Source organism: Pelecanus crispus, chromosome 3 (assembly GCF_030463565.1).
Source record: "Pelecanus crispus isolate bPelCri1 chromosome 3, bPelCri1.pri, whole genome shotgun sequence".
Taxonomy (NCBI): domain Eukaryota; kingdom Metazoa; phylum Chordata; class Aves; order Pelecaniformes; family Pelecanidae; genus Pelecanus; species Pelecanus crispus.
In genome coordinates, this window is record NC_134645.1 from 130,229,368 (window position 1) to 130,494,545 (window position 265,178).

The window sequence follows — 265,178 nt, forward strand, 5'->3', positions numbered from 1 at the left end:
CGCCCTCACATATTCGGGGCAGCAGATCCTCTCCCCTTAACTGGTTTAGTGGCGGGCTTGGCAGTGTTAGGTTAATGGTGGGACTGGGTGATCTTTTCCAACCTCAACGATGAGTCCACGGTTCTACTCTGGAGGACTACCTATCCCAGCATGCAATGCTTCCCCCCCGGCGGGGGCCCGCGGGCAGGACTACAACTCCCAGCGTGCAGCGCGCCACGCTGACCCCTCCCCCGCTGTCGGGGGCCGCCGCGCTGCACGCCGGGAGCTGTAGTCCGGCCGGACGTCGGTCACGCACGGTGCCTCCCTCCCTCCCACCGCCGCCGGCCTCCCCCGCCCGCCCCGCTCGGCGCTCCTCCCCGCCCCGCCGGCTGTCCCTCCGTAGACGGAAGCCGAGGAGGGACGAGGGAGCCGGGGAGGTTGGAGCGGCGCGATGGGGGACTCCAAAGTGAAGGTGGCGGTGCGCGTCCGCCCCATGAACCGGCGAGGTGAGCCCCCCCTCCCTGAGGCCCCCCCCTCCCGGCGGGGCTGTGTGAGGGGAGCGGGCCTGAGGGGCAGAGCGGGGCGGGAGGCCGGGGGTGCCGGTCCCTGTGGGTGCTGCAGGGGCAGGTGTGCCTGCGTGGGGGTGTCTCGGCGCGGGGGCGTGTTTATAGGGGGTGTGTATGTGCACATTTATTTATTTGTTGTGCGCGCGTCTGTAGGTACAGGTAGGTTTGTGGGCGAAGCCGAGCTGCCCTCACGAAGCAGCTGTCTTCACTCCCCTCTCCTGACACCTTTCTCCTAAACTCGCCCTGGTTTACAGCTTTTTTTTTTCCTTTTTTTTGGTTTTTTTTTTGTTTGTTTGTTTGCTTGTTTGGTTTTTTTTTCTGTTGCCGCTTCCTCCCCCCGGGTACACCCCTCTCCACACCTCTTGCACCTGCTTTACAGCCGGGCTGTGCCCTGTGCCCTGCTGGGAGAGCTCTCCCTTCTCCCTGGGCTTTTGAGGAAAAATGCCGCTCTTTCTGCATTTTTTTCCTGTGCTAATCCAGCCCTCAGCTCTGTAACCTCTCTTCTTACCCCTCGGTGATTGAGTGGGACGGAGTTAACCAGATGACAGAGGCACTATAAGGACAAAAGAAACAAAAACAAACAAGAAAATATGGAAGAGGAAGCATGAATTGGCAAGAGAAGATTTTGTTGTTGTTGTTGTTGGGTTGGTGTATTTTTTTTCCCCTCAGCGAAACTTGCCTAAGGGTTATGTTAATCAGACTGTGGTCTGGGCATCTGTTTAAATATTTATTACTTGTCTTAATTAGAAAAACTTGCTCTTGATGATGAGGAAGCAAGTATGAAAAGGCAACTTCAGCCAAGGAATGGGAAGGTGAAGAAGGCAAAAATCCAAGAAATGTGTAGGGTGGGTTTTTTCCCCCACATTCTCACAAAAGTATGCCAATAATTCCTTTTGGGGAAAGGGAATCAAGTGAAGTCAGTTTAATAGCTGAAGCAAAAAGGGAGGCAGGGGGAAAGCCCTTTGTCTGCCACGTGATCTGAAACAAAATAACTCTTTAATTCCTTTCAATAAATAAGGGGGGTGGGAAGGTTAAAGTATCGAATACAGTATTTCCATACCTTTTAAAATAAAAGCAGGGGAATGTCAAACTGAGTTCACAAGAGCTCACAAGTCCCACATCCAAAACAGAGGAGACAGAGTTGATGTCCTTACAGTTGGGTGGGTTAGGGCAATCGAGCATGTTTTGGCCAAAATCTGCATTTTGTTACGTTTCAGGTAGCAGTTCTCCAAACTGAGGAGGGGCCCATCCCTGAGGAGAACTGCTGGGAGGAGATTGAGTGATAGCGTGGAGGAGTTGGTGGGGGCTGGGGTGGAGAGGAGCTGGAAGGTTGTGCCTTGCCTCGGTGGCAGACGTGGCCTTTCCTCTCGCTCATGTCCCCTTCCTGGCATAGGTCATTTCCTTGGCTGTCACCCAGACATCTTCAGACTGTGTAGTGCTCTTTACCCCCGGGATTATACAATACTTCGGGTTGGAAGGGACCTCTGGAGGCCTGTAGTCCAACCTGCTGCTCCGAGCAGGGCAAATTAGATAAGGTTGCACAGGGCCTCGTTCAGTCAAGGTTTGAATCACCAAGGATGAAAAATGCACCTCTCCCTCCTGGTGTATCTACATATGTTCAGCCCTGAGTTTGTGCACGTGTAGTGGTCTTCAAGCTGTTTCCAGCTAGGGACTGAGTTCTGCAGAAAACAGATGTGGGGAAGAAGTGGTGGAAGTAAAGGGGCAAAAAAATAATGGAAGATTACAGATTTAGAGCAGTACATGTGTTTGAAGCTTCTGCCTTCCTGGGTAATACGCTAACACTGAGCTGCACAAATCTGAAAGAATGTATCTTGTTATCAGAGCTAGTTTATTCTGTATAAACTTAAAAAAGTTATGGATTAGAGAGGATGGCTGCAGCCTGGTTGTCAGGAGGCTCATCCAGGAGTGAGGGACATTTGAGTGTTGGTCCTTGCTGTTCATCAGAGAGAAGAGGGACCTGAACCCCATGCTCTTGGCCGCTTTGCAGCTATTAAAGCATCCTCTTATTTTGTGAGTGATACCTAAATCCATGTAAGTCTAGCCTAAAAGATCAATGTCTTTTCCTTCCTGAAACAAAATGTCCTGGAATTGATTTTTTTTTTTTTTTTTTTTTTTTGAGTGGATTATTTGTCACAGTCCAGATGTTTTGGTCAGTTCTAAACATCTGATACCTCCGTGTAGTATTTCTGATGCTCCTGGAATTTATAGAAACAAACAGCGATATGAAGCCTAATATTTTTCTTACCTATTTAATGTTAAATTTAAGAATTTGTGTAACTGATTTTCTGAAGAGTCATCCAGTTGTAAGGCTTCTGTGGCTTTGCTTTTTTAATAGGCTTTGAGGCAAGAGGCGGCTTTCTTGGAAGCTCTCTAATACGCACTTTATTCTAAGTCATATTTGTATGAAGTTCTGGGGCTTTGGACCTGAAGCAAGTATTTGTTTTCTTCAGGATCATGAGCAATATTCTTTCCTTCCCTCTGCACCGAAGGGCTTAAAATTGCAAACCTGTCGGATGGTTACAACTGTTGAAATTGAAGCTTTGAAACATTCTCAGTGTTTACTTGTGGTGGTGGTGGTTGTCTTTAGTGTTTGAATTACGAATTTCTTAAGGCGACGGTTTATTACGTTAATAAAAGCGGTATGTTTAACTATTACTAATTTATACAGCTCATAAAAGTGTTAATAAGTTCCTTGCGTGCACGTTGAAGGGATTTCTATATCAAATACTTGGTTATTCATAGTACTTGCATTTCAAGGTGATAGTATTGAGGGTCCCACTTCATTCTCATGTGAAGTGGTAATCTATAAACTAAGTTTATGGTACTAATTTTTTGCGGTGAGGGGAAGCATTTGTAACTTTTCTTGGGTTTCTTGGTTTTTTGCATCTAGGTTACTTTTTTGCATCTTGCTTCAAATTAGACCACAATCCTACCAACTGTATGGTTTTGTAAAACTACTACTATGTCAGCACGCTTGCAGCGTCATGTCTAAAGTTGTAGGCTCTGCTAGGTAGCAATTGTGGCTTCTTTTTTTGCATGCCTTCTGCTTTGCAAACTGGGGTTTGGATTAGCATGCTGTTATGAATTAAATAATTCAATACTGTTTTGTTAGGTAAGACTCTTAGTCTTCTGTTTTCTTGGTTTTGTCATTCATTAAAATATTTCCTAGCGCCCTGCTTTTTTCAGATGCGTTTTTGATAACAATCGGTAAGTTCTTTTGCTGTTGTATTTTAGAGTTGCAGTAGATTTCCTTTTGTGAATATTGCCAGTCTTTGACTTCACTTAGCAGATATTCATTATATTTCAGGTAAATGCTGTGCAAAGCTCAAGCCGTACCAGGAAGCAAAGCAAAAGACAGCTGGGGGCTTTTTAATTAATTTGTCTTACTGAATATTTTGTTTTCGGGTGATAGAATCATAGAATCATAGAATCATCTAGGTTGGAAAAGACCTTTAAGATCATCCAGTCCAACCATTAACCTACACTACCAAGCCCACTCTAGACTAATCAAGGGTAGACCAGACTAAACCATATCCCGAAGTGCCACATCTACCCGTTTTTTAAACGCCTCCAGGGATGGTGACTCCACCACCTCTCTGGGCAGCCTGTTCCAATGCCTGACCACCCTTTCCGTAAAGAAATTTTTCCTAATTTCCAGCCTAAACCTCCCCTGGCGCAGCTTGAGCCCATTTCCTCTTGTCCTATCGCTAGCTACTTGGGAGAAGAGACCAACACCCACCTCACTACAACCTCCTTTCAGGTAGTTGTAGAGAGCGATAAGGTCTCCCCTCAGCCTCCTCTTTTCCAGGCTAAACAACCCCAGAATGTTGGTGTACAGGCATCCCATAAGTACGTTTAAGTCCTTGCGTTCCCCTGTGCCTTTGAATCAATTCAGTGTAGTGTTAATTAAAATATAACATCTTTTATCGCTACTGAAAGAATATGACTTATGCTCAAGGGTATGGCTGATGACACCTTAAGCCAGTCAAAACTACTGCTGTTGTGTTGCTACATCTCACTTGGGTTAATGCTTTTCTGTTTGAACAGGAAAGGCAGGAAGCTTAACTGCAAAAAATTATGTGTTTAGTGCTTTGAATGAATTTATTGAGGAGCAATAGAAGTACCGGTGCTGGCCCAAGGGTGGGTGGTGGCATTACACGGCCCAGGTGGGGAGTGGTGGCATGGGTGTGCTGGGTTAGGTTTAAACTCCAGGGGACCACAGCCTGTATTCTGGCAACACTGCCAGCTTAAACTGTTTGTAGGATCGCGGTGTAAGACCTATGGCTTCCAGTTTAAGTATCTGGATGGCCTGTAAATATACATTCAGATATCTACTATGTTTATGTGTATATTCATCCAGACTGGTTTCTGTGTTCAAACAGGAATCCTTTTGTGCTTTGATGATAAAGATTCTGTCTCCAGTGCTTGTAAGGAAGGAATTTGCTTCTGTTATCTGTGCAAGCTTCTGATCGCGGCGTGCTAATTTTATGTCCTCCTACTCTTTGGAGAAGGTTGCATTTCCAGTCACTTGAAATGTTTTTGGTTTTGGGGGAGGAGGCGGGGGGTTGTTCTTGTGTTTTTGTTTGTTGGGTGTTTCCCCCCCCCCCCCCCCCCCCCGCCACTGGAGATTACAACAGAAACAATTTATCTATAAATTGGAGTTTGTGCAAGCAGTCTTATAAGATTAATTATGGTATTAGAGTTAATGAAATGGCAGCTGTTGTACAATATGCGAAACACAAGACTTTTCTTCGCCATTATCCTTGTCATAAATGAGTGCCTAGAGTTTTTAACATTTCCTGGTGATTTTTGTTAACCTATAAAATAGTGTCTGTAGTATGAGCAGGATTAACCTAGAGGTACGGTGACAAATGGGTAAAGCATGTAGGGTTAGTGTTTCATCTGGCATTCCTCAGCGAGGCAATTATGTTTAAGAACTCCTGAGGTGTTACAAGCTGACTCCCCACTGCCAAAGAACCAGCGACACTACCAGTCAGTCCAACATGGGTGCCACAAAGGCAAACAATTCTGGTGCTAATTACATCTTTAGAGCTAGCCTAAAGTGCGGTGTGAGATTACCTTGCCGTTCTGGTTTCATGTTTGCTTGCTCTTCATGAAGTCAACAAAAGATCAGACACGCACGCTGTGAATAGGTCTGCCTTGGCTTTTGGGTGGTTGGTGGCGGAGCAAACACTATTGCATTTCGTTCCTGTTAACTCTGAAGCCCGAAGCAAAGCAGCACTGAGTTGTGCATTGAACTCCCTCAGAGCTCTTTGCTGCATCAGAAAGTCACCAGACTGATTTATTTACTTAGTCTCCGTGAGCTGAGCAGTGCACGCAGCAGCAGAGCTGGCTGTGAGTAAGGTTAATGTCCAGATACATGGAGTGCCTTTACTAAAGCCGTTTGGCAAGCAGAAAATGAAACAGCAGAAGGTAGAATAAATTTGTCACCGTTTGGACAATGCAGCGTTAACATGTGAGGAGAACCTGCTTGTGTTCAGTGTGCTCATGAGTTTGAGTTGACTTACGCCTCATCATCAAGATTAGATAGTATTGTGTGCTCTTCCAGATGCACTCATACATCTTTAATGATCTTTAATTGCTGCAGACTGAAAATTTCATGAATGATATTTGCGCAGTTCATATATGTAGCAGAGAAGCTTGAAAGATGTCTGCATAGACTGCATGTTGATAGACTTAAGGGACGGGTCAAATTACTGTATTTTTGTCCAGAATGTATCAGTTGCTACGCCTTATAATTAAGGCCCTAAAAGTGCTATTACACTATATTTTTTTTTTTTCCATTTAAGCTCTTAGCATTGTCATCTAGATGTAAGTTATTTTCACGCTCTCTCGTGCGGTCAGTTAGTTTTTTCCTTTATTTGTGTTGGCTTCTACATAGCAAAGGGCAAAGAGAAAAGTCACTCTAAGGCAACAAACATTGGCAGGGAGACTTGAGGACCTGTTGTGTTTGAACTTGCTTTCAGATTTCTTTTTAAAACAAAAACAAAACAAACAGCAGCCCATTTTTTTAGGTGGCATTTGTTTAATATGTGTGATAAATAAACTGTTAAATATTTTCAAGTTAGTATTTAAACGTTTCTCAGTGTTATTGCCATTTGCTTTTTTAGACTGAGAAGGGTACAAGAAACCAACTGTAATTTCTTACTGAATGCAGTTGAAGGCTCAGGCCACAACATTCCAGTTCTAACCTTCAAGGGAATGTTAATCTCCTGAAAATCTACTGGCAATTTAAAATATAAAATTTCTATCGTCTGTCTTTACAGGAGATTATTTTGAACTTTTGTATTTTGGGCCAGTTTTGGCTTATGAGCTTAGTACATGCATTTTAAACCTTTCACATTTTATTTTTTATCCTTCAGTTAGCTTTTCTGAAACTCTGCAAGAGCAGCTGTGCTGGTTCCCAGTGACACTGTCGAGCTTTGTGTCCTGTCTCCAAGGGGTCCTTAGGCGTCAGTGCAGGTGCAGCTGCCCTAAACCTGGTAGTGGGACCAGGAGGAATCTGTCACAAATTTTATTCGACCTGTGTTATAACACCAGGTTCACATCTTTGTTTCAGTGGGGTTTAGGATCCGATGGTATTTGAAAGGGCTGAAAAACTGTCAACCATCAGAAACTGATTTCTTAAAGTGAAATCTGATGGAAAAATTTATATGGAAATAAAGGCTCTTGATGAATTGGGAAGTGCTTTTCCTTAATTCATCTTATACAGTGTGAAAAAATAGAGTATATAAAGAGGAAAATATGGAAGGTCAAGTAAGTTGTAACAGACTTTTCGGCTACCATGGCTGTTGTACTAAAAGCCGTTATGATGCCATGGTCCCAACCACTAGTTTAATAAACTGCAGACAAGCTTATTTACTGTATCATAGAATCATAGAATGGTTTAGGCCGGAAGGGACCTTTAGAGGCCACCCAGCCCAACCCCTGCAGTGAGCAGGGACAGCTTCAACCAGAGCAGGGTGCTCAGAGCCCCGGCCAACCTGGCCTGGGATGTTGCCAGGGATGGGGCATCTCCCACCGCTCTGGGCAACCTGTGCCAGTGCCTCACCACCCTCAGTGTAAAAAATTTCTTCCTTATATCCAGCCTAAATCTATTCTTCTTTAGTTTAAAACCATTCTCCCTTGTCCTGTGGCTGCAGGCCCTGCTCCAAAGCCTGTCCCCACCTTTCCTGCAGCCCCTTCCAGCAGTGCAGGGCCGCAGGAAGGTCTCCCCGCAGCCTTCTCTTCCCCAGGCTGCACAAGCCCAGCTCTCCCAGCCTGGCCTCAGAGCAGAGCTGCTCCAGCCCTCGGACCATTTCTGTGGCCTCCTCTGGCCCCGCTCCAACAGGTCCCTGTCTGTGCGGTGCTGAGGGCCCCCGAGCTGGGCGCAGGGCTCCAGGGGGGGCTGAGCAGAGCGGAGCAGAGGGGCAGAGCCCCCTCCCTCGCCCCGCTGCCCACGCTGCTGGGGATGCAGCCCAGGATGGGCTTGGCTTTCTGGGCTGCATGAGCACATTGCCGGCTCGTGTCCGGCTTTTCATCCCCCAGCACCCCAAGTCCTTCTCCGCAGGGCTGCTCTCCATCCCTGCGTCCCCCAGCCTGTATGGATACCAGGGGTTGCCCCGTCCCAGGTGCAGGACCCTGCACTTGGCCTTGTTGAACCTCATGAGGGTCACACAGCCCCACCTCTCCAGCTTGCCCAGGTCCCTCTGGATGACATCTCATCCTTCTGGTGTGTCCACTGCACCTCTCAGCTTGGTGTCATCTGCAAACTTGCCGAGGGCGCACTCGATCCCACTGTCTATGTCATTGATGAAGATATTAAACAGCACTGGTCCCCATACAGACCCCTGAGGGACTCCACTTGTCACCGGTGTCCATTTGGACATCGAGCCGTTGATCACTACCCTCTAGATGCAACCATCCAACCAATTCTTTATCCACTGAACAGCCCACCCATCAAATCCGTATCTCCCCAATTTAGAGAGATTTAGAGAGAAGGATCATCTTTCACTTTAAGATTATTTCAAACCGCCCTGTAAAAGCTATCTAGTAGGATAATTTTGTTTGGTTCTGAAATACAGTAACCTCAAAGGTGGGATGACTTTTTAGGGTAGTGGCTGAAAAAGGTCCAGTATCACCACAGGGCAGTTCAGATGGGTTTTTTTTATGCCACCTGATTTTTTTATGCCACCTGATGTAGTTGGGTTTGATTCTGTACCCCTATTAGAGTAAGTGAGTTGGGTACATCATTATCCAACCGCTGTTGTCATTAGTTGCAACTAATCTAACACGACAGTTCCCTAACTGATCCGTAAATGAAGGTGGAGCTTTCCCAGACTTGAAAACATCCAACATTTTCCAAAGTACTCCTCTCTCCTTCCTCCAGGATTCACATACACTCTTTGTCTCTGCCCCAAACCTGTTTAGTACATTTTAAAGTCGCACCTTTGCTAGTGTTTCCTAACGCTGTTGTGGAAAATCTGCTCTGTTGAGTTTATGATTACCAGCCGCGTGACTGCTATTACAGAGGGAATGTAAACTCCTACCTGTTGTTGGGAATATACCAGTGCCTGCTGAATCCACTGTTGCATGTGGTGGTATGCTGCTCCTGTTTTTTCTTGCTCTCTCTTGCTTACTGACTTTTCCACCCTGTTTGAGATGCACCAAATTCCTTAGGCTAGTGAAAAAGCCCAAGGCATATATGGGTGGTGTGAATTCCTTTTACAACACCCATAAGGCTTATCAAAGGTGTAGTCATTTAGGATTTACACGAGTGTGGTTTCAGCTAAGATCTGCATTGCTTGAATCCCAGTTTTTATTGTCTTAGAAAACTTTTGTGAGGAGTTGAAAAGTCAAGGGAAATAGCAAGCCTCCTCCGAGCCCCACCTTCCAGTTTCACAAGTAAAATAAAAAGTTATCAGAGAGCCTCTCTGCGAGTAGCTTGGATGCACGTGACTTTACAATTATTCTTACACTCAGCCCAGCTTTGCTTAACAGTTCTACAGCTATGAAATATAAATGTGGAAAAGGGACTAAGATACGTGTTGCCCTTTTATTACGGACGTCACAGCTCTCTTACTCCGAAGCTATGAAAGAGGTTTTCGTTCCCTGCAATAAATGTTTCTTGAGATGTCAAGAGTTTGAGTTTTAATTTTTCAAACAGCAATTAGCTGATTAGTTTCTTGATTTGATGAAGCAAATGAGTCGTTGATTGTGTTTGCTTGGTAATGACTGAAGGTAGAAGCAGGTTAGCAATAATAATAGGTGAGATTTTAAATCTTGTTGAGCTACAAGATTTGTGATAAATCTCCGAAGTTTGTCAGTGAGACGCTTCTGTCATCTTCTAACTTCTAAATTTCATGCTGCCTGAAAAAAAAATACTGTATAGTTAAAAGAAATAATAATACCAAGCCTTGACAAATGAGTCCTTGCTACCAGATCAACTAATTGGTGTTTTTGGATGTGCATGCTTATCATCTTATCTTGATGCATCCTATTTTTGCTTGTTGTTCAGGGACAGCAAGTACACTGCTTACCTAGGAGACACTGAAACTAGTAAAAGTAAGGGTGGAGTCCGTGTGTGATCATATCCAAAAGAGCAGGAAGATAACTTGTCTATAAGGCTAACCTGCTTTAGTAATATTAAAAACTTAATGAGGTGGAAGTTATGGTGATGTAATTTTCAGTAGTGGCTAATACAAGATTCATCTCTCAACCTACTGGAAGCATTAAAGAAATCAGAAGTCAGTCAAAGAACATGCTTTGTAATGGAGCCAGAATTTGTAGAAAGTCTATGATGTACTATTAAACCAGAATTTAAACTATTTCTTCAGCTAGAAGGAGAGTTGCCATGTGAGTCTTTTGCTAAGGTAACTGGGATAAGTAGCCTTAAGTCTGTCTGGATACGTAACCCAGCTTAGAGGCTGAATATAACTGTTTCTTAGGGGGTTATTTCACAGGATGACCGTGAGCTGATGTAGCAGTTCATCTCTGCTGGGAGAAGGTCTCACTATTCTGCCTCTTCTCATCCCCTCTGTACAGGTCTACCCACTTGTTTTTCATGGCCTTTGACGTTCTTGACGTTCTTCAGACGTTTCACTGGGCTGATGTAATTTTCTGTGTATCCAAATACATCCGTTTTTCATGTTGGGTAGTTTTCTGCCACTGAAGTAACTTAAAGTGACTTACAGAGGAGTCTGGTGAGCACATTAGTGGTGAACGGTGAGCAACAGGCGCAAGCAGCCAGAAGGAAGGACTGAGACTTCCCTGTTTGGCAATAGCTGTTAGGTTGGCTCACCACATCTTCCGAAACCGTGCTGCGCCCTGTCTGCAGGATCCCTAGGTGGGGGATTTTAACATTACCTTTGTGATGACGGTCGTCAGACAAGGTGTGTTGTACATGACAAGTTGGCTTTGAATCTTTCTTCTTTTCTTGTGAGGACATGTGACTTCAAGGAACTCTTGTATCCTGTCTGTGTGCGTTCTTAAAGGTATTTCACAAACAGAGATTTCATGAATACTGGCGAGACCTTGAGTTCAGTGGGCAGTCATGGATGCAAAATCTGCCATCAACATTCTCTCTCAAGAGATGGATTAAAAAACATGATAGAGGCCATACTGCTTATATACAGTGTGCGCATACCTTATGCTTTGCATAAGGGAGGTAGCATGTAAAAACCTTCTTCAATAGTTGAGGAAAAGCAGGTCGCTGCAATACAGACTGTTAATCCCTACCCAGCCAGACTAAGGTAAAGTGGCTTGTCGGATATGGGATGTATGAAGAATATAATTTCATCTAAGCAAGCATGTATTGCATATTAATGATAGGCAAATTGGCTTTTGGGGTGTGGAGAGAAATTAAAGTAAACACTAGCTTCTGAAACTTGCCTGGCGCTTCCTTGTACAAAAGCACAGTTTAATAACAGAGGCGTAGTTTTGTTCAGAAGGATTGCAGTTTCACGTGACTGCCTGCTATGACCAGTAATCTTTAGCTTTGGCTTGCTTTGTTGTGTTTCAAGTAGCAAAAGGCTATAACATTTCTTTCAAAAAATGTCAGTGAAAGAAACTTCGTCTTATTATGTTATTTAGCAGTAGCAAAAAGTCTGCAAGGTGCCATACAATAATTATGATCTGCGGTCTTTGCCTGAGAGATTTGCAGTCTGAGTTTATAAGGTGCTGTAAGGTGAAAGAGCCAAGTACAGGTGACAAAGAAGGAAAGAGCAGAGATGAAGGAGGATGAGGATTATAATTAACGTGATTAGACATGAGCATATTTCGGTGATTCAGCTGAGGTGTTGAACTTCGTGTGGCGGTTATTCAGTGTAGCCCCTCGTCATCACAGCGTGTGAGGGCGTTGCAGAATGCCTGCTGGGTGTGATTAGTGTGTCATGTTTATAGGTATCGGCACTTGGGTGCACTTTCCACGTTCAGCATCAGAGTGCAAGAACATAGGACTGGACTTGTTTATGTCCAGTTATGACATGTTTTATGTCTGTCTGTAAGCAGCGACTTTGATTGCAAGTGGCTGTGTGCTTGTTTTTTATATCCGACTCCAGTTGTCATTGGGTGGATACCTTGGACGGTTGTCAGTGTTGGTTGAAGCTTTTATTTTGTTTTCCCCGCCTCTACAGCTGAGAATACTCATACATTCCAAATATTCTTATTACTTAGTATATATCCCATTGCTTAGCATCATTTGCAAAAGTTGGGCTTTCCAGCTGACTGGGAGCCCGTGGGGAAGGACAAGCCCTTTTCTACACACTCACACCTAAATTATTTTTTGGTGCGATTTGAGTTTCTTCGAGCAGGTGCCCCAGGACTGACAGCTGGCATGGCGTGCTGCGGTATCACAGCAGCGGCCAGGGAAAATGTGCTGCAGATGGTAGGGGCAGCTTTCCCTCCGAACGTGTTGAGGGCATTGAGAGAGCAGTAAGAAAGCTGTCAAAGTGGTACCGTGCCTAATGGGTCTTTCCCCAGAAGAAATTTCATACTGCCTTGTATATGCTGTTTGTCCTTCGATAAAACCTAAGTGCTCTTTCTTGTTTTGAAAAGAGTGCATGCTTTAAAGCTGGACAGGATCCATCCCATCAGAATATCTCTAGGAGCGGAATTTGGCAATAGTCCTGTTTCTATTCTCTAGCTGATGGGTGGCTGTCAGACTGCATGAATAAATTTGGTGTCTGGAGGAAGTAATGGTGTATATAATCCTAGTGCTTTGGGAGCAGCACTTGACACTTTCTCATTTCTTTATAGAGCTTGATCTGCATACAAAATGTGTGGTGGATGTGGATGCAAACAAGGTTATTCTTCATCCTGTAAACACCAACCTTTCAAAAGGAGATGCCAGGTAAGATTTTTGAATTAGGAAGGTTAGGTTTCATAAATTAAATATGAGGCTAACAACTGGGAAATGTGGGCCTTGACAGAGGGCTTTCAGTTTAAAAAATGATATATATTCTTTCTGCAATGTAATTGCCATAATCTATAAAATAAGGCTGATTTTACCATGCTGGGAACATGCTTTGAAAACCTACTGCTTCCTGCATTTGCTTCCTGCTCAAAACAATGTGTTAGCAATTAATGTGTCTGTCAACTGTTTCATTTCTTCTCATATGCTGTCACGGAACAGGAGATATTTAAATCTGCAGAACTGTTTGAGCGGGGCACAGTTTGGCATTTTGGGATGAAATTAATTTTCACGATTATTTTCTCAAAATGAGCTTGTATTCATCGTGTAAGAAGGGGAATGGGAACGTGCTGGAGAGGTGCAGCTCTAGGAGTGTCTTCACAGTGGGGCATTACATGCATCAAAAATCCTTGGAAAAGCGGCTAACGGTGGGGACCAATTTATGTCGGAACTGGCATCAATTTGTTAAAGTACTGTGAAACTGAAAAGTCCTGTAATAATTGATAGGGTTCAGGTTGTGACTCCTTAATTTATCGCTTGTTTGCAAGGGGAGGAAATGAAAAAATGTAGCCGTGAAACAAAGTAACAGGGTTGCAGTAAAATGCAAACCCCATTACTGGATGTCTACAGTCAATCATGATCTGTTTTCTGGGGGCGGGGGGCGGGAAGGGAAGTGGTCTTACAGGTACAGAAAGGAGAAAAATTCAGTTAAACACATAGAAGAGCTTTGTTTAAATGCAATGTGTCATAGCTTTTTCATGTAAAGCTGGACTGAATGTTAGTGGTCAGAAGAAGTGTTCTTTACCTGATCTCTGATAATTTAAACTTCTCAAACCCGAGTGGTAGTAAATGGAAAAGCAAAGAGGTCGTCAGGTGCAATGTGTACTTTCTATTGTCATCGGCTGAAAGACTTATTACAGACGGTGGGACTGGAGCTTTAATAAGTTACTTAAAATCAAACAGGCTGTGTGTGGTGGGGTGGTTTTGTTTATATCAATGTCTGCCTCCTCCAGAAACATGTGTATTGTTTAGCTGCCAAATACCTATGTTGATTTGAGCCTTTAAAACTGCTAAAAATGACAGGAAATTGAGATTCTCAGAAGCCTAGTCAGCCAGAGCTGTATTAAGAATGTTATTTATAGTTTCTGTAAAACATGGGAACCAATCAAATGCTGCATAGTTTATACTCCCTAATATATGTTTAAGAAATGTTCATGCTGCAGCCATGAGAGAATACATCATGCAAATCGTGCCCCCTGGCAAGGGAGGAATCAGTTGGCAATTGCCTTGACGTCCCAGACAAGATGGTGAGCCTAGTGTGAGAAACCAGCGTGCCAGACCGAAGAATACTTCATTTGCATTTTCACAAATACCCATTGCTAATCTAAGCAGGAAGCACGGTAAATTTATATGGGGTGATTTAGTAGAAGAGGGACAAGTGGAGGCCCATTAACTGCACTAAAGGTTTGCCTGCAAACAGTGAGACAACATAGCTCAAACTCAGAGTTGGAGTAGTGAGGATTTGGAACGTGGTCCTACCTAGCATGTAACACCCTTTAGAGGGGCTGCTACTAAATTGTCTTGGCTTCTGTAGCTCCATCACAAGAATCTTAAATATCAGCTCAAGGAAAAGGTTAGTTTTAGTTATGGTTCTTCTACGTTTGGGGGTTAATTTATGCTCAGGTTCTGCTTCTGTTTCCAAATCCACCGTCAACAACTTTGCCTTGTGCTGTAAGATCATTCGTTTTGATTTCAGACTTGTCTAGTGTCTAAAGTGAGCTGAAGGAATTCTGGCAAACCTAGAGTGCTTTTAATTAAATAGAGAAAAGAACAGTAAATAATATTGTAAATATACTCTTTAGATGCTTGCAAAGCAGGTAAGTTTGAAAAATCTTAAGAGCTTTGCTGCATTTCTCATTAAGATGACAGGGTCAGTTTAGGAACTGGGAAGAGAATTTTAGAAACAGAAATCTGTGCTGTCACATCCCCGCTTGTCATGACTCAGCCGTGCTCTGGCAGGGAGTGACATTTGGAAAAACAACCGATGACATTTGGAAATATGCATGTGTTCCCACTTCCATCCTCTCTGGTAGAAACCAAGTCTGCAAGATGGGTAGGTGTAAATAAATAGTTTAATGGGTGAATTAGCCTGTGTCATAGTTACACATATTTGTCCCGTTTCCCCAAGGTGGTCCTCGCAGGCCAGAGATCTACATAATGTGTCCATCCAGCTACAAAAAATCCCTGCCAGTCAGATCAGTTAAAATGGCAAATACCTGACATCTTGTTTTCAGGGGCCTCTGTGTTAAAGAGGAGAAGCAGGCTTTGGAGTTCTAAGTGATAAACCCACCTCTCCTTCTGATTTTCCATGGGACCTGGGAACGAGCCAATAAAGAAATGAATAAAGGAATGAATGAATAAAGAAAAAGTCAGAAAAGTACACTCTCTTTATGTGTTTCATATTTTGACAGATACCCAATCTGAGGTGTGTGGGACCTGACTTTCAGAGAGAGCAAATCGTGTTGATGTAATTGCTACTGAAACGTTTTGAGGTCTTCAGAAAATGAGTGTCTTTAGCTTTAGCAAATTTTGCGTTAAAAATTAAGGAAAGTTTTGAAAATCCAGGTGATAACTCATTGATCTCACTTTCTCCTGCGTCTACAAACTGAGTATATTATTTACATGTTTCTCTAAAGACCTGAGGATTAATAAATGCGTGTAAAACACTTGCTCTCAAAAAAGGAAGCCTGTTTCCATACAACTTCTAGCAAAGAATCTAGCATCTTCCTGTTAGTTACTCCTTAACCAAGAAATGACCTTTCCTGAGATAGAGAAATGCAGCAGTTACTTTATTGAGCAATCCTTAATAGTGCTGCACAGGTTTCAGTAATTTGATCACGTACAAAAAAATCAATTTTAAAATTTGTCGGATGACCTCCAGGCTGGGTAGGCTTTGTTACTGACCTTGGGCTTTTGGGGGCCGGGTTTGGTTGAGTGGTGGTTTCTCGTATTAAAATGAAAATTATACTGTGTGGAAATGGTCAACCTTTTCTTTAGTTGCTTTCACAAAATTACTTGCTACAGAGCCTTGAGTTTTGTCACAAATTTCTGAAAATGACCTCTTTAAATCAAACTCTCCCCTCCCAAGGATGTGTGAACCTCCAGGGATAGGCTGTAAATGTATCGTTCGGGTGACTTCTCGACTTCTGTTTGCCTTCTGTAGTTGTCTGTTCTCTCTGTTGCAAAGGTCAAGGCTAAAGGTCCTTTATCAACGCGGGATTTACTGTGTGCTGCAAAGATTACTCATAGCATTATTACTTGGTGGCTAGGGCTTGAAAGAGGGTGTGAACTCCTTTTGATTGAAGTGAATAGATAAGTCCTAGGCAACAATTGGAATGTTTATCGGAATTAATTTTTTGGAAAACCTCCAAATAGACTCTAAATTACTCCAGGTTCCTTTATAGCCTTTTTTTTTAACTGTCAATTTGCTTGTGCTGTCATTTTACATTTCCCAAACAAGACCTATTAAAAAGACTTAAAAAATTATTATTTTTGACAGGTCAGACAAAGGAGTTTTATTAGATACTGCAGACATAGCTGTAACTGATGTGTAACTGATACAAGCTCAGAAATCAGTTGTGTATTAGTCTGGCACAGGCCTATGAATGAGCCATGATATTTGTGAAACAAAACATTTATTACATCTGCCCAACAAACCACCTTTGAGCCTTTTTATTAAGAGAATATGGTTAAAAATGAAAGGAGTGCTGACTTCTGTGTACTTTTGTAGTTTATAGATGCTTTCCCTCTCGTTTTGCAGAACAGAGAGGTTCCAAAGACTGGCACAGGCTAAAAACTATTCCAAGGAATGAATGCAGCTAACTGAAGCTGACAAGTGTGTTAAACCAGGCTGGGTTTTTCCTTTTCAGCTATTGCAATATCTTTATAATTAGTCCTTTGTAATAGATATTTCAATAATTGAGTATCTTTATAAATATTTTTTAAAAAGTGGTTTGCTTTTAAGGTATCTATTCCTGGATTTAAAGCAGTTTACTTTATATCCACACAGACAATGTTTTTGCTCATGAAGTCGTGACACTTAAACTCAATTTGATTGTTTTCTAAGGAGTTCTGGAAAGTGAGAAGGGGCGTACTGTTATCTTAGGCTTGAGGATTTTTGTAGCCTTGCAACATCTGAGCTTGATGATTTCTGCTTTGATGAGGAACTGGATGAAGCCCAAGTATATTTTACTTATAAAGGAATACTTTTATAAGATTCTTCTACCATTCCAATTCCCATTTTCTTTCTGAGACAAATGACAGCCCTGAAAAAGGTTGTGGGGAGAAATAATTTTGGACTACTTCCCTTGTAATTAAAACAGGGTCACGTTTCAGAGCTGTAGGTATATGAGCTTACCCTGTCATGGCTACTAATAATAATACTCCCAAAGAAAAATTTCTTCCGTAATGAATTTAAAGGTTTTTGAGAATAAAACCAGCACTCACAGAATTTAGTGAAAAAGAGCAATTAAAAAAAATTCCTACTCTAGGCAGTAAGTAGGTAATAAATTGCTGATTTCAGATGAATGATGGACTTTAGGCCGCAGTTGGGTTGAAATAAATGGCCCTGTGTGTTAAAACTTTCCATAGTTCGTCTTTGGACTGTAGTTTTTTTTCTTATGAAGCTGAAGAATCTTTTAATTCTTTTGAAGAAGAAATGAAAATTAGGACCAAGACAGACGAAATGCTGTCAAAGATTTAGCTATTGAAAAAATGGTACCGGAAAACCGTAATTGGAGTCTCAAGGAGCAAGCAATGACTAATTGTAAAACACTACTGCTGTGGTCCTAAGAGTTAAAACGTATCTGTTGAGCCAAGCTTTGTATTCTACTTTAACTTGAAAGTTTACAAAACGCTTAGATACTGTGTTAAATAATAGGTAAAGCGCCCAGAGCTTTTGCCAAGCTGAGAAAGTGGTTTTAGAACTAAATATGATCTTATCAGATTCTGCTTTCACCTATTCTTTGCCCAGTTACTAAAAACTAGCATACGGCGTTTGTGCAAGCCCGCGCAAGCTCCCTCCGCCAGCTCTCGCTTCGCCAGAAATCTTGTGATGGTGTTGCCTGATGGGGAGGCAGCACCAGTGAGCACGCCGAGAGGCAGGATGAGCTCCTTGGCACAGCCTTAGCACTTACACAATATTTGCTCTGCCCAGAGCGCAGGTGAAGCCGGCTTTCGTCTGGCTGCCATGTGTCTGTGGCTTTTTAGTGTGACTCGAGAGCTTTCCTTAAAGCTGGCTAAATGCTTGAAAGTGAGTCACGACTTATCAGCTCTTGCTGTGTGGGGTGTTACAGATCTCGTGCTCTCTTGATAAAAATGGAAAATGCTAATCTTAGTGTAGCTGACTACATGGGAAATGCCTGAATAGTGAGGTGGCAAAACTCGCACATAAATCAGTTTCTTTTGCAAAAAATTATAAATAGGGAGTGTGTTGGTTCGGGAAAATGTACATTAACCAGTGAAAAACTTGTATTAACCAATTATAAATAAATAACCTCTTTGTGACGTGAAGCAGGATACATATTACTCGTACAAGTCACTAAAATGTGACATGTGGAATGGTAGGCAAAAATCCCAGTTGAAGGAAGGTTTAGCAAAAGTTGAAAAGAGCGTGATCCTGTTTATCTAGGTTATAGTAGCTTACAGTTTTTGCACAATTAATCGATTCTCCTTGTATCTTCCAGAACAGCATGCAGACAGTCAAGATGCCTAGAGAGGAAATGCTGACGTGATTATACAGGCGTTCTTGTATGTTTGTATCAATATGAACTGGAAAAGCTGACTAGTAGGAGTAACCAGGAACATTTTGACTTTTATAAATAATACAAGATAGCAGGAGCACATAGGGGTGCACACTTCACTTTTTCTACCTTAGGAAAGAATGTGCATAATCAGAAAATGAGGAAAATGTATGAAGGCAATGCTATATATGGAATTAATCTGCAGAACTCCTTGCCCCAAGAAAACAGTGAGAGGCAAGTACTGGTATATAGTAATGGAAAAATGCATACATTTTCTTGAAAATACACCAGGATCCTGCCTGATGTTAGGTGAGAGCTATCTCACCTTAGGCATGTTTTATGTATGTGCCCCCAGTTGTTCACGCATTTTACTCAGAAGTATCGGCTGTTGTACTCAGACAGAAATTGAATTTTGAGTTTGGTCGACCATTTGCATGATATGGTACAGTTGCTGTTTGAGAGCAAAGCAATTTAAAGGAAGAAATAGTATTATCTTTGAAGATGGGTGAAAACTAATTGCATTGCATGTGCCTTTGCTTCTCTGTATCTTTCCTGGCATTGTATTAATTCCTGCTGCGTTAAACTGCTTGGGATAAGAACAATTCAGATGAGGACGCGAGTGTGTGGAAACAACACTAACTGCGTAGTTGGCTGTGTTACCTCCTTACACTGGGGGAGAATGGCTTCCTATGCGGGTAAGGGTTCATACTGATGTATAAAACTCTAACTGAGAATGAAATTTCTAGGTTAGATGTTAGTTCAGCTTTGTCTTACAAGGAACAGATTTATGCAACGTTTCATAATGCAGAAATGCTCCAGGAAGTTGTGGGGGGAGGGAAGGAGTGTGTTTGTATTCCTGTGACTGATAGCTGACATCCAGAAGAAAGGGAAGCCTGCCTCTCTCAACATCCATACTGGTGTTTTGTGGGCACAAAACAGCTCACAGGAAATTCATGTTTGCAAAAACAGTGCTATGAGATTTTCCTGTATTGCCGACTGCCTGTACAGCTCTGTTGCATCTCTGTATACCACTCTCACTTCAAGCATGACCTTGTTCTGTAAAATGATGATTGTTTCTGATGAGCTCCCTCAAGTATGTATTCCTGCTTTTTATTGATCAGGTTACTGAACAGCCTAAATAAGTTAGAAGAGCGGGGAAAAAAATAAGCCTCACCTAAGATGGACAAAGTCATTTAAATGGTTGAATGAAATTATGGTAAAACCATTGCTTTTTCAGTCTATTATCAGAGTTTATTTTGTAGGAAGCCATATTAAACCTGTATCATGGAGCACGCTCCGTACGTGTGCATTAGAGCTAGACTGCATCCAGCTGCCAGTCATCTATGTTTTACTGAAAAATGTCTTCTGACACAAAAATTGTACGTCTAAATACTTCTGATGAGTTTCTGCAGTACCTAGAAATCATTTTCTTTCTTAAAAGTTTGAAGGTGATCTGTTTGTTTGTCCTGGAAAGATCTTAAATCAGAGAGGAGTTGGGACAAAGGATGGAGACGATGTCTTGAGGGCAGCAGGACTAGCACACAAGGCCATCACTGCACACCTCCCAAGTCTGTAGTTGCATGAGTGAGGGATTATGTTGCACAAGGAGGAGAACGCTTGCCATATAAAATACTTATCTTGTGCAAAATTGAGAAGTAGGAGTTCTGCCAGGAGAGAAGGGGGTTGCTGTGTTTCAAGTCGTGCTTTTGAGGAAGTGTATTTGCTAGAACTCGCGTGCTTTGACTTGAGTAAAAGTGAAAATGGGAGGCAGAAGCCCTCCACAAATTCGTGTCACAGACAAAAAAGTTAACAAAACTTTGAACTGTGCTTCTGTGTGTCAGTGTGCTTAAAGACCTGTATCCTACTTTGTTTTTAAGAAAATAAAACAGGGAGACTGTATTAACTTTTTTTTTTTCCCCCATAGGTAATTCCCCTCCCACAGTTGGGTCACACCTATTTACTTCTGCCTTTTTTATGGCTAACATAGCCATAGCAAATTAGAATTACCTGTTATTTATAAACTCCGTGTCCATATTGTAAGTGAAAACTACTTTTAACATGAGCCATATCCTCTTGAAATGAGAACTGGGCAGCCACGCAACCACTAGGAATCATCCTTGGCCACCTTATATTCCTTAACGGAACATGAAAGAAGCCTTTTTGTTCTTGCCAAGTCAGTAATAACCTACAGTACTTGAGGGAAAGAGTAAAGATAATAGATGAAGAATTAATTTGGTTCTCATGTCACGTGATCTCAAGTATAACCTTCAACTTGTGTTTTGTGGATTCCTCACCTCTGGTACTTTTTCTTCTTAAAAACTAATACACGCGTAAAGTACGTGCAACCTTAAGTCTTCGCTAAATTGAAGGCTTTTAATAGACTGTGTAATCTAGCAGCAAGTTCTGGAGTACCGTTAACATTGTTGACCTGCTTGCAGACAGTGTTTGGAGGTTGGTGGTGATAGTTGCTAAGCAGCCTGTCCTTCATCCAGACTTCTCTGGAGTTGGCAGAAGCTTCTGATGGTGAGTTATCTAAGGAGTGGACTTCTGCAAATAGAAATAATTTGTAGTCCCTTCCCATTGCAAAGCAGCGTTGGCAGTAAGGGGCAGTTCCCAGAGGTTTTTTTTTTTTTTTTAAGAAAAAAGGAAAAACGGCCCTAATTGTGGCATATGAACATGTTAAATATTTGAGTGGAATGTATCTTTTATTTCAATCTCTATAGCGATGTTGAGATAACTGTCAACAGTTTTGTTTTTAAAGCTAGTCTGTATCTGAAGCTTAGAATATCGGGCAGTTCAAGCTTCAAGGAGACTATGTGTGTTAATTGTTTTCTTGACTTGTTAAAACAGACAAATACATTTGCTTTAAGAAGAGTCAGTTGGAATTTGGCTCAGTGTCAATCTTTTTCCGGACTTTAGTTTCAATGGAATTAGGATTTGACACAGTGTTTTCCAGTTTAGCCCGACGGCTTTTTGACTTTGCTGCAATGTAGGTTTATCTCTTATGAAAAGAATTTAAAAATGCATAACATTTGGTTGTAGTAATTCTTTGAAATGGTAGAAATCAAGTCAAAACTGTATTTGAATGTATGAAAATAAGGAAATGACACTAAGAAATTACCCTGTGTTATTCTGACATGAACCGCACAAAACACTGGATAGGCAATGAAAGCTGAGCTTGAAGTTTGAAATATTTGTTTCCTATGTTGATCTAATATGTTAACAGAAGACTTAAAGGCTTTAAAGTATATTTCCTGATAATAAATCAAATCAAGAAAGATAGGGGACTGACCTAGTGGCCATAAACTGTGGGGAGAAGTGAACAAGGACAGGGGAGCAAGCTTCTCAAGATCTGCCTTCAGTATTCTGAGTAAATGTTGCAGCTATGAGCTCTTATGTGAAATTACTCCATCTTAATTTTCAACTCTTAAATAACAGTGCTTCATGAACTGAGACTATAAAATCGATTTAGTGGTCAAAATGATGTTGAATAATACTCCTGCAGGCTAAGGGATTGTTTCAGTGGCTGGAGCCGTTGGATTCTGTGGAAGGTGATAGTTGCAGTTCAGGACAGCTTTTAAAAACTCAGCATTGGAAGGTATCGGAGTGTCAGCAAATACCTGGCACCTTCAGTGACATTTCACGCCTGTCAAGTAAGTTCGTATCAATTTTAAGAACAGACCTTAAAAAAAAAAAAAAATCTTTTATATATATGTATATATATAAAAAGTGAGTCTGTTAAACTTCTTAACTGCCTTAAACTGTTTTTATGCCAACTTTGTTTTGAGGATATTTGAGATTAAACTCCCAAATCTTGATCTCAGATTAATATGAGATATCAGAAAAAGATGCAAGAGAGGATATTTCTTGCCATCTGACGTGATTGATTAGTAATAGCCAGAATAACTTCGTTTGTGCTGAGCAACTCTAACGCTCTTTGCCACAATCACTTTAGATTGTGCTGATGTATCCCACAAGCTAATTTGAAATAAGCTAATCTGAGTGTTCAGAGTTGCGTATCTGTGGCAGGACATGCTTTGATGCTCTCCTGAGAAGGTGGTTAAATCCCTCATGATATTATCAGTGATTGTAGCACGTGTACCTTTATGGTCAACTAGAATATCTCAGTAGATAATACCACATACAGTCTGCTGAATTCCTTAGGTTTTGGAAAATGGAATATAAAAACTGTCAGGGTTTGTTTCCTAAATTATTTATGGGCTTATTATGAAAGGTGAAGAAAAGGAGAAACCTTGTACCTCTTAGTGTCTTATATCCATTGTCCTGAGGAGCTTTGAACAAGTTTTTGGAGTTATTTGTGTGCATCAATTTGAGGTGACTAGTCCTTTTTTTGTTGTGGTAATTTTAGAATTAGAAGTTCAAAAGATGACACTGTTACACTTGATGCTCCATTACATTTAAGGGGGTTAGCCTGACTCTGCCACCATCTTACAGCTCTGTAAGGTCAGAAATAACACCACTGAATGCAGAGGAGTTTCTGTGTATCTTTGTTTTCAGGCTCTTACAGTAAGAAGGGAAAATTGCAATTCCTGTAGCACCTCAAAATTTGCTTTAGTATTTTATATTCTTTTACCTATTTTAATTTCAGTAGATGGTAAAGAGATAAAAGGACTGGCTTTTTTTCTCCTCCCCCTATGAGGAGAAATCAACAATCAGCGTCTTGTAGGTAAAGAGATAAAAGGACTGTTTTTTTTCTCCTCCCCCTATGAGGAGAAATCAACAATCAACATCTTGTAGGTATTTTTGTTTTTTGTTTTCCATGAGCTAGCTCTGCAGGAATGCAGCATCTGCTGCTCTTGCATGGGCCAGCACCCTTCCCTGTGGGTTGGAATGTCTGTCCTTCCTGGAAAGAAGCTATGGAGGTATGGCTGCTTATGGCCTCCTCCTAAAAGGCACACTAAATTTGTTTTGGTGGTTTTAGAGGTACCAAACTATTCTTCCTGGTTCTAATTTCTATTAAAATAACGTGTGTCTTTATGCATTCTTTTGGTATGGAGCAGGACAAAGTCTGATCATACAAACTTTGGCTTCCCATCCACTGCTGTGGTGCTGGAATGTTTCATTCAGTGCTCTGGGAGTTTGTGAAATAAAATAACAATTTTTTAATTACCACCTTAAAGTTCGTGGCGGCTTTGGTAAGCACATACCATCTTACAAAAATGCAAAGCCTAATTGTCCGATCACTGCTCCTTTGAAGAGAGAAGCAGTCAGGTTAAGGAGTGAAGTTTTTTGTTGGGTTTTTTTTTCCCCCTCTTTTTTTTTCTCCCCTAAATGAGTGTAAAGGGAGAGGGCTGGACTTTAAAGACATCTGGGGAGAGGACGGATGGACTTCTGGTAAGAGCAGTGCCTGCCTTAAGGGATTTGGGTTTTGCCTCAGCTCTACCATGCACCACTTCTCTGACTATAGGACAATCACTTCAGATTCTTTTCTTCCATTTCTAGCCTCTAAAATAAATTAGCATTTTTTTCCTTTTTTTTTTGGTCGATATCTAGTGCAAGAAGGGTTTTATTGTTTGGGGAGGCTGGGGTTTTTATTGTTTGAGCAGGGTGGGGTTTTGTTTGGGTTTTGTTGTTATTTTCTTGGGGTTTTTTTGTGTGTTTGGGGGTTTTTTTCGGTTCTGTTTTTTCTTTTTAAGCAGGAAGCCTTCTGTGCTGGTGTATAGTTAATTAGGTCACACAGCTTGTGGGACCAGAACTCAGGGCCTCTATATTGCGGTGGTGACGTAAAGAAACCCTACATCTTAATGTCTATTGTCTGAGGTTCTTAGGCTAGTCCACTTGCTTTCATTTTTAGCCTTTTGGAAAGCACAATACCATTTTCTTCCTTTCTCCTCAGGGTTTGTAGACTTCTGCCAGCATTTTGTTCTGTTCTTCAGCAGTTGTAGCTCTACTGTGCTGATTGGATAAATAAAATGAAGAAACAGGATATCCACCCGGCTTTTATCTGAATAGCCCTTCAGTGATAAGCACTTCCAGCCCTCTGAATTTTTTAAGCATTATTTACATATGTTTATGATCTGAATTTTATTTATACTTGGTAACAAATGTACTTATTTACAAAAATGTTATGTAATGTGACTAACTGATCAAAAGTGACATTATCAATAGTTTTATTCTTCTGTCCAGTCTTTTGCTGGTGTGAAGGCTCTTCTCTCTACTCTTCTGAGCCCTCTGACTGGTATTTGTCACTAGCCAGCCTTCATCTGATAAGTGCATATAGTTCTGGTTTCTTCCTGAAAACGCAGCTAGAGAGAATGACTTTGCAGAATTTGCAGCCGTGGTACCATGGGAAGGGAGAATTGCAATGTGCTGAGCGGAAGAAGAAACAATTCAGAGGTGTGAAGGAAAAAACCAAACAAACAAAAAACCCAAAGAAAAAGCATATGCAAATTTTGTGGCAGAGAAGAGAGAAATAGGGATGGTTCTGGGAGGAAGCAATTATCTGGTTGCTTTACTCATCTGCTGAAACCACACATATACCAGCCGAGACTTAGAAGCATCTCGACCGCCTGTAAGCTCTCTTTCTTTAGTACCTATACTGCCCACAACCGCACATAACATATGCAGTGACTTCATGCTAAAACCTTACATCCTTGCTTCGCTCCAGCCTGTGCAACTGCTCTCTGCAAACTTTTCACACATAATTATTATCTCTTCCTGTCACCACTAAAATATCTTTCTTTGTTGCTGCTACGAGTTTAATCGAATTGCAGGAAGAGCACCGAATCCTTTACAGCATACCCAATAAAAGAATTGTGCCAGATCAGTAGAACCATGACAGGTTCACGCTGTAATACAGGAGTACGAGAGATAACAGAGTAAGCACGCTTCTGCATGCTGAATAATTACTGCAGCCCTTTGACACAGGTTTGGAACCAGGTATAGGATACTCCTCCACGACCCATCTCTGGTGACAATAAAGTCTTGTGGTTATGCAGTGAGGCGTTTTACTTGTGAAGGTGACGCAAGGTGAAACTGATAGAGCTCACTACTATCATGTGATGTAAATCCTGGTACAGCTTCTTGTGAAACGGTGTTTGCCTTTTGAACTAAGCATATTGTACACTTTGTAATCAAACATTTCCCCATACCTTTGTTTTCCTTGTCTGTGCTTCTAGTCCCTGTTCAGGTTTTTTAGGCGATACTTTCCCAGGTAAGGTCATGCCAGCAACCCCCTTCCAGAGGACGCTGCTGAGATTCTGAGCACTCTGCGCAGGCTGTTTTGCTGAGCAGGGAGGTCAGCTGTCTGCCTCCAGGTTGGAGACCTGAGAGGCAGTGGAGTCCCAGCATGTTTTAGAATTGCTGTTGTAGTGATAGCAGCCTTACTCACGGCAGTCTTAAGCATAGTAATGCACGTGTAGAGTCACAGACTGCTTGAGGCTGGAAGGGATCTCTGGAGGTCATCTGGTCCAACCCTCCTGCTCAAGCAGGGTCTCCTAGAGCTGGGTGCCCAGGACTACGTCCAGATGTTATTTTAATATCTCCAAGGATAATTCATGTAGCTCTGTACATGAATAAAATGAAAGTTGTTTGTATACTGTTGAAGAGTGACCTTATTCAGAGTGGTAGAATTTGGAGAACACCTACCTTACTGAGATGTGGTAACTAAGCTGACAGTACTCAATCTAAGTACTAGCTGTCACTGTATAATTGTATCCATAATTAATATGTTCGAAAGTGAGAGAGAGGTTTATTTTGAAGGCAGTAGTGATGTCAGCAGTTAATTGTAACTTAATTTGTGAGAGGTTATTGGCAAGATACAAGTCTTTACTTTTTGGTAGATTATATTTAGCAGAACATCCATCCAGAAACTAAAAAAATGAATCACAATGATCCAATGTTCATCTTTAATAATTCTCTTCTGAATGAAAACTTAGTTGATACCTCATGCTGGAATAGGACCCAAAGAAATTCCAACTCAAGCTGAATGCTTTTGCATCATTGCTGAGTGTTTCTTGTGTTTTAGCTGTTGGCTGCTTTGGCTTCTGTAAAAACAAGCTTTGAAGGATGTCAAAGGTTTCAGCCTTCCTAAGCATTGGAGGTAGGACATTGATCATTTGATGTTTTAATCATGTATCACATGACCAATGCCTTCTGTGGCAACAATCCATGGAAGCATCATGAAACTTGCTGGTTTTTAAATAGAGGTCGGGCAAGACTGAGTATTCTGCATGTCATGTGAGATGACCCTGATGGTCAGAAGAGGGTTGAGATTTCATATGGGGAGTAGGTGGAGCTGTGTTTTTTCTCCTTCTTCAGTAACTGTGGATGTACCTTCAATTTCTAGAGGGCAAAAATGAAGTTTCCTGTTTCTTCACTGTATCAATTCTTGAATTCAGTTAATTGTCCCATGGCTAAACCTAAATCATCTTCTGTAGTACTTGATGAAAATAGCCTGTAGTCTATTCTAATAAAAATCACTAGCTGGGAAATGGTTACTACAGGTATCTTAAATTCTGCTCATGAGCTTCCTTGAAATGTTTGCATTTGTAGTGATGGTATCGCCAATGGTACTTATCTGGGCTGAGCATTAACGACAGGCATCCAAGTTTACCCTTACTACTGCCCTGCTGTGTTCTCACTCCTGATTTTGCCCTTGCCAGTGTGTGTCTGGGGTAATTCCCATAATCCTTTGTCCTAAATAATCAAGGATTTTTTAATCTTTTTTTTTTTTCTTTCCTTCTGTCATTTGTCATTTGGGGAAGATCTTGCCTGACTTTTGCAGTAATTCTGGGAGGATCTTCAGCACGATAGTGATTACAACCTATAGCAAAATTTGCCAGACACGCTTCAGGTTACCATGGATTTTGAAATAACTTAACATTTTTTCTTTGCATTTTGAACATTAACTACTACTTGGATCCTTGAACCTTGACGATGGCAGATGTTGGTAAAGTGGTTTTTAAGTGATACAGTCACTCAACTGGGTGCTGCATAGGTACCAAACGCATCACCCCACATGACAGATTGAAACAGCTTCCTTTGTATGAACTGCCAATCCAGAAACGATTTCTACAGGATTTTACACTTCCTAATGTATACTGGTATTTACTGGACTAACTGCATGCTAAAAAAGGCAGTCTGCCCCTTAGCAGTTGCCTCTCATAGTATCCAGAGATATAAATGCTTAGCTCTTTATGCTGATGTACTGTATGGATGTTTGCAAAGTGAAGTCCATACCTCCAGAAGCTTGTAGTATAAAAAAACTATAAAGAAAAGTGTTGGAAAGGAGAAGCTATAATTTGAATATATGCAGTTAGACACTGCAGGTTAGGTAGAAAGAAGATGAGCGTTTAGGAACTCGTGGGTTCTGTTTGTGCCTGTGCCTTGTAGTTGCTGCAAATTTTGGCAGATACATTTCTGAAGACTTCATTGGTACTAACAAATTTCTAAAACTGTTGCCAAGTTGTATAAAAGTCATCTATCCTTGTTTATTGTCAGGGTTAATACTTAGAGAGAGCTTGATTCTTTAGGGAAAAGGATTGAAGAAATCCATCCTTGCAGGAAAATGAAGTTAACTTTTATCACAAAAGAAGCTAACTTGACAACTTAGTCTGTCCTGGCATCTCTAGGCCAACTAGAAACTAATTACAACATAATTGTGGTTTTCTCCTGCGGTTGTACCCGTCTGTGTACAGTGGTTTATAAAATATTGTAAAAATGAATGAAATGGCCATAACTTAAACATCTTGGCTGTTTTGCAAATGATTATCATTGGGATTATGATTGAAGTTTTTGAGCAAGTTTTTAATCTGTGCATTTGCCCGGGACTATAATGAAACATAATAAATTTATATTCAGACTTGAAAATCTATTTATGTGAACTCAAAAAGGAGGAAAAATCTTATGCTGAAACAGTTACTAAAGGGATTTTTAATTGATTTGAAGAATGCCATTTGAAGAGCTTTTAAAACCTATTTTAAAATTCAGATTCTTTTAGGATACAGTAACAAAGGCAGTATGTAAAATGAGTAATAATGATAATAGTACAGTATAAGATCTTTGTTCTTCCTTAAAAGGAGATCTCCGTTTTATTATTTGAATTCCAACTTGCTGCAGCCTATTCTTATGTGAGTCTCTTGCCAATGATCCTTTGTAGGGAATCCTTTCCGTTGCTAAACCGACTGAATATATTAAAATTGCAGCTTCTTCTATAAGGCTCCAATGTAGCCTTTTTCTATTACTTAATGTTAAACATTGTAAGAAAAAAATCATACCGATGGTGCATCTGAATTTTGGGGGAGGGAAGATTTCCTCTCTGTCTCAACCCCTCCTGTTTAAGGTATTTGAGTGGCAGATGGGAAGGGACCCCAACATGGCCTTGAAAACTGACTTTAGAGTGACCTTGTACTGTTGCCATGGTGTTGTCTTTGACTAGGAAGAGCATGGTGACCGAGACATGCTCTCAACACAAAGCAAACTTGTCAAAATAGACAATTATCTGTGGCTACATCTTCTGTAGAGGTAGAAGGCCTGTAGTCATCGCAAGGATAAAGAAGAATCCATTGTATTTTCTGTGCTTGCAATCTGGCGTCTAGTACAGGAGGTGGCTCTTTTTCTCTTCCTAGTCTTCTCCTTTCCCTTTCATCCAGGTGTTGTGATGGGCAAACACGGGAAAGCAGACTGTTGGCTTGATCAGAATGGAATATGTATTTCTTTGCATTGGGTCTGTGCATAAACCCAAGTTCTGTGGACTTGCGAAGACATGGTGATTGGCAGGGCACCAGATGGTGTTAGTTTTTTTGATACCACTTATATTTTGCATCCCTGCTTTCATACTGGCAGAATTTTAGGATGAGAAATTTAGGCAAATGAGGATGAGAGGAAATGGCCTCAAGTTGCGTCAGGGGACGTTTAGATTGGATATTAGGAGAAATTTCTTCACGGAGAGGGTCGTCAAGCATTGGAACAGGCTGCCCAGAGAGGTGGTGGAGTCCCCAGCCCTGGAAGTGTTCAAAAAACGGGCAGACGTGGCACTTGGGGACATGGTTTAGTGGGCATGATGTTGGACTGATGATCTTAGAGGGCCTTTCCAACCTTAATGATTCCTAGTTTTAATTTATTTTTGGTGGGCCTAAGATGATGGTGTGTATGTATGATGATGTAGACACGCTGCAGGTGTTGATAATGAATGATTTACAAATTTTGAAGTATTTTGGGGAGCGCAGTTCTCATTCCTGCTGAAACAACGTTCTCATCTGGTAGATCAGTTTGCTGCAAAGGAAGCTGCGTTAGATGAATTACTAATTTTATGGGTTACAGTCAGTTGTTGGATGCTGTAGAATAGCTGTAACACCGAGCTGGTGTGCGAGGCTGCGTTTGGGAGGCTTGTACACCGTCCAAACTTGAACGGAAGCAAATGGTCTCCTAAGTTTTTCATACTGATGCTGGGCAGGATGTCTGAAGGATGGAAGGATTGGCGAGAATGCCTTTGTTAGGCTTTATCTTACCCAGCATGTCAGCAGCTCCCCGACACCTTGGGTTTGTCCATTCCTGTGGTTCCTGGGATGTGCTGCATGCCCCACGCTGACTGAGAACCATTGCTGTAGGGGGTGTACGTATACGTACAGACGCTACACCCCTCCAAATCCCTGGTGTCGCCTGTGGTCTGCGGCCACTGTTTCACAGCGCATCCTGCAAATGTGACAGGCATAAGCTTCTGCTGTCCATACTCGTGACACTGAGTGCGTATTTCCCTACTCTTCTGAGTCAAGTCACCTTCTTTTTTTTTCTTTTGTCCTGTGTGGAGTCGAATAAGTAGCATTTTTCCACCCATGAACTGCTGAATGCAGAGTACTTATTTAAGTTCCAGAAGGCCAACCCCAACCTTGAGCACTTCCTAGGAAGTGTCAGAAAACAGCATCTCCTGTCATCTTGGGTGAATCCCCCTTTTTGGAGGGCACAGGTTCTCTGGCCTGATGTACCTGCCTTACGTGACCACAGGTGCTATTAATGTTTTAGTAATTTTGACGTATCACAAAAGTATGAGTTACTTCACCAATAACTTGGAGTAGTTCATGGAGTCAGTGGAGAGAAGCGAGTACATGACAGTTTTGCCTGCTGGCTGACATTTCTCCCTGAAGCTATAAAATAGCTGCAAGTGTTGGAGTTTTATTTTAACCCCCCTGGAAGGTTTATCTTGCCATTTAACAGTTGAAACAACGCAGCCACGGAGAACTTCAAAGTGACTTTGCTTCCACAGCAGTGAGATCCAGGCAGAGAAGGTTCCTTCCTGTAAACACTCACTTTTCATGGCTCAAATTCTTTGTTTTTAAAAACATCTTTATTAAGAATCACCTAATAATGCTGTGTCCAGGAGTTTGAGAGTGTGTATGATCCTCCTGGGTTGTGCTGTGGAGAAACGGAACTGATCTTTCCACATGCTTAGACAGTTGGATAGGCCGGATTGAATTGTTTTTACATTGATTTTTTTTTTTTTTTTTAAATGTGTCTGTTTTATAATGCCTTACTCCTGGTAATTAAATGTAGGCCTTGCACACAGAACCAACAATGTATATAATATGTTTATCTCGTGAATCACTGCTTCAGAGTTTTATCAGGTTTTTAATTAGCAGTGGTTGAGGATCTGATGCAGATAGAAATCTTATTTTTGATCATCCAAGACTGTTTATCACAGTGAAAGATTTACTGCTGATAACTAGTGTGGTGTCAGCAACAAAGTGATGCTGATTTAACATTGCTCACTTAAAGTGCGACTCCTGCAAGCTGAAAGGTAAATGGGGGCAACTGAGTTGTTTGAAATGACAAGGATATTTTTCTAGCAGTCTAGGTGATGTTGATGAATTATATTCTCTATTCTGCCTTATGACACTTGTTTACCGATATTGTCTGCTAATCTGCTGGCACTCGAGATGGGTTTTGATACCATGGAAGCTTTGGCTGAGGATGATTGCTGCTCTCATTTGGGGTTCCCTGTTTAAGTGGAGTGTTAGTGTTGGAGTTTCCTTGATAGAAACATAACGTGCACGTTGATAGACTAGTGCTTTCTATTTAGCTAAAACCATAAAACTAGAAAGAATTTTGATTTCTATCCTTTGGTATTTGAAAATGAGGGGTTTTTAGTTTCTTTTGCAGTAGTTGTTCTGTAAAAGCAAAACCATTTTCTGTGCTGTTAGCCTTGCATACTTGCTCTGTGCTGAGGCATTTTTCATTCGGGGATTTTATTAGAATCGTTCAGTAAAATATTTGTTCCCATGGTATAAACCAGATAATCTTTGTCACATAGTTTTAGGTTAGTAGTATGAAATGGCTTTAGATGCTTATCCTTTGTTTTTTAATTCTTTTGATGTGCTTGTTGATATGGAGAGCTCATGGAAAGGTTTGGAAGTGGAAGACACCTTAGCATAGGACTGAGTATAAAATGTGATACTTTGTGTGTAAGATACATGCCGTCAGCGGGTATTTGTCTCATTACTTAAATTACTTTGTTTTGCTCAAATACATCTTCACACCATAGGCTTTAGAGACTGAAAGGTCATAAATCGTGAAGTACTTCACATGCTGGAGCTACCACATGACTTCTGTGCATGTAAGAAAATGCTGTCGTCATCTTGGAAACTTGCATTGTAAGAAGGGAAGGGTATCACAAAGACTAAGTATATGAAAACCTAAAACTAGAGAAATACAAATTAGGAATTTGCATGCCATTTTTAACAGCGAAGGTTATGAACTATTGGAGCAAACCATGACAGGTCGCGGTGGGCTCTTGTTTGCAAGGGTAAGGATGTTTTTCAGAAGTAGCTATGATGGCCAGACACAAGTTGATGGGTGTAATTGTGTAGCTGGTGTTACAAGGTCAGGTTAACTGTCTAACGGTTCTTTCCAGCTTTAATATCTCTGAATATATAGAGGACATGACAGTAAGACTTAAAAGTATGGTGTGTGGTTGTAGTACAGATATAAAACATTAATGATGTATTGAATTTATTCAGTTTTAATATACTCCAAGTTGTTTGCAATTGCATTTAAGTCAGGTTTTGAATGGGCTGTGTAACAGTGTCTGATAACCTCCCTGAAGTCTCTGTTTATCTACATTCAGTTCAAAAAACTGGTTGCGTTGGCATGAGCAGCTCTGTGAACAAACCTCAGTAAATTTGGTGGCTGAAAGGAAGGCTTCATCTGGGAAAAGGCAGAGCAATACATTGCTATGAGGTCTTAAGAAATACAACCTCCCTCCTCTTGCCTTCTTTCTAAAGCCCTTAGATGCTGGACAAAACGACTTGTGTTGTGAAACCCTCTTCCTTAGGTTGGCATGACAGGCAATAAAACATGTAGGGAGGAGGGGGGGATAAAGAAGGCTCTGAGCTCTGCCTCTGCTGCTAACACGTACAGCCTTGGATAAGTTACCGTTCCCCTTTATCAAATCCATACAGTGGGAACAATGCAAGAGGCTTCAAGAGGCTCTCGATGCTCTTCTGTTACTTGAAAAAAAGAAAAGCTTCACGGTTAAGTAATGTGTTTGTGAATGATCTGTGTGGATTTTGTTGATAGCACAGGTAGCTGAGTTAATGCCATTGAACCAGGTGACAAATGCACTCACGAACCTGAACATTCCCTGATCTAAGGTTTATAAAATTTTAATGTAGTTTTTTTTTTTTAAATCATATCTATGTGCTGTGATAGTTCAATAGGACGTGTTTAAGAACGCAAAGCATTACATAGCAAGCAAGCAAGCTCACTGAGCTTGAAAAACTGCCTGCTTCATTGTGTATTGCTAATTGATAAACACAATCTCTAGGCTCATTAGTTAAACACTAAGCAGGGTTATTTTTAATGAAGGTTTTCTTCGCATCAAGTACAGGAATCTTTAGATGTGTACTTGTCCATGTTTCTTTCTGATGAACTTGTCCTATGAAGGGTTGTATGTTATTTGAAAGGGTTTAGTATTGAATCTTTCTTTTAAGCACTTGCAAGTAATTGGAAAAAATACATTTTAGCAGTTGAACTTAAAGAATGTTCCACTGAGAAGAATGAATAGCCTGGGGAGGATACTAAGAGATCTGATTTTTTGCTGCTAATTTCTACTGGGTTTGCTCAGTGATTTTTAGGCAGGCAAAGTCAATTGCCTGATTTCCGAAAGGAGCATTGGACTCAACACAAGCTAGGACCTTTGAAAGTCTTACAAAAGAGCTTGAGAGTTCTAAAGTCTCTCTTTTGGTATCAGAACCCTACTTGAAACTATATGGCAGCTAAAAAACTCATATTAGGTATTCCTCAAGTTTATGATGTGTATTTATTACAAAGAAGCTCTGGGGAATTGCAGCATTGGCAGCCTTTCAAGCAATCTCTTACAATACAGCTTTATGCCTGTAACATATTTTCTCTTCCTTTCTTTTTGCAAGTCATGTTTTAACCAGATTTCATTCCCTTTCAACTCTGGAAGGCAAATATAATGTTTGAAATGCTGTGTTGTACTTGGAGAGGCTAGATCTTCCTCTCATTCTGTGGAACAATAAATGGAAACTTCCATGTTTGGAACTGCACAACCCAACTCTTCCTCTGGGAGCATTCAGTCGTTAAATTGCTGATGGGAAAATCAAAGTTCAAGGCGGGGGGCGGGGGAGAGAGGTGTAAGGAGGGAGGAGGGAGATACAAGCAAGGGAGGGTCTCTTCACATACTTGGTTTTAATATACAGCCAAACACAAACTGTGTTTTGAAGCTCTTCTGTGTGGGCCAAGTGTCTGTCTGAATTCGTTCCAGCTCTGACTCTTTAGAGTTTTTCAAAAGCCTGTCTCCTTTTGGTATCGCAGTTCTACCTGAAACCATATGGCACTACGTGCCTGGACAGTCATAGCCGCTGAGAAGGTGAAGCTGCATTCCTACGTGCTGCTCCAGCCTTGCATAAACGCTCATTTATGGATTGGATGTTGGGGGTGGAGGGAGAGATCTATACAGATGCTCCCCCTCCGCCCCGTTGACTTATAACTGTACCACTTATATAAAGTGCTTTATTCACTGGAGACTGATTTCCTGGTCACTGTAACCAGCACAATAGCAGCAGCGCATTTCTGTCTCCCCTTCAATCCAACGCTACAATAACTAGAATCATGGAATCATGGAATTGTTTAGGTTGGAAAAGACCTTTAACTAGAGCCAGTACAGGTTGCCAGCAAGGCTAAACACCCTCTGCTCATTCTATACGTGTTCTAACAGCGATAACTCATGTCGGTAGTGCAAATCCTGGAAATTAGGACAGCAAACTCCACTTTGCACTGCTGTCAAGTAAAGCATGGTAAGAAGCTGGTATGGATTGTTACTTAAAAGAAATTGGGTGTGATGACTTAGCAGTGACGCTCCATCTTTAAACATCCTTTCTTCATCCTGTGCTTAAAATAGCACCTGAAATTTCTGTGTGACTTTATTTTCTATGGGAGCTAGTTATGAAATCATGGATTACGTATTCCAAGAGCATGGACAATTCTAACATGGCAATAACTGTTGCTGCAGTACCTGTAGAGAGGAATTTTGTCAAGTGTGTCCTGTTTTTGTAGCATCAAATGACAAAATTGAATATCCAGCATCTTTTCTGTGTCTGTGGTTATGCTTGGATGGACTCGTTCAATCAGCTGCATGAATGAGCACTTAGGGATGTTATAAGCCAGAGTGGCCAAATTATGGTAATTAGACATCTTGTCTATTTTGTTATACTGGCTGCAGAACAGTAATGAGGTTAAAGGAATACTGGCAAGCTGATGAAGGTACAAAATTGGCATACCTAAAAGCTGTCATCGTTCCGCTGTATATATCTGAATGCTTTGATTTTAGGATGTTCTTTCTGCATATGTTTAGTTTCATGACATTTAGAGGCAGGCAGAATGGTGCAAATGTGTGGCCTGGTGTGGAAGCCGTACGGGCTTATTTCTCCTATTTTTCAGAGTCTGTTTTTCTTTTAAATGCTGCCAAGTAACTTGCCAATCTCTAAAGTTCATTTTATACAATGGGTCACCTGTAATCTTCGTAGAAACGCGTTATGTCTCATTCTACTGGGTATGGCAAACATCTAATACCACAGAAAACTGAATGCGTTAGAGAAATGGGTAACTTTTTAGGATATTGCTGCTTATGAATGCAATTGTCTTTTGCTTTGCTAAATGTATGCAGGAGAGATGCACAACTCTCATAAGCCTAGTTTTGTATAAAGAAAAATAATAGTGTTTGCTTACGTGGCTGAGAATTTGATGTGTTAAATAATTAAAGGTGCTTCCAAGAAAGAAACATACTGGTTGAATAACACCAAAATCGGATAAATTGGCTCCTATGTTAAAATCAAGCCTGTGTTCAAAACGAGCTGATAGCAGCAGCTGAGGAAGGCAAGCCCATATGCTTGAAGCCCAATTTTTGAGGAGCTTACTCAGCTGGAACATGGGATCTGATCTTTATACGACTATCCCTTTGCTTCTCTTTCCTCTTATGTACTTTGTCATCTGTTATATTTAGTTCTTATGATGTCCACAGGCTTTTATCTAAAAGTCTGATATTAATTTCACATGTGTTAAGTGGTTTTTATCAAAGGAAGCTACTAGGTCTTTTCCCTTTGCAAAAAAATGCTGGGGGGAGAGACTTCTTTTTCAGGGACGTGTTTTGGGGAGAACAACTGCCAAGAAATTGTTTCTTTTGCAACACTGGCTTCATCCTAGAGCAGCTGGCCTTGAATAATCTCCCAACCTGCCTGCAAAGTAAGGACTTCTTCTTTCTCATTTCCTGTTGGCAGGAGGAGGAGGATAGCCTAGCATGTCCAAAGGACTTGGTTTTAACCTGTGTTTTTAGTAACACGGTGGAAGGTGGGCATGGGTGTCATGCTCTGTCACTAAAGGGTCTGCAGGAGAAAGAAAGTCTACTGTCTGTAAATGTAAATTTGCTTCTTCGAGGCTCACAGGTCCTTTAGAAAATTGTTGCAGTTCTATTAATTGGGGGGAAAAAAAGATTGAAAAGCATTTGTAGATGGTATAGCAGCTAAATAACTTCTTTCTCGCTATGGCTCCAACCATTGCCACCATGGCTTGTGTGATACTACTGCCAGCAAGAGCGGGGAATCTGAAACAGGAAAGTAAAATGCAGGGCTGCTTAAGGTGATTTTACTGTGGTGTCTACATGTCTCCCTAATCTCAGCGCTGTGCTCCAGATGAAGTAGACAATGTGGTAACTCTCCAAGATCATTTTGGCAGTTGATTCTTCCCCCCGCCCCGTTCAGTTAGGAAATACTAGCAACATGTCTGCCTCTTCCCTTGGGCTGCAGATTTTCCATTTGCCTCTTTCAATACATGCTAGCTGGTGGTGTATAGCGAACTTCTTTGTCTGTAAACTAATCAGTAGTACTGTTCTGGGATTCTCCCCCCACCCCAGTTATTGCTTTTAGGAATATGTGATGGCTCAGAGTGGTAGGCAAAAGTGTGAGCCCTGTGGAACAGCTAATCCGCAAACACACTGTAGTTTATTTTTGACAGGACTACTAGTACATTTTTCAGAGAGCCTTCTTTTCTGTTCCCACTCCTAACCCCCACCAAAACAGACATTAGATGTTAAAAGTAATGTTTTCTTAAGCAACTTGTGTGTGTAGGTTTTTTAGTTGGTAAGGAAGCAACATGCAACTGAGTTGATATAGCTGCACTGTTCAGGGGAGTTACAGTCAAGAAAATGTCTATGTGGAAATGAAGACAGTTGCATTTAACTGATATATGTGGTCTGACTGTAAGGAATTGCAGCTGCTGCCCATTTGAGTTTCTCTGCTTGCACCATGTAGCATTGAAGCTTGAATGTCATCCCCCAACTTCACTGGCTAGGGATGTCATCTTTTTGGTTACAACCTGATTGTTTCTTATTACACAACATTTTCTAATGATACAAACTGGAAGGTGAAGAGCAGACTTTCAAATTCCATGTTGAGTTATGTTCCCAACCGGATTGTTGGGTTTTTTTTTTTAGTGTGACCAGGAAGCTGCTTTGTGAATTTGAGCGGATGATGCAGTAACCAGGGAATCCAGCAGTGACATTATTTGAAGAAGAGTGTATTTGTCTAATGAGTCTTGTTTTGTCATCCCCTGTGAAGTATTGTGTGTTAAGCATTAGTTGTATAGTCTCAAATTAACGGAAAACTTAGTATTTGGCTTTCAGCTTCTCAGAATGGTCAGATGTCTTTTGATTGTTTAGTTGCACAGTTGCTTCAAACTGTTTGAGACTGTCAGCCCTGTTCATCTGTTAAAATTCCAGTATCTTCCTGTTTCTCAACATAGATATTCGTAACTTCTTTTTGTAATTCAGGATTAACTGCAGGTATTGTTCAGCACGTTTATAATCACTAGATTTGGTTTAACATTAGCAAAAATAGAATCACAGAATCATAGAATCTTTTAGGTTGGAAAAGACCTTTAAGATCATCCAGTCCAACCATTAACCTAACACTACCAAGTCCACACTAAACCAATTAAGGGTAGACTAGACTAAACCATGTCCCCAAGTGCCACATCTACCCGTTTTTTGAACACTCTCAGGGATGGGGACTCCCCCACCTCTCTGGGCAGCCTGTTGCAATGCTTGACCACCCTTTCCGTGAAGAAATTTTTCCTGATATCCAATCTAAACCTCCCCTGGTGCAGCTTGAGCCCATTTCCTCTCGTCCTATCGCTAACTACTTGGGAGAAGAGACCGACCCCCACCTCACTACACCCTCCTTTCAGGGAGTTGTAGAGAACGATAAGGTCTCCCCTCAGCCTCCTCTTCTCCAGGCAGAACAACCAGAATAATGCTTCTCTTGGTGTTGTGTATGTTTAAAATAATTAAGATCTATTAAAAGGATAAAAATAAAAAATATTTAAAATAAAAAATAATTAAAAGGAGTTCTGGAGAGATGTGTAGAAACACCTGCTTTTATTATTATTTGTAGGGGCACTGCTGTGTACAGTGCTAAATCCTGATTGTGTCATATGAAGTGCTTCCGCATATGCTATCCCGTATGAATCTCAGTCAAGCAGGCAACCAGTTGCATCGAAAAGCAAGACGTTTCAGTCAGAAGAGACAACCAGCCGGCAATCTGGGAGTTCAAAGTTAGAATTCAGCAGAAACCATCATTTGGCTCCTTTCAGTACACATGAAAGCCTTACATCTCATTACTGTTTATGAATACCAGCAACTAGCTGTGTAGCCTACACTTGCAGACTTAAAATAGCTTCTTTGCAATGCAAACTTGGCATCAGGAGCTGACAAGTTTATTTGATATCACCTTTATGTGTTGGGGTTTTTTTCAGGAAAATGAATGGCTCCTTAACTGTGTATGTGAACTATCATGCCATCACGGAAATTATCACTGAGACCGCAAAATATTAAACACTTTTCCACATGGCACGTACCACACTTTGTCTCCCAAATAGATTGTTGGAAAAGGAAAAGAGAAGTTTAAGTGAAACCAGCTGCCAGCTGCTAGCAAGTATCTGGTGCTGGTAGCTACTGTGGAACAAAAGAACAGTGTGAGGAGGTAAACATTTGTTCAAAGTTTAGGTTGGAGTTGACTTTTTTATCTTGTTTTAGGTTTTCACACTTCCAGAGTTTCAGCTTTTTGCAAAGAGTATTGTGCCCAAAATGTAGCAGAACCCACATCGAACATAGGCTACATCTGCATTCACTTCATAAAGAAATTACACAGCATTTGCTTATAACTGTGGTCTTTTAGTGATGGTAGAATTATTTTTAAAAGGTGCGTATTTAGGTGAAGAATTTAGATGTATGAGCAAGACATTTCATCAGACTACAACAAGGAAATGCGATTGCTTTTCTGGGTTATTAGGGCTTTTTTCCCTCTTTAATTACAATGCTTTATGGCAGAATTGGCTGGTGACACTTTACAGAAACTTTTGCTCTGTAAGTTTTACGAAGGTGGAAACCACCACTGTACCACCAGGCCACAAGCTATTCTGAGAGCAAATTCTTCTAGCAAATTCACTGGCTCAGCTTCTTTAATAAATTAATATTTTACAGGGATATAGCACACTGTCAGTGATGAGAACTGAGCTATTTCAACATTTTTCTGCAATGCCTGAGTATGCATTTTGTATTAATCATTCCTGGCAGTGGGAAGCAGCACACAGGTCTCGGTTTCTGGGTGATCGATTGCTCTGTTCACTGGGACTTTCTGAAAAGCCAGTTTATTGTGTCTAAGTTCACAGAAGAGCCAAACAACTGTTGTCATCATCCAGGATGGACATCATAGATGCTTTAGTCCAGAAAAACGTTCTGAGCTTTAGAATTCACAGCTAACATAGGATCTGGCCTGCAGTTGTTACATGTTTATTCATGGTGGCTACGTGAAGACTCGTTCACATGCAGCCCCTATTGCAGCATTTCGTGTTAGCCGGCTCGGTGGTTCCCTGTTCTACGTGCTATTTTCCCTATTTTGAGGTCCTTTTTTTTAATATATATATGTATATGTATACTTATATTTTTTATATATATATACACTTATATACTAATACTGTATAAGTGAGGGGGTAGGTATTTAAATAGCCAGATAGCTGCATTCTTGCAGCACAGGACACTTGAACATACACTGAACTTTTAATTGGCCTGAACTGCATGTAATACAGCACACGTGTCATGAAAAGGACTTTTTTAATATCTACAGATACAAACAGTTTTTGCTTCAGAAACAGTGTTGTGAAAGGGTTTAAGGTTCCTTTTGGGGTTGGTTTTTTTTGGTTGTTTTTTTTTTTTTTTTTGCGGGGGGTTGGGGGGGAGGTGGGGAGAGAGCTGTTGAAAGGGATTTCAAAAGACAAAGCATGCTGGGGAGATAAACAGCTCTGTGTTTAAGAGCAGTGCAGGAAGCGAATAGATGGTGTTGCTTGTGGGAAGCTCTTAGAAGTAATTAGCGATAAGAGTGAGGAAGGAGGAAATCTGGTTGGCAGCTGCGGCGCATTCGGCAGCGCCTCTGACCTTGGCCTGTAGGTCCTTCGAAGCTGCTGGGGAAAAGTTTGCCGCCAGAGCTGCTGCATTTACCTGAATTCCCTTGGAAAGACTTAGTGAAATCTGCTGAAAACCTGCAGGGTGTAACTTCTCACCGTGTGTCTGAAAGCCCTGCATCCCTTATTCAGGCGTTGCTCAATATATGTGATATAAGTTGATGATAGATCGGAGGACTCGTGTTTGCACTTTTTAGATGCCTAATAAGAGTACTAGGAAGAGTCTCCCGTCGATGTGCCGTAGGGTGGGAATTGTATCCTCCTTGCAGACACTTCTTTGCCTCGCCGCGGGACAACGTGAGAGTTGGCAAGAGTGAATGAGTCATTGGCCAGAGTCCAGAGCCCAGGAGGTTGGTTGGCAGGAAAGTACATGGCGGGATTTCGTCTGACACAATTTATTTGGATGAAAGGGGTAACTGATGGTGTACGGTGCGTGTTTCACCTTGCTAAAGATCTGAATTCCCTTGCCAGAGCTGTGAAATGATAACTTAATCCTTGATTGCTTCTTACAGCGCTGCAGGCCGTAGTCTCTGGAAGAATGTTTTGTCAGCCAAAATGTATATATAGCTTTACCAACCCCCGTTACGATGCCTATTCCAGCTAGTGAATGTCTGAATTAATTTGTGGCCAGGTGCTTTTAAACTATCTACATAGTAGCCTCTGCACTTGGTGCCACTAGTCATACATCTCTGCTAATGTCTGTTACTGATTTCTGATTTTTTTCCAGCATGAATAAATTACCAACAGTAACATACAAGCCCTTAAGCAACTGCCCGATTTGGTTTTAGAGCTGATGGGTGTTGGTACAAGTGTTTAATGAAAGAATTTTTTGTACACAAGGATAAAGAAAGATCATTGGAAGAAGAAGTAGGGGATTAAAAACATTCAAAATGACCTTCCTCATTAAATACTTTAGGATTATCTGATTCCCCAAATGAGAGCTTTCAGTTGGAGCACAATGGGCATGAAAGAACTGCAGTGCTTTGAAATAGTTATGTGGTGTGTTGACTCAAGAATAGTTCACCAAATATTTCCTACACTTAAAAATGACCACAGCGATTTGCTGAGGTGGGAGGGAGAAGAATAGACAAAGCAGACGTATAAGTTCGTGTGGACAAAAGATTGATTTAGGAAATTTAAGGGCACGGAGGAATGCTACAGTGAATCAGTAGCACTTATTTAGGAAGAGGTAGTTGGGCTTTTACCCCCAAATACTGAAGAAATTGATGTTTTGCCTGAGAGAAAGAAATGGAAATGCTGAATATGCAAGCAATGTTTTAGCCCTGTAGCTAAGGACTGCTGCACCTTTAGGCTCGTACCTTGTAGCTGTACACTCAGCTGCACCTTGGCTTTACTGTATGCGTTGTGTGCCACGAGCCCAGGATCTGTCCTTCCTTTTCACTCCAAAGATGCTTTTTTTCTGTCTTCAGAACAAGTTCTTGATGCAGATCTATATGCTTTCATGCAATTCTAGGTTTACGCAAATATTTAATTCTGCCTAGAGTGCTATGACATTTTTTCAGCAGTCCGGAGCCATTAGTAGGGCATGTACAGGACACGGGAGCTGAGCTGTCATGGTGAAGGCTCGCCTGTAATTTTCATAATACGCTGTATTTTCCCTTTGCTTCTCAGCAAACAGGTCAATTATAGCTTATTTCCCATCCTCGTGCTGGGAAAAGAACAGCTGATTTGAATGGTACACTGAGGAGAAGCATTGCTTTTCTAGGTCAGGCAGAAGAGCAGCTTTGTGCAAAAATGCTACCCTGAAAAGCAGTAGTCAGAGGGGCTATGGAGGCATCTAGGCTGCTTGTCTTAATGGTTCTGTCTAGTCTTAGTTTCTTTGGGACAAAGCTTTTATTTATTTCCTTATGTCAGGTACTCTAGTAGTGAGATTTCGGTCCTGAGAGCTCATTATAATTTGGAAAAATGACAACAGAAAGTAACTCCTGCTTTCTATAGTGGGGATACAGGTAGGTGAGGAAAGCAATCCCGTCTTAACATCGTTCGTGGCAGAACTGTAATCTTGCAGCTGCCGAACTGTTTGAGTTTGCATAAATAGAGTGCTGGGTGAAGAGGCTTGAAATCTTCGTGAAGAAAAAGTAATGTATCGGTGTATGCCAAAATGCTTCAAATTTCTGTTGACATTCAGCATATGGGAAACGTCAAAGTGGATATTGGTTGCTGCCTGCTTTCTTATCTTCATGTTATCAGCTGAGTTTGCTGGAATGGGTTGGAGGAATTTAGATGGTGTTGAAAGAGTTGTTTGGTGGAGGGACGGTATGTAGTCTGTGCTCTTGGGAAGAGTGAAAGACAGTATGACACGTTTTTCTTTTGTGAGAGAGATCAAACACTAATTTTACTATAGCTGAATGTTTGAGGCTTCTAATACATGTCAAGATTTTTTTTGAAGTGCTCTTTTTGAGATGCCAGTGTCTTGACAAGCTGCCGTTCTCAGGTTCCTTTTTTTACTAGAGCGGTTCAGATGCGTTGTGCTGTTGTTTCACCTCCCAGGCTCCTTGGACATCGATGGGAGGTTTGAGCTGAGAGTACATGGATATTGTGCAACAACCTCTGGCTTATCGCTGCGATCGTGAAATGTGTATGTGCTGAAGTAAGGAAATTCAGGCAGTTACCGAACCGTGAAGGCAAGACAAATAACTCCTGTGCTAATAACCGACCCTTCTTGCCTACAGCTCTTATCTTTCCCCTCCATACACAACCAGATCAACATCATTTGTGGTTTCTAGTGTGTGTGTAGTTTTAAATACTGTTTGAGTTACTAATTTGGAGTTGGATCCAAACCAGGCCATGAATAGGCTTGCCACATGAAAATAATGCTTTGTTTAGCAGCTGCCTGGTTCTGGAGGCACCGAAAATGACTCCGAGGTGTAAAGTTTTGCAGCGTGCATGTGCCCAGAACTGGCCTCTTCAACAGCCGAACACCCAGTGATGCTGAAATTGCACTGAGATTCAGAAAGCGACTGGACACTTAACCAATGAAAGTCCCATCCTCGTAAATACATTGTGTGTATACCAAACACAACATTAAGACTGATTTATTTACAAAATGTGGCGACAGCAATGTTCTCTTTTGAACTGCAGCTGTTTCAGAAGTTACTTAGTGGCTGGTGGACTTGCTAGAGAAGTCAGAGAAGTGAGTCCATGCATCTCTTCAAATAAACATCACCCTTGCCAAAGAGAGGAGGATGTACTCTTCATTTGGAAGACATGGTGAATCCATGAAGCCAGAAAACGAAGTGAAGGAGGTAGTTTGATTTATTATTTAGACCACCAGACTAGAAGGTGTCTCTCCATTTGTAGTCTTTGTGATTATCCAACATAAATTGCATGGGCAATCATGACACAAATGACTGTAGGTTCTTTGGGGGTGTGGTCTTTACAAGCAGAAAGTATGTGGCAGCAGGTATTATAATACAGAGCTTCTTCATGGCCTAGTAATTCAGTGAAGGAGAGTAGATAGGGAATGAGCAACTACTCAGAGACAATTAAGCACTGGAGAGGCACCTCTTCTACACGTTATGTTTGGAGGGAGTGCATATTTAAAAGAAACAGAAAACATTACTAAAATGTTTTGAATGCTCTCAATAAATCATTTGTTTCCTGGAGTTGAAGAGTCCTTACAGTAATTTCTGTAACTTGCAATGATTGCCCGCTTAGTATGAGGGTGAGGAGCTTCTGGGCTACTCCGGAGGCTTGGAGCGGCCATGGCTGCAGATCCTTTCGTACTCCCGTGAAGGGCTCTTGCTCTTATCATGGACTGTTCTTTTTTTCTCTTCCTTGTTTGAAGCAGAGAGGTGCTGAAGTAGATTCTTTTTTTGCCAAAGGATATTGGATGCACACATTTGTGTGTAGGCACGTGTGCGTAAATATAACCAAGTCGGTGGAAAAACATCAGCTCTCTACCAGAATGATTCTGGATAACGTATTTGTGTTTTCAAGGAAGACCGACAAACCCAAACTGGTTTAAGGTAGAGGCTCTAATGAGTTTATGAATTGGATAGTACAGCTGGCTGATCTACCAAAGCAGGAAATACTGGGCTTGGTGGAACTGAAAGAGTTCTTAAAAATACCCTTTCATGGATTAAAAAAATTTTGTTCTCATTCCTAGATGCTCATAAAGGACTCCCCTCTCTCCCCACCCCACTTTCCCACCTTTATTTTCTACTTCTAGCTGCCGGTAGACTCGCCTTAGGAATTTCTGTGGATGTCAGCATGTTTTTCTTTCTGAAGTGAGGGAGCGTTGACAGTTCTCAAATCCTGCACAAGGGAAGTGAGCGGGGAGGGGGCCTGGGGAGGTTGTCTGGTGCAGTTTCTGTCGGTGGAGGAAGTGCTGGCATCGGTTTGGCTTGTTCCCAACTTTCACCCTTTTGCCGAGTCTGTAAGAAAAAACATCTTGCAACAAGGAATTGCAGTAAGCCTTGAGATCATGTTGAAGTGAGAGGAGTGAAACAAATCTTTCAAAAATGTCGCTCTAGACTGCTGTAGCTAACTGAAAACAGACACAGAAAAATTGTTTTGAAAGGTTTTTTTTCCCAGGAGACCTGGTGAGAGGTCCTTTGTCCTGGTAGCTCTGCCATAAACGCACACACAAGCTCATACGCTGAAGTCAAAACCACTCTTCTAGGCAGAAGGCTGTAGAAGTAGGGCATGGCTGTTTGATGTCGGAAAGGCTCAGAAAGGGGGGAAAAAAAAAAAAGTATTAAATTTATGGTGGAAATTCTCTTTGTGTTTAAAATAATTTTCACATTGTTTTGTGAATGTGGTTAGTGTATTTAATCTCAAATTGTTGAAAACAAAAAAAATTGCTGATGAAGAATTTCATTGTTCGTGGTCGTCTTTTTGAGCTCTCCTAAATTCCACCTGCCACCCAAGAAAAAAATGTAGGAAAAACCTACATTTTAAAAAGGGACGTTTTATAATTTTGCGGTGAAGAAGCTAGAGTTAAGGAGGTCTAAACACAGTCCTTTCTCTGCAGCTTACACTTTTGCCATACAAGTTGCACTGTGTGTTGCATGGTGAATTGTCAGCTTGCTCACAAAAAAAATGGCAAAAAAAATTCAGGATGGTAGCTGTCCTGAAACTGGGGCTTCACACCCCGGTTTCTGCATTAATTGCAGATTAATTCTGTGTATTGACAGGAACTAGAGCTAACAGTGTGAACAAAACCTCGAACTGGGAGTCGTGGAAATAGGGAGCTTGTGGCTTGGGGGAAGCGGACAGGCTGAAACTCATCTAATTGGAAAGTAAAATGCTTTTTAAAACCACCCCCCCACCCACCCAACCCTCACTTCCGAGTGAAAAGTTCTGCTTGTGTATTTTTTCAGGCAGTAGTTTAGTGAGAAGAAAAAAATTAGCTATTAGATTCTAATATCACAGCCAAAAGGGGTTTCTGGGTTTTGTTGCGGGAGAAGGGAAGTACGGAATCAGCCGTTCAGTGCCACGACATTTGGGGCGGTTCTGGTGATAATCCTGACGAATTCCAAGTAAGATGTCAGACTGTGATCTGTTGAGCTTGTTTCACTCTTCGTACAGTCATACTGTTGAGGGTTTGGGGTTTTTTTTTTTCCTGATTGTAAGTATGATGAAGTCATTCTGATGACACAGTTGTTCTCATACAGCTGCTGTCTGTACAGACTCTGCTGTGCCACTGCAAAAGATGCCTTGTGAAAATACAGGCTGTTTTCCCCCCTTCTGTAAAATACCGTTACTGAAAGTATCTTTACGACATGTAATTGTGTCCGCATTGGGAAGGCTTTTCTACGCAGTTATCCCCCTAGTTATTCTACCAGGTGTAGAGATTCTCCTCCAAAATGCTTTCCAATGATTTGGTAGCCTGCAATGCGGCTCTCCTTTTCGAGTTCTCTAACTTTAGATTCATCCTATGCATCTGTGGCTTTTGTGGGCATTTTAATGACTGCTTTTAGTATAAACCCTGCGCTTTGCATAGCGTACAGCGGATCGTTCTAGGATTAATTGTGGATAGCAGTGACCGGACTTAGCCCCTGCCTTAACCTGAAGGTTACCCTGGCTGAGGACGCTGTGCCTATAGATGCCTGCGTTAGTTGCTGCTGTGGAACAAGATTCTCATCCGTGTTTCTCTACACCTATACACGTACAGGGACACACACATGCTGCACTGTCTGCCTCTTCGAGAGCTCATCACACGGCTCCTTGGCTGGCTGGAGACCGCGTTTGACTGAAGCAAGTTGTGCAGTTGTCCCAGAGGCAGAACAGGTTTTCTGCCAAATCCCAGGGCTAGGACGGTCGTGTTTCCATCTGGAGATCTATTGGTGGCGTGTTTAAGCTGCCAAATCATAAGAGGGCTTTTTTTCTTCCCTCCTGTGGTTATAAAATGGTAGCTACATCAGGATCTATTAAAAAATACTGAAATTCACAATAGTAATTGAAAGCTTGGGTACTGGCTGTTCACCAAACATTCTCTAGAGCACAATAGTATCCGGACATCTAAGTGTTTACAAACAAAAGGATACAGTTGTAATCCCCTTGTCATAACACAAGCTTTATGGGGTACATGCACCACTTGAATGTGGTCAGGACTAAGCAGATTATTGTACTAACAATACAGAAAATTTAGCTCCAAGTAGAAAACACCCCAAACCCACAAAGCTGCTGTTCAGACGGAGTTCTTGTTATTTGGAGGCTTTTTTTTTTTTTTTTTTTTTTTAAGTGAGCTGGCAAAAATTAGTTTTGTCAGTAGAAACTAAGTAACCGCCAACTATGCCTGGAATGCCTTGGAGCACTGAAGGAATTTTCCAAGTAACACTGATTACTTTTGTTCCTTTTAGCTACACAAGTTTAGGCTTTGAACTGTGTATGCTCTTTCACATTTTTTTAGATGTATTTGGGGTTTTTTGTTTTAAAGAGACTTTTTCTCCTTGCAAAAAAAAAATCTTTTGCTCAAATAGGGCAGCGTGGTTTTCTCCGAAAGAGTTCAGTATTGCTGTGGAAGTAAAATCAAGACTCCATAAGAATAGTATTAATTGGAGGGTATCGTCCGGAAATTGGAGGGCTCAGCATTTTGATACCGCTTGGTCTGTGTGTAAAAATGGGGAAAGAATATTTATAAACTGTTAAACCCAAAAACCTCAAGCACTTCATCCTCTCAAATATTTGGGGAAAATGGATTTCTAAGTATCATGGGATAAAGAAGCCTGAAGTGATCAAACTTGATTTAGTTGACATTTCCTCTCATTGTGTACCTAGCAGCAGCAAACCGTGTTGCAAGTTGTGTTTGTCTGATATGTGGAAAGAGAGGAAACAACTTCTCAATGAATTCTACTCTTTCTTATCAGTTGTCATACTGATGTCTTTCAATTATGTCTATGCTAGTAAAATAATTAAATATATTGTCTAAATTTTATGTCACCGTTGGCTGGCTTTCTTTTATGCCAGGAAAGAAATTCTGCAGCTGAAATTTAAACAGTAGAACTCTGACGATTGCAGTGTCTTTTCTAACTAAATTCTGGCTCTTCAAAAAACCTTATTCTGAATCCTTTATTCATATAGGGGGGAAAAAACCCCTACTAATTAAAGGATCTGCTTCAGAAAGATAGCTGGGATCCCAAACTTCAAACAAATGCAAGATCTTCCTGATTTTTTTTTTTTTTTTTTGTGCCTACATCCTTATGTGGTGTGCCTGAAGTTGTCTGCCTTGAGACTTGCTGGTGCTAGAGCTCTGCAGTAATTCCTACACCACTTTTCAGCTTCTCCACACCAGGAAGCTCCCGTAGTACAGCAGAGGGTATATTTGCTTCTTCACGGTGGAAGGTAAACTTGCAAATCCTAAGCCCTGTTATTCCACCGTAAAAGACTGCAAAGCAGTGGTTTGTTAAACCCTGCCTCCCGTTACAGGCAGGTGTCTAATGCCGAGGCAGCGTGAGCGATGCACAGGTTCCTTTTGGTATTCAGCTCCATCTATGCACAGTATTTACCCTCCGAGATATAGCTAGGGGTCAAACTCAAAAGTCTTGTTTGAAGGATGAGTTTTCTTGAAAAACCTTCAGCCCATGAAAGCAGTTACCTTTTAACCCATCACTCTTCAAACAGAGCCTACATTTGCTTAGCAAGACTCTGTGCTAAGGTTCTGTGAATGTGATATTTGATTTTTCTGAGGTGTTCCCAGGCACCCTTACCCTGCTGTGTTTGAGTGGGGAAGCTCATGGCAGGTGAGCGAGTGAAGAGGAGCAAGGGCAAACCCTGTACAGAAGCCACAAAAGGAATTGAGCATTATAGTTCAAGGTTTTTCATACAGGTACTATTTGGGGCATGCTTAACCAGGGAAAGGAAGGAAAGATCGATCTGTGAGGACAATTAATTCTGCCCAGTGTAGCATTAGTTATTTGGTTCTAGGGAATAGCTGAAATACGAGGTGGTTGCGTGTTTGTGTCCGAACCCAGCATAGTTATTGTACTGCTTTTATCTGCAACAAATTAGTAATAAAATGGCAGAATGGCTGAGGTTGGAAGGGACCTCTGGAGGTCATCGGACATTTGTCGTTTAGGTGCTGCGCTACAGTTCCTTTCATTTGACTCCATGGCAAAGGCAGCTCTGGGGCTGCTTCTCCTCTTGTGTTGGTATTCCCAAGTGCGCTGAGCGGGAGTGCAGGTGCAGTTACACCATAGCGTTTCTTGTCCAGATTTGCTTGGAAGTGTGGAGCGGCCTCGTGGACGTGAGCGTTGTAACAGGGTCTGTGAATGGGGGGTAGGAACCGTTTACCTGATATTAGATTTAAGAAGTATCACAAACACAGTGGTTTGGGCTATAGCTGTACAAACTTTATAAAGAATAAATTTGCTGTAAAGTGGAGTTGTTCCTGCATCTGAAGGATAAATTACTGTGCCACAACGAGGCCAACTTTACTTTTAATAAAATGTGTGTGAATACAAATTGATTTAAGGCAAGCTAGCTCAGCTGGGAGCGTAAAGATGTGGTCTTACGGAGTGGTTGCTGGGAGACACTGACACCTTTCTACTGTTAAGCCCCAAGTAGTTTTTCCCCATCCGTATGTTCTTCTAGTTGCATTTTTAGCTACTTCTGAGAGTTTATGCTGAGCAGCTCCTACTGAAGGGCATAAAATAGCACTAACTACATTGGAATCCGATACGCTTGGTTTTGCAACGGTTATGGAAGATTGAAAGTGGAAAGCAGTAAAAATTTCTGGGGATTTGCTGGGACTTCCGTCAGTCATAGTCACTGTTGAAATTGTTCCCTCTCCCCTTTTCCTTTTTTAACCTGCAAATTCTTATTCTATTTAACCATTTTCAGAAGCTTCTGGAAAAGCAAAAACGCTATGTTTCAGTTCTGTAAATCCAGCATAGCATTGTGCCACTGAGCCCTACCAGCCAAATTTATAGTTTGGATGTTGTTGCGGTCTCTGCTGGCATAGGAAATGTTCATTTAAAAAAACCAAAAAAACCCAAAACCAAAAAAAAGCCCCCCTAAAACCAACCAAACAAAACCCAAAAAAACCCCACCCAGAAAAGAAGGAGCTTGCCTGGCTTGTCAGCTCACGTCTTACAGCCTCTCTGTCTCTTTTCCCTGATTTCTGACTTGCCTGCTCCTGTTTGCCTCGTCTGCCCATTTCTGATTTAGGCAAGAAGCAGGATGTGCCGTGACGGATTTACAGCATGTGCTGATTTGCCAGCTGGCTGCTCTCTCTGGGTCAGCCAAACAGAATAGGTGAGGACTGAGCTATCCTCGCCTCTTCCCAGTAACGTTTCACCTCTACTCATTTGCTGTGGTATTTTCCCCACGGGATTTGCAAAATCTCAAATATACGTAGGGTCACTATACCTTTCCTCTGCTGTTGAACCTGGAAAGCCAGAGTAAAAACTGATCTGAGATATTACTAAAATAGCACTAATAGCTATGGCTGAACAAAGTAATTTATTGTGCTTGAATACTTCATTTAATTATTGGAGAGTCTATTATTTTTTAAAAAAACCAGAAGCAATAGTGGTGTTGGGCATACATTGATGGTCTCAGCTGGGAATTGCTCTGGTTTTATCCGGTGTTGAAATTGTGCATAAGATCTTTGGAACCACTAGCATTTTTATATGAAAGCAAATGTGTCTTGGTCAAGAAGCTTTTACCACGTAAGAGCTAGCTAAAGAAGAATTGATTACTCAGGGCTGCGTGTCTTTATTCACTCTTGAAATGGCATATGTATTCACTTGGCTGCAACAAATGAAATAGTAATAATTGTAGGTAGTTGTTTTAGAGTATTCTCTTTCTCCTTTTTTCATTTTAGAAACCCTAGATACATCAGATTTCCCCTACTTCTGTTTGATGTTGAGTTGAAAAAAAGATAAAAGAGGGGAGTTGGCAAAGGAAAGTCCTGTCAGTCAGGATTCAAGTGAAAATACGTAGCTGAAAACATCTTAGCGACATCCTTCAGTAGCTAAAAGATAAGTTTTCCCTTCCTGTCCTGGACGTTTCTGCTGCATTTGAGATAGATGTGAATTACTGGCTGTCGGCCGAGGAGCGGTAGCAAGTCCTGCCTGCACCTCTGAAACGGCAGCATCCTCGGGGAGCCTGCTGGGCAGGCGCTGGGCTGGGTGCTTTGAGTCCGGCAGCGACCATTTCACTGTGTGCTCCTCTTCACGCTCTACCTTGCAGACACTGGCTTGGACGTGGGTTTTGGTGTGAGCAGTTTGCAGGTGACACAACTGTGCGTGATCTTTTCGGCTTTAGAACTACTCCTGATTCTTTACTATTCATTACAATTACGAGTTGTCAATATTAGGATTGTCTGGGGTTTGCTTTTTGCTGATGCCAGCCTTAACCATAGGAAATGTTCTTTGCATACATTGCTGTCATCTGTGTTTTGTTGTAGGAGATAGTTCCTTGTGCTGTAGGTGATGCTGTCGCTTGGCATTTACCTTTTCATCACCTCTGGGATGGACTGCAGCAATGCACCGTACTTGGGCAGGGAGCCTCCTCAAAACACCCGGTGCTTTCAGTGTGGGCTTGCAGCTGAGCAGGCTGCTGTAGGTGCTGTATCCCCGTATCTGTTCATTTCCCACAGGATTTTGAATCACGCTGAAAATCTTTTCATGGGTTTCTGGGCCCAGCTATCGTGGCGCGCAACTGCAGCGTTAATGGCTTCGTATGTGCGCAGCACGATGCTGCGTAATACGCTGTGCACCCTTAATGCTTTCCTTAGGGAAACATTTGGCAGATTTATTCTCTTGGTCCAAATTACACAGACCAAGCTACAGCTCTAGATAGCTGTGCTGTATCCTGAATGCTGTATGCTGGGTTCCGTAGATGTAGGGCTTCTGTTTGCTCATGTTTGGATTAAGTGAGGCTGGGAGATGTGGTTTTGTGTGTTTGGGCGGCTCTTTGGAAAAATGAGATACTTAGTTCAGACTAAAGGTCTTAAATTAAGCTTGATGATTTACATAGTCTAGCATAATCCATCCTCTTAAAATTGTGTACGTGATAGAGACTTCTGAGATGATATCCTTATTGCTGCTTTAATCCAAATACTCAATAACACGTCCTGTATTGAGGGCTGTGTTGTCGGAACAGAATCCTGCCTTGGAACTGGGTTGGGAATACGAGCATAACTGCTTGCTGAATTAAGAGCGGCATCCTGCCTTTGAGTGCTAAACTCAAACTCAGAATCCAGGCTTGCTATTCTCTTTATTTTACAACGAGAATGATCTTCCTGTAGGAATAGGAAGAAGCCTGCCTCGTAAGCGGGAGCACCCCTAAAAGCCACTTAGCAGTTTCCAGTGAAGTCCTTCAGCAAAATGCTCCACTAGCATTTCAGAGCACAGAAAGCCAACAAAATGCTCTTGCGTCTCTCAGAGTAATCCAGACAGGCTCTCTGGTGTCTTCTGTGTCTGGGTCAAAGCCCTGGTGATTCCCTCAATGCACCTCCATGTCTACAGCCCAGCTGGGAGCAACAGAGGCAGTCGAGAGTCTGCACCAAGCATGCTGCCACGGACCTTGGGAGAGCTTTTAGTCAAACTTAGATGGCAGGGGGGCAAAGTGGTCATGTTGTTACTGCTTACTTGAATGACCCTGCGACATGGCTGTCATGGCGTAACCTTGACTTAAATAATCATCCCGTGTAGCGCGTCACGCTGACTGCTATCCAAAGTCACCATCGTTCCTGCTGTGTCAGAGATACGCATATTAGATCCAAGCCTGCGTAAAAAGAGATGATGGCCTTGCTTAATAAATAATTATTTCTGGGAGACAATGCTGAGAAATTACTGGTTTTAAACTCGCTTCTCAACCCATGTGAGCAGCAAGAACTCTAAGAGTAATCTTATATGGCTCCCATGTCTTTCTCCTGCTCTGTTCGAAAGAAATCAGTGATGCTTGTCACAAGACTTGACGTGTTACTGATGTCAAGAGCTTCCTAATGTCATTTGGAAGGTCCAGGACAAGGGGAATATCTGTTCTTCAGTGTGTGTTTGCTGCATTTCTCCAGTCTTCTGTATGTGGGAAGACTGCGTAACCTGCTGTCGGGGCATTGGCTGATGCTGTGCTGTTATTTTAAAGGTCACTCCAGTCATTTTGTACTTGTTGTTTAAAAAAAAAAACCCACAAAACCAAAAAACAAAAACCCAAACAAACTTTTAAATTATGCACATAACAGATTAAAGGAATTGCTGTTCTCTGCTCATTCTTTTAGGGAAACAGATGTTTGCTCTGCTGTCCCAGCAACTCTGAGAGAACTGAGTTGGGCAAGTCCAAGGGTTGGACTCTGAAATTTCCTCTTGAATAACTCCTAAGTTCCTGCTCAAGTGGTTTTGGAAATTTTTACGTTGCTTGGGTACTTTGTTTTTAAGAGACAGTGACACCCACAAAACTAGAGAGAGAGAGGTGTCACAAGGGAAAAAAAAAAAACCTGAGAGAATGAGGAAGAGATGGTGGCAGCATGAGGAAAATCAGTGGCTTTGAATTTAAAATTGACTTATTCAGAGCAGCATCTCAAATCCTACTCTTGAAAAGAGAGAACCATTGGTTTATAAAATGACTTGGAATCTGTAAGCAAGGGGAGACCTGAGGAGAGAAATGAACTTTTAAAATACAGCGTTCCAATGATGAGTTATTAATGATAGAATAATTAAGCTAAAATCACTACAACTAACAGTCTGTGTTTTTTCTTTTGTCTTTCTTTTTCTTACCCCAACCCTTCACCACATCCTTTCCGCTCCTGATGCTGTGGGGAACAGTAGGACCCAGCCAAAGGTAAGGGCTTTTGTCGCGTGTTAAATCAGTGTGTGAAAAATTGTCCTATCGCTTATTCAGTCTTGGGTTATCCAAATATTAAAAGCATTTCGAAAAACAGCTCTGTGGTTGATCAGCTGTTGAGTAAGAAACTCGAAGCATCTCCTTGCTGCAGAAGAACACTGTACAGCCTGTGCCAAAAAATGAGTCACAGGAACAAATGAGAACACACATACTCAGCATTACAGACTGTGAATGGAAGACTACTTGTTATTTGTGGGCTTTTAAAAGCATCTTCTGGTATTTCTGTTAAAGCAAACTCATTTTGTTGTTATGTCTTATGATCCCGTGACACTGTGTTTGCTACGCAGATATCTATCTATCCTGGCATATCAGCATTCAGCTTCATTGATGTGGCCAATGATGTTTTATTAAATGCTCTGAAGGCGTGGGATGTTATAATAATATGCTTAATTGTATAATAAATTCAAAGAACCAAAACCCCTTAATTTTAAATAAACAGGCTGTTGTTTCCTCAATTAGAGGCTGTAAAATAACCACTTTTATCTTTTGATGCTGGGACATTAATGTAGTATAGGAAAAAAAAAGTGTCTTTTTGAAGATAAGTTATTTAAATTTCAAGGATTTTACTGTATTAAGCATTTTTGTAAACGTAGGTAGTAAGTGGATGTGTTGGTAGTACGGATTTTCGACTCTCGCATAATTTTTCTGATTATTTTAGTTAGTATAAATACTTGAGGAAGACTTGCTTTATTGCTCTGTGAGTCCTTAAATGATTTTTCAGATTCCATGATACGATCTATTAGGAAATGCTGTAACTGAGGTAATTCACTACAGACTCAGTATTTCTTTTTAGGGTTTTCTCATTATTAATATACATTTGATGCAATGTATTTTGTTTCTACAGTCTTTACTAGCTAAGAAATGTTGAGTTTGGTTACCTATGCAGATGCTAGTTCATGGTTAGTGCCTTTAGCATAGAGACAACAGACGTCACTAAAATGGAACATGGAAATGTGTCAACAGATAAAATGAAATTTTCAGAAATGCTGGAATAAGGGTTCAGAAGGCGGATGCGAGATGCTGACACGGTGCGCGTGCTCTGCCAGCATGACCTGAAGCGGTGCAAACGTTAGCTACGCAGCAGTACAGAGCATTTAAAGGGGAAAGGGCAGCCTTCGTTAAACTTAGGGGAGAGGTAAACAGGCGAAGAGCAACACATTGTACTTCCCTCTTCCTATATCCTACAGAGTGAATATTGCCTGGGTGAATGTAGGTCAGATACTACCCTCAATGTTTTTTTCTTACAAATACATATCCAGGGGAGTTGTTTTTGCAAATGCCTGTTTTTGCAGCCTGAAGTCCCAAAATACGCACTGCCTTATTGGCGATCAGCTTTCATGACGAAAGGTGCCTGCGGACCTTTAAATGCATTTACTGCAAAATTGAAACTTTGCTGTTTAAAAAGATTATAGTGCTACTCTTCTCGTGATAAAACTCATTTGCCCTATATTGTTCTTTACGAGCATTAGACTTCGGTGATGACTGCTTCTGTTTGTCAGCAGTATGTAAATGCCTACTCCTCTTGTACAGAAAGAGGTTCCTACCCTAAGGCATGTTTTTAATTTATGCAGGCAAGAGACACCGGGAGATGGTAGGCAGAAACAGCCAGGGGACATCTGTCAGTTTGCAAAATAGAAAGTCTTGTGAAAAATGAATTGCAAGGATGGGTTTAAAGGAAGATAAGGAGAGCTCCTTGGTATCCACTCGGTGGCCACGTGGAGAGCTTTCGGAGGGCACGGGATAGGATTCACACAGTAGAAAGGAAGAAATAAAACCAAGGAGGAAATAAAAGCAAGAAACAGGCTTGCCTATAGGAAGATGTGGCGTTTGTTTAGGCTTCAGACTCATAGAAAATAAGTAATTCTATGGGAATGTGTATTATGTTCAGAATGGCCCCGAGGAGCGTGATGTTAGCCAACATAATACAGCGCTGTCAAAATTTGGATAACGTGTTTGATTTTGGCAACAGTTTTTTATAAAGGTGTCCTCCTGGTTACTTTCCTACAGGTGTTTGCTTACGATCACTGCTTTTGGTCTATGGATGAATCTGTCAAAGAAAAATATGCAGGTAATATTTACTGTAGCTTTGTGCTTGTTGTCTCCAAGTGTGAATGAGCTAATTAAAATACAGTATTTGCTACAGGGCACACACCATATGGCACAAAATGCCTTCCCCTATATGACTGCTTGTTGTCAAAAGAAAAAGGAAAATCTTTAATCATTCGTGTTTCTCTTCTCTAAAGATAATAGCATTGCTACCTGTTTGCAGTGTGGGAAACTGAGAAATCCATTGCAATAATGCGTTACTCATATTGACATCTGTATTTAAAATACTGTACCAAGTCCATCATTTTAAAAGCATCAAATCCATTTCTTTTCAGGATTTGAGGAACACTGCTATATGTCATTTCATGTTTCACAGTGTTGATGGGAGTTTGGAATCATATTAGAACTTAATAATGGAGTATTAAAAAAAGCCTTAATATAGGGGTATGTGAATTCGTATGGTGAGAATGTGTAATGTATTTAACTAAAAGTTTTCTGTGTATTATTATAACATGTTTTGGCAAACAGTTATGGTAAAATATGAAATATATTTGGACTTCCCACTCTTGTGATCTATTCCTTTCATATTTGTTACCTCTTAAAATTGGGAATCAGTTAAGCTTGATTACATTAATTTTTTTTTAAAAATCACAATAAAAGATTCATATGCTTCTAGGTTTTAATTTCTCTAATAAATAATGAATAATAATTTAGTGAGGAACTGAGAAAAATGTGATGCTTTCAGCCGTACAAATTGCATAGGAAGGTAGATTCCCCACTCCCCCCCAACTAAAGGAGGCAAATATGTCACTTATATTATGGTCTGTTATACACTGGAAGTGTTTGGTCCAAAACCACTCCGCTGTGCTTAGCTAGGCACAGCTATTAGTAATTTTGATGGGGAATTTTGCATGCATAAAATTCTGAGTGGACTTGGATGTAAAGATACAGACTTCAACCAGTAAGAAAAAGTAAAAGCTTTCAGGAACATTAACATATTTGAGAGGGCTTTTCAGTCCATAAAGTTCTGCCATGTCTTGTTCAGACTTTAGTTCCCCTGCTTGTAAAAGAAATTCTGAAAATTGAGGTTTTGTTTAAAATTATAATACCCAAATACATTAAGCATTTCTTCCTTCACTTGGAAAAGGAGCCAAAAAGCTGTTCCTACAGATTTAGTTCAATTACAAAAGAAGTGATATACCCTGTATTTTGCCAATGCATGTCTTGTACTATAATATCTCCCATATAGTTGTTATTCCTTCTCTGCAAAAATCTCCTCATGGTATTATTTAATACCTTGTACATATACAGTAAAATTATCTAGTGCTTTACTACTTCCTCTGGATTAAAATCCAAATGTCAGTTATTAAAATGTATGGATTGAGTATATTTTGAGGTGGTGTCATGCACCGGTGGATGAAATTCTGCAGCTAGTAGTAGATTTTCTGCTGATAAAACTTCTGAGTATGAGCATTGATAGGATGTTCTTTTAAGCACATACAGGTCTATGCGTGATAATCACAGCTTCTGATTTTTACAGTAGCATAAATCTGGAGCACGTCTACTGGCTGATGGTCTTGCTCTTGTAGAGGGAGCAAATACTGGATGCTGAATATGTTGTTTGGGCAACAACAGCAGGAAAACACTATCTGTTTGCTTCTGCGTGATTACTGAAGGATCCAAATCAAGGGGCAGGGGGAATCCGTTGCTTTTTTTACGATGTTAGCTTGTGTGTTTTATTTCTTAGGTCAAGATGTTGTTTTCAAGTGCCTTGGAGAGAATATTCTTCAGAATGCCTTTGAAGGCTATAATGCTTGCATCTTTGCCTATGGGCAAACTGGTAAGTCCCTTCCAGACGTAAGCAAAAAATATTATTGACGCAAAAGGTGTTACATTCTGACTGGAGACTCTTTTCACGGCTGTTGTGACATTGTTTCAGGAGAAATGCCTTTTAAGGTAGATAAGAAATGTTTTTCTCTTGTGACATTAGATATGATGTGCGCAGGATGAGAAATAGGACTTTGTTGCTGCTGGCTACCCTTATTTCTCACACCTTAGATTATAATCTTTGGAATGATCATGATTGTCCTTGAGTTCAGTGCATCACTCATATTTTCTACATCTGTAGTTGGAATAATCTTAATCATCATTTTAAATGTAATATGCAAAAATGAGTATGCTTGTGCACCTGATTTTTCCTCATTGTGGCACATATGTGGGTGTTAGTGGGTTGTCATCTACAGTAAGACTGTACCTACCTGAAAAAGTCTTCTCTGTCAGTTTGAACTAAACTTCTTGGTTTGCTTTTCCTTTTAATCAAATAGCCTTTAGCTAAATGGTGTTTTGGTTGCTTTAAAATAGAAAACTGCACAAGTATCTTTCACTGAAATGGAAATTTTTTTTTTTAACCTCTTCTCTCTATTTCCTTTCCATGTTCCACACAGCAGGAAACTTTGTTACATGTACGCTAATCATAGATTCAATCACACAGGCTCTGGAAAATCATACACAATGATGGGTACTGCTGACCAGCCTGGATTAATCCCTAGACTTTGCAGTGGACTCTTTGAAAGAGCACAGAAAGAGGAAAACGAAGAGCAGAGTTTCAAAGTGGAAGTATCCTACATGGAGATATACAATGAGAAAGTCAGAGATCTTCTTGACCCAAAAGGGTAAGTAATTTGTGTGTCAACTGCACTGTAATATGTTGTCATACACTCTTCCTTTCCATAAGCAGCTTGCCTTAATGGATCCCATCTAAGGCACTTGCATAGGATGGCTTTCGCTTCTTCCTGATCTTAGTGTCCCTTCATTTTAAATCAAAATAAAGTAGTAAGACTAAAAGCTTGGAGTAAACCCACCCTAATGATAGCTTTTATGAAGTGACAAAAATGTCTATGTGAGCATTTTATGTGTAGACATAAGACTTTTTTTTATTTGCCATGTAGTCCTTGTTCTGTGCTTTATTATGGTATTTGCAAGACCACCATGTTTGAGATCTGTCAGTGAGAAATTGACTTTCTATAAATGTTGTCTTAAGTCAGTCATGTGCTTATAAATAACTTTTTTTTTCCAACCAGAAGCCGTCAGTCATTAAAAGTTAGAGAACACAGTGTTTATGGTCCTTACGTAGATGGCCTATCCAAACTAGCTGTTGCTAGCTACAAGGTAAGGATCAATTTTACAAAAGGCTTGTGTTGACATCCTAAATGCTAGGGTACTGTCCCTTAAGCAGGACAAAATTATTAAGCTACTCCTAGTTGTCATGGCAGTAACATGGATTTCAGAGCAAGGGAGCTGTAGGATTGTTGTGTTGTGATCACTGGGGAGAACAGAATTAAGAGCAGAAACTCATCTTCATCCTGTACTGTTCAAAAATTCTGGAAGTAATTCAACTATTTAATGAAACAGCTTTCCTCCCAAACTTGAATATACGCTGTATCCATGAGAAAGCGTTACATGATTAATTACAGAACCGTGATTAATTTAGCAGAGACAGGCTTTCAGTACCACATTTTGTCACATTTTGGCTGTCATGCTATTGCCTAGTAATTTCACTTACCAGTAGCACACAGACACACTGAAATTATAAACTAATATACAAGGCAAATACTTGGGAACATTGTCTGAAACTTGGCTTGCTGAATAGTAAATGTTTATATATGCATTCACAAAATGCCCTAATTTTTAAGAAGCATTAATGTACTGTGGGATAAATGAGTAAATATGGGATGGAATGCTGTCATCTTAAGAAAAGACGAAAATGGTGCAGTCCTTCCTATCGCAGTCTCTCCAGGTATTCATCTACCTCTCTTTGGTGGTTTTTGTTAAGTCACATTGCATGCTTATCCTTTACGTGTTGCCCAGCAGCTTTGTGTAATACAGCATACAGAGTCAGTGGTCTGTGGTGTTCTGTTTGATTGTTTTTTGGGGTTTTTTAGCATTATCCAGCTAGAGATGCTTAAATACACGTTAAGCCCAAGACTCCAAAGTTTTAACTATTGTACAAGATTGCTGTAAAACGCGTAAGCAGGGGGAGCTGTGTATTGCTCAAGTATCACAACTTAACATATCAGACGACTTTATAAGCTCTTATATGCAGGAGGAATATAATGACCCATTCAGTGTGGTTCTGTTTTATTAAACTTTGAGCCTAATGTCAGTATTACAGATTTCAAGAACGTGTGTTTGACAACTGAGGCAAAAATGTTACGGTGTTCAAACGTGAATTGCTGTTTCCTCACTTTTTTCTTTGCTTTTGAGTATTACTACGTGCAGCCGGGTGCATTATTTTTGTTGATAATTTAATACCTAGGTAGAGGTAATGGATGAATATGCGTGTCACAACATTGTGGAATTTCTGGTCTTTAAAGGGGAGATCACAATATTTTTTTTTCTCTCACGTTTTGAACAAACAGTGGAAAACTTAGTGGGAAAATACCTGCTGTATTTTATCAAAATGAGATTGTTTCAGGAGATAATTGAAAAGAATGTTAATGCAGATATGCTTATGGCTGTGAAAATTGTATCTAGGACATCGAGTCCTTGATGTCCGAGGGCAACAAATCTCGAACAGTGGCTGCAACCAACATGAATGAGGAGAGCAGTCGGTCCCATGCTGTCTTCAAGATAATCCTCACCCACACACTCTATGATGTACAATCAGGGGTAAGTAAAACAAGTTGCAAGGTCCAAATGTTAAGTTTGGATGTGTGCCTCTTGCTTTAATGTATTTCACAGACTCTTAGAATCTTGGTTGGAAGGGACCTCAGGAGGTCATTTGCTACCATGTCCTGCCCTTGTGCCCTGCTAGCACTGGCTCAGGTTAGCTATGGCTTTGTCTGGCTAAGGCCTTGTAATGTTCCTGTGCTTGTGCCCCAATGTAGGGAAATCAATTTTAATAACTTTGTAAGTGGAAATGTGTTTTTTGAAATGGAAAGCAAAAACGCAGGCCCCAGGTTGCAGCAGACTTGCTGGAGGGTGCAGGAAGGATCTCCTAATCCTAGAATCTAAACTAAAGAAACACTTCTTTTTAAGTGATGCTGTGTAGTGCGGACTTGGAGCAGAAACTAAAGATATAATGTGTAGATTTAAAATAGGAGAACACCTGAGTATACATCTGGTAATCTTCGAGGGGTTATTTCATGCAAATATGTATAAATGATCAACTTTATAAACAGAAACATTTACTCATTTCAAAAACTTTGCATGGTATGACATTAATATTTTTATGTATGTATATTAAATATCCAAAAGACATTTAAATGTGAAAGTATTTTTCGTTACATTTCCTTATATGTAAATATTCCTTGGAGGGGGATGTGAAATGCATTAATGTTAATATTATTTAATCCCTCACAGAAAATAGTGATAAACTAAAATTGAAATAGATCTCCTACACCAAAACTCTTTAAACTTTGTTAGATTCTGTGCTTGGGTAATTCTTTAATGTCTTCAAAGCCTTGGGGAAATTTTGAGTGTCCATGGAGCAAATCTAAGGCATGTATGTGCCTAAATATTGAATATGATGTAAACCATAGTGAGCATTTGGATTTTTTTCCTCCTCATTTCTCAGTCTCCACCAATCTTCTTGTCCAAACAATTTTCCTTGGGTTTTTTTTTTGTTGGTGTGGGTTTTTTTTTTTTTTCTTCCTTTGCACTTCAAATTGGCAGTCATACTATGCTAAACTCCTTGATTTGCCATAGTTTGTCATTCCATTTTTGCTGTGGCTGCATTGTGCACTGCATACTTACCATATGTATTTTTTGTGTGGTCATGGTCAGCCTGGATGCAAGGTGGTAGTTCTGCTTGTCTGTCTTCTCTGCATCTTCCAGTGACCACTGTGTGAGTTTCTGGAACAGATTTCTCTGTTTTCCCATCTGCTGGTCCTTTCTGTCCTGGAAATGACATGTTTCAGTATGGCCTGATGATCATGCTGTAAGGAGACTTAGCAACTGTAATAATTTTCGTAAATTATAACATGCTTCTTGTCACGTTCATTCTTACTCTTTGAAAAACAGAGAAGAAACTTGGTCTAAAATCTGACATTTTTAGGAGACTGTTTTCAAGATGGGATTGTAGACCCCATGTCTTTGTTACTCCTTGGCCTGTACTACCTCTGCATTTTTCTTGGTTTAACATTTTACTAACGTGCCCTGTGTTCCTGGAGATTTCTGAGATGTCTTGAAGATAGTAGTGCCTGACTTCACTTCAAATCCTCCTAGTGTTTCTGAAGCAGCAGCTGGTAAGTTAACACAGAATACTGTTCAAGTCCAATGATTTTCAGAGGTGTTGGAACAGCTGCAGAGAGTCTACACAGAGCAATGAAGTTTTTTTTCTTGTTTGAAAATACGTCAAATGATGTAACTTAGAGTGAACTAACAGTAGGTGTTCTCTGGTTCCTTCTGCAGACATCAGGTGAGAAGGTGGGCAAGCTGAGTCTGGTGGACTTAGCAGGTAGCGAAAGGGCGACTAAGACTGGTGCTGCAGGAGACAGGCTGAAAGAAGGAAGCAACATTAACAAGTAAGTCTCTGTGATTATTTCTTCTTTCATCAGTACGATCATGACTACTAAATACAGCATGCTTGTAAAATAGGATAAAGTCAATATAAGTTCTTGTAGCCAGTTTTCTTCTTCCCTTCTCTCTACTTCTCTTTCTGACATACAATACTCAGATGTTTGAATGAGATTGCTACTCACTTAAAATGATCGTCGTTTTTCATTCTGTACTTGTGTTCCTGTGACTACCACATAATTGCATTGTGAAGACACAATTATCAGGGCTAAAAACGTATGCTGAAAACAAGGAGTAGAGCTTCTGTGAGAGAAGAATGATCAAAACTCTACTAAGAACTTTTTCTTCAGAACTCATTTTTAGGGAGAGAAAGTGACTGTCTAAACATGCATTTGACTTACGAATATTTACACTTGTTAATGACTGCTTGTGTTCTCTGGGCAGATCCCTCACTACTCTTGGGCTGGTTATTTCTGCCCTGGCAGATCAGGCTGCTGGCAAGAACAAGAACAAATTTGTTCCTTATCGTGATTCTGTGCTCACTTGGTTACTTAAAGTAAGTACTCTGATCTTGGGTTTTTTTAAAGAGAAATAAAGGGAGGAAAAGGGGAGAAGAGCCCCATTCAATGAAATAAAGAGCTGGGTTTTTTGCCTCATTTTCTGGTTTTGATATTAACCATATAATTGTCTTTGGAAAATAAGCTGGATGTAAGCCATTAGTATCTCTACAGACTAAATATGTTCCCTGTCTTCTGCTGACCTGTAATGGCCTAAAGAATAAGGGACTTTTAAAAATCTAAAAAAAAAAAAAAAAAAAAAAAAGCAGCATTATCTTTTATGGGTCAGTTTACGTACAGCTTCACACACAACCTTGGGGCTAATTTAATTTGGGCTATTGCCACATGCAACTGAATTTTACATGCTGGCATGGTTAGCTTCGAAGATTTTCATTAAGCTTGTTACCTTTTCCTAATTGTCTAATATATTTGTTAATATAATCTACTTCTGTCAGCGGAGTATAATTGCAGAACATTATCCCAGTTACAGTCTGAGGAACAGGTCAGAAGACTTTGTACATCATATTCATGCGAAATGAGTGGTTAAATCATTTTCTGTACTGCACAGGACTCTATTTGGTATTATTTTGGGGGAAGAAAAGAGTGTATCATGATGACACTTGGAGGAAGATCTGTAAGGTCTAAATGAAAACACAAATTGTTAAATACGAGTTTTATGTATGCCAAATTAAAAGGCAGACTTTTGTTTTTGTTGTTCTTCCCACTTCCTCCATACAGTGGCCGTAAAGCATGGTAGCCTGATGACAAAAAATCTTAGGAGTACAAGTTTGATTTTAGGTATAGTCATCATAGAATCATAGAATTGTCCAGGTTGGAAAAGACCTTTAAGATCATCCAGTCCAACCATTAACCTAACATTACCAGGTCCACACTAAACCAATTACGTCATCTGGATTTCTCCCATTCTCTGACTGAGTGGCAAGCACAAATGTAGCCACTCCTATCTGTAAAAAGCTTGCCTTGCTAGGAAAGGTGGCTTGTCTGTCTTTTTCTTATCTTGCCTGGTACAGCTTGAGTGGTCTTGGTTGACTTGGATTTTGAAGGATTATCAGGCGTCTCATGTAGATGACTTCAGTTTCATTTTTGCAACCTATCCTTTTGTTAAAATTTTCCTCTTTCATTATTTAATTGCCCGGATGTTTCATAACCATGCCTTGTAGAAATACTTACCAAGTTTCCTTTTTTTCCTTCTGCTCTCTTTTACCACTATCAAGGAACACCTAAGATACTTGTTAGTAGAAAGATACAATCTGGGAAGAAACTAATTTTTGGCACCACTAGCCTTTTTTTGTCCTCTTACTTTTGTAGGTGCTCTGGCTAGATTTTGTTGTCTTGACTACTCTGCTTTGCTTCCCCACCCATTCTTAGCAGTGTTTTTAGATGTTGTTTGAATTTGATGTCCCTGTGATTTAGCTGCACATGTGGAAAGAAAAAGAAAAAGTTACTTGCAGGTTATATGGAGGTGTGGAGATTAAAAAAGATGTTTTTCTTCAGGAGATTTGAAAACAAAGTTGATTTCAATGCTTAAGTAAAAAAAATCTCTACTCATGTAACCCCCAACACCACAAGCCTTCATTTTTCTCAGTGCTGTCTTTTAATGAACCTTTTAGCATGACTACTGTGAAACGATTTCTCTCTTCTCCCCAGTGTAAACATCACAGATACTGGACGTCAAATACCACAGTCACAAGGGCTGCATAAAAATCAGAATGGTGTAACAGAAAGAGTGTCTATGCTTTTCTACAGTAAGATAAATCCTCATTTCACAGTGGTCCTTGCACTAGGACTTTTTTAGTGTTTAAATATATTTTTGCCTTTATGTATTTCCACCGAGTTTTTACTCTAATTAAACAAGTGCTTTTTGGCTCTCTGCAAAGGTGGGAACGAAACCAGCACGCAGCTTGCTTCAGTTTGCTCCAGTGGCATGTGTGCTTGGGTTCCTGATGCGGCTGTAATAGTCTGAGCAAGCAGAGTGGAAACTTTCCTAACGAATTTCTAGCGTTGTTGTTAGAATTAGTTATGCTGTTCCATTTCTAAACAAATCCAGCAAGCAGCCTGAAATTCCTGTTTAGCACCTGTCTGATGCATTGTAGCTACGATGACGATGGCCATACACAGCACATGCTTTAGCTCATAAATAGCAGCACACTTTTGTTCTGCCTTCTTTCAAGCAAACCTTCTTTGTGTCTTTAACATCCAGCTATGTTAAGTGCAAACAAAAGGTTTGGGGCTTTTGGATTTTTTACAAACAAGCTCATTGAAGAGAAGCTTTATTTTGAAAAGGGAAAATTTAAACATTTTTTTAATTAAAGATCAAAGGAGGGGTTTATTCGTTTAAAGAGGCCTGTTTGGAGAAGGCATGAGGTGGTGGGCTATCTTTCTCTCTAGCTTTCAACTTTTAATTATGATGCCGAAGTGGAGTAAATGCATTCTAACACTAGGAATATCTGTCATACAGAGTCTCACCACAAATCTGAGAAACCAGTAGAGTGCAGGAGATCTCAAGATCTAACACTTTGTCTTTAATTTTGTTGAGGATCTTTAGATGAAAGTACCAGGTGAAAAATATTATTGCAAGAGGAGGCTTGAGGAGTGGTGTCAGGTTATGTGTGGGAAGCAGAATAGCTTCTCAACTCCTTAGCCTCTTGGTTCTATCTCATTCTATTGATGCAAACATCTCATTTTCCCCTTTTTTTCAGAAGCCCTGTATGTTTTACTGATGGCTGCTTTTAAAAATATAATTACGAATCTTTATATTGTCAGTTCTTTTTACAGTAATCTTGGTTGTAGAGAAGGCTGTGCTAGTTTAGTCTTAGAAATAACTAAACTTACTTATTTCTACTCTCTGCCTCTCTCTATCACATGCAGTCCCAGCCTTTCCAGGCTAATTTGCAGATGCTGTCTTCACTAATGAGAGGCCGGCTTACTATTCGTCTACCTTTCTTGCTTAACATTAAAGAAACCAGTCAAATCAGCATGATGGTTTTATGCATAAAACTTTATCGGACAGTCTGCCATTGGGCTTGAATAGCCACAGTACAAGAGGAACTTTACCCAGTTTATAATGGGTGTTTTGTGAGTTACGGTGTTTCACAGTAACAGCGTTCTCAGCTGCCTGAACAGCAGAGTTGCAATTCAAATAATGAATTAATCCTATTTTGGAGCTAATTAGTGCAGTGAAGTAGGTTCCCAAAGTGCAAACTGTTAAGGTTTGATTTGGAAGCGGAGTACCTGGCCAGCTCCCTGATAAACTTCATCTTTTTATGCAGAACAGGGATTGTGGTTACAGAGTGTCATTCCTAATTTTTGAAAACTGTTGATGGATTGAAGAAAATTCCTGGCTTCTGTAGAGCCAGAAGTCCCATCGAATGAGTCATGTGCTCTTGTTAGTCTTTTTAAAGTTTCCAGTAGATGCTTTGGAAAAACATTTGTGTGTTACAGAGTGGATCCTCCCAAGCCATGTATTTATTGGAATAAACATTGGCTGCTCCTCAGATGAGAAAAAAAACATGCTACTATCAGTCAGAAGGCTGGTATTTTTGATTGACTTCTCTCTAAATATTCGTACCTGCAAGTGCTAACCATGCTGGCATACCTCACTGGGCTGAACACTATACAAATGAAATTATATTCTCTACCCAAAAAGCTAACGGCCCTTTTGCATGACCAGAGACAGCAGAGTGCTACCAGCGCAGCAGCAAAGCAACGTCAGTCTGTGTGGTCAGCGCCTGTCTGACCACTGAAGCAGCCAGACTGCTGTCAAATTATTTTAGGCATCATGCAGCAAAAAAAGAGAGTCTTAAGGAAATACTTAAAGGGGCGTTTTAATGATTGCTAGGGAAAGCTATGTGTGTGCTTTGTAATTGAAATGGTTAGACAAGCAGCTAATGTAGTCAGATTGTTCTAATGGCAATGCCTGACCTAGATTTCATGGGTTACTGAAGATGAAAGTTAATAGCATGGTTTGTCTCAGAAAAGGGGTATTGGGTAAAAAAAAAAAAACAAAAACCCACCAAAAAACAACCAACACCAAAAAAACCCCAAACCAAAACCCAACAAAAACAAAAAACCCAACCAAACAACAGAAAAGATTTGCTGCAAAATTTAAACCAGAATTTTTTATCATTTAGACTGGCCAAAATTGTAAAACACAATTTTGTGATCAATAAAAAGATTGAATGCTTCCTTCCTTCCCCAACTCCCCCTGACACACCGCCTTGCAGGAATGTGGTTTGTGGTTTCACACCCTTCTTCTCTGTCAATCAACTTCCAAAAGGGTAATTTCTTACATAATTGATTTAGATTTGTGAGCTGTGTGAGTGGGGGGAAGGGAAGGGCCCCATTCTGAAATATTTATAAGGATAAATTCAACTATATGAGGAGATCTTTAAGTAATTTAAATTAAGTACTGACTGGAACATCTCACTTCCAATCTTTTAAAATAAGATACTCTGAATTCATCATGAATGAGCTCCTTCAATAGTATCTGAGAAGTCTGATGCTGAAGTGTTTATATTTCTGGTTTATAAATGTAAGCAGAAAACATGGAAGTAAACCATTGAAGCTCTTACTTAGGCACCATAAAGCCCAAAAAAGGGACTGTTTTCATTCCTGTTTAAACTGAAACTGATTCTGAAAGCCAAGAAAGACATTTCCTGAATGTGCTTGAAAAAAACAAAAGACAATTGAAAATAACAACTTTCCTTGATTTACACAGCTTAAAATACTAATTCTGAACTGAGGAGCTCTGACAGGAATGTTTCTGTTACTAGTTGTCCCCCATCTACTCCCAACGCTAGGTTATTATTCACTGCCTAAGTTCTTTGACTGGCTAAACCCAAAGGAACCTTCTCTTAATTTATAACCTCTACCACGTTCCAGGATAGCCTTGGTGGTAATAGCAAGACTGCCATGGTAGCAACAGTAAGCCCAGCAGCAGACAACTACGATGAGACCCTTTCAACACTGAGGTATGCAGATCGGGCCAAGAACATCGTTAATCATGCCGTGGTGAATGAAGACCCCAATGCTCGCATTATTCGGGAGCTCCGTGAGGAAGTGGAGAAGCTGCGAGAACAGCTCACAAAAGCAGAGGTACAAATTTTAGCCTTGACTAGCCAGTAAGTCCTGCAAACCCCGTTGTCAGGACTTTCTTACCCGACTCTCAAGACCAAACGCCACAAAGGATTACTACATGGTGTCTGTGAGAAATCTCTCTTTATATCACTTCTTTCCATTTTTCTGTACATCAGTCTTGAAACACAGGTGATAATATGAGATACCAGGTTCTGTTTGAACGCCTTGTTGAGCAATCTTGTTTTTATTGCCAGGTATGGATGAAAAGCAAGAGGACATGGGGGCAGGAATAGGGGTGGAGTCTTAAGATTGTGGAGTTTATAGGCAGAGCTTTGCCGGTGTACTTTAAGAATTCAATGTGGCTACGTCCTGCAAGATTTGAATTCAGTTAAATAATACTTGCTTGCTTACCAGCTTTAACTGTTCTAAATTGAATCTCTTACAAAATTATGAATATCTGCGTAGCTACCTCAATGAAATTGTGAAAGGAGCATGGTCTAGATGTTAGATGAAGGCCAAGAACTAGCGTAATTCTGAGTTGTGTTCTCAAATGGGGAAGAAGCCGTGGTGATATAATCCGTCTGTTTTGCAATTCAGAAAAATTATGATTACAGTATTTGCCTCATGAGGTATGCAGGGAATGCTGGATGTGATATTAGAAATGACTAGTGAATTTTGGACTGTTCTCATTTCAGCTGCCTAATATACTAAGCATCCAATAAGTGTGTATCAGTTGCTTTAAGGTATCTCGAGTTAAATATCTAAAAATTCCTCTAAAATACGAACCACAGACTTAACAGTTCTCTGAGATGCAAGTACTCCTTATTTGTTTCATTTGTGAGCATTAATGCCACAATAATGGCAGCTTTCCACAGTAATGAAGTAGTGTTTCCTAACTATGAAGTAATAAATATTTCCTTTTCCAAGCATTACAATCCCACCCTAGGTGTCATCTCGGTAGCATTGACAAAGAGCATGGAAAAAACGGTGCAGTTGGCTATTAAGAGGCCGTGCGGTAAGGGTCAAAACCCACATTCATTGTCTTGTCACTTTATTACGTTTGTAGCCCGTCTAATTGTTCTTACAGAAATGTGCATAAATAAGTGAACAAAAACATTGACCTGTTACGACAGTCAGGTTGCATTTTCGAAGCTCATTTCCAAATATAGAGGTTACCAAGTTGTGGGTTTGAATTTTTTTTTTTCTTTTGATGTCAGTATCCTTTTCTCTGCTAAACAGCCGAGGCAGAACAGAACTTGATAGTTTACTCCCCCCTCCCCGCCCCCCGAAGAGTAAGGCATTATCCTCTTTTCCCCTTTTCTTCTTAAATCCACACATTTTGATCTTTTCTGATAGGAATTAATATCACATGTTTTAATTTGTCTGTGCCAAGACCACCAGCTTGTCCTTCCTCAGCTGGGAGTTTAAACTTACTGCTTTCAGCAGAGAAGCACACCTGGTCTGGTGTGAATCTGGGCCCCTATATCTGTTGGGTTTATAAGCGTTGTAGGGAGGGAGGAGAATTACCTAGCTCATTTTACAGTTGAAGCATGTGAAAATATTTGGACTTGGGGAAAAATTGCTCAACAAATAGACAAACAAGACTTAGACCTTGAGAGTGGTTGGGCTTCATCTTCCTGTCCTGCTCTGTAGTGTCCAGCGCCTTTGCAGTGATCATGTTTTATTTGTTGTAATAAATCTTTGTTCCAGAGATTGCTTCACTTTCCTTCCTGGGTGGAATTCATGTTCCCTTTTACCCTGTGTTTAGGTATTTGAGATATTCAACCAGAAAAAGACTACATGGGATGCATCAGCTGACAGTTCCTAGACTGTTGTGTCTTGAGGCAGAGGAAGCTCCTGTCTTAAAACAGGATTTTCCACTCCTGGCACTTGCTCCTTTTCTTGAACGAGCGGCAGTGTAATGAGGCCACTCTGTTTGATTTGGATTCCTGTGAGGAGTTTTGGGGTTTGTGGTAAGGGAATATCTGATGGAGAACGATGCTTGCATTGTTTAATTGGCATTGCACAAATACCTACCGGCCAAAACCATTTTCGTCTCGTTAGCAGTAATGAAATAACAACGTAAGGAAGTCCACAGGCTTCCTGTTCAAGGTAGTACAGGAGGAATGTGCCAGTACCGAGACTGGAGGAAGTAAATACATGTAGTAAGAAAATGTTGGTGTCCTTTCAGTTTTTGGAGTGTCTGATGGGTGGCAGTGGGGGTGTCTTCTTATTCTCGAGGTAGTCCTTGGGGGGAACGTGGGCCTTTGACTGTTCCACAAAACAAAATTAGAGCTGTGATGGATTAGCAAGAAAATTGAATTCCAGCATCCAGAAGCACATTGTAAGGCTTCTTTTGATATCCACTTTGTAAAATGGATATGTAGAGATGGATAACCAGAACACCTCAGATGCCTTGGTATTTGCCATAGAAAGAAAAAAATCACACCCATCAGGCCATATCAAAATGAGCAATAAAAATATTTTGGTGGCATGGCAGTTTAAGTGACTGAGATGTTAGCTGCCATTTTGAGGGAAAGCAAGCTGAGACAGTGGTGGCTAGCCAGATCAGCAGTGTCTGAGAAACAGGACTGGTTTAGATATGAGTTGTTTGGGTTACTCATACTGGTATAGAAATGAAATTAGTTTGCGTTTGAATATCTTTGTGCAAATCTGCCACTATCATGTAATTGGTTTGCATTGAGGTATATAAACTCCACTTTAGCATCTGTCTGTGAAGCTAATTAAACTAACTTTTAGATGGATTCTGCATTTATACACAATATGTATTTTAAAAAACCCTTTACTTACTGGTAAGTATGCCTTGGAAAATGAGTAATATTATGTTTCTTTTTTTCCCCATCTGTGTGACAGCGATGTGAAAAAAAAAAAAAAAAAACCAAAGCACAACAAGCTTTCTTGTTTTATTTGCTTTTATTTCTGCAGGCTATGAAATCACCAGAATTAAAGGAACGATTGGAGGAATCGGAAAAGTTGATTCAGGAAATGACTGTGACCTGGGAAGAAAAATTAAGAAAAACTGAGGAGATAGCACAGGTTTGCTGCTTTCTTCCCCCTCCTGGTCCTTTTTTATGAAAAATAGGTTTGTTTCCTTTGTCTGTCAGTTCATAGAGATTGAATCGCTCCCCACATTTGTGGGTAAGTAGGTCAAGCTTACTGCCCTTCTGAAAAGCTTCACTTAATTCCTGTGATAGCTGGGTGCCTCCCAGATTACTATTCCAATGACAATAATAAATTGGCACTGTATGCAAATGGAGAAGTTATTTAAAAAAAATAATAATCCATGGATGAAAGGATTACAGGGATTCTATATTCTTCAGACAGTAAAATTGTTGTCTGTGATGAAAGATAAGAGTGTTGAGAGTGTTAAATACAAGGTTATGTACAGAGTGCCTCAATACACAAGGCAAAGGGCATTGGGAATATTAAAAAAATAGCACTGTTCAGGATCCCTGTGTGTTTTAATACCTCTTACACTGATACTTAAGGCCTCAGACCATAATTGAAGATGATGGTTACGTTGAAAAATTGTGCAGGTCGCCACAATTATTCCATGACACTTCCAATTCTTACCGCGCAAATGCTTATGTATGTATTTGCAGTAGGGAGCTTTTGAGGGGGAGGACTATTGAAAGGTGGTGAATAGCATGTAATAAATAAGGAGAGAATGGAGGCTCCGATACAAAGCCCTCTTGTAGATGACACAATCAGAACAGACTGTGTTGACTTTAGTTTTAAAGATCCATTGTAAGAAGTGTTGCTTGTGACTACGAGGGCTTCCTGGTTTTCAATGCAGATTTGTACCATGGATTTTCCTCCCTGTGTATAAGGGTGAAAAATAATAATAAAAAATTTCTGCTCTCATCCTACACAATAGTTTCTAGGCACAGAAATCCTGAGTGTGCGAGGAGGTTGAAAAACTGGAGTAACGGGCTCAATGCTACAGACTAAATCTGCCTTGATGTTTGCATAGAGCCGCTTGCTTTAGCCCTCTTCCTCTTTGTCTCTAAACAGTCAGCATGTTACGATGTTTTGGAGCTGGGAGTTTCATGAGCCCTGCAGGTGTAGAAAGAGTGATTTTTATTTTTTTTTCAGAGGAGGGCTGAGGACTAGCATTTGTGCAGCATAAGGCTGTTTCAGAACCTCTTGGAAACCAGTGGGAAGAACCTGCCACCTTCAGTAGGCTTACGGAGGCCCAGGGTTGAAGGCATTCATATCTTGGCTTGTCAAGTGATTTTATTTTTGGCCAGCATCCACCAACATCTGTCTGTCAAATTGTAGTGGGCAGGCGGGTAGGATGGAGAGATAATAATAAATCTTTGAGGAAAGGATGATTCCTCATAAAGAATGAGGCAGTTTGTGGAGATGGAGCGGCAGTAAGGGTTCAAAGCCTTAAAGACTATGTGAATAGGCAATTTTTCACATTTTAAGTGAGTATTTGACGTACTTTTAATGTATTTTGAATGTTTAAGTTAATTAACATTAGGTCTTGAGCAAAAGTTAACAGAAACTGGCTCATTTTCTTTAAGTTAAACCGATGAGATTTAGACTGTGGGCCAAGTCCTCCTTTGGGCAACACGTTCTTTATCTCTGTAGATAATAAAGAATTATCTGAACTTCAGAGCCTGGCACTGATGATTGGAAGAGAGATCTTTGACATCACACTGCAGTTTTTCCTCTGTTCTTTGGTGCTCTCTCTTTTTCTCTCTCCCCTTCTTTTCCTTACAAGGGCACTATGTTGGTTTTGTAAGTATGTGGGGAGAGAGGGTAGAGAAAATAAAGAGGGAGTTGTGCTTGATATTCTTTGCTATTTTAATCTTGACTAGACCTCGTACAACTCCAGTACTGAACAGAGAATTATACTGAGTAGTATGACATACTAAGTTTTTAAATACAAAGCAGAGTGGTAGGTAAAGGTCAGAACCTTAATAAACTTCCCAGCATTATTCATGGATGTCTGCCTTTTTTTTTTTTAAAAGTCTCACAGGGAAGGCCCTGCAGGGGTGTCTCTTTCTTTTTTTTTTTTTTTTTTTTTTTTCTTTCTCCATTTACTTGTTTTACCCTCATGTTTCTGCTTCCCCCTAGTAATTCTGTGAGAGGCCTCCCGTGTTTTTTTTTTTTAAATTTTGTTTGCTGTTGTGGATAGTGAGTCTCACTTCAGTTTCTGTATGATCCTGGAAACAATTCTCAACATTTCTATCTCAATTTTTTTTTTTTTTTTTTAGAAGAATCCCTTTCTGTTCTTAAGTCAGAAATGTTTAATGGTCCTCTTTCACTGCTCTAGTCTTCACCCAAACACTTCCCTTTGAAAGATGTACATTTTTGCACAGTAATGCTTTGTTGTTGAATTCTATGAAGTCTATTGACAAGAAGAAAACACCGTCCAAAATGCTACTATTCTTGTTCAGCAGGAAGTGTTATTTGCATTACTTAAATAGCAGGTTGCCAGTTTTTTGTCATTTTGATTGCTCTGGAATAAAAGATAGACATGGAGCTTGTCTTGGCAGGGATTTAACTTAACTTGTTGCTTTTTAGCTCAAAAGAAAAAAATAAAGGGCTCTAGAGATGTCTTTGTGGTAGCATTTTGCTGTTCCAGTGAGGTCATGGAGAAGCTCCTACAGTACTGCAGTGTGCTGCTCTCAGCTGTTTGCGGTTTTCACTGGGAAGATGCAACTCTCTGAGACCATAGCACGTAGCCCTCTGAGACCAGAGGTGGAAGGACAGGAGAAATTACAGATACCCTGATCAAAGCTTGATAGAACTAAGGCTTTTGTGTCTTAATCTATTGCAGAAGAAAGAGTTACCTTTTTCAAGAAGTAGCTGCCCATCATTTTGTCTTGTGGCTTTGGCAGATAGGAATGCATTTCCGAAGGGCTGAATGTCAATCAGCTTAATGTTTTGATGGCTACTCTCTTGCAGGAGCGTCAGAAACAGTTGGAAAGTCTTGGCATATCTCTTCAGTCTTCTGGAATAAAAGTTGGGGATAATAAGTGCTTCCTGGTTAATTTGAATGCAGATCCAGCTCTCAATGAACTTCTGGTATACTATTTAAAGGTAAAAATAAATACTGATCTATATATAAAAATATATTTTTTTTTTTAATGGAAGTGGGCTTCTAATGCCATTGGTAGAGGTGTACTTAGAGAATGTTGTAAAAACTGCATATCTAAAGCTTTCTCTGATACTCACTGCCTCATTAAAAATAATATGAGTACAACCTTTTTATTTCAAATCTAATTCTTTGTATCAGAGGAAGGTTTGGGGCTTTTATGTTTTTGTTTTGGTTTTTAAAAGAAATTTAGAGATGCTCTCTATAAACTGTCTTCTAGGGGGGTTTTTTTATGCCAGCTTTCGCAAGGTTTTACCCAGAAAGGTGTTTTATCTGGGCATATCAGTAACCAGCTTGCTTCTACATGTGTAGTACTGACTTCAGTTTATAAAAAGCATTTTTATTCCTCTTCATGCAACTTGCCAGGAGGGAAAATCAAGTTATGTTCTGCCTTAGCACTTCTGCTGATGTGCAGTCCCCGTTGCTGATGTGCAGTCCCCGTTACTGACGTTAAACATCAAACACGTACCGTGACTTTTGGACTCTGCACTGAAACATTTGAGCAGTTTATTCTAGTTTAACACACTGTAGACATGATCTGGAGTCAGGAGGGGAAAGGAGATACAACCATTTTAAGTCACATTTTAGAATACAAGTTCTAAAAGTTTAGCAGTGTAAGAATGTTGGCAGTTTGAGCTTCACATTAGATCATTCTCTTCTGTTTGAAGTGGTCTGTAGTAACTCTCAAAACAGCCACAGCATTAGCAATTGGGCTGAAAGATGGTTTTGGTTTAGTCGGTCTTAGGAAAGACGTGATCCTCATATATCAGTCATAGTCACTCTGTGATATCTCAGTGAAAGCAAGGGAAAGAACTTTCTCAGTGTTGTTTGTATTGCTAAAAAACATTAAAAAGGACAAAAGAGCTGAGCTGAGGTTTTGGAAGAAGACTTGAATCCTTTCCAGGCGCCTTGCACGTAGGTGTCCAGAGTGTGACTCAAGCTGCTAAATCAGCCTCGACACTGACAGCTATTGCAGCAGAGCCGGCTTCTGTGGTGTTCATTGTGAACACATGACGAGAGTACGCTGAAGACAAAGCCTGCTCAGAAAACAGCCCTTGGCCCATCAGTACCAGCAGAAAAGTCTCAGGTGGTACTGTGCTACTTTCCTTTTCTAGAGAAAACCCCTTTGCTTGGGGTAGGTTTTGTGTGTTTCAGTTAGTCTTTTTTTTTTTTTTTTTTTTTTAAATAACACAAATTCATTTTGTTGGTTGAGAATTTCAGTGTAGAAATCCCTGTGCTTTGAAATTCTTTCGATGAAATGACTTACAGCTGTTTTGCCTAAAATTCTGCAGTTAAACTCTTGCTTCTCTGAGTAAATATCTTGCCCACATTCTCTTTAATGCTGAGCTGTGTATGTACTAGTTCTTATAAGCACCAAAGAACAACTTGATCTGATGTATCTAAACTATTGTATCTGTTCCTCAAAAATTGCTCAGAGATGCCTAAAAAATGGATGAACTGGGGCATGTGTGGAGTGATCCTTCCTCTGCCAATCCCTCATGCCTCGAGTACTTCAGGAATTTCCTAAGTTGTTGGATGATCTAGATGGAACCTGCGTAACAGCCGTAGGTCTGAGCACTGTGAACCTGTCTTAATTCCTCTTTGAACTCCTTTATACTTGTGGCTTCTACAACATGCCGAGGCATTGAATTCCACAATTAAGTTATAGAAACCTCTTCATCTTTGGATTTAACTGTTGCCTGTAAACCTTCCTGAGTGCTCCCTACTTGTTACCGTAGGATAAGGATTTGCTTGCAATGTTTCATTCTCCTTTTTCACTCTTAAGTATTGAACAGCTCTCAACTTTTGGAGCTAGATGACAAGATATATCCAGAAGGAGAATGGATGAGTTAGAACTAGTGAACTTCTGCAGTCCATTGCTAACATCTTAATTAATTTTTCCCAGGAGCACACGTTAATAGGCTCAGACAACTCTCAAGATATCCAGCTGTGTGGAATGGGAATTCTTCCTGAACACTGCATTATAGACATCACCCCAGAAGGACAGGTTATGTTAACACCTCAAAAAAATACTAGGTAAAGGAATAAAATACAGCTCCAGTTGTATAATAATTGTAGTTCTATCTAGTATTTTATGATTAGTGGTGCAAAAAGATAATTAAAAAATGAACTTTTCCATGTAGTCTGAAGTAAGAAAATTGTACTTCTTGTATCCTGCTTTTACGTTTTAATTGTCATCTACGCCTCTGTCAACTCATATCTTTCGTTCTAAAGAGATTTCTCTTGGTGATGGTGTCTGTAGTCTAAGTTTTCAAAGAGAGGATGAGTAAATTGCCTATGCTTTCAGCAAGTAGATACTCACTGATTCGCAGCTGTGTAGATGTAACTCTATCAAAATTTGAATTAATTTTCTAGGAAATCTGTTGATATGCAAAGAGCTGCTGAAGCATTTGTTGCTTTATTTGATTAAGTAGCAGTACTTGAAAAGCAGATGGCATATTCAAATTGGTCGTGAAACGACATGCATCATCAGCATCTCCAATAATTTTTTTAGATGCACAAAATTCAAGAATTTCACATTTACCCTGATTGGTAGTTGATTCTGCTTTTTGAGCAGGAGATTGGACTAGATGACATCCTGAGATTTCCTTCAAATTTGAGTTATTCTATGATCCTATTTTCAGACTTAATCTGATTCTGAAATAAAAGTAGCTTCTGATTATTCTAATTAGTTTATTGTCTTTAAGCTATTTATATAGCAAAGTTCTGTGATGTCTTATTCAAATGTTTCTATTTTGTGTCTCTATTTCAAAGTAGTGTGAAAAGTGTTTATTCCCAGTGACATCATCTTTTTTTGGGCCCCTCATTTTTAAGCTCTAATTATACTCCCCAGACATAGCTGTCATAATATCTATCCAAAAGTACAGAACTCGATAAGCTTAAGCAATCAAAAGAAGCTGAGTTTGAGGAGTTTATGAAACAGCACAGGGTAGGTGAATAAAGTTTCCGGGGATATTTTGCTTCTTTGCAATCCATAAACCTGTTCTCCTACCTTAACTAGTTACAATAAAGAAAGTAGTACTGGAAAAAAAAAAAAGCTTTATATAGATGCATTTGCTTTAGATTTTTGCCTTTTCACAGGACATTCGTAAATGGTTCTGCTGTCGTGTGTCCTATCCAGCTACATCATGGAGACAGAATACTGTGGGGAAACAACCACTTCTTCAGGTACAAAATATATTAAATAAATTGTACTTTTGCACCAACTTTGTTTTAGCTTAAGGTATAAGGAAAGGTGACAGAGCATTCATTGGGTAGATGTGGCACTTGGGGACATGGTTTGGTGGGCATGGTGGTCTTGGGTTGATGGTTGGACTGATGATCTCAGAGATCCTTTCCAACCTTAATGATTCCTAGTTTTTACTTTCATTAAAAAACAATCCAGCCACCAAGCCAGGAAACATGAAATTGCTACTCTCCCCTTAATTGGTTTAGTGGTGGACTTGGTAGTGTTAGGTTAATGGTTGGACTGGATGATCTTAAAGGTCTTTTCCAACCTAAATGATTCTATGATTCGATTCTATGATTCAGGCTGCAGGAGGAGGTGATTTCTTTTGGGATTATGAAGGCAATGCTGATGGTTGGCTGTTCTAGAATGCTAGATGTCATAGCAACTGTACATGATTTTAGTTTCAGGGCAATAGGTTGACTTCTTGTATTTTCAAGGGACTGTAACCTTGCTGATGAGGACCTTGCTGTAATTATCAGTACTATTATCTCACTGAAGAGATTTAATTTTTGAGGTGGTAACTTTAATGTGGTTTGGTACCACATTAATATTAAGTTCCACTTTTCCACAGTGAAAATATTACACTCGGGCTTTGACTTGGATAGGTTGCCTTTTGGATTTTGCAGCTAAGGTGTTAGATTTTTTGACCTATGTTATACAGTGACCAGGGTCTTACAAGGGCACTGTGTTCTCTGTTCCCTGGAATTCCAGCTCCAGCCATACCCGAGACCTTCAGGTATCAGACAGGATCCCTGGCAGAAGTTTTCTGTGAAAGACTGTATTCATTAAACCCTGTGTGTCTGGTCTGAAATACCTTAAAAGATCAGTGGATTTAAATGATAAACTAAAACTTAATTGTTTTCTTTTATGCTTGAAAGAAGAATCCGCATAAAATGTGGGATATAATTTCATTATTGCCTCTAAATTATTTGGATAGGGGACGACTGAAAAAATTCATGATTATCTAAACTATATGATTAGTAATATCTAGTCTCTATTACTAGAGTGTAGAATGGATTAGTTAGTTTGCATTGAACTCCCCTGTTTACCCTGAGGAAAAATACACTCACAGGAGATAAACAAATTTTGAAAGGGAAAAATCTACTGATTTGGATAATCTACTTAACTTTAATAATCTTTGAAAGCAACCCTTTGTTTCAAAGTTGAGCAATTAATAGTTCTTTAAAAATTTTCCTCCTATTTAAAGGCTGAATTTGCCAAAGAAGAAAAAGAAGGCAGATCAGGAGGATGAAGAGAGAGACAGCGCGATGAAGTGCAGTAATAGTGTTGAGCAGCTGGACATAGATGGAGACAATTCCAGTGAAGTGTCTAGTGAGATTAACTTCAGCTATGAATATGCCCAGATGGAAGTCACTATGAAGGCACTTGGTAGTAATGGTAAGAAGCAACAGAAATTATTGGAAATAGGTACAGACTATGAGGTTACATCTTCAGGGACTCTTAACCACAGACTTCTTCCCTTATAACTTCCTACTGGAGAATTTTTCTTGTGAATGACTCATCATAGCCATTTTTAGCACTTGAGGGAGAAAAAGAAACACCACAGAATGTTTTGTTTGGCAGTTCTTGTTGAAGAAAAAGCGAAAACTGGAATATTGGTGGAACTGCAGCCTCAAATCAAAGTGGTTTCACTTTGTTGTTTGTTTTTCTTGTGTTAAGTCTCACTCAGGCATTAACTGTAGTGATTTCTATCTCTGAAACCATGTTCCTTATTTTTTCGTGGTCTTATGTAGCTGTCCCAGAATGGCACTATTTTGGGAAACAGGAGGAAAGTTGGTTTTTTTTTTTTTTTTTCAGCTTGGTCTTTCCCTTTTCTCAGTTCTCTTCAATCATCCATCCGATCTGTTCTGTAGATGTTTATTTTACTCCACAGTTCAGCAGCATTTTTTAATATGCATTACAGTAAAAATACAATCTCTTTCTCCTTTTCTATGCTAACTACTGGGATGTTCTTCACCATGGAATTCAGTGGCTACTGCAGTCCCTAATGTGGATAAGTGCAGATACAGAATGGGGAAGGGAAATACCAAATCAGAGTAATTTGTGCCGTGCCCAAGGTCATACAGCGTATCTGTAGCAGAACGTGGGAAATACCTCGTATTTTCGAGTCTGCTGTCTCTGCCCCATGTTCATTTACGTGATTGTTTCCATGTAATGTTATGGTTGCCAGGTATTTTACCCCCAGAAAGACTAGCTTCTTTGTTTTCAACATCTGCTTAGATCCAATGCAGTCAATCTTGCAAAGCCTGGAGCAGCAACACGAAGAGGAGAAGAGATCTGCCCTTGAACGACAGAGACTGATGTATGAACACGAACTGGAGCAACTGCGAAGGCGATTGTCGCCAGAGAAGCAGCATTTCCGCAGCATGGACAGGTTCTCCTTTCATTCCCCCAGCGCTCAGCAGCGCTTACGGCAGTGGGCGGAGGAGAGGTGGGTAATCAAATCTGACCATCAGGAGTGTTCATTTAAAGTTCTTCAGCGCTAGTGAATTTTGCAAGATTTTAATTGCATTGCACACCTCTGCCAAATTTCTGAGAGGACTCCTGCGGGGCCTTGGGGAGGAAAGAATGAAAATATTAGTCTAAGAACAATCAGACCTATAATGCTAGAAAAGATGAGAAAGAATGAGTGCCTGCTTTGTTGTTAAGGAGAAATTATATCCTGTTCAGCAATAAATTTGACTGAAGGTGAGGTCATTGAAAGAAATTTTAGGACTCCTCTATGAGCTTGTTCTTCTGTGGATCGTGACTCAGCTGCTGGAAGGTTGGTTTTTCCTCTTGATTCACATCCATCTGTCTGACCCGGGCAGGTCCTGGCCACCAGAATAGTGCAGAAAGAAAAGGGAGTAAGAGGATGATACAAAGAATTTTGATCCAGAGCATTGCAAAAACTGTTTAATAACCACAGAGGGGCCACTGTCCTCTTTGCCTCTTCCTAGGCAATTGCACTGAGGTTATTTACTTCAGCCTCTAAATGATCATTTCCAGTGTTACTGTCAAAAAGAGCAGCTGCAGGAGGAAGATGAAGTGTACCCTAAAACAATGAGTATGGTAAAGACGTTGTAATGAGAAAATACAAATCTAATTTATATGGCTGGAGAAGCAACTTTTGAAACAGAAAATATTTGAGACAGTCTAACAAGTTGTTAGCTGTGTGTCGGGAATATTTTGTGGTACCAGATTCCTGTGCTGCACAGTTGGCGCGCTCTCACACTTGCCAGGAAGGCCAGTGAGAAAGTGGTTCATGGTGTCTGAATAAATCTTTCTCTGTAAGATGGAACATCCGCATTTGTGGTGGGGAAACTCTGGAATAAGCCACATAAGAGCTGACTGTTCAGCAGATGCATGGAGAAGTCTCCAAAGCCAGCAGTACGCTAATGTTCATACTGCTCAATTAATACTGATAATCTTTCTGCCCCCCGTCCCCAGAAGAAATGCAATTTAATTTGCCTGATTTTTGTGTTAAGCTGAATGTTAAGACTCCTTTCTGTTGAGTGATCATTTGTTTTGCACTCAGTTTCAATACTTGAATGCCGTGATTTTTCCTGTCTTCCCCTCCAAATCCCCTTCTTTCAGAGAAGAAATGTTGACCCACAGCCTGAGAAAGCTACGAGAGCAGATTGTTAAAGCCAATTTGTATGTGAGAGAAGCCAATTTCATCGGAGAGGAATTGGACAAGAGGACAGAGTATAAAGTTACCCTCCAGATCCCAGCTTCAAGCCTGAATGCTAACAGTAAGGTAAGGTAGCCCTAATGGAACTAAATCATTGCTCAGTAAGTTTGCCCCTCAGCATTCGTATTTGTCGTATTCCGACTTTAATGGTCAAGATAGTTTCCCAGTCTATTCATGTGCATTCAGCATGGCTCTCTTAGTGCATGCTATATCCTTACCTTATTTTGTTTACCGTGAAAGTCTTGTGCTAGCTTACTGGTAAATGTTATGGTGCAAGACCTTTCCACTGGTGCTGAAGTTCACGCTTGCTTCTGTTGCAGAGCGATAAAATCTGTGCAGGTTAGGTAACCTCTATTTCTGGTATTTACCATCACCTTGTGGACGTTTGGCTTTACATCATCGTCGTGAGCTGAGAAAATGCTGTCATCCCCATTGTACAGGGAGGAACTGGAGCAGAGAGGATTTGGATGATTTCTTCCAGGCATCTTAGAAATTTTGGAAGGAGGGAACTGAACCCAGACTTCCATGTCTCAGGCTGGCTATCTAAGCTGGCTTACTATTTCTGTTCTTGAGGTCAGCTCAATATTTTGGTGATAGTCAGGCTGTCATTAGTACAGTAGATGTGTTTTATTCCAGGATTAGCATTTTTATCAATTACTTTAGAAGTTTCTCTTGGTTGCTTGTTTCTTCTTGCAGTCTTCTGGCGCGTCTAAAAACAGGATGGTAAAGAGGGTTAAGTGTCTGCAGTAGTTGAAGGTTGCAGACAGCAGTTACCTTAGCTGGAACTCCAGGCGTGCTGTAACTTGAGGATATTTGTGAAATGCTTAAATGTTCCTATTTGTAACGCTTATGTAAGGTGAAAATCCACGGAAACTAGTGCCCGTAGCTGTGGTTAGACTTCGCAGTGAAACTGAACACGAATGCACTGTGACAGCCCAACTCAGAGTCTGTCACACTTGAATTTGGTTGCTCAAGCTAGAATAAAAAAAGAACAAAATCCAAACTTCTCCCAGAGATGTTTTCAGTTTTTCATTGTTTTAAAACTATTTTATCATTGTCATGACACAAATTCCTTATTGGTATGTCTTTAATTGTTTCACAGAGAGGTGCAATTCTCAGTGAACCTGCTATTCAGGTGAGAAGGAAAGGGAAAGGCAAACAGATTTGGTCACTGGAAAAGCTGGAGAATCGACTGGTAGATATGAGGGATCTTTACCAGGAGTGGAAAGACTGTGAGGAAGACAACCCAGTAAGTAAAAATTACTCCAGTATTGTGCTGATAGAATTACATCTTTGTTAATTTTTTTTTTGTCTAAGTAGATGTGAGAAAATCTTCATGGGGGCAGGAGTGTGCAAAGAAATAAGTTTTTTCTGAGCCTTTGCTTTTCCTAGTACTGAAGCGAATCTTCAGCACTTCATTAACCCTTACCTTGACACTTTGATGCTCGTTTGTGTGCATAGTTTGGTGACCAAACCAAGCATACAATAAGAAGCAGTAAGTAAACACAACAGGAGTTGATGTTTGGACTGACTTCTCTGAATCAGACAACATTAAAGAGAACTTGCTGAGGACAGGCCTTACGCTCAGTCCAAAGTAAAATTCAAGCTTCCGTTCTTCTTGTGATCTAATCCAGCCTCTTGCTCGAGTCCATTTTTCTTTCATTAGGCTGGTTGCGCAATACTTTGAAAACCGTTTCATGAAAAGTTTGTTTTTCTTACATTATTCTGAATTTGATTAAAGGTGATGAGAGCTTACTTCAGGCGAGCTGATCCATTCTACGATGAGCAGGAAAACCACAGCCTTATCGGAGTAGCCAATGTTTTTCTTGAGTGCCTGTTCTATGATGTGAAGCTACAATATGCTGTTCCAATCATCAATCAGAAGGGAGAGGTTTGTCATTCTTCTATAATCTATCCTTACTCAACTGTTTAATTACAGCCTGCGTATCTTATTACCAGTATATAATAGATATTTTCCAGTTTCATGTGCACAAGTTCTTTGCTAACAATTTGGAATTATGCAAATCCCATAATACCTGACTAGAGGTGTTTAGACAGCTCTGAATCCCAGCATAGTGACTGTGAAAGGAGAAAGCTTTGTGAGCACCTTTCTCAGCGAAGCAGCCCAAAATAAATACTTAGTAGAACGTGTATGAGCTATAGTTCCACTGACTACCATCAAGAATAGGCTCTTAAACATATACTGTAAGAACAACTTCAAAGGCAGCTAGAGCGTACCAGGCAACATTCTCTGTGCTCTGTATCACATGTGCACTTTGCAGACTCTCTAGAGACTAGCGTGAAGGTGAGTGAGATTGCAGTATGCTGTTCCCAATGTCACTCTAGTGGCTGATTTCTTTATGCTTTTACAACAAAGGGTCTTTGATTCTTGCTCCAAAGAATTCTTCATCTGGTGCAATAAATGCACAGTACAAAACAATAAAAAGGAATAAAATGGTGTCTGCTTACAGATTGGAAACAGCAGTAGTTGTAGTTACCTGTAAAGAGATGAACCTGTCACTGTTTTCTGGTACACAAGTAATTCTTAATCCTTTCTTATCAGGTATCAGGTCGTCTCCACATTGAAGTTGTTCGAGTGAGTGGAGAGATAGACGACAGGTTGGTTGGAGGCGAGGATAGTCCAGACTATTCAAATGAAAATGACACTCAGGAGAGAAAACTGGTCTGCCAGGTGAGTTCTAGATAAATCCCAACCTCTGAGCAACCTTCTCTCTTTCCATTCCAAGCCTTAAAATAAAGAAGTCCCTGGTGCATTGGCTTCTGGACGTTAGATGTCTCTTTGTAACCTCGTGCGCCATGTTCGCTTCCAGTATTCAGCTACACAGGCAAAGTCCTGTCTTTAAACTCATTGATTGACAATATGAAACTGTGTTGATGTTTCAGGATTTTTTTTTTTTTTAAAAAAAAGCACAAATAATTTAGCTGTACCTAATCATTCAGTTGTAGGTACAGAGTTTAATACTTTTGTTGTATTTGTTTTCATGGTCTTGTGTAATGTCCTGGTGCTCAGCGTTTGTCTTGAAGCAGTGCTGTGTGGTCTTGTCTCATGATATTTTCTTTCTTGGGTGGCTGAAATAATACAAGACAACTAGATGGGTTTTTTTCCTTTCAATCTCCATGATTTTTTTTTTTTTAAAGTCTGCAAGGTATTCGTTAAACTATATATTTATATGTATACCCATACAATCTTATCGCAGACAATTTATTGTAGTCTTGGAAGACATGGAAGATCTGTGCACTAGGACTGGAGCTACAATATCTAATTCAAAAGGAGTCATAGAATCTGATAAACTCCCATTGTTCTGTGAATCATTCTCAGTATTTCTCTCTCTAATGATTCAATATTTTGTGAAATATATGCAGGTGTGTTTATTATTAATAGATAATAATAAAAGGAAACTAAGCAGGAAAGATTAACTAGTGGTTCTGTGTTGTAGTAAAACGCAAGATAGGCCAAGCTACAGATAAGGAAAGAGGGAGGCAAAAAGCACTAGAGAGAGTGGAACCCCAGCTTTGCTGGCTGCTGGACAATACGAACAATTTGGGGGCAGCTGTACTCTTTTTTCACTTTTTATCCTGTCCCATAGAGCTCCATGTGCTTGCAGGCAATGTGGGGCTTTGTTGCAGGAAACATACTCTCCTGAGGATCTTGAGTGGTGCCTTTCCACTCCTGTCTAACTCAGCAGAACTTTGACAAATGGCAAATAGAAGTTTATTAAATAATGTGGTTAATATGATGGCTTTGTTTAGATCAGAAGGTGTATTCAAAACATTTTGGTTTTAGTTGGCCTTGATTTTGAAAAAGAGGGGACAGGCTAGTTTTGTATTGTTGGGGTTATTTTTATATTGTTTCTAGCATCAAAGAATAAGGACAAGTAGTATCTTCAGACAAGGATTTTGCAGAACAAAGGAGCCAGTTTCTGTAGAAATATGACGTTTTTATTGTATTTCTCTTCAGTTATAAAGTTTCTGGTGCATCTCACCATTAAAAATGAACAAAATATTTTGATGTATTTGTAAAATTCAGACTTTCAGCTTTCACTCCTAAGAAATGTGCCTGGTGACATCTAGTGGCAATGTTCAGCTGATGCACTCAAAAGATTGTCTCGCTATATATCGATGCAGAAATTCATACTTTGTAAAGTTTTTTTGGTTTGCTCCTTTCTTTTTTTTGTTACCCTTTGCAGTGGAACACAATAACATTGTTCCAACAGAAGATATTTTTAATTCTATGCCTAATTAATAAGTGCTTTGCTTCTCATCTCTTTTTCTAGATTAAAATACTTCAGGCTACAGGTTTGCCACAGCACCTCTCCAACTTTGTGTTCTGCAAATATACATTCTGGGATCAACTGGAGCCAGTTATCGTTGCACCTGAGGTGGATCCTTCCTTATCTTCCGTCAGCAAGGAGCCACGGTGCATGGTTGTCTTCGATCACTGCAATGTAACTTTCTTTCTATTTTATTAATGAAACCGTAGGCAGAAAAAGCAGGTTAATGCTTGCACAACAGTTGCCTCTTTGCTTTCATTATTGTGCTTTGTGAGGCTGATACCCTAATTCCATTTTTCATAAGAACTTGAAGCATCTTCAGAGTCCATATCAGTTTGATTATACTACACTGTTCACTTGTACAAAAATCACAGAAGGTGAAGAAGTGGATTAATAAAGGAAAACAGTCTGTTCAGCAGAAAGACTTATGTTGGCGTTTACCCACAGTAAAAATGCTGCTGAGTGTGACTGGAAGAGTGATATTCGTCTGAGTACATTTAGTGTCCATATCTAAGCTGCTCATTCTACACTCTGATGTAGTGGAGAGAAATGTCCCAGTTCTGGAACATGATGCCTGTTATCCTGATGTAGATGTTGAAGTTAGGTTGTGTATCTTAGAACAGACTATTTCTTCCTATTGACTTTGAGCAACTGTCTGAGTGGATGTATCTTTAGTAGAGATAGCTAAAGTCGGCTTAGATGAATGCCAGCCAATCTTGTCTGGTTCTTTCTATCATTTGTCATTACACTGAGCAATTTATTCTACTTATCATTTGTAAAATAGATATAATACGTTCTGATGAGTTTTGATTTTTCTGATTCTGAACATTAGAACATACGATTTTTTTTTTTTTTTGAACCATTGGGTCAGGACTTGGAACAGCATGCGGTCATTTTTCAGGTCTTTACAATTTTAATCTTCAGCAAATCATGTATCTTTGCCTTGCCTCCTGATTTTACAAACTGAGGTGACAGTTCTTCCTTTCCTCTATATTGTGTCTTGGGGACGATGGTGACTTTACTACATGCTTAGATGAAAGTCAAGACAGTAAATCTCTAAGCCTAAGTCGTTGTGTAGTCACAGTCATCAACCGATTTGTCGCTTACATACAGGAAGTTTCTGTAAATATTTCTGAAGACTTCATGGAACATCTTTACGATGGTGCTTTGGCAATCGAAGTATATGGGCACAAGCAGAGTGGTGACCGCAAAAATCCAGCCCTGTGGGATTTGGGAATAATTCAAGCCAAAACACGCAGCCTTCGTGACAGGTAAATACGGAGAATAGATCCTTGGGTTAGCGTTTTGGAAAATCACTGTCTGAGGTGCCTAATTTTGAAGCAAGTTTGGGATGAGTAGTCAAATTTTGAACTGAAGACAACTTGAGCGTGTGTTTGGGACTGTATCTATTAGACTGTTATGAATAGACTCTGTCTATTGGAAAAACACCATGCGATGTGTCAGTAGGCTTTAAAAAAGTGCAAGGGGAGAAATGCCCATCTCTGTTTCAAATTAAAAGTCGTAAAACTTGGAAGACTTTGAAATCTCTTTTATTTAGGCAAACTCAAGTGCGTAAGTAGTGTTTTACAAAAGAGCAGGCTGATTATTTTTCTTCATATTGTTACGCTAGTCTGTGCCAGAAAGAGCTATCAAGTCTAAAACAGTAAGATGGTTGTTCTGACTGTATGCTGATATATTTATTCAAGGTCTGACTCCAGCTCATTCTTGGCCATGAAATGTCATCACTGTAACATTTCCTGTTATCACTGTATCACTGTTATCGCTGTTAGCTGTATCACTAATTACTTCAGTTGGAGTAAATATGCAGCAGTATGGTAATTTAGACTGAAGGGGGTTGCTTTTTTGCTGGCAGCCGTTTGTTGTCCCCAAAGTAAGCTTAGTAGCATTTTCTTAAATATAAGTTGTTTTGCCTCTCCAGTTAGAAGGCAGCTCTGCACCTTAATTTATTGGCAGTTATTACTCTTTATACTTTCACCCTACACTTGTGCTGAGCATGTTGAGTATTACGCCATATATAGGGAAGTTTAACAGGAAAGTCAGGAAAATATGGCAAAAAGGAGCTGGAAAAAGGATGTTATAAAGTAGTGAGTTGCGTTTCATAGCTGAGTAGTAAGTACCTCCTTCCTTTTTAATTTTGAGGTACTGTGAAAGTGGCCATTTCTTATGTAAGCTCTTCGAAGGCCTGGAGAGAAGGCAGTAGCATGATGAAGTTCAGAAAAGTGCCCTGAATCTCGAAAGCTTGTGAGACAATGTCATATTTCATTCTGCTGTCTTCTGGATGAATCTGATTGCGCTGACAACACTGGGCTTCTGTGGCAGTAGTTGAGACCAGAGCTTAAATGTTAGAACCTCGCAGAATTGGTTTTCATATTGGAATAAAGGAAAGGCTCATTTCTGATGTTGGACTAAAACAGTTGTCAGTAAAATTTATAAGCACTGCACAACTAGCAACCCTTCATAGTCACAGATGGTGCATCTGTTGAAGTGTTCCTGTGCTGCTTCAGTCTGCAGTCTGAGCTAATGCTTTGGTTTTTCTTTCTTTTGGAAAAATAAAACAAAACAAAAAAAACCCCAGCATTTGACGTGTTTTGCAGGTGGAGTGAAGTAACCCGAAAAGTAGAACTCTGGGTTCAAATTCTAGAGCTGAATGAGAATGGGGAATACTGCCCAGTTGAGGTGACTCCTGCCAAGGACGTATGCACAGGAGGCATCTTCCAGCTCAGACAGGTAAGGTGACACTGACAGGATTTCACGTGAAAAAAGCCGGCGGAAAGCTAAGAAGCTTCTGTTTTATATGGTAAAAGGGTGGTGTCCAAGGAACCGTCAAGATTAGACACAAAATATGATACTGTTTAAAACAGACATGAAGTGGAAGAAAGTGGAGTCTCTCTGTGTTTTGTGAAACTGCCAGTGTGCATAAACTCAGATGGAAAGGTGATCAGAGGCTTACCGGTAATCTTTCTGCTATGTTCTTCTGTGCCCTGTTCTGTGATAGCACCTGGTAGAAAGGACGTCAGTCTCGACTGAACTTAATTATTTTTTAAAAAGGTCCAGAGTTCCCCTTTATTTGATCCTTTCAGCCAACCACTCCTTTGTTCTTTGAATTCTGCACACATTAAATTGTTAATGCTTAACTGAGTTGTTAACTTTTTAAAGTGATAAGCTATTGCCCAGAGAACACTAGGAATTAGTTAGTTAGATACAGGCTGCACCTCTGAACTCCCCAGCTCCTTTGATTTTTTTTTTTTTTATTCCCCCCCCCCCCCCCCCCCTCCCCCTATGGGTTTTACTAAAGAGCAGTTTACTTTGCTGCACTGATAGCATCAGTGGGTAAGAATTTTCAGTCAAGGAGACCAGAGTCAGGAAAAGTTCACTGAAATTCCAGTAGCTCACCAAATTAGACTATTCTCTTTCCTCTTTTTGTAGCTGGGGAAAAGTATTCAGAAGTATTAAAAATAAAATCCTATAAGTGTATGTTTTGAAAACCCTCCAGAAAAGTAAACTGAGGAGTTGCTGAATGCTGAACTTTTTTTTTTCTGCAAATATATGAATCCTGTAAACATAAATCCCTGCAACAGAAGGGGTGTCTCTTGAACACTGAGTCATTGAGATTCCAGTACTCGCCACTTTGTTCTTCACAAAATAAAAATACAGTGTTGCTTGTAAATGACTGCCAGTAGAGGTCTCTCTGTCATTAAGCTTTCAGCATTTTATATTCTTTTTTTTCCAAGCATTTCAAATTGTTCTTTTGGGCAGGGGCAATCTCGACGAATTCAGGTTGAAGTGAGATCTGTACAGGAATCTGGGACCCTGCCACTGATGGAGGAATCAATATTATCTGTTGGAATTGGCTGTGTTCAAATAAAACATGTCAAGTCACAAAAAGTACCTGAAAATTATCAGGTAAGAGTCTGAATGTTTCCTGTCAGCTGTGGCTATTTCCAAGACATGTAGAAGCATGAAGTGATGTCCTGAGTTTGTTGTAGTTGGAGGCAACTCCGTTCATTTTGAGTTTTAGTTTGGTTTGGGGGGGATACTTTTTTTTAACCTACTTCTTAAACGTATAAAGCAATGTCAGGAATTGTTAGAATTGCATTGACAGTGGTTTTAGGGGTTATTCAGGACAGTTTAAACCTCTGTCTTTCAGAAAGTGTTGTGGATGATCCTCCTCTTAATCAAAAATCATTTTCCATGGCAAAAATAATATTTGTAAGACTACCTTCTCTGTCTCTTCTGGTTTTGTGGGTTTTTTTCCCCTATCCTTAAAAGCAGCCTTAATGCACCATTCAAAGAAGAAAGAAAATGCCAGAGTTTCTAAAATTCATTAAGAGTTTGTCCAGTAGATTTTACTTCAAATATTAGATATGGCAGCAATTTTAAGTAAGTATTCAAATTAAAACAAATCAATGGAACATATATTCAAGCAGTGTTGAGCTACAAATGTTAGAATTATATAAGCCAGTTGTTGGCCTATAGTATATGTTGGCCAGTTGTTTGACAACCTCAGAAGCACTGCATCTCATCTTAAACTGCAAGTGTATCAATCTGGTTTTAGGGATCGTCTTCTTGCAGTGCTTCTATCAGTTTCTAGTACAGTTTGACTTTTTTCCCCCAACAGCTAAATTAAAATTTAGGCACTCCTCTGAGTTAGCAAGCCAAAATCTGATGCAACAGAACAAGTAAGTCTCTGGACTTGCTTGATTAGCTGTCCTGCTTGAGACAAGGCCAACTAAATGTCAAGTAGTTTTTGGGACATCTCCCAGCTTTCTATAATGTTTACCCTGTTGACAGAGTACATTCAATGCGTGTCTGCTCTTCTTTTTTGCTTAATCGGTACTGTTTTTCCTTTGTCTGAAGTAGTTGGGTAGTTGTTGTCTCCTAATCTTAGCAATCCTTTGCCCTTTCTGTGTCAGGAGCACAAAAAGGGAAATTTTTTCCACTTTTGCAGAAATCTCACTTTTCAGCAGCATCATAGGCAGATTATTGCTTTTATTCCCCCTTATGCTTCTGCTAGTGACTCTGCCTGCAGGCGCTCCAGCTGCCTTTCCGTCACAGCAGTCCCCGATACCCACGTCCAACAGAGCAAGTAAACTCTTGTTTCTCTCCTACTCCTGAACAGAGCAAGTTTCTTACGAGATTCTTCTCTCTTGAGACAGAATGATTGACTCTTGCAAATTTTACTTGAAAGCCGTTACACACCCACAACACACACATGCCCCTTTTAGCCTGTTTCATAAGGGCACAGGTCCCAGGTGAGCATTCTGTTTGTCTCACCCTGCTGCTTCCCCAGGGAATTTCTGATCTGTTGACCAGTTTCAACCATATCTGACAGAGCTGGCAATCCACAAAATAGTATGTTCTTTCAAGGAGAAAGACTTAAGCTCCGCTTGAGAGAGACCAGCGAGTTGTCTGACACTGATAACCCACATGGGAAAGGGCTATTGAAAACCATGTTTTATTAGTCCTGTTGCTTACAATAGCCTTTGGATTTGAACACCTGGATTTTTAGTCCCCTTATTAGTATTTCTCTATCTCAAGTAAATCACTATCAGTGGAATATTAAAGATTTTCTAAAGACATCGAACTGAGAAAATTCCTCTTCTATATGGCTTTTTAATTTTAGCTTAGCTAAGTTTTTTGCTTTTATTACTAAGATACAAAAGTAGACTCCAGTGGCTTGTTATTACTTAAATAGATAAGTAATAACTCGAGGAGGATTGGAATCCTCATTGCTTTTCCATTCTCTGGCAGTTCTGCTTACACTCATTGCATGTGGCTCTGCTTGTGATGAATGTTGAGAATGAAAGGTGGTGTCTCCCATCAGAAAGTAATGGAAATCAAAATGTCGAAGGTCTACATTGCAGCTCCTGGTGTGGCAGACAGAGTTATTCTAATTCCCTAATAATTGGCTTAGATGTTTACAGTTCTTCTCCTCTAAATGCCTCGAATCCTTTATGCCAGAGTTTGATTTTTCAGTGCTTGCTGTAACATTCATACTTAACTCTTACAGGTAAAAGAGCACATTTTTCTTTGCTGTCCAGGATCAACAGGTTTCAAGTTGTTTCACTGTAACTCCTGTTTCTTTCTTAGGACAATTTAAGTATCCCACTTGCTTCCAATTATGAAGAATTCTAATAGCTATATTTCCGTGAAATTTTTCCATTATAATTGTTGGATTGCTCTAGTGTGTGTTTAGATGAGCCTATAGCAGCAAATCTTTGGGATGTCTGTGTGTTTTAATTCTGTGATCATACCATTGCTAAGCTCAGACTTTTATGTAAGATAGCTAATATTGCTTGAAATAGTTACACCTTTTGCATTCAGTGTGTTTCCTGCTATCAAAAAAAAATGTAATGATGTGGGTTTGCATGTTTTGACCTAGGAAGAAGAGGACGAAATGGACAGTTATCAGGTAAAAATGCTGAATTCTCTCTTTTTACAAACTCAGACATTTTCAGAAGACATTTTCAGATTAAAACATGTTAGAGGAGGAACAGAATGTAATCTTTGCTGTACTGGTTGGATATACAGAGAGCCTGTTTTCTGAAGAGACTAAAAGCTTAAGAATTGCATAGACTGTTATGCTACAAAGCCATGTGGTGGATTAGAGAGGTGGAAGGGAAAGGACAAGATGCCTTAATGTGTATTTTCAAAACAAGATCCGATTGCTTTTCATCTTTGGTGTTTCTGGGAGAGGAGTCTTCCTTCTTGACAGACTATGGCTAGATTGAGATTGTCCTCATTAAGAACAAGAACAGGCATGGTAGTGTTGATGATGCAGTCAAAATACTTCATGCTGTTTCATATTATGAATGTGCTACGTGTATGAGAGCTGGAGTATACTGCGTAGTAATCAACCCTTGGACAAGCAAGGGGGATTCTGTTCCTGGAGCCCTAAGACAGCAGTGATAAAACTACTGAAATCAGCACACTATTTTTTTTTAAATGTATGTAATATCACAGTAACGTGAGCCTTAAAGGGGAACTGGTGAGGTACAGTATCCATGATACATTTTTCATCTTCTTCTGAATAACTTTAACAAAAGCGCATCATCATTACAGATCTCAACTTTGTATAATGTGAGCAACCAGAGATTTAGGTTTAATGCTCTCTGACAGATTCCGGCATACTTGTAGGGGTCTACAGGCGAGTAATACAACTGTAGTTTATAGGCTTGCATCCACCCATTTCTCTTGGCAAAGTATTTGTTATAGTTTGACGTGGAATGAATCTGAATTGCTGTTGCCATAAAAGAGGCTTGCCTGAAGGCATCCCAGAGCTGATAGCTCATCTTTGTGGCACCCAACATGCTGCATGTAGAGTCTCATTCATCATTTCTGAGCATTTCTCCACCAAAGACAAATGAACTGAATGTTCTTAAGGATAGTGAAGTGTTTTTTTGAAGGGCGTGAGCACTTAAGAAAAAATATTTTAAAAGGCTCAGTTGCAAATGCCATAACTAGGGACAGTGGCATGATGCAGGGCAGGGATGGGTTCCTAATATAAGGCTGCTAAACACTGAGTGTGAATGGTGAGTCGTGGTTAAGGACTGGGGTTTCCAGCTTTGCCACAAGGTAGTGGTTAGTGAGTTTTAGAGTAGTCTGGGGGCAAAGATCGTGTATAAAGTGAAGCTTGTTCATCTGGGTAGTACAGAATAACAGCAAGAGGACAAGAGATGCCTCAGACTGGCAAGCAAAAATACTTCAAATAAGATGTGGGAAGTTAAGGGTTTGGACCTGTGAAGAAAGGCTAAGAGAACTGGGGTTTAGCCTTGAGGAGAATAAAAGGCTCGGGTGGGATCTTGTCAATGCATGTGAATGGGAAGGGGTAAAGAAGACAGGGCCAGGCTTTTCTCAGTGGTATGCTGTGAGAGGACAAGAGGCAATGAGGCTCTGCTTCACATACAAATGTCATATTTTTTTTTCCCCCCCTCCTTACCGTGGTGGTGATCGAACAGCTTGCCCAGAGAGGTTGTGGAGCTTCCATCCTTGCAGACAGTCAAATCCCAACTGGACATAGCCCTGAGCAAGCTGCTGCGGTTGACTCTGCTTTGGGCACAGAGTGGGGTTGGACTAGACAATCTCCAGAGGTCCCTTCCAACCTCAGCTATTCTGTGTTTGTTTAAGTTGTCCTGTGCAAAAGAAACTAGAGAAGAGCTAAGTGATTTCTTGGAGGTCTACTCCCTCTTTGTTTTGTCCTTCTTGGGTACAGATGAGCAGAAGGGTTGAGGAAATGTGTAAGCCGCAAGTAGGAAACGTTGGCTTTGCTGGGTCAATGTTTAACATGACTATTTTCCTCTTTACAGGATAGGGATTTGGAGAGGCTCCGTCGGAAATGGCTGTGTGCCTTAACAAAGCGTCAGGAGTATCTTGATCAGCAATTACAAAAACTCGTTGGGAAGCCTGGTAAGCAAAATACTATTAAAGGTAACAGTAGTGATAGGTTGAGAGAGACATGTGCACACACTTTGGATCTTAATAGATTGTAAAATTTAGAAAAGAAGTTAATGGAGAGTTGAATCTCTGAACTCACCAGTAATTCGCTTTTGGTGAAACTAAAGTTAGAGAAGCCTATATAAAATTGTTCCTTGTTCTTGCATACTGTGTGCTGCTTCTTTGTGCATTGAATTTCTGAGCAGAGTGGATTTTATTCTATTATGATGGTATAAGATCATCGACATGTGATAAAGGCAGCGAGTAAGAAATGCTCTCTGTCGCCCTGACGGACATCCTGCTTCTCCAGATAAAACAGAAGATGATGCAGATCGGGAGGCACAGCTTTTAGAGATGAGGCTAACTCTCACTGAAGAAAGGAATGCTGTGATGGTTCCTTCTGCTGGCAGCGGGATCCCTGGAGCTCCAGCGGAGTGGTATGAACATATGTTGCCATACGCAAGAACGAATGTAAAAATGATGCACGGCTCGTTCCTGGCTTGGATTGTTGCCATTTTTTGCTTTCCCTAATCTGGCCTCTGTACACCGTATGAGCAAAGTTGTTAAAATTAGGCCTCTTGCTTAAATTATTTTATTAGGCTGTGTGTCTGAAATGCAGAAATGCCATTTAGTAAACTATTATTGATCAGAGTGTAATTATGACCTTCTGAAAAAATGGAATCAATATTTATTACCACTGCACTTAGCATTTTAAAAAATTAGCTAATATGTTAATTACCTAGTTCATTCACTTAAAAGGCTGCTCTGTTCTAATAAAACTGCATCTACAGGAGCATTTTGTTGTGCTCCTGGTTTGAGTGCAAAGTCTGTTTAGTCAGCAAGTGTTCCATGTAATTTTCTAAACATTAAAAATAGTAAACTAAGCTAGACTGCGATTGCGGTACTGTAGCAGCTGAGTAACAACTGCACATAAGGAAGCAAGGTTGTTTCACCTCAAACCTCTTGTCTTCAGTTGCTTTCAACTTTCAGGAATTTTTTTTCTGAGCAAACCTCTAACAATATTTATTGATGAAATTGAGTGGCATGGAGTTTTAAGCTGAAGTTTGTTAAAGCGAGTATTTCTGAAACATAAAAATGGCAAATGCTTGTTGGGAACACTTCAACTTTCACATCAAAGTGTTTGACTAGGTTTGAAAACAGTGGAGCTGCAGGAAACTTAATTGAGGAAGAATCTGTTTTGAACATATTTGCACCAGAGGAAATGTTCAGCAGGATTCAAGCACCTTATATATTACATAAGACTCTGGCCTGCTCCTGTTCACCATAAAGTTTATCAAGTCCAAGTTTGTCATGAGATGGCTACAGCCCTTTTTTACAGCTAATATTGCAACAAGGAATCTTAGTCTTTAATGCTTTATGTTACTTTTTTAGTACCTTATTAGTGTTGTGTAGCTTAAAGGGGCTAGGCCATGGAATATTTTGTTTTAAAACAAAGAAAATGCCACCTGTGCTACCCCTTCTTCCATGATATGAAAGATTCCTTAAATCATAGAATTATAGAATCATTTAGGTTGGAAAAGACCTTTAAGATCATCCAGTCCAACCATTAACCTAACACTACCAAGTCCACCACTAAACCAATTAAGGGGAGAGTAGCAAGTTCATGTTTCCTGGCTTGGTGGCTGGATTATTTATAATGAAAGTAAAAACTAGGAACCATTAAGGTTGGAAATGGCAGCTTTGACTCTTAAATATGTGTGTTTTGCAAGAAAGAGTAATAACTGTGTAGGTGGCAGCATTAATGTTAGTTTAAAAACTTCGACACTGGATTTTCTGCTTCTCACTCTGCTGTCTTCGCTGCCATCACTAATGCAGGGGGGTTTGCATTTAATAAATGTGTGTGTCAGAGTAAATAAACTTAATTTTGCTATTAGCATTTTAGAGGGAGAGAACATTTCTGAAAGCAGAGGTCAAAGAATGTAATAATTCGAAGGGAGCTGGTATAAAAGAAATACCAATTTAGTTGACTCTCTTGGAATCTGCAACAGTAAATTAAAATAAAGCTGTTTGCCAAGGTTATCAATGGTCTGGCCTAGAATTGCAGTTGTACTGAATGTAATATGCTGTGGGCTCGTATCATAAGGTACGTGTGCTGGGTAAATCTGCGTTAGTTTAAATGCTGCCATTGTCCCTGTCTTACGTTTTAGGACTCCTGTGCCTGGTATGGAAACTCACATTCCTGTTATTTTCCTTGACTTGAATGGTAAGTGGTTCTTAAAATGACAGAGTACTTTGAAGCAAACTTTGTATGACCAGTGACATTATAAAATTTAAGCAAGCTAATAAAATGAAGAGATGCCTGGAATGGCAGGTAGGTTAATTTGAGAGTGCGCATTTTTCACTGAAACATATTATTTATAAATGTTTCAAAAATACACAGCATTATATATGGAAGGAACCATAGGTTTTAATAATCCCAATATTTTGCAGGCATTTAATAAGTAAAATAGAAATAGTAAAATGAGTAACCTAAGGGAGTGAACAGCATAAGCCAGTATAAAGCAAAAATTCTTACTGGGAGTGTTCTTTCTGGGGTCTCACAAGGATATAGCACGGATGCTTTATCCTATAATTTCTTTACTGGTGACTTAGAAGAAAATGTGAAGTCACTGGTAATAATGTCTGCATATCAAAAAACCACGGCATGCTAAGCTCAAGTTAGTTTTGCAGAGCGTGAGCGTATGTGTTTCTTCAAACAATGCATGTTTCAGTACATCCAAATACAAGATCCGATTCAAACAATGTATTTGGCAGATACTCCTACCAAGGATGGGAAATTGTAGCCAAGAAATCAGCAACCCCAAAGTAGTCCAGGGAGCCAGCAGTGGCTAATCAGTTGAACAAATCCTTGTTATGACGTTTAAAAGAGGGTTATCACTTGGATTAGAAGCATCAGGTGGGAGTGGGGAGGTGGCATGCTGCCTGTTGTTGAGGAGGTCTTTGCTGCAATGCTCTTTACGTTTAGGGTTTGTTCAGCTCAAAAAGCGCATTGATACCTCAGATGGCTTCAGAGAGGAGCTAGTTAATCATTCATTCATGGTGAGGGACTGGAGCTAGAACAGGTTAAGCTGCTTCTCAAAAGCCAGATTAAGGATTTGTTTAATCGTGATCTAAAAGTACTGCATTTTTATGTGTTCAACCAGCAGCTTATCTTTATTAAAACAAACAAACAAAAAACCCCACCCACAACACCTAACTAATGCCAAATGAGCAACGTACTTAGTGTGATTGACCAGTAGAGCTGAAAGGAGACCTGTGGGCAGGGAGGGGATGTTTACAACTGGGGAAGGGTCCCACACAATAGAGGACTTCATAAGGCACGCTTGCATCTGTGCCCCCAGACCTTTGTGCACCCTTTCTGTATAGAAACGGGATTCTTTCTGAAGTGGAACAATGCGAGGAGCTTTTCTTATGTGGGTAGAGTTTAAGTAGCCAAGCTGGGAGTTAGTGATGAAAATGTGAATTCATGACTTGCCGGATGTGTTTTAAAAAGATAATTGCTTTGTGTCTCCTCACCTTCTGCATTCACTTTTGTTTCTAGCTGATGACTTCAGTTCCCAAGATAACCTTGATGACCCAGAAGCGGGTGGGTGGGATGCTACTCTTGTTGCAGAAGAGGAGGAGGAATTCTTTGAACTGCAGATTGTGAAGCATCATGATAGTGAGGTAAGCAGAGATGCAGACCAGTATATTTAGTTTAGGAGTCTTTTAATTGTTCTCTTTATATACTCAGATGTGAAAATAATGCATCAAAGAGGGCATACAAAGGATACAACACTTATTTCTTATATGACTGACTCCGTGTTTTCAAGGAATATTTGCTAGGAGTATAACCATGATTTGAAAAATAATAAAAGTCAAGGATCTTCTTTTGTCTAAATCCAAGCATTACAAAAGCTTGAGATTCTGAGTTCATGTTTAAAAAAACAAAACCAAACCCCTGTGCAAATTAGAGTATGGAAGCCCCCAGCTGAAAAACCAAACAGTCTTAATTGTTGCTACGGTTAATGTATTCACCTCTGCGTTGTGACCTTCATTATGCTCCATTTTGCAACATAGCTCATAGTTTTACAATTTTACAATTGTTGGTTTATAATTTTTGCTATTAAGTTTAGAATCTCTGGTTTATTTTTTTTACCTTAAAATTTTGCTCCTTACTCTGAAACTTACTTCTTTTCGTATTTTTAGAGGAGCTTTATTCCTGATGGTTTTGGTAGGTTTTTCGTTCTGTTTTGTTTTTAAAGCCTGGAAAGATGCCTACCAGGCCATTTTTCTTATGGCTTGAAGATAAACCATTTAAATCTTCCATAATACTTATATTTTAACATTCAAGAAGATAAATTCCAGCTTTTGCTGTATTGCTAGAAATCTTTCAGCAAAGTTATTTCTCAAATACAGATGGGAGAGTTTATGTGGTGTGATGGAAGATTTTCACTGCAATCTCTGTTGCTCTCTGGTTTATCTTAATAAATTAGGCCAAATGGTCCTGTAGTTCTGCATATTTTATAATTTATTTGCAATGATCCTGGGTATTCAAAGATCTTTTTTTCAAGAGGAAACGTTCCAGAGTTTGAGCAAGTTGGCATTTTTAATCCCAACGTCTTCATTTGGCATACTAATCTTGATTTTTAAATGGCCTCTTCTAAAGTGCGGGGATTTTTCTTCATAGGGAGTGAAATGGAGAAGCTGACTCTCAAAATTTATGTATTATGTATTTTTGTTAATTATGCTTAATTAATTACAGTTAATTATACACCTAATTATGCTTATTAGAGGATACATTTTTTTCCTTTGCAGGTGAAAGCAGAAGCCTCATGGGATTCCACAGTCCACGACTGTATCCAGCTCAGTAAAGGAACAGCAGCAGATGAAAGAGTTTACCTTATTGTGAGAGCCACTGTCCAGCTCAGCCATCCTGCAGAAATGCAATTAGTGTTACGCAAGCGCATTTGTGTTAATGTGTATGGCAGACAGGTATATCTTTTATACTCCTTCACACTTTCACTCTGCCCCACGTTTATCACTGCTTGAAGAGGGGAAGGCTGTGATTTGTGCAATATGCTGCTGCTGCTATGGCTCTTGTTTTCTTGTATCTGCCTTCATCTCTGCCTGAATGCAAGCACTGTATCAATGGCATGTGTCGAGACTTTAAGGTGCCAAGTAATTTTCATAGTATCTTTTGTATTGTGGATGATAACGCAGCTTTTGTTTAAGGGCTCAATGGCATATGAGATATTCGGTGTTATTTGTATTAACTACTAAATGCTTTATCTCCAGTCACTGGAAAAAGCAGAAGGAGTTAACTTCTCACGAGCTTGGAGTTCGTGTTTTGCAAAAAACTGTGCATCAGAAGAAACTTGTGTGTTACCATACTCCTATAGTATGTTCAGACGTTATTGAAAAATACCTAATTCTTGAGAAAGATGGTGAGGAGGAGTTTGTTGAGCATTGTCTCACAATCCAGCTTCCCCTAGCAGTGATAATGACAAAGCAGAAAGGCTGAATTGTTATTCTGTTTGCACATCTGTAGTTAAAATCTGAAGCAAGAGCAGAAAGAGGTGTGGTCGCACCCAGAAACCCTGTAGGCAACTCTAAACTGCTTTTAGTGCTAGGACTAGAAGAACTACAGCTCTTGGTGCTTCTATCAGGCAAAAGCTTTTTCTCAGAAAGGCAACAGTGAATTTTTGTCACATCGAATGGAAGAGTGCATTCGATAGATAAATTGAGCCTGCCAATAATTACAATTGCGTTAAGCTGTCATCAATTCTGTTTTCTACAGATTTAGTCAATGATGTTTTTTACTTTTATTTGACACGGAATCTTTGGCTTTCTTGCTAGGTTTCTAAAAATCCTCGTCAATAACCTTTCCCGGGTGTTCGTCTCAGCAGCATCTTTGAATGACTCATCTCTGCATTAATTCAACAGTCCAGTTCTTAACCCTGCAAGGCGCCAAGTCAGCATAAACAATGACCATGCCCCCTTAAGTCATTCTTCATAACGATCTCTTTGGTCAAGAATTTAATGCCTGTTCTTGTCAATATTCAAGACAAGTCACCTCGGGCTCTACCCAAAAAAAAACAAACAAAACACCCCACCTCTAGAGCTAGCAAATGCTTTGTTTGCTGGTGAAGTGGTCACCTTGCAAGGAAGAAAGTTAATCCTTTCTCTGCATCTAAAACACAGACAAGCAAATGATTTGTCTCCAAGTTAAAATCTTTGACTCTTACATGTCTATTGGCTAGTCTCTTGGGTTTGGACTTCTTTGTTTGTAAATTATTTTTACTTCAGTTGAAATATGTTAAACCATGTTTTCCTTAAAGCAAGAGATATTTTCCTTTTTTTTTTTGCCTCCCCACAGGGTTTTGCACAGAGTTTCCTCCGAAGAATGTCTCACCGAAGTTCCGTTCCTGGCTGTGGTATCACTTTTGAGATAGTCTCAAATATTCCAGAGGTGAATAAGAAATCAGAGTATCTGAAATTGGCTAGGAGCCTCTAACTTTTTGATTTTTCCCTTTTTTTGAGCATGCTAGCTCTTGCTGCTGCAAGCATAAACTACGGTTCTTATAAAAGATTAAGCATATTACTTTACATGCTGTGACTTAGCAGCAACCTATGTCTTATCAGTGTCACTGTGTATTTCGTTGAGTGACCATCTATTTGCTCAGGTCCTTGAAGAAACGTTTTAAAGAGAGACAAAAAGAGGGGCAGTAAAGATGGGTAGGTGAAGTGCCTAATGTAGGGAGCATGAGAATATGTAAAAATAACAAAGTGGCTTTTTCTAAGTAATGTCTTTATGCAACTCTTGATTCCTGAGCATGTTCGTGGTTAGATGCTAATCTTTTCCTTCCAAACAGATGCTCTATCAGAGCACTTGTAAAAACATTAGCACATGAAGAGCCAAAAGTCTGATTGCTGCCTGACTGTCTTTTATGTTCTGCTGAATTTAGCACTCTGTGTTGAAATGTTTCTTGAGCAATGTTCTATTTTTTTCTTGCAAGTCACTTGAAATTTTGTTTTCCTCACAGGATAGGTAACGCCCCGAATGTGTTTAAGCACTTTTTAATTACAAAATATCTGAATGCAGCCCTTTTGCTAATCAATGGCAATGTCTCACTGTAAGACTTCAAAAAAAAAAAAAACAAAAACAAAAACAAACCCCAAACCCCCCCAAAAACAACCCAAAAAAACCCCCAAACCAAAAGAACAATAACCATGTATAGCTTGAGATGCCTGTGACGGTGGTAGGAGCGCCCATTGCAGTTTGCACGGCACAAGTTCCTTCAATGTAACAAGGCTTGTGTTTAGAAATCTCCAACAAGACATCTGAATCTGCCCCTGAGCTTAGGGGCAAACAATGTTGAATCTGTCCCGCGTGTTTTAAAAATGCGTTTTCTTCAGGACTGATGTGGGAGATTTTTATTTCTATTTTAAAAGGCTGTCATTTCTTTTCATCTTCCTAGGATGCTCAAGGAGCCGAAGAGCGGGAGGCACTAGCCAGAATGGCAGCAAATGTTGAAGATGCAGCTTCAGCTGACTCTGAAGCCTATATTGAGAAGTACTTGCGGAGCGTGCTGGCTGTGGAGAACATTCTCACCTTGGATCGTCTGCGCCAGGTCTGTTTTTAAGACTCTAGCAGACAGCAGAGAATATGCTTACTGAGAGCAGTGTATGGCAACGCAAGTGTTCTCACGAGCGCGTACAACGGCTAACGAACCCAAAACACCGCTTCAGTGCATGCCTCAGCCTTGCAAAGTGTGTGTGTGGCAAACGTCCAAAGCAGCAAATGTAGCTCTTTTTACAGACGTGTTCTCACTCAACTACCTGCAATATGGATGGATGGGACCAGGAGCTTTGTATTAAATGCACTATTATGGGATGCTTGGTTTGTTTTTTAAGACTGCGCTTTGCTAATTATGGTTCAGAAAAAGTAGTTGTGTGGCATTAGCTTTTGCTTTCTGAAGCTTGGGCTTTAGTAATAATTTCCAATAGTAGAATTCTTGTCATTTTTTTTGCCCATACTCTACCTTGAAGTAACCAAACCTGTTCTGTCAATAAATACAACATTGATTGGGTTAATCTTAAGTACTGTAACTTGATCTGTTTACCAGGAAAAATACAGGAGAGAAAAACATTTATTGAAAATTGTTCTTTGGGATATAAATTATGCAAGCACAAAAGAAAGTTATGCAAAACAAGCTAGAGTATGTGTCTGCCCACTATAAATTAATGGTGAAGTGTGATGCACTCTAAGTATTGAAAGCAAGTCCCCTGTCATATATAATTACTTTAAAGGATTAAAATAGGAGCTCGGCTAGGAAGGGGAGTCTTCATCTTCGCATCTGTAACATGGTTGGACTTGATGATCTTAAGGGTCTTTTCCAATCTAAATGATTTTATGATTCTGTGGTCTCCTAGAATCACAACTAGCTGTAAAATCCTACGTGTGCCAATCAGCAAAATGCTAGATGTTAAAGTTTATCCACTCTTAGGCTTCTAGCCATGTTAGGTGCAAGTTTTAGATTACAGTACACTTTACAGACAAGAGCCTGTGCAATAAGGCTGTTTAAGAAACTATCCTGGGATGCTTGGAGCTTAGATTCTTGCAAAACATGCATATTTTCTTTGTTTTGCTTCTCTATGATTGGCAGGAAGTTGCTGTAAAAGAGCAGCTAATGGGAAAAGGAAAACTCTACCGCAGGAGCCTGAGCTCTCCCAATGTGAATCGGGTGAGTATTCCATGCTGGCATCTGCAGCGTAGTGAGGGCAGCGGGTCCAGTCTTTCAATTACAGGTCCCTGTGATGGCAGAGTCATGGAGTATAGCAATAAATTTCCTTCTGTTTGACCATGCTATTTGTGAGCATGTAAATAGCTAAGTGGAGACAAAATCTGCACATATTCATACTTTCATCATACAGGCTAGTATGCTTGAAGGGACCCCCATAAATCCAGACTATCAGAAAAAGCACTGTAAAAAGAACTTCTGCCTTTTTTTTTTTTTTTTTCCTGAACACTGGAAGTTTTTTCACTTGGCTATCAAGCTGTGGATTTTTTTTTTTTCTTCAGAAGATTTGAAAGCAAGTTAAAAGTATTTACTGAACTTAAACTTTGTAACAGTGTTGTGCATAAGAAGGATGAGACTTCTGTTTTACAAAATTTGGAAAGAAATCCTTTGATAGAACTGGTAATCAAACTTGTCAAATTCTGGCTCCTTCCAGGTCAATAATTGAGATTTCACCTTTCAGCTCTTGGATTTCAGTTCTGCTTTAACTGCAAAGCTATTTCTTTTCACCCTTCCTTGCGTTTGTCAAGAGGCATGTTTATCAGTTAAGTTTTTGTTAAGAAATAATTCTGCTTGTCATAACTATTTCAGCTTTCTGGAAGCCGCCAAGATTTAGCACCCCCTTATAACCTGAGCAGTAACCGGGTAAGTATCTGAACATCTCCTGGGAAATCTTCTGTAGAAAAAAAGTAGCTACGGTGACTATACTATACCAGCTACAGGGGCAGAAGTGGGAAACGTCTGTAAAAGATGGGGCGCACCCATGTGCTCCTTGTATCTTTGGGGCTATTCCTAGGACGTAACTAGCTTTGGATGTGCTGGGCTACACCTCTCTGGGAAGGTTCCCAGGCTGTCATCAGTCATACAGCGCTGCTGCCAACCGCTCTGGGACGTACAATGGCAGACCTGAGTTGAGCAGATGAGATTAAACGTAGCCATCCATCACTCAGGAGCGCATTTATCAAGGGAAATTTTCTCATTGTCAAGCTTCAGAGCTCTTCCAAGACTGTCACCTGGGTGGATGCAAACCTTCCGGGTAAGGGACAAATTTGGGTTCATATGTAAGTTCAGGGCCACCTCTAGGACAGAAGAGAGGCCTATGAGAAGAGAGTCTCTGACCTTCAGAGGGAAACCAGCAGTCTTAAGGTTGTGGTGGGTGATAATTCAGCCCATTACACTCCTTAAAAACAACAGTATAGATCAAAAGTATTTCTTTAAAAAGTGAAAGATTAAATTTAAACTTATTTTTTAAATTTAAACTTATTTTCCAAATCTTAGGTAAACTGAAGGGTCTTCTCCTGATAGTTATTCTGCCCAGCGAGCATGTAGTCATTTTAAAAGGGAGAATCTAGTGGTGACAAGGCATTTTAATGCATAATGCAATTGCATGGAATAATAGAATTTTGATGTAGTGCTCTAGCATTGGTTGCTAAATCTGCTACATCTGATCCATGTAAAGAATGCTAAAATATGTGCAGGTGATAAAGTGCTTTTAGCAACTTCTATTTGGAGAGAACTGTGGGATGTTTCAATCTGTAGGTTTTTAAAGCAAAAATTAAAGGCCAGAGTTCTTAATGATTTCTGTTTTCCTCCTCCCTTCCCCTCAATAATTTCTCTCATTGCATGTTTCAGAGTCCAAAGGTCCCAGCAGAGGTAATGCATTAGGTCCACCTAATGAGTGGGATAATGATTTTATCTCACTATAAAGTTTATTTTGCTCACTTACACGCTTTTACTTCCTGCTTTGAAGATGCTGCTGGTGGTGTCTCATTTACATAGTACACAGCAAACGAGTTTTTTCCATTGAAAAGCCTGTCATTAATACAGTGTGAAACTGGTACAAATGAGAGAAGTTTCTCCTTCTTGGTTGCATCTTATGGTTTGTTACAGAGCTATAGCTATTTAATGTCATTTCTCACAGTTCTTTGGATGGGGTGAAGTCATTTCAGAAATGGCCCCATCTCAGCTACCAAAAAAAAAAAAAAAGATAGACATGAAAGGAAGCAAATATATGCCAGTCATGTGTATATTAGCCTGGAGATGAGAGAAACGTTGAGAGTTTCTTCCAAATCTTTCTCAGGCTTTATGGCTTCAGGTAGTTCAGTGTTAACAACTCCTGATTTCTATGAAAGAGTGATTTTAAATTGATACTGGGCCAATGGAAAACATGTTTATCCTTGGTATCGTGTTAACGCTCTCGGCGGAATTACTGTTTGTCCCCTTAGTTATACCAAGCTTTGGTTAACCGGAGTTATTTGGTAGTGGTTTGCATGGGGTTTTGCAGCTCTTTGCTGTGGTTGATGTAGCCGCTAACAAACACGCTGTGCTGCTGTAACGTGGAGCTGAGATTGTGTATCTTGCCTCCTTGCTTGCAGCGTGCTTCATTTCAAGGCACTTGTTTCTCAGGACGTGAGGGGAGCAAACTCCCCTGGCAGAATTTTCTGATTTCAAATGGATCTCTGGTTCAGTTTCTGTAGGGAGATGAATGAAAGCGTTTGTAGTCACGATGAAATGTTAAACAAATTCTTAAATGTTCATATAGCACAGATGTCATAAAGCACACTGGTGCTATCAGTCCTATCTATTTTAGCATAAAGGATCCAAGAATGGCTTGATATGTGGAGTTTCAGCTAAGTTAGATGTCTTTGTCACTTGCAGAGAAATTTAGTGAAAAAGAAGTCTTCTCCAGCAGTCATAAATCGTTATTTTACCAGGCTTTTGGTTTTGTTCACAAGTGGCTATAATAAGCTAATCTCATACAAGTGGTTTATTATATCATAAGAAACATCAGTCACAGGATAGTAACAGCATCCTGAATCGGGTGGAGAACTAATCTGTCAAGCCTGCTTTCTTTAATATTAGTGGAAGCTCTCGACCATTTCAGAATATTCCTTTCCTTAACTTTTATTCTGCTATTTCATTTTTCTCTCTAATTTTGACATTATTATTCCTTGCATTCCTGCTGTCTTTACCATGGATTTTTAGCTTTGTCGAAAGGGCTCGAGTCTCATTCCTGTATGTAAAGCACCATTCATACTGGTAAAATTATGAATGTGGACTCTGCTTCATTCTTCAGCACTATGAATAGCCAGGACTCATTGCCCTGTAAACAAGAATATTGAACGAGTTAGAATAAGAAGTAAAGATGGTGTTGGTGCATCTAAAACAGGCAGATCAGAGTTTCCAGAATTAGGACCCGGATTCATGTTGCAGCCATAGCTGAATCTTTGTTACTACAAACATGGATGGGTGGTCACACCCCCACCAAGAGCTAGAAAAGCCTTTCTCCAGGACTGGAGCAGGGGTGTGGATTCAGCACATTTTGAAAAAAACATTAAAGAATATCTCTGTACTGACACCACAGAGAGCTTCCAAAGAGCAGGATGACTCTCACACTGAGATACACATTCATGTGAAATATTTAAGTCACCATTGGGATTTTTAAAATAATAACTCATAAGATTAAGCTACCTAACTGGCTGAGAAGGCAAGGAGATGCCTTCTAAATTTACTTCAGAATACAGTCTTATGGATGTTTCATATTAGGTTAACAGGACTGCATTTGGTCTCACCTCTAAGTTATATCTGCTTGCTTAAATGAGAAAAAGCCAATTTTTATTCCTGTTACCACTACAGATATGGTTACAGGAGAGTGAGATTAATCTTATTTCATCTTGCACATCAGCATGTGTCAGGTGATGCAGGAGTAGAGAGTCTCTTAGTGGTCATATAAGATACAGAGCTGGATTTTTACATTCCAGGGTGTTTGCATTGGAAATTTAAAAATTCAGTTGACTTAAACTGGATGAATCAGATGCACAAAGAATGGAAGGCACCTCTGACTTATTTTACAGGTGGTCTTCAGACTGTAATCACACATTTATGAAAAATTTCACGAGTCGTTCTTAAAATACCTTTGCACAATAGCCGTTCGGTCTTTGGCAGTCATCCTTCCTTTCCCAAAGGTCCAGTAGTTTGTAGCTCAAAAGCCAAGAAAGACAAGATTGTGCCACTTAACCTTCAGGCTTTACTGGGAACCAGAGATTTTTCACCAAATTGGTACCATGTAGATCAGTTTGAATAATCTTGCTGTTCATGAGAACAAGTGCCTTTTATCCCAGCTGTATGCTTATATTTAAGTGCTACATGGTTACCTTTTTCCTAAGCCTTTTCTGAACTGCTAAAATAATAAACCACAAGAACTATTCATTTCTCTTACCCAGCGGCAGCATTTTAATGGTCTGTCAACTTCAAGAAAAGAGTTGTTGTCAGGTAAAGCCTACAGATGACTTAGGTAGTGATCACCCATATTTACTCTAAAGATTTTGTGCATGTTGGTGCTGACCTGAAATAAATTCCCTGGTGTTTTTCATGGAGGATATGTGAAAGAAGGCAGAGGAGAAGGAGGAAAAGGTATTATAGAAATAGAACACTTTACAAACAGCTCTGTATCAAAATACATCAAGGGACATGCATTTTTCTGGTGGCTATTTTTGATTTGTTAAATTAAGTCACTTGACCTCTGTTTGGTCACTTGGCAGAGACCAAATACATTCATGAAATGATGGCTCCTCTGGGCAAATGATTTACAAGCTTCCTTCCTTTCTCTCACCACCCTTCTTGATAGAGGAAAGATTCACAGCACTTAAATAATACCAATTGCTTAGACTTAAAGTTTAAGTGTTTCAGTTAGTGGATGCACGAAGCAATCATGTGAGAGTGCTATATGACATGCTTATGTGAAACTTGGGGACTTCATCAAGTTAATATAGTTAATAATTCTTATGTTTTTTTCTTTTTGTGAGATTGAGATGGGTTATCTTTCAATACAGCTTAGTAAAATCAATAATTCGTGAACTACCTTTTGCCTTTGCAGGTTCTTCGCACAACAGTTGAGCCTTTCGGTTGTCTCCAGCATTTTCTTTTGCAAATGTTTCTCCACCTGTTGCCCTGATTTACCTACTTTTTAGTGGTTTGCTGTCATCTCAGAGTTGAGGCTCACATTACCCCTAACAAATCTGACCTCCAGTCTAAAATAATGATCTTTCCACTCCCTCCAAAGCAAGAGTTACTTAAAAACCCAACATGCTTTAAGTATACGGCCAGACAAATCCTATTCTCAAGTGCACATACTCCTGTTCTTGGGACCTGCATTTTATTTAACCTGGCAAAATGTAGAACATAAAATTATGTAGACAATGTAGTCATCCATAATATTAAGGCTGAAGCAAAATTTCCTGAAGATCCTAAGGAAAAAGTTAGTAAATCTTGCAATTCTATCTGTACAGGATGAATATTGTGAAAGTGTTTTGCTCTGTTTCTTACCTACTCCTGTTTTTGAATCATTCTCCAAACAGACCTAGAAAGTAAGATACTTCCCTGAAATTAGTTTTGTTGGAATGGTCAATGAAGGGCACTTCTGACTCAACAAATCGTGATTCAGAAGATGATTCAGTTGCTCCTTACCCGCATTGAGTCGGTGTTCTAGTGAGCTGGAAGACTTTCCTGTAATAGTTTTTCTGTTTCTTATGTCTCTGTGGTCTCCAGAAGCACTTAGACTTGGCCTATAGCTAGAAAATTATTAAGACATGTCACCTTTATCCATTTGTCTTTAGTAAGTGGATCATTATCCTAAGATCCAAAAGTAACACTAATCAAGCTTTGCTATGTCCTCCAAAAAAGAAGCCTTCAGATGCTTTGCATTCTTCCACAGTTCTGTTTCTTAACCTAATGCAAACATCTACCAGGCTGATTGCAGAGCGTAAGGCAGCAAAACCAAACAGTATTTGAAGATTGTTTGAGTCTTGTGATGACTTCCCACCAAATACTCTTTTTTTTTTTTTTTTTTTTTAAAAAAAATCCTTCAGCACCACTGAGCTGGTGCATCCAAAAAATACTGAATTACACTAGGATATTTTCCCCATCTGGATAGAGTATGAACTCTTTTCTCATATTTTGACTCTTCTCCTGCAAACTAACCCATCAGTGGGAGCCAGAGAAGGAGACTTCAGGAAACTTTTCACATCCCAAAAAGGAAGACAGTTTGAGCATAGTCTGAAGTCGTTGGCTGTTTCCATGCTGGCTTTCAGTGTCTGCTGCAGTGTGTGACATGATCAAAATGGCAGGATAAGAAGGCAGTCTCTGAAGCAGTATTATAGATATAAGTGGGGCAAGACTGCATGTGGTAAGGCCACCTGAAAGAAACCTGCGCTAGCTGAAACTCAAGACAGCAAAAGCCTGAATAAGAGTTTCTGAGGAGTGGAATAGGAAGGACTGTTTCATAGAAGCATTTTGAGGAAAGAATTTTCCAGGCATAGGCATGACTTTTTGATGTGTGTAAGACATAAATGAGTTGCAGGTCAAAGATAATGCTTAAGTTGAGGGCTTAAGGTATGGGTAGAACAGCTCTGTCATCCATGCTGTTAGAGCAGGAAGCTTTCAAGAAGGGCATAATCGCCAAAGTCCTCAAAAATACAAGACTAAACAAACCCCTGGTATTACTGCTACTCCCAGCCTGCGTTACATCGGTCTTGACATTCAGGATGGCTGCCCCCAGTCAACTCAGGCATCCATTTGTCTTTAGGTATCCCAAATGTTACTTCTCAGAAACAGTATCTGATGTCTCCGCATCTGATAATACAGATGTTGGCTAGTAGAGGTCTGAAGACAGGTGCTGCTCTGCAGAAGTGCAGGTTACTTGCTATTCAAAGCAGGAGAGCTTCTATGGGACTAACTTATAGATCCAAATGGAAACGATTTTTGCTCTGGGCTGCTCAGCGTGACCTTCAACCCATTGGAGAAATCTATTCCTCCTATCCTGGCTTATTTATTATTTGTGAAACATTCATGACTTCAAGTTACAGTTAAGATTAGTTTAGCTGCCTGTCATTTTTCTGTTCAAGGTCGGATTATTTCCTTGCATCCAACAACATGAAGCTTCTTGAAAAGGTGCATTTCCCTTTCTTCCCTCAGGAAAAGATACATAAAACTTGTGGTCTGGGATGTGTCAGGTCTATGTGACTCCTTGTGACTTCTTTCTAGTATGTTTGCTGTACCATCTCGTTGTGAAAGTATTTCTGTTACGTCTTTTTAAAAGGACAAGCAAGATTCAGATACGATATAATCCAGACAAGTACAGGTATTGTACTAACCATAGCATAACTCTTTACCAGAAGTGGGGTCAGACTGCAATTTATATCAGTTTGGCTGCACCATCCTGTCTTTGCAACCTCTCTTTCTGGAAAGGTGGAACTTCACAAGCTTGTAGTCCTGAGGGCACTCTGCTGCCTGAGCAGGACGCCGCTTTTCCACAAGACGCTGAGACTTCTTGTAGCATTTGAGACCAGATTCTTTTGACCCATAGACTCTTAAATGGATATTGAATTGCCTTAAGGTCTCTTATAAATTAAGTAAATTAGCACCATATAGCTTTATATAGCCTACTCTTTAGCAGTGCAAAGGAACTGCTTTGCCAGGCATTGTGAGTGTGATTTTACATATCAAGATGATAGAGTTAGGAAAAAAACGATTTGGCCACATAAATTCTTGACACTCATGCTCTGGTGTGAAATACTAGCATGGGAGAGTCCCTCTGTTAGCCAAGAGACTTTGTTGTTGAGCCAGTTTCTGACCCGTAAGGTTCAGATGAAAGATGCAAAACCACAGTGGACCTTTGTAAAAGCAAGAGAAATCACACCCCACGTGCAGAATGGTGCGTACCTCCCTTGGGATCCATGTGAAAACCCAACTAGAGAATCCTGGGACCTTGGGAAGGCAGATAGCCTACCCCCTTCTCGGTCGCTGTTTCTTCCTGCCACATCTACACTCAGGCTGTTGCAGGTCTGAAAATCATCATGTTTCATCTTCACTAACCATGTGAAAGCTCTAACTTGTCTTTACTTAATCTTTTTCTTGGCTTCTGGCAGCTGCAGCTTGTTGTCTTGTTGTTGTGTATTCCATCTCCCTCTTTTCCAGGCTGTTAAAAAAATTGCACTACCCCAGTTGTTTCCTTTTGATCTGATCAGCTCATCCATTGGGTAGATGTGGCACTTGGAGACATGGTTTAGCGGGCATGGGGGTGTTGGGTTGATGGTTGGAATGATGATCTTAGAGGGCCTTTCCTATCTTAATGGTTCCTAGTTTTTACCTTCATTAAAAATAATCCAGCCACCAAGCCAGGAAACATGAAATTGCTACTCTCCCCTGAATTGGTTTAGTGGTGGACTTGGTAGCGTTACGTTAATGGTTGGAGTGGATGATCTTAAAGGTCTTTTCCAACCTAAACGATTCTATGATTATCTGACCCTAGGCACTAACATCCAGCCTTTAGGTCTAAGATCATAGTTCTTTTCTTGTTCAGAGCTCTGTCTGTCCTCACCCCTTCTCTCTGACACTCTCTATATCCAGATTTTACTTGTGACCGCTTCCCGAGCAGATATGACAAATATTTAAGAATTTTGGGCAGACAGTACTATTTTATTTTCTCCTGGCTGTAACTTTTCACCTGGTTGTAACTTCCAAAACACAGCTGTGCAATTGAGTGAATTAGTATAGCTTTAAGGTCTATGAGTAGACTTTTTATGTGCCTTGACGCTGATGGGAGCTGAGGGCGCTTATCTTTGCGGGACTGGGTGTTTCAGCTAAAAGTGCATCTGGGGGAAGGGTCTTTCCACAGCACTGTGCATTCTGAACTTTGCAAAGGGGCTGTGCAGGCTGGCGTGGTGTGTACCTATTGCTGTACTCTTGCTGGTGTGCCAACTTTGAAAAATATAACTTTTTTTTTTTTTTTTTTTTCCACCTAGGGCCGATGGGAGAGTCAGCAAGATGTATCCCAAGGTGCCACAAATTCCAGTAGAGGCATTAGTCCATCTCGTAGCTCTCTGCCAGGCTCTGGGCAGCAAAACCACTCTCCTGATCCAGGTAAGGGCTTTCCTAAAGCTAAACCAACTTTCCTAAAAATGGAGTGAAGTTAAGCCAGCTCCTGAATGTTAGATAAAGCTGAGCTGCTTTCAGAGATGCAGAGAAATTTTTTCCCCAGAGCAATGTCCATGCAGTTCCCTCTACGTGAATATTTAGCAGTTGTGGCTCTCAGCTATTCCACTAGCCTTTCCTTTACCTCTGTTACTAGTTCTGCTAAACGCCACGTGGTTACAGTTGTCTGAAGATGCAGTCTTATCTCAGGAGCTCAATTTCTAAAGTCAAAAGTTAGCTGGGCTCAGAAAGTGCCATTAGTTGTATGAGTAAAACAGCAAAGACAGTAAGACTGCTAATGTTTTAGAAAATAAGGAGCTCTGGAATTGGATAGGTATTTTGCAGCTGATGTGCCTAATGTGTAACTGAGAGTGCAGACACACGTAGTGGTATTTTGTATGTCTAACTAGGTTTTCTCAAGGAGGAATAGAGTAGAAAAACTAGAAGTATGAGCAAGGAGAGTAGAATGCCCCTAACTTTTTTTCTTTTTTTTTAACTTGAATATTCTCATCTTTTACTTCTAGTAAGTTTTTAAATTGTTGTTAAAATCGTGTGTTATATGGATATCCATTTTCGATTATGCTTCTTGATTTTTTTTTCCTGCTTCTGCACATTATAAAACATTTTATTTTCCTAATTGCAAACAACAAGCTTTTTCACACCATGCGATGAAAAAAAAAATTTCTGTATACTGGAGCCACAGATTAAGACCTGCGCAATATCCCTTTCAAGGGAGGAGGAAGCACTCAGTGCTTTTCCTTGGCTAATGCTTTGACCACTGGAAGATGACATTTTAGTCTAAGATGACGACAGTTTTGTAATAATTTTTTTAGGGTGGTTGGGTTGGGTTTTTTTTTGCTTTTGCTTTCCCCAAAGTATTATATATATATATATATATATATATATATAGTATTTTCTGATTTGTCCAACAGGTATTGGTAGCCTTGCTGCTTCCTATCTGAATCCTGTAAAGTCCTTTGTGCCTCAGATGCCAAAGCTGCTGAAGTCTCTCTTTCCTGTTAGAGATGAGAAAAAGGGCAGGCAGACCTCTCCTCTTGCACAGCAGGTAAAAAATTAAATCAAATAGGCTATGTAGAATATTGGTGAGCGCTGTTAGACTTGCTGGCAAAGTGCTATTTTATATGTTGTTGCAGTGCAAACCAAGCTTTTAGTCATACTAAAGCCTTGTGATGCATTTCCCCTCCATTCTGTCCAGAGATAGTGGAGCTGTTTAAACTTATTGATACACTCAGCCCACTTGGCTTTTTAAGAGTGCCAAGTACACTACCAGCATGATTTATGGTAATACCACTTGCAGCAACAATAGTAAAATTTATGAAGTGCACTTAAGGTTGTTTGTGTATTGCCAAGTGGAAAATGTAATTCTATTTTTAATTTGTTATTTCATACACCGTTCCCTCCCGCCCCTCGCCCCGGCTCATGTCACCTTTTACCGTCTTCTGCGATGTACTTTGGACAGTTGCTTTTGTTCATTCTCTTATCTATTCCACGTGTCAGAGAAACATATGATCTTTTTTTTTTTTGGATGCTGTGCTGCAAAACTCCACCTGCTCCAGATGTGGCTTCTGTGCTCTGAGCAGTAGCTAATGCACAGTCAAGCAGACTAGAAAATGCTACTGTCTCTTAAAGAAAACAGATGAAATACAGAATCCCTGTATAAATAATATTTTCTCCTGTATTTGAGAGTCTGTAGTTTATTTATAAAGGAGTAGTCCTGTATCATGTAAGTCTGGAAGATTTAAAAATCTGTTATGAAGATAAATCTGGAGCCAGATCTCACTCATTAAAGTTTCTGGAAGCCCATTCCGTTCGTGCTTTGTTAACCGTCCAGCTCACTCCGCTGACTTCTTGTTCATGTGTCTGAAGGTCTGGAAGGACATTACCTTGTAGCTTAGGCCTTTCCATACCTCTTCGCATGCAGACAAATGTTTTAAGGGATATCTTTCTCAAAACAAAGCAAAACAACTACAATCCCCAAGCAACTCTTTTTTTGTGATTGGATCCAGACATTCTGTTCCATTGTTTGCTATAACTAAACTTGCTGTTATAAGAATATCTGAGGATTACAGGAAGTTGTTTTGTCATTGTAGTACAGTGAAATGTTAAAGACATAAATAGACCAAAAATAATTAGACTAATACTTAAATAATTTTAAAAGTAACTTTCACAGACCTAGCACAAGTAAAAGGCAGATTCAAGATATTTTTAGTTTGACTGTGGTTTTATTCTCTACAAAGTAATAAAAGGAGCAAATTTTACTCCCAAATCTTCTCTAATTTAATACTTTACATTTTCACGTTGCCTTTTGCTTACAACAGCCTTAGTGTTGAGACTGGAATCGTATAACCGTACCCATCTATGAAATTTAGAGAATTAAAATTAAGCCAGTGGCTTTCTTAAAGGTATTCGGGTATCGAAAGATGCAAATAGGTGCTCTTTACAATTGCAGTGAGAGCCTTTCACGACTTCTTGAATGCTTTCTGAATCAATGAGAGCTGAGATTACAAACGAGGCCTAATTTCCTGCCTCTAGTCTAACCACCTGTTCCCACTCCTTCCTACTGTTCAACATCAGTCTTGTATTATTTGTCTTGAAGTCAGTTTTTAAACTACAAAGACATCTATTTTAAAGAGATTTTAATTTGTTACGGATTACTATGGAAACTCAAGTAATCAGCTCATGTTCGCAACAATTTTTTAATAGGAGGGAAAATGCTATTTCTGCTTTGTTTTTAAAAAAACCAAAAGCTAATATATAAACAGGACTTTGTGATGTTTTAATGTTTGGTAGCATTGGAGAGCAACCTATGTTTTTCCGTGACCACTGGATCTGTATAATAAAATGAAATCTTAAAATTATTTACTACTTTCAGTTCTGTAATAGAACAAGTCAATTGTATTACAAGTAAGCCTCACTGGTGTGAGAGGTTTATAGATATTCTTCGCAGCTCTATCAGTAAGGAAACAGAGCTGCTTCACTCCTGTTAGCAATCACAGTGCGTAGAAGAGAGAGCAAAAATTGAAGGAACTTAGCTACAGCTTCTTCTGTGCAGCACAAAAAATAAATCCGTGCCGTTGTAGCAAGACTGGTTTTAAGATCATAAATATCATGCCTCGTAATCTTTCTTGCCGTTTCTTTCTAATGGCCCGATGATGCAAATGTGGCCAGAAGAATTTAAATGGTGGCGGTGATGAATGGCTATTGAACTCAGTGGCTGATGGGGCTGCTGTGGGGGTCAGTGTTTGGCAATCAGCTTTAACACCTTATCGCTAACCTGCCAGAGCGAGGCAGCAAGCTAGTAATTCTTGCATAACTGTAGTAAACTACGCAATGGAGAGGACGCAAAAATGATATTTCTGAGTCTCAGAAAATACAGAATAATGCATCTTAGTTCTGTGGAAGAGTAAAACTTCGATACACGGTGGCAGGGGACGTGAATGAATGTGCAAGGTGAGAGTAGGTGGTAAACCACAAAAAGTATAAGGGGGAGGCGAAGCCAAAAGGATTTTTCAGCTGTAATTGCAAAGGAATCTGACCTCTTAACCGGCAACTGATGGACTTCTGTTGCCGTAAACAACGCATTGGGAGAGCTAGGTTCAGGAATAGAAATGACTAACGGAATGCTTTACAAAGCAAAGGGAAAGATCTAAATCATCCTTTCCTGGCTAAAAGCAAACAAGTAGGTATGCAATAAGAGGTTTTTGAACATAAATACCAAAAAGCTAAGTGGATCACTTTATTACTTTCTCCTGGTTCATCAGACAACTACAGTGAAAGAGAATTTCCAAAGTTCTTGTGAAGCTCCCTTTTCAGTGCATATCTGTTACATTATTTGAGAGTACTTAATTACCTAATGTCATTAAAACCCGTTCTGGAAAAATGGTGCTGAACCATCTTGAACTAGATGGCTGGCCCAGCTGTTGTATTAAATCTCCAATATGTTATAGTTAAATTATCAGGGTTAGGTGGCTGTACATCTCCACAGAAAGCATCAGATTTGTTTTGTTGCGCCTTATGAGCAGGGCCTTATGGCTAAGTTGATTTTAGTGCTTTTGAGCATCATTTCCAAGGGAGCAGTACTTAACCTTTCTCCAAGTTTACAACTGAAGTTAAGTTCATCATGACGAAGCAGCTCTCCGAGTGGATGCGTTACCGAATCTCTGATTCTGTGCGAGTAAACAGGAGATGGAGTTCTGATCACTCATTCTGAAAATACCTTTTTTTATTTTAGCAGCTTTTTATTTCAATCATACGCTGTGGCTTAGGCTGGCATCAACCTTAAAGTAAGCGAGCACATACAGAAGTTATCTTAACAAAAGGGTCTTTCCTGGTGCTGTTTTTGTTTATAGTCAGTGGTTGCCTGAGTTTCAGAAATGCAGAGACATTTCAGTCAAGGTGGTGGCAGCTAACAAAATTGCTGTCTTTGACCTTCTGATGCAAGTTTAGTAACTAATCTGGAGAATAATGAACCGCAATTAATGAAATCTGCTCTCGTATTCAAGTGTGTTTCTCAGACAGCACATAAAATAATTGAAAGAACTTCCTGCTCTCTAATTAGTTAGATTGAATTAATTTGGCATAATAGGATTCTTTATGCAACTAGCAGAACGGCTTCCGATGAAGCTGTTTATGTACCTAAAAGATTGGTTTCTGATGAAGCTGTTTATATACTTTTAAGTTAGAAAATGCCTGTTTTCTCCATTATCTGATGCCTTTAAATTAATTGCCAGTAGTCTGTAAATAAAAAAAGCCAACAATTTAAACCTTTTTGGATTGCTGGAATTGCTTTTTATTTTCCTAGTCTAGTCTTTAAAAAGCTTAGTACCGCAGTGTGCAAGATTTAAAGCCTTACCAAACCTTATTGCTGATGGGGAAAAGTTTAAAATACTCATGTGAAATATGCAGGTGGATGGAGAATCAGAGTTTCATCTATCTGTGCTTAATTATATTATGTACATGCTCTTGAAGCTTGCCTTTTTTATTAACATGCTGAGGCTTTCATAGCGTGCACCAAGCAGAATTACCGTTCTTTACCTTATGACCCCGTTGATCTCCAGGAACTGCCCGTGTAATTACATTTTAGGGCATCGGGCATCATTGGGTGCTGATATTAAAAGTGTACGTATTAAATTTCAGTTTCTGTTTTTTGACATTGCTGTGGCAGAAGCACGTTCCTCTGACAATGTGCATTTGGTAAGTGGATTTTGGTCACCTTCATACTCAAGAACCTTGTTGGATACTCAAATGTCATTTTGTTAGCACATGGCTTAAATGAGAGTCTTGAGTCGCAGCTATGTTAAAAAAAAAGATAAACTATTCGAATTTCCATACGCTAATGTACTTCATTTTTGGGTTGTGGTATAGAAATGCAGAGATGTGACACATGGAGAGGGCAGCTCTCAATTTTTTCTCTTTCACCTTCTGATGCAGACATAGTAATTAATCTTAAAAAATAATGAAATGCAGTTAATGAAAAGCTATCTAAATAGACAAAAGCCTTTTCCTGGCAGTGCATTAAAAAAATAACAGCTTCATGGATGTGCATGGTGCACAGTATAATTGCTAGAACTGACATTCCTTAATCAAATGTAAATAATGTGGCCTCGGCGAACCTTCTTTAAAATCTCGAAGGCTTTTTTCAGAGTTTCAAATAAAGAATCGTTTGGATGCTATAATCAGCATAGCTCAACAGATCCTCCGTGGCCAGCTGAGCTCATATGTGTCTAGTTCTTCTGACTGAGTTGTTAGTATTTTGATTTCTTCCTGTGTTCAGTTTTTGCTATCATCCTCATACAAATAGTGATTAATGAGAAGGAGTACGGAAAACAGGCTTTTAAAGTTCTTAGAGCAAACTACTGAAACTTCTTTATGAAATAACTTGAAAATAGTTATGAATTACCCTTTTAATCTGCCCGGCCCTAGGAATGAAGTAATTTAACTGCATAGAAAACAGTATGGTTAATTTTGCATAAAGTATATTAGAAATGTGGAATTCAGAAGTATTACGACAGGCTGAAATGTTCCACATACGGAAGGTGGAATAAGAGTGTTTTATTTGGGTTAATATTTAAATGCACAGTGTCTTTAGAGAAGAAAACAAACAAACACCAAAAAACCAACAAGCTAACTTTTACTGGGTTTCAGATCTCCTTTTGGAATACGGGAGAGTTTATATTTGAATGATTAATGACTTCAAAATTGAAGGCAGAGAGGAATATTGTTGGGGGGACCTTTTTAAAATGGGGGAATTTTTAAAACGGATTCAACTTTTTTGGCTACGTACTGGGGGATCCAGAATTCTCACTGCATTGCTGTGTATGTCTTGTGGAAGTATGTTATCCCGAGTGCTCAAAACAGATTTAAATCTACATTTAATGAAGCAACTGTTATGCCCTGCTGCAGAAGTTTCTAATAGCTGCTTTTAAATGGTGATGTGAACATAGTACTGTCAGTGTGACGGTCCTTGAGCTCAGTCACTCCTATCTGCAGATGGTAAAGCACAGACAAGAGCAGCGGAAGTTTTCTGATAATGCCCTTTTAGGATTGCATCAGCTACAACCTTGGCTAGACCATTTCTGGAGCTTGGAGGATAATTCTTGTACGGGCTGGCCCAGCCTGTTCTGTTAACTGCCGCTGAACTTTCTGCGTATTGGGTGTTAACGCTGAAGGATTTTCATCCAGTGACATGAAGTCAAAAGGCTTTGTGCTGAAGTCATCAGTCACCGTTGTCAGAGGCGTTTTACAAAATGTTTAATGACATTGGAATACCAAAAGTGTTTTTTCTGAGCATATTGAAGAGGTTGCCATTATATGTATGTAATATATGGTATGAAAAAGAGTTAATTTAAGATTAATTTTGGTGCCCCTATAAGTGGGGCGAGAGAGAGATTTGCTTTTCTATTCAAGCTCACCAACGTACCAGGTTGGCCTCCAGGTTGCTCTAATCGCTAGTAACAACATGGCATTTTCTCACCTGAAAGTATGTGCAAACTGACCTCCCATCTGACCAGAAAATATGCGCTCTTAGAAATCCTTATAAACTCACTGCACAGAGTAGCAGCTCTTAAGAAAAAGACAATTTTTGTTCTACAGAGATTCAAAAATGCTTTCAAGTGAATTGCTTTCATGTTCTCTCTTACTCTGTATTTTGTCAACTTGGTGGAAGAAATTGTGCCAAAAATTATCACTGTAAAGGGGTCGTGTTTTGCCATTGGGTAAATATATATGTCTAGTTTAGCAGTTGCTATCTACAAAGGTTTAATGACAGAATTTGGCTCGCAATTCAGAAATATTTTTCATCCAGTAAATGTCTTCACAGATAGTCACGCACATTGTTTTCAGTATCCCCCCCCAAGTAACTTGACTCTGTTTCATAACAAAGATTTGGTTTAGTACCCTTGCTACCCCAGCGAGGGTGTTTCTGCCCATCTGTTTCTTGTCAACACCAAAGTTGGGCAAGTGCCACTTCTCATAATTGCTTTTTTCTCCATGTTTTTCGAAATATTGCTTGGCAAAGTTATTGTAGTTTTGAGATCTGTCATCCTTTCAGGAGGAGAACTTGAAGAGGGATGAGTAAAGTGTAACGGTTTTATTTCTTTTGCTATTTGATATCAACTGGATTTTTAGATTTCATGGACTTATATGCTGTAAGACAGAAGGGTTTTGAGAGAGAAAAAAACCCCGAACACTTTCCTCTGTTTATTTGATTTAAATGGAGAAAAGGAAATCAAAGGAACTGAGAAATATCTTTAAATACTTTCTCTTATTCCAATTCTGAGTGTTTATTTCTGGATAATAATGCCAGACCTCAGAGTGCTTCCCAGAGATGGCACATATACTGGGAGAAAATGGGGCAAGAAGATCAAGTTGTGTTTCGGTGCCGGTGTGACAGCCTGGAGCTGGCTTCAGCTCCTGATAGAAGGTCTGGTGAAAAAGGCTATTTTCCCTGCTATATCAGATCACAAAGAGTAGTGTGGAAGCAACAAGGACAGTGTTTTTCCTTGGCACAACCTTTCCGAGATGCCAAAATGCAGTACTTCTAGCATTGGAGCATGGAGATATTTAACTAGGATAATTTGAATTCAAGAGTCTTGGCTTCTCTGTGAGGTTCAGCTACACCGCTGCAAAAGGTTTAAAGTGCTGTGTAAGTGCCTGCCTAGGGGATTACAGATATCACAGCCTTGTGACTACAGATATTTTTTTCGTTAAAAGGTGATATTTAATAGCTTGGCTTTGCACTCCCAAGATGGACCGACCCATGGTTCAAAGATGGTTGAAGAGGAGAGAATAAGTGTTCTGCCAAATACTCTGCTCCCTTTGACACTGTGATAAGCCTCTGTTAAACCTAAAATTTGCAGGATTTTCTCATAAGAAAGTTAATCCCTCTCCTCTCTAGTCTTTGTTAAAGTGAAACACTTGACTGTTATGACAATTAAGTTATCCTTGCATGTCTGAGTTAATACTTAGGACGAGTCAAGAGTACTCACTGCACCTCATTGCTCTAAGCTCTCTCTGGATTCGGTCACAAGTCAGTACTGCAGTTTCTTTCAGGTCAATACTTCTGCTGGACAAGATTGTCACTTTATTCCAAAGGAAGCTGAAGTTCTGGAGTACGAGGTGTCTGAAAACCACTGAATCATGAGCCCTAAAGCTGTGTTTGTTTTTTAGGCTTCATTGATTCATTCTGATTTGGGTCACCCTCTGCTTCCTGGAGTCCGTGTCATAGTAAGGCTCTCAAAATGCTAATACCTTGTGCACCTGAAATAGAGCCGGTCTGCTCTGAACCCCACGTCACTGCTGTACTTTCGATTAGTAGGTTTAAAGACAAGCAAACCCCCTCTCTTCTGCTTTCTTTTATTGAACTTCAGCTTTAATGTCTTTACGGAAAGTTATTTTGATCCACTGCGAAGCTGTTGGGTTTTTTCGTCTATCTTTTGTCTTTTTTTTTTTTTTTTTTTTTATGTTGAGCAACCATGTTCTTATTTAACATCTGGCAATGTCTGTATAAATAATAGCTGCTGTTCTCCCCATGTTTATTTCTTTTGGGAACAGGATTAGTCAAATTCCTGCTTTACTATACTTCGAAAGGATGCAAGAGAAGAGTACCTTACTCTTCAGCAGGAAAGCTTCAGTTCTTTAAACAGATTGTCGAATTCTGGAAATAGCTGTCTCAGAGATGAGTACTGCCTGTGTATTTCTACAGAAGGAGTTCTCAAGTCCCTTGGAGAAAAAAAGAAAAAAAGCAGACTGTTCCCGAATTTTATAATATGTCGCCCTTAAAGAGCTCGTTCCCTGAAAGTATGAACCTGCACTTGCAGTACGTTATTTAACAGTGCTAGAGAGATGTTTCTGCCTTTTTCTCCTCTCTCCTATTCTTCATGCTTCCCTTTCCCAAGGTTCTCCATTGAACTGGTGGTCCCTTTCCCTCCTGTGTCAACAGCGCATGACAGCCCAAGTTGACACCTTAGCCTAAGATTTATAGTCAAGTGTCGCAATTTGCTGTTACAGTCTTAGGAGAGTGGTTATTTCAAATCTTTCACAGAAAAACCTGAATACGGAGCAAGCGAGGGACATTTCTTGTCAATGCCTTTATATCGAGCCCCATGCTGTAAAACAGGAGATACTGGTGAAACACAGAAGTGCTGCTTCTGACACAGGACCAGTATATTGTGATTAGCAGGTGGCATGTGTAGTCTTCACTCTAGCAGACAGTGGTGATGCCTTCTGGAAAAAGGATGCACAGATCTTGTTTCTTGGTTCATTTTTGAGTTAAAGCAAACGGTGCTAAAATCTAAACTGAATTAAGATACTGGAGTTGGAGAAGGAGTTTTGGAGATGGACTGAAGCTGAGGATTTCACTAGCCAGGCAAGCGTGACCTCAGATCACGTTGTCATCTGGTGGCTCAGTGGTCTGTCTTTGACCGACTGCATAAAAGAAAACTTTGTACGCTGTGAAGTTGTACTTGTAGCTGCTTATGTGTTAAAATTCAGGGATGCCTTGGTTAAGGTTTTTACCCCTTCAGAGTATGTCATCAGAATGCAAAATAGCAGTGCTCTGTCCTTTGTGACAAAGGTTTATTTGTGATTCCAAAATTTCAAATATAAGTTTTAACATTTACCAGTTTGACAATACTTAATCATTTAAGTGAATGATGCTCTGGTTTTTTTTCATTCCTGCAGGCTGTCCCACGAATTATGGTTCAGTCTGCCAGTATCGATGCCAGCGCTGCAAGGATAAAACAGGTAAGCCCATCCTGGATGACATAATTCTCATATTCACATGCCTGGAAACCAGAGGTGGCAAAAGCAGCTGCTGGGATAGCTACTTAAGACCTGTTGCACTTCTACCGTTGCTTCACTGTGAGACAGTTAAATGCAGTGTGTGTTGCTGTGTTTTCTTAGGTTCTGGTAAAATCTCCCCTTACATGGCTGGTTACACTTTTGTATTTGAAAGCCTGGTTAATCGTATGATTGCATTAGCAGTTAACTAGCTAAAATTCATCTGTTTTGCTGCTTTAAAAGGCAAATAGCTAGACTGACGCTTTCTATAAACAGAATGTGTCTGTTATTCTGAGTGTTGAGCTTCATTCTCAATTTTACATTTCAAGCCAATTCATGATATTGGCATGAAAAAAAGGCTCTTGCTAAGCTGGAGAGAAAATAGACCCTATGATCTCCCACAGTTCAGCAGAACTTCAGTCTTATGAATACCAAATCAGCTTTCTCCCACTGTGCTTTTATTGTCTTAGCAAAATGTGTGTTATCTGAATGCTTAAAAGGGAAAGCCCAAAGAAAGCAGAGCTCCAGAGTCCATGTGTACACCACCCTCTCCATAGAAAAGCTAAAAATATGTCTTTAATCCGCAGGAATAATTCAAAAAACTTTTCTGTATTACATTTCCCTTAGCAATAGCAAGCTAGCCTTTGGTTCTGAAATTTCCATAATTCAATCAAATCCCTCTTTCTTCAGATGCCGCTTATGTTTCCAGTGCAAAAGGCATTTCAGAATAAGGTGAAAATCCTGTAGTTTGGGACACTTAACCACTAGATGGAATAAATCACAAAATTTTGAACAATAAACAAAACCATACACCTGAGAGTTAAGATAGGATATGTACAAATCTGCTGTCCTCCAACCACGTTTTTTTCCCCTTCATATTAGCAGCCTCCTCCCTCCCTCCCAAAGAGATTTAGAGACATCCTAATCTTTTAGAGTACATGTGCTGGCAAAAGATATTGATCTATCAGATTTAGTAAACTTTACAGCCAAGAAATACATCACTAAAATGGACTGTTAATCTCATGAGGTGCAGTTAATTTCATACTCTGAAAGTGTGTGGTGCTTGCGGCATTGAGGTGGGAATGGCATTTGGAAACGGGGACATAAATGACAGTTTAGTTGGAGAGGCATGATTTATCAATCCTGAGAGTTAAGCCAAATAACTGTGAGAGACTTATAGATCATGGCTGTTTCACATTTCATATAAATCCTGCTATTCAAACAGCAAATGACCATTCCTGTAATATAAATAATTTTTCAGTAAATATTGGGAAACGTATTTCTTTTAGTCGACACTTTTCTTATTAATGGAAGAAATGAGCTGACAATCCTACCAGGTTTGCAAAGCTGACTTCAGATCAGCTTGCATCTTTTGGAGATTGCAGCTACACAGGGATTTAGATAAGCTGGAGGCCTTAGTACTTCCCAGAGGCCTTGTATCTGTTCTTTTAGCCCAGATATTTTGGATAACAGAGCTCCACAGTCACTATCCTCTTCTGTTTCAGATTAACCAAGAGGAAGCAGGGAAACAGCCATTCAAAACTGCAGCGCAGACGCCTGAGGCAGACAAGAGTCCGGAAAAGACACCCAAAGTGCCTTTGCAGCAGCCCACAGGAGACACCCAGGCGCAGGACTCCCAGGAAGGACCTCCAAGTCCTCTGAGTGAAGCCTCCAGCGGGTACTTTTCTCATAGTGTGTCGACAGCCACCCTCTCTGAAGCACTTGCAGTGGGAAGTGATGCTGTAGCTCAGCCAGGGGGTCAAATGCCTGCAGTGAGTGAATTCCCAGCTCCCGCTGTGGCTCAGGTCTCTTCCTCTGACATGCCAGGGCACTCGGACAGTTCTTCAGAAAGCTGTCTCAGTACTAAGAGAGAGAATCTGCCCACCTTCAGCCTTCAAAGTGCTCACGCAAGACCTAAAGACAGCATTGAAGTGAATGGAAATGTTCCTTTGAAATCAAAATCTTGCTCATCTCCTGTGACTCAGAGTGAGCAGGCAAATGATGCCTCTGTAGCCACTGATGCAAAAACTTTTCTTTCTACCTCCACTCCAAAGAAGGAGTTGTTATCCAAACAATCGATAGAGTCAGCAGGACAAGCTAAGAAAAAAGAAATGGCTTCTGGGTCTTCAGAACTGGGGTTTCCCAAACCACAGATTCATCCTGACCACCTGTCCCAGCCCAGCGTTGCAGCCTCCCCCTTCAAAATCCAGAAAGTCAAGACATCAGAGCTGAAGTCCTTCACAAGCATGCTGGGGGCAGATCCCACATGTTCACTAAACATAGAAGAGCGACAAGAAGGAGAAAAGAGCACGTCTGCTGCCCGTGGACTGAACCATAATGGATCGGAGATGGCAGAAGAAAAACTGGAGGTCACTTCTGACTCCGAAGATGCCAATGAAATTCCAGAGTGGCTGAAAGAGGGAGAATATGTCACAGTTGGCGCAAATAAGACGGGCACCGTTAGATATATTGGGCCCACAGACTTTCAAGAGGGAATGTGGGTTGGTGTCGAACTGGATTTACCTTCAGGTAAAATATGATCTAGACTGGGTGTAAAGCAGACAGCGTGTCAGAGTTTGCAGTGGTCATTTTAATGCTACTTTCTGATGGGGGGGGGGGCGGTTCATTAGCCGTTACTGGGTGCATTTTGAGAAGGGAAATATGAAAGATCTTTCCCTGCTGTAATCTTTTTCCAGTCTGCCTTTGTAAACCTAGTCTCACTGACCTCTAACTGAATTGTGTCCCTTTTCAGTTATTTCACTGGCTTTTTACAATGGAGGTAGGAGTCAGGATTGCTTTTACAATGCAGCTTGGTAAGTATGCAGTTGCAGGAGATACACCTTGTGTCCAAAGAGTTTATCTTCTGGACTTCTGCTCTGAGGATAAGAGTGCCCAAAGCACAACAGGAGTTGTAGGATTCAAATGAGCAAAGGCACATTTAGGCTAAATAAGATGCAGAGTCTCCTGACAGGTTACCTAGTCTCTCACAAGCTAATTTAAAATAAGCTGTAAAATTACAAGAGACTATCTGTGTCTGTATACCTGCGTATATGAAACCCAGTAGGAAATAATCAGACAGTGACCGCCCAGACATACAGGTGATTTAAGGTTTCTTTCAGCTTCTCATTTGTCATTCCTGTCTCCTGACTTTTACCTGTACAACTGTAGACTTCCCAGAATTTAAGCTTTAATACATACTTTTTGGAAAGTAGGCTGCGGTTTCTGGGGAAGCTCTGTTCGTATGTGCCGTTGTAGCATGACGCAGAAAAATGGTGACTTCAGCATAGGCCCTTTAAAGTGAAGGAGATGAAAGAAAGATGATGCCTGGCATTTGTTCTCTGCCAGAGCCCCAGGTGTCATAGCTCCTTTCCTCTGCAAGTTCATGTCTGCTTTCATGGCACTCGTTTTCTCCAAGAGCAGGCAGGATTTTGGGAAGGCAGGGCGTGCTGGTGGAAAATTCAAGAGACAAGCAGTAGGTACCGCTGGCTTTGGTAGTAAGAGGGTTTGCTTTACCGAGGGCATGTAAAGCTCCTTATTTAAATCCTTTTAACCAAGCTGTAGCATTCCAAGTCTGCAGCACAGGCTCTGTTTGGTGAATCAGCATGTCCCGGGGAGTTGCCCATGCTCGTCTCCACTGCACACTTCCCTGGGATTGGAGCTATTCACCAAGATAAATACTGTGTCAAGGATCCAGAACTCCCATTAAATGAGCAGTTATCTTCCCTGTGCATGGTGTGCTTATAAAAGCTAAACTGGACAGCGTGTTTTCAGCTGGTTTCGGAAAACTCTCTGGAGTTTGCCATCCTGGAAAGCAAACTGTAGCTCTAATCCCTTTGAAAGTTGTAGGCCTGATTCTCAGTCCTGAATTCATGCCTTATTTTAAAAAAAAAAAAAAAAAAAAAAGAAAATTTTTTTACAGATTCATTTCAGTTTTGGAAAGTCACCTTCCCTCCCTGTCTGGCTGCTCTAGTCCACAGTGCTAATTCTGTTAAGCTGTTTGCACATACCCGGTAAGCATCAGCATCACTGTCTGTGGAAGAGCCAAACAGCTACAAGATTTTTGGTCTGTTGAGGACCCAACTCTGATGTTACTGGATTTTTTTTTTTTCCCTTCTGTTTCCACAAGGATTAAGTTCCTGATTTGCTGGAGCATAACTGGGTTCTAGCACATCAGGGGCTTCACTTGGGAAATATGGTCACGAACTTGTACCTTTGTCACACTACATACGGGGGTAGAAGTCCAAGTCCTTGGCCATGTGTGGGTATATTGGACCCAATGCAGTAATGGTGGTAAAGAGAAGGAAACTTCCGTAAATCAAAAGGGGGTGACCTTATGTCATTTAAAGAGTTCATAGAATCATCGAATCGTTTAGGTTGGAAAAGACATTTAAGATCATCCACTCCAACCATTAACCTACACTACCAAGTCCACCACTAAACCAGTTAAGGGCAGAGTAGCAATTTCATGTTTCCTGGCTTGGTGGCTGGATTGTTTTTTAATGAAAGTAAAAACTAGGAATCACTAAGGTTGGAAAGGCCCTCTAAGATCATCAGCCGAACCATCAACCCAACACCCCCATGCCCACTAAACCATGTCCCAAAGTGCCACGTCTGCCCGTTTTTTGAACCCCTCCAGGGATGGTGACTCCCCCACCTCTCTGGGCAGCCTGTTCCAGTGCTTGACCACTCTTTCCACGAAGAAATGTTTCCTAATATTCAATCTAAACCTCCCCTGACGCAGCTTGAGCCCATTTCATCTCGTCCTATCGCTTGTTCCTTGGGAGAAGAGACCAACACCCGCCTCCCTGCACCCTCCTGTCAGGAGCTGCAGAGCGATCAGGTCTCCCCTCAGCCTCCTCTTCTCCAGGCTGAACAACCCCGGTTCCCTCAGTTGTGTCTTTTTGCATTCCCTTTACAGAACAGTGATCATGAGAATTTTAAATGATCTAAAGAGAGATATAGATCTCAACAGCATAAAGAAATCATTCTTTCTGTTCTGTGGAGGTTTTATGACATAGAAACAGTAACTCTTCTCAATTTCAGACTCTCATCAGCTCAGCAAACCAAAAGCTCTTCTAGATGGCTTTTTTCCTTCCTTCCTGATAGTTGGCTAATGCATCTGTTGCTGAACTGGTTATTTAACACTTTTGGTAAAATTAAAGAATTCCCCCGAATAGCAAGCAGGGGAGAAGAACAAGGTGGAGCATCCCATTCAGAGTAACTGTCTGCATGCAGTGGTTTTACTGGTGTTCGGCAGTGAAGCGTACTGGTGTCACTGGAGCACAAGCCTGCGGCTAGGAGCCACCTGAATCAAATCCAGACTTCTGCTGTCGCAGGCAGCTGCTTCCTCTGCTCTTATAATTTTATCGAGTTCAGATATAAAACCAGCTGATATTTTTTTGTCTTCACTCCTGTGGAAAGGCTGCTCACACTTGTCTACTCCTCTGGTAGCTGGAAGACTTGTCTTTATATAGAATCATAGAATCGTTTAGGTTGGAAAAGACCTTTAAGATCATCCAGTCCAACCATTAACGTAATACTACCAAGTCCACCACTAAACCAATTAAGGGTAGAGTAGCAATTTCATGTTTCCTGGCTTGGTGGCTGGATTATTTTTTAATGAAAGTAAAAACTAGGAATCACTAAGGTTGGAAAGGATGTCTAAGATCATCAGTCCAACCATCAACCCAACACCCCCATGCCCACCAAACCATGTCCCCAGGTGCCACATCTACCCGTTTTTTTGAACCCCTCCAGGGATGGTGACTCCACCACCTCTCTGGGCAGGCTCTTCCAGTGCTTGGCCACTCTTTCCGTGAAGAAATTTTTCCTAATACCCAATCTAAACCTCCCCTGACGCAGCTTGAGGCCATTTCAATAGGTGTATTGATCAGCTTTGTCCTCTAGTGCCCATAGTGCTCTCTCCTCCTGCGTGTTTACCTTCACAGCATATTCATAGGGAACAGTCGTTTTCCCTCTCAGCATTTTCTTCTTGCTTTCTTCTTCTGGTGTCTTCCTAGTAGCGCACCGTATGCACAGAATGAAAGCCATTTTGTCCATCGTCTGTCTTTCTCTTCTTGTCAAAGGTAAGAATGATGGCTCGATTGGAGGGAAGCAGTATTTCAGATGCAACCCAGGCTACGGATTGCTTGTGAAACCGGGCAGAGTGAAAAAGGCCACAGGACCAGCAAGACGGCGGAGCGCCGGATTGAGGTTGCAAGGAGGAGCCGCCGCTGAGAACAGGAAGAGTGGCAACTTCTCCGGATCGGCCTCCAACCTGGCTTCGCTCACAGCCCTGGCAAAATCAGAAGGAGGATCCACGCTGCGACCAGAGAAGAGCCAGAAAAATGCGGAAAACAGGAAATCCTGGGCAAACTGAGACAGCCCTACCCACCGCAGCAAACACCGTGCAACGCAGCCGGGGGAGCAGGTCTTTTAGCTTCGGGATGCTAAACCAACCAAGTGAACTTCTAGTTTGTGGCAAACACTAATGAAGGGGTTTTTTTTCTCTGCTTTGGGTGATTGACGTGTTAATTCTTTGCCTTGTCGTGGTGCTGGATCTACGTCCTTCGTTTCCTGTTACAAATTGTGACGCTTCAGGGTATGACTGATGGCAGCCGGTGAAGGCTCGTGGCGGTGGGTGGGTGTAAGCTCTGCTCTCTTCCACCTTTTAGAGAAGGAAGGGATGCATAAATTGTTGAAATTATGGCATGGCTTTCCAACAGCTTCAAAATACTACCCACGCACCGGTGTTTTTTCTCGGTGTGACTGGCAATTCAAAAAAAAAACTCCCCAAAATAACAAGTTCTTTTCTAATTTTGTAAGAGCTGTGTCCTTATCACGTAATACATGGTGAAAGGGCAAGGTTATAATGATTCCAGACAGGCAGAGAAGGGAACATAAAACTTATATTTAGAAATAAAGAGCCCCCAAAACCCCTTTATTTAAAAAAGCAACAGCTCTTTGGTTATGTGACCTGGGACCAGTGCCTGTTTTGATTGCTGTCCTGGTGTCCCTCTCTCCTCCTGTGGAAATGGGCATAATCTTTCTAGCTGATTTGTTGGGAACAGGAGAAGGCTGATGACCTGCTCTGTAATAGTTTTGATCCCTTCTTTTTAGGAAAGAGGGGAGTTGAGTGAATTTGCTGTCTGTAATTGATTTAACGTGCGCTCTCACCGTGACAGGATCGCCTCTCTCGCTTGCCCCAAAGCGGCAGGACCTTCTTCTCGTTGGGTCTGCCCTTTGGGCCAAGAGGATTTTTGCAGAGAGATCAGCACTTACGTGCTTCGACGTTCCCACCCAGCCTTTGGAGACGCTTGGATTTCTACCAGATATGCAAAGCAGAGGGTCGCTGTCCTTGTAACGGGATTAATCCAGTCTATTTATTTTTATTTATTATTTTAAAATACGAAATGCTTGCGCTTTACAATCATCCACCGCCTGACGTTGCACAGAGGAGCTCTCACTAGCACCATACCGAGCGTCAATCCAAAGAGGAGGTGCCTCCGTCGCCAGCGAAACCGTCCCAGCCGCACACGAAAGCAAACCCGGTTGAACAGCTGAAGAGTCGTCCCCAAAATGAATCCCTCTTGAAAGTGGGATGTTTGGGCTGGCTTTTATAAAACTTGATTTTATTTTTGGTAACCCTTGCTAGTTTGTAACTGCCTGTGGCACAAATTCCATATTACTGTACATGTGTGCGTATATACGTGTGCACGTATCTACGTACACGCGCTCATTTTTCTAACAAATGAAGAAAGGCTGCAGACTTTTATATTCCGAGCTGTTTATATCTTGTTTAGTCATCACGGGAGGACTGGACAGCTTGAGCAATAGATGTTTTATCTACATGGGGAATATTTAGGATGCTAAATTAATGATTAAACTTTAATATGTATCTAGTAGCTGCCCATGGGTATCCAAGTGCCTTAGCCGTCTGGTTCAGAGGTCCAAGGGAGCGCTACATTGTCATCAAAGGAGATAGGGATGCTTAGCAAAGGAGATAATTATGCTGATTTACTGTAATTAATATCATTTATGCAGAAGGAATAAAATTAAAATAGAAACTAATCTGTAGCAGAAATAAGTGGGATGGGTTACAGTGCAGCATGCATAGTGCTGCCAGGGATTTGTATATCCTTTCAGCTTTGTGTAACTAGTTTCAGTGTTTCCTAAATTTTCATAAAGAAATCTTAATATAAAATGTACAGACCAGCTTTTAAAGACATTTTTAGTGTACAGTTTTTCCTCCTTTTCCTGTGCATGAAGCTCCTGTCCATTCAAGCCAAGGAGATGGGAGAAATTTAGTAATGAATAATTCAGACGCTAAAATCCTGGTTTTTAAAATTGCAGCTGTTTTTATAATCGCGACTCGTGCAGCAAAATGCCATTTCGTTTTGGGGTGTGATGAGTCTTGCTGATGAAAGACCACCCGCTAATTAATATGATGTGTCTTATACTGCCTTGTAACTTTTCTAAAATCCATCTTTACCGTTTTTCTAATTGCACTTTGTTCTGATGTGCTGCAGAAAGTTTGCTAATGTGAACCAGCCCCCTAACTGATTGTTGGTTTTGTTTAGGTTTTTTTTTTTTTTTAGTCTCAGCATTTCATTTTTGGGATATAGGGTTATCTTTAAAACTTCTTGATGTTTGCCAGGTGGCCCCTTTGGGGGAGATATGAAGGGAAGAACCTGTCCAAGTCCTTTTGAAGCCTCTTTTCTTGCACCCCCGTCTCTGAAGACTGGAGTTCTCCAGGTCCAATGTAAAGGTGCCCAAGTCGCAGGCGTGAAAGGGTCAAGCGGAAGGCAGTTGGGTTAATAGTTCACTATTCATGCCACCCACTATAAATTCCTCTGGCCGTATTTGTACTACAGCTCTGACCGCGTAAGGACGTGTTTCAGTGTTTGCACATCTGGAGCCACGTGGTCGGAGGCTGCAACCGACTGATACGGGGTGGATTTCTTCTTCCACCCGTCCTCGGTTGCATTACAAAACCGTGCTGTGCGTATTTGGAGGGGTACGAAACGCGGTGTGAACAGAACACGCTTGCTGCCTCCTCTCGGATAAATTGTCCTGGAAGCAAACATCTTAAATATGGCTGGTGTGTGTTGAAACTCCAGTGGATGATTAGCACGACGAAGTGGCTCTGTTAACAGAGCGCCTGGTCGACTTCGGTGCAGGGAGGATTTTACTCGTAGCTCTCGGTTTTTACCGTCTCGTTTGACTTTTGAAACTCCTCAAATCCCACCCTGACACCTGCCCCCAAGAATGAAGCCATCCTAACCCAATCACCCCCATGTGGCACAAGCTCTGGAAAGCCAAACAAATCAAATTCAGCAATGAGGATGTTCTTAGAGGAATTCTCTGACTCCCTCCTGCTCACCCCAGCATTCTTGGGCATGGGAGGTTTCTTCTAAAGCTATTTTCCAGCATTTTGGCACAGTGAGTGCACATCCCTCTACTCAAAGCCATCTGTTACTTTGCACCAGCTAAGCCAACTAACCAGGAAACAGTTTAAAACCATAATGAAGGTTATATATATATATATATTTTTTTTTTTTTTTTTTTTATTGATAACATTACAAAAACTGTGCTCAGCCTAAAGGAGGAGATGCTCTTAACTGGAACTGCCCGGCAACTGAGGCTGGCGCATTAATAGCTATGCATATTTTCCAAGAATTTCATGCACTTTATACAGGGAAGAAGAACATTTAATGCAGGAACTGTAACTTGTAGCGAGTGTCTCATCTCCTGTGTCTGCTCTGTGGTGCGAGGTTGCTTTCTGTATCCCTGAACCATGGATGGGTCTCAGATTTTGGGTGTAGAAAACCGCGTTGGTGGGTAGGAAACGTAAGGTTCCGAACCTGCGTCCGCAGCTCTGCGGGTCCCTTCCTCCGCATGCGGTGCAGCGTTCCGAAGTGCGGTGTCGTTTGCTCTGAGTAAGCCAAGAGGATGGTGTTTTTTGAAGGAACTTTTGGGGGTTTTCTCAAACCAAGCCAAGACTTTTCCCTGTGTTATTTTCAGCGCGCTCATGGTGGTTTGGTCTCAAGGTCCAAAATAATGCCTTTTCAGTTTGAGGGCCTTGGCTCTTCCCTGTTTAATGATGTAGTTTAGTTGTGGAAAACTACTAGAAATGACTTCTGCATGGTAATACTTCCCGAGCCCTTAAGAAGAGAGTTTTGTTGGTGGTTGAGATGGAAGCTCCCCGCTGCTGCCCACAAGGCGGGATGCTCAACACCTCCTTGCTCTCCTGTGAACCCAGAAACCCCCCTGTGTTCCTGCCTATCGGTCGTGCAAACCTGTACGGAGCGAGCTTGGCTGTGGTACAGACCTGCTTGTACGGTAACGGAGCTGGTGGGGAGCCTTTCCTGTTGATGCTTGGGTCGTCCTTAGCTGGTGCTGCCACTTCTTCGCACGAGCAGCTCGCTTTTCCCAGTGCCTTATCCCTGGATCGGCAACGCGTGCGGCGAGGGGCTGGATTTCATACCGTCCTCGAGGCTGCCTGGCTTTTAGGAAAGGGAGATCGTGATCAGTAAAGGTGCAGGCTGGTCGCACTACAGAATACTCTTTGAGCTGGGGTCACAAATAAGTGTCTTGTTCCTCGATCTCCTCGATCCGTCTTTGCTTTGGTTTCTGCTCCCTCCACCTTCTCCTAAACCACCACCGTATTTTTCACCCCCAAGGAAGGCTCAGCCGCTGCTGCCCGGCCCCTCAGCCCCTGGCTCCAGCTGCCGGCGGAGCCTCCTGGCACGGCACGGCTGAGCCTTGTCCTGGCTCTGGCATCGGCACGCCGCGGCGGAGAGAACGGGCAACGTGGCTTGGGGCTCCTTAAACCCAGCGAGAGGGCGCAGAGCGGTAGGGATGCGGTAAAGACCTTTCCCCTTCGCCGGCCTTCGCCGCTCGGTAGGAGCAGCGCTTTTGTTCGGCAGGAGAAGGCAGCTGCTCTCCCCTCGCTTTCCCCTGCCAGACTGATTGGGAAGCCGATAGCGGAGCCGCGCTGCGAGCAATGACCGGCGGGGTGCGAATCGCCGCGTTCTGCCTTGCTTCAGCCATCCCCGTCGTCAGTGCCGCTCCTCCCCGGGTGTGCTGGTTGCAGCCGCCGTACGTTTTGCTTTTTCACCGCCGCTAACGTCCGCCGTGGCTCGGGGAGAGCCTTTGCCAGCTCCTCTTTCTGTTTGATTTCTGTAAATGTAGTGGGTCTGTATATAAAGAGTGGCTATTTACACTGTGGTATTACGTGGCGATGGGTGTACTTTAAATGAGCTAAAATCCAAAGATACTTTGTAATGAGCTGTAAAGTTTTTAATTATATCTGTACAATACTAAATTACTGTAATATTGTATTATACATGCGATGCAGCCTGCAGTACCTAAATAAACATTATCTTTAGAGCCGGTGAGTCTGCGCTTTGTTAATCCGGTTTGTATCACCGAAAGGTTTAGATGCAGGCGCGGCCCGAGGACGGAGCAGCATTGCTCGAGGGGGCCGAGATCTGTTTGAAACAAGACTTTTGCCCTCTTGCCTGCAATTTGGGGACCTTCCCCTCCGTAAGCAGAAACCCCTGGCTTCACCTTCCCTCCATCCTCCTCCTTTTTGATGCTCAGGACCCGGGCGCTTTGCCTACAGCCTGCAGGGGTGGGAATCCTGATGGGCCCTGGGCCCACGGAGCTGTGCCGAGCCAAGGGCAGGCTTTATTTAACACTCGTGTTCCCGTCGGGAACGCTAAATCAAAGCAGAGGGAGGGCTGGTTGCGCTCTCCCCGTGCTCTCCAGCTGGTGGGCTTCAGACTGGCCAAGGGGTCGTTGCTGCCAGCCCTGCCCTTAGTGGCTGCGGTGAATTTTTTCTTTCCTCTGCTCCTTCTGGGGCAAGTTTTGCAGGGAAACTGCTTAAAAATCCATGACCTGGTTAGTGGGGAGGGAGCTGGGATGCAGAGTGCTCCTTTTGGAAAACCAGCTCAGACTGAGCTCAGTGCTAATGTTTATTTTAACGGGGTCGCAGCCTGGTGTTACCTGATTTCCCCCAAATTACACAGATGCAGCAAGCAAGGGATGAGAAGAGGGGCTACAGGGCTGCTCCAGCCTGCTCGGCGTTGGTTTGCAGCAGCCAGCGGTGAGGGGACCCCCGCAGCGGCTGCTGCCAGAGCCGGTCTGTCCTGGTCGTGAATCCACAACAATGCTGAAGAAATGATTTATTTTATGATTGAGAACCGTGAGATGGTCTTGGGGTTGTCCAACCACTGGGGCGAAAAATAAGAAATGTCCTCTGAGCAGCCATGTGCTCCCTGCAGGCATCGCTGTGCATGGCAGCAGGAGATGGCAGCAGCTGCTGGCGTTACCCCCTTGACGTGAGGTGCAGGGAAGAGGAAGGAAAACTTGCAAATTCGGTTCCTCCATGGTCAGGGCAACTGCAGGCAATAAAACTTGGCCCTGTTTCCTACAGTACCTTCTGCAGGGACCCGCGTCACGCGGGCAGGGAAGCCCAGCAGTACCGTGGTGGTGCTTAGGTTGGGGGTGTAAAAGCTTTGGCTTTTTTATATTAAAAAAAACCCCACAACACCCAACAACAAAACAAAGAACAATCCAGCTCCGGGTGGCTCATCAGGGCTTGCCACCTCGCATCGTCCCACCGCAGCCCCGGGGCCGCCCGGCCACAGCCTCCTCGCATGGAGGCGGCTGCCTTCGGCTCGTGCCGGGGCTGCGGCTTTGGGCAGGGGATGGAGAGGCTGGGCAGGCGCCTCTTACAGCTTATCCATAGCGCTAATTAATGTAACGGCAGTGACTCGGTAAACAAAACAAAAACAAAAAAACAAACCCAAGACAAATGACAGGTTCCTTATGTGCCAGCATCCCTCCCAGGCCCTCGTAGCACCAAGCCAATGCCCGTTGCTCAGGGAAGCCGCCCCATGCCCCCGCTCCCCTGGCTGCTGGCACCGCGGCTCAACCCGCTTGGGTCGCTGCTGCAGGGCGTCCCTTCGCGCTGCATGCGCCCGCCGGTGCCCGAGGAGGGGCCGTGGCGGTGCACCGGGACCCGTGCAGGCACGGGGGTGCCGGTGGATCAGGTCGGCGCTTCATGGCGCCTCAACACGCGCAGGCCCGGCGCACAGCGGAGCGCTGCCGAACACCGGCCCGTGCCGGGCCGCCGCGCCGTGCCCTGCTCGACGGCTGCGCGCCCAGAGCCGGCGGAACAGCGTCTCCCCTCGTATCCCTGCTGCCGCCGGGCACGGCAACGAGCCCCAGGTACGGCAGGGCCAGGGGGGCCCAGGGACTTTCCCACCCTGCTGCAGGGAACCCCGCTACCGCCAGCCCTGCCACCCAAAAAGGCCTCGGGGCGCTGAGAAACCCACCGCACCCACCCCCTGGGCCAGGGCCGCCAGGTGGCCTTGAAACGCCCTCCCTAGGGCCTATTATTTTTTTTTGCCCTTTGGCAACATTTTTTTTCTCCAAACTGTTCTTCGTGTTGGAAGCAACTGGCAGGGTTTGACTTGGATTTTTTTTCGGAGTGGTTTTGTTTTATTTTGTGGGTGTTATGTATTTTTTTTTAAAGCAACAAGCGTTACGTGGATTCCACAATCCCTGCGGAAAGTCATTTAGCAAAGGATATTTTTATCAGTGTTGTCTTGCAATCAGTGCCCGAAAATACAGCTGCTTTTTCTTTTTTATTTTTAAAGCCACTTCCCTTTAATGTTTTACCTTCTGAAAAAAAAAAAAACAACCCAACAAAAAATCTTTGGCTGAAACAGAGGAGCCTTTTGAAGTGCCGTTACTTTGTTCAAACCCCGCTCTTCCTGGAGGTGGTTGTAACCCCGTCCCCGCACCGCAACCGCGCTCTTTCTGTTCTTCAGCCAAAGCTGTTTTTAAAAGGCACCGATCAAAACAAGCAGGAAAAAAAAAAAAAAAATAAAAAAAACCCAACCCACACCACCCAAATCCACAAAGAACACCTTTTTCCCTTGTTTTTTTTCCTTCAAATTAATCCCGCTTTCAGTGTCCTCACCCGCCTTCAAGCCCTTTGCCACAACAGGGTGGTGGTGGGGCGGTCAATGGATTTCAGCTGCAGGCAGCAAGGGGCCGCGGCCTGAGCCGGGCCAGGAGCCGCTCTGCCACGAGCCGGGCAGGGCTCCAAGGGGGATTTTTTTTTTTTTTCCCCTCACCTTTGGACACTGACCTCTGATGAGTGGTTTGTGGGTTTTGTAGTTCTTTTTTTTTTTTTTTAAGATGCGCCCTGATCATCTGGTTCCTTAAGGGGGAAAAAAAAAAGCACACACAGGCCTGGAAGCGGAGCTTTTTGCAAAGCACAGACCTCCATTGGGCATTTTTATTTTTTTTTTTTAAATTTTCCAACTGGAGCTTTTCTGTGTTCCTGGTTTTAGCTGTGAAGCTGGGAGAGGCCTTTGTCCATCATAGAATCATCGAATCGTTGAGGTTGGAAAAGACCTTTAAGATCATCCAGTCGAACCATTAACCCAACACTGCCAAGCCCACCACTAAACCATGTCCCTAAGCACCACATCAACACGTCTTTTAAATACCCCCAGGGCTGGGGACTCCACCACCTCTCTGGGCAGCCTGTTCCAATGCTTGACCACTCTTTCTGTGAAGAAATTTCTCCCAATATCCAATCTAAACCTCCCCTGGCGCAGCTTGAGCCCATTTCCTCTCGTCCTATCGCTTGTTCCTTGGGAGAAGAGCCCGACCCCCCTCCCTGCCCCCTCCTGTCAGGAGCTGCAGAGCGATCAGGTCTCCCCTCAGCCTCCTCTTCTCCAGGCTGAACACCCCCAGCTCCCTCGGCCGCTCCCCACCAGCCCTGTGCTCCAGACCCTTCCCCAGCTCCGCTGCCCTTCCCTGGACACGCCCCAGCACCCCAATGTCCTTCTTGGAGTGACGGGCCCAAAACTGGACACAGCATTCCAGGTGCGGCCTCACCAGCGCCGAGTGCAGGGGGACGATCCCTGCCCTGCTCCTGCTGGCCACACTATTCCTGACACAAGCCAGGATGCTGTTGGCCTCCTTGGCCACCTGGGCACACTGCTGGCTCATGTTCAGCCGCTGTCGACCAACACCCCCAGGTCCTTTTCGGCCAGGCAGCTTTCCAGCCACTCTTCCCCAAGCCTGCAGCGCTGCATGGGGTTGTTGTGACCCAAGTGCAGGACCCGAAAGGGCAGCCAACGCATCCTTGCGACTTTGGCTTCTCAAAACTATGCCTGTACTCGTTACTTTAGCATCTTTTTGGTTTTCTTACCAAATGGCCCCAAAGTCCACTCCCTGCAGCCCTTCAACAACTCCTCGAGCAAGAGCCCTTCTGTGCCGGGAGGGGACTCCAATGCCCCTCTCGCCGGGGCCGGGGAGGTTTCCGAAGAGAAGTGCAGCTTTTTGCCTTGCTTGCACCATCTCCTTGGCCGTTACGTTGTTGTACCACTACCTTTGCTTGTGACATGCACAAGTGTGCTCAAAGAAGTAGATAAAACTCTACTCTTAGTATCTTCTTTTAGTGGAAAGAGCCCCAAAAGGCCTCTGGCGTCAGCCCATGGCTCAAATTCCAAGGAAGTGATGCCACCGCTTCAAATGTACCGCTGTAGCGTCCACCACCTTCATCCCTCCCAGGGACTGTCCTTACAAAAAAGGGAAGGCACAAAGACCTAAGTCTTCCTCAAATGAGTTAATATTTTCTACATGTACGAAGTTCTCAAGACATTTTAGGTCTTACTTGCGTCCAAGGCCTCTCCAAGGCTTCCGCACCCAGACAGCTTGGCACAAAAAAGGACTATAGGAGAAATGCATCGTTGTTGAGTTATACATTTTTATTTTCTAATAGGTACAATACTAAAATAAACACAAATTAAAAAAAAGTTTTATTAAAACAAAACTGTACAAAAAAGCAGTTATACTACATTTTAATTACAGAACAGTCTACTGTCCAAAAGGCACTAATCCAGAATAGGAGATACAATGATACAGGACTCATTTTAACTATTTTAATCAATACAATAGAGCACTTGTTTCTCTGTCCATTCACATATGGAAACAAGGACTTTTGCTACAGTCATTACACATTGTTATAAATATGAGCCCTACATGTAAAGATGCAGTATCGCTCTCCCTGGGCCAAAATTCAGTTCAAACAATGTTAGAAATTAAATTAAAAAAAACAAAACAAAAGAAAGAGGGCGAAGGACACAAGGGAAGAAGTTGATACTTCATATTTTCGCAGTACCTGCCGCCTGAGGAAGATGTGACAGATATTGCGCCTCACCTGCGTTTCGGAGACGGGAACACTGAAGCACGGAGAAAGGACCGGTTCGCCTCAAGGGTCTGTGGCGGGACTGGAAGGTGAACGTCCACCACCTCGCGCCCAAAGCTTTGCATTGGTTTTTGCACTATATCCTGGTTTATCTAGTTCTCCTTTGACCCCCCTCTTTCCCTGGATAGCTCTCCACTCCGTGACGCATAACTAACGACTCCCAAGTGCACCAAGGGAGAAAACCGATTACTTTTCTCCTTGCGGCAAGCGATGGAGCAGACCCACTCGGCATCTTGCACGTAAACGCAGCGATTTGGAAAAGATTTTAGAATATTCTTCTTAAAAATCAGTATCTTTACTGCAAGGGCATCAAGCCAGGAGAAGATGGACCTCATCAAATCCAGCTGCCAGAAGCGTGCTACAGCAACGGACCGAACCGTCATAAAGCCACCAGAGATACGCGCGGCTCGCGTGCAACTCCTGGGATGGGAGGATGTGTCTGAAGTGGCACAGGGAAAATGACAACCTACTACCTTGCCAGCTGGCCTTCCCGAAAGCAAAAATACACTTTGGCAGCGTGCAGACAGCTGTGGGGAACGCGACCTTCCCGTGGCACCTTCCTCCATCTTCCTCCGTGGTGGTGTTACCTGAGATTCGCTCCCCTGTGATATACAGTACTGCTTCCCTTCCATAAGTAACGTTTAACACAAGGATCTGTTCATCCTCTCTCCTAATCTACACTACTTCATTCCTCCCCCCTCCCCCCGAAAATTTCTGGCTGAGGACCAGTAGCCAAGATACTACAGACTGTGGATGGTGCGGGCAGCGTGCTTGGAGAACACCCGTGTGAAAGGCAACCAACCAGCGCATGAATACCTGACATCACTATTAGGAGCAACGACACAACACGCCCATTAAACGCCAGCGTGAAATACGCAGTTCTTTAAGCTGAATGCACAGTCTTTAAGCTGAACGAGCAGCCCTCGTGAAGATCAAGACCTAGGGGTATTTGTGGGGTTTGACCACGATGTGTAGCGTTACCCGACTCTTTCACGGTGGAAGAGGTTTAACGCGCCGGCGGGAGAGAGATACTGCACCTTTCGAACAGTGTCATACACATAAGACAAAGACAGGCATCTGGATGTTAACAAAAATAAGTAACAAAGAAATATGATTAAACAAAATCTCTTCTCACATCATCCTATACTACATCCTCCTTCTGCTTAGCAGAAAATTGTACGTACACAAAAATACAAATACACAATTTTGTAGAACAGTCTGATTTTAATATATTTATATATATTTATATTTATATGAGTGGCAGGTTAGTTCATTATATAGAGCTTTTTGCACTTTTGGCTCATATGCAACAAGGCTTTATAAATTCAGCTTTAGCTTTCATTCAGGTTTTATAGCTTCTTGAACATTTGTTTTCACATTTAAAGCAGCATCCAATTTGCAAGAGGAGTTGGTGGTGGCTACAGCAAGGATCGGGTCAAGAGGTTATTTGGGGGTGGGGGGGGAGGAGAATATACATTCCAGTGTGTGTGTGTGTGTGCGCGCGCTAGTGCTCATGTAAAAAAAGAGGAACAGACTGTGAACATACACGACCCTAGGATACCATGTTTACCTCTTGAGGTAGGCAGAACACCTACAGCAGATGAGACACAGGTGCCATTTTCATCGGGGCACATGGCGGGAGAAACAAATACGCGAGCGGAAGATGCTGACGGAGGAACGTACGGACACGTAAGAACCCGCTGGCGAGTTACGGCGACCAGCAGAGATGGGACGCAGCTCATCTTATATTATTGACGCATTTGGTAGACGCATGAAGTAACCGTAGGCGACTGCCAGCCATCCGACACACACAACACTACCACCACAGCCACGCTCGCTTGCCCTGACCGGAGCTGCAAGGTTGACACGACACCCCCCGCCCCCGAGTCAACATGACAGTGGAACAAAACTAAGACGCACAAAATTTTGAAATGAAAAAACCAAAAAAACGCAACTCCCCGGCGCTCTGCTAGGGTTTTCAGTTGCGGGGTGGGGGGGTGTCTGCTTCATTTTTTTGTGCCTCTGATACTGTTCCACTGTCTTTTCGCTTCTAGATTTGCAACACTCACTACTACATTAATCTTTTTTCAATTACAACCACTGTTATTGACAATCACTTGGTTTAGGAAAAAAAAAAAAAAAAGAACAAACCACTGAAAAAAGGCATCTCTAGAGCAGGGCGACGGTACGACGTCAAACGGTCTGTGTGTATCATAGGCTCCACAAATACTTTATTTTCATTAGTACCCCAGCAATAGATTCCCATTTGATCATTGCTTATATCAACACCCATCAACATCCTACAAGCTAATTTTCTGTTCTCTGCAAAAGAGAAGTCCTTATAGCTTTTCTTGCCAATAGTAATTTCCTAGGCTTTCCCAACTCATATGTTATTAAGTTGTCAGAGTGAAAACAGCATTTTGTTACTAATGAAAAATAAAACATCTACATATGGATTGCTTTCATTTTCTGAATCCTTAAGTGGTACTAATACATCTTAATAGCGTTCTGTTATTTCCTTTTACTACGGTCAGAAGAAATTCTCCTTTAATGCAATTTTTTAAACTAGCATCGATATCTTTTTTTTTTCTTTTTCCCCACGTAAAATTCTCATGTATGTTTACAAAATTATAACCCCTGCCAACAGTTACAATTATTTTGACAAAATGTTTAGCAGGTGCCACTATTAAAAGCCTAGAAATAATTAAGGGTATAGCAAAAAACTGCCTCCGTGATTCCAAACCGGGATGATTAAATATGCATATTAGCTTTTTCTGTCCAGAGACATACGGTTATCCAGAGGTGCATGTTTAATGCCCAAAGCTATTTGCATCTGCAATCCAAGAGGCAGTTTCCTACTGCGTTCTACCCAAGCCTCCCCCCTCTTTACCGTCCACCCCAAATCGGAGATTGCCAAGGTTTGGCTGCGAAATGAGATTTGTTGAGAAGATCCCCACCAACAGGTTGAAAACCGAGGGGGGCAGCATAAGGAAGGAGTGGAGATTTCTTTCCAGCCGGATTCTGCAGGGCTCCGGACTCCCACCGCTCGGCTGGAGTCGGAGGTGCGGAGGGACTGCAGGGAGGGCTCTTTTCTTAAGAGGGAAATGAGGTCTAATCCTATTCCTCCAGCTCACTCTGGAGTCCTGTTACTCACTTAGGCACTTTTTAAATTGACACTAAGAAAAAAAATAAAATTAAAAAAGTACTGCACATATTTCACACTTCCCAGGCTTTCGTCAGCCTTGGGAAGATCATAAAGACCAAGAGGGAGACAGCCAAGGCGATTTGTCAAGAAAATAGTGCTCCCCATGGACACAACTGACTTTTATTTGTCACCCTTTGATAGAACTGCTATTGAACTAAATCTAGTTTGAATTTGTTATTCCTGTATTATCTTTAAGGTAAAAGCCTGTCTTACGGTGGTTCTGCGGCACAATGATATCGCTTTATCATATCGGACCTGACATCTGCCTTCCAAAGAGATGCGGTGCTCTCCCAGTTGAAGCCAGCAGCAGGGTGCCGAGCGTTTGCACTGGTGAGAGAAGTGCTGCCCGTATCCCTCAAGAACAGCTCTGGCAGCAAATTAAGGAGGGTCGGCTGTTGACGAGATTCGGCAAGACATAACTAATGGCATGGCTAGAGCCAAAAGCAAGACGGAAGGGTTTTTGCTTTGGAGTTTGTATCGCAATGGGTGATGAAATCGAAAATCTGTCCCTTTCCAAAGAACAAACAGGGCTCTGACCCCAGAGCAACTAGAAACAAGTCACAAGTTTCAGTTCAGCACCAGTCTCAAGATGACATCTAAATTTATGCCGAAGCCAAAAGATAAAGAGAAAATTCAGTCGATAATACTGAAAGACGCAAAGATCAAAATCCAAACTCTGTTTTCATTATCATTATCTGTTTGGAAAAGTAATTCCAAGTTTTTCCAATCATCTTCAATTCTAAAACAACTTAAAAAATCATAATTAAAAAGAGCTACTCTGGCTGCAAGAAGTGTTCCCATACCCTGGGTAAATGAAGTGACAAGGGGAACCAGTACACAGTAAAGCTATGCAAATCCATGCATCCTGTCCCAAACCCTCACATTAAAAAAGCAGGCAATGGCACGCTAACCAAGAAAAAACTACTGCACCAATTAAGACAGCTTCCAACACTAAGTGCGAGCAAGACAAAATAAAACGAAAGAAAATAATGCTACTACCTTGTCCCCCTCTGTTAACCATGGTCCAACACCTTGGAACTACCTTATTTCACACAAGAGGTTGCAAGTGAAGAACCTGCTGTAAATTGACTGACTTCATGAGTTAACTTTTTTTTTTTTTAAGTGGTCAGAGTAGACAAAATGTTTCATGCTTATATTCACTGTGGACAATATCTATCTGGACTTCAAGTAAGCAACTGATACAGCACCGTCTAATAGGCAAAAGGAAAGGTGAACGCCTCTTGACTTGGACTAAAGTAGGATTAAGGGAATTAAAAAAATGTCTAACCATAAATACGCTGCTTGAAACTGTGAAGGTAATAAAGTGCCTGTACAGGAAAAAGAGAAGAAGGAGAAACGAGAGGAAGCCGGGAGGAACAAAATTAAAACGGCAAAAGTCACCGCAGACTGCAAAAGGGGAGAAAGGGCACGGAGAGCAACAAGTGAGTCCTAACAGGAGTGGCAGAGGCAACGAACACCAAACAGCACAAAGAACTAAACAGAACAGATAAACCTGAGCACTGTAATCGTGTGCAAGACAAATTAGTCTGTTTAGAAGCACTGCTGTATCTGTGATACACCTTTATTTTTGCAAGCAATTCGCTACAGCATTGCTGAGTATCTGCTGAAGTGCACAGCCCAGTACCAGTCTTCCCAGTAAAAAAAAATAGTAACCAAGTAGTAACCAAAAAAAAAAAAAAAAAAAAAAAAAAAAAAAGTTACTGTGTTCCCTGATTTTCTAATCTAAGCACCAAAACTGAAATGAGGGAAGGGAGAAGGGCTGTTAACTAACAGGGCTGGAAAACCCCGAAGTCTTCTGGCTAGCAGAGAGCTCGGAAGATTTCGTAAGACGCAACCAAATCTCAGCTTCAGCACTACCCAGGCTTGCTTTTTATTAGGTTGGAAATCATACATATTCCTTACTTAGAGACCGTAAGAACAACGGGTTCAGATCAGAGCACTTCAGTATGAGAAACCCACCGGTAAACCAGGTAAAATAGGATTACCAGGGTGTGAAGGAGCTTGGATGAAAGATAAAAGAAACTACGGCTATGAGAAGAACGAGGTTTGGGAAAATAACGTGTGACAAATTTGGTACCAACAAGAATCAACTTCAGAGGAAAGTGAATGGCTCAGAGCAGTTGGAGGAGGTATAGCTCAAAACACTCGTCTGGAATTCCTTCAAGGAAATATAGGCTCAGTGTGGGAAATAAGAGGAGACAGGAGTTTAGCAAGAGGACTTCTGGTGGCTGTGATATTTTTTGAAGCACTCTGGCAATCAATGAAAGTATTTGTACAAAACAGTTGCTCGAGGCACTGCAACTAGAGGAAATGGTCATGATTGCTCAAATATTTTTCCTTTTGAATGTTTTTCATGTTGAATGTTCTCGGGTAATAGTAAAAAACATTGCAAAGTACCCTTAACAACTGGAATTTATGTACCCGAACGTCTAATGTAATGAACGAACAAAGAACTGAGGATTAGAAATTCAGGCTGACCTGCGCTTTTGGGTAGTGTTTTTTTGTTTATTTTCAAATAAAAAGCAAAAATAACAGCTGAACAGAATAACGCTGTTCCAGAGCTACTTTAGCTGCTCAACACTGACTGGTATGAAAGTATGTGTCGCTGTGTCAGTAGAATAGACTGAACCTCTAAGATATCGGATAATCCAAGTAATACGGCAGCATACAGAAACCACCTGTTATCAAAACTACATTTGTTTGATTCCCATTATGGCAGAAGTACAAAGTGTAAAAAGGTATTTATCATACATATCTGGAACTTCACGTGGTTTAGAGACATAAGGCACAATATGTTCTCTGATGGAAAAGTCATTCTTTTAAAAGAAGTTCTTACTGCAGAGAACCCCTGTAGTACTCAAATCTCTATAAATTATTAAATACTATGAACAGGTTATAACGGTAAGAGTAGAAGACAAGTCTACCTCTTTGGAATCATAGTTTTACAATTAAGGCCAGAAGGGACCGGTCTATCACCTACAAGGAGACCCTGAATATTATTAGGTGGCCTCCCAACTTCTGATGCAAACTCCCTATTTTATCTACTTCATCCAACGGAATGAACAAACCATCCTGCCCTTCCAAATGCAAAAAAAAAAAAAAAAAAAAAAAAAATCCCCTAATTGAAAGTGTCTGCCTTTTCCATACAACTCTCTATAAATTTTACCATTTGCATCCAATGATTTATAAACATAAATGGGATAATATTTTTTTTTTCTCAACACATTTACAAATCCCTTCTTAATGTCCACGGATACTTCACTGACTCTTCACTCCTAACCAGATGCCTAATTTTCAAGCCTACTTCACTGAAGTGAATTACTGGCAATGCAACTTCAGGACTGTTTCGTTCTTGCTCTGCTACTAATCCCAGCATTAATAAGTAAGTATTGCTGAAACCTAGGGGCAGATTCTCAACTGATGTTAACTCTGATGAGTTCTGCAAATGAGTGGATCTATTCCCTCATTGCAACAGTATTTATTTTCTCCAAGCACCTGGAGAAAGAGGACTGTGACTTAAAAGAGCTCTAAAGGAAGGAAGGGTTGCAGAATTAAACTGTTACTGCCCAAGGAGCAGCTGCGTGCCAAGATGTAAGTGTTTAGCTAAACTGATAGGCAACTACCTCTGCAACAAACTGAACAAAAGCATGCCTCAAATTCCAGTAACAGCTCCTAAACAAACTTTATAATGCAATATGGCATGCCATGAAGACACGCTGGCACAAAGAAACACACGTTAGAGATTTCAGAGCACTTAATAAACTGCTTCAACTATCTCATTAATAAAGCATCCAAGATGTTTACCCTTCTCAAGTAGTAGTTACACGTTTTGTGTGCAAGACACTCAAGTCTTTCCCAGCAACACATTGAATTTTCTCTTTGCCGTTCCGTATCCAGTGTAGCTCCACCTAAACTCAGACCACTCTATCCAATCCCCAGAAAGGTGAGATGCTCCTGCTCCTACTTTCCACTCCAAAATTATTTCAAACCTTTTGAAACAGAAGAACGGCTTGAATGTGTCAAGGGAGAGTCTATGTTCATTTTGGTCTTGGAAAGATCTGCTCACTTGCCATAATGCATACATGAAATGGCTTGTGCTCTGGTAGAGGAAAAACTGGTCAGTGAGTTGATATTCTGACCTCCTGGCTCTGGTTAGCTTCTGAAGGATATTTTCAGTACTGTCACTACAGTCCTGCCAAAAAGAGATAGCAGCAACTTTACCAGCAGGCAGACTTTAAAAAAAATATATACCCAAAGTCAAACGTGCTTTGAGGAATGGAATATATGCTTAATATTCTTAATAGAATATATTGGGTGAGAAATATTAATTAATAATTTACTTTCATTATCTCTTTGCCCTCCTTGAGCGATTTGACAGATAAAGTTTGTAAGTAAAATGTACTTTTAAATCTCAAATGATGTAAAATATATCTCAGAAGGCTAAAGTCAACCTCTTAATTATAGAGGTGGGTTATTTAAGCTACATATGCCATCTTGACGTAACGCGGAAGACTTTAATTAGTTACGGAGAAGGGGTGGGGAGAGGAGGATAGGAAGCTGAATTGAGGCCAGTGACAGCAGCAAGTTAACGTCTAAAAATGTATGTCCTAGAAAAGGAGCTGCTACCATTGCTACTGTGAGTGGAGTACCACCAGTGGTAACTGCGCTGGAAGAACTGAAGTACCGAAGACCCACAGGTCTGTTCTGAACCACAGTGGCGCTGGATGACATTTACACAAGCATTTCAGTACAAAGAAGCTGAAAAGTAACTGGAGGATTTAAATAAGAGCCTAAGGAATTAAGTTCCTAACTTCTTTTGCAAATCTGTTGGAGTTAGGAACCTGCTAACTTTTCTAAATTTGACTAAGAGTCTCTATAAGCATCTTTGCATACCAAAAAAACTCCGGAAAGCTGTCTGATAAGTAACTGCAGCAGGAGAACAGCACTATGCAAAAAATATCGTCAAGAAACTTAAGGGCAAAAATGGCAAAAATGGAGCACAGGCTCTGCAGTGCTCAAGACTGGTCAACAGATAACGTTTCTCACAAAAATACAGAATAAAAAGGCACGTAACACCCTACGGCAGATGCTTTTTCCGAATCTAGCAACATATCGGAGAAAGACTACGATGTTATTTTAGGTCACCACCATATATCCTCTCCTGTCGCAAATGGCAAACATACTGTCCAGCCAACTATCCAGCTGCAGGCTGGTTTGAGATTTCTGAAGAAAAAGGGGAGTTAACTCGTAACAATACACCATGCTAACTGCAAGAGGAGACAGCAGACAGCTTGAGGACAATACAGTTATATACTTGGCAAGAACTGCTGATAAGGCTTCCAAACCGAGACACTAGGAAGGAGAACTTGGAGTGGCACAGAAGAGCTAGCTACGTTCCCTGCTTCAGGAACCGGAGGGCAACAGTGCAATCGGTACCCTCTGCCTGCAGGCAGGGTGAAAACTCAGGATGAGCAATTCAGCGGAGTCCTGGACCGTGGCTAATCTTCCTTAACACTACAACTGAGTAACAAATCAAAAAGAGCTGAACCAGAACCCTGGGTAATCTGTAATCATGCTGTCACACATAACTAAACTTACCCAGAAGCAATATGTACATGAGCAGGGGAGGAGAAAAGCCACCATAAAAGGAAGAGAAGCGGCTTTGCATAGAAAACTAAACTCAGTTTCAGTCCCTGCTGTTGTAAGCTACCATTAGGAACAGGTCATTATTTAAGTTTACGAAGTAGCTGTGTTCCAAGTGTCACTAATAACACTGGTATTAAAGAGAATTAGGGGGCGGAAGATCTTCTGTTTTCAATCACAGAAAAGACAGAAATCCTTTTAATTATGACCATGCCAATCCACATCTTTCTAAAGCAGCTAATTACATGTCAGGAGGACACCCAGTCATTCAAAAGAACTGCCATCACTTTTACTGCCATACTCTTATGCATTTATCCTACCCATCCCAATTACCCTGGCTGCAGTTTGAAAGGATTTAGCAGAAGTGTGCTGGATGTTTTGATCAGCAGAATACACCCGCTTCCATTGAACAGCGGAGGGAAGAGAGGGAATAAATGGCAGAGCGAGCCTTCTGCCAAGCCATCTGAGTGAGAGATGCACTGTACATACAGAAACATCAAAGGCCCATTACGCAGTTCACTCCAGTTCAATGGGTTTAGTTCACTCGCGCTCAAGCTGTTGGCCAGAGCACTCCAAAGCTTACTGGAAAGAACGGGGAAGAGCGCAACATTGCAGCAATCAAACCAATTAGTTAGTTTTCTTGATCAGCCTGATTAAAAGGAGCATTTAAAATCCGTTTCGTGAATTTTTCCTCCGCACTCAAAATGGTAAATCCTTTTCTATCTCCATGACATACGCTGTCAATATTATCGCCTGGAAACTACACTGATAAGCACGTTGCAGCCATCACAGAGTGTATCTTCATATCTTGAAAGAGCAAAATGTATTTGTTTACTTCTTCCAGCAAGCTCAAGCGAACATATGATATGAATTTTCATAAAGAGAGTGTGACAGAAGAGCCTTAACAAAACCAGAGTAGTTTGTACTGATTATTGTAATTGTGCCGATACCATCTTAGCTACAGCATCGTCTACGTTCAATGGCTGCCGACATGAAAACAGGCAGGAGCAAACAATTCTAAGCTACTTTTAAGGGATAAAACCTAAGGCCAAGGTTAGCGATGAACAACTCTTTAGATGTTTGAATTTTTCTGCCCACATCTCTGTTTCACTGGTGCCACTGAGATGACTTTCTTTTATTTGATTTTATTTATATTTGTTGGACAAAAACCAACATCAAAACGCTGTCATCTTATTGACAGTCCTCAAAACGACCAAGTCCACTTCTCTAGTTATAACACAAAGGAGAAAAATAATTTTTGTGTATTTTAAATTCGAATTTATAGCTGCCACCTCTAGAATGCCTCTTTTTTTTCCATGAATGTGCAACATCCTTAGTCAGACTGTTTAAACCCCATAAATTAGACAACAGTAATAGACGCTAAAACGAAGGGTTTAGGGCTATGCTTTTCAGCTTCTCAAATGCCTGTTGGCCAATAACTGATTCAATATCCTGAGTAAACATCCCAGCTACAAAAAAGCCCAAGGGGGAATGTTTTATTTTGAAATGTCTCTGCAAGTCTTCTTGGGAACTGCATGGTATTTTTCGGTCAGGCCATCAACTTTCCCTTCCAAGAAATCACAGTGAAAACCCCTGACTCCACAAAGCTCCCTTCACTAGCTGGCATCATGATACAACCCTGACTACTGCTACTAACACACACACAAAATCTTCAGTTGTCTAATGAACACGTTAGGTCGTGGACATATAACACAGTCTTCAAGGCCAACCCTGCCAACAAAGATTCTTGCCAAATGATAAAAACTACACCAAACTCAAGATTATTGCCTACAAGCTTAAGACTTTGATCAAAATAGTATTATCAAGTTAAATAACTTCAAAGAGTGCAAGAGCTACTTGGGTGGGAAGCCTTGTTTAAACTAAGAGCAAAGTTTATTTTGACAAAAAAACCCTAGAATGTGCTGGTAATTATCCAATGAACTTGAAAAGAAGATGATGAATGCTAGGGAATGAGGGCTGCACAATGATGTAGCTGGGGTGGAAGGAAGAACATAAACCTTCTGGTAAGAAAATTATTACCTAAGATGAGAAGAATTCCAGGGATAAAGGGGGGGAAGAAAAAAAATCTCCTCCTCCGAAACATCCACAGCTCTCAGTACTATGGGCAAAATCTCATGCTGAATCCCAGTAATTTGCAGAGAGAGGTGTGAGTCTAGCTTTGTGTTTGAGTTAAGATTACACCCAGGGAAACAACATCCTGCATTAAGTGCTTTAGGGGCAGCAACTTTGAGTTTTGAAAACCCTTATACCAATTTTGCTGGTTTTACCTATATGAAAAGTAAAACCTGTTTCCTTATGGAACCCTGTTACAACTACCATGTCTCGGTGACTCAACTACTCTGGGGGAAGGCCAGCACGATGCTTCCATTTTACTTCTTCGCAAGCAGCATCTCATTCTGAAGGAAAACTTTTATACCACATAGCGGAATTCAAAATCTTGGTGAACTCATCTCCATATTCTTATGCACCTTGAAGGCAGAAATTAACACTTGGGAGTCTACCTGATTCCATGCCAGTCCATATTCACAAACATCATTGCGATTTCTCTTCCAAATAACATCCACATCAGACCTAAAATCCATACAGTGAAGTATGGTTTTCTTTTTCCTAGCCTAGTCATACCCTTTCAGCTTCTGATAATCACCAATTCATGATTTACTGAACCAAAAATTTCTAGCTTATCACAGTAGTCACCAGTGGGCTCAAGTTAACTGCAATTTTTCCTCTAATACGTTCAGCTATCTGAATTTTTTTGCCTGCACTCACAGCAGCAAGACAACGATAAATGCTCACAAAGGAAGGCAAAAACTGATCTACAGCACAAATGTTACAAAAACATGGAAAACTTACCAGTCTGATGTTAGGCAATGAAACAAACAGAATAATTCAAATATCCCTGAAGAACTGTGTAAACAGAGCAAATAATTAATCAAATTTATTACTTATGGCTTGATTGGAACCTGGAGCCAGACCCTGCAAACAAAGCTCCCCTCTATTAGGAGAATAGGAAAGATAACTTTTTATGAATGGCAAAACAGGAAAAAAAAAAAAAGCCAACAACCAATTAAGAGAATTTCATTAAAAAAGTCAACATGTATAGATCAGTACTAGGAAACACCTCAACCTGAGCAGGTTTGTACAGGATCATAGAATAATTTAGGTCAGAAGAGACCTCTGGAGGTCTCTAATCCAACCTTGTCCAGTTGAGTTTTGAATATCCCCAAGGATGGGGTTCCCACTGCCTTTCTGGGCCACTGTTCTACCACTCTGAGTATGAAGATATTTCTCTTTATATTCATCCGGGATTTTCTTTAATGCAATTTTGAGCCCATCACCTTTTTGCTATGCACCTCTGAGAAGAGCCTGGCTCCGTCTTCTCTAAACCCTCCCACCAAGATAACTGAAGAACAAAATATAAGATGCCCCCAGAGCCAGCCTGAACAAACCCAGCTCTCACAAACTCTCACCACATGACATGTGCTCCAACCCTCTCATCTCAGCAGCCCTATGATGGGCTCACTCCTGCCCGACACTGCACACAGTACTCCAGGTGTGGTCCCACAAATCATCAAGAGGGGACTAATCGCTTTCCTTGACCTGCTGAAGGCTCTTCCTAATCAGATTCCTTAATTGCTGCAGAGGTGCATTGCTGACTCAAAACCAACTTGTTCACATCCAACATATGAGTAATGGGATTACACTGTAACAATCAGTATGTTTATTATAGAGTATTCAGAAGATGTCTCTAACGCTAGGGCATCAACAGATAACATGTCTGCTCATTGCTATGTTGACTTATTTTATTAACTCACTATCAACTCATAATGCTTTTACAAACATCTGGGATCTCATACTTCAGGAAAAAGGTGGGGGAATTAAAAAAAAACAAAAACAAAACAAAAAACCCCAAACAATCCAAAACAGAAGTGGAGGTAGAAATTGTTGTTTTAAGAAGATGGTAAGAGACAACAACTCAAGTATAAGGACTTCATGAGCGACAAAATTACAGCCAGAACTTACTCTACGAAGTTAAAAGCAATCTGTGCCCATCACAGAAGAGGAGCATCTTAAATAACTTCTCTATTCACAGAACAAAAAGGTAGATCTAGTCTGCCACCAGATCCACTTCAAGGGAACCCACATGAGAACAAACTGCAGTAATTCCAGATTGGCTACAACAAATTGCAACTGAATTGCAATGCTACAAAAATGAGGCTTAATTTTCAAGAAAATCCAGAGACAGAAAGACAAAGACAACTCCCATATTGCAGAAAAAACCCTAGAACAAAGGCCAAATTCCAGGACACGGTCTCCACCAATTCTTTCACTTACTCCAGATCACATACACTTCTGCTGATATCATCACCCCAGCATCCATTCCATTTTAGCTAATTCATGTCAAACCAAAAAGTTATTAGCCAACTACAAATTCTTCATTATGAACTTTCAGAACAAAGGAAACAGACGGCTGTGAGCATCCTGATAACAGCTGAAGTCTTACTCTTCCCTCGTACCTCTCGATGGTCAAAGAAAAGCTAAAATAGACAGAGGTAAACCAAAAACTGACACCATGGAACTAAGTGTCTGATTCCCCACTCAAGTCATTTGTTATTTTCTCTGGTGAGAAGGTGGTATTTACCGGGAAGCTACAGACAAGGAGGATCTGCCAATCTCCAGTTGTTCACAAAGGGTTTAACTGTCTAACCTTCAGATAGGATATTCATGCATGATGAGACCAACAGCTACCTGACAGTGACAAACACAATTAAGAACAGGTTATTGTACATTAGATCATATAGACATACAATTTTAGTGGTGTTACTTTGATCCTGCATTACATGAACCTATGATCAGGACGCAGAAGTTCTAGTATGATTTTTACTCTTCCCTATTGCTTTAAAAAGGCAACGCTTGAAACAATGACTTTTTTTAAGATGGTATAGTAAGCAATATTTCTTTTAAAATTGCAGCTGTCCAACAGTTTGAGTCTGTTCTTTTTAAAATGAAACAGCCAGAACAAATGGTGGCGGCAATCCCAACGTAAAGAGGCCATCGATTATTAAAATCTCTTTACTATAAATCGTGGATGCTGCTTGTCAGCTTAGTGTGTGACTGTAGCATGAATAAGTAAGTAAAATTCCACTAAGGCTATAGTTTGCTCGATCATTCCACTGTGCAAAAATAGAAATAAAAGCTCTCCCCGTCCTTTCACTCCGTAGTACCAAAACATTCACACACACATTAAGAAAAAAACTGCAATGGTGCAATGGTCACTGATCCAATTCCTTCCTTTCCTGAGTCTGCCCTGATGCTACTTATGAATTTGCCTACTCAAGAAACGCAATAAAACAGAAAAAAAGACGGCTTCATTCTGCTTCAGTGATCTATATCTAAGGAAAGCACATAAATTTTCCAATGAAATCCATAAATGAAAGACGAGGCCAAGCCCTACCTATATATCTTCAAAGTTACAGAGACAAAGAGGTGCCAACTCTGTGCCCTCTGAAAGCACAAAATCTCCTCCACACTTACCTAAGCAATTTTCACAAGATTAACAGATGTAAAGATGACCTAGTTAGCCTACGCCTCAAAGGGGTTTAGGCTGGCTAAAAACCTGCCGAGGAGCCACGTTTTAGGAGTTCACAATACTATCTGATAGTTAAGTGTGAGGAAGGGATGAGAACAAGCCGAGTAATAGCAACTTCCCTCCATTCCCTCCACCTTTAGAAGTGGAGGGGAGAAAAGGGAAACCCATCCTTCAGACTAAGCTGTTTTCCCCTTTTTAAGCTATTCCCACATAAACAGGGAAGATAAAAATGGAATGTTGTGGAAACACTATGCAAATTTTTATAAATCTGTATACAAAAATTTACATAGGTTTTTAATTTTTATTTTTAAGGTAACACAGTCCTGCCCGTCTCTAACACTTCCCGTGCTGTTTCCATTGAAATGTTTCCTCTTACCGGCAGCAACATATCATTTTATCAGGATGCCAGGAGATCATTTCCACACAATGCCAGCAGATGTAATTTTCTTAGATGCACACACAGTTCATCATTTAGATACTAGATGACAAGGTGATCGCAGGGTGACTCTGTAATGCAAGTTTGCTGTTTGGTATTTGGAATTCTCAAATGATAAAAAAAAGACTTATCAAATATAAATATCTTTAAGAAAAAAGTAACAAAAGTGCTACATATGATCAAGGAAAACAATTCCATTAGTTTCTGCTACTTAAAGTAGGTTTGCTTTACAAATATTACCACATCCATTATCAGTATGGCTTCCAATTATTAATTAAATTGCTCGTAGCAGTATAGCTTTCTCACATCTTAACAAGGACAGAGTAAAGAGAACACAAAACATTCACACCCCATTTCTCAGGTAAGAGATCCTCCTGCCTTTAAACAAACAAAAAAAGTTCATATTTGGGAGAATATTTATGCTATGATGGTTATCTAGCAAAGGTCAGATGCAAAAGTTCTCCAACAACCTTTCAGGCTAGTCAGGACGTAGGCATTAGTTACACAGATGCGTAAAAATCCACTCACCCATTTTATGACCTTAATAACCTTCCTGGAAAACATTGCTTTTGAAAGTGGCAAAGTGGAGAGGGGAGTAGGGTGGGGACAGAAAAGGCGAGAGGAAGAATAAAAGGTGAAATTGTTAATGACAGATCAATAGAGTCTAGACCTCTTCTGAGCAGGCACTGCTAGCCATGCCAAATAATGAATAGTGGTTTTGAGAAGTGGACTGTTGTCCATTAGACATTCAGCTCATTTTTCATATGATCCCAGGCTGGGCTTCAATCATGGTCCCAGAGGCAGAAGGCAGTACTTATCCACTAAGCCACGCAGCTCGTGAGAGTAGAGGATGTCTGTGTTGAATATGTGAACATCAACCGAAATATGTGAATGTGTTTCCAATGGACATTCTCAGCACAGCACCCAAAAGTATATCAAGTCACTGTATGACCAGTGAGGCACGGCTTATTGCAGCTGGAAATAATTTATTCCCATGCTGAAGTGGGGTTTCTAGTGTTCTTTTTACTCTCTGTTGATACTCCCGATTTGGTGTCCATCGACCCTGTGCCACTACCTCAGCTTGCATCCTTTCAGTCTCAGAGAAGGAAAAGCGTACAGACTATTTTTTTAACATAATCTCTAAGGGTATCCAAGATTTTAAGTGTAGCCTAAGACTTGTAATTGAGGGCTGTCTAAAATACCTGGAAGCATTTTGAATGCTAAGACAGAGCAGCAAGATTTTTCTAGCCACTGGGGCTGGGAGAGGGAGGTTGGTTGGTTGATTGATTATTTATTGGGAATTAATACTGAGAGAGTATATGCAAAGGCTGAGGGCACCATGCCATCTTCACAGAACAAGACCCTAACAGCTAACTGACGTACAAGAAACTGCAAAGTTATACTGTAAGAACACATATTAAGGACCGAGGAAAGTCTGCTAAGGTGCTACGTCTAAAACTAAGTTACTTCTTGCTTTGACCCTCCCCTTTCTTTGTATCAGTCGTCGTCTAGAGCCTCTGTCTTGATCTCGTTGGCTCCTTGCCGGGCCAATGCCAAGATGGTGTGGTTTACTGCTGCCATTTCCACGGCTAATGAAATGGGGTCTTGATGGTCACTATGGCTAGTGCTGTCATCCTGTGCATGTGGAAAGGAGAAGAGAGAAGCATTGTTACTCCACAAGTAGAAAACCAGCGGATAAAACCAGTGTGTAAAGTAATGGACTAGGGGCAGCAAATTGCACATTCATTACAGGGGTGGAAAGTCAAAGGAATTTATAAAATTGATTTAGGACTGATTTCCCTCACTGTGCAGACAAAGGTAAGTGGGGCCAGGAGCAGTGTACCCAATTTTTGAGAGAGAAATTTGAGGGAGGGGATATTTTGAGGAAAATATTAAATTATAAAGGTAAAAGCGATACACAAGGTACATCAGGAAACCAAACCAAGACAGGAATCATTATGCACTGCACAAATTCATGCTACACTTACATTTTGAATATAAAGTTCTGGTCATCCCATTTAAAGAGGACACAATAGAACTAGAAAAGGTAGAGAGAATGGCAGCCCAGGGGAAGAGAGGCATGGGGTGGCTTCCTTACGAGGAGAGGCTAAATAGGCTCAGGTTCTTCAGCTTGGAAAAGAAATGGCTGTTGGTGATATGGTAAATGTTTATTACAAATAATTAGTAAATTAAGAACAAAGTGGCTACAGAGCCTGGCTCGGGAAGACTCTCACAACTACTGACTTCCAGGAACCGGAAGCTATTATAGTAAGATCTTTCTATAATTATCCTGTTTGTTAAAAATACTTTTTCCTTAAATAGTACTATTGACCTCACTCAGAAACAGGATATAAACCTAGACTAACCCTTGGTCTGAGCCAGTATCCTGTGAAGACACTGAATTCACACAGGTATAGGGAAAAGATGCTGAAAACCTCCTAGACTGCCAAGAAAAACAGTGCAACGATTTCAGGGGACTGGAACCACCATAATTCAAATATGCAGGTGAAAATCCTGCCAGGTTCTCCAGTCCGCTGAACTACACACCGTATCTTTCTTCATCTATTTTCTAAAGAGCAAAGCCTCTCAGCTGTAAGAGGACCACTGTGTTGATGGCTGTGACGGCTGGCAAGCAAAGCTAATACAGAGAAACTGCTGCTACAGGACTGCGGTGAAAATTTTAAAACCAATGAACAAGGGCTGCCTTCTACAGGTGTGTAATGGCTATACAATATCAGACCTAAAAGTCTGACAATTCTAGCATAAATTTTACAGTGAGTCATGCATGTTTCTCAGTCTACATCAGAAATAGGGCCTGGTTTTCAATGACAGGAGGGAGAACCAGCAATATCCAAACTGTAGTCCCAGCTGTAAAATAAATTCTTCTGGAATTTTGGGCAAAGTCATGGTGTTTTCTCCTCTTTAAAATGGGGTACTAATAGTTACCACACCATGATCTCTCAATGTTTTTAAAGTATTGACAGAAAGGAAATGATAAACATTTATCAGTCTTCCAACAGCCTTTTAGTGATGAACTTGTGAAATTTAAGATTTAAAATGTGTTATTATACATTTTTAAATTAAGATGACACGTGGCAAATGCTGAGGGGCACAGAAAAGCCAGGATTTGGTAAAATCCAAAGGTTATTTAAAGGAATGCATTCATTTACAACAAATGGCAGACAAATATCGTGATGTGCACACACTCTTAAGGGCCTCTCAGTAACCTTTACCATGGTAAGAAATACAAAGTCCTGACTTCTGGAGTTTTAGGCACTTCATTAGTATTTGGATGAACTTTGTGTTTTAAAGTTTACTAGAGTTTAAGTGTTGCTGTGGAAAACAGAATTTACGGTTTTAACAGCTAAGGGATGTTAAATGGTCATCAGGAGAGCTTGCCATTTAATCCACTTCGCTGCTAATGCCTAATTACCCTTCATAGAGCAGCCCAGCTAGATTACTGAGAAATGTAATTTTTAAGGACTCTGAACAAAGATCTTTAAATTTTAATAACCAATTTATTTCTCTTTTCAAAGTATTTTGGATAACACACAGAAGAAAAACATAGGTCGGGAGTCTACGTAACACTTCATCTCAGTATTCAGGTCCTGTATCTCACTGGCAAGGAATTATCTGTGCTCGGCAGCAGTTTCAAAATATTTTATAACAGTCACAGAGCAGCCTCTCATCATCTAGAGCTAGCAAAGTTGGTTCCACCAAATCTGCTGGTGATGACCTATAAAAAGGGCCTTAATACCCATCAGAAGCAGAGTGGCTGGGAATGCTTCTGCCAGATATCTGTCGTACTGGGCTAGAGCCAAGTATGCTAGGGACTCATTCCAGGACACTCAGTTGCTATTACACTCCACCGGCAGCCTTTATGGAGGGAGACCTACGTACTTCTCCCAAACGAGTCAATTAAAAGTGATCTGCCCACCCCAGATGTTGGGTGTAGCAGAGAACACAGCTCATATCAAAACCAGAACCAAGTGAGTGAACTGTTCAAGTCCACTGGTGCCAAGCACACACAGCCCTGGGGGGTTTTGGCCAACACTGACACCTGAAGGAAAATTGGGAAGGGGATGCAATACCTGTCAGGAAGGTGTGTGAAGGAAGGGTCACCAACTTTAGGGTAGGTGAGGGCTCAGAGTGCGGGAAGGGGTATTCTTTTGCTAGAGAATTTAAAAAAGAAGTTGCTGTCAAGGGTTAAAAATAACCAAGAAAAATAGAGAATAGGCAAGAATTAAAATGCAAAAAGAAAAAAAAGAAAAAGACAGATAATATGTAAACAATCCGAATAGTGGCACATCGTTGCAGAACAATACGGAACAGGTATGGGGCCAAATAAACGTCAAACTTTATTTTAATCAAATCCTTTCCCCCCACCCTTCACCCTTTGTCTGTCAGTGTCTTAGGGACTGATCCTGAGACGCTCCTGAAAGGTGCTCCCACAGACAAACAGAGGGAGCTCAGCACCTTACAGGAGGGTGCTCAGTGTCTTGCTGGGCAAGGTTGACAAAAGGGATTATACAGTGGACTGGGCAAGGGCTTACTGCCGTACTTGTCTGGGTGCCAGGTGAGCAACTCACAGTAGCTGTAGCACAGGTTATAATGGAGCTATCGCTTGCAGAAAGAAAGAATAGGTGTAAGAGGAACACACATGCCTAGTTTTTCAGGGAAGCATGTTGGTGCCTAACACAGAGGAGCAACTGTTAAAGACCTGCACATCCTTTCTTGAGGGTGGATAACTAGAACGGTGCCATGGGTAAGGAGAGCGCAAGTTATGCATGGTGCACTGGGTGAGTTAACACTCTCCTAACATTTTTCATACATTGCGTGTGGCGTGAATGGTGTAACTTGCTTGTTTGGAGCAGATCCTCCTGTCTTCTTCTACCTTCTCTGCTTCTCTGCCTCCCTCTGAACATCTTCCCTCCTCCTCCCCATTGCGTACTTGCCAAGTGTCCTGTTGTATGACAATAAATCCATGTGGGTGAACACTGGTTGCTCAACACATTCAAATAGGGGAGCTGTGCTCTTCCACTTTCCCCATTACAATTACATAAAAGCAAAACAAAAACAAGAGACATCTGATTTGCGAGAGGTAGAGGGCCTCTTCATGTGTGGCGTGAATTCTCCCTTTTTGGGCCACGAGGCTCGGCCACGATGCTTACCTGCTCTGAGTAGTCATTGCCATCGACGTCGTCACTGTTGGAATGACCTCCCGGACTCTGTACATCTATTCCATGGCTCTCCAGGATTGCTGCTTCTTCGAAAAAAGCAAATGGATCCCTAATTTATCTGATGCATTACAGTAATTAAAAGTAACTACTTTTTTTTTCCCCTCCCCAAGAAGTTAGAATAACTGGAAGAACAGAGTTAGTTCTTAGCCTCTTCCTCATCACTCTCCAGTATTTGGGAAGGTAGGACATGTACAGATACTGGTTTGCCTGAAATCCTTTCCTGCCAACTAACAGACTTGTGTGCGAGTAAGAATCCTTGTTTCCTAGCTAGTCCTATTAGAAATTAGCTTAATTTCTAATGCACTGGAGTGGCAAAGGCATTCCCTGTAGATCTTCCCACATAGTTTGGACTGGCAGGACTTGAAGGGGGCGGGGAGTCTCTGAAAGTAGATGGAGACATTTTTTAAAGCACTTAAGTGATCTAAAAACACACCCATCTTCCAGCAGGATCCATGCATCTAAAGCTCCCTTTGGTTCTTTTAAATCTCCTTCCAACCCTCCTCCCAGTGCAGGTCAGATACAACTATAACTCCACCCACCTTGGACTAACTTTGCTTTGTTCCCCCCCCAGCCCTCCAACAGGTTTCATTTTTAAAAGAAATAAATTTAGGTTACATTTCAGTAACACACCAAATGCTGTAAAAAGAAATTTTTCTTATTCACAAATATGGCAAAAAGAAGCAGATCACTTCTAATTTCCTTATGATCAGCTACTCATCACTCAAAACCTGCAGGGCCAACTCTGAAGCGACTTTTGTTTTATCCCGATCATCAAGAAAAATTATGACTTTGTTCCAGCCACTTGTCACTGCGCAACCCGTTGGAATGCAATAAGGAGCACAGGTGTAACCAGAATGAGAAGCTGGCTTGCAGCGCCTTTGGTCCTAGAGGCTGTGTCTGAGATATAAACCAACTCATCTGAACCCTCAGATCCCTGTGGGGTCTCAGGGATGGCAGTAGGAGAGACCCCCCCAGGTTTTGGCTGAAAGAACAAGCATGTTTCAGTGGAACACAGACACAAGGAAACGTACAACCAGATAAAAGCTCTTCACAACAGCCACTTTTCATTTAAACGGCATGCTAAGGTTGTGAACTTGCAATCATCTCAATTTCCCTTATATCCAATGCAGATATTTTGAGGTTTTATTTTAGATTTTATTTTGGATACCCAAAGGAGCCTGAGCATAGGGAAATACGATTCTCCTTGTGCCAGCAGAATTTTCGCTTTGGTTTTTAAAACTGATCTTCCAGTAAAACTTCATAACTGCATCATTTTTCCTGCACTGATGGTGGAATTCCATAAATTAAATTCTTACCCATATTTTAGAAAAAATCTGGAATAGCAAGAAACTGATTTTAAAAATTGCTCCACGTTTCTATTAAGAGCGTCAGAACCTCTAGTATTTTCATTAATACAATCTTATGTATTTTCCATCTCTCCTGAGCAAGCGTACGTACTAAACCTTGAAAGCAGGCTCTCTGATACATTACCGATATTGGCTCTTCTCTTGATTTCCTTTCTTCTGTTGGCAAACCAATTGTACACTTTAAGGGAAGTAACTCGCTCCAAATCCGATAACTTTTTTCCTATGAAAGTAACGGGGGGAAAAAAAAAAATACAGCATTGTTACTTGCTGGGTTCCACAGGTAGGCAAAAGACCCTTACTCATGTGATAAACCCCTGAAATAGAGACAGCACCGAGAAGTTGTTATAACTGAGAATGAAGTTAATTTCTTGTGAATCAAAGTACTGTGCCCAGATGCTATGGTAATAAATGCCAAATAGCTCTCTAAGAACAAAGTAGCCTTTCTTCTTTTCTTAAAATCTGAAATACAGGAATTTCTTTGCAGTTTCAATCAACTAAATCCAGAGCCGCAGGAGGAGAGCGAGCTGCTTTTCTAGTTCAAGCACAAAACTGAGATCCAAAAAACTCCAATTCAATTCACAGCCCTGCCACAAGTTGCATACCCTTGGGCTAGTTCTCTTACTATGTGCTGCGAGGATATAGTTCAATGCCATGTTTTCTTCAGCAGCAAAATGAATGAAGAGATTTTGTGTCTCCCCTCCAATCTGCTTTCCTTCCTCTCCACCACCAGCTCCTATCATGCTCCCGCAGCACTAATCACACCCTCTCAATCGTGCCAGGACGCTTGCGATCTTTTGGGAGAAGAAGGGGATGTCGGGAATTTTACACTTAAACCAGCAAAAAAAATCCCAACAACCACCGGCCAGCTACGGGAGACAATCCCTTCTGATCACCGGTGGAAAAGAGGGAAGACTGGAGGGATTCAGTATTACAGGGACAGCACGGAAACCTCTTCAGCTGGCCTTGACCCTGTTCAATGCAGCTGCATCCTCAGTCCTCTGCAGGCTACGTGGGGATGAGACTCCCCTGCTTCAGGCTGTTTCTCAAAGTTTATTTATTCAGCATACAAACCATTTATGTAATTGCAGCAATCAGCAAAGTTAAGTAAGTAAGGAGAGACGAGACAAGCGAAAGAAAGAAAAATCTGGAAACAGATGGCTACGCTGTTTCCTAATGCTTTGCATCAGTACCACTCACAGTATTTCACCGATCCTGAGACACAGTGTTTAAGGAGTTTGTTCAAAGTTGCTAAACCAACCAGCAGCACAGCTAGGAATAACGTCCTAACCTCCTCGGTGCTCTACCCACTGGATCATTCTGCTTCCACAACGAAGAGACAAGAGGCAACACATAAAAGTTGCAACAAGGGAAATTTTGACCAGGTATTCGGAAAAAGTAGTTTGCCATGAGAGTGCTCAGCATTGTGGAACAGGGGTCCAGAGGTGGGAAAACCTCTGGTTTTGGAGATATTCAAAACTGAATGAGGTAAAGCCCTGAGCAACTTAATCGAAGCTGGTCTTGCCTGACCAGGTGATCTCCAGCCGTCACTTCCAGCCTAAATTGCTCTGATTCTGCGCTATCCTGTGACTGTCCCCATGTTCAGGAGTCATGCCTTAGCTTTCTTTTACATTAATTTTGATTCTGGTTATATAAAATCTAAATATATCCAAAATACAAGTTCTGAAAACTACATAAATATTTGGTTAGCAAAACTAAGCAAAGGTGGGTGCGTCCACTAATACTATACTGAATATTCCTGCTCCTCTCCCAAGTATGACTCCTCCAGGAACAGGGAAAATGCAGCTTATTGACCCAAACACAAGGTCCTCCATCAATACACAGATTCTAGTACGAGACCCCTGTCTAGAAGCTGTAAAGAAAACTGAACGACAGGAAAGCTGTGCTCCTTAATTCTCCGAGGACCTGCCGCGTGGTCTCCAGCAAGCCTGGGTCTGTGAACCTAACACTTCCCATCTGCAGAACAGAACCAGTAAAACCCACTTTCGTGGAGTGTAATAAAATTCTCAGATCACTACCGAGCGCTTACAGAAGTCCTTTGAAAGAACTGAACGTAAAGAATGAAACCCTTTCAGACTTGTTTATAATGAAAACCTTTCAGACACGTTTATTTTCTTAGCCATGCCATTTACAAAGCTAGGTAAGTGAAACGTTCAGATGCACAACTTGTACTTCATATCTCAGCTGGTGGGAGTTTAAATTTCCGACACTGGCATTTAGGTTTGAAAATTGCACTGACTGTCATGTTCATCCAAGTATGGCAGCTCTGAACACCACCAGTTATAGAAAGCTCAAGAAGAAACCTACCACTAGTTGAGAGCACTACATTTGTTAGTAATAGCCATAAAATGAGATTTGCTGAATTTAGCAGGAGATGTTGAAATCTAATTGCAATTGCCTTTGGAAAGGACACCAAGATCAGCTCCTCACCTGGCTTTTGTATAACTGCATTACAAGCGTTTGCAATTTCTTCTCTCTTTGCCTCGTCTGGATATTGATTCTCATTGAAGTAACTGCAAGGGGGGAAAAAAAAAAAAGGTTTTTTTCAGAAATCAGAGCATGAAGGCTCCAAAGCAGCTTCATTAAAAGGTGTCAACTGCTAGTTTATGCACTCTTACAGAGATAACACAGACGCAGTGAATTTTGTGTAAACCTGTATATGCATAAGAGTGGATAAAACTTCCCAAACGCCTCAGAAAAATGAATATTGTCTCATCATTTGCAGTGTCACCTCAGCACTCAGAATACTGTACTAGGAGATACAACAAAAGTAGGCAATGCCATGAATATCAGAGTTCAGACCGTCAAGTGAAGCATCGTGTCAGAAGACATCATAAGGCCACACCTCTGTCTTTTTTTGTTATAATTTGCTTTTTTTTTTTCCCTGATATACCCCCAGCTTAGGCAGCGTCCTACAATGGAAAGAGCTGTTCAATATTTATTTTGATCCCTGGGTTAATATATACACATATACATTCATACTTGTATATATGTCATGCACAAACACACACAAATATTGCATACTTTAGACAGATATGGTATGAAGATCGTACAGACAAAATTACACAGTAATACAGTAAAATTTCTAGAGTCAGACTGATTTTCTTTTTAAAATCACAATTTAAAAATTTTAAATCTTCCCCAAAACAACATATTGAGTATAGCATATTTTAACAGTATTTTTTCCTGAATAATTGTGATCTTATTGCACTTTATATGCAGTAAACATCCTATAAAAGTTAAACTGTTTTCTCTTTTACTTCATTTAAGTGCTTTACAAATTTTAATGAACTGATTTACATTCTACAGAGCTTAGCAGATTTGCATTAAAACCAACAAAAAGTCCTGTTTACTTCAATGGGCTCTGATAAGCATGCCATAAGCAGGGACTACTACACTTTTTCTGTAGATTGTCCCTAATATATAATCCTAAGAATTCTTTGATCAACTTTGATCAGCAGCAGGTTCAGCTGTTGGACAGCTGCGCTGTATTTGAAAATAAGGTATTTCCTTTAATTGTAGATCATTTGGTAGTAGGAGAGTTAGGCGTCTTTGGGTAATTATTATTTTCCATGGTCCTATTTCTCCTCCAGTGTATCGACCACAGCACAGTTCCTTTTTATGGAAACCTGGATTCCGTTCCATACAGCAATTGTTTCTGTCCAACCTTCTTTTGAATAAGTGGTACTAATGCAGATCTCACTATTTCTCTTCCAGTTTAGATCAATTCACTGTAAATACAAATTTTGAACATTCAGTTTGAATTTTAGCTACTACTTCTTCATCCCATTGTTCCCAGTGTTACCTACTGTTGCAGCCATGCCCACAAACGGAGTCCTGTTCCAAAGTTACTGCTCGTTGACTAAGAGAAACCACGCATTAGCACAGCTAGTTGCCCTGTTAATGTACTTCCACTTGATTTGCTAGTTTAGAGAGCAAATGAAGCCACAGAAATAGCGGCATCTTCACTAAATGAAGGGTAGACTATATCTATACTACCAATTTGGGCTTCGGAGGCAATCACATTTACAAGTAAACATCCACTACTTCTTTCCTGGACCTCTGAGTTGCTCTTATGAAGTACATCTGGAGAGACTGACCATAACTGCAATTCCCACCATGCCTGATCCTACTCGAAAACTGAGATTTTGCCATTAGATCTGCAGAGGAGGACACCTGGTTACACTTATTTCTGGGAAGCCTCAAGTATGTAGCACTGTCAACTCCGGCACTGGCACCAGTAGGAACGCTCCTGAATTATCAGCAAGACATTTACTTTCCTTCCCGCTTGCAGCAGTACCCCCAGTCTCTGGGGACGGTATTTTTAAAAATATATTCTTTCCTCTTCCAGACATATCATCCTTTCTGTTATAATATCCCTTAAAGTGGTATGTGTGTCTTAACTTGCAGATTTCTGTTCAAAGGGCTAGTGTTCTGTACAAAGTTTTTTTTGAGAACGGAGAGCTTGGAAAATGGACCAGAAAATGCTTTTTCTAGCAGTTAGTGATGGAAGCAGCAGCTCAGCGTCCCAGTCCAACTGCCTCATGACAGCGTCTCAGCTCTCCCACCTACAAAATGGAGCACTCCACTCTCTGCCCAGAGCCAAGAACTATTTCCTCTTGTAAGTGCCACGAGATAAATGAACGTCAAGACACCACAGCTGAAAACTGCTGTACTATTATTGACATGAATACATCGTATGACCTGGAGTCGTAATCAGGAATCCAGGTCATCACTATGTATACAAGAATTAACTCAGCAAATTTTGGTAGCCATAGCAGCTATTTTATGGACTCCCTTTGCTGAGCATTATTTTGTTTATAGATACTTGCCAAAAGTCAAGAACAAACGCCACGAAAGCAGCCCACAAAATTAGAAAATCTGATGGATCCACATGGTGATGTGCTAAAACCAGAAGGTGAAACCCTGCTATCATGTGATATTATGGATCTCAATCATCTGTGGTCACAAAACTGCTAGACAATGCCTAACTTTATGGAAGAAATGACAAAAGATATAAAATTAAGAAACGGTGTATACTTGAACTGCCCATTCTTCTGTTGATGCAAGAAACTGAGACACCAATTAATGAAGAAGAGACCACACAAGAGCCACTATGATCCTTCTCTCGGCACGTAACTAAACACTATCCTTTTAGCAAGCCACTGACTGCCATACGCTTTCGCTGGCTCCAACAAAAAAGCTCACTTTTTCTAATTATAACAAAACTTCGGCTCAAGTTTACAATTCTCTGGGATAACAGGAAATCTCCCTCTGACAGAGCTAACTTTCAGAACTGGACAACGAGACACCTCTTCTGGCACAAGAGGAAGCTTTCTTTGTGTAGTCCAATCATTTTTGTGATTTAGAAAAAACTCGCTGCTGCAACAGTAATTCTTAACACATTTTACAGCTGAATAAGCTAGAAACATTTGTATTTGATAGGATCAAAACATATTTTTCATCATTCTGAAACATTTTCTTTAAATTCTAACATAAATTTCCTATCTTTTAATGTAAATGTCTCAAGTTTCTACAAGAAAAGTGATTCCCACTTGAAAATCTGAAATTCTTTTCATCCTGAAACCCTGTTTTATGAAAAAACACCAAAAATTTGAAAAGTTTTCAGGCAGCTCTCCTGGTAAATAAGACATTTGCATGGAGATCACAAACACCAGCAGGTACCAGAGGGGAGCTGGAAGGGCAATACCGGTGTAGTTAAATTTGGTTTCTGTAGTTGACACAGTAATTTTAGAACCGGCCTCTCCTTCCACCTGCTGGCTTATTCCTTATCCACATTGATGACGTGCCGCGTCCTTCCCCCCTACATTCAAGCTGCCTATAAACTTGGCCAACCCTCAACTCGCCCTCCCCAAAACTGTATCTTCTCCTCATCTTCTCCTGGTAATATTCTTCTCCATCACCATCTTGTGCTTTTAACCTTTGACAGAGTGCAAGAGGGTTTTATCAGAGAAGAGATCATGCTCAGAAGTTTTCAGTCTTAAAGGAAAAGGTCTCATAGCTACAGGTAACCCAAACCATACAACCTCAACCCTAAGAGCTGATTTTCATTCTCAGCCTCCAAATTCTCCGTATACACACTCTACCAACACATTCATGCTTCATTCCCATCACTTCTTTCAAGGTCTTAACAGGACCAGTGGGTGATATACCATGACACAAAGCACAACATTTAAAGCCTCCCAACATTTCTGGGAAGTAGGTGAAATTAACTGAGTTTTCAAGATAGAGAAGCCATGGAAAAAAATTCAAGATTTCATAATTGACTGTTTTGGGTTGCTCATGTATGAGTTGTGAAAACACTGTGAATTTTTTGACTACAGTTCTTCTTGCAAGCAGGAAATTAATTAATCTGCCTCCAGTTCTGTTTCTTATCAGCCAGATATACTCTTGCTAAGGGCCAGGGAAAGAACGCGGGATGTCTGAATTCCTCTTCACAGCTACAAACCACAGTCTGTTCACAATCTGAAAAGTTCCTGAAAACTACAGATGAAAAATATGAAGCAATATGAACTTAAAAGGGAAAAAAAAAAAGGGGGGGGGGGGGGGGCGGGAAGAGAGCAGGCACAAGTAAACCCTGCAAAGGCACACTGCTTTCTAGACAAAGGGCAGCTGTCAGCTGAATACCTTCAATGAAGAAATCAAATGATCTCTTTTGTAGAAAATGACAGTGGAGGATTAAAATGAAAAGTGGCCAAATAATTTACATGAGATGAGAATCCGTATGATGGTAAAGAATATAGATATCCTTGAAGTGGTTTCATTTCAGTAACACTGAAGCCTAGAAAAATTGCAGATTCAGAAAAACCCTCTTTCTTTCAGGGATAATGTGCTTAGGACAATGACGGAGAGAGAATCCATCTCAGCCCCGGGCTCTGTAATGGAAGTAAACGCATTCCCCCCACTCTTTACCAAGGTGCCCCTATCTGAGTTCCTGCAATAGCTGCCAATCTTTTTTTGCTCAGCTGTACAGCTTCTGTTATCCAGGCTTAGATATCAGATGCATTAAGCAATGCCTCAGTAGTGTTCCTGATAATCCACAGTAGAAGTTTTGCTGCTTCGTATCAGCTTTGCAGCTGCCAGGGAAGTGTTTGAAACGACCAAAGCTACGGAGCAGCGGAAGGACGGCCAGGTTCGGTGCTTTTCCATAGGGCTGGATGTCAGACACAAACAGATAAAAACCCAGCATTGCTCAAAAGACCCCAGGTTGGGGAAAGGCTTAGTTTACAGCATGACATCATGGTTAAAGCTTCGAAGTGTGGAGCGATTCAAAGCAGAGCGGCCCAAATGTGTTGCAAGATAACAATTCACCGCAGGTCAGCTGTTACAGCAGAATTACACACACTCAAGGTGAGGTAATTCAGGTATGTGTACACCAGGGCAATCTCACTGAAAGAATAATCTACCTTGCAATTAATGGGAGGTAAGAATATGCAGATGGGTATTTACTGAAGAACAGCAGAGGTGCTGCAAGTTCCGTCCCTCGCTTAACTTTGTGCTTGCATGTCTGGGTTCCCCCTTCCATCAATGCGGGAAGCGCGGGCGAGTGAAATATCCCAGCACTCTCGGGGGGCTCTAACTCCTCCATCAAAGACCATCTTCCCCGAGACTCAGGCTGCAGTCCAGCTTAACGCAGTTTAAGCACAGGCTAAAAGGAATGGTCCTATCCTCTCCTTCATTCCCTTTTTGCAGGAAGGTTTTCTGCCCGACGGCTCCTCTGGTCCAGCTTTCCGTACATGCCAAGAGCAGTGGTTGTGCAGCCAAGGGAGGCGGGCAGGGGATGAAACACGCAGCTGGGACCGGTTCCCTTCAATGGCAGCTCACACACATCCTCTTCAACTGAGGCTAAAAGTAAAGCCTGAGTGATGGGCTCAGCAACTGGCTCAGGGATGTATGGAAAAAAAAAAAAACCAACTGCCCATTTTCCCCAGTTCCCATCTGACCCCCGTTGATGAGCAGAAGATCTTGCTGCCACCAGAGACTGAGCTCCTTGCCAAACCCTCTGGTGCCTCAAAACACGAGAGCGCAAGCTGCTCTTTTTTGTCTTCGATAAGACTGCCTGTAATTTCAGCTCCCTATCTGGTTTCCCTTCGAACGGTACCTCTGCTTTCCACTGACAAGTTACATAAAACACTCGAATACAGTTACCTACGTTATCTCTCATTAGTATATTTATCAACATAGTATCACCCAGTAGCAAGAGGTCATTGTTTCAGTCTTTGTGGCTTTTAACAGAACTATTATTCAGGCTGTCAAATCAATGGAAATATTTCTGAAGTTAGACTGTCATCTGTGCCCGAGATCTTATCACCGCGTGGCATGAGACAGACTGTCAGAGAAGTGACATTCAAAGCATAATCTCATCGGAAAGTGTAATGACTAGTTTATTTCCCAGTAAATACTGGCCAAGAATATCACTAATGCCATTTTCAGTGAGGTCAACAGATGACACCTTCCATTTTATCTACTGATCTTTCTGCAGATTCTGTAATAATGGCATGCGTGTCAACTAAACAGCAAACCCCACAATATACAGTAAAGTCATTTCTATTCTAGACAGCAAAACTAAAGCTCAAAGATATTCTCTCCACAGATAAACTCTGATGGAGCCGAGAATTACACTGAAGACACCATCTTCTCTTTCCCCCAGGACTGCAAAACATAACCACCAGTTTAGTTACTACAGGAAACATCTGGTGAGCAACTTTTGCACTTGAGAGCAGCCAAGGATGAGAACTGCAGCTCTCTGGATATGAGCAGATGAACTTGAGTCTAGACATTCCTACAGCATCAGCTCAACTAGACCCTCCATCCAGGCAAAAGACAAACTTCAAAAAAAAAAAAAAATCCCAAACCCAGAAAAAACACTGATGAACACGATCGCTACAGCTCTCTATTGTCTTCCCTACAGCACTACCATTTAGCTAGGGGCTCTCATAGGTCTATGGATTTTAAGGACTGAAGAAACCACTATAGGACTCTAGCTTGACCTCTTCTACGGCACTGACCAGAGGTTTCTCAGCAGTTCTGGCATTAAGCCCAGCTCTTCTGTTCAACCTAGAGAGATATCCAGTCCCAATGTAAAAATTTGGGATTTTATGTAATGCAGAATCTACCATAATTTTAAATAGGCTTTGGAACCAAACTGTAAAAATCCCCATTCTTTAAAAATCTGCATCTCATTCCTAGCTTGAGCTTTCAACCCCAGGGTATTGCCATACTCTCTGTCTAGGGAGAAAACAGTTTTTAAGTCTCTCACTATAAGAGATGTTTCATTATTGTACTTCTTTTCATGGAAAGTGCAAACCTGAAGAAGAGATTTCAACAGGACTAGATCACTTAGAGCACCAGACATATATAAATTGTAATTATTTCGCTTGTCAGTATGTGTTTGTGTACATAAATTGCACAGTCATTTCAGGAGACATTAAAAAAACCTCATACAATAGAGCTGACTCTCTATTCTGGTTTTACAAATCAGTGCCTAAACTCCAAGACAGTAATTTTACTGATGTTTCTTAGCAGGAATCTACTCTGCAATGTAGATTAAAACGCCAAAAGTACACCTTGCACTGGAGTGCATAAAACTGTATGACCTTCAAAGCTACTATAACATCATCAAGTTTCTAATTTTTTAAAAATAATTTTCTCAGTATTTTGACAACGGTCTCAAGCACCAACACAATCCTATCAAGCTATTAATATTATCCTAAAATTTGTTTAAAAACAGAATTAATTGATAATAGCTCTGAAAGCTTCATACTTGCAAAAGATAATCTATGCCTCCTAATCTATAGCACCCTACTGCCGAGATAATTAACAATTAAAAAAAGAATAGTTAAGACATCGGAGGTGGCGATTTACTCTTCCCTGTAATTGGATTTGGTGATAAGAATATTTTTGAAATTACACAACAGCTCTCTTCTGAGTAGAAAGGTTTGGAGTTTTTAGCAATTTGAAACACAGAGGTACTTTCTGCTTAAGGCACCTTGAAGACGCTGACAGCAGACAACGGCTACGATTTTATGACTATCCTTAAGCTTAATGGTATCGCAGACTCCCCAGACTAACATAGTTAACTAAACTGGTCACAAAATAAAAGGAAAAAAAAAAAAAAGGAAGGAAAATTTTTGAAGCCAGCAAGTAGCTAACACATCAAGACATGATAAAGTGAGAATTGTTCTGTAATATTTCAACAACGGGTTGATGTGAGCATACAGCACCTTCAGAACTCTTCCTAACAAGGCATCTAAGCAAGAATAATAGTATCTCTTGTTCTCCTTTATTTACTTGCAATATTTAAATTGAGACCTAGATGATACAGGGTATTTACGTGCGTTAACTCCTCTGGACTTAACCGACTGATAAACACGACCTTTATGAAGACAACCATGAAAGAAACATCTCATCTACATTTTTTAACTTTCTACAGGGGACAAGTTATTAAAGTTACATCCTCTGAATTACCTAGTTCTCACAAAGCAAGCCAAGCTAAGGCAGGATCGGTCCATGGATGAAACATCTCCAAGAAGTGATGAGACCCTGCAGAACTCAGCCCTGGGACTTCAGTAAGAGCCAACCCACCCATAAGCGCTGTTTTGCTGCCTGGTGACCCACCTTTCCCATGAGATGTACTGTAATCAACACTGGTTATTAGACATACTACTTGCAAGGCAACAGAGGATTCCAAGGCTTTATTTGGCAACACAAATAAGAAGCAAAATGTATGACTTGGATTTTACATTACTCAACCCAAAACACCATTCTCTGCTCTCTTGAAGAAAGTACTAAACTCAGAGTCAGAACTCAAGTTTTCTGCTCATCTAAGTAAGGTACGTCTAGAAAAACAGACTATCCTTGCCTCAAAATTGTGCTTTAATGGGAAGTTCAGCACTGGATCACAAAAAAATGTACATACACATTGTCAAGTGTATGCAGCAAGGTCCCTCAAGTTGTTATTAATTTAGCCTCAGTAAAGTCATGTTTTTCAAAATGTTATAGTTCTTCTGGCTGCGAAGCTTGAAGTCTCACTTTATCCTAAGCCTCCAGGAGAGGAAAAATACCAAACATGAGATTTGTGATAAAGCTTAGTATGAGCTGACAACTTCCAACATAATCACTAGCATTTCCCCTCAAAGATCTGCAAGTTTTTATTTTCAATTTCCAGTATTGGACCAGACTCAGGTCCGCTCAGCTTAGCAGCGCACAGACAGCCACCACTGCTGCTGCATTTTCAGAAAATAAAAATTTATTAAATTAATGAAAGGATCCTACAGGATTCAAAAGACAAGATAAGGCCAATTTTTGCAGGATATCCAGTGCCTAAAGTCAAAAGGCTCAGGATCAAAGCTTCTCACTTTGGGTTTGGTACATACATTTTTCCTAATGCCCAGTATCGTCAAGATCTGGACCAGAACTATTACTGTATTAAGTGCTGTACAGACATAAAGCAGAAAAAGTTTTTTGGTTTTTGGGTTTTTTGGGGTTTTTTTAATATCGATCTATTCCCTGCCTTGCAACCCAAATGCAATGCAACAGATGGATATAAGCAAATGAGAACAACAACTAATGAATCAGCATAGGCCAGCATGCTAGTTGATTAAGCTACTATGGTGTCAAGATCGGCTTTATGAGGTTATTTTGTAGACATCATAGCAAAGAAGAAGGTTTAAGGAAAGTTTTAAGCAATGAGGTAGCTTTGTGGATCCTTGAAGAGTACTACTCAAGTCTGGCAGCAGCAACATATTGTTATTTGTTTTCTACAGATTATTCAATGACCATTCACCATCCATGGGGAAAGGAAATAGTTGAGTTGATTATACAACTTTTTATATATGTATTTTTTGCCTATAGGATTGTGAATAATTACCTTGGAAAGAATAAGCTCCAAGGACTCAAAAGTATTACTTCATTAAAAAACATCCATCGTACTTTGTATTTCAAGAACACTTTCTATAACCAGATCATGAACCCCTTAAAAGTATCCTGAAATTGTGTTCTTTAATCTTACTCTTTAATATTATTAGAAGAATTTAGAGGTAGAAGAACGGCAAAGTTAAGAGATACAGACACAAGAAACCAGCTGCAGAGCAGTGAAATTAATCCGCAGCTCCTTACTCCTAGATTTGTGCTCCGTGTCATAAGCCATGTTTTTTGCCATGTGTTTCCTCTTAAATGTCATTGCCAGTCCACCTCAGAAAAGCCAAGTTCCCTGGGGACAGTCTCATCTCTTCAGGAAGCATGACTAAAACAGTACTGGTAGTAATGCTCTAAAAGCAACTGAGAAGTTGTTGTCCTATGTCTAGAAAAATAAATTCTTATCGTTTTTGGACTTCAGTAAAGCATTTGATACAGTCACAAATGGGAAATTATTCATAATTCTGGAAAAGACAAAGATTAGTATCATTATGATAGAGGGTAGAAAGGAAACATATAACTAAGAACTGGACTGAAAATTTAAAATAATGGCTTGAAAGACAGCTATCAGTGATATTCCTCAAGTACCATCTTTGGAGTATCTTAAGAACGAAAACAATGATCTTGACACAAAGTCTGAACATGGTAATAAAATCTGCTGATGACAAAGTCAGAAGCCATGTCAATGCAGGGAATTGGAGTATCATAAAAAGTAATAGAGAAACCTAAGGGCACGAACTAAAAAGGAATTTAACAGTGCAGCATGCAAGGTCATACACTTTGGGAACAACAACAACAATTCATATACACAAAAAGATCATCAGCTGGAAAAATTGTTGTCTGTTAAGTCACTGCAGTATGACTAAAAGACACAATGCAACAAAACCACCAAAAAGGCAAAGCCTGATATGGCTGAGGATGCCAGCTATTTCCGATCCAGAAAGAAAAGCATTAAAATACTTGGACGAGACCTCACCTGGACCATGTACAACCCTGGTCTCCCACATTCAAGAAAGATGAATTTAAAACCGAACATCTCTGAGAGCAATCACGGGATGACAGAGCAGCGGAAAGCCTATCTTGCAAGAGATACTTCAAGGCAGAGATGAGGTTATGGTTCACCATAAATACATGGAGGGGACCAGCACTGGGGACAAGAGATGGAGGTGCGGATTTATTTCAGTTAAATGACAATATTGATCCCAGAAGGATGGGTCACAAACAATCTCAGGAATTTAGATATCTAACCACTGAAACAATAAGAGCCTGCTGGGTAGCCATCTTCCAACGGGCTTTTGTACCCTTGGCTATACCGGCTTCTAAGATAGAGAATTTCATCAGTTTCTGAGAAGGATATAATAAAGGATGACTGAAACAAGAGATGCTGGACATGAAACTGGAAGCCCCAGTCCAATGGTCCTGTGACTAAGAAAGTATCAAGGAGCATTTAGAAACTGAAAGAGCACCAGCCTATGTACATAATAAGCAACAAATCAGATGACTTTTTCTATATGTTTTGTACTTAAGGTACCCTATTTTCTCCTTCTGTTTTCTTTATAAGGAAATCGTATTAGAAAAGCTCTTTGGAACACATCCATGTCTTCTATTCTGTTGACAGAGTTCCTCACAAACAGCACAGAATTCAAAACAAATTAAAACTTATGAATGTTCCAAAGGAAAATCAAACCAAAAAAAGGTCAATTGTGCTATCCTGGACTACAAAAAAGAACGATAAAAAAGAATTTAGGATGTGGTAGTGACTTTTGTGGCTAAAGCCCATATGGTTCGCTGATAAAGCATTCTTTTTAGTCTCTTTAAAGCGCTCCATAGTCTGACCAAGAGCCCATAAATACATGATGCAACATACTTACAAGTTTTACTTAGGAATTTTGCTCCCTTGCTTCTCCTTGTAATTACTGTTTATGACTTGTATAAAGACCTCACATCTGTTACTAGATGGCAGAGAATTTCCTTTCACTGAGGTAGGTTTGGACTCTGTTCAGAGACTAGCTGCAGTGAAAGTCAGCAGGAACACTTTGCATACTTCTAGAAACCAGAAAGGGGCAAATCCAGCAGTGCTCTGAGCTGGATGGTGCTCACGTATACTCCATGCCGACAGCTGGCCGCATCAAAGCGAGAGGTGACGCCAACCTGATTACGAATTCCTTCCAAATTTCCAGGTCACTCAAGAAGTTAATTTTGTAATTCACTTAAGTGGGTTTATTCCATCGATAATATTACATACAGGTCAGGTAAATCTCACTGTGAGCGATGACTGTCCCTTTTAGCTGAACTTGGACCTGGAACGACCCTCCTTGGCAGGTCAGGGCTGTCTAGTTCTTTCTCAGGACTTTAAGCAGGCTGAAAAAGAGCCAAAGGGGGAATGATCACAGCTTTATGGTCACTTGTCATTGCCCAAGGAGCCGTTTGCCGCTGCCTTACCTGCTAAACTTCCCCGGAGCCTGCTCACAAAGAGCGAGTACGCTCCCCAGCGTCGTCTCAAGCTCCTTCAGTGCAGACACAGAGACAGCAGAGTGTAGCTGTTACACCCTTGCGCCCGAGCACATCCAAAGACACATCACCTTTACATGGGTTGTAATATGATCAAGAAATTTTGTTCCGGACAGCCTACAGTGACAGTCATTATAAAACGGCTACACAAAATGTAGACTGAATGTGCCAGGGTGCAGTTCACACAGTTTCTGTGGAAAGTATGTCATGACTTTCCCTGTTTCCCAGAATCACGTTAATGGGTGTCCTGGTTTCAGCTGGGATAGAGTTAATTTTCTTCCTCGTAGCTGGCATAGTGCTGTGTTTTGGATTTAGCATGAGAATAATGCTGATAACACGCTGATGTTTTAGTTGTTACTAAGCAGTGTTTATACCAAGTCAAGGACTTTTCAGCTTCCCATGTTCTGCCAACAAGGAGGTGCACAAGAAGCTGGGAGGGGCACAGCCAGGACAGTCGATCCAAGCTGGCCAAAGGGCTATTCCATACCATACGGCGTCATGGGCAGTATAGAAACTGGCGGGGGTTGGCCAGGGAGCAGCGATCGCTGCTCGGGGATGGGCTGGGCGTCCGTCAGCGGGTGGTGAGCAATTGCATCATTTGTTTTTCCTGGGTTTTGTTCCTCTCTCTTTTGTTGTTTTCCTTTTCATTAGAATTTATTATTATTATGTTATTATTTTGTTTTATTTCAATTATTAAACTGTTCTTACCTCAACCCACAAGTTTTCTTACTTGTGCCATTCTGATTCTCTCCCGCATCCCACCGAGGCGGGGGAGAGGGTGAGCAAGCAGCTGGATGGTGCTTGGTTGCCCAATGGGGTTAAACCATAACAAGAGGTAAGAAAATAACGATGTAGCTAATTAATATAAGCTTTTTGTTACTATAAACAGAACAGTCATAGGAAGAAGAATACCACGAAGGATTACAGAAAGTCTAGTGTAGGCACAGAAAGCTTGAAGAGACAGAACCCACAGCACTACACTTAGACTTTTACACTGTCCTTACAGCAAGCAGCATCTAGAGGTCTCAACATGATTGCAGAGAGCCCACTGCACTAGGCTCTGCGCAGGAACAGAAGACAAGCCCTTGGCTCAGACAAGTTGTGACCTAAAATGATTGGCATTAACAGTTACATTAAATAATGTTCTGGAAAGTGAATTATTTATATTGGATACAAATGAAGCAGATAATTACTGTGAATTTCAAAAATATCTAAACACTCCCACGACTGAACTTCATTTGCTGTCTTTGCAAAAAGCAGGGTAATGCACACGGAAAAGAACAAATTCAAACTCCTCGCATACATGACTGGTTCTAAATTAGTTGTAACCATTCAGGAAAATGACACACCTATCATTGTGGACTACTCAGAGAAAACACGCTCTCAATCAATACACAAAAGTAATCAGCAAAAACCAGATGTTAGGCTGGAGGTCAGAGAACAACCGGAATCAGATTCAGCTGCCTGTATAAGCTGGAATATTCACCCTGGAAAAATGGTAATCAGTTCTGCTCCTGTCCCTACTCACCTACCCTGGGTCACTAAAAATTGAATGCAGAAATAGAAAAGGTCCAGAGAAGAGTGACAGTGAATATTATTAGAGGCAAGGGAAGACTTGCCGTCTGAGAAGAGATAAGAGAGTGACTGTTTAGTTCGGAGAAGAGATAAATAAGCAGCACATTGATAGTAGTGGAGACAATGAACGATCACGGGAAGGTAAACGCAATGTTCTTTCTTATTCTTTCTCATGATACTCAGGCAAAAGGGACCTCCAACTCTTTAAACACATTTTGGCATATAAAATGAAACTAGGTATAATTAGCTCTCCCAAAGTACCCTGAAGACCTTAGCAGGATTTAGAAAGAATTATTTATTTATGTGAATAAGAAGAATGCCCACAGCTGCAATAGCAGGGTTTTTAAAAAAATACAGGATAGGAGATAAGAGCTTCTGTCCACAGCCATATGGTTGCTAGCCATGTGTGAAGTAGTCCCAGACTGGAGAGGACAGGTAGAAAGGATGACAAACACCATCACCACCACCACCTGGGTTACTGCCGAGCCTTGAAGCTTCAGTCACATGCCAGAACTCCACAGCACCGGCGCGGGTACCGGCACACATCGCAAAGTCAGCCCTTGTGCCAGGGACAAAAGATGGAGCTGGAAAAGGCACCCAAGGACAAAACAGCTGCTCTTAAACGAGGCTTACCTAGGCAGATGTTAAGCAGCCTATAGTTCACAGTGCACTTCAGACCTGCCATGTCATGCTCATGTTTTCCTAGTAGGAACTCGGGTTGAATTGAGGTTGCCTCTATACCTCCTCTCCCTACACAATGCCCCGAGATCACTTTACATGCTGGGGATGGTGACATGAAATCACTGCAAGGGCAAACAGGGCAGCTGGACATTGCACATGGAAGCACTCGGGTACGCTCTGAAGTATGGGGTCTGTGAGCTGGGACACCCCTGAAGGAGCCAGCAGATGTTTTTAAAAGCAAACAACAGGTTAAGAGGTAAATTTGGTCTTACAGATCCCTCCTGTACACTGGTGCTACTGGAGCTAGCCTGCACAGTAAGCAACAACGATGCCTTTTTTACATCTTCACTGAAAGCATCTGGGCACTTACAGAGATTTCCAATCCTGTATGTATGACAATTACTTTGATGCTATGAGAAGACAATATCAGAACTCAGGATTGCAGGTCAGATTGACAAGGCTCCTTTTGCAAATGTTGATTTCAGTTATTTTGACCTTGGAAGGTACAAAAATTTTATCTGGAGTCTGCTGCAAGGAGTTGCCCCTCCCACAGACCTCTCTTTTTATTATTTTTAAAAAAGAGAGAGAGAGAACACAAAGATACAAAAAGCACCTGAGCTCCCTGAAAAAGAAAAATGACTCATTAGGTGCTGGATCCTTCAAGAGACCAGAGTCTGGCGAGCACTTGGACAGACATCCTAGCATTATATTTTACTGCATGCAATCTGCCAAACAACTGGGATTTGCTTACAGCTGATTAGAATAGGAAGCTTGTGTATTATGCAGGTCTAAGAGGGAACCTAGCTTGATCTAATGCAAAATAAGAAAGATACTGTGTAGCAAGCATAAAATGGCTGCTCTTGCATTTTATGAAGACATACAGCAATGACCCTGAGACAAACCACTTGAACTTTCAGACAATAAAAAGATCTTGCCTGTGCCTAAACTGTGAAGTGAACTTTACTGAATGCCTTTGCAAAGTGCCTGCACTCACAGATCTCAAAGCATTGCACAAGCACGAACAGCAAAGATCCTAAAAAACCACTCCCTTCCTACATCTCAAAGGACTTAATGAAGTTGAACCTCACACTGCAAGTTGCTGACTAACAAACACCTTATGATAGAATTGAAAGTGCTGGAAAATAATGTAAAGAAGTCACTTGATGTTTCCCTCTGCATTCAGATCAAGCGTATCAGAACCATCCTGACAGACTTCTGCTAATTTGCTCCTGAGAAAGGTTCCTTAATTTCTGTAGATAAACTGCTTAGGGCTCAACCATTCCTGAAGTCAGAAGGTTTTTCCTAATGCCTAACACAAATCTTCCTTGGCAATCCAAAAGTTACAGGCTTTTAGCATCTTCCTCATCCTTTCTTTGGTTTGGCTCAGTCTCCCAAGCAGGGAGTAGATATTTTACGGTTGAGAACGGCGGTCACCGAAAGGTTCAATGACATCTGAGGGTCACAGGGATAGCAGAGCGTAACTCTCAGCACTCCTCACCTCTTAGCAGCCTGCAAAATAAACCCGAGGAAGACGAGCAGCATGCCCGAGCCAACTGGTGGACGTCGTTATACTGATGAGAAGCTGATGTTCTGTTTCTAACAAAGTACAAGCCTAATGGAAGAGGCCGAAAGACATTACTTCCTGCTCTGTTGTCAGCTTGAAAAGGGAGAAACGCAATGAATCCAAAACTTAAATCTCCTCCAAAGCCTTGCACAGGAAACTTAGATCCCCTATGGGGCCGGTATTAAGGTTCTGCTAGAAGACATAACTAAGAGTAATGGGATGAAATTAACTAAGAAAATTTCCTAACTGAATTTCAGGAGCTAATAGAGCTCTCATTTTCCCCAGGGAAGCCGTGGAAGCCCCAGCGCTCGGGAGAGCTGCAGTAATAGCGCTTTCACAATCGGAAGAATTTCTAATAACGCATGTCAGGACTGATATCGCTCAGGGCCAGAACCATGCCCAGGGCTCCGCTGGCCCAGCCGGCACCGGCTGGCTGGGACCACTGCAGAAGGTGCTTTTTCTCAGGAGGGTAGACGATGCTAAATCCGCTACAGCCTAAGCGTGCACCTGATGGAAACGCAACAGGGCCTCGTTGGGGCACAGAGATGACTTTCCTCGCCAACTTGGGTCCACTTTAAAGGGGAAGGAAGAATACAACCTGGTCAAATTTGACCAGTTTGGCAGCGATACCAGGGTAATACATTGCTGCTCCCTGGCAAAAATCAAGAGACACCTCTTCCATGACGCCAACACAACTGTTGGTGTGACCATGCTTTTAACCAAAGCAGGAACTCATCCAACTCAAACCAAATAAAATCAGAACAAACCCAAGCAGACCAAAAAAGCACCATGGAAAATTTGTACATCTTTTTTTGTTAAACTTCCCCTTCCCTGTGCTCTCCTGTCATTTGCCCTGAGCCAGTTCTGGCACACCCTCACTGCACAGCAAGCCGAACCAATTCAATAAACCGCAGGGGGAAATAAAAAGGATTTCTTTTTTCCTGAACCAAGCTGAATTGGCTGGTATTTCAACCAGGCAAGAAACATATCTGGCACAATGCAGGGTGGCAGAAGCAGGGAAACTGAGGAGGAGGAGTTGAGAAGGGCGATGAGACAGGATAACACCTAAGGATGAGATGGTGACAAACTGTTAATTCAGCTCCGCTATATCATGAAACTATACCCTCAGTATCTTGGGAAATCTAAACCCATTCCTCTTATGAATAAAATTGCCTTGGATCACAAAGCCAAGTGACACCTGACTCTGTTTTGCCATCTATGAAATGGGGATAACAGGTATCTGTATCATCTAGTGCTACTTAATCTAAACACATCTTTACAAAAGGATGCTTCAAGAGCACAGACAGGTGTTAAAATAAAAGAACAGACCCATAAAATCAAACCAAATAACCCTCAACCAGAAAGTGAAGTCCCTGCTCCCTAGACAAACTGAAATACTTCCAACTGATGAATTATTCATTTTGTTTAGAGCAGAATTTACAGTTATTTTAATTTAATCTTTGGATAAAGCATATACTTAAAAAACAACACTCAACCCCCCCCCCCCCCCCCCCCCAAGTCTTTAATGGCACTCAACAAAAGTGCCCTAAAACGGGAATACAGTCATTGATTCTGCTGCCAATCTTAGATGGTTTTTTTTGCCTGAAAAGGAAGATAAACCTCAACTCCAACATATGATTAGAGGAGATGCACCAATCTCTTAAAAGAGAAAAAAAGAAGATAGACAACACAGCTTCATTAAAAAAAGAGAAAACCCTAAGGGAATTTTCAATTTTGTAGTTCTAATGACAGGGGTTGAAAAGAAGATGTAAAGCAGAGAAAAGGGGCGGGGGGGGGGGGGGGGGGGGGGGGGGGAGCGGAATCTTTGGGACAAGACATAACAAAAAACACAAAACTGAACCAGAAATGGACTTTCAAGTTTAACCTCAGGTTTTTACAGAAAGGACTACCGTAGTCTTAGCTGAGTTCCCAAAGGAGGGTAAGCCACACGACAACATCACCACACGCAAAACTCAGCATATTTCATGAGCAGGAGGCTCAAGCAGAGAACAGGTCAAGGTTGACATCACTAGCACAGCAGCGCGAGGGAGCTTGCACTGCAGTTGTCTGAACCACACCTAGTCTGCAGTTAAATATAGAACTTTACTTTCTGGAACTATTGCTCCTCTTAACCTTCAGAGCATAAATATTCGGAGAGATACTTAAAAAAAAAAAATAGAAAGGAAAGAGAGGGAGAAAGAGACCTGAATCTATTGTCCGAAATCTAAGCCTAGCGACTAATAAACTACCCTGGGAGAATTTCCAAAAAAAGCAGTAAAGACTGGAGAATTGAATTACAGAAACCGCAAGCAGCATTCTGGAAATCCAGTATAAACCAATTAGTTTCTTTAATACACATACCCTGTATACAGACAGTTATGTACATTAGACATTTAAGTATATGTGCTGGCCCTAACTCTAATCTTAATTATATAAGGTTGGCACCAATATAATAATTAATTGCACTGGAGTTTTTGTTGATTTAAATATTTTAAAAAAGAAAAACCAGCCCTTCAACTCTCACCCTTCTCATTCAGTTCATAACCAAATCCTGACCGGTGCTGTGCATTTTCAGTTGGAGAGCCTGCTCCTAGAAGCTAGTCTCTCTAATTTTTGCAATCAAATTCAGATTCTTTCCTTGAAGTGCTCTCAGCTGGTTTGACACATCGACTTGTAGCAACTGCATTTCTTACCAATTGAATCCAAGTCAAAAGCACGTACCACAATTAACTGATATAGCAGCCCAAGACTTTGATCCTCACCCAAAAAAATGTTGATACAGCTTCGCAGCAACGTTTCAGAAGTTTACAGGAAGAAGTAGCTCTGCATTACCTACACAGGAGTTTCCATTAAGGTCTAGATTCAACCCTCTTACCTTCAGGCATTTAACTAAATCACCAAAGTTAGGTCTAATTGCAGAAGGCTCCTCTTTTGCAGCCAGAGAGGAAGGTCCATATAGCCCTCATACAAGTTGCATCAGTGGGATGGAATTGTCTTCTGGATCTCTATTTCTCATTGCTGAATAGCTAGAAGCCTATATGAATAAGCACTTTACTGAGGTTCCCAAATAAGAAGCTCAAAACTAGGTGCCTAAATCCCTGTGTACACCAACAGCACATCAAGACGCTGCAGGACAGACAAACGCAATGCAATGAAACTTGCATTTAATTAAAGAAAAGAGTCCATTAAATTGAGTAAGATGCCTCCACTCACAGTCAAAACTTAATCCTTCAGAGGAAAATGCAAATTACCAGATAAATGGCACTGGGCCACATGCAATGCCAAACACCATTTTAGTGGGCCAAATGCTTATTCCTGACCTTACGGCATCGAGTGAACCTGATCTGCTTGGGCCAGCCAGCCAGGGGTGTGGTTACCTTCACCCTGGCTGCTGTTGTGAGTCGTATTACGGACAAGCCTGGAAGAATTCTGGCGACTCGTAAGTGAAATTAGTTAGCTTCTTCCTAGGGCTCCCAAGAGAGCATTTTCCTCCTACTCTTTCAAAACTTGCCACATAAAACAGCTCATCCTTACAGCTCAACTAGGCCTATTAAAGTATAACAGTTAAACCACCATATTCCCAACTTGTTTTATGGTGTAGTTTTATTGTCATACAAAGCTTTTACCATGGCTCGAGTTTACTGTGTTCTTGCCTCAAGTAAAACTCCTCAGCCATGCTTTCCAGTACCCACTCACAAGGCTGTGAAATTCAGTGCTTGCGGTGACCTAGCAAGGGCTTTCCAAATTAATATTAAAGCCAGGATTAAGGCAGAGTGGCAGAAGTCTCCATTAAACAGCAGAATAAGAAGAAAACCCCAGCAGCAAAGACCTTACAGAGCACAAGACACAGCAAACAAAACCACGAATGACAAAGAAGAGCGTAATGAAAAATTAGATCAAGTGATTATGTATCTGCATACACAACTGGATGACTTCCAATGTCAACACCGACTTGCTGCTTCTCCACACGCAAAACCAAATCTCACACCTTTCTAACAGACACATACCAAACCACTACAGGTTGCCCGACTTCTTGAGAGTGTCCCAGCAAAGACTGGCTTTAGGAGGAGGAGGAAAGGGTAGCGCTTGCTTGCTTAGCTTTCTCTTTCTGCTCTGTGTTCCCACACCACCTAGCACAAATGAGTCTAAGGCACTATCATATTCAAACAGCAAGTAACAGCAGTTAGCGCACTTCAGGCCAGACAGAAACCCAGAAGGAAAACACCCATGCCCAAAGAGCTCTAATTCTACTTCAGAGTAACTAAGTATTTCGCACACGGAGGGAGGAGGTGCTGCTCCATAAAGAGATGGTCCTGTCCTGAAGGTACACGGAGCTGTAACATTTCTGTCATCCTACATACAATCATAGAATTGTTTAGGTTGGAAAAGACCTTTAAGATCCTCAAGTCCAACCATTAAACTGCAATCAGGACAGTCAAGCAAGCATTTCAAAGTGCTGAAGCTCCTATACTGCGCATTGTACTGCCTGTGAGGAGGGGGACACTAGAAAAAACACAGTCCCCTGTACTCTCAGATTTCAGGACTCTGCATTAGTTGGGTCTAGCAAAGCAGAACAGATTTTCAGACATTTACATTACTTCCTTTGGGGAAACATTCAGCCAAAGCTGAAAATATCAGCGCAGTGCCAGGACAGAATATGGAAACACACGCTTAGTTACTGGTGTCAGCCCTGCAAAGACCCTGTGATGGCCTGTGGCCATACAGAAGCATGTCCATCTTGTGTGTAAAACGGCTTGGGTCCCTGAGGGAGCTCGGTATTTTGGTCTTAGCTTAGGCAAAAGGAGACGCTCTCCTGCTCCTAATCAGTTCCAAAAACCCTCGTGCAAGCAAGAGGAGAGAGAAGCATTACAGAAAGGGCAAAAGCACATCCTAAGAATCTGCTGACCAAGGACTCAATGGGGTTGCAAACCAGAGAGGAGTGTAGCGCACGCACTCATGTGGTGCTTCCATGGAAAGGAGGTTCCTCATGCTCTCGGAGGGAAGACGACTCCTCCCAGCCATTTAGCCCTTAACAGAAATAAGCATTCATCCCCAAACTACGTTTGAGTTCACTAGCCCTCTTCTATTATACAATATTACCCACAAAAGAGACGTTACTGTAAGCAGAGGGAAAGGCAAAGCACATAGGCAGCCAAGAGACCAGGCTCAGAGAGTGCTTCGTCTCTGCAGGACTGAAGAGCTGGGAGCTCTAATGATCACCTGCCACTCTGCATATGTATTTGAATGATCCACTTTGCTCTGTACTGTTCCCAGCTCATGTAAAAGGGCTGTAAGAGCCTTTTTGGACAAGGAATCTACTGCTTGTTAAGCAAAGTTCTGCATCCTGAACAATTATAGTGCTGCCGAAATGCCAGTATCAACTATAAAATAACATGATACATTATGAGGACGAATCAGTAAACTGGGAAAAGAGAAATGTAGAATGTAAAGAGCGTGCAGACCCCCACCAAGACAAAGCTTGGATTAGGCTAGAGGGAAAGGTTTCTGCAAAAGCAAAGAAGGGCTGAACACTCTCAGGCTAAGGACAAGATGTCTTAGGGGCTACAAAAACCGAGATATTGTCCAAAGCAGTGTAACATTTTTTCGAACAACAGAAAGGGTGAAATAGCTCCTCCTACTCTATCGTCCAGCATCAAATGATTACACTGTTATTGGCTTGCATGATGCCAAAACACACCCATGAAAATGAAGCTGGTGTTCACCAGAGCAGGAAAAAGGATACTTGTATTGGCTTTAAAATGCCCATCTCCATAACCCCAAACTGACATACCTTTCCATAACAGCCAGGCACTCCTTTCTCCATGTGAACCGACTGCCTCGCCGTAGTCTGAAGGTCCCAGAGGTAGCTGTGACTGGGGGAGGCGTCTGTCTCCATTCTGGCTCTTCTATTGGGATAGGAGCGGGTCTCATGCTTAACGTAGCCCCTAAGAATAATAAATACTGTGTTTCCTAGTGGATTAAAAATCATGCTCATTTTCTCACTCCTGCTCATGAAAAAAAGACAAGACAGGTGATAAAACCATTCAAACTAAAAAAGGAAAGCATTATCAAACAAAGACACCTTAAAAGATACACAAAGCCAGCTAGAGTTCCCATCCCCAACCTCCAAGCCAGAGAGGTATCAGGTGACCATGGAAATCTATGGGAGACATAACTGAGCTGACAGCCACTCTGGAAAAGCTGTCCTGTCTTGTTCAAGAGGAAAAATGTCTTACAGAAAGGGTGAGCTATGCCCCAGCTGGGATTTATTTAGGTTGTGCTGCTACCTCTTCTACCACAAAATGGGAAATAGCAGGTTTCTATTTAATTGTACAACAGTCTCAGGAAGCAAAAATGTAAATTTATACCAAAGGTATTTCGATGTGTCTGAAGAGCTGAGTAAACACTTAAAATAGCTCCACCGATTGAAACACACCCTGTGACCTGTGCAAACACAGGCTCCTGAGTGCCAGGTTGCCTGACAAAGTCACTGAAAGCAGATTAACATCACGCCTTTCCTCGTCTGTCCCCCCTCTATGGATCTATTTCTCCTTTCAAGAAGCCTGAGCTGGAAAGCATCAAGCCAGAGCCAGGACTTGGCACAATGCCCTCAGGAAAGGCCCTTTGAAACTTACCCCTGATTCCTTCTACAACAGCCCCTCAGTTAATAAATCAAGACACACTGGGAGACTGATCTTTCATACATCCCTTGGTGAGGATGGGAACCTGGTATAGGGCATTAGCACGTAAAACAGGGTATGTTCTGAAGGACAGCTTTGTGCTCAGTGACTTGCCCTGGAGGGAAGAAATTGCTGTTCTTCTGTGCAAAAAATAATAATAATAAAAAAAAAAGTCATATGAAAAGATAAATCACCACCTATATCCCATATGCATACTGAGCTCAACTGGAATTCATGCACTGAACCAGCCTGGACAGGTCCAAGAGAAGCAGGCGGCTCTGCTCACCGGAGGAATACAGCATTGTGCAGGCGTACAAGCAGGGCTGAGACAGCAAATCCCTCTGGGTACACAGACTTGCTCAGAATGGTTAGGATTTAATCATAAAAACATACTGTGTTAGTGAAACAACACTGCTTGTTTAATTTAAAACAGAGTAAAAGGGTTACGGGAACTTAGAGTTTAACCAATAAACAAATTCCTACAGTTAAAAAGGAAGAAATTAGCTATTTATGCATTTGGCTGTGTTCCCTTCCAGAAATGCACAATGAGTATTTTCCTTACTGCCAGAGGCTTGCATCTGTGTTAGGTAGTAGAGCCCAAAATAATTTAAACATTTTACCCAGGAGAAGTCTGTAGGAAGCAAAGCCCACAATCTCTGCCTTGCATGCACAACGGGACGGTGACTCTTCCAAATACCCAGCTAATGAGCCTACACAGATTACTTAGTTTTATTGACACATGAAATCTGTCCTATGTTGCCAATTTATTGGGAGGCCATTTCAAGGAAAGTTCCTTATCTGCTCAGTTGCACAGTTTAGGGGTCTGGGTCAGTATCAAGTTGCTAGGCTTTGAATACACTTCAAAAACTAAAAAACTAATTTAAGTTGGTTTTTTTTTTTTTAAAAAAAAGAGGCAGGGAAGAAGAGGACAAGAAATCAGCTTTCCCTGTGCTGTCTTAGCAATATACTTCCCCTACCTGAGGATTTCATTTCACAGGAATATCAGTCATGCCTAATATCAAGGTAAGAGGCACAGGGTACTTCCATTAAATTTGCCTGAGATTTTTCAGACAAACGTTGGAGGGGGAAAAAAAAAAATCTGCATTTAAAGCATAAATTTGCTCCTGCTACTGATACATTCACTTACTGAATACAAGATGCTTTTTTTGTTTTAGTAGCCTCGCTAGATCAATTTACTTATTTCTGTTTTCTATGGGGTAACATCAATATCAGCAGCAGATAAGAGAGAAGTCTGCTGAGAATTACAAGCAAGTACCCACCACTGTTTTTTGCACACACATAAAGATGGAAAGCATCTGAACGCATACAGAGGCCAAAAATGTGCTTGGATGTACGAGTGGCAAAAGTGGTGGACATATGCACTGCTGCCACATTTGATAGGGTAACTATGGAGCTTTTCTGCATCCCCCTCAATTAAGGGAGCACGTGGGGATCCCGTTCGTTTTGCTGTTCCAACTCTTCATTGCAATCTTGTTGCCACCCAGTTCCACTTCTTTACAGCTTAATAAGTTACGTCCTAGTTACTAGGTCAGATTCTCTCTACAAACCTCTCAAACAGCTTTCAAGAAGTAGTGAAACTTCTCTCTTGAGCAGAATGAGCGGAGCAAATGCAGTGTGAGATTTTCATCTTAGTATATGCATCAAAAAGCAAGACATCTATAAGGGGTATAGAGGTGAACCAGCTGGGAAGAACTCCTTTCGCAGAGAAAAATGAAAAGCGACGTCTCTCACCACCTGCCACTCACTACCTGCCAGTGCTGAGTACCTTTCGCAACAATATAGAATTTTCTTTGTGCGAGCCAGTATTTTCGCAAATGCAGGGTATGACTTCGGGGATGCTGCAGGTGGGTTTTGGGGAGAGGAGGCAAGAGCAGCGCTCTCCAACTGGAATGCAGCTCTATCTGTGTACTCAAAATTCCTCGTGGCAAAGGCCTGCCTTCTCTCAGCACATCCCAGGCACTATCCTGAAGAAAGAGCGCTGCTCTTAAAAGCGTCACATGCACTTGCTGATCCACATCACATGCCTCGGAGAGGCTCCGCCATACGCAGAATGGTTGGAGCAAGCCTCAGGCCATCTCCCGGCTCCAAAAAACCATTTAGTAGCAAGCCTTTGCAGCAAGTACCTATCATCTATTATACTGATAAGAACAGATGTCACACTTTATTTTTAGCCAGACTGACCTGAGATCACATGATAAACACCTTTCAGTTACTACTGAGCCAGGCTAGATTTGAATCAGCAGCCTGCGCAGCAAAAGGTTCCCTACAGAGCTCATTGCTTGGATGGAAAGGATCAGAGCAGGGACTATTTTCTCTGCAGCTCTGTAAAATAGTAAATCACCAACAATACGTTTCCAGTGCAAATCTCGTGGGATATCCAGCCTCTGATTTTTTTTTTTTTTTTGGTAGGCTCTTCTTTTATAGCTAAACAAGAATTGCTATGGGAATAACACAAGAGATGCTACATCCTGATAACTACCTTTCTTTTCCCCTTTTGTTCAAGGAGGAAGAGCACAGGGTTTTCTCCAAGGTGACCACAGCTGCCTTCCTATTACAGAAGACTGGCAGAAATAAATATCCAGCCTAAATGGAAGCAGTCTGTATCCATCTGTAACTTCAACACATCATTTCTAGGTGCCAGCTTCAGTTTGCAGTACACAGAAGCAAAAGACACGCTAAAGTTACTCCCTAACAAACTTTCCACATTGCCCAAGACCCACTGCCAGCCAAACCAATCAGGCTAACAACTACCAATGTAAAAAAAAATATTTATTTATTTAAAACCCCTGGGCTCTGGGGGGCAGGAAATCAGTACATTATAGGACTATGCACTCATATACCAGCTTCTGAAACATATATTGTTTTATCTACTGCCAAAATGCTCTCAGTCCTCTACAAAACACGAGAGATGTGGTGCCTGTCCAAAAAAAGCCCGATCTAAATGAAAAGCATCCCTATTAATTGGATTAAAGAGCTTTCAAACACTAGCATTTAGCACTGACTTGTTCCCTTCAACAAAAAACTGCCTTTCACCCTAACTGGCAACTGTTTCCAGAAAAATTTACAATCACTAGTACACTGGAATTTGCAGCATTAACTCTGACATCACTCTTACCAGCAAAACGTTGATCAAGAAATTTTTGAGCAAGATTACTGCATACAGTAGGAAAAGTGGGGCTTTTTTTTTCTGATCCATGAGACTTAAGTCTCTTTTGCAACGTTCCAGTCTGCTGTTGCCTGAACACCCGCCACCAAAGATAGGAGAAATATAGAAAGTACTCATGCAAATAAGCAACCAAAACCAAGGGAACAAACAGCATATTCAAGAGGCCAAAGCAAGCTGGCAAATAACAAATGGGATGGAATTGCTGAGTCTCTTCTGTATAGGAGCAACATCTAGCAACGCCTCAACAGCAGCGACGCCTCAAAACTGCCCTAGGGCTCCACAACACGAAGCTCTTTGGTTAGCAGATGCAGGACTGCTTATGGATGATTTAAAGTGTTATATAGCACCATTCTACATTTGAAAAAAGAAAAATAAAATCTCTTTTCATGTATTTATAAGTCATGTTTTGACCCCTATTTTACGGGTAGATGTGGCACTTCAGGACATGGTTTAGTCTACTCTACCCTTGATTGGTTTAGTGTGGACTTGGTAGTGTAGGTTAATGGTTGGTCTGGATGATCTTAAAGGTCTTTTCCAACCTAAACGATTCTATGATTCTATGATTAGAAACTCCTGGCTGGGTGCAGTATTATATAAGCACAGTGAAAGACAGTCCCTGCTGTGAGGACCTTACAGGCAAGGTGGGCAAGCCATACACAGGAAAATGGTCTCACCTTTATCTAGGAGACGGGAAAGCGAGGTGTGAAGGTGAAATCATTTGCTAAGAGTCATACAGAAAAAAACGGCAGAGCCAAGGAAAGGCTACAGGTCTGCCAAGTGATCTCCAGTCCTCATGAAACAACTATTCTTTCTTTACAGTTCATAAATTGATTCTATCTGGTGTCCTAGTCCTTCCAAACTGTTTCAAGCGAAAGTTTTCTTTCCATTACTACACAAACAAGTTCAGTCAGAAAATGGGCTTACTCTGAAGATCCAGCTTTCCAAAATAAGGAATTAAAGAAATGGGGGAACTAAAAGTTCCCAAAGACCTCACTTTGCCCAATGGTAACTCAAACGCATAGGTGCTTCTCCACAGACAGACCTGACTGTGTCACTCAAAGGAGAAGGATTGAGATTTTATTCCCAGCAGGAAAAGATGGGATATATGAGAATAGAAGGCCAAATGTCACTTCCTAGTAAGTAAGCGAATAGAAAAAACACACACCAGTCATTTAATCTCTTAAGTTTCTTCAAAGGAGGACAATCTTTAACAATCTACAGAGAGTGCAGTGACAACATCGCTTCTTTGTGAACATGGCAGGAGGCTCTATTGGTTGCCTCATTTTCTGACTCTAGAGAAGGCAGCAGAACAGCTAGTCAAGTCTACTAATCACAGGATACTGTAAGCAGTATCCAAAACTTAGGCTCCAAATTGGTTTTGTAACAGCATTTTAAATCCAGGATGCTTTGGACAAGGTTGGTACCTCCCTTAAAACACTGTATACACTGGCACACATGCATGTTAAGGATCTCTTGGCTAGCCAGTCTAACCTGCAATATAGTAGATGGCAATAATTTAAAGCAGTGGATTATCCTATGATAAATAACGCAACCACCTTCCTCAGGTAGACTTTTCCAACAGCTGTGGGAAAACTGAGGGATCCCCCCTTTACCTCAGCCTCTAAAAGAAACCAAACGTTATTTGGTTCTAATGGGAATTTAAGTGCATCCAAATAGTCCCTTGGCATCAGCAGAGGAGCCATTTTGCCTTCTACACTTCTTAAAAATGCTGTATTAAGATCTCTTATTTGAAAAAAGGTTAAACTCAAACTACTACTCTTCAAGGAATTTTTCCATGCGTGTATAGAGAAAAGCGAACAAGACCTCAGCAAGACAGCACATCAGAAAAGTGGAGGTTAACGTCGATTCATTTCAGTTTAAGCCGTAACCTTCAGTGTTGCTAGTCTTCCTTCCTTAGACGCTTCTCAAGAGCGGAAGGACAAACAAGATGTGCGCTTGTGGATATGGGGAAAGAAAGTTAAAAGGAAGAAGTAAAGATTTTAGTGCTAAGTTTGACAAGGCTTCTCTTATCCCAGCACAGAATACTACTTCTTAAACAGCTCCAAACGATACTGGAAAGAGAAGATGCAAAGCTATAGGAAAGATCCACACATCAGTTTTCATCATTAGGAGTGGACTTCTCTCCACTGTTTTGGAGGCAATACCTTCCGTCAAGGGGAAATGGCTGAGAGTTTCTTCGTAGGGTACAACTTGAGGCTTTCAAAGCAGCTGGGGCTGGACAGTTGTATCCAGTAACTTTGCTGATCCTTAGTATCACACTTCCAGCCACTGCACAATCAAGGCTTCCCAGTGATCCCTGCAGCTTGTCAGCACCTCACAACCCTTGGCACTTTCATTCTTTAAAGCAGCTTTCTAGATGCTTAAAAGAAAGGACAAGCTCGGCTGTGGCTTTGAACCCACCCAACTTTCAGCTAAAGTATTCTCAGGCCAACTGACAGCTGGAGCCTCTTGATTTGCAGATTACACACAGAGCAGAAATTTTGAGGATTTGTTGTCACTGGGATTTTTCTTAATAGAATTCTAGATACTGAAGCCAACTTCACATTAGAGAGCCTGAGTCTTAAATTCCTTAAAACAATTACACAGTTAATTTAATCATGCCATTGTTTAAAGGAAATTAAATGTAAATATTTTGATCTTTACAATAAAAGCTCTAAAGGGAAAAATAACAACTGCGGTCAAACAAAATCTATGGAGAACAATGCAAGTAAATTAATTCAACTGTGATTTTGAAGATTGCTGGTTAGTTAAAACATAATGAGGAGCTTTACTTCTCTTTTTATATTTAAGACCTATTTTGAGATTTGGAGAAGCAGGTGGGATTTGAGAGACACATCTCCAACTTATCAGTGTAACTATCAACATCCCACCAAGACATCCCATCAACATCCCATCCAACCCAGAACCCTCTGAAGTTATCCCAAAGTTCCTCCCACCAAAATGTGGGGGGTTTTCCTGCAACTTTATATTATGCAGCCATTTGTTCATTCTTAAGAGCTTCAGTATATATTTCATGTTAGCTGACTACAGTTCATTGACTGCTTCTGATTCCCAGAGTTAGCTAGTGGTGAAAGGACAGGGCAAGTAACCGTGACCAAGGAGCTGGACAGACAGCTATGGATCAGTCAGCTCTGGATCATTTGCGGCAAAGCAAAACACAGATTTGTTTCTACCCTCCTAAAATGTAAACTGGTGAGAGGGAATACCTCTTCATGGCCTCAAGCTGCATCAGGGGAGGTTTAGATTGGATATTAGGAAAAATTTCTTCCCGGAAAGAGTGGTCAAGCATTGGAACAGGCTGCCCAGAGAGGTGGGGGAGTCCCCATCCCTGGAAGCGTTCAAAAAACGGGCAGAGGTGGCACTTGGGGACATGCTTTAGAGGGCATGGTGGTATTGGGTTGATGGTTGGACTGATGATCTTGGAGGTCCTTTCCAACCTCAGTGATTCCTAGTTTTACTTCCATTAAAAAACAATCCAGCCACCAAGCCAGGAAACATGAAATTCTTACTTTATCCTTAATTGGTTTAGTGGTGGGCTTGGTAATGTTAAGTTAGTGGTTGGACTGGATGATCTTAAAGGTCTTTTCCAACCTAAACGATTCTATGATTCAGCACACCAGACCAAGAAATGAACAACCAGTGATAATAAAAACCAGTGACAAAAGGTTTCTTTTCCATAAATAAAACAGCAGGAGATGTTTAGGCTGTATTTGTTTACCAGGATTTGTCTTCTCAAGCTGGTACCATCTGTAAAATGCCCTTTTCTTTTGTTCACTAAGGTCCGACCCCTGCTGCAACAGCCAATGGGAGATCCGGCTCTGACTGATACCTGTAAAAAAACGGAACAAAAACAAAAAAAGAAGAGAGAGGAAGAGAAAACTTGTCTTTTAAAAACATTTTCAAGTGGTTTATATACTGATAAAAGGTGTTGTCTTACAAAGCCCAGGAACCCATAATGTTTCAATCACAGAGAAACTAAGTTCAAGCTTCCCTGCCCCATCCTTAACTGCTTTAACTTCTCCCTGTTGTTATTTTCAGCCTTACCCAAGGTACATCCTGGAATCAGCACAATCAGCCTACAAGCAAAGAGGGTACAAACTGGGAAGCCAAATCTACCTCTGACCTGAATTGCCCACACCTTCCCTGATTCTTGTATTTCTTCATCTGTGAAATGGGAACAAGTCCCTTACCCACTATTGTATATAAATAATGATAGTTACATCATCATCATCCCTTACCCACTATTGTATAGAAATAATGATATTTAGATCATCATCATTCAAGGCTTGAATAAGAAGAGATGCAAACATAGAAACAGTTTATGTGATATAGATCAAGTCAGCCCAGAAATGGAGCGAGCCAACTATCAGCAGCTATAACAACGGCCAAAAAACAAAACAGAAAGGGCAGCTGCCTGTCAGCAAAGCGGGATTCAAGCTCTAGACATCCAGGCAAGATTAGGGACAAAAAGTTCCAGAGTTTTTAAAGCAAGACTTCTAAGAAAACAGTGAAAGGGGAAAAAAAAACCCTAAAAGTTAATACCGTTATTTCCAAAGCATGGCACTGAATGAAGGATCAATGCAGAAAGGGAAGTGATTAGAAGGAGGGGAACCAAATAAAACAAGAGGTTTAAAAGTGCACTAGGAGGTGAACTAGTAGGTTCATTCGAAAAATAAAAAAAAAATATATAGTTTGCTGAATAACTGAAGCGGTACTTCAGGTAGGAGGACTCCCTGTGCTTTCCACAAGGCTCTTCAGCTAGCGGAGAGGGTTAACACCACCTCAACTCTCCGGAGAACTGAAGTTTTAGGAGGGCTCCAAGTAACAATATACTGCTGACCACCACCTGTGCCACCACCTGCTTGGTGATAAGACTGAGGCAGGTAGAGACTGCTTTTCACATGGAAACCGAACTACCTCTCCCCTCTGGAGATGCGCCAAGGTTTTCCAAGATCTCATAATCGTATTTAACTCATTAAAAGCAACCCCCTGTAGTTATACCACTTCTAATAGAGGGATTTTTACTATGGTTTTTTTTGCATTGAACATAGAAACTAGTTAACTTTAGAATGATTAAACTTGACTCTCAGGTGTCATATTCAGGTGAGTTTACTCCAACCAGATGTTTAAAATCATGGGGTCTGTGCTCTTAACTGTTCTTCCTTACACAGAATTCCAGAGACTATGAAGTTTTAATTGTCCTGGGGAAAAGGGACAGGTGTGGTTTTTTTCGAGTACAGAAGCTTTCAGCGGAGCTCTGCCCACAAAACATACCCTGTTTTGGTTTTGTTTCCCGCACATCTACTGATCTCCTCAACACCCCCTCCCAGAGACTGCCTTTGCCTCCCAACTGAAAGAGCTCAGAAACAGCCGGAGCAGTCGAGTTGACCACCCCCAGGGCCCACACTGGGATACATAACTGAGTTTATACTACTAGGGAAATGGAATTATTCAACCAAACACAAACCTTAGATTCTGCCAAGTTTACATCAAGTAACTGTGGAAGCATACAAGTTAAATACCAGAAGTCAATATGAGTTGATAAAAGTCTCCAGCCCAAAACAAGGCTTCAGTCTAGTTGAAAACCAAGCAATCTAGATGCCTGATAGCCAGTGAAAATACCACGTTTTGAAAATCTGCAGCTCCTCACCTACTGTTACGAGTTATAAAAGCCATTTCTTTAACACAGTGCTGTGGGACACAAATGTTTGCCTCACTGCTTTTGGCTGCATGGCTCCTATTAATCAATGGGTAGCAGCACCATTAATCTGCTTGTTTACTACAGTCCACTTACACTTATTGCAGTGAATTAGCATTTGTTGAGTGTTTGGATAACAACGTAAGATATAAATGCAAAGCATTATTAGATAAAAATTATAAATAGAGATTAAGTATCTTCAACAAGAGTTGTATAGTGGAAAATCCAAATTCTGCTCAAGAGGCTGCCTGATACTGCCATAAAGTGGTACAGATGTTAGCCACTTCAGACAATGTGCTCGAGACAAAGCAAAGGAGCAGGAGCCAAAAGATTCAAGCTGCGTATTGCCATGTCCACATTTGACTCATTGCGAGTCCTCGCACTTTATAAAGTCATGTCTGCAAAATGGAGCTTTGTAAAGGACACAGAGACGTACAGATTCGAGGAACGCACTATAAATTCTCGGTACATTATTATTTGACTACAGCATCTCATGAATAGCACTGCAGTCCACAGCATTTTTTGCATTAGCAAAAAGCCCATACCTGTCCATTTGGCGACCAGTCACAAGTGGTGTTCCCCAGGGCTCAGTTTTGGGGCCAGCCTTGTTTAACATCTTTATCAATGATCTGGATGAGGGGTTGAGTGCACCCTCAGTGAGTTTGCAGACGACACCAAACTGGGTGGGAGTGTCGATCTGCTGGAGGGTAGGATGGCCCTGCAGAGGGACCTGGACAGGCTGGACCCATGGGCCGAGGCCAACTGTGTGAGGGTCAACAAGGCCAAGTGCTGGGTCCTGCACTTGGGGCACAACAACCCCATGCAGCGCTGCAGGCTTGGGGAAGAGTGGCTGGAAAGCTGCCTGGCCAAAAAGGACCTGGGGGTGTTGGTCGACAGCGGCTGAACGTGAGCCAGCAGTGTGCCCAGGTGGCCAAGGAGGCCAACAGCATCCTGGCTTGTGTCAGGAACAGTGTGGCCAGCAGGAGCAGGGCAGGGATCGTCCCCCTGTACTCGGCGCTGGTGAGGCCGCACCTGGAATGCCGTGCCCAGTTTTGGGCCCCTCACTACAAGAAGGACATTGGGGTGCTGGAGCGTGTCCAGGGAAGGGCAGCGGAGCTGGGGCAGGGTCTGGAGCACAGGGCTGGTGGGGAGCGGCTGAGGGAGCTGGGGGTGTTCAGCCTGGAGAAGAGGAGGCTGAGGGGAGACCTGATCGCTCTGCAGCTCCTGACAGGAGGGGGCAGGGAGGGGGGTCGGGCTCTTCTCCCAAGGAACAAGTGATAGGACAAGAGGAAATGGCCTCAAGCTACGTCAGGGGAGGTTTAGATTGGATATTAGGAAAAATTTCTTCCCGGAAAGAGTGGTCAAGCATTGGAACAGGCTGCCCAGAGACGTGGGGGAGTCCCCATCCCTGGAGGGGTTCAAAAAATGGGCAGATGTGGCATTTGGGGACACGGTTTAGTGGGCATGGGGGTGTTGGGTTGATGGTTGGACTGATGATCTTAGAGGTCCTTTCCAACCTTAATGATTCCTAGTTTTTACTTTCATTAAAAAATAATCCAGCCACCAAACAAGGAAACATGAAATTGCTACTCTCCCCTTAACTGGTTTAGTGGTGGACTTGGTAGTGTTAGGTTAATGGTTGGACTGGATGATCTTAAATGTCTTTTCCAACCTAAATGATTCTATGATTCTATTTTGCTCTTTGGCTAGCAAAATTCTATAGCAGTGCTGCAAACCCAGGTAACATGTTGGGTACAGCTTAGGCAGCTGATCTTGCTTATGGTCACAGGAATTTAGGATGACCTCTAGAAGACCCTTTAAGCCCCACTTCCTATCATTCTTTTCTGGTTTTTATTATTCTCTTTCCTTGTTTCAGAGATCTGCGGTGACAGCTGAGCTTCTTAAAGGTTTTCTCTATCTATACTGCTCCTCCTCTTTTTGTTTGTAAGATATAAAATATCTTTCATCTGTACATCAGCTCGGCCCCAAAACTGTATATTCCAACAGCTTGACCGATTCAAGGTCACGTGCAAAGTCTGCAGCAGAAGAACTGATCCAGGATCTCCTGGATCCCAGTACAGCGTCTTAATCACAAACCCATCCTTCACCTCTTTCAGTTAAAAAAAACCCCCGAGTTGTCACATCAGTTTCTTGCATCTCAAGTGGGTTTTATACAGTTGAGTCATAGGGACAATGACTAGTACTACCACCAGTACCATCCTGTCACACTGTCTGTAATCATGCTACTTTAGGAAATTGCACTGGCAGGAAAAAAGAAATCATCCTGCTGCCAGAAGCAGATTAATGAAATAAGTTCTCTGGAGTACTGAAAATCCAGCTGTCTTGAGGAAATTCACTCTCAGACTGAACCACAGACCTCAAGGAAGACTGCCATCCTCTGGGCTCAGCATCAGCAGGGACACGAACACATTGTAATAAGCACAACTAGTTTTCTCACAGAAAATACTGAAGAAAGAATTGGTAAACACAAAGGATCATAGCAATTCAAATGTTGACTTCTTGTGTCACATGTCACTCCTTCCCATAGCAGGGTGCACTTCCTAATTATAAGCAAAATGGGGATGACAGTACACGCATGGTCTTCTGGCCAGCCCCGCTCCCTCCTACATAAATTATTTGGGGAAAAAGCTTCCCTTTCGAATACATAAAAGAAATGGCAACATGCATCATCAAGAGAAGGTAACCGGTATCTGCAGTACAAATCCGCTCATAAGCCTCAAAACTGCTATTCATCAAGTCTTTGGTAACTGGCTTTCACCTTCACAGATAGATTTGTTCGGCACCTCTACTTTGCATTTCTTTAATGTTTCTTTCAGAAGAGGTTTTTAGAAGCACCTGGAATACATCAGATTTGGAGAAGAAAGTAACTGACTGTGTTTTAATTCTTCAGTTTGTAAGCAAAGTCCTAGATTCATATAATACATGCTTGCAAAGGACATCTATCAATTTAGAAGATTAGCAAAGCTTGTTTACAGGAAACCTGCAAAGATCAAAATCATAGAAAAACAAATCTTCCCGTGTTGTCATGAGTATTAAAAAAAAAGGACGGAAAATGTTTTTCAAAATCCAGTTTCTTGCCATTTCAGATGATCGGTAATTTTCTGAATTCTCTTCACAATGGAACTAGTTAAGTTTCACTTTCTTTGTATTTGCATTTGCTCAGCATCCCTGTGTGTAGGTTCCAAACCTTCAGGGACTTTATTTATGTTACAGCAGTGCTTCAAGGCTGCCCTCCACCGCGCTAGATGCTCTGTGTGTGTTTAGCATAATACAAAGCTAAGTCCTGAAGATCTCATACCAATTAAGAGAGAGACAGTAGGACAGGGCTGAATTGTACAAGCAGAATAATTGGGAAGGTTAGCAGAACTGCACACTGGAAAGCTCTAAGTGTTATGTATTTAAAAAAAAATAAAAAGACTTCTGCATTTTATTGTTCTTGATTTTTTTTAATGGTGGTTTAGTTTTTATGGCACTAGTTAAGAACTGAGAAATCTAAACTCAAATTCCTGCTCTGCCGCAGACCGCTTCCACTGTGACCTCGGGAAAGTGAGGGTTTTTTGTTCCTTCACTCCTTATATGTAAAAAAATGGAAAAGGTAGTAGTTCCAAACCTCACAGAGGCATCATCCATCAAAGCATTTAGCCTGGCTGCAAAGGGCTCATCTATGTATACTCCTCCCTCTCTCCTTTACTGTAAAAGATTTCTGAAAACATTTCCCCGCCCTCCATCTACATTTGGAAGCTAAAAGACCGCATCTTTTCTCTTTATCCTTTGCCTTCTGACCATAACTTACTTGGTACCCAAATACAATTCTGGTGGCAATTAAAGCAAATTGCAGCACATGACTTCAAATTACTGTTGATAAAAATTTGGCATCTCACCTGCCACATGTAGGGCTAAATACCTACCCCCAAGTAAGCTGCAGCTATGTTAAAAGGAGCTTCAAATAACAAGATAGGAAATTCAGCAGGAACTATTATTAGCTCCTGTTTATACTGTCATTTTTCTTATCAGTAGGAGATTATTTATACAGAGCCCAACCCAAGTGCTTCTTGTTTATCTTATTACAGACACCATTAAAAAAGTTTCTATAAAAAGCAGCTCCTGTATTTAGGACCAGCACTAATAAGTGTTGTGCTAGGTTTTTGCTTCTTATCAATCATTCCGTTATTTTCAAGTCACCATTTAATACTCTGTTACCATCTTCCAATCTGCCCTCTTCCCTCAGTACAAGGCAGCCCTGTAGAATATCTTCCAGGTTTCATTTTCCCTGACAGATTCATTATCGAAATGACTTTTAAAGTTTCTGGTAATTTTATAAACACTAAGAGAGCCTAAAATGTTGTTCTACTGCAACAGCTGACTTTAACCTTCAGCTCCGTGTTCCTCTCTCACGTATCCTCCCTCTCCACCACTTCCCATCCCCTTGCGCTGCAGCACAGGAAAAACAAAAGGAAAAGCTGTTTACTGTTGCAGTCTGTAAAGGCAAGGCTGCTTAGTGTGCTTTGTAGAACTGTGGCTGATGTAGGAATGTGTAAGTGCATTGCAATATTAGGATTAAGATGAGAAAAAGGAGAAAGATATTTCTGAATGAAATCCTATATGGCTTGAAGACTTAGCGAATTAAGGTAAAATGGAAGTTTCGAGGGGCAGAAGTTGCAGGAGAGGTTCCTGCACCAAGGACAGAACACGACAAGATACAGAACAGGGACAAATACGATCATAAGCACAGGGGAAACAGTACACTCGCTGGTGAGCTAATCCAAGATCTGCAATTTGAAGACATGCAAATACATTGGTTTAGCCAAAGTTCATCGCTTATATGTCCAATTTGGCCAACTTCAAATCCTGCTGTAATTAAGGAAGCAAAGTTTGAGGTTCCTAGCCATCACTCTGTTCAGATGCACTATTACGCCTTTCCCCTCTCCATGCCATTCGCCCCTCCCATTACACACACACAGTTTTTTAGAGTAGTAAAGACATTGGTAGAGATTGAAAGGAGAAAGTTGACAGCATGGGTAGCCAAGCCAAACAACTCTCCTTCTGGACAGAGCCAGCCATAAATTTTTTATTTCATTTCTTTCTTGCCTCTCTTTCCGGGGCAGAAGAGGTGAACGCTAAAAGCTGAGGCTACGCCACTCTGCATTTATTTCAAGTGCTAAACAAATGACTTCCAGCTGATGCAGGGTGGTAGCCAGTGGATGGGCAAGTCAAATAAGCCCAACATCTGCACTGCAGCCTCCAGAAACAGCTTGCTGTGTTCGTATTACAACAAACGGCGACAGAGGCTGTACGCACACCAGCCCCTGCGGGTTGCCCATCTGTTCTTGCAGAATTGCCCCCTTTCGTGCTCTTTCACAGCCTCTTCGTTGGCCAGAACAGGGTTCCACCTCGATGTGCAATATGATGAAGAGGACCCTGAGACATGGATCACTGGAGGCTGAACAGTATTCTGAAAAGGTATCACTTCACTGTCGTAGTCCTCCCCTACGCCATCTGCTACTGACCGCTCTGGATTTTATTTATCTATTTTTCCTCGTTTACTGAATGCTTTACAGAATGGCTTTACCAGTAAGACTAAGCCTGTAAATACTGAGATGATACCATTTGGGATCATATATTCTGCAAAGTATTACCTCTGTCTGTACAAACTGCTTTTTTAATGAACCAAAAGTGGTTTCCAGGCCTTCCCTGGGAGCCTGTTTCACAGCTGAATGGGAAGGGATGTTGGAAACATCTGAAGAATACACAAGTCAAGTAGCACTCATCAGGCCTAAGACAGCTCTGGAAGTGAGAGCCCTGGGACACGCTTTCTGCTCCGGGTCTCTGTCCCGAGCTATTTTCAGTCACTCTTCACCATCCTGTGCTTTTGAAAGGAAGCTGATGTTTCTCCCGGTAGTACTGAGCACGCTCTTTAATCTGGTCCCTTCAAACATCTCTTTGAGATTTACTATTTCTTTCAGATAAGCCATAACTATGTACTTAATAGTGGCACATAAGTACTACACATCTGCTTACACAAGGCTGTGGGTTGTATTTAAACTGAATCAGCTCCCGTAGCCCTTCCCACCAAGCATATGGAGGATGACACAGTTCAGCTGCAAAGGGTAGTGAGAGGAAGAGACTGGTGTGTCACAAGCCTTGCAGCTACCTCTGCTTGAGAAACTGCATCACATGCAAAATATCACTTTCTTTTCTTATTTGAAAGGTCCATGCAAGCCCTACTGGCTCAGCTGCAACAGGACGTAGCCATTTAACCCTTAGATCTACCTGGTTTCCCATTGATTTGGCTTGAAAACAAGGTAAAAACACAGTGCCATTAGTTCAGTCTTCACTCCGTCCCACTGACAGGCTCAAAAGCGAAGTCTAGTAATGCTTTCTTGGATCACTGAGTACATTCTGGATTCCCCCCCATGTTATGCAGGAGGGTTGAGTGGGATGGGTGTGAAACTTAGTCAACCATGTACGAAGTGGATGGTGCCGTTTACTCACGGGAGGCACAGCCTGGCAAAGACAAATGAAAGCTCCCAAGGCTAAATGCCAACTTAATGACTTTAACAACTGAAATCCAAGAGAGTAGGTTGACGATGGAAGGAGCAAAATGATCAGGTGCGAAGAGACTGGTCTTGACTTCCCTAGAGTCTGGCCTGCAGGGATATCAAGACATGCACCGAGACAGCTAGCTAGTTATAACTAGATCAGCTCCTTTTACTGATACAGACACTGTCTTAGATTTGGTGTGGTGAACCTGAGTCAAGGGCCCTGCATGCAGCAGTCCCACTGACAAAAGAAAAAAAAAAAAAAACAAAAAAACCCACGCTTATTTTGGAAAGACTTTTTCTGCAATTTTTTCGTCTTTACTTTACTGCTCTTGAAGGGAAAGGTAGTTTGACTTGCTGGTAGATGTGAAGGGTGTTATAGAGGTTAATTCAGAGATGAGTTATTCCAGGACTATATTCAGGCAAGGACTGCACAAAAGTAGGGGAGTGACCCTCTAACTACCACAACTTCAGAGTTCAGATACAATTTAAGCAACTCTACTTAGCATTGAGTAGAGTTAACATCTGATAAGGTTAATAACACTAGAGTTACACAAAATGTTAATCTCACAATTTTACAGATGAAATTGAAACCAGGGAAGGACAAGTAATTTTGCCCAAATCACAGAGAAGAGTTGGAGATGTGGAAGGAATTCCTGGCTCCATGGCTCAAGCACCCGTTTCTGCCTGCCTACCTCAACTGCTAGCATGTCTGCAAACCCAGATCTCCCAGACAGATGGGTTCTTGTGACATTTCAGATACTGGAAATATCATAAAAGAACAACTTCCCTCCTGCCGATTTGGCATTCCTAGTCATCAAGGAACCTTAAAAATGATCTATTTCAAGATCTTTATTCAAGCTTGGGTTTAAAAATGAATAAATGTTATAGGTATAACATGGCATTGGGCTATCTGTATTTTATCATCAAATCTTCATCCTAAGCATGCTCCCAGCTACGCTGTTCCGGACAAGCAGTGTGAGCCTGTAAAGGAGAACTAATAGCACCCCACAGGAGTAAGACTCCGTTACTCTTTGTGTAAAGCTCTGGAAACACACCCAAGGAAGAAGTGATACCACTGCAGTCTGTTCACTTGTCCTGAACGTGAAAGAGAGAAGGCACAGGGCAGAGGGCAAAAAGAGAGGTACTTCTCCTTCTAGGTAAAATCTGAGCTAATATGGTCATCCCCTCAACTTCACATCTGATTTTCATTAATCGTGACTCAAAGGCAAGTGATTGAAAAACTTCAAACTATCATAATCTGACTCCTGGATGTAGTGATACCAGCTATAGCTGTGTCTCCTGACTATTCATATACATTTTATAATATAAATACATATTATCTCTCTCTCTCCCCCCATACATAGAGGTGCAGATACGAATCTATTTGCCGCACTCAACAAACAATTTAAGAATTAAGGAAAACTTTTCATTTTAAGATAAGAACTTCGAGCTTATTATAATGCTGTAAAATAAAATCTGCTAGCACAAGCCACAAAAAAAGAAAAAAAAAGAAAAAGTGATTCACTGGGGAAGTGCCATGATGTGCGGGACAATGGGTCTTAAATCAAAGGCATACATTATCATGACTAAGCTGACAGATCTGCACTGCAATGCAGAAAGCCAAGCAATATTCCAACATCTGCACCGTGCACAGATAGGCAGTTAGACACAGTTTCCCAAAATGAAGAAAGGACTCCCCGAGCTCTTACCTGTTACCTGTGCAACAACTGCTTGGGAAATTCTCCGATTGGCTAGGAAGGCTTTGATTTCCTCCTTTATCACACTGCTGTCCCTCCTACCAAAACAAAAAAAAACGAAAGAACACACAAAAAGACGGACAGACCAAAGCGCACTCTGAAGATGCAAAATGGCTTTATTTCCTTTATTTAGGGGGCAAGGAGTGGGGAAGGCAGGCATTAAAATAGTCAAAGTGCCTCACCGGTGGACACTTCTAACAAGTGTCACGTTTGATCAAAGTACCCTAGCAGGAGAATGGATGACTCATGTCCTATATAATTCATATTAGGTGCAGCACTGCCATATGGAATGTACAAAGTTTCATTACACAGGGATGAATAAATCTCTCATACCAGCATAAAAACCTCAGTCATAAAAATGAGGCACAAAAATAAAAAATAAAGGATAGCAGGGTCTGCATGGTTAGCTACACAAATGAATATACATACACAAACCTTCTCCAACCTTTCAAGGAAAAGACCCGAAGGAGAAAAGATTTTGCAACCTCTATCCCCCCACCACTACCTCCTTAGTCCACAGCTTGCACTGAATGAACAAGTGCCAGTTATTTAAAGCCTTTGTATGATTTTTACAAGGTGTGCAAAGATAGTTCAGAAGGGACTACAACTGTGCTAAAAAGGAAATAATTTGGAGATTGCACCGGGACTGCGATACACAGCAAATTTCAATTGCAGTAAACACACACTTTCCCCTCCTCTTCCTCCCTCCCTTCCTGAGAAGGGCAGACAATTAAAAGCAGACTTTATTAGCCTTTATTATTTGGTAATTTCCCTTCCCCTTCTCCCCTTCTGCCCCAGCAGCATTCAAGGCAGATTCAAGCTTGCTAATGTAAATGCAAAATAAATGCTACGTTGTGAGTTCATTTTTATTTCTGAACCCAAAACTCAAAGGAATAATTAAACTTCAGCAATGGGAACTCCTGCATACTGCTATACTCACCACCTTCCTGCATTATTCCATTATTCTGCAGCTGACAGTAGATGAGGTTGGTTTTCTTTTCTTACTGCTCATCTCTAATCCTCTCCCCCAAAAGCCACACCTTTACCCTAAATCTCCAAACCACTTCAAACATATTTTCATCCTGGAGCTTATGTACCCCAGTTCTCTCATAGGTACTTCACAAATGTTGCAATTTTGGGGAAAAAAAGACATTCCAACATTATGACCAAAACTGTTTTGAGACATTTGGCCTTTCCTCTTATTTCTTTTTGCTATCAAGCCCACTGACTCCGACTTTCATCCTCAGTGGTACAATCCCTTCCTTTCATCTTTGCCATAATGCTGAAAAGGAAGCTGCTAAAAGTAAAGGAAGGTCAGTGTGGAAAAAAAAAAAAAAACAACTGGCTCTCACTGAAGACTTCTGCTTTTTCTTTATTATTTGTATTTTCCTATGCCAATCTGCAGACTGTGCAAATCCCAGAGAGAGTCAGCCCCTGCCACAAACAGATAACATACATGCTCTGCAGATCCCAGTGGAAAGCATTAACCAAGCAGATTCCCTACTCCCCCTACATATGGAAGGAAATGCAACCGGTATGAAGTAGTGGAACAGGAGTCATGTGAATTGACACTCAGTCAGAAGCCTTCTGAATAAGAGTAGGGTGGAAAATTAGTGCGCTAACATCAATTTCAATTTTTGGTACAGCATGGGAAAAAATATTTCAACAGTAAAACAGATTGTGGGACACCCACACAGGGACGGGGGTCGTCTGCGCAAGACTAAGAGGCAGGTGAGAGGTACCGAGACAGTGACCGTCAGGGAACTAGCTGGGGAATATCTGCCTAACGCAGTTCCTGCTTTCTTGATAATACCTATCACTACTACAGCAGTCCTCCAACATGCAGATTTCTTCTGAGGGACTTCTCACTCTGACTTTCCAAACTTTTTACAAAGACTTCTACTAACCTCATCAGTTCCTCCACTTTGTCATCAATGTCCAAGTCCTCTTCAGAAGCTTCAAAACTATATGACCTTTGAGCCAAGCTGTTTGCAAGTGGGTAGCGGGTAGGTGACATCTTCCCGTTGAATGCAGACAACCTCTCGTTACTCTCCCTCCCGTTCTGATTAGTAGTGCAAGGCTGTGGGGAGGTGTCGTAACTGTTGCTCGGTGACGGGGACATCCCAGAATGCTGGGTCTGCGTTGAAGCTGTGGCTGTAGAGGAAGATGCTGGGACATTGTTGGTACTGTTGCTGTAGGAACCACCTCCGTAGCTAGACCTTCTTCCAAATTTGTCACTATGCTCTTGATCAAGACGATCCAAGGTTTCCAGCGCGTGGAGGATTTCATGTCTGGTCATTCCCGTACGTCTCAGGCGCTGAAGCAGGTCTATCTGCTCTATGGTAAATCTTGGTTCGTCTGTGTAGTGAGACATGGTTTCCAGCAGACTAAAAACAAGGTAGAATGTAAAAGCACATACTTCAGTTCAATAGTTCTCTGTGGTACACAGAAAGTACCTTACATGCAGGAAAGATCAATTCTGGTCCAAAACTTTAAGTCACACATATGACAGAGCCGGCAGCCCAACAATCCACCTCCAAACAAGCCCAGCAGGCAACCTCCCATGAATGCTAGTCTCAGTATGTAGCAGAAGGGCTTATTTACTTTGAAGTGCTCAAATAGCATTTCTCTCTTCTACTAGCATCCCCTGCACCTTCCACAATAAACCTGCAGTAAGGACCCTTTCGCTTTTGATAAACCACTGCTACAGAGAGAAAGCAGTTGCTCGGTAATTAAGGCTGCAACTTGATTTCAGAAAAAATTTTGCCCATTGCTAAGCATGCACCAGAGAGAAATCCCAGATTCCAAAACTGTTAGGTCGAGGCCAGCGGTTGAGTTTTTCTGGAGAAGCTTTAACCAGTTATGACATGAGATTTATGAATCTCAACTCTTTCGAATCTTAAGTATGAAGTGTTCAAGTTGCCCTTTTTGTTGCTACCTTGAAAAAAAGAAGATAAAACCACACCTAGCGGAAACTCTAGTGACCTGCAGGATCAAAGTTGATTTGACTGAAGTCCCATTTCTGAAGTTTGATTTCTGAAGTTAGTAACTTTTGAACCTGGAATGTTGTCACAGATCGCCTGCCCTAACAAGGGAAGTGCAGCACATCCAATTACTAGTGAGCTTTCATTTAAAGAAATAAGTCTACAGCCTTTTCCCCTCCAAAGGCAGGCTTCTCATGTAACTCAATCATCATGGTGGCTCATCAAAAGCATTTTTAACTCCTAAACTTCCCAAGGTGCCAGAACAATGAACATGTATTTGCTGAAAAGCCCAGAAATGGAACTGAAAAAAAAAAAAAAAAATAATATGCTCCCTTAATCTCTTTTCCTTCCTAAGTCTCCTCACTACAGATCCTCCAAATGGCATACAAATGACAAGATCACCTCCTTCAGAACTCAGGATCTTGAGAAGAAGGGATGGCAGATGGAGGACAGACAGAACTTGGCAAAGAGATCAAGGCATTTTCCATCCTTCTTGCGAATCTTCTTATGAGTCAAGGGTTTATTACAATTCCTGCAGGAGAGCAGGGTGAAGAGATCACTCAAACTCCAGGAGACGTGACAGAGCTAATGTACAATCCCTACAAGCAAGGGCAGACAAACAGCAGCCTCAGGGAAGTCAAGGAAGAATTCCAAGGACCCTATGAAAACCGAAAGAGGGATGATGGCTGTCACAATTATGCTGGACTTTCCAGGACTTTCCAGGGACAGGGCTGCCTATTCCTCTCTACAAATTTTGAAGATCACTCCTCATTTCCATTTCTGCACTGGCACAGAGAAGTCCCCAACAGGAGCCACAAAGTGACAAAACTTTTTCAATTGCTGCATTTAATCTTTTTTCAGATTCATGAATCACAATAAAGGAAACCAAGAATCACGGTAAAGGAAACCAAGCCTGTAGGTTTTGGGGGTATAGCGAGGAAACCTCTTCAGGAGAGTAACATCTCACAACACAGACCTGACTAAGCAATGGAAACAGGTCTGTCCTTGAGTCAGAGGGTATAGCCATGTCAATACTAGTAAATTAAATAGTGCTCATGAAGAGGCACTGTAGCACCTACACAGAGTCGTCTGCAACATTATTAAAACACTGTAACTGTCTTTGGCACAGTTTTGGTCAACCAGTGCACTCCTGACCAACCCTCAGGCTTTTCTCAAGATTTTGCATGGAGCAGAAACCACAAACACTCTGTTTGGATGCAGCCACTCAGCCTCAAGGCTAAGAGCGTCTGGTAATACGGATGTGGCCAAGTGGCCTTGGGGCTGAAGAACAGCACCGAGAACTAGCTTGCTTAGTAGAGTTGTAGAGTGTAACTGTACAGACATGGTGCTACAAAGTCAGGATGCATAAATGGCATTTGCAGCCTGGAAAATACAGAAATGAGAAGAAGCTCCTATCTTTGGTCTCACAAAGCAACTATCAAACCCCTTGCGTTGTTTCAACAGTGTTTACGTGGGAGAAAGAAGCAGGAGGACAATGCAAGGGGATGACTCCCATCCAAGAAAATGACTATGGGAGAAGACAGACTACAGCCATATAAGTGCTTTAGTCCAACAGGAATGTGCTGTTCTTTGGACAATTGATTACTGAAAACGTACAAGCAATTTTAAATTTTAGAAGACAAGCACACAGATTATTCTACTAAAAGGAGGGCACAGCAGCCAATGCAGCAGTAGACTAGCAACTGACCGGAATTGTAACAACTATAATTTGGAAGTCGTACCTCAGACTGAGACATTCAGAGGTGGACAAGGAGCATTTTGAAACAGACATTGTGTTCTAGGTTTGGCCTCTGCGTTGGGGAAGGCAGGGCTGCTCAATCATTTCCTCCAAGCTTTGTGAGAAGTGTCACACTGACTTACTGACTCACATCACGAACTCCTGTACAGCCTGAAAGTCCCCCACGTCAGCTCTGAGTAGCATGGTTTTCAAATAGAAAATCTCTTCTTAAACATCTGGCCTTGAGATGGTTTTCACTAGATATATCAGCTCGCCTTTCGTTAGAGATAAACCCATTTTTGGCATTTCTTACCTGTATTTCTCATGTCACCATTTCCTGGTTCATTTATCTGTGAACACCAAGTGTCATGTGCTCAAGTGCTTGTCAAACTGGAGGATTTAATGAACCAGAACCTCCACCCAGAACTACCTCTACGCAAAATTCCTGTTTTACTGACTCTTCGACGTTTAATACCAAAATATACTTTAGATTATCTAGTTTAATCTCCAGTTTGCCACAGACTTAAAAAAAACCAAAACTTTTGTCCTTCTAGCCCTGTGAACAGAAAAACTCGCATCTGACAAAAGCATGACTTTCCAGATGGCTTCAAAAATGTCAAGCAACACAGAACTTACCATTTCCTGCAGCAGTCTGTTGCCACGGACAGTCATTCCCTTTAAAATTTGGGTGTGATCCCCGATTTGTCTAAAATGTCAGGGCTGAGCTTCCAGATCTGGGTTCTCAGGCCAAATTAATATCCTTTGGTGAATTACACATAACCCTTTAGTGAATCCTAAGTATCCTTTAGTGAATTACTAGTGAATTACACATAATGAACTCCAGTGTTCTAACATGCAAGAGAAACGGTTGACCTTCTGTTGTACGCAGCTGTATGTGGGGGAAAGTGATCTGGCCTCCAATTTGTCCCACTTTGATGCAGCGGGGATCTGCTGTGCATGTGCAGTAATTTCAATCGCACAGGGATGCAAGGACTGCTGGACAAGGCCATCTGTTGCCGTAAGAGTAAGATATTCAATGATATCCCACTTGAGTTCTACAGAGTGCTGTTAATCTGTGGACTGCTGCTAAAAGGCTTGCAGAAAGTAATCTAAGAGCAGCAAACCTACTGTCAGATTAAATCCATTATACTATGTTTAACACAATCACTGGAAATATGTTGGCAATTTGAAAAAAGAAAAAAACCAAAAAAAGAAAAAAAACCAAAGTCAATGATCCCAGCAGTGTGTCTGTCCATGCAAGGTAGCCTTCTAGCCCTCCAACCCTTTTAGACAACTTCTGTGTAATTTTTTTAACACTTAAAAAGATATGAACACCAAAATCAGATACAGTATCTCACTGCCAGTCTCATTAATGTCATACACAGATGTAGAAACTGCCTTGCTTATACTTACACAGCATACATTGCATCTGACATACTTGTTATTGGTCTTCATTTGGTACTCTTATTCATATTTTCACATGCTTTTATACACAACCATGAGATCTAGAAACAATGCTTCTGAGTGAGTTTTATGTACTGAAAACAACTGCAGGAACTGGGAATTTTCCATTAAAAACCCAAAACAAATATTGCAAAACCTGGTATTATTGAACATGTTCCAACATTGCCAACTATCTACTGCTTTTTAATGAATAACTACAGTAACATTATTTAGAACTGTTATTCTAGCAGGGCTTCAGTTATTTTCCCTTTTTAAAATATTTTAATAAACTTATTCTGTTTAAAGATCAATTTACAAAGCAGGTAAGGAAATCACCCATTTTAGAATCATCATCATTTCATTCACCTCATTAATTAATGGATATTCTCCACTACTTCATCCCCCCCATATTGCTCTACAAGCCTCTTATCCTCCTGTCCTGGTTTTGGCTGTGATAGAGTTAATTTTCTTCACAGTAGCTGGTGTGGGGCTGTGTGTTGGGTTTGTGCTGATAACACGGGGATGTTTCAGCTGTTGCTGAGCAGTGCTTGCACAGAGCCAAGGCCTCGGCTGCCTCTCACCCCACCCCACAGCGAGCAGGCTGGGGGGCACAAGGAGCTGGGAGGGGACACGGCCGGGACAGCTGAGCCCAGCTGACCCAAGGGATGTCCCACACCCCATGGCGTCACGCTCAGCACATGGAGCTGGGGGAGAAGGAGGAAGGGGGGACATTGGGAGTGATGGTGTTTGTCTGCCCAAGTCACTGTTACATGTGACGGAGCGCTGCTTTCCTGGAGGTGGCTGAGCCCCTGCCTGCCCATGGGAAGCAGGGAATTAATCCCTTGGTTTGCTTTGCTTGCACGTGGCTTTTGCTTTACCTATGCAACTGTCTTTATCTCAACCCACGAGTTTTCTCACTTTTACCCTTCCGATTCTCTCCCCCATCCCACCGGGGGGGAGCAAGCGAGCAGCTGCGTGGGGCTTAGGTGCCGGCTGGGGTTAAACCACGACACCTCCTGAATTCCTCTGGCTAGCTATAATTCAGTTTGCTTCCCCCCTCTTTTTTCCTTGTGAAATACAATCAACTGCAAAAGTAACAAGAAGTAAAATAAGACAGGGACAAGCAGAATGATTGGGGTTGTGCAGTAGAAATAAAGATTGTAAATATTCTTCCTGAGAACAAAGACTGTGGACCAACTGCTTCGCTGTGGTCAAACTTTGGCAAACTTTGCTGCCAATGTAGCAAAACACCCTCAATGCTAGCAGATCTTAGCTTATAATCACATGTTTTACCTTCTCATCAGTTAGCAAAACTCTCACCAGTTACAATGTCAAATTTCCTTCGGGAGATACCCGAAAAAGAGAGCCAACCAAGGGAGAATCTCCATGCATTTTTCTCCCTGAAATTTCAAAAGCAAGACCTCTGCAAAGTTCCAATTAAACTCAAAACTAAAATTAACAATTTTTTTTTTAACAACTGAATCTGGCCCTTAAAATGGATCAAGTTTATTTAGATCCTGACAGAAAAAAGGCAGCTTAAAGTATCAAATGTGTTTACATTTCTTACATTAAGTTGGCAGTCACACCCCAAGTAAGATGGCCCATTTCCACTTACTGCCTCTCACTATAAAGCCTTAACACTTCATGCTTATCTTTCCTGGCTCATCCAAAAGGAACCTGAGGTACCTGAATATCAGATTGAAGGGAGAACTATAAGGAGCTAAATGAAAAAGAACTTATTTTCCCTCCCAAATCCACAGACATAAAATATCCAGCAGGTCTCAACCAGCCAGATGCAGCACTGCTCTTTTTCATTTCTAACACCACTTTCTGGAGTGAAGGCTACTTAGGGGCATAATTGCTTTCAATACCATTGCTTTTCCTTGTCATACCACCAAGACTTATTTAGCTTGGTTTTTGTATGAATTTCACCCTTTAGATATGGGGCTCCCTCCCCACTTTGAAAGTACTGATCTTGAGTGGGGGTAGATGGCCAGATACAGAGGTGTTCTCTTCCCTTATCTTCCTGCATCTTAGAGAGAAAAGTAAGGAAAAACACAGCAAGGTTTTCTCACTCACTATCATAGCCCAAGCCCACACAGATACAAGAATCATTTACCCGACACTAACTCTCTAGGTGATGGAACACAGCAGAATAATCCCATAAAAACAGCTACGAGCGAAGTCCATGTCCAATTGAACTTGCAGAAGTTCAAAGCAATTCAATTACCCATTTGGGAATAAGGCCAGACACCAGCCTTAACACCTCTAACACTTGAGAAAATGGCTCTGGACTCTTTAATGATCACAAGAAATCATTTTTTCCACTCTTCTACTCACTGTACATGAGTAGAAGTACTCTAGCATCACTGAAGAGATCCTCTTCTGCAGAGGTCCTTCTCCAAATTTCCATTAAAAATCAACTGCTTTATCTAATAAGCTCTGCAAAGCTCAAGACTTACAAAACCAGTTGTGCTTTTTGATATAAGACCTATATTTGGTATAATCTGCATAATATGGATGTGGGCTAGAGCCAAAGTGTTCAGAACAGGATCCTAGGTCTGGTAATTGGTTTAAGAATGATTCTGATAAAGTCACATCAACTGTGACACACCCAAACAGGATGGGGAGAGATGCCAACTTCAACCCTTCTTTGACATATGGCATCTACTGCTGGTCCAGGGCAGGAGCCTAACAGCACTACACTGTCCTGTTAACAATATCTCCAGAATTTGTAATCTTATCTTTTATAGCACCATCATTTTTTTGCAAAATAACATGCACTTTCTTGGTGTCATTGAACACAATCTCACCCTTTAAATGGAAGGACAAAATCACAAGGTCAAGTTGTGGCTTTTCAGCTCAAGTAGGTTATCCCAAAGTATATAGCAAAAAAATTACTTTCTACAACTGGTTAACTAAAGTGTTTTAACTATCACGGTCTTTCTCACAGCTTGAACTCCTTAGCCTGCCAGCTTCTTCTTATGTGTATGTGCATATACTACTAGTGAGAACTTGTGTCTGAACAACTGTGGAGATGGATGTCCTCCAGCTATTAAAAACATAGCAGAGAGAGCAGCTGTGCTGGCTTTGCATGGCCAGTCCCCAGACCATGCACCAGTGTAAAGGTCCTGATTCGGTAGGTCTGGGCTGCTATGTTTCCTTTCTGCATGAGGTCTCTGATCTAGACAGCAAGCAAAAATGGATATTAAGGATGGCACTGCTATTTCCAAAGGCAATATAATTTGCTTATCAACCAGCCTGATATTCAACAACCTAATTCACATGAACTACCGCTCCGGATGCTTTCTATCAGAACCAGTGACTACAAAGAAACTCTACTTCCACCTGCCCCGTCTGTTGATTTTTTTAACCATGCTTTATATTATGCAAGCTTGTTTCTCTCTCCGTACATTTTTATGAAATCCAAGGACCCAAGCAAAGTTTCATTCACTTCTTCCTTTTCTACATCTCACCCACTGTTACCCATCCCAAAGGATGCAGCTGGTTCTTACAAGATGCTCAAGAGAGGGACTTTCATTCTGAGCTGTAGCTGTTCCACAAACAGAGCAGTTGATGTATATCAGAGAGTAAATGGTGCACACCGTACACACACATTCAGAGGCAAAGATTGTGACCCATCGAGTGCAGCTCTAAGACACCATTGAAACAAAATTGGGGCATTTAGGGCATAACACTATCTAGTCCACCGAAATTCAAGCTTTGGCCTTTTCCATTCTTACTGAACAAGTGCATCTCCTTTTATTTACAGCCAATTTAAATATTTCAGAAACGCCCAAAGCTTTGTACCATGTTAAGCAAAGCTGCCTTCAAATCAGTAGCTGATGCTATGAATTCTGGGGCGCAACAGAGGATTAAGGATCTGACTCATCTGAGCCAACACTTATGCTCATCAGTTGCAACTCCAGTATTTTCAGTGGAGTTGTACCAGTTTTCAAGAGAGAGAAAAAAAATCAGGCCTCAAGTGCTCATCATATCAACGAACACAGAGCCATCCTTATCCATACGTTAACATAATTATCTCCTGCAGTTGCATCTCTTAGTTCTGATTTTCAAAGAGGACTCTACTCCCATTCATCCTGATTCACAAACAAAATGTAATGCTTGTAATGACTGCTCTCATCCCAGGGAAACGAAAGCTTCACATTGCAGCAAGGAGTGAAATCAGACTACAAGCTGATCTATCGAGGTTAAACGTCACCGGTTCTGTTTATGAATGCAAAACACTGTCTTATGAATGCAGAACACTGCCATACGCTTTCGATCAAAATGGTGACAGTTAATAAGAGCAGCCTGAAACTTCTGAAAATAAATCCAACGTAATCAAATACTCACCGCTACACAAATTATAGAAGGCAAGCTGAGAGCAGAATATCAACATATCATTTCTTCAGGAGGCTTCAAGTTTCTCAGCTAGTTAAAGAGCCCCAAACCCAGATTCACTACTTCTACATAAGCTATTCTTCCACTCAGTCTTTGAAGTTCTTCACCACCGATGAAGTATTTTTTACTGGATGCTGGCACACTGGCAGTAAGCAAACCCTAGCAGTTTTGCCACTGATTCCACTTGGGTAAATAACTGACTCCGCTTTATAGTATCGGCTTTACATCTTTGGGAAAGAGAGAGAGAGAGAGAACTTGAGATCGATCTTACAAGGCAAAAATATAATATAAATGCCAATTATTGTCATAATCCAAGTCTTACAAAAGGGACCGACCTCTGACTAAGCACAGGGCTGGGAGCCAGATACTTCTGAATTCAACTCAAGGCACAGACTGATCACACTGACACCTTATCTGTCTAACCCTAACCTTCGCTACTTCTAAAATCTGGGTTTCCTACTATTGTTGCAATTCTACAGCAACGAGGCAAGAATTCAAACTCTGAGGCTGGATTCAAGGGCAGAACGAGGAATCAGAAGGACTAACAAATAAGAGAGAAAAGCTGTAGTGGCAGCTGAGTGCTGAACCAGGGCCCAAAGCCCAAACCAGTGCCAAGAGCAAAGGAGGAGCTCTTGGATTCAGGAGCCAAAAACTAAACTTTGGATATCCAAGCTCTGTAACAGAATCAGGGCAGGACTTGGGCGCTTGAGTTACACAGCTAAGCAAATCTCACCAAGACACCGAAATACCATCTTTAACCCATGTGAAGAAACAGAGTCATTGTGGCAATAAAACTGAGACGTGGGCCTAAGCTAGACACCAGACTGGCAAGTCACGAATTTTCAACTGTCAAGATTCCAGGGGTAGGTATACTGCTGTCTTCTGCCTCCTCCAGTTCACTTCAGAATTTACCAATCCTTTATTAAAATCCAGACAGAATCTCAGAATTCTGCTCTATTAATTCTGCTAGCTGGAGTATCTAAATACTTGAAACACATCTTTCTATAGAATATCCCTGTGAGGCAAGGAACTAAAACTCTGCTGATTTTTGAGACCAAGAGCTCACAGAAAGGGGCTGGCCTTCAGGCACGTCAAAATGACTTGTTCAAAGTCACACAGGCATTCTGCAAGAAGGCAGACCAAGTGCCTGGCCAAACTTTGGAGCATTTTCTCACCACGCATACAGCCATCCTACAGGGTCCATCTATAGCATCAGATATGACAAGGTGTAGGACAAGTTTCAAGGAATGCCATCACCAGGATTTCCACCACCTCTCTTCCACACGTAAAGAAAAAGAGACATTCTGAAGTATTTCAGGCACCTTCGTTCTCCCTCAGGACCTATCACCAGCAGTAACAATCAACACACTTTCTTAAAAGAGAAATCTTGTTACTTCAGAAAACTAAAATCCAAACCCAGTAAATAACTGAAACTTACCTACCCCTAATTTTGTGCTTAACTATAAAGCAAATTTTTTTCCCACTAGAAAACAGTTTGCAAGTGTAGTTTTACTGGCACACAGTCTTAGTGAAGACAGAGATTATACTTGGAGAAGAACTCAGGAATAGATAACAGCAGCTCCTTGAAGACTATAAATCATAATGGCAAAAACATGGGCTTCTGGCCACAGTTGCTTCCATATTAGAGTTTTATTTTATTTAAAAGCATTTCAAAAAGAAGCACATGTCCTAAGTAATGCTCTTAAAGCAACAAACATCTCTTAGTGTAGCCCAGACCTGAACTAGAGAAATTTCCTCTTGCATGACATAGAGAAGACCCAGTCTACACTCTGAGGGCAAGTCCAGATCTTTCTGTGTCCTGCTCAGAGCAGGAGGAGAACACCTAGAGATGCAAGTCCTGAGGCTGCAGATGCATGGAAGAGCATGAACCGACCTACGACCTGCTCTTCTGCATAGCTCCAGGACTTGGTGGAAATATCCACAAACGAGTTCAGTTCACTAACCCAGCAAGAAAAATCAATCAACCCAACCAACCCACCTGTAGCTAGTTTCTGCCTGGGTTAGCAAGCTGAATTAGCTTAGAGAAGGCTCTGATGGTTGCTATTACCAACTAAACAGATGGGGGACAAGCCCTTTTGGCCAAAAGCAGAAGTAGGCATAGGAGGCACACATGCACCAGGATTTCTTTTAGGTCCCTTTCAGAGTGGCTTAGTTGCCTGTGAAATCATGGATTAACTCATCTGGTTTATCTTAAAGTAAAACTAAGGGCTCAGACAAGACAACGTTTCAGTTAAGGAAGCTTAAAATGCCAACTGAACATTCCTACAGCCATGAACTATTTACAAGATAACTTGTCACTGAAGACACAAAGAGCAAATTAGCTGAGTCCTCTTTCACCCAAGTTTAATGAACATGTTTTGTGTCGCATTTCAAGGAAGCTGGACGGGTAACACAGCTCAGCCGTGTGGTGACTTTCTAAGCCACTGTAACTCCACTTTCTGCTCTTCAGTGGGTGCTGACTTTGGTATCGGTCACACACTCGTTCCTTTCTTTCTGTTGTTTTTCCTAAATGATGACAAGGCTTCAATCTAGTCCTTTTTCATCTGCATTACTCACACTGATTTTCTTTCCACTCAGCAGGCTTTTACTCACTCCCAAGACAGCTCTGTCATTGCTGGCAGTTAGCTTCATAAGCACCGGCCTGATAATTCAGGTAAACTTTAAGTGACAATGTTGAAACTGTCTAGTTCTATCAGAAGTTATATTTTGAAACATGCAACACACATACTGATGGTCATATCTCACTAGTAACACCTATTAATTAACCAATGCTGCTGTGAGCCTGTAAAGTACAAGTAACTCCTCCCATTATATTTACGGAGAGCCCAATAGAGATGTACTTGCATTGGCTACAGAAGGACTTAGTTTCAGATAAATGACTAATTCTTGTGAGACCAAAATCAAGAGTCTTGTGTTCACACCTTGCCTCAAATTCCTCTCAAGTACTGACTCTCATCCAACGGTGGATAAAAATTAGGTAGGTAAAATGGTAACCAGCTGCCTACTTTGCTCTTCTGACAGAAGATGCTGCCCCATGGTAGGAGTAACCAAACTACTCTCTAACCATGGTAGTTTTAAGACTGTTCCATTTTAATCTTATTCAGTATTTAAGTTAAAACTCCCCCACCACCACCCCCCCGCAAAGATTTTGTTTTCTTTGTTCCCTTTCTGAAATCACGACGCCCGCTTATCCATTTTAAAAAATACCTATGGTTTAATCCAGAAACTTTATGCCTAAATGGGTCATCTTGGCCGATTTCCTCTAATTTGATACTCTCTAATCCCCTCCAAATAGGTTCACCCCAGCTTTCAGTCAAAAATTATTCACCTACACTTATACTGCATTCTCGATGACCGTATTAACTGCACATATACTGGAATAAATTGAAAAAGCTGCTACATCTCTGATGGAGGGTGGCAGCTGATTAACAGGGCACATCAATGTGCCACCAATTCCAGAAAGCAACAGAACAACGCGATATCCAACTAAAACTGCACGGGGGCAGAACATGACTGAAATCTAGTGAAAGCACAGGAAATTAAAACTATATAATTTACAGTTTGGAAATTTATGTTAAAAGTCTGATTCAAAGTTAAAGCTGACAGACCGTCCTTGTGCTCACGCAAAGCACAGAGGAGCTCTAAGATCACTCTGCAAACTCTGAATTACCAGTATAATAAAGATGAACAGGGCAGTGTGGCCTTACCTCCTTTCCTGCTGTGAACTAGATCTTTACAATTTCAAGTGGTGATTTTAATACTGAAATCCAACATACTTCCAGCTAAAAAGAAAGAAGAGGAGGTGGCTCAGGGGGCTGGCAACAAAGTAGGAAACCACTAGTTTTGAAGAGAAGACTAAGCCACCAGCAATAAAAAATAACTAATTAATGGTTATATCAAGAAGGCTTTTTGAAATACATTGGTAGTTTAGTTTCCAACACAAAACCCCTGGCAGTCGTTACTTTTTGCTGTGGTTCCCTCTACAGAAGTCTGTGGCTGCACTGCCACTTGCACTATGAATGTCCACGTGCTAGATGAATAATCTTCATCCTTGAAATAACCCACCTGGAAAAATTTGACTGCATTCACAGCAGCCCAGTTTCTTGCTAGCTATTCTGTATACAGGGTTTCTCCTTCCAACTCAGCCTGACAGAAGGTACAATCAGAAGTCAAGAGGTCAAAGTATCTCAAGAATCTGATTGCCAGTGGACAAGCATTTGGTTGTGCGGGTAAAAGAGGTATGGGGAACAGTGACATAGGACTGGCCAGTGAGAGAGATGGATGACAGCACAGTACAGGTCAAGCCTTTCCTTTCAGCCTGACAAGCTTCAAACTTTGAATTCATGTGCTTATTTATTGAAGAAACAGCATAGATCCCAATTACATTGAAGATTCATGACAGAAGTCATTTAAAAGCAGCAACTAACAGGCTCAAATTGAAGGATGAGATTTAGACAACCTCAATTCGTACTGGGATTCAAGATAGTGGTTGCTTGGACCAACACATCCAATTCGAATGTTAGGTTAGGTGCCCTAGGTTTTCTGCCTTTGCTACGTAATACTACGTTAATGGTGTACTGATCCCCTTTCACCAAGTCTGTAGTGGTGCTAAACTCTCTTGCACAGCTCTGGTATCCCTCTAGTATGTTCAGTAGATGCATGGAGATCTCTCTTTTAACAATACCCTTCCTCTGATCAAGGCTGAGTTTCTAAGAACTGCATGATTTTCCTTCTCTCAGCGACAGAAAAGTAGTAGTAGAAATAATATTAACAGCCAGACCAAGCGAGGAATTAAATGTTACTGCTCCCTGGTTTAGACATCTAGCAAGTAACCAAACCAGTGGAACTCCCCAATTTAGCAAACTGCTGATAATCACAGTAACCATTTCTCTGCTCTTTTTAGACAAATTAACAGAACCCCCCCCAAACAACTCCTGAGCTCTCAACAGTGGGTTTTTGTGGGGTTTTTAGCTTATACTTACACTACTGGAAAAGTTCTGAGCATACTTTACATGGGGATGGGACGTTATAAAGCCTCTTGGGGGTCTTCAGTGTTATTCACCATTCTGTAAGACACAATGAAATGATACAAGAATGTCAGAGATCTCTCTGAAAGCCAAATACTTTCTGACTTCTTGTTATCTGGCTTAATATTATACAACTGGCTTACAGAGGGCAACCTTACAGCAGTTTCACCAGGCAGTAGCGCCAAATCACTTCTCGTTAAAAAAAAAAAAACAAACCCAAAGACAGGCGCCTTCAGGATCCTTCTCAATCACCCAATCCATCCCTCTGCTAAAAGGCAGTAGAATGTGTACCAATCACTAAATATAGCCATGGTTAAGAAAAATGCTCCCTGGAACCACTGAATTTTCTTATATCATCTTCCAATTTATTCTTTTTTTTAAATGGTCCATTAAAGCCTCACCCTCCTTCTTCACTTTGCCTTCAGTGGGAGCTTTGACATGGTTTGCAACGGACCCATGGTCTTAAAATTCTGGCAAATATTCTTTTACATCCAAACACCCTATGAAATATGACGACTCAAGTTATTAATGGATACTTCACAGATCTGAACCAGGCCAACCAGCTGAGTATTCTGAGCTTGCGTACACCCACAGGTTAAAAACTGGAAATGTTCAATCACGTTACTCTGGATAATCTGTAACTAATCTAGACCCATATACCATCACAGACATATACTTCAATGCACATGGTAGATTCCTAAGGAGAAAGTTGACGTCTGGTAGCATAACCAGTCCAAAGACAAAAATTTAAATTACAATTGATTTCTTTTGGCCACAAGTAAATTCATCTATGCAATCATTTAGCCTTATGACAGTTACCTACCCTTTTAACTCACAAAAGCTATTAAAAGGATTATTTGGCTAACATCCGCAAAGAGCTTAGAAGACAGGTACTATGTTCTGAAAAGGAATGACCTAATAGAATTTTCTTTAGCTATCACTGCTGATGTCTTTCTCCACAAACTAACATGGACTGAAAGTGCTTCAGAAGTCAAACTATTAACCAACGGCAAAGAGAAAGGCAGGATATGATATCCAGGCAGATGCAGAAAGAACTAGAGAGATGGGCGTACAAGAGCTGGAATAGAAAACAAGTGAATAGAGCAGCACAGGGATTTGCACAGGATAATTTACTCCATTCCATAAAGAAATGTCTGTAGTATCAGCAACCAAGCCTTGTGGATGGGCACTTTGTGGCTCTTCTCAGTGGTTACGTGTGGTCCAGACGCTACAGCATGGCTCTTCCTCTATTGCACCTGCTATGGGCTCTGGGGAACAACTGCACCTATTCCAGATGGAGTCCACTGGGCATACACAGACTATACCATCGTATATGTGGCTTTTTTCTTTTTCTTTCCTTCATGAAAAAACTTAGGAACTCTCAGGGCAAAAGCCTGGGCTGAATGAGCTTTTCCAGAAGTAGCAGCAGTCAGCTTCTGGTCACCAACCTTCCCAGGGGTTTTATGTCTGCCCCCACATGATTGCTCCCACCCAGACGTGGCAAAGGAAACCACTGGGTGTTTTTGGGGAGGGAGCTGCTGAGAGCTGGCTGCTGCCATTTCCAAAACAATTCATCTGGCCCACATCTAGGTCTCGAGTTGCCTTCTTCCTCTCCAGGAAAGGAGGTCGCAAAGAGCAAGGTCACAGACAAGATGAGTGGTCCCAGCAGACCACAGGTCACGTACCGTGGCCTGGGAGAGAAATCGTGACACCGAAGTACTGATGGATGGAAAAGACAAACACGCAGGTCCCTTGCAGTCAGCCACCCCAAACCTTTTAAAGATCGTTCTATACCAAAACACTTCTCTGTTAAACCTCTTAACTGCGTTTAGAACATTTCCCCTGAAGCAGTCACAAAAAATATGAGCTCATGCTGTTGACTTATTGCCAAATTTTGAGTTTAATAGAGAGCTGTTTTGTTTTCCAAAGAGGAACAAATTACACTTAAATATATACAAAATTCCTGAAGGTCAGAGAGGCTAACGATAGAGAACTGGATTCCTCAGAGAAAGATTTGCTTCCAGAGTGAGGAGTGTGGAAGAAGCGAAGAAGAAAACCCTCAAAGGAAAGGAAAGATCACCTTCCATCATCGTGAAATGCAGTATTAAAACTGGAACATGAGGAGAAGAGAGAGCGAGCCAAAGAAAAGGCTGCAGTAACTCAGGTGTGAGATGACAAAGGCAGGATGATGATACTAGTGATACTAATGGAAGAGAAAATGGTACAGACCTCAGATGTTATAAATGAGGAGCCATTAGGATCTAGCCCAAATTTGGGATGTGAACAGAGGAGGGAGAAGGAACTTTTCCAAGAGACTCCAGATCTGTGAGCGCAGAGGATGATAGCATTTCAGCAGAAATAAACAGGAGAAAGTTCATGAGAAAATATGAGGAATTCTCAATTTTTGCTATGTTAAAGGTTGAGGGAGCACTATTACAGTCTGAATGCAATCACAAACTGCCACAGACAGAGCCAAGCTGTAAGGCCAGTCGGGGAATCCTCAGGTCTGCCCCGGTAGCTGGACTTGTGAAAGCAAATGCAGTTCCACAGAAAGGAGAGGAAGCTAGTGCTTCCTACGTCTGATGCCAGAACAGAACGGCTGCTATTGAAAAGGGTAACAAATGGTCTTTGACTCAACGTTGGTCTAAAGTTCAGTGGCACAGAAATACCTTCCCTGCCCCCACACGCATGTAAAGCTTGCTTAAACGTTTTTGTCATTTAAGGGCACATCAGGCAGGAAACAAGCAACCCCTCGCCTATAATTTTAGCCAAAAAAAGTTCAGCCCCGAACAACGTAACTTCCGCCACCAACAAATCATGATTCTGAAATCATGAATCAATATCCCTCTTTCCCTCAGTCTCCTTTTAGCATAAACCGAAGCAGCACACCAGGTTTGATCGCAGCAGCAAAAGCTGGTGTCACCACAATCTACAGTCGATATCCAAGTAAGAACTCACAAACCTTTGCCCTTTTCGCATTATTCATTAAATAAATTATCTGCTAACACAGGGAAAACACTACCAGCTCTCCTTCCTATTTCTGGTACAGACAATAAAAAAAAAAAATTCAATATTAATATGGAAATCATGGCCACAGTTGTAGAATCAGATGTAATGAACAATCTTGTCCCCAGCTTAAGTTGCTATAAAGGCAGCTTAAATTTACAATGGATGAGTCTTCATGGCAATCTGTTTTTCAGATATTAAAAATCTCATTTTCTCGGTACCAAGGACAAGTGGAAGTGTGAAGCACTGGAGTATCAACTCCGCATTTGTCTCACTTGACATGAAATCATTCTCATTTTAGTTCAGATTTTTAATACATTCTCGGGATCCACTTCAGTTTTCTTCATTTCTCAATGTATGCAATTAAATGTTTACAAGTATAGTTCACCCTGATCCATAACGCCCTGCAGAGGCAAGGAGGAAGTCACTTGGTAAAGATGAGGCTGATATCACTTATCTGGAAGAGAAATTCATTTTCCCTTTTAATTTTTGAGTGAGTCACAGGGTAAAAAATAATGCCACCGCTTTGTATTTCACTAATACCTTCCTTGGTCAGTTCTTAAAAAGGGCTTTACAAATAACAGATTAAAAGCTTTTGTCCTTGGGAAGAGAAACATCACCATTTTGTCAACAGTAAAACATGAACAGAGGGGCTACATTCTTGGCTTAAAGCCACACGGGATAGTATCAGCGGCTGAACATGGTATCTGCCTGAGGACATACTACTACAGCGGACTACTACCAAACAAACTACTGAAATGCAGAAGAACCAAGCTTCAGCTTGCTGGTAAACCTGGTGCATTGGATGGTGAAGAAAACGCACACATTCAGCCCCAAGAATGAAGTTCTACCACTGCCGAATTCGCACTAAAGGCAGATTCCCAACCCCACACATAATTACAAACCAATCCTCTCCTAGAAGTAACAGAAAATTTCAAAATTTAACTCTTTACTTAATGTACAGCTTAAGGTCTGTAGGAATGTGTATGAACGTGTCTATAAACATGGGCTGTTACATTTCATCCGCCTCACCTTCGCTACACTGAGGCTAGCGTAAACCAAACCAAACCTGTTACTTAGCTTAACTTAGGTCCAGAAGACATCTTGCCTCAAAACCAGCAAGAGACCAAGGATCCATCCATTCTAGTTCATTCCAGGGGTTAATCACCCTCTCCATTACAAATTTGTACTCAATTCCTACTTTGAATGTGCCTGGCTTCAGATTCCAGACAGTATCTCCTGTTAAGCCTGCCTTTGCCAGCTTGGAGTCCTTTATTCCTGGGAGATGTTCAGACAGGCTGTTGTTTACCCATGCTTTTAAAACTCCAGGTACTGCATTTGTATCAAAACTTAAAGATAAATTCATCTGGGTGCATGTACAAAAGTAGGACTAGTGTCCAAAATACTAAAGCTAATCTAGGACTCTCTAGCCCATTTTCCCAAAATAGGCCTATTAGGGGAAAAAAAAAAAAAAATGCTCTGCCATATGACTTGAGGATGTGTTACATTTGTGCCCTGGAAAACAAGGTTAAGAACCTTCTCTAAGAACTGCCACCTCCTGAGCACACACTGTGGCTTGGCGACGGGCAGCATCCAGTTTCACGCGGTCATTGTACTGCAACATGAAGAGAAGAGTTATTTCTGAAGTCTCCAGGCTCCAAGTTATTTAAATAACACTACTTTAAGTTAGTACATTGATCTATACCTTGAGCATGGTCTTGTGCAGACCCTCAAGATGGTGTGCAACCAGCTCTCGTCAAGAATCGCTGCTAAACAAGCAATGCGGTCGCTGCATTTGCTGCAGCTTCTGAGTTACCTTGAACTGATGTTTGCAAGGAGCATGTTGGCTCCGTTGCAAGGTAACAAGGCATGAAGTGCTATGGCAGAGATCTTAAGGGGCAGGTTATGACCTTCGAATCACAGAGTGGTTGGGGTTGGAAGGGACCTCTGGAGGTCCTTGTGTCCAAGCCCCCTGCTCAAGAACGGCCACCCAGGGCCAGTTGCCCAGGACCATATCCAGATGGCTTTTGGGTATCTCCAAGGCTTGAGAGTCCACCACTTCCTCCAGGCAACCTGCACCAGCGAATCAAAGGGAGCAAGAGAGCCTACTTTTTACGAACACAAAAATTCTTGAAGAAACTGCTCAGAAGTTACCTCCCATCAATGCTGTTTTGCAGTCTTATTGTGACTGTGTTGGTTTACAAACCCTTGACAGTACAAGCCAGGAGACAGCCGTATTTGGGGATTATGGTGAAGGAATAGAGTAGCACCTTGCCAAGCTTACAGCACAATTTTTTTTGATGGGATCCTCTTCTTCCCCAGAACTTTTTAACTGAAGGGAAACCATCAAAAGAAGTGTTTTCCCCTTTTGAAAACACACACTTCAATCTTATGATAAAGCCACAGTTAGTAAACTTGAAAAAGCAAGTAAACCATTGCTTCCACAACATAGCCTGCAGTAGATTTCCACAGAACAATTAGCCAAGGATAGCAGTTAAAACTGTTTCTCTCTCATCTTTTCCCTCTCCCCACAAAAGAAACCTCCTTATCCAAATTTAGCGGAAGTGCCTAGAGTGCAAGGCCAGAGGCCAGGCTCCATTTTGAAGCAGTCTAGCAGCAGATCCTCTCTACAGAAAGACTGAGGTCACAAACTCACCCAAGGCTTCCAGAAAGGCAGAAAAGGTCATCTGTATTTCACTGGAAAGGACCCGAAGTTACTCCAGAAGTCCCAGATATACACAAAAGGCAATGCAGTCCCCGTAAAAAGACATAATTTAGTATTGCTTTGTCCTTAAAGGCAGCTGGAAAATGAAATGCTGTCATCAAAATACATCTGCAGACACTTCAGCAGAGAACCCCAGGTTATATTTTCATTATTGCTTATAAATGAGCTTCCGGCCTTAATGCACCAAGCACCTATGCTGTTGTATCTCCTGAATTTCAGTATGTTGTCCCCTCCAATCATGTCTAAAAACTTGCCTGGAACCAAAGGCCAGACCTGAATTAGCTTTTCTGGCTAAAATTACAAGTGAATCTCGACAGCAGAAGACTGACAGCAAGGCACACGAACTCATGGCTAATGGTGATAGCTAACGGCTGCTACAAAGACCACTTCCTTAATGACCAAATAGGTTATCTCAATCCACTTAGATCAGTTTGAGCACTGAAACAGATGAGGAAGAGTGAGATGGTCATTCACACGCAAGAGAGAATTTAAGGAGACGGTGACTCTCAGTTGAGTGGTTCAGTTCGAAATGTTTGACGCTGCATTGCAACAGAGCAAAAGCCGTCACGAAATTATTAACTGCATGCCAGAAGGCAACAGGCAAGAGCAGAGAGCTGAAGAAGCAGTCCAACACCAGCTAACTTCTACAGAAGTACAATGGGCAGGACATACCCTAAAGCAGAATGACGATTTAAAGCACCTACATGCCAACAGTAGGGATTATACCTTGAAGTCTGTGGGTATGTACACCACAAGGCATATACGTTCATCTGGACAAAACTGCAGATGGGAAATTGCCAAGTCCTTGAGTCCGAGCCTGGGCCAAACATACAATAAATGAGAGGCTCATTCAAAAAAGATCCCAATTAACACTAATTACCTTGACAGTTTTCTGCTAGGAATATAGTGACATAGTAGCACTAGGTATGCCAACTGAAATGAGATTTTATATTGCCAAGCATAACGTGTGCATACTGCGAATATACCTCCACTGCAGAATATGTGGAGCATCTCTGCTTACCAAGTCTATTCAGGCAGGCTCACGTGCAGTCCATACCTGTGTGGTTATGACCGTAATAATGCTGCAGTTAGATTTCTCACCAACTGAAACTGCTCAAATGAATTACTATGCAGTATGCTGTGGAAGAACTTGACCTCCTGAGGTCCCCCAAGTTTGCCATCTCTCTAATCTAGCTAGCACCAAGTATCAGTTTTGGCACAGAGGAATTACTTACCCTGTTTGCGATCTGGGTCCAACAGGATGCAGACCAAGCACACTATGCCCGACAGTGCATGCTAGGAACAAGAAAGAAACTATTGCTATTGTGGCTTTCATGTCTCAGTAGGGAGCTCACTCACGTTGGAGAACAAGCTGACAGTTGCCCTGCATACCACACATGGCAAGAGGTACCCAACCGAAGGAAAACCAGCAGCAGCAGCAGAGCATCCTGCAGGTCCAAGATAGTCAGCAGTGCCTTCAGAACATGCATCTGGTACATAAAACATTGATTAAACTCATCTCAGCCTGCTAGTAACAGGACATATAAAGATGAGAAAACATACTGGACAGGCAAAGACCTTCCTTCATCTCTCCAGGAGACCCCTACACACCTTAGCAGATGCCACCAAATCTTCTTTAGCAGAATTCCAGAAATTGTACTTGGCATCAGGTCACTTGACAGAGGGAGATTAATTGCAAGACGGGGTACTGCAAACCCTTGGCAGGGACAGAAAACTGCTACTCCATGATCCTATGTGAATACAAAGACGCCCAATGCGAGATGCATGCATATTCAGCTGAAGTGAGCTGAAGAACCTCCACCCAGTTCCCGACCTAAGAAAAGAAAGCAGAAGTGTATCTGCCATCACTAGCACCGGGAACAAGCACCAAAGAGAAATAAGCAATGCCTTACAATCCTTTATTTTTGCATTTCTGTATGGTACAAAAAAATATAAAGAGGAATGTGGTATCACTTGGCAATAGAAAATACACTGCATAAAATTGAAGTATTATCTTTTTTAAAATAGGTTTTGGATTTAAGATCATCATCCCCTTTTCCCAAACAGTAATTCTGGTAACATGCTGTACAAATAATAAACTTGTTAGGAACTTTACAAAACATTAAATGGTGTTCTGAAAAGCTCTGCGAGATCTCAGTTGCTTGTAATAAAATAAGCATGCAACCTTTTTCCATCCCCGAACAAGTTTGCGTAAAATTGTGCCATAAAAGGAGACTACAAGCATGGCAGTCTCGCCGATGTCTGCCCTCTGCCCTACAACTGAAGGTAGGTTTGATGGACAGTCATAGGGCACCCAGAGCACCCATCTGCTGTTCATTTCAGAATATGATGGCCTCAAGCTGCATCAGAGGAGGTTTAGATGGGATATTAGGAAAGATTTCTTCACAGGAAGGGTAGTCAAACATTGGAACAGACTGCCCAGAGAGGTGGGGGAGTCCCCAGCCCTGGAGGGGTTCAAAAAACGGGTAGATGTGGCACTTGGGGACATGGTTTAGTGGGCATGGGGGTGTTGGGTTGATGGTTGGGCTGATGATCTTGGAGGTTCTTTCCAACCTTAGTGATTCCTAGTTTTTACTTCCATTAAAGAATAATTTAGCCACCAAGCCAGGAAACATGAAAATCTTACTCTACCCTTAATTGGTCTAGTGGTGGACTTGGTAGTGTTAGGTTAATGGTTGGACTGGATGATCTTAAAGGCCTTTTCCAACCTAAACAATTCTATGATTCTATGATTTGTTATTAGAGAATCCGCACATCCACCAGTGATGCTGGAACTGGGTTGGGATCTGGCAGATGTGTCCTCACTGCAGCAGCAGATCAAACAAGTCTCCTTGCCCCTTTCTCCATCCCCATGCCCTTGCCAACTGGTTGAGCTTAAAATATTGATCTGTGGCTCTACCCTCCTTTTCTGCTTTCCTCTCTTCTTCCTCTCCGATGACCCAGACTTTCAGCCATGTCAAGCAAACAGTACGATCCAAATTTTCTTTTTCACGTGCTTTGCCAGAAAGCCTGTGGGGCTCTTTCACCCCTGCAGAGGGTACATGGTTCAGCAGATGCAAGGGGCAGAGGGCAATCTTTTTTTCTCCAAGGTAAAGCTGTACTCTGGCAGATTTATTCTCAAGACACTCCATCTTGTTTCTACCCACTGAAAGGGTTAGCAGAAACAGAGATTACTGTGGTCAGCAGACTAGCAGTGATGAAAATGTTCTGGTTATACTGGTGTTATGAAAATAAATTTTAAAAAAACGGGCATTTAGCAATGTGCTTTCATAATTTCAGGGTTTGAGGCGCTTCATTATTTGGAATAGCACACCTGAAGAACAACAATATCTGTCCACGAAAAGGACATTTATTTGTTTGTTTGAGGTGTCTTTCATGAGGTTACTTATTGCCTGAACAGTGTACGAAGGAGAGTAAGAGATCAGTAAAATACAGACCTTACTGCTAGAAATACACCCTGGACAGAAACCGCATACGCTCTTACACTTCTGTCCAAATAATAAGTAAAAAATAAAATATTCCTAGGCATGTATTAGAAGTGGCAATAACGTTCAAGCAAACATCAACCGGATGCTCAAGCAGGACATCCTAACAGCCAGCACAGTTACTGCCCTGATCTGTCCCTTTAGCCTAGACAGCACACCCCAAATGGAGATCGCTTGCCGGCTAAATACTATTCTTGCAAAGGCCTTCTCCTGCTTAACATATTAACAGGGATTTATAGGAGTGACTGTCTGGAACACTGCTTAACGATGCTAATAGCAGAGTTCCAAGAAATCAGTAGTTTGGCAATTACAAATACAGCAATACATGCTGAAATATGTGCTCACGCTTGCTAAACCTGTAATCCGAGTTTTCTGGTTTTTTTTTTTCCCCTCCCCATAATAAGTGGTTTAATTTTAGTAGGACTGAGTCACTCGGTGCAGGTTTGCTTGCTTTATTTTTTTTTTTTTTTTTTTGCACTTGGAATCCATCTTGGATGACATCTAACAGGAAGACTGGAGGAGGGAGGCAGAATCTGGCTTTCTAAAGAAAAGCCAGCCCATTAAATGCAGTGTCTTCCGTAATTTGTCATAACTTAAGTATCTCTATAACTTGGCAATTTCCTCCTGCAATAAACAGCAGATACAGGGCAGACACATACCCTACCGGTATTCTAGTGCTACTTTTGCTCTAAGCTGGGTCCAGGCCAAAAAAGAGCCATTCCCATGGTTTTAACACATACCCATCCCCAGATGGTCTGCTCCGGCATCGTCATCCAGCTGTAGGAGCCTCCTGTGCTGCTCTCAACCTAACCAGGCTGAGCAGCACCTTTGCCTTGGACGAGCCAGGCCCGGGGGCAAGCAGTACGTACCCATTTGTGCATTTTGCTTAAAAACCCCCTCCAAATCCCCCCTACTTTGAGGCTTTGATTATGGAAGTCTCCAGTTCTGCTGGTCTGAATTCAAAACTTTGGGGGCTTCTCCCAGAACTCGCAAACTTTGCAGCAGACACGGAGGATTTAACCCAAGTTCGGCCACAACAACCCCATGCAGCGCTGCAGGCTTGGGGAAGAGTGGCTGGAAAGCTGCCTGGCCGAAAAGGACCTGGGGGTGTTGGTCGACAGCGGCTGAACATGAGCCAGCAGTGTGCCCAGGTGGCCAAGGAGGCCAACAGCATCCTGGCTTGTGTCAGGAATAGTGTGGCCAGCAGGAGCAGGGCAGGGATCGTCCCCCTGTGCTCGGCGCTGGTGAGGCCGCACCTGGAATGCTGTGTCCAGTTTTGGGCCCGTCACTCCAAGAAGGACATTGGGGTGCTGGGGCGTGTCCAGGGAAGGGCAGCGGAGCTGGGGAAGGGTCTGGAGCACAGGGCTGGTGGGGAGCGGCTGAGGGAGCTGGGGGTGTTCAGCCTGGAGAAGAGGAGGCTGAGGGGAGATCTGATCGCTCTGCAGCTCCTGACAGGAGGGGGCGGGGGGGGTCGGGCTCTTCTCCCATGTAGTTAGCAATAGGATGAGAAGAAATGGGCTCAAGCTGCACCAGGGGAGGTTTAGATTGGATATCAGGAAAAATTTCTTCATGGAAAGAGTAGTCAAGCACTGGAACAGGCTGCCCAGAGAGGTGGTGGAGTCCCCATCCCTGGAGGGGTTCAAAAAACGGGCAGAGGTGGCACTTGGGGACATGGTTTAGTCTAGCCTACCCTTAATTGGTTTAGTGTGGCCTTGGTAGTGTAGGTTAATGGTTGGACTGGATGATCTTAAAGGTCTTTTCCAACCTAAATCTATTCTATGATTCTAAGTTCAGGCAAGCCGCGTTGCCCAGGCAGCAGCACGCAGGGAGAACAGGGCTGTTCAGCCTCTGTTCTCTACCTACCGCCGAAGAAGAGTCGCGTCAGCGGCAGAAAGCCTTGACCACAGATGCAGAACTCTGGCAGGTGGCTTTTGACGCATGGAAGGTAACTAGGAAGGAGGTAGGCAGAAGAGCAGATGACAGCTTTGGGACAGCACTGTAGGACTATTACGGCAAAACTTTGCTAAATATATCTGCAGTGCAAAGTAGGTGGGTCAGAACATACCTCCAAGAGAAATCCATATTTGGAAGCATAGCCCAAGTGGCAAGCTATATGTTCAAAGTAGGTATAAGCACAAGCATAAGGGCTTTAAGCTAGAACACTTGAAGGATTTGGAGTTTCCCTTCCCCCACTCACACATATATATGCAGACAAAATCACCAAGCAAGCCTGCAATGTGAAATACTTTTCAGGAAGCGGGCCAGAAAAATAAACAGATGCACAGAGAGGTGAACTGACCTCCAGTCTCAAATGAAATTATTTAGGAAGCTTGGAACCAAATCGAGACTCTGAGCTACCGGCCTACATCCTCTCACCTGCGACCGGGCTGAGACTCAGCAACTCATTCCGCGTGTGACATGCAAAGCTGCTGAACTGCAAGTGGTGAGCTGGTTATTTCCTGAACATGCAGTACTCTCAGCGCTATATAAAACAGAATACTAATGCTAATGTCAAGAATCCAGTAAGATGAGGACAAAAAGTAGAAAACAGAGAAGTTTTATTATGGAGAATTCTGAAAAACTGATGAATTTTGTTGGGCTGTGAGAGAGTTCTGCTGAATTCCCTTAGAACAGGAAATCCAGCTACAGCTGTGGGAATGTATTGGAAGTGTTGATAAAAGCCAAAATTGCAGAACATTTGGAAATGCATAATTTAGTAGAGGACATCCAGTACAGATTCATAAAAGGAAGGTCATGCCTGACAAATCTGCTGAAATCCTTTTTATTATACGACCAAATCGTTAGGTTAGACAAGAGTGAAACAGTGGACATAAGTTATCAGGATCTCAGGAAAGCATTTGATTTTGTACCACTCAGACTGATTTACAAAGTCATAAAGCATCATGCAGGGAAAAGGAATTGAAATGGATTAAAGAACATTTTAGGGATAGGAACAAAAGCAATGCAGTGAGCGGAAGGAGTCTGAAAGAGAAAGGTGTAAAGGTCAGTCTGCCGCTAAACGCATAAAAATGGGCTCCGAGAAGGCTAAAACTTCAGCTCAGCTACCATTTTAGAGGCAAGAATCCCCAAGTTGGGTGACAGAACTGCAGAAGAGTATTACCAGTGGTTGGTAAATTAGCAGGAAATCAGGTGCAGAAAGACAGATGAGCTACGCTCGGCATTTGACAAAAGGACACGAGAGGTGCTGCACCAACCTGCGGGCTTCACTTGTACTAGAGCTGATGTGCAAAAGGCCCTTCTGGCTGGGAATCTGCATTCATTTTAAAGAGGATTCGATAATTTTATTGTCATTAATAAAATCTGCAGCTATACATGTTGTGGTAATGATATGGGTAATTAAATCTGAAGCTTCTGGGAATTAAGCTGATAGCCTGAAAGGGTCAAAAAGAAAACTCCTCTTGTACTTAATCAGAGGAATAGCTTTGCAAGCGGGATAGATGCATTAATTGTCCGATACTGACCACTACTTGACACACAGTGCTACACCAAATGGACCTCTAGATTGATCCAGCTCGACTCTCCACAAAAATTACTAAGATTTCATGTAGGACACACCAACAGAAACAGCCTTTTTGGACCTGCAGGAAACCAGTTTGGTTTGGTTAGCTCCTCTTAGACAATTTTGCACAGACAAAAAGTACTCCCACTTATTCTGAGACTTTCAACGGGCCGTTGGTAATATCTTCTCCTGAGAATTGCCAATTATTCTCATTGCTGGTAGACTGAAGATGAGGTCTGTTGCTTGATGATGATGCAAAAAGTTTTTCTCCTTGTCTTTTCTTTCCTAAGAGAGTAGCAAATCTTTACAACGTCCTTATGAGCTGGGGTAAAATTCTCCACAGAGAACTGAGCCTCAGCAACATGCTACTTGGCTCAAGGTCACCTGTTATAAAGATGAGAAGAGAATGTGGATCTTCTGATTCCTACTCCTGTGCCCTGAATACCAGGCCATAGTGCTGCTGCCACCACCTGTGGAGACAGCCTTTCAATCTTTAAGGCTGTCAAAACCCAGCAGCTTTTATGAGCACTAAAACTCACTTTAAATAAACTTCAGTTTAAAAAAAAAAAAAAAAAAGTTACAGGAGAACAGGTGGACTCCTGTGACACCAGAATTCTTCAATGCACAAAGAATCTTTCATCTCGCTGTTCTACACAGCACCTTTAAATATTCTTCTACATAAAGGCATGATATGCAAGAGCAAAAGAATAACTGAGAAACAGTAATCCCTAACAGATCAACTGTGCTTTATCTACACAGATTCTGCTTTCATAAAAGCACAGAGGAAAGAGGGGGGGAAAAAAGAAAAGTACATTCTTATTGTTTTCTGAAGCTTAAAATAACCACAAAGTGAGAAAAATCAAAGCTGTTCCATAGAACAACTAGGAAAAAAAGTCTCACTGAGCATATGAGAAAGACAGTAAATGGCAGAAGATGGAATTAGAGATTTAGCGAGTGCTATGGTCACCATGCTTAGATCCTAAATTTGGTCTGTGCTGAAACCAGTGTGGTTTAAATGGGAAGCATCTGCTAGAATGTATGTGCCCCATATATAATTATAGCTGTCGCTGGCAGCAAAGGCTACAGTTATGGCCACCATTACATACTCCATTTTCACTTGCTAACTTCTCTGAAAACTTTCTTTTTTCAAATATAATGCAATCGAATGCAGGCAATTTCTGCAGGAAACTTGCTAACTGTGAGACACACAGAAGGCAAAAGGATGGGAAGAATCAGAACAAATCATCTGTACTGAAGATGGGCAGAGTTGCCATCAATTTATTCTCATAGTTGATTGATCATGGAGTTCTTCCACTTCCAGAAACAAGCAGAAAATGCATTATCTACTATAGCTGGTTTTGAACCAAACAACATTTGTGCTTAGCATTAATGCAGGGTCCAGCCTGGTGCTAGGGGAAGCAGCACGGAAGTAGCCAAAATGATAGCTAGCAAAACATTCATTTATTCCTCATTCAGGCGCTTCATATTTTCCAAAGCGTTGAGCTGTTCTGTTGCACTACGGGCTGCTGAGCTATTTCCCCTTGCTCCCAAAACTAACCACTGTCACATCCAGGGCTTGTGCAAACCCTTTTTTCCTCAACCTGTATTATCTGCTGGACTGTCAATCTACAGAAAGCTCTGAAAAACCCACAAACTCTCCCCTAACCAAAAAGCTTCCTAGCCACAATGCAGCTTATTTTCTAAACCCCCTCTGCACAAGCATTTTCTTGGAGCTGTTTTCCTGAGCTGAGCTCTCTACCCTTTCATGCAGTCAAGCAGTCTTAAGGTATCTACTCGCTCCTGTCCAAATGGGTCAGGTACCTACCAGCTCAAACAGCGGTTCAAAGGAGAGCGTCTCAGAGCAAGCTTGACTTGCCTTCAAAGCTGCAGACCACTCTGTTGTACAGCGATAACACGATGAACAGAAAACATCTGAAGAATTATTCCAGCCCTGACTTCCATCATTTCTAGACATGCCTTTCTGTTACTGTGTCTCCACGCTACACCCTGTATTTTCAAAGATCAGGGAAGATTCTTTATAATTCGCCATTCAGACTTCCGGAGGGTTTTTTCTATCTATATATTTTTATACACACACACACACACTTTATTTTAAACCCAAATAAATGGTACAGAGTCCATTAACCTCCTCCCATTCAGCCCCACCACTCAAAAAAAGAGAAGCAGCTGTTGGAGAGAAACCCAGGACCCTAGCAGTTTTACACACACGTGTAATTCAGATACAAATTAAAGTTACAACGGTTGCCAATTAAAAAAAGTCGTAAGACTTTTTGTGGTGTGAATGCATGCTTCTACTCCCTCTGTTGCCTTCTGCTGTGGTACCACAGCATCCTCCCAAAACACGCTTCCAGAGGCACCCTTGTACCACCAAAGGTGGGAACCGCACTTTCCCTGTACGTCCTGCTGCACCACCGACTGCTAACAAGTTTCTAAAAATTATAATTCAAAGAGATCTGTGCAATATCTCCCGTGTACCAATGACACTAACCACCAGCAATACCAGCAATAAGCTGCTGTTTTAATTTAGCCCTACTGCCCACGCTACAAGCTTCCAATTTTCAGGGCAATGAAAGAAAAACTAAATCTTTTTAATTCACACATTACTTGCATTTTGATTCTGAACTTTTAAATAAGTTTCCCGGCCTTCCCTCAGTGCATGGAGGTTGCTCAGAGGGATATTCAACCCTATTCAAAGGTATACACATCAAAATCCAGATGGGAATGAGCGCAAAACCTTACCTATGCACACTTTTAGACCTATCACACTCATCACCTTACCATTTTCCTTTGAGCTGGACAGGTAGCATCTTGGAAAGTTTCTCTTCCCATCTGAGAACTGAAAATTTTGACTCTAGTTACTCACAGAAGTATCCAAGTTTGGAAACTGGATGTCCACCAGAAGACTGGAGGATATATAAATCAACACATCAGTCCTAAAATGTAAAGCTACCGTTTAATGCAATATGCCAAAAATAAAATGTGAGTTCCTCTAGACAGTCTGCAACAGGCAATTATCTAAAAAACAATTTTTCACAAAGTTCCGCACATTCTTGCTGACTAACAATTCTGCTGCCAAGCACAGGAGACTGTAGGATGAATTTTTTTTCTTTAGTTAGTTCTAAGAATATTATCCAAAATACTGACTTATATAAAGGGGTACTTTCAACTTCATTTATTACTTAGATCTTTATGATTCTTTACATCCAGTTGATAATGCATTGACACACTTATCTGTTATATAAATCTCTGACCCCACCCACACAAGGATACTATTTGTTAAGCCAGTTTCACCCATTTAAACATGACTTACCACTGAAAACACAGCTAAAGCCCCACGACTGAGGTTAGTCATGTAATTTAAAGAACTCCTGGAAGACATTAAAAAGTTACAGCAATAAGACTGCTGCAAAATCCTCTAGAGAACAAAACAGGACAGCAGTCTCTGAGGGCTTTTGGAGACCATGAACTACATCTCTCCCTCATTTTCCACCTTTCTAAACAAGCATCTAAACCTTTTTTTCTTTTTCTTTTTTTTTTTTTTTGGATGTGAGTGCAAGTTCACTGCATGCACTGGTTACGAGTCATCCAGCAGCCAAAATAGATCTTCCTAGATTCACTTTGTATTAAAAAATTCTGATTCTCTTTAGCTAGAGATGGTAGAAGGGACAATACGTCCCTGTAAGGAGATGCCAGTTATCAAATGGGCAAGGTATCTTAAAACAGTTATTTTAAAAGCAAAATCTTGGAGTGGGGGGAGAAACCACAACCATGTGCTCGGTGAATATCCTGACAGACTGTGCCTGCGGTAACAGCAGCCGGGCGAAGATGCCACTCATTCAGGAAGCTCGCAGAATCCTTTCAGGATCTTCGCAAGCAAAGGGAGTGGGAGAAGTTATGACCCAATATTACCTAAGCCTCAAACCCGGCCTCTCCTCTCTAGGAAATTACAATATTGTATTACTTAAAGTGATATGATCTCCTCCCTCATCCCTTTACAGTAACATAAAGACGCTTTCATTGCTATTCCTACAGAAACAGGGGACAAGTATATGGAAGTAAGTAATCCCTCACTATGTCAACACCGTCCTCTATGCAATATTACTATTCCAGTAGAAATCATCCTTCCCCTCCATCACCGCAGCTATGCAGCTAAACCTGTGAAACACAGACCACCAACACTATTCCAGAATCTGAAGAGGACAGTTTTACCCTGGCCCCTCTGGCTGGCATTGGGGTGCTCGGACTACACGTAATGAGCTCTACAGGACGAGGGTGATGCATATAGCGAACGACCTGGATCACTGGAAAGGGTTAATGACTAGAGAGTGCTGGTGGATTCCCGGCAGTTCTCACCAAGGATTTGCACTAACAGAACCATTTAAGGATATGAAAAAGAAAAACAGAAGTGGAATAACTTTGACAGTCTCTTTTTGTAGGACTTCCTTTAGAATCCAAATCAGAAAGGAAAACTTCTTAGCCATTCTCCCACCGTCCTCACATTCGCAGCTAGCAATCGCTCTTTAAGCTCCAGCTCCTGGAGTCACACGATGGAAAGAAAAGTGGAAAAAGAAAAGCTGAGAAGTGTAAAGTGAATAAATGCATCTTACACCCTTAAGACAGAATCAACCCCTCCACTTTACCAAACCCTGATTTAATAACCATTTCTTTTGGTCTGTTTGATGCTGTAAATACCAAACATCAGTTAATTTCAAAAGACTGCTCACGCCTAATACTTGGGACTATAAAGTTCTTGGCAAAAACCCAAATGGGATTGGTCTAAAAATCTCTCTCAACATGTAAAAGGGAGTTTGGAGCCGCTCTTCCCGGTGATTGAGACTGATCAGCCAAGAACCAGCAAGTGGCCTTGCTGAGAAGAGCGGCACAGCAGACGAGCCGCAAAAAGTAGGCTTATGGGGAAAACTGGTAACAGGGAGCAAGATTTGGGCAGGGGCAGAGAAGGGACGCCTGACGGCCTGAACTTTGGCAGTCATAATTTATGAAGCTGAAGCCCTGAGCATGGTTTCTGCCACTTCTTCAACTGCAAGATAAAAGCTGAGTTTCTGCAAGTAGTGTTTTTTACTGTAATCAGAGACTGGCTACTGGGCTAGTCTGACCCCGCAGGGATATTATGTTCTTAAATGGCCTGGGCACAATTTATGTAGAGCCTTCCCACGAGCCAGAGCGCGTGAATGTATTGTAAAACATGGTTCATCAGAAAAGACTCGCTCTACATCTACAAGGAGAAAACTGACACCGTAAGTCAACATCCAGTTGGCTGGGGGAGAAAGGGGAATGACACACGCGTGCATGTAAGTGGATTAGATCACAGCCTCCCAGTTGCTCTAAAGCAATCTAGTAAGATTTACCTTTAATATTATTAAAATGTTTTTGCTTTTGAAATATAAGACATGAAAGTGCCCCATTTTTCACTTGCCGAAGCCAAACTTGAAATAACAAAACAGTCTTAAGTAGTTAACGGGCTAAAAAACTCACCATGATTTCCAGTCAGCATTATAGAGACTTGCAGAGTAACACTGTGTACCCATTAACTCCAAGTCCACAATTTGGCCAGAATTTGTTTTGCTGCATTACAGCCAAATCACTTTTTGTGTCTGTCTTCCTCCTACGTGGCATCGCCTTAGCAGAACAGGATGCCAATACTGAAAGCACTGACTGTCTCCGACTTTACCATCTTTGATTAAGAAGGCCCTTTTATTGCAGGATCACTTAGACTTTACAGATAACTGTTGCTGCATTGAGATGAAGTTACTGGCAGGAAAAGCCTACAGCAACTCGGGGAAGAGCAACCAGAATATTAAGACTCCCCAAGTGAGCTATTTCAGAAGTCCAGCACAGAAATTCTGTTCCTAATATCAGCTTTTTGCTGAAAATTAGGTCGACTATTTCTTGTGCTCCCCACAGCAGACGCAGAAAACAGCGTATTCCTCACTTCCTCGCAAGAAACTTTCACATCAAGTTCGAACAACTCTCGGCAAGTGGGGGAGTTATCGAAGGTTTCAGTTCAAATGTCCTTGCCCTTTCCTTCCACTGCAGAAATCCTCTCAGAACTCAACTCCCCATCCTTTTACTGCCACATTTGCAGCTTCTATATTAACGTCACAGCACCTTGTTTCCAGTCCTGTTCCTGCCCCACATTCCCATCCCATTTTTGTTGCCTGTCCAACTGAGCAAGAAGAAGTGTGTGCTACAGCTGGTCAGGAACCGCCTCTGTGTTGACTGATTAACAGTAATCAAGGACTGCAGACCTGTACGCCTACTCCCATGCCCACATTTTTGAGGGACCAGAGCTATAACAGTACCAAGAACCAGGTGTTTCGCAGCAATGGGCAAGAAAACCTCATATTTTTTAAAGGCTGGCACATATCCTCAAGGATATGCTTTCCATTTCAGTTTACGTCTAGCAGTCTCTGTATTAAGAGACTGGGTAAACAGCCGTTATCACTTAATTCTCTTTACCATTTGATATTTCTATTCTGTCTCACGATGTTTTTTTTTTCCTAAATGGACGTCCCAATACATATAAACTGGCTCAGTACGTTGCATCAGCCACCAATTTAGGCTTTGCATTCAAATACGTGCAAAGGTTTTTTGAGAGAGAATTAAAAATCTAATCTAGGATGTGGGACGTAAGCACCCAAGGATGGAACGGCAGGTGTTTCTAGTTTATTGTAAGGTCAGATGTACCATTACTGCTTCCTTCCAGTCTTACAGATCTGAACAGCAACAGTATTTTGCGTTCATAGAAACGCTTTTTTTCCCCCATCAGAAAAAAGTAAGTATTTTCTAAACTTATTAACCAGAGCTTAACATCTGAAAGAAGCCGGTAAAGGTATTGCTTTGTCATTTCCAGCAGCAGTCACTTGAATGATGGAAGGTAAAGCTATATATCATAGCATCACCGAGGAACACGAACGGCAGCAAACAAATGACCCGACAATACAGAATTCAAGTGAAACTGAGAGTGACAAAATGTTGGGACCTCACTTTTCGCCCTGATTTACAGTATAGCACGTTCAACAACAGAGTGCTGGTAAATCAACACGGCGAGGCATTTGTTTTAAGGTGGTACAAAAGTAGAAAAGTACATTCTGCAGAATGAATTGTATTCTTTTTCCGGGGAAAAGAAAGGCCCTGCAGCATCTTCTAGGCAAATACAGGCACAGTTTTCAGCAGAGTACAAGCACTGTGCTGTAAGAAGCATCACGGTTTGATGCTGTTGAAGAAGACGGGAAGGTATCATCAGCTTCGCCCAAAACTGTTGCCTTTCTTCCTAACCGTAAATACTTACACAGGATTTAGGTTTTAAGGTCTTCTTTACAGTCGAGACAAAACTGTCATCATCCCATCAATTTTACTAAAATAAATATAATAGAAAATCTAACCAGACGGGTATCTCTGGTCTAGTCTTATTCAATCTTCATTACAACTGCTCTAAGGCTTCAACAAGCCTTGTGGTCTAGGAACGAAAAAATAAAAAAGCGTGAAAGACTGTTGTTTTTAATCACAGGAAAACAGAACCGTGTCTGCCTGCCTCGTTAACTTTGTGAATTTAAACAGCGACCAAACCACCTGAACTTGTCTGAGAGGCAGACACACTCCACACTAAAAGTTATATAAAAAAAAAATCTGCTGTTAACAGTCCTTCTGGGTGGGGGTGGAAATTCAATATGTATTCCATGCTGAAAACTAGCTTAGCACATTTCTTTCACCTTGATTACCAAACCTAGATTGCCTTCACCATCAAAAAAACACTAGGAAATTATCTGCATTCATATTAGATTTCGTAAGGCAAGATTAAAAAAAGTTTTTGGAATTACATTTTTAATTGACTTTTTTAAAAGTTCTATTAAAATTTTGATCAACTATTCCAAAGCATAAGCTCACTATAATGTTATTTAAAATTACATGTAAAATATTTAGCAGCATTAGCTATCACTGCCTTTTGGGGAGGCTGGGAAGGAAGGGAAATGAATCCGACTCCTGAGCCGGTGAAAGGTACAGCACAAGCACCTGGAAGGAGAGTCCCAAGCGCTAAACCACTTTTGCCCTCTTTTGCATATATAAGGAATATTTTGTTCATTTTAGTTTATTAATCTAATTCAAATCAATGACTTGTACATTCAAAAGCTGAATAACCAACTGGGAGTTTAAAAATAAAAAGAAATATGAAAAAATGAAGCAGGAAAGCTTGTTTTCCTCTTCTAATATGTGAATAATAAAAGAGGTAAGAGAATAAGAGCTGCCAGCTCTCAAACCTTGAAGGACATGGTATCCAGAAACAATTCAGTTCATTAACTGCAGATAATGCTTTCTTTGTTTAATGAATCAGTTTTAAAATGTAAAACATTTATGAGAAGTTTTTGTCATTTTTTTTAAACTGGCTTTTTAAAATAGCTACATTTAAACACAAATCTCAAAACGGTGAGGTTTTTTTTACATTCAGTTCTATTCTTCCTCTATATAGAGCTCATTTGCCATTTCTAGAAAATGTAAATGTTAAAGAATTTAAATGAGGATTTGTTAAATTATGTACCTGCTTAAGGACATATTCCTGACCCACTTAGCCTACCAGTTAAGCATTCCCTCTCCTGCCCAAAGAAAGAAATTAAGAAATTAACTTAAGAGCTACACTTGTTTGCAAATAGACACGCTTCAAATAGTTACCAGCCAATGAAAATCAACCTGTCTTTAGGAAAATAATGCAAGTACAATCCCAAAACAAGATTAAAATCAATGATTTAAATCAAAGCGTCCCTCTTGCTGATGTAAATCAAAGTGATTTAAATCACCAGTTTTGATCAATTCACTCATTTGCATAACCTTGATCGTTTATCCCTTAAAATGTCATCTAGGGGCCAAAGTTAGCTGGATATGTCTCTAAATCTGAATTCACCCAGCATAAATAAGGCTTTTGTGTTCTTATTTAAAAATTTATAAAATTCACTATCAACTAATACATTTCCATTACTGGTGGCTAATCATCTTCAGGATGCTGAAGTGGTTCAAAAGATAAACGAATGCACATTCTGCAGTAAACCCAAGGAAAACCAGAAATATATTACAGCTGACGGTGGCTCTGTCGATGTCCTCACTATCAACAAATAAGCAAACACGCTGATGGGACAAACAAGTGTTTACAAGATCCCCTCAGCCCATCAATTATCTTTAATACAGTTGGGTAGCTAGGGGCTATTGATCTACAGTGGTAAATTTTCACAGCATGCTGTTTTCCTGCATTGATCATTGGACCAAAGCAGGGATTAACATAGCGTAGGCTCTCCTTCATTAAAGAAAAACTGCCTTTTCTAAAGGCAACAAAAATGTTAGCTAGACCCTACCAATCTTTGTGCTCGTGAAAGCTGGATTTTCGTTCCGGTTCTCCCTGGCCTGCTTCGGTGTTTCCTATATAAACTATTTCTGATATGTTTAAATCTTTCCCAGTTACCGTAATTTTTGCCTGGTTTCCTCCGCCCGCAGACTCTTCACCTGAATTTTCGGGTGATTCTGATACTGTCCAAATCCTTTTGTAAGCCATCCTTCAAAATACCAACTTTTCTCCGTGGTTTTACCTTCTTTCCTGCAGCCTCTAGTTCAAGGTTCAATGAGGAAAGGAAACAGAGAAACTGGAAGGAGGCGAGTGCACTAAGGAAACTCGGGATGTCAGGACCTCACAAATTAAAGTTAAACAATTATCAAGCACGCTGGGACAGCACAGGAATCTACTCCTAAATGCAGACGATGCTTTACATGCACAACATTTTCTCGCAAACTACATCCCTCAAAAATAAAGAGTAAACATTGAGTGCTTTTACCTTTTTTATTGGTATACACAAAAGCAAAATTTGCCTCGAGTACCAAGCAGGTTTGTTTTTTTAAATGCAAACATTTTAAAGCAACAGCACAAAGCTAATAACTGTATCACGGTCATTTTGACCCAATTACAATACATTTTAGTTAAAAGTATTACAGTACTTTAAAAATTAAATAGTGCTACAATTTCTCATACCACTCTGAAAAGTTCTTGGTTAGAGAACGCACGGCCCTGACTGCGTGAGCTTTTCCACTTGGGAGATTCAAAGTGGATTTAGCAGGATTACTAGCATATTTCAGCATTTTCAGGATCAGAGCTTAAATAGTCTCTCCACCACACACGCAGAAAAACAAAAGTGAAGGAAAAAGGAATCTGTCCCGAAGAAAATCAGGCAGCTATCGATCCTAAGCAGCTTTATGCTTTTGACTTCAAACTAAGAGGGAAGGAATGAAAACCAAATACCCTACATTTTATTAAAAGAAGAGTTTTATCTAAATCCATGTATTTATAATCTATGCCGTTATCACTAATTAGTAAATAAAATATGCAATAGGAAAAGACAACATTTTTAGATGATGAAACTCAGTTCATACTAAAGGCATTTATTTGTTCTAAGATTGAACAAAAAAGACAACATTTATAAATATTATTGTGCTGAGTCCTAAAATACCCTAGCTGGACAAACCAACAAAAAAACCCTACCCCTAATCCCTGCATGTAGCAAAGCACCATTTTTCTCATTTTTAGTCAGTAGACAGAGTTAGCTCATTTCAGGAGACCAAAAAGTCCAGACCTAAGGAATAGGAAAAGTTAATATCGCGAAAGGAGAGCAAAAGAAGCTATTACGGCTGCACATAGACGTTTCCTGCCTCAAGATCTCAGAAATTCATTCCCTGATACACTCAGAAAACTAGAGTTGCCATAAACAAATCTGGGCATCAGCTTCCCAACTTTTTTTTTTTTTTAAACTCCTCGCAATTTATTTTTAACTACTGCGCAGAAGTTGCATCTGTTGAGAATGCTCATTTTGCAAACTGAGCTCCTGCTCTAGCGACTGCAGGGCAACTTTCCTGTCTTGCCTTCAGTGGAGTTCAAACCATTCCTTATTCTTCTATATGCTAATTCCAATTTTAGCATTTACAGACTGCGGCTCTGCCATCCGCTCAAGACCCGCTGCTCTGTCAGTAAAAGGACATACTGCTGCCATCTTTAACATCTCACATGAGCTTGAAAGAAGGATTTAGTAGAAGTAGACGGTCTATGTTTAACCTGCATTTAAAGCCTTTAAAAGTTAAAGGGGTGCTACGAATGATGCCAGGACAAGCATTATCTAAAAAAATAAACAAGCTCAAAATAGCCGGCGGAGAGCCCTGTTACACAGCGAGCATCCTGCCGTGAATATATATCCTTCAACAGAAGCAATTTAAGCAGTTGCTTTCCAACAATCTTCCAGAGGCTCATCCTAAAACCTTAGGGGCAGGCACAACACAAAAGCTAAACCAAAGCCTGTCATTCGAACAGCCGAAGGACTTCACGTAAGCGTTATCTTAAGAGACGAGCTCACTCTTAAAGACGTTACTTGGGGTCACTTTTCTGAGTGCAGGCTTGCAGGTCATGAACACGCTCTCAGGTGTAGGGCTTTTCCCACAAGGAAAGGTCCCCAGGCTGGACTCAAAGCTGGACAATATTTTGAGCGTGAATCTCTAACAGGGGACATCTCCCCTCCGCAGCTCCAGGACAGCATCACCGTGTCCCCGGCCTCACGTACCACCGAAACGCTGATCAGAGCTGAGTGGCCCAATTTTGGATACGAGGCCCCAGAGCAGAACAGGCACGAGATCCCGAGCCAGCAGAAGAGCTCCGGGTGGGAGCGCGCCCTGTCACTCCTGCCTCCAGCTCCAGGGTACGTGACAGGGCTGGGCCTGCCGTTGGCGTGCCCTTGATTTCACAAGCACAGCTGCAATACTCGCAAGCAAAGGTGCATCTGCATCGCTGCAGAGTCATGCAGATTAAAAATAAAAGCTTTAAAATGGCTTTCCAATTTAAAAGGATTTAAATTAGCAAAATGAGTAAGATGCACGTTTAGCAAAAATTTTCCGAGGGAAAAAGACTACCAAGCCCGTGAACTAGTGGAAGTCACTTGGTAAGCACTGGGAACTATGTTTGATTAAGTGCCAACCCGTCTTTCAAGCAGTATCTTTCTCTGCAAGTACAAAAGAACAAACATTTTCTTTTTCCTTTGCTTATTTAGCTCAGTTCAATGACTACTGCTTTCAAAGTTGAGAAATCAGTTGGGAATTCAGAAAGCAGGAAAAACAGTTTCTCGCTTTTAAATGAGGAATAAAAATAAGGTAAATTGATGAGCTCTGCCAGCTTTATGCTTTTGAAGGGCAAGGTAACCAGAAATTAAGTGAAATTTACCTTATCCAGACAAGACTCGCTGTATTTAATAAGTGTATTTTAAAAGAAAAACTGTATTTTGACAGAAGTGTAACACAGCCTTAATGTCAAGTAAAACTGCACTTTCAAGTGAATTCCAGCTTCCATCCAAATGTAGCTTGACAGGATTTGTAAATAAGAATCAGCTGGGAAATATGCAGAGAATTAACCATTTTCTAATTCAGCATGTAATAAATGTATAGGAAGTAACGCAATTGCTGAGGTTACTTCTTGACACCTGTCAGAAAACTATGAAGTTATCAGCAGAACCTAAGAAATACATGTGCAAAACAAAAGATCAATTATTCAAACCAAAGTTTCCTGCCTGCTATTTAAACCACCCTGATTTAAATCGATCCACATACTGCAGTGTTAAATTTGACAATCGACACATACAACCACCCACCCTCTGAAGCCATATTTAGGTTAATACGGCATCTGCATGATGCATTTATCGGAGGTAAGAGAGCTTCTGGGACGTATCTAACGGAGGCGGTCCTATTTCTGCCCTAAGCAGCTAAGGGAAGGGGAGCAAAAGAAGTTCTGGGAGAAGACAACGGGAAGACCAGAGGAATGTGAGCAGCTTCGCCAGCGCCTGTCCTGGGTGGGTTAGCAAGAGCAGAGACATGAGAACAGCTTCCTTAGGCTCCTCTTCCAGCTGATGGAGACAGAAGTCCTCTACAGGCAATTCAAAACAGAATCCTAATGTCAGATCCTATGAGTTGCTCCCTGGAGAAACTTCTCTCTGTCTTCTAAGAGGCCAAGCTAGTCTTTGTGGACACTCGACGACAAGCTAGCTGGAAAGCATTGCCACTGCTGCACTTCTACGAGCAGGAGCCAAGGGGCAACTCTCAAGGGCAAAGGTCCTGCCTGTACCTGGAGGAAGGAGTGCTGCCTGTGCTTTGAGTTGGCTGGATTTAAAGTCTCTGGACCAGATTTGGCTGTTTAGATCAACCGTTTGTAAATGTTAAGATGTGAAATTCAAGCAACCAAGTGTACCCATCCTTTAGGAAGAAACACACAAATTAAAAACAAACCACCTTTTCTTCCACCTTCTAAAAATGCAAACTTGAAGGGGCTGAGGCCACCAGCTTGGTCTCACACAGGATATAAAGGAAATGCTCAAACAGGTGTAGTAAGTTGTTTATGAACTATTAAGCTGTGCTTTGAGCAGGCAAAAGTTGGTCACTCCCATTGTAGGAAGCAGCAAAAGCAATGTCAAAACTTTTAGGTAAAGATTTACTCACTGACAAGCAGTAGAGAAGGTTTTAGTCCAAATGAGGAAGGTGATATTTCATATCAGACCTATTCAAGACATCAAGATAAGCTGTCAACACTACTACAAGCCAACAGACACCTCGAGTGCCAAATCTGTCCAGCAAACATAAAGTGGACAAACAACTTGAACTTTGGCCAAACAGCTACCTCAGAGAGTTTTATTTTAAAACGAAGGACCAGTAGTGTGCAACCTTTCCGTCCATACCTGATTAAATATGAAGCAACAGAACCTACAATCTTACCCAGGTAAACATTGCAGCGATGTGTTGCAAGAGCCATGTTTGCAGGGACACAACGCTGTCAACGGGGTTTGAACAAAGCCAATCCCCTGGTACCACCAGGACCGGAGCGGTCCAGGAGCACCGCGGCAGAGCACGGCGTTTGCTCTGTGAAGCCACGCACATGCATGGTGTCTTCATGGATGTTCTCCAAGGGCCTTGTCTACACAAACTGGAAGGATTAAACCACACCTCAAGAACAACTTAAATCTGCACCACCTGAGTGTCGCTGTGAGTGCGTTACACCATTTCATCTTAAATTGGTTCCCTATCAGCTTAAACTTGTCTCTCCACATGTAGGAACTCTCCTAAGTGCAGCAAGGCAACACCCATGAATTGACCTCTAACCACTACCACGCATGTAACTAAACGTGATTTATACCTGGTTGTAATTTTACCCATTGTAAATTACATACATAAACATAAACAGTATGTACTTGCAAATGCATTTGTGTGTGTATATAAATATATGAGAACAAGCCACCACTTGTGCTCCAAATCTAAAAGCTTCTCCCAGCCATTCAATAAACCTTACAACCAGAGCCAGACACACTTTATGTTTTTACAAAGTCTGCAACTAAACCTTAAAATAAATAATAAAAAAAGGTCGTAATTCATCATCCTGACATCAAATCAGCAGATTGGGATTTCAGTATATCAGAGTGATGGATATAGACTTGTTTTAAGTACGGTTTAGTCTGCATTATACCAGAGCATTTAGTGTTGCCTTTAAGACTGTTTCCTTTCCAAGATGTTCCAAGTAAGAGCAACACTCTTCCCTCAACTGCCTGGATCTCTGTGAGTCCATTATCCAGCAAAAAGAAAAAAAAAGTTCCCCAAAAATCATTACTAGGGAAACAACAGGACAGTGGATGCTAGAAAACAAGATTTCTTGGTTTTCCTTATTTTTTCTTGCTTGTCAGGCGATCTAATAACCACTCTTTGATAGCTCAGGAGTTAAACCCCTCGCAGGGGCAAAACCCTTCCTAATAAACCCCCAACCTCCATACCACCTCTCCACCCAGTGCTCATCACCTCTGCCCTTTCCCTTTGCCGCAGTTTCAGGCTGCTGGAGCACCATTAGCCTGGGCCCCGCTGCCTACGACGACGACGGACGACGTCCAGTCCCCCCAGCACCCTCGCCTGCGTTACTGTCCAGCTTCCATCTGCCCAGATGAACGTCTGCCCGCTCTGCTCCAGCCACCCCTGCCCTCCTGCCCATCTCTCTCCGCTTTGGTGGGGCAAGATAAAAAAGAAAAAAAAAAGCTGCTAGTGTCCCCATAAATGCAAACTCTTGATCACGTATCAAATGCTATTGAAGAAATAAACATTTTCCATTATAAGGCACATATATGTATTTTTTCCATCACCACAGCACACTGAAAGCTATTAATTCTCATTACAGCCCTAGGCGGTGGCAAAACACATCAACTTTACATACAGCCCAATGCAGTAGGATGCACGCGCGGAGGTCTGCTCACCGCCTAGGCTGTGCTGTGCAACCTGCGTGCTACACGCAACTGCCTCCCTTTGCCTAAGGCTAAGAAAATCAAATTTCTTAACCTTAAGAAAGTCCATCTTTTCTGAAACAACTCCATGGGCCATCCTATAACCCACTAAGATACATAGAAGTGGTACAGTCATAAAACCACGACCCTTTTCAATAAAACATTTTCATAATTAAAATATTGATAAAACACCTGCATCCCTTCAGCTTTTATTTCTCAGACAGTGCCAGCAAGCACCGACAGTACTCGAGAACATGCCCATAAGTAGAGTCCAGAACATTTAATTTTGCTGCAATTATTTCAGGGACCCCCCCTCTTATTAGACGTTGTCTTATAGACAACCCAGAGTCAGCAAGTCCCTAACACCGATACGGAAACTTGCTGTTTGATACAGATTTAAACAAGACCTCCTCGGTTTTTGATCTGTGTTGTAAATGGTGCTTCGTAAGCACAACTGGTAATCAATTTGGAAAAGAGGAGAAAATGTAAAAGACTAAATTATCATTTCTACCCGTTTCCCTTGCTCCCCCTGCCCTGATCGTAGATTTACAACCAAGCAGTCAAACCAGCACAGCAGAGGAGGTGAAAAAGGAGAGGAGAGGAGCGGGAGAGGAGCGGGAGAGGGCAGAAAACAGGTCTACGAAGAAGGCCCGTGTTGGGGGTTGATCTGTTTTAGGAAGTGCCTGCATCTTTCAGGTTGTTCATATCACTTCTTTCCTTGCAGCAAAACTGAAACAGTTCTTTGCGTGTTATAAAGGTGCAGGAAGCCATTTACCGGCACGGGGAAATACACTCTTCAAATTGAAAAAAAAACCCAAACCAAACAAAACAAAAACCAAACCACTAACCAACTAAATAATTATAGCAACCTTGGGTCTGACTGTACCCCTCTTGCGAGAATACTGTTGTATATTCTTCATAATATTTATAAATAGGACTGGTTTTATCATCTACACAGGCTAGGAAGTCCCTATCATTTACACTAACTTCTCTTTCACTTATGATGGAAGCTCATACACAAGAGTTCCCTGGTATGAGTTTGTAAATACAGATATGTATAAACAGAGTAATAGATAAGCAATCATGCAATATGAGGCCATAATTCCACCGAATGAGAAAGCATGAAAGTAACCCCAGGTAATGTAACTGTTTCTACATATTCACACAAATAATCTTAGCCCGTGTCCTGACACTAATATAAGAACAAAGTCTTATGGAGCTTGAAATCTTCCCCTGGAGAAACAGCTTTGCAAAAGCAGAATGGAAGAAAACATGCTGTGTAGAAAAGAATGCTTGTAGCTTTGCTGGCTATTTAAACCAGGCTGATTAATCTTTAAGATCTAGCAGCTTTTCAGATTCTTGCCTTGCCTCCCTCCCCCATTTTACCAGTCTTTTTATCAGTGCTTTAAAGTAACAGCACACCAAGGGCTAAGTTATACCCAGGACTGCAAACACAAATCCTATCAAGTGCAGAAGCAACAGCTCATGTAAGAGCTCAGAAACCACCAACTAGCTGGAGACACAGGACAGGTCAGAAGTGGAATACAAAGCCAGGAGGAACTGGCACATACGAATCTCAAAGAGATGCCTGAACACAAGCAACCGCAGCCCTTCAGAAACCACGCAAGCCTAGCTTTTTCAGTTATTGTCTCAAACTCATCAGGGTTCACACCTGCAAGCTTTTCATTGCAAAAGTGAGATCTTCGGTCCCAGCAAAACACGTAGATTCTCAAAGCTGACACGTTTAAAAAAAAAAAAAAAAACCTAAAAACTGGATAAAAAATGCCAATATTGACAGCTTGCTTTTGTATGCAGCAAGGTGGGAATGGAGGACAAGAAGTTATTCAGGGAAGAAATATGAACGAACAGAAGGCATTTATCAGGAGCCCATTTCCATAATACCTGGAGCAAGGGCTGCCTTGCTCTCGGTGATGAGCAAAGGCATGAAAGACAGACAGACCGTCCTCTTCCTGGACACCGCTTGTAGTCTGAAGCCCTTGTTGTGAGACTGTGATCCGTCACATAAGGTTAAGTATCTATCTGAATGTTTTCGGGTCTACGCCTTAAGAAGCGAAAGGTAGTCTAAGGTAGTCCTTCACGACACCAGTGGGAAACCTAGGTTATATAGAACACAAAAAAAAGTGTTCGAAAGTGAAAAAAACTCAGTATGATGCACAGGAAAACAGGTAAGTACAGCACCTCAGGAGAGCTCTTCCCTTTCATAAGAAGTTACTAGGGAGATAAGGAAAGAAGACAGAGAATCAGACCACTATTAGTCACTGGGATATAACCCTGTTTTTCCACATCTCGGGTCCAACTGCACAATGTAAAGGCTGTTGGCCTTTGCTAGACCAAGAATTCCTGCCTAAGCGTATGGATGCAATGCATATGTTGCACAAAACCCAAGTTTGCATAATAAAGAGAATATGTATTTGCTTTGATCTCCAGTTGCCCCATGAATTTTTAATAACAGCTGTAAAACAGAAATCTTTGGACAGAAATCAGCAGCAGCAGTGAAATTTAAGCATGCTACTCATTTCAGGTTAAGAAAATCCATTTCCAAGCCATTCCTATTAGAACTGTTACCAACTTCTTGCAAGGAGAAATGCAAATGTCATTCACAGCCATTTATTTGCAGATTATTCTCTTCAGCCTACCGCTTTCCCTTGCTCTCTCCAAAACAGAGGGAGTAAGGGACCATTCAATCTATTTCGTCACCTTTGTTCCTATTAGTGGAGACGACGCAAAGTTCAGATACTGCGGTCCTCTCATTTTATATTTCACGGGAAGGATGTCTCAATCTGTTTTTTCTTCCTCTACAGAGAAACTGTTAAACCAAAAGTACTAAAAAAACTACTTTGCTACTATGCACCACAAATAGATTACAGTTTCTAGTTCAAGTGCAAAGGGACAAAGAAACCAAAATCTTTTTATATTCATACATTAAAATAAAAGCAGGAAACAGATTAACATCTGGACAAAAATATTAACCCTTCAATGATGCAACTCACAGGAACTTCATTTGCAGTGCTGTTTCCAGCTCCTTTCCCCCCTCGCATTTGAAACGGTATGTTCACACCTATACTATAAAAAAAAAAAACAACTTTTTAGGTAAACTAGGAGGCAGGCAGGCTCTGAAAAGCTGAGGCTATCAAATACACACCTAGAAAAAAAAATTTACAAAATTAGAATTTCCTTGTTCAAGACTTACAGAGATCACTGTAGCCAAGAATATAGTCTCACACGGTCACATTTGATAGGAAGAAGGTTTTTAGAAAACACAGTATTAAAAGAGAGAGATCCAGCAGTATTAGGGGGCAGAAGAGAGGACAGATGATTGCAGTGCAGTATCATGAGCATGAGAAAGAGTAAGCTAATGGGATATAAAACTGCATACACTGGAGACAGCTTTACCAGTTAGAGAAGTGACAGCCAAATAGCAATCACGCCACACCAAAAAGGTACTGACAAGTCAGAAAAAACCCTTCATTTTCTAAATGACAGCAGACTTAGTCCTTACGTATGAAGAGTACACAGAGCTGGAGTTAAACAGTAACTTGCTAGTCTTATAGATGTTTGTAGATGACCTAAAACGGAGAGAAATCATTCGTTGCCCTCGTTCTGCCATGTTCATGCTACTCTGGCCACAGACAGATGTATTTTTCTTGATGCAGGTATGTCAGCAGAAAGCTAACCTGTGCATGCCCTGCCTCTCCTGCCGTCACCTCCCTGCCAGGAGCGAGCACTCGCAGAGTCCTGCTGGCACAGTGCTTTGTGAGCACCCCCCAAATCACTTCCAGCAAAACTATTTGGGCTAGATCAAGCATGAAGTTACATATAGGTCCATGTTATCCCAACCAATTTCATCTGAACCAAATGAGAGAGCTGTTAAACAAGCAGCCCTGTCAGCAGATCGGTGAGGATGGTAACCTGGGGGGGGGATAATCGTTCACTACCCAGCACACAGAATTTAAAAGACGGTATTTGCTCATGCCTGAAGTGGCATAGGACAGGACTGAACAGGGATGCCAGAAAAAAAGGCTTGGAACAGACAAACCAACAAACAAAAAGGTGACTGAATTTATAAATTGAGGACATTTGCTCACTAGGAACTGAACTAAAAAAAAAGAAAAAAAAAAGGCACCTCACTTGACAAAGGCTACCTCGCCTCCAGGTATGTGACATTAAGCAGGTGGAAAACACTGCAGGGACACAGCTCAGGATGGTGGTTTGTCTAGACAAATGGGCCATTAAGGATTTAACATGCCTAGACCTCTCTTTAAGTGGAAAAGATGGGATACAAAAGATGTACCGAATGCCTGAAGCACGCAGTGTGGAACCTTGCAAGTGTATGCTGGGGAGGTACCAAATGCTTGCCTTGTTCTTGCAAGGCCATGCAGGACTGCCAGTTATCTAGCCTTGTGCCAGAGATACGGCAAACTTCTCATCTGACCACTACGGCCATTCATTGATTAAACCTGATTTTAGCTGAACTTATTGTTCAGTAAGTTCTGTAAGTCTCCATATTGTGTTTTGCAACTCTTGAAGTAAATCTTATTTTATAGCTGCCTACATTCAGCGGCACAAATGAGCGTAGCTCTGCCGTCGCTGCAGATCAGAGCCTAGCTTCAAGCAACACTTTCACGACATACACCCTTATTTTTAGAAGTACTGTGTGCGTGCGCCACTGCTGCTCTGTAGAAAAAGAGCAGCAAAGCAGGAACCTCACTGAATTCACAATTTCAAAGTCTACCATGTAAAACGCCAATTAAACAACTGGCTTCTAACCCTCCCTTGTGCCAGCTGCGGCGTTAAATCCAGAGACGGTAGTATGTCTTTAAGAACTATTATAAAAGGCTTTAAAAAGGTCCACCTTTCAAAAATAAGGAGAGAGAAAGAATGGGGGACAGGATGAAAAGCACAAGGATGTATCTACATGAAAACTAATAGCTTAATTAGCACAAGGATGTATCCGTATTAGTTTAATTTCCCCATCTGCACACACCACAGAATTGTGGAGGTTGGATAGCACCTCTCAAGCTTGTCAGGTCTAACCCCCCTGCATATGCAATTTTCCGGTGCAACTTGCTCTAAAAATAAATGTGCAGGCACATGATGATCCACCTGGATTTGGGTTGGGGCTGAGGTAATGACTGGACTACAAAGACATGTCTTCTAGGAAGACAAGCCGTCTCAGAGCTGCGAGGTAGGGATGCCCATAGTTTCTGGCACGGTGGCTTCAGAAACCTGAGAGAACATCGCTAAATCACTTTTGCTAGGTGGCTGGCTAGTGCCAGACCTGAAGAGTGAGTTAAAAAGGGTTTTAAGCTAAGTTTGTAATTGGGAACTCTGACTGCAAATGGCATAGGAACAGGTATGAAAGGTAGACCATCGACAGGAGCAGGGAAAACAAGCGAGAGAGACTCAAGATGCAGTAGCAAGCAGACACGTTATTTGGGATTTCTCCGGTTTCTGTGAACACCAGTCACGGTCCAAGGCTCTCTGCAGTGACTGTAAGTGCACAGAGCTCATACCCAGCACACTGAGATTAATGCAGGAGAGTTTAGGAGGTCTGCCCAAGTAATGTCTCCACACAATTATGCCTCAGAAGTCACAACCCCTCCCTTTAATATTTAAGAAAAAAAGAAATCACATTTGCAGCCAAAATGTACTGATAATACTGCAATGGCAGGATGGCCCTGAGCGGGCAGTCTTTTCTCAGAAGTAATTCTCATTAGAAGAAAACTGAAGGATCATCCTCTTTATTCAGTTATTTGCAGGACATTTAACACATGCTGTTCACTAGATGGCCAGCGCTACAGACTTTTTCAAGAGCGGGCAAGAATAAAAGTGTTTCAGTCCCAACACTGTGCCGGTTTTTATCTGTTATAGATGGAGAGCACAAAGCAGAGCTGGGAAGCAGCACCCAGGAGGACACCAGAAGCAGATTTCTACCACGAAGGGCAGGGGAAGGCTGCACGTAGTAAATTGTTCCATCAAATAACTGGAGGAGGAGCCAACGTCTCCTTTGGAAGGTTGACAGTAAAAGTCTGTCAAAAGCAAAAACAATGGAGAATTAATTATTCTTAGGTATGAAAGGACCTAGAACTCAGTGATCTCCTGTTAATTAAAAAAAGAAAATATCCTCAATACAGTTCCAGTTCAGTTCTTGTGAAAGCCAGAGAGCACTCCCACTGCCTCCGACATTAGTTACATCGTTTTAAGGACTCACCCCTTAAAGGCATTGAAATTTAATGGCAATTGGAGATACTTATTCCATATTCAAATATCTAAGCTCTCATAAAATACACAAGAGTCTCCATCAACTCATTCTGTTTCAACAGTTCTGGAAATCACTGAAAAGCAACTAGCAAACTAACTAGACTTCCTTAGTGTAGAGGAGCTCCTTGAAGGCAGCTTTGAGGGGGTTTAAAGAGGTGAAGTTTTGGGTTTGCTTTAGCCAGTCATCTACCAGGCAAGAAGCAGAATGCCACTCTGATGTGCAAGAAGTAGAACAGACAAGGTCCGCGACAGTCACAATTTATCTTTTCTTCTCCCTTTCTGTGAAGATGACAACACTGAAAACTAAATGCGCTCCTCTTAATTTCTGCTCCCGCAAAGCTAGCGCATTTTGTGAGGGACAAGAAAACCAAGGCTTCTCCAGCCTACCTTTCCCGCAGCATTTTGCAAAATAGGGAGTAGACAGATTATCTTGAAGATAAATCAGGGTCTGTAGGCATCCTGCTGCAGCTGCAGGATCCACAGCCTTTCGTGAAAAGTTCTCCCCTCGCAATGTACACAAGCCATCTACCAAGGGATCCACAAAAACCAGCATGCTGGACAAGGAGCCATCTAAAGTAGAAACACAAAGGAGAATGAAAGGTTTCAAATCCACCCTTCTGCTGATGTGAGGTGCCTCGGTGTTGGCTGAAGGGAGGCAGCTCCATTGGACCACAATTTTAAGACTTGTAATATCCCAACTGGAACAAGGTGCCTACAGCCTTTACTCCAAGCACCGGGCAGCAGCAAGTCCTTTAAGAAAAGGACAAGCAGAGGAGATGGCCATGTCGGCTTCATGGTCACTGTCTTCCTTTTACCTGCCAGATCACTAGTCAAACACCTCTAAATTATGAGGGACATTTAAATAACTTGCAGCTTGAACCTGCCTCATAGACATCTAACACCTCAGAGTGCCCTACACCACCCAGCAAGTCACTGTGTACCCCGTGGTTAAGGAAAGCTTATTTCTCCCCTTGAAGCTTTCATTTTACATCGAATTAAAAAGAGACTGGAGGGAGCTTCACACCCTAGCAAGGCAAAGGCCTGAAGAGCGTACCTGCGTTTCGGTTTCCACCCTGGGTTATTAGCCAGACTGTTTATAAAACAATTTTAAAATGCCAACTTTTATGTATTACAGTTTTATTAATCTTGAATGATACATCATATGTGCTGGACACATAAAAGGGTTACAGAAACATGGTTTGCATTTTAAAATGCTTTAGTGAAAACAAATGAATTATGTTTATTAAGTGAATTGAACCTTGCTGTGTCCTCCACTGAAAGATTTCAGTATTAGTGAATCTCTTTCCTCATTGTTCTTTTCTTCCACCTGATGTTAGGCGAAGAAAACAAGCATTTCTGCATTTACAGCTCCCAAATGGTTTCTCAGTTTTGAATTAAATAGTCTGTGATCTGAACTATCTGAATATACAGAAATGAAGAAAATATTCTCTATGCCATGCAGAAGAGGCTACTTCTGTCAAAAGCTGGTTTACTACTTCATCAGATTCTGGTTCCACGTGCTCAGCCAAGAGTGACCACCATCACTTCACTGATTTGACTTTATTTGCGATATTGGCAGCAAAAATACATTGCCTAGGTTCTGCTTAAGTACACTGCAAGAAATGTAGGCATTACATCAGATGGCTTAGGCTTAAGAAAAAAGTATTTCTGTATTTTTACCTGTTTAAATAGAAAACATTTCTAACAAAAACCAAATTTTGAATCCAGGTTATAAACTCGAGTTTATACAAGAGAGCATAATTGCAAAGAGAAGGCAGAGATTAGCTAACTTAGCCAACAATCAGCTTTTATTCTTATCAAAGATACAGACGCATCCATTTGCTATTAAATGGATCTGTTTTCCGCAAACTAGACATAGCTTCCAGGCTCCAGATAAGTAGGGACTCTGGCCCTCTAGCATCTTGGAGTACAGGAATTTTAACACCTTCTTGGAACAGTATTTAAATTGATCATCAGTGTAAACAAATACGATCTAAATGGACTGTCGCGCTGGGCAGTAAGCTCTTTGGAAGCAGAGACTATCTCTTGTCTGCATACTTGTTCAGCGCTTAACACACTGGGGCCCCAGCTCCGGTAATGCTCTCGTACTGCAACCACCCTCACTCTAATCTTCATCCTAAGTATTTTATCAGCAATTTATACGCAAACATAACCCACCTAATCAATCAAATACAAAGACCCAAAAAAGAACTGGATCCCAGTTTTCCAGTTCTACAAGCCTCAGAGGTTGGGGGGAAGATAATACCTAAACAAGTTACACATTCCAAAAAACAAGGTTTTAGGGAGGAAGGGGAGGTTGGAAGGAGAGAGGGAGGGATGATCTTTCCATAGCACTGCAACGCCACAGGAAAGCGCCACGTTTAATGTAATCAAGCTCTACATTGCAGCCATATGGAAACAATTTCAGTCAATAAACAACTCCTGCAAGAAGACAGCAGAGGAACAGAAAAATCAGATACTGATTTAGCTAGGAGGCAGGAAAGCCGCTGGCTGAGCTCAGAGGCTTGCATTATTAGAAATATTTATGTCCAGCAAAACAGCACACATTTCTGACTCTCTATTACTTGCCTTAGACTTCCACAGTGCCACACCTCTGACTGCAAGCAGCAGAAATGGCATACCTTCTTTTACAGTTTCTTTCCCAGCCTCCGAGATCCTGTGCCTCAGTCCTCTTCCCTTTCTTCCCACTTCCAAATCTTTCCTCAAAGCCTATCGCTATGGCAGGTTTCCCACTCGATAGCCAGAAAGGAAGCAGACATCCCAAACTTCAGATACTTGCCTGACCTCTTTGCATTTTATCTGCCTGGAATTTGCAGGTTTCAAAACAGGGACTTTCTCAGGGCGCAAGTCCTTTGAAACACCTACCATTAAAAAAAAAACAAACCCAAAACAAACAAAAAAAACCCCACAAAATACAATACACTTCACACTTCTTACTGACAGTGGTATTTAAATGAGGTTTGGTTTCAAGATCGCATATTACAGAGTGTCCTAAAAAGCAAGAGCAAAAATGCTGCCTCTCCTACAGAGACATTCGTGTGCTCTGCTGATTACAGCTGCAACATGGAGGGAGTAAAAGCTACATCAGTTTGGGACAGGAAAAGGGAAATGCAAGGGAACAGCCAGCAAGTGAAGGCAGCTGCATTTTTAACAAAAAGTAAGACGGCACGTTGCTATGAATAAAAAAGAATTTACTTGAGTGTGACAGAGGAGTGACACCAATATTTATCAGAATTATGCCCATGAAATGAACTGAAGGATAATTCACAAGTGTCTTCTGAAGTAGCTGCTTGCAAAGGTTGGAAAGGTCTTCACTTCCACGACGCTCTGCAATCTGCCAGCAGATGCACCGCAGCCGCCCCAAAAGCACTGCGGTTTTACGCTTGCAGACATCCAGGGACAAAAGGTCTTGGGATGTTCCTCTTACTAACTAAAGTGCAAAGATTCAATAGACACGCAAAAAAATAGTATCATAATAGTAACATTTTTTAAAGTAACTTTCTAGTGGAAGGGAGAACCAGGATTACTGTGAACAGCTCTCCGTTAGACTGGTTCAATATCCTTTTGTCACACAAAGTACCTTGTAATTCATCAGTAATAAAAAGATGATTTTCAGCAAATCCATCCAAAGCGAAACATTTGAAATCAGCCTACAAAACATACACCGAAGTGGGCTATTTGTAGTTTTGTAGGGTGAGGGTTTTTTTTTCTTTTTTAATGAGAGGCTCTCTAGAAAATGAGGGCAAAACCCCAGGCCAGGTGGATGTTCATATTATGCTAACGCTCAAAAAGGTGATGGAGCAAATCTGGAGAGCTGTGAGGCGGTCAGCTGGGTATCAACCCAGGCAAACCAACAGGGGAAAAAAAAGGACAAGTATTTTCCCAGAGAAGAATCAGAGAACAGGAGCATCGGTAGCAGCAGTCAGCATGTTTTAATGGCAAATGTCTTGATAAAGGACTAACTTTGTTCTTTGAGATTACAAATGTAGTCGAACAGAAGAAAGTATGTGCCCAGAGCGTAGTTTGGTTCTAGTGGAAATCCACATCGGCTGCTCCGTATCGACTGGTACTTTCTGAGAGCTGTCAGTTAGCCAGTTCTTAATCTACTTCCTGGGATTGCATCATGCTAATTTTTTTGTCACTAAATTTAAGGTCTGATGCAGTTCAACATTTTTATCACTGCAGATAAAAATCTGTGACTGACACCAGGACTATAGAACAGTACATCATTATGAGGAAAGGACAGCAAAAGAAAGAAGTCTGAATACCTACCTTAAGTTAGCTCAGGAAAGCAAAACACATCTGAATACAAAGGCAAATTTGTAGTCTTAAGAAATGCAGACTGGAACTACTAAATGGCAGACTTTACTAGGAAGAATCTCAGTGTCGGAGCAGCAAGGCTCAGGAACAGGATTTCCCTATGCAAAAGGGAAACTGTGAACCTTTTAAATGGCTGCGTAGCAAAAAGGGCAGTCCCACCTCAGGATTCAGTATGGATCAGACACAGGCTGGAACATTCACCATTTTTGGTTTCCACAATGTGAAAAATAAACGGAGACCATGAAGAATCACCGGATGATCTGAGTGCTGGAGAAAATGCCACAGAGTGAGACTTAAAAGCTCAACTCTCTCCTTATCAATCGAGTAACTTGATTACAGAGTGCAAGTACCTCCATGGCAAGAAAGTACTGGATACTAAAGGGCTCTAATCTTGTCAGGAAAGTCGTAACAAGAACCAGCGGCAGAACTTAGACAAATTCAAATTAGAAATCAGCCACTTATTTTTAACAGTGAGATGGCACAAACTACCAGAGTGATGAGTCTGAAATTATCGATGATGGACAGTCAAGGCTGGAAAGCTTTCAAACTGTTTTTAGCCAAACATGAGGTACTGGTCTCAGTTTCAGAGTAAATGATTAAAATTTAAAGCTTGTGATACAAAGCATGTAAAACACATCAGACAAGGCGATTTAATTGTCTGTTCTCGCCTTAAATTTTATGAATCTCCAATATGTTAACATCATTCCACTTCTGTGGACGAGGAAATTAAAAAGAGGGAGGAGTAAGTTTCAAGTTCAGTAAGTTCCCTCTTTTTCAGACTGCTGTACTTATCACTAAACAGCACTGCTCCATCAAACAGATGGAGCCCCCATGAAATGCAAACAGAGTACGACCGACTACGATGTCTGGAAACCATGCATAACACAACTTAGTTGAGAAGACTGTGATCAACTACTTACCCCTCCCACCCGCGGCATGAAAAATCAGTATTAGCTTAAGTAACTAGTTCTTATTCTGTGTAAATACACTTATGACATTCATGTTTATACTACCGAGAGCAGCAGCATGCACTACCATCCAGCCAAGAAATCTTCAAATACTTTAGGAACGTGAAAGCATCTCAACAGCCCTGAAAGGATTATTTTCATATTACACGCTGGAACACAGGCAAGTCAAGAAGTTTGCCCTGGCTCATAAAGTAAGACCCGTGGCAGAAACGAGAGCCCAGCGCAACCTCATTGCCAGGAAGAACTTTCCTTTTCAATGTTCGAGTACTACTTACATGTCAGAGCTGCTGCGTACCCAGTTGCTCAAACTCCAAAACCCTGCCGGTTAAATCATAAAGAGATTTCTAGTGAAAGCTGACATTATAATCAGAGAATCTGATCATGGCAGAGAAACTGTCCAAAATAAAGGTCAGAAGAAATATCCAAGTAGAAACAGCGCTTGTATTTTATGAACTAACTAAATGCTTTCTGCTTCCATTAGTATTACAGCACCACTGGAAGAACAAAAAGCAGATTCAGTACTTACTTCAGAGCTCGTAAGAAACGGGCAGCTAAAAATGCAGGAAATGACTATATGCTACGCTTCCCAATTGATAGGGCATAGGCTTATCAGAAGAATAAAACTGGCTGTTCGCAAGGCTCACTGAAAGAGTAGCCTGCAGTATTGTTTCAGTAGCAGGAGTTGGTTTACTGCTGAACTTAACGTTCAATATTTGGTTTTTTAAGAAAGTGAAAAGAAAATAACTTAAATATTAAGTTCAAAAGTGGGGAGAAAACTGATGCCAGGAATTCAGAACAAGTGAGATTCAGCTGGGGGTAGAGCCAAACATAATTAATAGATTTTTTTTATGCCTGGCTTATAAATTGCTTCCTTAGCCCAATGTTAAGACCTCATCTACCACCACAGCAGTGAATGGGGTTCACGTAAGTTTAACATAGCCTAAACAGATGTCTTACATGTACAGAGAACAAAAGAATGCCACCTCCATGCACGAAGCAGGTAATAAAATTTGCTTCCTCTGGCTGCGAGAAACTCTTCAGTAGATCTGGAGACAACGCTCCGCCCATTGGGCAAACAGGGACTGGAAGAAGTCCTTGCCAGCCTACCGCGGACACATGCACGAAGCTGGGTCTTTGTCAAGCCATGCTACAGAAGTCATGTACACACAACCTGATGAAGGGCCACGCTTATTGCTAAGTTTCCGCCTAGTAATTGCACTGAAACCAACACGACATGAAGAAGTAAACATTCCTAGAGGAATTCTGTAGGAGAAAGAGTTAACTGACCTTCCATACCTTCTGGTTGGCTGCACAGGAAAGATAAAGCAGAATACCCTTTGTCAGAAGCACTGCACTACAGCAGTTCCCAGTTTTAAGAGCAGTCTTTAACTTCAGACTCTGCATGCAGCCTTGATTAAGAACTGGGAAAGGGAAATCTGCACACAGACGGGTAGAATAACCAGTCATGGATTATGTTTTTAGTTCTTAAAAAAGCACATCGAAACAGTAATTGTTCAACCTTTTGGTGTCTACATTAACACGGTGCCGAATCAAAACACTAACAAACGTGCATGTGCATTCCTGAGATAGATTTGAAGTCCAACACTGAAAAACTCCTATTAAACGAAGCAGAAGAAAGGCTGCACAAGAAAAATGGGCATCCTTTACAGTCTTGTGAGAAAGTTTACCCCTGTAGTGCTTTTGGCCTGATGGGAGGTGGGAACGGAGAAACTAATGGATTGAAAAGCAATAAAATTAACTGAATAAATAAGGATGACGAGTGTCAAACCACAGGAAGTCAATGGAACATGGGAAATCCTCCCATCACTGTAAAAAAAAAAAAAAAAATCTCATTGACTTAGGTATTCTTATCAAGCACATTAGAAGACCAGCCAATAAACTCCTTGTATGGTTAATATATATTAATATATCACAGATGTAAAAGTGCAATAGATGGGGAATAGACAGACGTGTTCAATTGCTACTGACTCAGTACATGACCTTGAGCCAGTCGCTTGGCCCTCGTGCCTCAGTTTCTCTACTTGTAAAATACTGGTACGTCTGGAAAGCACTTAAAGACTTACAAAGGTACAAAGTATTATTTTCTCCTAGAATAACAGAAGAGAAGGACAGTGGCTTGGCCGTAATGAATCAAATGCAAAACATCCGAGCTGTACTCCACTAGCACACCGCACAAGTTATGGCCATAAATCGATCACTTCTGATTAGGTTAGGCTTTACGATGCAGTAATTGCGATAGCAGCAGTTTCATAACTGTGAAACGAGCACTTTGCTCAGCAGCGTATTATGCAGGAGGCCTGCATGAACAACGAGCTTTTTGGTAAACCTGACTGCAACAGCAAAGAAAAGAAGCATCCCGAACACAATATACTTTTCAAGCTTATCTATCGTAAAACCTTCTCCACATGCTTTTACGGTCACAGGCTAACCCTGTATAAGCGCCTAGCCGAGTGGGAGGAGAGGGGAAGGAAATCAAACAATACCATGTTTAAAGAAAGACCAGATTTCAAGCGATTATCTCTCTTTTTTAAGAGGCACAACACAAAAATAAATGTTTCTCACAGTTACAAGATGAAATTTTCAGTTGGCCAGCAACTACAGAGCCGATTCTCTAACTTCTTTCTGTGGACCGCATGACTGCCTCAATACATAAGAACATTTTATGTGCCAACTCGCAATGAAGACCACATAGTTAATAGTTTGCAACCTCCTTTCCCCCAGAAGATCTTCAGAGTTGAGTAATAAAATTCCTCACATGATTTCAATGAGAGGGTTCACTTGTCAGAGGCTGTTTCAAGATAGTATCATATGTCAGGGAGGTGCTGTTCAGACGAAGCTTTCCAACCCTGTGTTTTCAAGGCTCGACTGAAAATGAAAAAACTCCAGGCTATAAAGTTTGAAACCGGAGGAAAGAAAAATAATCTCAGTTCTGCCGCAGACTCCATGTAGGAACCTGGGCAAGATAATCCCTCGACACCTTGGTTTGCCACCTGCGAAATGAAAAACAAGACTTTCTTTTCATATCCTGTTATTCTTGCTTGTATTGTTCCCCAAATTAAAAGCATTTGTCAGAACACTTATCTTTAGCATTAACGCTGGAAATTGCATTCATAGCTAACACACAATCCATTTGCGTGACTGAGTGTTCAAATATGAACTCTTAGTAGATTTTGCTATCCAGCCATCCTAATTTTATACATGTCAGAGGGGAGCTTTAGTCAATACAGGAATATTAGAATGCTAAAATACAGTTTATTACTAATCTTACATATAAAACCAGCCTTAGGCATACGAGCTAGACCCCAAAAAATTCAAATTCTCCTCATTATCTCCTAAAAATCCCACTATAATCATGACATTGGTCTCACTTCACTGACAACACACATGATAATATTATCAGCATAGGTATAATTAAAGCCCAATCCCACGAGGATGTGCATGCGGAATCCAATGCCCGCTCCATTAAAATCAGCATAAAGCAAAATCAACTTCAGTGACTTCAGAAGTGTCAAAGCTGCATAAAGTTGTCGATAGGCGAAACGAAGGCATGCGGTTTTTTGCAGTAGGATTCTTACACTGACAGCATCCCCTCACGTGTTTGCTTTCAAATCCTAAACTTTGCAGAAGATGAAAAATATTTGCCACAGATCCCAACACTGCAATGTGTAATTTTGTAGTGTGCCTAAAAGCTCTGCACAGAAATAACTGTAAAGCACAAGTTGCTTTCTTTAGGTTAAAATGTGCTGTCATTTCATGCAAATTGGCTTATTTTCTAACATATACAACCAAACATCTTCTGAGATCCCTTTACGAAACGGACAGTACAGCGTTCTTCCTTTCTCGTATTTCAATTTCAATAATTCTCCCAGTTCCCTGCCCAAACATTGTATCCTAGAGACCCAAATTTCACCAATGCCTCGCTGACATACAACAAAAAAATGACCAGTCCCAAAAGTTAATGATAGAACAATTCTTGAAATACATGCTTATTAAAAATTCATTTTATTAAAAATAAAATTAGTTTAAAAGCAAATGTCAGAACCACACTGTTTTCCCAGCTCCAGATACCGATGAAAAAACACACCGAACACTTCCATGACCTTACGGATTATCACCGTAAAGTAAACACCTCGTAATAATTTGATTTTCAAAACACTGGACAGCCATGAACTTCTAATATCCTTTTGAAAGAGACCAGTAAGACCCACACAGAAACTGCCTTAGAAGAAGCTTTCTGCAGCTGACACTGGCTACTAATTCTGTGGAATTATCAGAATCGCAGTGCTAGAGACACGCACGTTTTCTAGAAAGGTCAACAAAGAGACAAGAATTGCTCAAGACCGCTCAGTAAAGTAGTTATAGAGATAAGCAGGCCTCATCCACACAGGATTTTCTTCGAGATTTCCTTACCACTCTTTAAAAATCCTGCAGTTTCACCTATGGTAGCATTCCTATAACGCAGCTGGCAGTCTGCACACCACAATGTCGTCTAGACCTGCTCTGAACGGAGTTGGATGACACAGGAGTAAAAATGCTGATGCCTGTTCTGGTGCTTGCACTGGTGCTAAAGGAACGATAGGAGGAAGAACAGACATCGCTGAGTAAAACACAAGTTCCTTGTTCCTAGTCTCATGCCCAGGCTCGTCAGACAATTCTGTCAACCACACAGAAAAAGTTGTGGCTGTCATGGGGCTAAAGAAGAATCTTCACATAAGGGAAAAAGAGCCTTCCCAAACCCCGGTTTTCAGATGCAGTATCAAACCCTGCTCTTTCACTGAGCCCGGTGCTCCTAGAATAGGCAGATAACAAATGCATCCCTGCACAGATAACATATTCCATCCCCTTCTCGCTTCTCCCTTACTTCCCCCCCCACCCGCATCTCAGAGACGTTTTCTTCGCAATTTGGAAGAGAAATGGCAAAAAGGGAGATGCAAAACACAGAAATAAATTAAGTTTGTTCTCTGCTGTTGACGGATTTGGCCCTAGCATGATGGGAGAAAAAGAAATGTTAAGAGTGATAAATCCATATATACCTACTCCAAACTACACCCGACATCCCAAGGGACATGGCATAATGGTAAATAAATATAGATGCAGTTCCTACTAATGAGGCAGGGTACAGCAAGGCCAAAGAAAATGCAATCATCTCGGGGAAAAAAACTGCACAGGACTCCTCCTCTCCCATCCATGGAGGAAATCAAATGCCAGCTGCACCATCCCAGGAAGGAAGCAGAGTCTGTACCTGATGAGCCCTGCAGAAATGAGCTAGTCGTATCACGGGACGCAAGCAGGCACTTCAGCGTTTTGCCAGCCCACAAATCGCCTGCAGAGCACAATCCCTCTCCCCCATATATTTTACATGGTATCATTCACGCAAATTGTATTTTTTTTTCCCCCATCAGTTTCCTTTTTCCTCCATCCCCAATAGTTTGAAGCAGGGGCACGTAGCTAGCGTCTACCAGATCTGCTCTGACAGTGCCCTGGCCATCAGTTTAACGCTTTCCTCCCTACAAAGTTTAAATCTTTCCAGCTTTTGTTCATATACATTTTGTACTTAAAAGCCACTTATCTGTACTCCCAACGTTACTTGAGCAGGAGAACAAATCGAGATACACTATACCCGACTCCACAAACAGCAAACATGCTTACAGTCTTCATTTCCTCTTCCTTCTTCCCTCCCCACCCCCCAAAAAAGCCCCAGCATTTTTTTGTCCCTAAGACCAAAGGACTGGGAAAAACAGCACACATGATCAAGGCTTTTTCAGACCTATCGCAAAGAGGAAAAAAAAAAAAGAAAAAGCTTTCCGAAGAAGTGCTCTGCAAACATAACAAGAGACACTCTTAGAACAACTAAGAAAAAAACCCATCAGAGAAAACTGAGGCTGAAGAACTCGGCGCGGTCTACCTCGCATGTGTGTTTTGCACCCAAAAACACTCGCCTCTTGTTTTGTTTTAACCCCGAACCACACCAAAACAGTTCATCGGCGTTCCCTGCCTCTTCCTCCAACCGCTCCTGGGGTCAACCACCCTGTTCTTCCGAGAAAAAAAAAAGATCCCAGGCAGGGATATAAAGCATTTACCCCATCTCTTCCCAAGAAGTACAAAATAAACAAGCCTATGACACCCCACCCAAGCTCTCCTCGCACGTTTTGGGAACGACTTCCCTCCGGGTCCTCCTCCTCCCCCACCCGTTCCCATGTTAAACTCTCCAGCAACAAGACACCCTTCGCATTCACGCCCTTGCCCTCCCCGAAAACCCTCTCGCAAAGCCCCGGCAGCCGCAACAAATCTCGCCCTCCTCGGCCGCCCAGCCCCGGGACCCGGCGGGGTTTGGGGCACCCGTGGCCCCCGTCCCCGTCCCCCCCCCCCCAATCTCCACAGGCACAAAGCACCGGGGCTGCCCTACAAAGGGACCCCCGCAGCCCCCGCACACCCACGGCGGCCCCTCAGCCCCCCAGCCCGGGCTGAGCTCCGCGGCGGAGCCCCGGCTCGGTCCTCACGGCGCAGCCGGCTCCATCCCCGGCAGGGTCGGAGCCTCCCTCGCCTTCCCCGGCCAAACTACGGCCGGGCCGGGGCAGCCCCCCGCGGGGTGCCGGGGGCAGGGAGCGGGGGCCCCCGCCGCCCTCCGCACCCGCGATGGGGCTCGCACCAGCCCCAAACTCAGCCACCAACAAAACCGAAACATGACCACAGGGGGAAAAAAAAAAAGGGGGGGGGAGTGTTAAAAGAAAAAAAAGCACCCACCCAGGCTGAGGGGGCTCCGCTACCTAGAGTCCGTCACCCCCGCACCCGGGAAAGGGGTGGGAAAAAAAAAAAAAAAGAATAAATAAATAAATGGCAGGACCAACGACGGAGGGCTCTTCCTTAAAACCCAGAGGCTGCCCTGCCCTCCCGCAGACCCCCGCAGCAGCCTCCCGGGGACACCTTCCTCCTCCTCCTCCTCCCCCGCTCCGGGGGATCCGCGGAGCCACCCCGAGCCGCGGCTCAAACTCCGCCGGGGCGGGCGAGCGGCCGGGCGGGCTGAGGGGCTGCCCCTGCCCGCCGCCCCCCGCCCCGGCTCGCCCCCCTCACTCACATCCCACGCTGCGAGGGAACCCGCTCTCCGGCGCGGCGCGGCGCGGCGCAGCTCCCCCGCAGGCAGCCGCGGCGCCGGCTGAGGGGGGACCCCCTTCCCGCTCCCCCCTCCCTCCCTTCCAGCCCACCCACCCGCCCGCCCTCCCCTCCGCCCGGCCCCACACCTCCCCACAGGCAGCACTCACCTCTGGGTGCTGGCGGCGTCTCCACCTCACCATGGAACGGCAGGAGTGGGGGAGGCCCCCCGCCCGCCCCCGCCCCAGCGTGAGGGGAGATTACCGGGGGCGCTGAGGGAGGAGAACAATAGGGGGGGGGAAGGAAACCCCTCGGCCGCCGAGCCCCCCGCCCCAGCCCGCCGCGGACCAGGGCCCCCTCCCCGCCTGGCTCTGCTCCTGCCGCTCCCTCCTCCTCGCTCGCTCCCTCTTTTTTTTTTTTTTTTTTTTTTTTTTTTTTTGGCTCAATCACACCAGACTGACTGTCTTTGTCTGTCTGACAAGCGCCATGTTGATATCAACATCCGAGCTCCCACCTGCTGCCGCTGTGAGACCCTGGGACTTGTAGTTCCCCGCT

General features: G+C 41.5%; 2 protein-coding genes across 2 annotated transcripts; one reads left to right on the top strand and one right to left on the bottom strand.

Moving 5' to 3' along the window:
* The first annotated feature begins 422 nt into the window (after positions 1–422).
* Positions 423–128,587, top strand: KIF13B (kinesin family member 13B). Its single transcript, XM_075706934.1, has 40 exons — positions 423–485; positions 12,822–12,915; positions 54,002–54,014; positions 56,085–56,145; positions 57,871–57,963; positions 58,615–58,795; positions 59,204–59,291; positions 60,657–60,791; positions 62,535–62,647; positions 63,084–63,195; positions 68,099–68,311; positions 71,240–71,350; positions 74,234–74,368; positions 76,330–76,460; positions 77,526–77,612; positions 78,881–79,071; positions 79,915–80,125; positions 81,271–81,433; positions 82,470–82,616; positions 83,109–83,258; positions 83,931–84,059; positions 85,663–85,833; positions 86,773–86,930; positions 88,275–88,407; positions 89,437–89,583; positions 92,063–92,092; positions 93,987–94,086; positions 94,424–94,550; positions 96,282–96,337; positions 97,676–97,800; positions 98,932–99,108; positions 100,493–100,585; positions 101,595–101,747; positions 102,783–102,860; positions 103,506–103,559; positions 111,716–111,833; positions 112,817–112,950; positions 122,085–122,147; positions 123,689–124,712; positions 128,270–128,587. Exons 1-40 carry the CDS (start codon positions 431–433, stop codon positions 128,560–128,562), a joined length of 5,847 nt encoding a protein of 1,948 aa, XP_075563049.1. The 5' UTR covers positions 423–430; the 3' UTR covers positions 128,563–128,587.
* Positions 128,588–154,635: 26,048 nt separating this feature from the next.
* Positions 154,636–217,816, bottom strand: HMBOX1 (homeobox containing 1). Its single transcript, XM_075707519.1, has 10 exons — positions 217,765–217,816; positions 204,100–204,579; positions 202,145–202,230; positions 191,893–192,003; positions 184,078–184,231; positions 162,449–162,531; positions 160,125–160,220; positions 158,565–158,659; positions 158,225–158,356; positions 154,636–155,028 (listed from the first exon to the last, which is right to left on the bottom strand). Exons 1-10 carry the CDS (start codon positions 217,785–217,787, stop codon positions 154,891–154,893), a joined length of 1,398 nt encoding a protein of 465 aa, XP_075563634.1. The 5' UTR covers positions 217,788–217,816; the 3' UTR covers positions 154,636–154,890.
* Between the last annotated feature and the right edge of the window lie 47,362 nt (positions 217,817–265,178).

Excerpts from the sequence above, each read along its gene's own strand:
- HMBOX1 (XM_075707519.1), bottom strand. The coding sequence starts at position 217,787 with ATGCTCAGAACTTTTCCAGTAGT. Across the intron at positions 202,231-204,099 it reads AAAGTGGAGGAACTGATGAG|GAGGGACAGCAGTGTGATAA; the intron begins GTTAGTAGAAGT and ends TTGTTTTGGTAG. Across the intron at positions 155,029-158,224 it reads CCATTCACGCCACACGCAAT|GATGACAGCACTAGCCATAG; the intron begins GTATGAAAAATG and ends CCACATGCACAG.
- KIF13B (XM_075706934.1), top strand. The coding sequence starts at position 431 with ATGGGGGACTCCAAAGTGAAGGTGGCGGTGCGCGTCCGCCCCATGAAC. Across the intron at positions 71,351-74,233 it reads AAACTGAGGAGATAGCACAG|GAGCGTCAGAAACAGTTGGA; the intron begins GTTTGCTGCTTT and ends ACTCTCTTGCAG. Across the intron at positions 88,408-89,436 it reads GCATCTTCCAGCTCAGACAG|GGGCAATCTCGACGAATTCA; the intron begins GTAAGGTGACAC and ends TCTTTTGGGCAG.